At 41.4% G+C, this 216,641-nt stretch overlaps 12 protein-coding genes across 21 annotated transcripts; 7 read left to right on the plus strand and 5 right to left on the minus strand.

Moving 5' to 3' along the window:
- The first annotated feature begins 25,341 nt into the window (after nucleotides 1–25,341).
- sp5l (Sp5 transcription factor-like) lies at nucleotides 25,342–27,628 on the plus strand. Its single transcript, XM_075475661.1, has 2 exons — nucleotides 25,342–25,466; nucleotides 25,845–27,628. Exons 1-2 carry the CDS (start codon nucleotides 25,413–25,415, stop codon nucleotides 26,877–26,879), a joined length of 1,089 nt encoding a protein of 362 aa, XP_075331776.1. The 5' UTR covers nucleotides 25,342–25,412; the 3' UTR covers nucleotides 26,880–27,628.
- Nucleotides 27,629–28,630: 1,002 nt separating this feature from the next.
- Nucleotides 28,631–74,807, minus strand: arhgef25a (Rho guanine nucleotide exchange factor (GEF) 25a). Of its 5 annotated transcripts, none has more exons than XM_075476743.1 (17): nucleotides 74,259–74,807; nucleotides 72,711–72,849; nucleotides 45,567–45,874; nucleotides 44,904–45,014; nucleotides 40,095–40,219; nucleotides 38,211–38,277; nucleotides 37,688–37,791; nucleotides 37,426–37,495; nucleotides 35,414–35,503; nucleotides 34,960–35,052; nucleotides 34,466–34,516; nucleotides 34,302–34,379; nucleotides 34,010–34,201; nucleotides 33,574–33,754; nucleotides 31,613–31,842; nucleotides 31,309–31,443; nucleotides 28,631–30,552 (listed from the first exon to the last, which is right to left on the minus strand). In XM_075476743.1, the coding sequence occupies exons 1-17, from the start codon at nucleotides 74,352–74,354 to the stop codon at nucleotides 30,427–30,429; spliced, it is 2,196 nt and encodes a 731-aa protein (XP_075332858.1). In that variant the 5' UTR covers nucleotides 74,355–74,807; the 3' UTR covers nucleotides 28,631–30,426. The 5 variants fall into 5 exon arrangements, with proteins under 5 accessions (XP_075332858.1, XP_075332859.1, XP_075332862.1 ...); XM_075476744.1 differs by having other exon boundaries at nucleotides 28,631–30,549; nucleotides 74,259–74,806; XM_075476746.1 differs by having other exon boundaries at nucleotides 30,423–30,549; nucleotides 31,317–31,443.
- Nucleotides 74,808–80,112: 5,305 nt separating this feature from the next.
- ankrd33aa (ankyrin repeat domain 33Aa) lies at nucleotides 80,113–87,302 on the plus strand. Its single transcript, XM_075475662.1, has 5 exons — nucleotides 80,113–80,543; nucleotides 83,463–83,780; nucleotides 83,893–84,022; nucleotides 84,120–84,260; nucleotides 85,178–87,302. The coding sequence occupies exons 2-5, from the start codon at nucleotides 83,523–83,525 to the stop codon at nucleotides 85,999–86,001; spliced, it is 1,353 nt and encodes a 450-aa protein (XP_075331777.1). The 5' UTR covers nucleotides 80,113–80,543; nucleotides 83,463–83,522; the 3' UTR covers nucleotides 86,002–87,302.
- A 3,418-nt stretch (nucleotides 87,303–90,720) lies between these two features.
- acvrl1 (activin A receptor like type 1) lies at nucleotides 90,721–100,822 on the plus strand. 2 transcript variants are annotated; one of them, XM_075476749.1, is made up of 10 exons: nucleotides 90,721–91,451; nucleotides 95,550–95,621; nucleotides 96,588–96,830; nucleotides 97,154–97,356; nucleotides 97,455–97,554; nucleotides 97,635–97,781; nucleotides 97,874–98,149; nucleotides 98,511–98,708; nucleotides 99,529–99,659; nucleotides 99,845–100,822. In XM_075476749.1, exons 2-10 carry the CDS (start codon nucleotides 95,552–95,554, stop codon nucleotides 99,989–99,991), a joined length of 1,515 nt encoding a protein of 504 aa, XP_075332864.1. In that variant the 5' UTR covers nucleotides 90,721–91,451; nucleotides 95,550–95,551; the 3' UTR covers nucleotides 99,992–100,822. The 2 variants fall into 2 exon arrangements, with proteins under 2 accessions (XP_075332864.1, XP_075332865.1); XM_075476750.1 differs by lacking the exon at nucleotides 90,721–91,451 and adding an exon at nucleotides 95,312–95,400.
- Nucleotides 100,823–104,360: 3,538 nt separating this feature from the next.
- acvr1ba (activin A receptor type 1Ba) lies at nucleotides 104,361–115,449 on the plus strand. The gene is made up of 9 exons (XM_075476751.1): nucleotides 104,361–104,552; nucleotides 111,812–112,048; nucleotides 112,150–112,395; nucleotides 112,585–112,815; nucleotides 113,006–113,173; nucleotides 113,281–113,437; nucleotides 113,782–113,906; nucleotides 114,044–114,174; nucleotides 114,705–115,449. Exons 1-9 carry the CDS (start codon nucleotides 104,489–104,491, stop codon nucleotides 114,828–114,830), a joined length of 1,485 nt encoding a protein of 494 aa, XP_075332866.1. The 5' UTR covers nucleotides 104,361–104,488; the 3' UTR covers nucleotides 114,831–115,449.
- A 2,806-nt stretch (nucleotides 115,450–118,255) lies between these two features.
- kmt2d (lysine (K)-specific methyltransferase 2D) lies at nucleotides 118,256–152,047 on the minus strand. 3 transcript variants are annotated; one of them, XM_075476754.1, is made up of 55 exons: nucleotides 151,317–152,047; nucleotides 147,776–147,858; nucleotides 147,494–147,605; nucleotides 147,173–147,375; nucleotides 146,921–147,030; nucleotides 146,648–146,810; nucleotides 146,308–146,479; nucleotides 146,044–146,158; nucleotides 145,679–145,857; nucleotides 145,322–145,587; nucleotides 145,087–145,206; nucleotides 144,141–144,961; nucleotides 143,900–144,013; nucleotides 143,659–143,772; nucleotides 143,437–143,541; nucleotides 143,170–143,351; nucleotides 142,733–142,897; nucleotides 142,445–142,554; nucleotides 142,275–142,316; nucleotides 141,983–142,156; nucleotides 141,705–141,890; nucleotides 141,487–141,609; nucleotides 140,477–140,598; nucleotides 140,230–140,365; nucleotides 140,048–140,134; nucleotides 139,880–139,957; nucleotides 139,614–139,772; nucleotides 139,368–139,437; nucleotides 138,990–139,228; nucleotides 138,792–138,865; nucleotides 138,390–138,440; nucleotides 136,631–138,265; nucleotides 136,342–136,521; nucleotides 135,085–135,224; nucleotides 133,189–134,951; nucleotides 132,976–133,099; nucleotides 131,563–131,644; nucleotides 131,405–131,471; nucleotides 131,058–131,290; nucleotides 128,023–130,926; nucleotides 127,785–127,934; nucleotides 127,515–127,679; nucleotides 127,257–127,404; nucleotides 127,087–127,168; nucleotides 126,810–126,982; nucleotides 126,548–126,672; nucleotides 126,317–126,452; nucleotides 124,468–124,589; nucleotides 122,975–124,349; nucleotides 122,739–122,875; nucleotides 122,448–122,578; nucleotides 121,998–122,283; nucleotides 121,765–121,838; nucleotides 121,569–121,677; nucleotides 118,256–121,431 (listed from the first exon to the last, which is right to left on the minus strand). In XM_075476754.1, the coding sequence occupies exons 2-55, from the start codon at nucleotides 147,822–147,824 to the stop codon at nucleotides 121,339–121,341; spliced, it is 15,075 nt and encodes a 5,024-aa protein (XP_075332869.1). In that variant the 5' UTR covers nucleotides 147,825–147,858; nucleotides 151,317–152,047; the 3' UTR covers nucleotides 118,256–121,338. The 3 variants fall into 3 exon arrangements, with proteins under 3 accessions (XP_075332869.1, XP_075332867.1, XP_075332868.1); XM_075476752.1 differs by having other exon boundaries at nucleotides 141,968–142,156; XM_075476753.1 differs by lacking the exon at nucleotides 151,317–152,047 and adding an exon at nucleotides 149,359–149,503 and having other exon boundaries at nucleotides 141,968–142,156.
- Nucleotides 152,048–155,243: 3,196 nt separating this feature from the next.
- On the minus strand, nucleotides 155,244–160,564 carry dhh (desert hedgehog signaling molecule). Its single transcript, XM_075476757.1, has 3 exons — nucleotides 159,607–160,564; nucleotides 156,666–156,927; nucleotides 155,244–156,524 (listed from the first exon to the last, which is right to left on the minus strand). Exons 1-3 carry the CDS (start codon nucleotides 159,913–159,915, stop codon nucleotides 155,704–155,706), a joined length of 1,392 nt encoding a protein of 463 aa, XP_075332872.1. The 5' UTR covers nucleotides 159,916–160,564; the 3' UTR covers nucleotides 155,244–155,703.
- A 6,489-nt stretch (nucleotides 160,565–167,053) lies between these two features.
- Nucleotides 167,054–181,078, minus strand: lmbr1l (limb development membrane protein 1-like). 2 transcript variants are annotated; one of them, XM_075476755.1, is made up of 17 exons: nucleotides 180,869–181,078; nucleotides 174,509–174,593; nucleotides 172,576–172,609; nucleotides 172,088–172,227; nucleotides 171,483–171,586; nucleotides 171,234–171,357; nucleotides 171,066–171,134; nucleotides 170,910–170,974; nucleotides 170,435–170,507; nucleotides 170,251–170,343; nucleotides 170,063–170,139; nucleotides 169,894–169,971; nucleotides 169,740–169,813; nucleotides 169,256–169,346; nucleotides 168,994–169,060; nucleotides 167,893–168,054; nucleotides 167,054–167,342 (listed from the first exon to the last, which is right to left on the minus strand). In XM_075476755.1, exons 1-17 carry the CDS (start codon nucleotides 180,929–180,931, stop codon nucleotides 167,257–167,259), a joined length of 1,485 nt encoding a protein of 494 aa, XP_075332870.1. In that variant the 5' UTR covers nucleotides 180,932–181,078; the 3' UTR covers nucleotides 167,054–167,256. The 2 variants fall into 2 exon arrangements, with proteins under 2 accessions (XP_075332870.1, XP_075332871.1); XM_075476756.1 differs by lacking the exons at nucleotides 172,088–172,227; nucleotides 180,869–181,078 and having other exon boundaries at nucleotides 174,509–174,588.
- A 1,647-nt stretch (nucleotides 181,079–182,725) lies between these two features.
- dnajc22 (DnaJ (Hsp40) homolog, subfamily C, member 22) lies at nucleotides 182,726–183,953 on the plus strand. The gene is made up of 3 exons (XM_075475664.1): nucleotides 182,726–183,275; nucleotides 183,382–183,674; nucleotides 183,777–183,953. The coding sequence occupies exons 1-3, from the start codon at nucleotides 182,726–182,728 to the stop codon at nucleotides 183,951–183,953; spliced, it is 1,020 nt and encodes a 339-aa protein (XP_075331779.1).
- A 264-nt stretch (nucleotides 183,954–184,217) lies between these two features.
- On the plus strand, nucleotides 184,218–191,515 carry ikzf4 (IKAROS family zinc finger 4). 2 transcript variants are annotated; one of them, XM_075476758.1, is made up of 8 exons: nucleotides 184,218–184,708; nucleotides 186,232–186,286; nucleotides 186,382–186,489; nucleotides 186,598–186,912; nucleotides 187,028–187,195; nucleotides 188,103–188,255; nucleotides 188,341–188,478; nucleotides 188,788–191,515. In XM_075476758.1, the coding sequence occupies exons 2-8, from the start codon at nucleotides 186,247–186,249 to the stop codon at nucleotides 189,606–189,608; spliced, it is 1,743 nt and encodes a 580-aa protein (XP_075332873.1). In that variant the 5' UTR covers nucleotides 184,218–184,708; nucleotides 186,232–186,246; the 3' UTR covers nucleotides 189,609–191,515. The 2 variants fall into 2 exon arrangements, with proteins under 2 accessions (XP_075332873.1, XP_075332874.1); XM_075476759.1 differs by lacking the exon at nucleotides 184,218–184,708 and having other exon boundaries at nucleotides 185,796–186,286.
- Nucleotides 191,516–204,492: 12,977 nt separating this feature from the next.
- wnt1 (wingless-type MMTV integration site family, member 1) lies at nucleotides 204,493–208,295 on the minus strand. Its single transcript, XM_075475666.1, has 4 exons — nucleotides 208,195–208,295; nucleotides 206,028–206,281; nucleotides 205,574–205,839; nucleotides 204,493–205,454 (listed from the first exon to the last, which is right to left on the minus strand). The coding sequence occupies exons 1-4, from the start codon at nucleotides 208,293–208,295 to the stop codon at nucleotides 204,963–204,965; spliced, it is 1,113 nt and encodes a 370-aa protein (XP_075331781.1). The 3' UTR covers nucleotides 204,493–204,962.
- A 3,007-nt stretch (nucleotides 208,296–211,302) lies between these two features.
- On the plus strand, nucleotides 211,303–213,767 carry wnt10b (wingless-type MMTV integration site family, member 10b). The gene is made up of 4 exons (XM_075475665.1): nucleotides 211,303–211,376; nucleotides 211,971–212,233; nucleotides 212,380–212,822; nucleotides 212,932–213,767. Exons 1-4 carry the CDS (start codon nucleotides 211,303–211,305, stop codon nucleotides 213,430–213,432), a joined length of 1,281 nt encoding a protein of 426 aa, XP_075331780.1. The 3' UTR covers nucleotides 213,433–213,767.
- Nucleotides 213,768–216,641: the final 2,874 nt, after the last annotated feature.

A 216,641-nucleotide genomic window follows, 5' to 3' on the forward strand; every position in this document is an offset into this window, starting at 1 on the left:
CAAACACACACACACACACACACACACACATACACACACTCCTCCACACTTAGCGTTAGGTACAAGCTCAGAGTTGATACAATGTGTAGCACTGTGAAACGCCCAAGGAGATCAAAGTAATATTGTTGGTGGAGCTGAGGTGTAACCTCAAACCTTGTCTGTTAGCAAAGGATTTCATTTCCGAAAAGGATGGATGTCTGTAATGGGTGGGTGTTTAAACTATGTAGCCATAAGGAAAAAAGTCTAGGGAGCTAGGTACCCATGAGGCCTCTGTGAAACTCAATCACACAAGGAAACTTGGTTCATGGATCAAACCACACCTCAACTCTGATCAGAGATTGATGAGTGAGATGCTCTTTGTTAGACAGCAGTGAATACAAGCAAGCTTCAGATGAACACAAGATTTCTAAAGAAAGTTTAAACAAAGATAAAACAAGATGTATTTGTGTCTTTTAGTTTTTTTTGTTTTTTTTTTAACCTTGCAGTTTGGTACTTTAACTATATAATCAAACTACATAAAAATACATAGCCTATATTTGTAAGGATGAAGCACAAGAAAATCATCCTCTCCAGAAAGTTTCTGTTTAGCTGGTGACCATTAAACAACGGAAATGGATCCTTTATTTCTGATGTAAGCCCTGTTTTTGGGTGCTGGGAAATAGATTGTTCCTGAAGCATCTCATCCTATTAGGCTGTGGGGCAGGCAAAGCCACGCTTCTAAATTGTTTGCGAAGGACAGCTACCTTTGGTGAATTTGGCCTGATGGGTTTGTACCACACGTGAAGTGAGCAGAAACAGTGACAAAGGATGAAAGGCATTTGTTTCAGTGGGGTAAAAACACCACCAACTCTCACTTCTCACCCATTTCCAACTGATGTTGGCGAGAAGGGTGCCTCTTTAGCATAGTCGGAATCTTTTTTTTGTGGGTGGTGACCCAAATTAACATCTTGCATGATGAGAATGTTAAAAAATAAAAATAAAAATAAAAAAACAGGCAATATCCACATAGTCTAGATTTTCATCCATTAGCCTTGATATTGCATTCCACGCTGCATTTTTATTGTTTTTTTATTTTGACGTTCTGTTCTGTTCGGTTAGGTTAGGTTTAGGTTAAAACACATAAGCACACTCTTTTACATCAACCCTGTACTACATTTGATGGATTACCAAGATTGATGGGTCTCACAAGAGTGGCATTACCAGCAGAGAACATCTGGTCAACATTTGATCTGAAAGCATCAACAGTATCTTTTGTTAAGGCCCAATAGACTACCCTACATGTTGAATAACGATGCTAAAGGCGTCCTGACAGACACTCCAGGTTGTTTTCAAAGATTTCCTACCAACATGTTGGTATCAAAGATCATTTTCATGCACAATAATATCCTGATAATGATTGGATTTCCACAGGATCCTGATTATGTTGCACATGTGTACATCCTGGATAAGCTCCTATCCTGGTTAAAAAAAAATGGGGATAGCCCGGGCCGGGCACGGGCCGGTTCGGGTCTGACTTTTAAGGCCCGTTTCATGCTCTAGGATAGGCTATCTGGAGTGCAGGGTGCTGTGGCATGGCAAAAGTTTTTTGTGGCTCCTGATTATTCTCTGCAGGTAAATTCCAATGTGTCTGGGACTATGATTTATTACATATAACTGTAGACATATAATAAGAAATATAAATACTTTAATGACCATTTGCACAGGGGGATATATAAACAGATTCCTCATGTCATATAAACCCTGCAACCCAAATACAATCAAAACTATTAGATGATTCAGTAAATGTTTGCATGCTGAACGGTCTCGAAATTAAAAATACCCAACAAGAGCCAAATATGGGTAAAAAAAAAATTTCAGGGGGTAAATAGATTAAGGTCACCAAGTAGGTGGCTGATTAAAAAAAAAAAAACTTTTTTTAGGGTTCTTTTTAATGTACAGCAGCAGACACTGCTGTGACTCTACTCTGTATCACTGTTACGATTGTGCTGTGAAGACATGAGGAGAGGACCCAAATGCAGACGTAGACTGGAGGTTGAAGGGGACTAAGCCTTAAACAACCAAACTAAATACAAAACACAATAAATACAAACAGTGAAAACAGACCAACAACAAACAGACTACAGAGAACTTCCCGATGGTGATAACAGCAAGGATCTGACAAAGACTAAGAGAAACCAGGGAGCTTAAATACTGTGGGGAACTGATGATGAATGATTGCAGCTGAGGATAATGAACACAGGTGAGTGAGTGGAGCTAATAACCAGGCAGGAGGGGACTGAGTGAAACCATGAGAGAGAAGGTGAAGCAAGAAACTAAACAGAACTAAGACAAGACCAACTGATCAAAAGTAAAAGTAATAGAGACAAAACATGAGAGGCAACCAAAGAATAGACTAATGCAAACATAAAAAATTCCTGAAATCAAAAACACAAACAAACTAAGCTTAAAGCCTAAAGCCAACCAAGAATGAAGAGCAACCAAAGATTAATCTATGAACAAAAAGACAAATCTGGACTAGAGAAAAACAAACGGCAAAAATCCTGATTAAAAAGAACGACTAAATAACTGATGAGAAAACTAAATAGAAACAAAACATAGAAAAACCAAGACCTGAAAAACAAAACCAAAGTCCATGAAACCCAAAACATACCTTTTTGTTAGTGAATCAAATCAGAGTAGCTTAATGCAACATGGCACTTTTCGTTAAACAAAGACTGTTTATGTATTTAGGGTGGGACGAATTAGAGTTGAAGCAACAACAATGTGATTGATGATGGTGATTCTTATCGAAAGACCTCAGAATAAAGTTGCAAGGCTCGTGCTATTTGTTCATAACTGTCTCTGTAGGAGCTATTTGTAAAGTTAGTTTTTGTTTTTTGGTTCTAGTTGTAAATTTAATTTTCTAATTATGAGTAACTTTATTTGATTAATTTCAGTGCTTTATTTAGATTAGATTTTTTGTTAACATTCCTTGTTAGTTATTTGTTCAGAAGATTTTTGGTAATTGGGTCACACTGGGCACCTGAAGCTATTTGTGTAGGTAGGCACCTGGAGTACCAGCATGCACCTGGGTGGGCCAATGGTTTTTTACCAGGGAAAAGGAGAGAGCAGCAGGCATGGTTTTCTTTGTTCTTTTGTTTGTTTTATTGTTTGGAAATAAATCATCAGAAAATGCAAGAATTCATTTTGGACATTCATCTTCTTTTGCCTGCATTTAACAACATCCCCATGGTGCATCAGTGGTCTTTTGATTTTGTTTGATTTAAGTTAAAAAAATTTTTTATGGACAAATGGCCACTACAGTCTCTTTAAATCAGTCGATGTTAAAGATGAGTTTGCATTCCAAGCAATTGCTGGTAATTATGTCATAAAGAATGCATGAAGCAATTTGCTGGCTGGTAAAAATATCTCGACTGCAAAGTTTTCTCAGTTTACCTACCGCTGGTAGAAAAGATCGTTAGGTACTAACAGTTGATAACAACACGTGTAACATATTGACCTTGATTTCTGACAGCCCACAGCCTTCCATTCTGGCAAATTATTACCCTACAAACATCTAACAGACACAGGTCAATATTAATGTTCACCAGCTGAATTTGAACATGTTCTGGTCTCCACCAAAACCCTTTGCTCTTATAATTACTGCGTGCAGAATTGTTCAACAGCGTTTCAGGGCAGAACAGGTTTTCTTTGACCTGCAAAATATTTGATATAACTCTTTGGTCACCAGTGGTAGACAGCAATTTAATCTGAGCTCTTTTTAGTTCAGTTGGCCCTGACAAAGACAGGTCTACTGCAACCAAACATCCTGCTGTTGTGTTGCAGAGCTGGATGATGCCAGAGGTGCCAAAGGTCATCCCTGCAAGACACTGTGTGCAGTATTTTGAGTCACTGGTGTAAAAAAAAAGAAAGAAGGCAAGAAAAGAAGAAAAAAACACTCACTTTTGGAGCATGCATATTATGGCGAGTAAATCATTTAAATTTTTTTGCATCACCTCAGCCCAGAGGACGCCGTGTTTAGCACGGGGTGTTTGGTAATCCCACCTACAGAGACAGTGCTGGAGACCAGTCTAATGCTTTAACAGTGATTAAAATTTCTTTCTAATTTCTATTCATTTTGAAACCTAAAAAGGAAAACATTCGCTAATTTGCAGTAAATCTTCCATGTGTTGATGTTATTTTTGTAAACCATAAGTGGAGTCAAACAAGGTGTAGGTGAAAGGTCCATAGATATGTTGCTGATGCAAAGCATTGCTTGGACTGAGGGTGATGTATCCCCGCCTTTTAAACTAAATGCAATAAACAGACATCCATGTGGAGAGTTGTTTTTGTTCCTGAGTCATATTCCTAGAATTTCTGTGTCTCTGGTGGAGAGGACAAGCAATGATATAAGGGACTTCCTTTAAATGCCAGGAATGTGGGCCATTGTGTTGATTAGCTCCAGAGGATTTATAAACACACCAACAGAGTGATGTGTCTGCAGACTGTTTAAACAAGATATTAATCAGTGGTTAAAGGAACAATGCACTGAATGGAAAAGGATATGGAGTGTTAACCCCAAATAGATGAAATCTTTCTGCTCTTTCACAACAGACAGTTCATCATATGTTCAAACCGTAAATGCAAATATCTGAGTGGCACAAAGAGGTGTCTTTTACATAATCCAGAGTTCAAGATATTGGCCTGGAAGCAACAACAAATAACGTGCCAACACCTTTAAGAGTTCTTTTTTTCAGACAAATATTTCAAATAAGATGTCAAGTCGGCCTTTTTGTGTGAATGTGGATGACTGGTTTCTTTAAAGTGGAGTCCTGTGAAGTGCGGATGAATACTTAGTATCTCTTATGTTTTTTTTTTTTAAAGGTTTAAGCCCACATCAGAAAGGCTTTTTCTGTTCTAACTAACAGGTGAGGAGTTTCAGGCTCATAAGCTTTTGAGACAGTTAGATTATGAGAGTCTGACTGAAGAAATCTTTTGGATTAGAGGTGAAACATCTTCAAGAACCAGTAACAAAGTCCTTTTACCTTGAGTTCAAGCATTTAGGATCACCATGTTCTGGATCTATACAGACAGGCTGCCTGGAACTTTAGTAAGAACAACCTTGGAATGGTGCGGGAGTATAAGAGGAAGTCAAGGAAGCTTGCAGATGACAGGAACCACCTTCCTTTTCAGTCTGAGATGCAGACAACCTGAATCTCACATCACGGTAGTTCCTGAATTCTTAAATTGCATTACAGAAATTATCTTAGGTTAGTCCTTTATGGGTGACTGAGATGTATATTGGTGAAGACGCTTTCAACAACAGTAAAATGCCAAATGTTCATGCTAAAACCTTTGACTGTCTCTGCAAAATAGAAGCTTATTGACAGTTTAGCCTAAAACCAAAAGTTGTGGATAATAATATGTCATACTTTCTCTATTATTTATGAATTATTATAGTATCATTTGGCCACAATGCCCTCTAAGCATTTGGACAACATAGGTGATTTGTCTCTATCAGTTGATCCATCTTGCTACATCATCTAGGCTTCTATTACACATGGTATAAACATGCAAAAACACAAGTGTAAACACACTTTTTGAACCCAGTTTGTAATGCATGTGGTCACATTCTTATAACAGTTTAAATGCAAATATGCCTTGGGCCATATTAATGGGATAGCTGTTCATCTGACATACCTCCATGCAAGCAGTAAGATTTCTGTCAGGATGTATTTATTCATTTTATTTATTTGTTTATTTATTCGTTTTGCCTATCCCATGAAAAAAAGAAAAGAAAAAGGCAGCTGTGAAGCAGTTCGAAATGCACAAAATTCACAGAAAACCTCCTGTTCCTTGTTGTGTTCAGTTTTACTTTGACAGTTAACAAAACAGCAGTGAGTGCAGCACCAAAGCGTCAAATGAAGGGTCACTTTACTCTAATGTTGAAACTTTCAAAGTGCACACAGGCCTTGGATACAGGCAGCGAAGTTTAGTTCTTATATTTTTTTTAATTGCAAGGAGTTCAAAAGCCTCCATATATAGTCAGCAGAGGGGCACTGTTAAAGAGCTCTGTAACATCACAAGTACTTTCATGAACATTGTACTTCTCTCTCACATTTTATCTGTTGCACAATGTAGACAAATGTTTGTCAAAATACCCAAGATATGAGACTCAAGCAGATATTGTTAATGTTGGAAGATATCTGAGAATATCCCTCACTGTTTTGTAAATCAAGATTTTGAATAGATATCAGTCAACTTACTGTGACGGAGGCTACATGTTGGTCTGCATTTAGAGCATGCAAGTGACTTTTGATCACAAGTGATCTTTCAAGACAATTGTGGAAATGCAGTTTAATCCCCCGAAAAATATTGCAAATAAAAAGCCAACACTGACCATTGCTGAAACAACTTAGTCAACCGGTAAAGGTTTCTTAACAATGAAGCGCAAGTCTGGGTTGGGATAAACTGCTTTCACAAGCTGTGTTTTGTTATTGACGTTTCTGACGTGCAGTATTGTCCTAAAAGACCAAAAAAATATTAATCTTGTGTAAAACAAAAAACTCTTAGAGTGCTGTAAGTCTTGTAAAAACACACACTTTGATGGCATCTGTAGTTATGTTTGGCAGCACATCTCATGATCCCACTTTCCTTGTCGCATTAGCATTAATCACATTATAAAAATACCTCATCCACCCTGTCTCCTTCATGCTGAGTGTGTCTCCTGATCTTACAGGGTCTTTCAATTATTCTCTTCCAGGGAGAGTCTCCAGTTACTTTGTGGCCTATAGTTCCTGCTATTGTTCTTTATCTGCTTTATGGGATGCTTGTCCCGACCCCCCACAGAATGTTCCTTTGGAAGTGACCTTGTCTATGAGGCTGACTGCTGGAAGCCAAACCTCTTCTTGTGTCTCCAAACCCTTTCCGTTTTGCTGCTCGTCTCCATCCATTAGTGTCTCTCTTTGTGTTGCCAAAGCTTTGTTTGACTTTGTGAAGTCTCTTCACTGGTTTCATGGAGTCATAAATTTGTTGTAATTTGTCACAAAAGTTTCTGCAGAGTTTAAGGGCACGCATATTCCAGGATTTTGTCTATATTCCCTTTGATTTGTATTTAAAAGTGCATATGTTAAGCACTCCACCATTTAGATGATGCAAACATTTCCGTTCTTTACTACAACTGTAATAAGCCACGTCTTGCTCCTAGGCCATCACACTTTAATTATTTTTTGACAAAGATGTGTTGGGAATTTAATTCCTGTGTTCTAACTTTATATTTATTTTTTCTGTCTCAGACGATCCATGTTTACTATGCTCTGCAGATTTTTTTCCCTGTTCTCTTTTAAAGTGGTATCCTACTCTTTGCGTGTGTACAGTATATTTCGGAATGAATTGCTTATTTCCTGTTCATTCTTGATGAACATCTCCTGACCTCCACCACACCTACACAAGCCAAGTCCATTCATCAAGCATCTGGGTCATCCATCTCCTGGGCGGGTAAGGCAGTGCCTGCCGACACCCACAGGCTCCCAAAGGATCCGAGTGTGCGCTCAAGATGCATCCTCCACAATTAAGTTTTATGTTCTCATTAAAGCAGAAGCATAGAGGAATGCATTTTAGATTGCGTTAAGCATGCAACTGTGTTGTAACTCACCCCACCTGATTGGGAAAAGGTAAGATTACGTGCAATAAATGAATGTGCAATAATCAGTCTGTTGCTGGCGATTATGCATCAAAGAGCATGTGCATTTATGCTGCCCCATGTCGGTCAACAAGATCAACACCTCATTTAGGCAACCTGTCTGTCATCTGAGGAGAACAAAAGGTGAGACCCTCCTCTCTTTGTCACATTCCTGTATGCCCCCTTTCATGGTATTCTGCCCCGTATGAGAATACAGAACACTATCTCGTATTTACTCTCTGGAGAATTTCTTACTCAGAGTCAATGTTGGCAATTTTTTGTTAGTTGTTTTGTCAGTGAAGAAATACCTGGTGTTTCTTATCATTTTGCATGTTTGCTATCATGGAAGAGATGTTTCCCTTTTCAAATTTTCTCACTCTATCACACAGAATAACAGATTGACTGAACTATGTTTACAAGCTGTTTTGACCCACTGCATGCTTCAGCTGACTAGAGAGCCTGGTTTTGGGATGTGTCACTTCCCAGCCCATGCCAGAGCATTGTGCTGCTACACAGTACACAGTGGCGACACAGCCTTGAACCACATTGTAAGAGCCGCCCGTGCATTGTCTGCTTCACCTCAACACTTCTGTCAACACTAGATTCACTTTCAGCTGCAGGGCACTCAGAGCACTCCACACAACGAAGAAACAACATTTCCCTCCGTTATCATTTCTGGTGTATGTTCACTAGAGAGCAATAATTACTCCCATATGCAGTACACAAAAATAGCAGGCTATAGAACAGAAGAAAGATCTTCTGAGCATGGTAAGGTGAAATATGTGAGTGCTTTCTGCCAATATTAATGGTTTTCGCATCTTTCCTCAGGAAATGCACACAGAACAAAATTTTCAGACAGTGAATTTAGCCACAGCGATGGGCTTTAAGGGAATGATTTGTGTTGATACACTGTTGTGACTCCAGTATTCCAACTTGTGCGTGAGACTCTGATGGAGTGGGTCCTTGAAAAGCACCAGTGCGGCTAAGGTTACCTCACACAAAGTTCAGCGTAGTTCTGTTAAGCTCATTGTCTGAAATGTTGACTCAACATCTTTTAGCCATTTGTGTGCACCACCACAGGGATCCTTGAGGTTGGTATCTACCTGTTAAAAATGTATATTTCTGTTTAATCTCTTTTGGATGTTTTCACCCAACAGGGTGTAGATGAATAGAGTTTTATATATGGTGCTCATAGCATTGCAAATCATTTTCAACTGTTTAATTTCTCACCTCTTAAACTGTTACCACTGAAGTATCCTCACTGCTAAGCTGTGGATCTTTCCACACAGTGAGTTAATGTCCACGAGGACGCTTCATGCACACATTTTCAACTTTTTACTTGTCATTTTATGAAATTAGAAGGAAATACTTGATTTGATTAAATAGTTCAATGCAAGCTATCAATCCTCAAAACTTAATGGTGTTAGAATACAAGATGTGCTATCCACATACCATGACACACTATGAATCCAAAAGGTTTGGGGTGTTATGTGTTTGTAGCATTTAGGATACCAAAAGTGTCCAAAAGTAACTAGGGACCAAACAGCAACATGGCGCTCCTAAAACTTGAGCACCAACATCAATAGGTCAAAGTTAAAGGTGTTTTAATGTAAGTTTAATTTGGAAGATGAGCCCATTTTTCAAAATCAACCACCATTGGATTGCTTGGACCAATTTCAGTGCACCAATTACATCATTTTCTCAGCAGTGTTTTGATAAATCAAAACCAAATTTGGTAAATTTACTCAGTTCCTCATTTTGAGGATGAAGAAAAATGCATTAGGCCTTTAAGTTGCACTGCAATAAGACGAAGCAACTGTGGATGTGTTTGAATTAAAAAAAACTTGTATCTAGTGATAACATAGGAGTTCCCATGGTTGGGACCTGTCAACTTTTAATGCCAGCCTGACTGATGCAGCCATTCTTTCAGTTAAGAGCCTTTATTGTCATGGTTATTGTAATAGAGATACAATACGCACATTGAAAGCTTGTAGTTAAAATTACCTCATATGTCAGGCAGGACACGACATATTAATGCATGATGGAGGGAGAGTCTGACACTTAAAATCGTAGCAACAATCAGTCACATGATCAGACACACAGTTAGTCAAGCAATTTGACTGACTGGCACCTCCTCTGCTGCTTGAAAAAGTGAAATTATTCTCAACTTTCCACCACAAGCTATACTAGCAAAACAAATCGACAGACTTACAATTTAATTTGGAAACACAAGACATCACCCTGTGAAAAAGAGGCTAGACAATTGATGTCTGAAACACCCCCCATATACATATTAACAGACCCTATATGCATTGGGGATGGGAGCTTCTTCGTGCAAAAAATATAAATAACTTTAAACAACTTGCAACAAAAAACAAATCAATAAAACTGAAGTAATGTATGCTTTTCAATTAGTTCCATTTGGGAGACCTGGAGTAGATTTTTCTGCATTGCAAAAAAGGGCCATTTTGGGAAAAAAAATGGGAAAAAGGAATAGATAAATGTCTCCATTTCAGCCTTCGATATCAAAATAATAATTTTGAAATGTTATTCAATTAAAAGCCATTTTGAACTACTTTTTAGAAAAATAATGTAAAGTAAAAAATCATAAAACACAACGACAAGTTTCTAAGGCAAAACTGAAAAGAGAATCAGATCATTTAACCCTTGTGTGTTTACTCCCCCTTGTCCTACGGGTCAAAAATGACCCGCCCTACCAAAGCCCCAAAATAAAGACACTTAATTGAATTTTAAATCCAAAATCTATTTTGTATGATGAAACCACCTGTTATTTATCTATTCAACTCAATTCAATACATTTTTTATCATGTATTTTTTGTTACACAAAACAAAAAGACAATCACCAGTTTTCAGGATTACACTTTTTTTTTTTTTACCACAAACCAACTGTCAGTTGGACCAACAGTTTTCTTTTACATAATAAAGGTTTATTATTGCTATTATATAAATGTGAAGTAATTACTTATGAATTAATTATATTGAAAGGGAAAAAAAACAGTGAACTTTTTTCTGGTGTTTAAATGTTTTTATAATTCACGGGTCAAAAATGACCCATAAGACAATCTTTGTACCCTAGTGGTGTACAGCACACATGGAAACATAAACAAAAATAAAGTATGACTTTTTCTAATGATGGGGTCCCTTTAGGAAAAGTCATAAAATTTCAAGTTGGAAACAGATAGTTTAAGGTATTTTTTCTACAGCTAAACATGGTAGTGGGTCACTTTTGACCCGCAAGACAACAGGAGGGTTAACTGGTTGTTGTTATAAACTGACCCATGCTTAATGTCGGTTAAGGAAACAGTCAAGTGATATCATTTGTGTAAAAGAATCTCTAAAGGAACAGTGGGGGCAGTTGTATGTGTTGCTGAAACTGCTAATAATTTGTCCCATAGAAAAATTATATGTGGGGAAAAAACAATAACAGGCCCTACAACCTGATCACATGACGTCACTGAAGGAAGCTTTGGCGGTAGTTCTATAATGGAGATCTAATTCATTTCGATCACTCTTTCTTGCCACTTGGCCTTTTCCCCTGCTGTGAAACCTAACACATTAATGATGATGTCACTTGGTTCAATGGTATTCCTGCCTCTTTTCTCACCCAGGCAGTCAGTCATTCTCCCATCCTTTTAAACTTCTGCTGTCATTCTCCTTCTACACAGTGCATTTCACGTCTCACCTCCTCCACAATTTCACCTTCTCTGTGCAAGATGGAGCTTCAAGAGAAGCCCAGCACCAGTATGTTGATTCCGGGCCTTTCCTATCATCCATCATGTCACGTTCCGCCTTGATGCGGCATCAATGTCTAACGGCCAAACTTCGTCCCAATTCTTTGTACAACAAACGTTTTTAATTACCAACAAATTTCCTTTAATTTTTATATTTCAAGAGACCCTTCACAATATTTTCAGAGGTTTTTGTACTTTTTCTCTTCTCTCTCTCTCTGAATCTTTACTTTTCTACTTTGCTTTCACACGCGAATGAGAGGATAAGTAAGAGTTAGAATGAATGTAGTGGATTGATAATGTTACAACACTAATTTCTAGACAGTTATAACAATACACTTGGTTATGGTGTCGACTGTTATATTTAGGCCTCATAATTCCTGTCATGGCAATCAATCATTGCCCGACAATAAAGTCGCTGTAGACCTTAAGGGATGCAGTGCCTGTAATTGTGTGGTTGCATACAAGCTGTATTTGTGTTTTTTGTTTGTTTGTTTTTTGCAATGACAACAGCTCTATTAATCAAATTTTATCCAATTAACAGACAGGTTGATAAATATTTTATGACAAAAAATGCTTCAGGTTTAAGACAAGAAAGGAGTACGAGGATGTGTTAATGGATGAGAGAAAGAAATGCTGAGATCACTGAGTTGTTGTAACTCCTGATGTCATTAATGCCATTCAATAATATCATAAGCATTGAATTTCCTAAAAGTCAGCTTGAAAGCTCCGCAGAGGGATTTACAGGGCTGTGGCAGCACCAGACACCCTATACTGCACGTACCAGGCTGAGAGCAACAGGGTGGAGTGCAGGGAAATGTGGAAGCTGATCTGAACTGGCTGCCACTACCAAAACGCCCTCCTGCCATGACGTGCCATCCCTCATGCAATCACATCTGAAGGGACACAACAAAAAAAACAAGGTAGATGGGCTTTATTTAACCATTGTAAAATCAAGTAGGCAGTGGTGCTTTTTTTAATCTACAAAGACCTGTATCTTTTAGTATATTAAGACAGGTGAGTGTCACATGTATAAAACATAACTCTCATGTGAGTCATAATGGTGTTTTGATTACTTTTTTTGTGTTTTGTATATTCTTGTTTACACAATTTTCCCATGTTTCTACCTCTTCTTACCTTTACACCACCTTTACCTTGCTCTCATCCTTACTTATTCAGCATCAAAGGGCACTTGTGGCTCCAACTGGGTGGCTTTTGCTTCCCATTTCCTCTTATGCTCTCCAACCATTCAGCAGTGGCGTGCTCCATCAGGGCTGAGCAGACCCCAGGGAGTCCACCAGAAGCCTTCGCTAGGCGCTTCCTGCTCATTTAACGGAGCCCTCAGAATGGAGCACCATTGTCCTGGCTGTTATCAGATGGCTCCACTCCATAGACAGACAAAGCCGAGAGCCTGGCCCCTCCACCTCAGGGGCTGTGTTGAAGCTGAGTCTTTTCTCTTTTTTTTAAAACTTTTTTTTGTTTTGTTTTGTTTTTTCATTTCTCTTAAAAAGCCAGATTAACAACTTCTGCAAACACAGATAGATGCATAAAAGCACCAAACATTTTCTATGAAAAACTTCTAAACTTATTAACCACCAAGGTGAATGGCTAATGGATGCAACAATACATTATAAACATACAAGTGAAAGTTGGAAAACCACTGTTGTTCAGAGTTTGACTTTTATTTCCTACATTTATCCACAAATAAAGCTTTTTTCTTCTTGACACCATAAAACTACTATGAATGTGTGGATGTTAAGTTGAAGTTGTTAAACAAACAGTAAATTCGATTGCGGCAGATGACAAACATGCATGCAGTGATACTGTGCATCCCAAAACAATAGATCACTGCAAATGAAGACACAATGACGTTGCATGTTCGGCCTGAACAAAGGGGAATTTGTATAGATTTATAAGAAAAAGAGGGTGCTTGGGGTGGCTGGACAGTCAGATGATAAAAGATTGTCAATATTGTTATTGCTGACCACCTTTAAATACCTGAAGTGAACTATTCCTACAGGGGGAAAACATTCACTCTTCAAGTATCACATTTAATCCATCACAATGTTGGTGTTTTTATGTTCTATCTTTTTCAAAAATAGTTTTTTGCCGTTCTTGTGTTTCTGTTTTTATTTCAATGTGCTTTGTTTGGAATAGTAACACTGCTGCATAAAAAGCAAGTTCACTACAAATTTGGCCCCTCAAAAACACTTTGGCTTCAGGAGGTGTTTCAGTCACTTCTGTGGCCTCAGACACATTAAACAGGTCATCATCTGATGTTAGAGTAGCTTTTTAGGAATGAACTGCCAACATTTGCTTTAACTGATGTTTTGTCTAAGTTACATGGAAGAAAGTCTGCGTGACCACTGCCTTCCAACAAGCCAAATCCCACCGAAAAAAATAGAAAAAAAAATGAATAAATAATAACAATGATGTCTTTATAGCTTAATGACATAAACATTGCCGTTTTTGCAGGCCAACATTTAGGATTTTATCAACAATAGACAATTGGTGTAATGGGTCATCCAGGTCAGTTGGTGCCTCAGCCTTGTAACCAAACTGTCGGGATTCAGATGTGAACACTAAAAAGACGAGGGATGACAGTTTTATTATTTTCCCCACGAAATTCATAGCAAAATGACAAGTACCACAGACAATTCTGTCATCAAAATCCTAGACACTGCATTTAAGCGAGATATCGCTGCTTAAATCTGTGCTGAAAACTAGAAGTTCAATCGTGAGCTGGATAACATTCTTTCATGTTCATCAAATAAAGAAATGCTTATGAAAAGGAGAAGGGAGGAAAGCTCAAGAACAGCAAAAGCAGTCAATTTGTGTGAAAAGTTCAAAGATCAGCTTCGTACACTTCGATGGAGCCCTTACTCTTAATTTGTCAGTGATTGGTGGTTCTTTAAATCTAATGTTAATTCTAGATCATTTTTGTGTTTCAGAAAGGATTCAGAAATATTTTGTTGTGAGGGGCGTTCGTAAATTATTTTCAAAATTTTTATTTAGGTTTGTTATTTATCTACCTTGCAAGGACTGACAAGCACAGATAAATGTACAGACAGGACTTTGATTCATATCTTTATAAACAACTTGACCTGTTAGAGCACTGACAAGTGATTTATATGAATTATTTTTCATCTGCATCTATCTTCTATGTATATATGCAAGTCTCACTTTGTTGCAACATACAAGAAGAAATATGCGAGAGAAATGCTGTCAGTTTTTTGACAATGCAGTGGATGCAACATGGGAGCAGTGTCCTCTTGTGGAGGGAAACAGAAGAGCAAAATAAAGCTATTTTTACCCTCTTTGTCCAAAGACTTTTTTTTTCATCTCTAAGTAAAAACATTTTCTGCACCGTTTTCTTTGGCTGTTTGAAACTCTTCCTCCCACACACAGAGAAGCAAGGGGTTTACTATAGAGACCTCATTGTGTGCCCTGTATCAAAGGGAGACTTGTTAAAGGAACTTTGCTGTGCTGTGATATCACCCACATCAGACAGGATTACCTGTGCAGGTGCTTGCAACCAGAGGAGGTGGGGGTGACCGGACTCGCCGCCTGCTCCAATTTCATAGACTTCTGACCAAACAGGAGAGCCTGTAACAGAAGAAGAGAATGAATCAAAACTAGAGAAGAGCCAGGTTAAAGCCACCTTAAGACAACCTCCTCTTCTTTTAAGAGCTTGCTAAATGTTTGCCTTCTAAGATCACCCCTTTTCAGTGTGCTTCTGTTACTATCGTCACCTTCTCACTAGCTCACTCTAGTGGGGCTACAATGAACTGTTAGCACCCTTGACCGTTCGTGGTCAATTGCTCTTCATAATGAAACATCCTGAGTCAATGTTATTAGTTTTACCAAGTGTGGCAGTCTAGAAAACTAACAGAGTCCAAATTCTAACAAGCATTGTAATTTTCAAAAGGTGCCAAATTAAGAGAGATGTGTGCAAGTGGTACTTTGTCTAAAGTAATCATCAAATACCTGGTTTACTGGACAACTGCACGTGATATGATTGTTAGGACTGTTGCCTCGCAGCAAGAGGGATCCTGGTTCGAAATCCCGGCTGGGGCCTTTCTGTGCGGAGTTTGTATGTTCTCCCTGTGCATGTGTGGGCTCTCTCTGGTTACAACGGCCTCCTTCTTCCACCACATACCTGCATGTTAGGTTGGTTGTAAATGTGATTCTACGTTGACTGTAGGAGTGAGTGTCAGCATGCATGGTTGTTTCTCTCGTTTGTCTCTGTGTCAGGTCTGTGATGAACTGCCGACCAGTCCAGTTTGTACTCTGCCTCTCGTACCCCCCCCCCCCCGCAATCCTGAATTGGTTTAAATGAAAATGGATGGACGGCTGGAGTAGGAACAACAAGCCTGGAAGTTAATATATTGCATTAGTTGCATTTTGTTGCATTACATGTGTTTGTGTTGTATTGTGTGCAGAAGCACGTTTTTGTTACTTTACTTACTTACTTTACCTTTAAAGACTGATACCTTATGAGCCTTAATGGGAAATTCTTTATCAGCAAAATATCAGTGCAGGATAATTTAAAGACTGAATTGAGAAAGTGGAGGGAATGTATACAAAGCCTTTGTAATATTAAAATTATCACCGTTTGACTTGCAGAATCAAGAGGCCATAGCACTGAGACATTATAGTGTTCATGTGCAGGAAAACTAATCAGATGAGAAAGGCAACATTCGTAAAACAACCGAAGAAACACTCTAAGTAAAACTCATTCATCCATCTAGATTTCCCCTACTTTTCTCTCTCTTCTTTTCTGAAGATCAAGCAATGGCAAAAAGTTGAATAATTCTGCCTCTTTGATCTGCACACACAAGTGAGAGTTCATTTCCATTTTTGATTTTTTTTCTTCTTCTTCTTTTCTGTAAGAGTGCCAGCATCAAGATTTACCTTGGTGTGCAAATGTGCTGGAATAGGTTAAAAGGAAATCTCGCTGCTCTCTCAAAGCACAAGTGCAGATGTTATGAAGTTAATTAAAAATTTAGCAATTCGTTTCTCCCGTCCCAATTTAGGCTGCATCAAATAGACGAAAACAGACGGAAAAATTACTTATGAGAGGAGTCCTTGCAGTCAGAATCTTTACATGTATGACAAGATCAACAAGGAGGAATATTTCTGTAATGTAAAATTCTGAAGGATACACCACTCATATCCACCTTTTATGATACTTCTTGTATCATTAGGACACATGTTACATCCTGTATCTACTGCCTTTATTTAGATTTCAAACAAAAACATCAACTGTGGAAACTTTGAATGTGTCACCGACCAATCTGACTTCTTGAATTTCTTCACATATTTGGCCTTATTTTAGTTCACACATTTCACACCACCTGCCTCCTTTAGAAGACAACAGTGATAAACACTCTTAAGCCTCCCCCCTCTCCTCCAATCATCCCAACAACTAACCCAGCTTTATCCGTGTTTGCTGAAATTGCATCAGTATGTTGACACAGGCCCTGCATTTCTCCCAACTCCTTCATCTCCTCCCAGATAATAGTGCCATCCACAGAAAGGATGTCAAGTCTCAAGATGCTGCCCACCCCTCTCCACTCCCCCTGAGTAGATGATGCTTCGGGAGGGTAGCGGAGGGAGAGTGGTGCGGTGGGGAGGGGGGTGGTAGTTTCTGCACAGGTGCTGCAGCTGCATTCGTTCATAATTTCTTTTCTGTGCAAAGGCTGCCCGGTGTTAGCCTCCATAAGCTGCTTTCCCCCAGTGGGACCCCTCCTCCACTGAGTGATATTACAAACGGCAGCCGCGCGCCTCTGATCTACATGCACTGGGCTCCCGCCTGGTCCTCAGTGAATAGTGCTTGACTTGTTCAATTTGTTTAGAAGCTGCGTTCGACGCTTTGAAGCCACACATTTTAGCATAAATCATAACCTGTCTCCTTGCTCACAACTGCTTTGAAATGCAACATCTGCTTTTGAATCTCCTGCTTTACAATTAGTTAAGCAACATCAATAGAATGACTCCCTATAATTTTTCTTGATAATGAACTGCTTTGTGTACACGCAAGGGCACCAGTGGTGGGTCCATTTGATTTTTCAAGACGAAAGACGGATCAATCTTCATCAGCCTCACTATGTTGGGACGCCATAAACTTCCTGAAGTTCTCAGCATGCTCTGAGCACAATCAGATGAACACGTTAAATTGGGTTACCCTCAGTGGTAACCTACTTAGGAAGTGTCATGGTTGTGGGGCATGTTACCGGGCCGTGTTGTTTACTCTTTCATCACAGTCTTCGTGATCCCAGTTTGTTGGTTTGTTTTGCAAAGCACAGCCTTCTGTTCTGCTGTGGGAAAAGTGCGGAATCAAAGTCCCGGAGAGCAGGCTGACGTTGACATTGATAAGCTTGGCCTGTCACTATCCATTTGTCTGAATGACACTGATGCTCAGGTTGGATCTCTGGAGGAAGTAGTACATACACAGAAACCAGGTGCATATGCTGCTGCCTCGGCTGTGCTGTAGAGAGAAAAGTCTGCTCCCTCCAAGTTTGCTTCAATGAAGTTTGCGCACTTCAAATCTAAAGTTAATGCACAGAATAAAGGAAAATAAACAGAATATTGGCAGGAGATGTGGTTGTTCTGTATACTGTGCCAAAGTTAAAACTCTCCAAAACTGATCCATCTGTTCGAGACCTCTCATCAGGTGCATTAAGAATTCTTTTTGCAAGTTGAAGGGGAAAATAACAATCCCAAAGATTTTATTTTCAAAGGCAAGCATTTGATCAGTAGTCATCAATTAAACTTACTGAGGTGCAAATTACACCACAAGGATTAGATGAAAGCGCCTCTATGTCATTTCCTCCCCTCCTCAAAGCTTGGCTTGATTCGCAGTACACACAAACAGCAGGCTGATCACTGGCATGGTGGTGACAGGGTGACACTTCCCCTCACATTACGCAGGCTGAGCTGACTGAGGGGCTTAACAGATAGTGGCATCACAGGCGTACGTTTACAAATAAATCTACTGCTCTGGCTGTGCGGCACTCCTCTGCACATGTAGTCCTTGTATCTCTGCTCCTACTTTGCATTTCTGATTTTAGCTGGAGTCCTGCCATAAGATCTGGTTACCATACCGACAGGAGTCCCTCTTCACAGATGGCATGTTGGGACTTTCTGGGTAATAACAGTGTTTGGTATGATTTAGACCTATAGATGCAACATGAATGTTTTTCACAGACTTTCACCTAAATTAGATTTTGATACAGAGAATAAATGAGAACACAAAGTGTGGTTAATTCTAATGCCTTTATTTCTATTAGCTTCAGTGAACACAACAGTGGTTTAGATCAGATCACTGTGACATGTGCTCACATTTCCCACAGCCACTCAACAAAGCTATAAGATCAATTGGCAGAGGTCCCGTATGCAACAATACCCACATTAACTTGATGGCTGTAAATTATATTGTCATGTGCCACATCTAATTATTTACCTGTGTTTGTCGTCGCCTAAGCGTGTTCGTAAAGCTTCATGTGTGATGATCCCTTTGTTTCATTGTTTCCTTTGTCTCTGCTTTTTTATTATTCATTTTATGTGGCGTTGCGCAGACAGGCAAATGTGGGGAATTCATCTTTTTAGGGAATTTACGCAGCAAACCCTATGAATAAACAATTCATTTTTTCCAAGTAAATTAGTTATCATTAATTTTAAATGCTGTGTTGGGGAAATGAATTATCATAAACTTATCATGCTCGATAAGGGGTGCCAGAGTGGATACTTTAAATACCAACTGACAGAGGATGTCAGACAACTGACAAGTGTTTTATCACATCAGAATCAATCTTACTGGTCATGTTTGTAGAGTTATGGAAGAAATCTGACACAAGGAACTAAATTGATTTAACTTAAAAAATACAGATGTAGACAGAATACTCAATAAGATAACTAGATAAGACAGATAGTGATGACAAACAAAATATGATTAAACCACATTTTCCCAAAAGTCTCGGGATGCTGAGAAATACATCTTTGTCATCCTGTGATTAAAATAGTACAAAGACAACGCGTCAAATGTTGAAACAAAGAAATTTAATTTTGTTTTGCAAAACATATGCTCCTTTTTAGATTGATATCAGCAACACATTTAAAAAAAACACATTTTCAAAACACTTATGGCCTACTCTTCACTTTTAGTGTCAGAATTGGCCAAATGTTTTCAGAGAGTGAGGCTGAGGTATGGACTCAGTCAGTTTATATCCAACACCTACAACAGCATCACTTCATCAAGAAAAGAGTCCAGTTTTTTTTTATTATTATTATTTCTGGCTGCACATAATGCTTCATAGCCTCCCTATGCTGCCTAGTCAGAGGTAAATAGTACCCATGCTGTGTAAAATGCAGCAAAATACCACAGTGCTGACTTTTGTCAATGCAAGTTTGATGGGTCCTTTATTCTTTAACCCTGATTTATACAATGTATTTATGACTTTAATAAATTTATTTTCCTCCTTAAATTAGTCCAACTTTAACAAGTTTGAGCCCAGTGGAGCAGGCAACATTTCAGGATCTGGTTCATACATTTTTTTCTTTGTACGGTGGAGTTTTAGTTTCCATTTGTGAATAAGCTGATGCTCTGAGGGGTTTGTGAACCCATGCAGGAGTCACCATGTTTACACATAAAAGAAAACATTGTCTTAGTCAGTAACTTACTGAAATCACTGGGTTATGCATATATGATAATATCCAACGCATACATTTAGAAGCAGCACAGTGTTTACATGTTTACTCACACAGTCCATAGTTTGCCTGTCAGACATACACAGTCATAACTTAAATCCTTACCGTGCATCCAAACTGGGATGTGGACAGTGGATGAATAATATGGACGAGTCAAACTGTAACCGCAGTTTGGATTTAACTCTGCATGTTACTCTGCTGAGAGATCACTATAATCGATTCTCCTCTTTTTTATGCAGTGCTGCTGAACAGTCCTAAGATAGCCGCCATTTAATACTGCTCTTCAACACTGCTTTTTTGAGGATTTCTGTGGATTGTGTGAATCTTTTTATGGTGATAAATCTTTACTGGAGCGGTGAATGCCTCATCTTTACGTCTAAAGAACAACCTTTGAAAACATTTTAATTGTTACCCATGGCTGGCATCAAATTCAAAATATTTTAAAAAAAGCATTTCAGTATTTGATACGTTTGTCTTTCTACTATTTTAAATAGAAAATTGTGTTTAAATGTTCCTTTTTTTCCAAATATTGCACAACTTTATTTGTTTTTCTGTAACAGGGTACAGTAAAAAATACTTATTTATTGCAGTTTAACGCTTATTTTGTCTTAATTGATCTAATTTTTTGTCATGCACCTGTGCAATGAGTCTCTTTTCTGGATCAAATGCCAGACCATACACACTGGCCGAAGCCTTCAAAGCATGTCATATCCTGTTGAGATGACGAAATCATTATGAAGAACCGTGAAAGTGACACTTGGCAGATGGACTGTATTAATCTTTATCACAGCAGAGTTCCTGCATTACTTTCCTTTGATAAAGCATGAAACATTTCCTCTGCCCAAGCTTTTAGATTGTGATAAGTGTTCGAGTGTAAGTGAGGTTATCATGAATCCTGTAAGTTCATTAAAAATAAAAAGGTTTTTGATTTTTTTTGGTTTCATTTTCTCACATGGAGTGTGTTATGTTGCATGATAACCCCCTCCCCCAGGCCTTCAGTAATCAAGATTTTAGTACAATAGATTTGCAGTGTTAAGGTCATCTCAGTTTATATAACATTTTTCCAAAAGTGAGTAAGGCAGTGATTTCTACAACCCATTTCTTTTACTGTACTTCACAAACCCCCTCCGTCTCCCCTACATCTCCCTCTCCACTCTCCCCTTTCGTCTTTCGTCTCTGGGAGTATGGGTGCATGTCAAGTGATTGTTGAATTGAAATATTGATGTGGAGTATCAAAGCGTGGCGTAGCACTCCTGTGTTTCCAGAACTAACCACGAAGCGCTTTGATCAGATACTCCTGTGATCTGACTTCTGAAGTTGTTAAGAGTGCTCGAAAACAAAATGCAAACAAACTTCAAGTGCTCTTGGTATTGATAAAAGTTTTCTTTGACAAGTGGAGATGAGCGCTGTCTGCCTGTGTCTGCCCAAGACTGGAGATTTTGGGGTTTTCATACATGCTAATGGACATGAGATGAGGGAATTATAGTCTTCTGCTTCTCGCACACCTTGCAATGTAAACTGTGCCCGAGGGGTGGGGATCACCATAGAAATGAGTAACATTGCAAAAATATTGTGATTCTTTTAATCATACTAATGTAATTAGAATCATGCATGTAAGAGGTTGCCATTTAATTACACTGCCACACTAATGAGCTAAAATGTGATACACGTGAGTGAAAGCACCTTAAAAGCACTGAAAAGTTATAATGATTATGGGCAAATAAATTTTTATCTTTGGAATTGGATAAAATTTTTCAAGCATAGATACTCTTCATCACTAAAATATTGTGCAAATTAAATAACTAAGTCTTTTAACTGGGGGAGACGTACACGCCTGATAGAGACATGTGGAAAAATACTTGGTGGTTGGATGAGAGAAGAATTTTTTTTAAAAGATCAGTTATAATAAACTACTCGAGATGGAAAGACGATAAAAATGCTATCTTTTGAGTTTTGGGAGCTTAATCAATGTAACTTTTTGCTAATATTACAGTGGGCCGCTGAATGTGAGATAACCCTTATGAATATGGTGTGAGTGTGAACATCACTGTAAATCTAAAGCAAATCGAGTTCATTTGTAAAACAAATTTCCAATATTACATATTAACCATTGCTGTTGGCCAAAGTCCTGTCCATTAAAAATAGCAGAGCAGTAACACACACATTTCTAACAAAGCAACACACTCCTGAATGAGGCACCCAGTTGTTGCACTGTAAAGGCCAGCTGTTGGTGTTTGTTCCTTCATCCCAAAGAAACCAAGTGTCAAGGTAATTATACCCCATCTTGTCCAATCTCTGCTTGGTGAATGGTTAAAGAGTGAAGCCCTATAGTTAGCAGAAGGCTTTTACATGTTGTCTGTCTTTCTCCTCCATTAGGCCACATTTGTCACATGAGGGCTATTGAGTCAGCACCATGCTGTAAAACTGGCTTTTTGACATGGCCACCAGCACAAAGGCCGCTCTCCTCTGTGGCGGCTCTTTTTGAGTGCAGATGGTCAAGACAGCTGGGACAATTTAGTGATCTGAGGCTTTTAAACTACCCCCCCAGGCATGATTTAAAAAAAAAAAAAAAAAACAGCTTGAGAACCCACTTGAATATTCAATGCTCTGAGTTTGAGAGTACGATTGTGTCTGCAACACAAACAACACTATTTGTGATGTATATGGGCAGAAGATGAAAACTCTTCCAAGGTGGAAAGATTTCAGAACACGAAAACCCCCTCAGAGATTTAAAAACCTGTTGTTTTATTTTTCTTGGATGCACTTGCTGTCGAGAAATAGGCGCATGATAACATCTGCATCATCTTGTTGGGATTTAAGTCTGTGTCAGTTTTGAAGCTGCTGGTAGCCACCCAGTCAGAGCACTGTGCGGCGCGTGACGGAGCGGGCCTGATTACCGGCAGTCTCACCAGCTGTTTAATGAACACAGGGACCTCTTTCTCTGGAAATTAGTTTTCCCTTGAATGCTGTGGAAGCCTTATCCAGGTCTATTTAAATGAGGTAACATGGGGAAGGTAAGCACCACCACATGAGCATTGTTTTCACAGTTCAAAGTGAGGAGAGAGTACTTTGCACTTCAAAGACACTCATCTGGGAGGCAGTACAGTGGGGGTGGGGTGGCGTGGGGAGAGGGGACAGGAAATAAGAATCAGGGTAATTAACAACTTCTGCTCCGTAATAAACCACAGACACAGTACACCTCTTCCTCCAAGATACACTTCTGTTTTTATGTCTTCTTCAATCGTTTCCTTTACTACTGTTTTCTCTCATCCAAATTGTTCACTTGACTTAAGAGTTAGGCTGGTATTCCCCAACGTTGTTGTTGCTCTGAAATTTAATCCAATTTGTTGAGAATGTATGAAAAAAAAAATGAATGAATAAATCTGTGTAGTTTTTATTCAAACTGCAGTTTCAATCTGCAGATGTCGGTCAGCTTGTTGAAAAAAAAAAATCGGCTGAATTTGTATTTTAAGAAGGAGACATGGTAAACATTTTGTAATTCAGAAAAAAAGGTTTAGCCACCACCTGGAATAAACACAATGTTTTATTAACAGACTGTAGCTGAAGGCTGCGCATCATTTTGAGTCTGGAGTAATTCTCACCGTGAAACACAAGGACTCGGCCTCAGATGCATGCTGCCTGTTCACCTTAACTTAGAAAAAGGCCTCAACCGAATGATGCTGTTGCATGATTAACTTGACGCATTTGTTTTTTAAAAACTCATCATGTAATCAAAGCTTTGGTGGAATGAAAGAAATGTTGCATCGCTGATCAAAAATATATGTATTCCTTTTGTTAATTTTAGGTTGCTTCTCCTCGGGGCATGTTTATTTAGGGATCACAGCCTGGAAAACGGTGAGGAGTAGATAAGTGAGGAACCAGGAATTAACATGAGAAACAGGTTCCCAGCCTGGATTTAAACTCTTAACATTGTAATGGTGAACAGATTTACAGAATGAGATTAAGCCTCAATCTGCATTTAATGGAGCAGATCTGAAGTGCCCTCTACTTGAACCCTGAAATGTGAGAATGTCACACAGGGCAGCCTATTTCATATGTCACCTACTGGTGAGAACTCAGGAGTCTTTGATTGAGTTTAATCAATTAGCTTTGTGAGGGGAAAATACTGTGACTTTCCTTCCAGTGTGGGATCATCGTGCCTGCCAAATTGAGCTGCTGCAGACATGCAGCATGCTCACATTTTTCTTTCTGGGCAAACAAAGTTTTAACTGCACACGTATTTATTCACTCATTCATTCTATAAGCAAATAAGATCAAGTCTCATCAATGTTCATCCTCTTTTGTGTCACTGAGTGATTAAAAAAAAGGGAAATGTATGCTCTCGTGACTGAAGATGTGATTTTCTTTTTTTCTTTTTTTTCTGGGAGTTAATGGCAGATCCCACCTTTTCATTTAACACTGCATCACTGATGGTTGCCAAAAATAAAAATAAACTTTTCTATCTTTACTTGAATTACCACAAAGGAGTTGAAGCATTCTGCTCGAAGCATTCTGCTTCAACTCCCAGGGTGAGAACTATTTCTCACATAGGTGGCTTAGATCTTTTTTAACAGACTAAGCATTTAGTTCTTTAATAAAAATGTGGTGGAAAAGTGCTGAAAATCATGTTAACTCCTCATAATGTTACTTTTCTTCTCTCGTGATTGTTGCTGTGTTTGTTAATTTCAAACCATAGAACATGACGCAAGATGGGCAGTGAAGGTTATAAGCAGATACCGTGTAACACTTTGTAAAGAAGATATTCAATTAGAATTCTTATCAGGCCTCAAGCTTTTTGTCCATAACAATTGGAGGAGGAGTCAGTTCTCGGGGTCAGCATTTGGTTGAAATTGAGTGAAATTATGAGTAGCCCATCCCTTCACCTAACAAGCCCCCCTCCTTCCTTCCTCCCTCTCATCTCCTCTCTATTGACAGGCTCGCCTGCATCATACTGGAGACCCCGTTGAGAGGATCTTTACTCTCTATAAAGAGAAGATGCAGCTCAGGCGCCTTTGAGATGATCGCACGGATTTGCTGCGCGCCTTTCAGCCACTAACTTCCTCCGGCTGTTTCAACACCAAGTGATTCGAAGTGAAACTATTTACCTGGTGGACTGCAGGACTTTTTAAGAAGTGGAATTTCTCAGTCTATATTGCTTAAGTGTCGGAGCTTAAGTGTCGCCGAATCTGAACATCTTTTCCTTCTGCGCCGCCAACTGTAGTTCAGATTGTGTGCGCCGTCGCCTCTCGGCACAGTTTGTGTTGCAGGTGCTCGGAGAAGGAGCGCGAGGACAGATGGCTGCGCTGACAATTCAAAGGACTGACAACTTTTTACACACCTTTTTACAGGTTTGTTCCATTATCTTTTTTTTTTTTTTTACGCAAAGCGGTCGGATTTATGACACGCTTATGAGGTAACCACAAACAATTTGTGAACGAGTGCGTGTTTAATTTCTGGAAATATATCGGCTAGTTAGAGGGAAATAATTATTTGAAAATTTTTCACTAAATAAAAAAATAAAAACATCATTGACTATTTGATAAATGAATCATTATTATAAAGTCTTGATTGAATCCTTGTCTAACTTCTGAATCTTCATCGAAGTGAAATAAATAAACTCTTAACATATGTGGCTCTTAAAATAACTCTTAAATAAGAATTCAAACTTTTTTATGTTCTGATCGTGACACATGTAGCCTGATGTGTGCTTGTGTTTCACCACACAGGACCGGACACCCAGCTCCTCTCCAGAGGGAGCATCTAACGCCCTCTCCTTCCTGGCCACCACCTGCAGCCAGGCCTGGCAGGTGGGAAGCACTATGGGCTCAGAAGGTTCCCAGTTCCCCTATGAAGGCACCGTCAGCTCCACATCTGGAATGTTTCAGCTCTGGAGCAATGACATGGCACCCAGCACAGCCCTCAGTACACACCAGATGACCTTCACAGTGCCCAAGGTGCAGTTCCCTGGACACATGCAGTCTGGCCTGAGTCATCATCATCATCACCCCCATCACCACCACCACGAGCTGCCTCTCACCCCTCCAGCTGAGCCTGCATCATCTTACTCCTTTGAACTTTCTCCTGTTAAAGTGTTGTCCTCACAGCCACAGACCAGCAGTCCCTATTATCCTCAGCATAACAGTATGGGACAAAACTTCCCCAGCTTCCTGCAAAATTCCTCAGCCAGGCATCACCTGTCTGGAGGTCATGTGGAAGAAGGGCAGCAGTGGTGGAGTTTACCCCAAACCAACGCCACCCCTGCCAACCACCCCTTCTCCCTGGGCAGACAGCTTGTTTTGGGTCACCAGCCACAGATAGCTGCTCTTCTCCAGGGCACCTCCAAGGGTCTGTTGAGCTCCACACGCCGCTGCCGACGCTGCAAATGCCCCAACTGTCAGACGAATGGTGGGGGGTTAGAGTTTGGGAAGAAGAGACTGCACATCTGTCACATCCCCGAATGTGGCAAAGTGTACAAGAAGACATCTCACCTGAAGGCACATCTGCGCTGGCATGCCGGGGAGAGGCCCTTTATCTGTAACTGGCTCTTCTGTGGTAAAAGCTTCACCCGTTCTGATGAGCTACAGCGTCACCTCCGCACACACACCGGGGAGAAGCGCTTTGGCTGTCAGCAGTGCGGCAAGAGATTCATGAGGAGTGACCACCTCTCAAAACATGTCAAGACCCACCAGACCAGGAAGGGCCGATCTGGGCAGCCCTCACAGAGTACAGACTCTCTGCTAACCAATATTAAGAGAGAGTAATCTTTGTGGTCCTCCCTTCAGTAATGATAAGTAACAATGACCAGACTGTGTCACTCACACTTACTGCCATAGGTTTGCACTAGAGGGTAAGCGCCAAGCTCCCCAAATATTTCTTTTCTTGTGAAAGCCCTGCTTTTGAATTCAAAGAAAACCATATAAACATATTTAGTGAGTACACTTTTGAGTGAAATAATGGTGTGCTGTTTGAGACAATGCACCTTTAAAGAAAACTTGAATTCTTTTTTCAGTGATATTTTGCGATCTGCTGCATTCAGACTACTTTTTCGAAAGATTTCACCAAGAACAAAACTGATTATCTGCCTTTCTCAATTTAAATTTGATTTGAATCTTAACTGATATGAAAGTCTATTTTTTTCTTCAAACTTCATGATGTAAATATTTCATCCATGTGAAAGATTTGCCAGACATGAGAAAATAAAATTGATAAAAGTTAATCTTAATATGTTGTCCAAATGTCATGTTTAATGTAAATGTTTGCCTTTGTACAACCTAAGGTGGCTACAGAAAAAAAACCTCAGCTTTCAAACAATAAGCTTACACTGAATTCATGCCTGTGTTACTGCTGATAATTTGATTTTTATTCTAAATTTGTCAGATTTAAAGTAGGGATTTCTTTTTAAATGTAAACATGAGACTCTTTGATCCTTGGATGACTGCTCTTCAGCAGCGATGTGAAGCACCACTCATGCAGATTAGCAAACATTTTAAATTTTAAAGTTCTTTGTAAATTATGTATAAATATTATGAACAATTTTATTTGGAGTTTTGACAGCATGTAAATTTTAATAAACAGTGTCATGGAAACAATTCCCTGTTTCTAATATTGTTATTTCCTTACATCCTGACAACTGTTTATGACATGAAATATACAGCCAGAATCGGTTGTTTTTACCTTCTCGCTGGCTCATCCAATGAATGTGTGAATTTCTAATAGCGCCCTGGAGCGCCTAAAAGATCTAACATTTTATTTAAATGATAATTTGATTGCTTTCAGAATACAAATGCTGCTCATTGTGATGTTTGTGTGAAGGAAGAAGCCCCTAAAGAAGACCTAACATGGTGGGCTGTTCAAAGATTTTCACACCTCAAAGTAAATACTCATCCCATTGATGGGGCTGTTTGTCTCGCCTGCTGCAATCAAGTTCACAGTCATGTGGCTTTTTAATGAGTGTTTTCTTTCTCTCAATAGAGAAGATTGAGTCAACAGATGCAACAGAGGGTAGTGGCGAGGAATTCCCTGTGAATGGGACCCCTGTTGCTGAGACCCCCTCAGTGGTGACAGGAACTCCCTTTGATTTTGCACCCTTGTGAAAGTTAATACCCTTCCCGCCCCAAACCTCCATATATCACAGCCGTGTTACGATGGGCTTTGCTTTACTGCCTAGAATGGGGCTTTATTCGGAGGGCAGCCAACCAGATGTCTGCTCATCCAGGGGTTTCTTCTCTTTGTTTCTAATCCTGTTTGAACTTCTTCCAGTGGGATGAAAAAGCAAGCAAAAGGCATTGTCTTTGTCAGAGGTCCCACGACGGTGGAGTCTAAAAACTCCACTGAAAAATGTACACACGTATGTATACGGACTTTAAAGCCCATTGTAGGAAATTCATAGTTTGCTGTCTACAAGTAAATTTGATTCAATAAAGTAGTCAAAGAGCATTCAAATAAAATAAAATAAAAACATTATTTCTGATTACACTGCTAAATACGAACAGTAGAGAATCAAAACGTTGCATTCGGTTTCAAAAAGACTCTTTATTTGATATGATACAACTGTTTCTACTCAGTCAAATGTGGCATTTAACAAGCCTCTCTTGGTTTTATGTCCTTGCCTTTGGATCTCTGTAGTGGTATTCCTTTATGTTACATGCAAAACTGCTTGATCAGTAATTCCCATGAAAACCTGATAGCACACGTTACATTTAATTTGAACTAAATTGACATCAATTTTGTTTTGTTTGTTTGTTTTCTGGACATGTTTTTAAGAAGCTTCTTTGTGAGCTCTGAAATGTGAATCTTTGGTGTCGCTGTACGATCTGACTCAACTGGAGGTGAAAGCCTTATGAGGACCTCTGCTGGCCACAACTAAGAATAGGCCTGAGAGGATCACCTTCCTTTATCTAATCTGGCCTCCTGTGTTTGTCACTTTGGCTTTAAAGACAGACAGAGCGGCAAATACTTTCAATTATTCTGTAAGATTAGTGGCAAGCTAAACTATAAAATATCAGCCTGAAACATTTGAGTGGTGAGCTGCAGTTGTTTTTGGCACTGTTGAGAAAGAGGGAGCATGCAGATCAATGAAATAACTAGCTGTAACTGTAAAATTTCTTAGCATACCTGGATCATTCTTCATCTTACAAGTAGCAATGTAGGATTGTTTTGTGGTATGCACTGTACAGTATTTAGTCCACAGGGGAAAAAGCTAACAGAGATTATAGAAATAGTGCACAGCCTTGGCGTGACAACAGTGGATTAATAGAACTATTCATATTAGTTTAAATCAATGCATTTTTGAGGACTCCTGTCCTCGAGATCCCAAGCAACCCACGTCATCCTGTAAAGAAAGATCTATGTAAAGTAGCATTGCCAGTCAGTCACCAAGGAGGTGTTGCATGCAGCACTTTGGGTCAGCACAGCAGGCCCCTTTGAATGCATTTGCAACTCCTCAGGAGTTGCCCTAAGAGTAAAAAGAAATCTGAGGTGACGTCATACCCACAGAGAACCTCCAGGGGGCTCCCTCATGCCTTCTTGTCCAGATCAAAGAGAGTCCAGTCAAAAAGAATATCAGAGCACACAGGGGCTCTCAGCACTGTAGCAACAAAGAAAGTTCTTCACTTTCAGATTAAATTACAGTGAAGAAAGTTCTTGTGGCAGGCTCACATCGCCTGTTCTGCTGTTCCCGTTCTTTTCCACATAAACAGCAAACTCAGTTTACAGCATGGAAATGAAAAAAAAATATTAATCGAGCTGTATTTGTCTTCATTGAGGGGCATCGGAAAAAAAATCTTCAATAAAGAGATTTAACAGGGTACAAAAAGAGCCAGAGCCACTCCTTGCATTCTCTCATGCACACAAACACGTCCGCACATCATTTCACAAACATAAATTCAGGCACACACGTAACTCCAGTGACTGCCCCAGTCAGGAATGGAATCATCAAACAAATTGCCCTTGCCCTTTTAAAGAGAGACTAGTGTAGAGTACAAACTCTCTGAAAAGGTAAAAAGCTGAAATTGTCTTAACACGGAGTGTTTTATAACTCTGAGCCCAGTAACATCCCGCTGGGTGCTGTTCATGTCTGATGAAGGTGATCAAGGCCATGTCACCTCCCTCTGAGTGGCTCTTTAAAAAGGAGTCGCACAGTTTTCTTATTTGCAGCCCACAATTCCTTCATAAATCAGGTTCCTTCATAATCCTCCAGAATTCATGACTGAACCAGGTAAGGATCCAGCCTAGCATTAACAGTGGACAAGTGTTGTCTTCACAGCTGTAAAAATAGCTGCTGTCCTCCAGACCTGCGAGACATACAGTTCAAAAGTCGTCTTCAGCGAGCTGGGCAAGGTTGCTGGGACGTCGTCCAGCTAAGGGCCCCGACAGAGGAGCCTGGCTTCCAGCGTCAGCAGTCTGACCCCTGCGGCAGCCCTCTCCTGCTCTCTGCTGGGGAGAAGGGGAACATTCATCATATGTCAAACAAACACTTTCACTTGGGACAAACCATTTATTTTCATTCCATCAGAAATAGAACACTCAATAATGATCCTTCATTGCTCATTCTTTTAAAGGAAAATGATTAAAAATCATCCATATTTCCAGAATTTTTCTTTAACAGCCTCAATCTGAAAACATCCACTGGCCCATGATCAGCATGCTTCTAACAAAGCATGAGTATGGGAAGTGATTATGTGCATTGGATAAGCATCTCTCTCTAACTTCCTCATCTGATCTTATCCTATTTCCTGTTTGTTTTCTGCCAAGCCAATTCAGCCTAAGTAAACAGAGACAGAGGTGGAGCACAACAACTTCTTCTCCATCAGCACAGTGACTCTGAGGACAAGAGCCCAGTGATGACAGAGGGTCATGTTGCTAATGGTAATCTAAAGCCAACCAGCAGGATACTTCTATTGCTGATATAGATTCTTTGAGAATGTTGTTTTTTTTGTTGTTATTTTCCAAACTGATCTTCTAAAACCAACTAGTAATTTCCCCTCAGCTATGTCAACCAAATGTTAGTTCCATTTTATTCCAATAGGGGGAGAAATAACTCCTTTTATTATCAATAAATCCATCTACAGCATGCTTGTCTAAATGAATGAACACAATTTATTCAAGATTTTCATCTTTTGATTAACAGTAAAGACTGAATTCGTAACACAAAGGCCCCTATATGTTACTAAACGCATGCATATACACTACCTGTGCACCTTGGGTGGCTGGGGTGTAAAGCCCATTTGACACAGCTTGATAGTTTGGCTGATCAGTGAAGCCCAGCTGGATGTGTGATGGAGAAACATTGTGGGAGTCAGCAGGGCATGGCTGGACCACAGTTCCCTGCAGATGCAGGTTAGAACAGGTGAGTCACTCAGTACTGCAGTACATGCACACAAAGCAATTAGTTGTTTTTAACATGGATCTTATAAACAGAAATACAGTGCTTTAGTGGGCAGTTATTGCAGGCTGATGTCACTGTGCATCGTGAGTTAAAGCTGAGGACACCTACATCCCTCAGTGAGTAGGTCTCACTGGGTCCTTGGCTCTGGCCTTGGCTCGGAAGGTATAGCGCGGGCAGAGAGGTGTTGTAAGAGTGGAGGGAGGGCAGCTTATGACGGTCAATAGAAGCAGACGAGTGGGGCCGCAGGGCACTGGCAGCAGACAGAGGGGGTCTCATGCAGCGGCCCAGGCTATTGGACTTGCTCTCTCGCCGTTGATACTCTATAGGTGACTGTAAGGCTGAAAAAAAGAACAGAGGTATAGTAGGTTTATACAGTTTTGTAATAGGGGGATTCAGCTCTTATTTGTTGGAAGGAGGTAAAGACATATATTCAATTAGTGTATGGTAATTGTCAAAAGTTTTTTATGTAATTAAGACATATTTTGATATCATAATAAGAATAAATGTTATGCTATAATGTAATCTATTGTTTAGGAGTAAGAATTGATAATTGAATAAACTTCTAGTGCATTATGAACGATTCATATAATGTTTGGTGAACCCTTCTGTGAAAATAATGCCTACAGTGCAGCATAAGCACATTCATAAGACATTATAATGCACTTATAAGACAATTCAGAAATCTCTACAATCATGCATGACAATTTATAAATCTCTAAAGTACTTATGGTTTACATAAATATCTAAAGTTTTTAATTCACAATGCTTTATACGTCCATGTCTGTAGTATTCTGTAGCATATGTCATTGCATGGGCTCAGAAACACCAGAATCTATCCTTTGATGCACGTTTAAAACAGGTTTCTAGGACTGCCTTCTTTCACCTTCATAATATTGCCTAAATAAGGAACACGCTTTGTCAGAGCGATGCAGAAAAACCAGTCCATGTATTTGTTACTTCACGATTGCACTACTGTAATTCTTTATTACTGCAGCCAGAGTTCTGATGAGAACTAGCAGGAGAGATCATATCTCTCCAATTTAGCTTCTCTTCGTTGGCTCCCTGTCATATTCAGAATAGAATTAAAGATTTTTCTCCTCCCATATAAAGCTCTTAATGACCGAGCTCCATCATGCCTTAAAGAACTCATAGTGCAATATTTTTCAAACAGAGCACTTTGCTCTCAGACGGCAAGTCTACTTGTTGCTCCTAGAGTTTCTAAAAGTAGAATGGGAGGCAGAGCTTTCAGTTATCAGACCCAGCTGCCAGTACACAACCGGGAAGTAGACAACCTCTCCACCTTAAAGATTAGGCTTAAAATTTTCCTTTTTGACAAAGCTTATAGTTAGGGGTGGCTCAGGTGACCCTGAAACATCTCATAGTTATGCTGCTATAGGCCTAGATTGTTGGGGGACCTCCCATGATGCACCCTTCCTTACTCTGCTCTCCTTTTTCTCTATGTACATATAACATTATTGTTGTCATTAACTTGTGTTTCTCTTTCTCAGCAGGTATCCTTTAAATGATGTTATTGTGTTTGTTGTCCCCTCTTTCCTGTCCTCTCAAACCCCAGCTGGTCGAGTCGGATGGCCACCCTTCCTGAGTCTGGTTCTGCCAAAGGTTACTTCCTGTTAAAAAGGGACTAATTGGACTAATTTGCAATCTAATTAATTGGATTATAATTGTTTTACAAGGAATTGGATTCTACTTGGCTTGAATTGGAATGTATCTTTGAAGGGGTGCTATATAGATGGAAATATAGATGAAACTGAATTGAATTTAAACACTTCTGAAAATAAATAAATAGTCTATCAACATGCTGTGTGTTTGAATTTGACTGACTGCGACAAAACATTATACTTACTATTACATAATATGACCTGTCAGTACTCTCTAGCTTTATTGGGTTTTCATATAAAGACTACACAAAAGATTGATTTAGACTAATGCTGAATCAACAGCTGACACTGTAAGTGAGTTCACACATAGTGAATAAACAGGAAAACAACATGGTTTATAGATATGGGAGATAGTCTTTGTGGAGTCTCCAGAGCTCAGATGGATCTTACCATTGAGGAAGTTGCGCTGACTTTCCAAGATCTGAACCACATCATTGACCCAGGCCCTGCAGATCTCAGGGGAGGACGCTTGCAGCTGAAAGCGCACCACGCTCCCATCGGGGTTGCGTGAAGTCAAAACAAAGCGTGCATCGTCACCATCCACGCTGGGCTCCACCCCCAGGCAGCTCACCTGGAACACATCACATCTGACTTGCACCTGGGAGGAGTTCATCCTGCCGAGTTGCTTGTTAAATAACACATGTGAGCCTCTAAAAAGTCCATACTGAGGAATTATATAACATGCTAATTTAGGAAGAAGAATTACTCTGGTGCGAATCGGTTGTGTAACTCATAACCCAGGAGTAAGATGTACTTTCTCATGTCTCTGTGTTTTATTTTATTAACACGTCCTGGGTGGTTTCACAAAGGCTAAATAAGCACCCACCTTGATGCTGTTCTTAAAGGTGTACCCAGGGAGCAAGAAGGCTTTCTTCCTGTCAATAGGCTCGCTAAAGATGACCAGCTGCTCAAACAAGAAGACTCGTCTCTCCTTGGCTCGAGACAGGAAGCCACTGTCCTGCTCAATAATAGTGAACGTGTCTTGCTGGAGCAGTTTGCCCTGGGCTGTGATCTTCCCCTGGTGCACAAACAAAACAGAGGAAATAGTTAGTATGGGGTTTTCACTTGGGCTGAATATTCAGCAGAGAAATTGTCAGGGCAACCGTCCTGAGACTTACCTCAAAGCCTTGTAATCTGCCCACATTCATCATGTCATCGCAACGTTTTGGCACAAAGCACATCACTTCTACTGCTTTCTGTTTACCAAACAAAAGTGAGATTTAATATACAAGACATATAAAAGCCCATTTTTAAACATATGTTTCTCCATCGAGACACTCACCTCTAACTCCTCTGTGTCCATCCCTGCTTTGGTGTAATACTTAAGGAAGTCCTGTTGAAATAAACACAGCATGGTCACAAGAGCATTCCAGATTTACGGCCCAAAGTGAGGTGAGAACATCTGGAGGAGTATTTATGGGTGTTGAACTCACCTTTCATTAGAGTGCTAAAGGGCAAAGTTTTAAATTCAGCCAAAAGTTTTATACCAGGGATGTAATTTTATGATCACCTTCAAAGACTTGTACATAATATTGTTTAAATCCTCTTGTAGGAAGAAGGTCTAATTGTATAATTTGCCTCTTCCTCTCTGACAGGAAAATTGCCTGAGCCGACAGTAGGTTTAGTGTGCCTGAGTGTTCGTGCACATAGAGTGTTTACATGAGCTTGTATGTTTACAACTCCATGGCAGACGCTGCTGTGAGTCTGACAGCTGCAAAGTATGAGTGTATAGGTGCTGGTGTGTGGTCAGCAGCACAGCCGATTCCCTTTTTTCACCTTGAGCAGAAGCTGGTACTTCATGATCCTCTGGACAGGTTTGATGAGTAGGTCATTGAGCTGCAGCCTGTGGCCCAGCTGCTGCCGAAGCTCCTGACAGCGGAGACAGAAACGACAGAAACCAGTCAACATGACAGTCACAGCACAAAACACAGCATCTGATGGCTCCTATAATCCCCTTAAGACAATAAACCGTGAGGATTACACTGTATATGACTATTTGTCTTGTGTTTACTGTCAATGAAAATGAAGTGGCAGCTCAAAGCAATCCACACAGCTATGTACTATGTCTACTGTAATGATACACACTGAGACATCCACGCATACTCTGTCTTTTTAACCTGTCTTGAGAAGCAGGTGACTGCTGGTCAGACAAAACTTCCACTAAAAACAGACATATACATATTTTTTGCTTTAAAAATGGTTTAAAAGGTAGACGTTGAACATTTCTCACCTCAAAAAATGTCTCAATATACTCTGAGACAATGTGTTCCGACTTGGGCTTGTTCTGACAGTACACAACATACATATGCAGACGCCTCTCCTGCAACACAAGCCAAACAAGCATTACATCACAAAATCCTTTTGTTACTAATGAGCAAAAGCTGCGGTGACTCTGAGCGTGAAATGCAGAAAAATGAGACAAAATACAAAACCAAAAACCCATCACACATAACTAAATTCCAAATAACAACATTGCAGAAAACACAGCAATACGACATATCAGGAAATATATTCTTATTTATCTTAACAATTGTGTTTTGTCTTTGTTTTATTCTGAATTGTTGTGTTTTTATAATATCCCTTGCTTAGTGAAATGTCTTGGTGGTCTGTTAAATTGATCATGTTTCTTGAAATGTTGTATTACTAAGCCCATCCTAATTTCCAACTGCAAATTTGTTTTGTAAAATGAGATTTTTCACTGTGCTGATGTGTTTTCTGTTTCAGTGTGTTTTGTAAAATCGTTTTCTTTTATATTTTCTATTCTATTATAACATGACAGTGTTCCTTAATTCGTTATGAGTTGTGACATGCTGTGTATGTCTTTCTTTCGTTGTGGTATTTTTGGTTTTGTGCATCAGGACCACAATAGCCAACATGAAAAGACCTTAATGTAAGCCTCAATGTGAGAAAAATGCATCTTTGATATCATTACAAGTACACGAAAATGCTCCTGAAAGTGAGCAAAAGAAACTGCTCTCAGTGTGTATTTCCCCTGGTTACTGTTTGGGATGAAAAGAAGCAGAGCAATAATGATTTGTTTCAGAGTGCAGCGCCTTTGAAGCTGACTCTGTCTGGTAGCGCCTACTCTTCTGTGACTAATTGGCATGGGAGTGACGATGTGGCAGTTCTGAGAGAACTAATGGAGCTACATGTAAATGAGCATCAGGTTATGTATAATTTACCCAGGTTACTCTCAGTGTAACCAGAGCCTTTGACAGCCTATCGATATGAGACTGCACCTGGCAACAGGCTGCATGGCTCTGTAACCTGGGACAACATGTATGGACAACATGTAACAATCCAGACAGCCACCGCTGAAATATGAGGGAGAGTGCTGTCTGTGTCTAGCAACCCTTTGTAGCACTGTGTTCATATGAGTTTGCACGTTGCATTTGTGTGAGCGCACATGTTGCATCTTGGTGACACAGTTCTTGTTAAAACCGAACTGAGCTTTCTGCTTTTCATTAGGGCCATGTTCTCAATCTGCTTGTTTTCATTGTTTGACACCATACTTAGATTTGGTTTCTTTCCTTATTCTTCCACAGGCTTTTTAAGTTAGACTTTCCAGTTTACTTAATTACTTTCAAACATGACGCAAAGCCCAGCTGGTCAAGTTACCCATCATGTCTACCTAGTCTGCATGTGCCACCACTTAACCAATATAAATAAATCTAATTTTGCTCCCCGGATAAGTCCTGTGTGACCCTATACGCTATGTTTCTATTCAGTTCCAGGAAACAATATAGCTAACTGTGAATTTTTTGTCTGCACATGTTTTTGCTTCGTTTTCAACCAGGCATATGTAGGAAGAAGTAGGTCAGAGTTTTGGCTTGAAAAAAGCTTTTACATAAGAGAAACAGAGCTTTCGATTTGTTTTTCATGTTGTTATTCTTGTTGCCTTTTCTGACTGTTCTGTGGTGTTTCCTAACCAATCCAGCCCAGATCAGCCAGTATATGTCATTTGTTTGTGTATGTGTGTGTGTGCGTGTGTGTATTATCAGTGTGCGCGGTTGTAAAAACACAGCCTGACTGAGATGTATCAGTAACAGGGAAGTGGAAGGAGCTAAGCTGGCAGCTGAGAGAGGAGGAAAGAGCTACGGTATATAAACAGGAGCTCTGTGTGTTTTCTTTGCTTTTTCTTTTTTTTTTTTTTTTTTTTACTTTCATCCCAAACAGCTCAAGTAGGCACAGGCTGGTGTGCATGTTTAAGTGTGTGTCTACCTAGATGGTAGTCATACTCACATGTTTAATAAAGAGCTGAGCCAGCCTCTCTGGCTCTGCCAAACACTTCTCCAGCTCTCCCAGGAAGTAGCTAAAGGGAGAAAACACACAAACACAATCACCCCCCAAAGCGGAAGTTGAGATTTGCCTCCTGAACTTTTGTTCTTTCGTCTTCCACTCAGAAAGAAACACACTACTATGCAGATTTTCTGTTTTCCTTAACCTTTATCTGCATTTGAAACACATTTCTTGAAACACATGTTTTTACAAATAATGGACTCACTCTTTATGCCAGTCAAATATTTGATGAATGTTCCCGAAAACAATCTTGTCTTTTCCCTTAATGTCCTCTGGCACACCTTTAGAGCTCATTGTGGCCATGTAGCCCTGCAAGGAAGAACAGAGTTGCTGATGTTTGCCTGTTCAATTCCATCAACAACAAAAAAAATGCTCAATGATCTTTCAATACTATAAAGTTAAGTTGTTACACCAAAGAGGAGCAAGAACTCGTCAGACAATACTGAGCTTTTATTATCTCTCAGATGGCTACAGGTCTTCTCTGAACCAAAATATCTGCCGTTATTTAAGGCAACAGGAGATTGAAAGCCCTGCAACACAATACTCCTCAAGCTTATAATTCAGAAAATCTGCTTAAGGCTGGAGACGGTGGGATAGAGGCAGACCAAAGTGTTAAGCAAAGTGGAGGGATTGTGATGATTAGGATTTAGAGCTCTCTTTGACAGACTGGGTGGATGACTGAGTCAGTACAGATTGTGTATTCTTAGCTGGCAGACTGTGAGTTTTACCTCCACTATGAGCCCCAGGTCTGCCACATAGTGCTTCTCTGTCTCAATGAGCTCCTGCAGTACATACCTGTGAAGACATCAATGAAGAAAGATTAGTATTAAGATTTAAAGTCATCCATCCATCCATCCATCCATCCATCCATTTTCTATACCCGCTGAATCCGTCGGTCGGGTCGCGGGGGGGCTGGAGCCTATCCCAGCGGTCAATGGGCGAGAGGCAGGGTACACTCTGGACAGGCCGCCAGTGATTTAAACTCATAATAACAGTTTATTTTACCATTTTTAAAGGGCTTTTTCTTGCCAATTTTTCCAGAATTGGAACAAGAACAGATTTCCGTTTTATTTCAAATTCCTGAAAAGAGCAAGATTATTTGGTGAGTTTGGTGAAAGTTAAAGGTAAAATGGAGACAGCATTCAGCTGGTGCACTTCCAATCAAACAACTACAATGAATTTACAGAACTAGCAAAGTTATTTAATTCAGCGAACAGCAGATCAGCTGAACACACATAACATGCACTCCATGTTTTCAGTGACTATCAACTGCTTCTTTAAGACCCTCCACTAAACGTGAGTAGCAGTAGAGGACTGTGAGAGGCTGAAAGCCACACCAAGTTCCAGTTGGGTACCTTGATTTAAATTGCAATACCTCAGTTGCTGTGATAGTTGTGCCAAGTGACTTAATATTTCCTGGCTGTTTGTACATATACATTCGTCTATTAATACATTCATTCAATTCCTGTGATCAAGAGACCTCCAGAAGAACTGGTGGGGATATCTCTAATAAATTGGGATTATTTCCCTTTTTATCCATCTTCTGTCTTTCCCTGTGATGGACTAGCGACCTGTCCATGGGATAGGCTCTAGCACAACCCATCCAGTTGGCACAACCAAATAAATGAATGAATATTTGTCTCTTTTCTTTGCCTTTCTCTGTAGCCGTTCTTCTAATCTAATTCTACTATAGTGAGTGTATTATCGGGGAGCCGAAAAAGTGCAGTGTCTTGGTACTAATTTCTGTGTCTTCTGCTATTCTGTGGGTTAGGGTTAGTGTACAACATTGGTCTAAGCCAACCCTGTTGCTAAGCAACACTATCAAATGCACAGCCTGGGCTTTCATGCTTGATTTGTGACCTTACAGATAAAGTCTTCAATTCAGAAAACATGCCTGTGACAACAGGCACACATACTAGTTTCTCTATATTTTGTCAAAAATGTTCCCTGAAACTAAACAATATAGACCTTGAAGCTGTGGTGATAGTGGCTTATCTGTGCTGCTGGTTGAGGATGTGAGAGAACTTACCCTTTAGAATTTGTTCCTTTATGAGCCTTGTTTTAACATCGGATTTGTAGAGTCATAATAGGAAAAGCACCGGCAATATAGTAACAGTGATCATTTCAAGTGTCCCAATCAGACAATTACAGCATTTACAGCTGTGTTTTTCCTAGTGTGACATGGCCATACACTGCCTGTACAAATTCCATCTCGATAAACCGATCTTATTGGAGAATCCTCAAGATGACTCGGTTGGTCACAAGTAGGAATGTTCTTTTGAAACTGGAGTTTGTTTGTTTTTAAACTAGCAGAACCTGGAAAATTAAAAAGATGTAAGATGGGTAGTGTTTTGTTTGTGACTTTGGCTGGAAATATTGATTCAGTATTCTAGGCTGACATTTGGCACTGATGATGTATCCAACATAATGACCATCGACCCAATCACTTGGTTTTTATATTCTTGTAACAACCAGCTAGAAAACCCTTTGTGGTTAAATCCTCCCAGGACATTTGTTTTGAGAATGCAAGACAACAATAATGCAATGAGAAATGTTTTAAAAGGTTAATTCTATTGAAGGTGTTTGGGTGTGTGTACTGTTGAAACACATACATGCTTTTCTCTAAGGCACTTTTTCTCTTCTCCTCAGTGTCACCCGCAGCTGACCATTGGCTGGAGGTGTCATCCATCAAGACCGACCCGCTGTCATCTGGCAGAACACTGGTGGACTGAGTGTCCTGTGGAGGCAGAGACAAGCAGGCAGAGATTGTTTATCGAAGGTCCAGTGCCAGTAATGTGGATCCTACCAGGAATAAAGTAAACAAAGGGAGATAAAGAGCAGGAGAGCAATGGTAATGATGCAGGTTGCCAAGGTGACTAAGGGGTGTAGACAGGCATAAGGAACATAGATTGAAAGATAAAAAGATCAGAATCAGATTGTAGCTGTTAATGATCCAGGCTGAGCCACATATAAAAGAACGAATGAAGAAATAGTTAGAGGGAGCAAAAGGCTCCACAGTTGATGGCAAAGACAAAACTATAAATGTTCTTGGTGTAGTGGGGGCTTCAAGTGAAGAGGCATACAACACAACACAATAGCCACAGTGACAATGTATTTCTGAAGTGTGAATCAATAAATTGTTTTGAAATTTGGGAATCAAATACATATTTAAATAAATCACACATTCCTTGTGGTTTTGTTTTTTCATACCACTACTCTACACGCGTCAACATCTGTAAGTATGGTCTTGGTAGTTTCAGTGCACACAGGATAAAACCAAGGTTACAGAAACCTGATCAATTGTGTTCTTGTGTTGTATACATGACCTCCCTTTCATGCTTTTTCCTGGAATTGATATATTTTCCCATGTGGGGCTCATGGGCAAATATAGAGTTATTGTGCTTACTACAGTAAAACCTTCAAAGACCACAACCATGACGAACTCAGTGGATTACCACTTCATATCTACTCACAACCCTTAGTTTTTTTATAACCTTGAATTTTTCTTTCAATAAGTATACTTGGCTCTTATATATGAAATGACTCACAACAATATGTCCATGAAATTGTGTCTACTTATCAAGTTCTTTGTTATATTTTTAGCCCTTTTACTCAAGTCATGCATTGCCTCTTTACTTTCTCCTAACTAAGTAAACTTATAGAGGCAGATGTCTGCCTTCACATGAATCCCTTTGTCCACTTTTCCTAGTCAGGCAGAACCTAACCACCCTAAACACATACACAAACCTGCACACACTACAGAGATACGCCTAATCCATCTGACTCCCAAAGCAGACAGTTGCCTTATGGAGAAATAAACAGACAGGTGGATAGATACACATACAAGCGAACGAAAAGAGGTAGAGGACTTTCTCCTATTCTTCTCTGGTCTAGTCCAACTTGTTCCATTCTCTTTGATAAACTTGTTAGCGTCAACAAGTACTCAGCTTTTTTTTGGGACTATTACGACTCACTACAAGAACCTCTTGATGTAGAGTAATAATGCACTGATCCTCTCTATTTTATGATTGAGTGATTGAGAAAATTAAGGTAACAGAGCAGCAGCCCCCCCCCCCACATCCACACACACACACACACACCTACCTCTTTTTTTGTGTGCGTGTTTGTTTATTTGTTTGTTTGTTTTTTTGTTTTTTTTTCTCTATAAATGATTATAATGATTATGATTATTATTATTATTATTATCATTGTTAATGATGGTGACAGTATTATTATTATTACTACTATTATTATTTCACTTGATTTTATATGTCTTATATGAATATATTCTATAATCTGTAGTCCTACAATGGGAGGGAGGGAGGGAGGGAGGGAGGGATTGGGAGATTTTCTTTATTTGTTATACCATGTTTGTATGATTTGAATTGTTAAATGAGAACATTTATGAGACTTTTATGTTAAATATTTTGAAAAATCAATAAACACAATTTAAAAAAAAAAAAAAAAAAAAAAAAACAAGTACTGAGCTTTCTGTTCTGTCACTGAAAAGACAAGAGACAAAGCAAAGAACAGAGACTGGTGTGTAGGGAGAGACAGAGAGGCTCCATGACGACCCTAACTCCCCCAGCTCGTCTTGCCCCACTAGGAGTGCTCCTTCCTGGCTGACAGGTCTCCCTGGCTCGCTGATCATTTCCAGATGTGCTGTGGCAAAGCCCACAGGAAAATTCTTGTCTCCTTCTGTTGTAAGTTTTTATTTTATACCCAGAAGTCTATGACAAAGAAAAAAATACCCGGCAACAGCTTTAGAACAGGCACGGGTGATCCTTTTTTTTTTTTTACTCTTAAATATACTAACAAATAAATCAATTTGGAGTTAAGTTAGTGCAAAACATGAAGCAGCGTGGGTTTAAGAAAGGTTTGAGCATCAAATTTCACATAAAGGTATTAAAGCATTTCTATTCCAGGTCAAACAGACATTATCATATATAGTGTTTTCAGGGTCTACACCAAAGTCTCATACTTTTAGGGTGGAAATAATTTTATGGGCTCAGGAATACCTCTGAACTATTGGCAGGAGGTACAGTTACACAAATACAAATCGAGGGATTATGATGCAAAGAAAAACTCACGTGAACAAAATCGAGCAAAGAAAATGATACCATCTCTGGGCCATGATCAATATAAGATGGACTGAGTCAAAATGAAAACCTGTCCTTAGGTCTGATTAATCAAGACTTGAAATTTTTAAAGGTGGCTTTCTCTATTCTCGAAAAAAAAGTAACAACCTTGCCCGGTGACAGCACACATCATTTTCTGGATTTTTTTACATTTTCAAAATACTCTGAAATTGGCGAAAATAATTTTATACTTGTGTAATAAAGGTTTTAACAAATTAACAAATAACAAACGTTTTTGTTGACAAAAAAAAAAGCAAAATGATTTTGTATTGCAACAGCATACAACTACTACGTAAGAGTCAGCGGCTAAGCAGACATGCCCGCAGTCCAGACCTGATGTCCACTGAAAAGATGTGGTGCATTATGAAATGGAAAAATACAACAAAAGGGGGAACACACCTTTTAACAGCTGAAATCCTATGTCAAATGTAGGAAACTTTTTCCTATCAATAAAGTCTTAAATGAAGAGGTGAGGCCACACTATAAAAAAATATATCCATGATCTCACATTGAGGAAAGATGATCTAAATATCAAATTCAAAATGAGTCTGTATTTGTCTGACAACGTAAACATTTCTAAGTTTCAACATTTCCTGATGTTTTTATACTATTTTCTGATCAACATTTATATATGATGTTATCCTATATTCTGGATCAAATTTAGATTATGTGGATACTGACTTAAAATGTTGCAAAAAATCAATATTAAAATGAAATTGAAGAGTTTGACATGTACGGATATACTACCCCATGTGCATTTAAATGTGTTGTTCTGAACAATAATTCTGTCAATCGTTTATTTTTTCTCTGAGGAGGGGGCAGACTATTCAAAAGGAACATGATACCTATGCATTTGAGCACAAAGCAAAGGTATGGCTTAGCTAAGGGCAAACAGAGTTATGTGATATCTGAAGTCAAGAAAATTCCACTGAATCATTTTGAAGAGATTTCATAATAACCAGTTCCTTTTTCCATTTGAGTCTTTTTCAATCGGATGGTCCAGATGACATAAAGTACAAATTGTTCTTCAGGAAAAACAGTCAAATAAATAGCAAGGATCTGTTTACTTTTTACACCACAGTTTATTCGGCTCCAAATATTATGAGAAATTTCCACTGTTCAAAAACCGTGGTGCACTGTGGTGTGATGGCACAACAATGCATGTGACACAACACCTGTTGGCAAGAGTGCAGTAGACAAGTGAAACCAGGTAATAAAATAACTGGCTACAAATGAATTGCTTTGCCTCTCCTTCTCTTTCTTGTTTTGGCTCTGCCTTAAAAGTCGAGCAGTAAAAACACCAAAGCACTGACCTCATCCATCTGATGTAATCACATTAATGCCTTTCAGTGGGCTGTTGGGAATGAAATTAGAATTTAAATGCTGAAGTGTTGATTCACAAACAGGAGACACTCCACAGGGCTCAGATGTTGTTGTTTCATATTGACTGAGCTCAGGCACTGCTGATTGATGCAATATTTCTGCTTTTAAAGCAAGACTCAGTTTCTGGCAAGCTTCCATTTCACAGCAAAAGGCACCATACAAACACTCAACTTGAGACGCTCCCTTCCCTCAAGCAACTGACTGCAAGAGTTTGATGGAGAAATGAAAACGTATGTGCTCACACAACGCTCTTTCATCACATCTGCCGTTTCGTGCTATTTCCTATTTATCTCCAGGCATGTCCTTTTGTAAGATGTCGAATCTGAGTCATGCATCACACAGATCGCTGTTAAACTCTGCCTTCTGGTCCTCTGGGCATCACTCTGCTTTGAGAGAACCTTGTATGCATTTAGGCTCCCTGACATGTGTGTGTCTATGTATGTGCTGTGTATCTCTCTATGTATGGAGTGATTGTGCGATTTGTCTGCATGTATTTGGTGGAAAAAGGCAGCACTCCTTGCGTGTTTTTCTGTGATTGTTTTGCCTGATTACTGAGCTCTCTAGGCAGCGAGCTAACACTTTCCACATCTGGCAGGAGGGCCATGAAGGCAAAGAGCACTGACGTGACCTCCCCACAAGGCTGGATCATCACAGAGAGAATTATTGCTACTGCTCTCTGGGACTTTCTATTATAAACTGTCAACTAAAATGAACAGGTGGCAGATTTAGTCTTCATAGTTTAAATCACATCAAAGCTTTATAGATAATAGATTCAGAAGATTACAATCTGCACACAAGCCAGTAGCAGACTTGGCTGTATATTGTATGTGATACAAATAATATTTGATGACATTTGGTTAGAATCGAGTGTTACTTTTATACTATTTAAATCTTGCAGACCTGGGGATCTGGCAGTGATGTGCAGCCAATCAGTGAGGCAGTTATGCAGCTGGGTGGTTGTAGTGAGGCTGGTGACAGGTCCTCAGGGCTTGCCAGGCCATCTTTCCACTCCTAGAACACACACACACACACACACACATACATACATAGACACATGTTAATAGAGTCAAAATTATACAATATCAACATGATTCACAATGTCTGTTGAATGAGCATCCATTCAGGCATGCAGAAACATGCACAGAAAACAGCAAAGGAGAGCACATGAGTCACATAACCTTGTGTCACCAGATATTGCAAGCTGAGCCAGCAGAGTGGCAACTCTGCCACCTGACATGATACTTCAAATTTCAAACCTACACCTCTGCTGTCATTCGTGGGCTACCTTAACAAGTCGCGATTGTTCAGGACGTTTGTTACAGTTTTTGTTTGTAAGACTGAAAATGCACATGTTTACTTCAGAACCAGTTCCTGCAAAGGCCTTATTAGATGATGATGTAGGTGTAATTTTGGTCTCTACGTTTACTTATGAGGTGGTTCACTTACAGGTGTAAAATGAAACTAGGAGTATAGAGCCAGCATTGAAAGTCTTGTTTATTCAGTTTATGTAACCAAGGGCAAAAAAACCTCATCCTCGTTACAATTTTTACTTTTGCTTCTCACCAGTTCTCTGTGGGTGACGGGTAAAATGGTAAGAGTCTCGTCAGGCCTCGGGGGGCTGCCAAGATCTTGGCTCTGGCTGTGGGACGGAGGAGGTGGAGGTTTTCCTTCGAGCTTTCGGACCTGGCGCTCTCCTTTGGCAGCGGATCCGGCGCTGAGTTTGCGGACAGGGTTTGTAAGCCACTTCTTCAGGGTGCTCACAGAGCGTCTGGAGCCTGGAGAGCTGGGGGCTGAACTGCCTGACGGCTGTGGGGGCAGTGATGCCACAGAGGTGGATATGCTGCCCTCGCTGCCGGCTGCGGAGTACGAGTCTGGAGTGAAAATGCAGAGAGAGAAATCAATGTGAAGGTAGGCAGCTGCTAGATAAGGGCTAGCTGCGTCACAGGGCAGAGTACACTGTCAGCATTCAGACCTCAGATAATCAATGAATTAGGGCTAAAACAAAAGTGCAAAAAGAAAATTTTGCTTAAGTCACGATAAAACTTGAGAAACAAGTAGGTGAGGGGAAAATGCGGGTGAGAAGAGAGAAAAAGGAAAGAAGGATATCAAAAGAAAGAGTGCATATATAAAGAGGCTTTCTCTTCAAACACAGCTGTTCAGCTGTGCAGCAGCACCATAAAAGACTTACTGTTCTGTCTATATCAAGCAGGTTTTTTTTTAATACCGAGCTGTGCATCTGTGCATGTCCTCATCACATGATCACACATGATCACACACAGATGAAAGAAAGCAGAGATCAGGTTGGCTGACATTTGGTATGAAAAGTACTCCGGAGCACTTTTGTAGTTTGTCTACTGCGCAGTAATGTCAAAAGGACATGGGAAGTGAGCTGGAGGACCGGACATCCACTTTAATCCTTTGTAGAGGGGGAGATCCTTGCCTGGGTCTGTTTGTTTTTTCTGAATTGTCCTCAATTCCCATCCTGTTGAATTCCCCCAACCTACCGCTCTTTCCTTCAGTCTTCCTCAGTCCTGAGCTCTTCTTCTAAACTTTGTGTCGGGAGTTTAATCTGTTCAGTCACAGTATAGTCATGTTTGCCATCCATCCTTAAGCCCTAGACCTCTGACCCTTAATCACCACTCATCTACGGCTGAAGAATCTCTCTGTCATGCTACGACAACCAACCAACAACGGCGAATCATTATTGTTCAAATGCAGCAGCCATTTTTTCCCAACTGTGTGAGCCGCATATGACAAAGTTGATGGAGGAACTAAATAGCTCACCTTTAGTTTTAAATAAAAGCACGTAGAGTTTCTAACAGTGTGTGAATTTATTACACATTTGTTTATAAGAAGGTGACACAGGGTTTATTATGTGGGCCACAGAGGGAGATCTTATCACAGCTCTTAGCAGTCAGACCCAGACTGCAGACACAACACAGTCCATTGAGTGAGCAAGAATTAATTCAAAATCCACCTCAAGGTCCTTACTAAGAGACACTGAGCATGTTTTACACCAAGCCACACAAAATCTTTCTCTATGAAATAGAATAGTGGCCACAGTGCTGATCAATGAAAAGTAATTTTCTTACACTGTACTACATGAAATCGAGTGTTTCCCTGAAATCTCATACCTGTAAGTGTACTGGTTATATACAAGTATATTAGTTAAATAGATCATTTTTGGATTCAAGATGCAAACCACCTGGAGTATTTTTCATACCAGAAACAACAATTTCCTCTCATTTTCCCCTGGCTTGCTGGCTTGTCTCACAAGCAAAGCAGTATCATGTGTGTGCTCTTGGGGTGACTAGTTGGCCCGTACTTCCCTCTACAAATCCTTAACTCCCTCATAAGAGAGGAGACTGTGGGGAGACCTGAGCCAGGCAGGATGGAGAGCTGAGCAAAGAGAAGAGACAAGGAATACAGGTGGGTATGAAGAGGGAAAATAAAGAGAAGAAGGGAAATCATGAAACCATCTGAAAGCTTTGTATTCATGAATGAATATGCAATAAAGCAAAACATAGACCATCTAGGAAGGTTGCCACAAAGGGAGATGAAAGGATGGAAAAAAGATGGGGAGGTCATGTGACACTTAGCAACCTCCCACCCGCAGGTTCTCTGACCTCTGACAAGGCCCAGACCTGGAGTTTTGTGTTTCCCAGAGTTCCCTGCTCAGGTTAGTGTTTAAGGGTCAAAATGCACAAATAGACCCAGTAACACAATCTATAACTCTCCCCAGACATTAGCAAAGAAAAAAGAAAAAAAGCTGGGGAAAGAGAGACTGACACCCTGTCAGCGCCTGGAAGCAGTTCATTTGAATGCAGCACTGCTTTGTGATTAAAAATTGTGCAATCATGTAATGGTTCTGTCAAATGGGCAAATTTTCAAATCACAGAGCATGCATGTTTTGCAGATTATATAATGACATCCATCACTATGGCAACGCAACATATAATTGTGCATGCAGTATGGGTAAATTTCCCTGTTGACCCCGGGAAGTTTGATTTCTGTATATTCTCAGTCCAAGCTGTCTGACATCTGTTACATCTTTTTCACAATAACAGAGTGAAAAACTGACACAAAAGAACATAGTGAGTCTCCCTTCAGAGAGACATACCATAGCTCTCCCTACATATTGCAAGATAAGTGCTGTTACTGTTAGATACCTACAATGAGGAAATTGAGAAAAATATCCCTTTTCCTCTATCCCTAGTTGTGCAGATATTTATTTCCATAATGGTGGTGCTAAGAAAAGATTTTTGTCAATGCAACTTGACTGTTGTTTCGGTGCTTATGATGATTAACAGTTGAAGGCATGCGGTAGTGGGACTACATTAAGCTGGCCCAATCTGTGGTGATTTGTTAATGCTGGCTTTCACCAGTCGCCCACTCACTGTCTGAAAGGCTCACCGCCTGCTTTGGTGGGAGGCTCATCTAAAAGTGCTGCACTGTGTAACTCTAGAGCCAAAGTGAGTATCTGCTCTAAAGTAGTTCCAGATTTTTTCCTGATGTTGTTCACTCAACTGAAATCTGATCGTCTCATCAGTGCAACGCAAAACAGTCTGATCCTCTGGCAGGATTTGAATTTGTACAGTTTTACAATATCTGTTCTGATGAGTACCAACTTTTTCTTGCAGTATATCTACTCTGTTTCACTGCCCGATTCATTTCAAGGCTCCAAATTCAATCAATAAATTAGCACAAATCTACAGAAATGTGTGAAAATGGAATTACTTCAATATACTGTAATGCAAGAAAGGTGAAAAAAAAAAACTGAAAAGTTTATGTTTGATGACTGTTGTATAAAAACTGACTGAAGCAATGAATCTCGTTAACCTGTATCCAGAGCTTTTCTATAGCCATCGTGTGTTACGGGACAATATTTGATGCTATGTTCTCATGAAGATTGTAACAGTTTGGTCCATGGCTGAATCTAAGAAATCTCATTCGGCTACTTTTTATTGATCAGGTGATAAGTGAGTGCTGCTGAGCCAACAAATCAGCCTAAAAGCGCTGGCTGTAATGGAGCAGACTTTTTGACAGCCACTCGGCTGTGGAGCTCTTCGTCAATTCTATGGCCTCTCAGGAACACAGGCAATTTAGACATAACTGGACTCCACCAATAAACACATACATGCAGGTTCCACTAAACTTGCATGTGCACACAAATTGCATAAGCACATTTTTCCATAGCCGTGATGGGTGCATGAGTGCAGACTGCAGACTGTTCAACTGAGACACTTCCAGTTAGATCAGTCTGTCAGTCAAAAACACACAGCACATTAGAGGCAGGCATCCTGCTGGCAAACATGTCAAATATCCAGCTGAGTCTACAAGAGAGCTGCCAATCAATGCCAGCACCTCACAAGATCACAATGCTAGGAAAGCATGGTGGTCTGCATACAGGTCTGCTTGCATGATTGCTGAAAAACTCTCAACATTATACCATATACCACTATCTTCTCTATTCCGTCTCTCTCATTCTTCGCCCCCTCAACCAGAGGCACTCTAGATTCTGTTCCTATATTACATTTCACCCACTCAGAGGAAATGGACACGCTGCCCATCAACCAGGAGGACACAATCTGCACTCAGGTACTCAGATGTGCAAACTGAAAGACCTCAGAGGCCACGAGGCACTTAGTGCCTTCAGCACATGACCGGAAACCTTCCAACTTTAATCTATCAAAAGGCGTTTTGCAATATACTATTTAACATCTCACTCTTTACTGATCCTCAATCCCAAACTTTTTGTCTGATATCTCTGTTCCTCAAAACATTTTTTTTTTCATTATATTTCATCCTGTTGGCCCCTGGCTGGTTTATGGGTATTTTATTTGCACTGCTGCTGATTTATGAATCCTGGCACTTGGCTTTTTTTTTTTTTTTTTTAGTCCTCCTCTTCCTTTCCTTTGCATCACCTCCATCTGCCACCCTCTTTTGCACTCTCACCCTCTCCTACCCTATTCATCTCTGTGCACTGCAGCACTTTTTAGATTGCAGCTGGGTCCTGCCCTGGGATCAGGACATACGGCTCCCTCCACTGATGCAATGCCCTCATCTGCTCTCCCACAAAGCTGCTGAGACCAGCACAACTTCGACATGCAAAACCATCTGGCACAGAAGACAGTGACATGGGAGAAAAGCGAAAAGTATTTTGGAAAATCTCCTCTTTTTCCAATTTGTCAGTAAGGCTTAGACAACTGAATATAGGATCCTAGAAATTATTTGAAACTACCAAGACCAAACATCTTTCAGGGAATGTGAATTTAGGTAAATGTGAGAAAGAGGGCGAACATATGAGACTAGCTGATGGGAAAAGCAGAGATTCTCTATGCTTTAGATAAGCAGCAAAAAAGAAAAAAAGTTTAAGTCGGAGGGAGGTCAACACGTGCCAGTGTGAGTGAAGAAAAAAGGAGGAGGGGAAGGGAAAGTAATGCATTTCTGATTGTATTAAAAAAACACAGACATGGGTACAACAGCACAACTGTTGTTGTCCTTGTGCGTGCTATATGCAAGTGTGTATGTGTCCAAAAAATCCCACTCTGCAGTCAGTCAGTGGTTTCCTGTCCTTCTACTGACCTACTTTAGGCAGACACACACACACACACACTGCTGTGATTCCAGAAGCACAGGAGGAAATACGTGGTAGACACATCAAGCGACACACAAATAAGCCATCAGGGTCGGTTTCCTGCTGTCAGCACTCGCTGCCAGAATCTGTGGCATATTTTTCATCAGAGTACGGCAAAAAAAGCACCAGAGAAATGTGCCTGAAAATTTTACACTGGCATTAATCTTGTTCTCTCCACAGTGATGTGAAAATGTGATTCACATACTTCTCTCCAGATGAGAGCTGGTGGAACAGCTTAAAATGATAGACTCGTCTAAACCATACTGACAAAGTCGGGTCAACGTGAGAAAGTAATGCATTTTCACTTGTTGAAGGTTGTCTATTTACGTCATGGTTGATGCTTCCTATTGAAATAAAACTTTTCGATCCGAATTTGCATCTGAATGGGATCTTACTTCGTGTTAAAAAAGAAAATGCACACTGAAAGAAAAAAGGCTGAAGGTAAATCAATTTGTAACAATCGGTAACAAGCAAATAATCTAAGTTTATCCAAATGGACAAAGTTAAACTTTCAAGTTGATTGACTTCATAAAAGTACACTGCCATCACCAAACCATGAAACTGAATGAGATGACACAAAAAGAGTAGCCTACTTTATATCAACTATAGTTTTAAACTTTTTTACAGTGTGTCAGCAACAGCGAGTAGAAACCATCTCACCCCAGGCACTGGTTTTCTTCAGGCTCCTCGCAATGAGAGACTGGAACTATGTTTGTGGTTACTCTGCCTGAAAACTCAAGACATTCCTCCAGAACCTTTCCAAAAGAGCTCCTGGCACCCTCTGCCTTTATTAATCTATAAGCTATAACGAAACTAAACTCACACATGTGAAGTAAGTCCACGCTAATCCTTTTCACTCGGAATCTGATTTGATAGCATCTGAGCACAGTGAGATCAGCAGCTATATAGAGATGAGATGCACAATATTTACTAATCATTATTAACTTATTTTGTCAGAGAGCTGCACTTTCCCTGAGCTATCAAGAATGGTCAAATTTAAAGCAGGAGACGAGAAAACATCCCGACTTGTAGCCTCTGAAAAAAGCAGAGTTGATTACCAAAAACTTCATGGTCAGAAAAATTTGACCAGTCCAAGCTATTCAATACCCAGTTGTGAAATGCAATCAGACACTTCAATTTATGTGTCTGATTTTATTAACTAATGAATGAATTATTGAATGAATATGCAAGAAATAATGTCAAAAAGCACAAGTTGGACTCAATAGCCGAAAGACGGAATTCAGAAACTTGATTCAAAGTAAATATTTCAGTTCTATAAATCGATTCAGAGAACTTTATTTTTTTCTGTACCACATCTAAGAGGTGACAAAGGAAGTGATATCTGAGGTTAAGCTCTCAATTTACTGGGCAGTCTATGTCCCTAGCTTCATTCATAGCCATTAACTCTGAGCAATGACAAAGAGAGCTGATATTAGTTTTCTCCACAGGGTGGCTAGATCTTGTCTCCACACTTGGTTGACAAGATTGGACATCTCGGATGGGCTCCTCCAAATTTGAGGTTGTCTAGGCAACGGATGCTAAAGATGCTCCATGGCCAACTCCCTCTATTCATGAAATAGTTGGAGGAAGTTGCTGGGGACAAGGAGACCTGGTCAACTCTACTTCCCCTTTTACTACACTGACATGCAAGATGCTTTGTTCTACAAGTATGTTTAGAAATATGAAAAAAAGCTAATTATACTTTTACAAGAACTCCACAATGGTCACTTTTCAATATGAGGTATTTCCACACTCTTGTGGAGCTTTTAGGGACATCATGAATCATGTCTTCAATTAATGAATAGTTCCCTTTTAATCAAATGTATGTGTAAAATCAGTGGATATTTAGAATAAGCTACCTCCTTCACAAACACAGAACACAACTGACTGACTGTGTCACCGTGTGTCTGACTGATGTCTGCATTTTAACAATTTTGAAACGACTGTCAATCACAAGCGAGGAATGAGGGGGACACAATCCATCTTTGTCAGTGTGACAACAACAGAGTGTTTTTGCAGCTTTTTGTTTGTGTCTACAATGACTTAGGTTCGCATTAGTGCTTTTGCATCTATAGGCCAAAGAATACAAAAGTCACATGTATTTTTCATATTGATGTTCATTGTCAGAGGAAAGAAGTAACAATCTTAACTAAACCTTCAACTGTGCTGGCATTATACAGGGAAAATTGCAAGAAACGTTCAGAATTGAAGTCGATTTGAGATTCATGAAACATAGCTGCATGTAAAAAACTGATTGCTTTGAACTCGCTCAAGAAATGTTTTGGAGGTTTTTTTTCTCTTTTATGCGATGCTAGGATCATTTTACCAAATGAACTGCCATTAACTTTTCTGTTTTGGAAATTTTTCATAAAAAAGTGAGCACAATTCAGTAGCACTCTGCATATGATCATTACTTTTCACAGTATATGAATGCATACTGGATTATAATTATTGATGCATTCATGTGTTTGTTAGTGTGACACCGCAGCAGGTGTGTGTGTGGATCTGATCTTAATTCATACGTTATAATTTTTGCTTACTTAAGTTACCACACAAATGTAGAAATAAAAGGTTTGCCTGGAAAATATTGTGGAGCAGATGCATAAACAGCCTAAAATGTTAATAATCTTCAAAGAATAATTTATGAGATGAGTGCTTTTCTGTTTACCGAACCAGCAGCTATACATACTGCCAAACAAGCAAATTGGTATTTCTGTTTGATTTGCAAACTTTTATAAAAAGTTCCACAAAAAAATGTGGGATGACCATAAACTTGCATGACCTTGCAGTGCCAACATGGTACTATGTTTCAGAGTACCCTTGTCCATGTCTGTTTGTGTGTGTATGTATCTGCATCCAGATCATCACAGCGATGAGCAACATTATTCCTTTTTCATCTTCAGCAGCAGACAGCGCACAGAATGGATTGGCCATCAATATGAATGATTAAGTTTGCGCACACACACAGTAAAAAAAAAGAAAACAAAAATAAGAGAATGACAGACTCATACTTGTGTTTAGGGGTAAACAAGGCTGCCATTAAGCCTGAGGTGGGTGAGAACACTGACCAAATTAAAAGCGATTGTGATTTTGCATGGCAGCTGTGGCAGTGCCGGTCAGGAGGCCCACAAGCAGAGATGGCGACAGAGTTTCAGTGCCTGCTGGGCTGGTCGGATGTGGAGCCTCTCCTCCTGGCCCCAGTCTGCCTGACAGCTCTAGTACTCTCAACTCTGGCCTTTTGCTGTTTTTCAAACTGACTGTGTACAAGATCACAATAGTGAACTGCAAGAAATGCTAAAACCACGTAGTTAAACGAGCTGTCTGTCTCTCATTCTGATCTGGTACACTGTTTTGGCCTGCAGACGTAAAGATGTGCTGGCATAATGATTCTCAGTCAACATTTAATGTCGTTCCAGACACATTTTCTCATTCTTTTCCCTAACTCTATAATTCTCCCCACTCTCATTGCCATAGCAACTGAACCCCTAAGAAGAGGGAGTGAGGGACAGCCACACAAGAGATTAGCCATCAGAAAGAAATCAACCTACACATGTGGGCACATGCACTTAATCATGTTATACATAGCAGCATATGTACGCCTGCCTGTGGCACACAATTAGCATAGATTTGCATGGATGACCATGCAGTAACACGGCACTAAAATGCTGTCAGGTCTTGTGGTTATTTGTAAAACAATGCCGTGCACACAAAGGAAGCCTCTAAAAAGCTTATTCCATATTCAAGAAAACCATCTGCACCTGTCAGCCTTTGTCTGTTTCAGATCAGATTCTCTCCATATGGCCATTCTGATGACGCTTTATGAATACGCAAAATCCCTTCAAGTATAACAGAGTGACCTAAGGCTCAACTCCACTTGTCAAGTCCCTTGTCCACATCTATGCACAGTTTTAACCCTCTAACCGGCTTCCAGTTCTTTGTAGGTTAATCAGATTTAATAATTACAGTAAAACTGACGCTAGAGTAAAAGTAAGAATGACAGCTTAAAACAATTTTTTTCCTTATTCCAAACTAAACTGTCTTGTTAGCAAAACCTAAACTGACAGCATTTTTCATCAAGGAGGTGATGTTCCAAACTCTTCAGTTCTAACATTTTCACAGCTGTACTGTCTGCAACTATATTGACTTAAGCAGATACAAAACAATATGAATGGATAGTAAAGATTTTATTGTCGATTAGATGGCTGATAACAAAGATGCTGACAGGAAAGAAAGACAGAAACACACATCAACCAAGGGATCGACAGATCCACCAATGCAGCTTTTAAACCTTAACTATTAGCTGTAATAGACCAGCTGCAGGCTATCTGTTAAGTGAAAGCTTGTGTCTATGGCAACAATCAATGGTGCCTGCAGATAAGTGACAATCACTGTGTCATCTGCTGGTAAAGAAGAGGAAAAAAAGGTCAATTTGTAGTTTGCTAACAACAGAGTGAGCCAGCAGAAGACAAGGGGAAAGGTTGAAGACTACACCCTGTGTAAATGGTTTGCTTTTGTTGTTGCCACTAAATTTCCCTGCATAATCCATAATATGTTCCTTTAACAATAGTCAAGGATACAGAAGGTTTCTACTGGAGAGAACCCAGCCAAAACGTCTAGTTAGAATAAATAGCAGTAGTACAATGTGATTTAATGATGCTTAAGCTATTCTGGACACTGGATTTTGTAGCACTCTCCTCTAGTCACAAAGAGACAAACACGAGGCACAAATTAGACCAGAAGACAACACATACTCTATACAGTAAACTGATCCTCTATCTGTACAGTTAAAGAACAATCAAAGGGTTAAGGGCTGCCTTCAACAAAGGCCCATACAATGCAGGTTGGACCCTTATAGCCAACATTTCAATTATAAATGTATTAAAAACAAAAGGATCTTTCCTATCCTTTTTTTGAGGATCAAATAACATGAAAGTAACATGCTCAGCTTCTAATCACTGAAGTCAAAGCTTAAGCAACAAGAAAGGGCTCACGATATTGTCATTTCCCGTTGTTTGCTTTGCTTTGGGCTCTGTTTTGGAAAGTTTCTCAGCGAGGCCTCTGTCAAGTTTTCCCTGTGGAGAACTCCAAAAGAGAGCAGCAAAAATCAAAAGTTCTCTCCCTCACCATCAGCCAGACATTTCACTGTAATAGTTGTAGTCAGCTTGTTGCTAAGACTTACAGTTAAGGTGCTACATTAAGCACATTCATAGGACACAAGAAAAAATGTAATTATTGTGTTCATCTGACCAAAACCAGATTTCAAAACACATGTAAACATGTTAGTCTGATGAAAGCACTCATAGCTGGACTAACACACTCTAATAATGTGGATGGGGTCAAATCCCCCCTGTATGAAATCACTTAAGTAGACTCAACTGGGCCTAGGTGCTCCACAGAAACTCCAAAGTTCTATTGTTTTGCATCTTTTTATATCCGCAGTAAAGCGTGTATATGACTCATTCATTAGTTTTTCACATCTGTTTCATTATATTAAGGGTCGCAGGGGGTCTGGAGCCCAGCCAAGAATGAGACGAACAACCGTGCACACGACACCCGCTGAGGGTCAATATAGAATCACCAGTCAACCTAACGTGCACTTTTTTGGACTGTGGAAGGAAAACGGAGTATCTGGAGAGAACTCATCTATTCATGGAGGAGAACATGCAAACTCCACACAAAAAAGGCCCTAGCTGAGATTCAACCCTATTCTTGCTGTAAGATGGCAGTGCTATCCACCACACCACTGTGCAGCCCAGTTGGACATATTAGTACAGTCAATTTCCCAATAAACGTGTTATAATTCACACATGTCTCTGTTTCTCTTGTCAGATGAAAAAATGTGTCAGACACTTTAATTGAAAATCCACCCATTAAGACTGCATGTCAAGCTGAAGGGAAAATTTAGACTTAGGTGTGTGATGTTCATTTACAAACAGCAGAATGTCTTGAACATTTACCCGTATTCCACAGTGTTGCAGCGTTGGACGTATTTCGTTCAATAACTCGATTCTCCAGCATGTATGCATATAGACTGGAGCAAGGTCCAGTTAAAAGGTCAAGTCAGGCTGTAACCATAGCTCAACTAAACTGTGTATTCAAGCATGTTGAGTGTTGCTGGTTAAAGATATGCACTGAGCATAAAGTGAACAAGCATTTATTTCCATTACTCTTCATCACATGCCATTATAGCACCATTAGAAGTTAGATTTTGATAGAGCTTAAGGAGTGTTCACATTTCTTTAATAATTGAGTAGTAGTACAGAAAAAACAAATGTCATGGACATCCCTAAAGACGGCACACATAAAAAGAGCCATATGGGCTGAAAGTGGGGGTAGAATCGCGGGGGAAAGTGGCTCCTCTCCCCCTCTGCTCTGTTGGAGAATTCTTTCTAAACAAGGTATGGAATGCACTCCTGTGTTTCATAATTTGTTCCCTCATTCTTCTCCTCTGCACATTTACAAACAGAGTTCTGAGGAAGAGGAAAAAGAGAGTGAAAGAGAGAGGATGAAGAGGCCGATATGGATGGAAGCCCTGAAAGTATGTCAGGACGAGACTGTTTAGTAGAGTAAAAGTGAAGGAAGAATGAGCAGTAAAAAAAAGGGTGAAGAAGGAAATAGTGAAAAGAGGAGAAGACATTATTAAGCTGACTGACTGTGTACTGACCAGACTGAGGAAAAAAGAGCTGAGGGAGAAGAGGAGAGGGAGGAAGAGAGTGATCTTAATGCTCCACTTGGTGTTCACGTTCCAAAATTTCTCCATCCAGCTGGGAGACTGAGAACAGTGGGTTGCTTTCCCCTTCACTCCATTTCTCTCTGTCCCTCCTTTTACCTTTTGCATGTGTGAAAGAGAGAGAGACAATATGGAGGAGATCGGGTGCACAGCAGAGAAAAGGCAGGGTGTTGGGTGGGAGGGCAAGAGGAGATGACGAGGTAGAGGGTGGGCTGAGGTGTAAAGTTTAAAAATATCTCAGACTGCCGAACACAAGGCTGGGCTACAGCAGTCCAGCATACCTTCAATTTCAGCTATTTTTGTTGCTTTTTCCATAATGTCTGAAGTCTGCCTTATAAGCTGATGACAGAGAGTGTTCTCCGGCTGAGACATAAAAAGACGCGTCGGTTCTGTCACTGTAGTTTTCCCCAGCATTTGCCAGCAGTGCTGCTTTCCGTCAAAAGTACGTGTTATCAACATGTATCCATACATTGTGGGGTCGCAGGTTAGCAGGGAAACCGGGGGGACCAAGTTCCTGTGTCTGAAAACAACCGTGCCAATGCAAGACACTGAACGCTTCCAACTCCAGCGTCTGTAACACATCATGCACTCTGACTAATCTGTGAGGGGTAACTGGACAAAAAATTCCAACAATGTTCAACTATTTTTGCTTTAAACCAACGGGCCATCTGTTCTAATCACCGTCTGTCTTTGATTATCCTTTGTCCGTGGCATTTAAATAATCACACAGCAAAGTCAAATGCAGTACGTTGCAAATGATGCATTTGTTGAAAATTTGCTTTAATGGCCTAAAAGGCAAACATCTCATTTGCTCATCTAAAACTGAGTTTAATGAACATGCATTTGTTTATGTGCATATGTGTCAATGCAGTAAATACGCACACGCATGCACATGTATTGAAATGTGGGGCAGCTTCCAATCCCATTTAATGTGCTTTTAATTAATTAATTTTCTTACATTTCCTATTCAAGCTTTTATTTTCTCCATCTTTGCCATTCAACCATGTAAATATGTATGGGTGTGTTTGTGCCTGTGTGTGTCTCGTCTGTCTTTGCTGTGGGGGATCCTTGTTCTAACTCACTGCATGCATGAGTCAACATCAGCCCCCATTACCCATAAATAAACACATCCTCAGATGAAAATGGAACATACCGTATGCTGTATAGATGCATATAACAGCACATATCTTTTCCTTCTTTAAATGAAAAGAAGAAGGAAAATATAAGAGGAGAGGGAATGTTAAGAGAATAGAAAGGTGCAACGTTTGGAGTTAGAGATGGATCCATTAATGAAAACATTGTTTTTTTTGTTGCCATGCCCCTGCTGACTGTTGTCAAGTCATCTTTACCCTCAACCTACCAGAGAAAAGGCAAACCTGCTTTATGCCTCAGTTGGGGAACAGAGCGAGTTAGAGCCATGCAGGCAAAAAAGACCGATAAGTGGAGTATGTGAATACCGTATGAGTTTGCACAAGAAAAGAAACTGAGGATGAGGGCGAAAGGAGTCTCAGATAAAGCCTTCCTGTCAAGCTGTGTCCTAAATCTCCCATTTTATTTTAATTCCCTCTGTCTTCTAGAAAAGCCTCTTATGAGAAAAAATTCATTTTGCGGTACATCTACAGTATAATTTTAATTTGAAAGTAAAACGAAAACATGCACATTTTTCAATTGGATAATGCGGCAAATATTAGCCAAAATACAATAAGTATCTTACTATAAACTAATTATGTATTGCCTTCAAATTGTGTTGAAAATGACTTAACGTTTTTTAATATGTTTTTCATCTGTATATGTATTCCGTCATGATTTTACTCATCCTGCTGAGGCAACAATCATTCCCCTACTCCATCTTTATCTTTGCCTTTGTAATCTGACAGCCTGCACAGACAGAATGTTGAATTTACTTCTGGGTGGAACACAAATACTAATAGATGTGAGGGAGGCTGTGCCACAGACAAAAAAATATGATGTGAAACTGACAGCGTTGGGTCAGAATCCATTCTTAACATTCCTATCAATGCGGAAATAAAGCATTTTCACGGCCATCATCCCAGTTCTATGCAGCATTTTATGAGAATTCCTTCTTTTGTTTCAAAGTCCGTGATTGTTTTCAAAAGGGATTGAACCGGGATGGTTCAGTGCCTTGCTACCTGCTCCAATTTTAAGAGCAACTCCTCATTTTTTTCAGCTTTCCCTGTCATTTTAATAACATTTTCCCCAAACTCTCATGCCAGATATTACTCGTTGTATTAGCAGGTTGCATTTACTTCCTTATGAATTTAACTGACTGTTGGCATTATAAGACAAAAGCACACCATCTATTTCAAAGTGGTTTGTCAACAGTCTTTGCTGGGAAAGAGGCCTCCCTAATGGTCCACCGGCAGCCAATTTGCTAATGTGCTATGCAGAGGAGAGCTAAAATGATACATGCTTTTATCTTTCATGCATTCATCTCTCCACCTGTCTATGATTCTGCTCTTCTCTATCGCAATGATCACTGCTTAGTCAATAATACCTCTCCCTGCGCTGTTTATATATTTTCTCTAGCCTTGTACTTTATACCTTCCAACCCAACTCTTGTCAGTTATGTGATAAACACAACTAATGCTTAGCTAAGCAGCTGCTTGAGTTTGAGATGTGAAAAAAGATGTGAAAAAAAACTATGTGGCTGGATAGTCTTTGATTTGCCTGCAGTCTTCTCTGTTGAAAAGTGAATAGATTGGACTGATGTCCATCCTGGACAAGTCATTTTTCCTTTAATGAAAACTTAGCAAATCTACAACTGAAAATGGTGTGAGTGGGAAAGTATATGCAGGATACACATATGGTGTGAAATAATGGTGTAGTGTGTCATCATCCAGCTTGTGTCCTGGATGATGACAGCTTTGATGCCTGAGTGGGGAATGAATCATGCATCACTTGATCATTTCCTTTTGAGTCGATTAAGTGACTTCTTTAGAAAGTTTGAATGATGTAATTGCATCATAGACAGTTTTATCTGGCATAATACAGCAAGATTTATAAAAGAAATGACTACAAAGAGGAAATTCTTTGTTTGCTGGTGATATCAGAGTCCCATTCAAAATCTGGCAGCTTGTATTAAGCTATTTATCTATTTTGTCCCTGACTATTTCAGCTTAAAAAATCCAGGTTCTGCTTCAGTTTATGTTTGAAAAATAAAAATATACTGAGGACCTACAAGTAAAACTGGTCTTCAGTATTTTTCCAATAAACACCAGAGTGGAAACTGGTTCACCTTCTGGAAGGGCCATTTTAAAGACACTGGTCTAGACCAGCACAAAAATGTCATGATTTTTTTCTTAACCCGTGTTTTTAGAATAGGAATTGAGAGAGCTGTGCAGAGCGTGAGCTCCAGAACAATCAATACAATCACATCAATAGCAAAGTTACTCTAAAGCCATTTTCACACAACATGGTCAAGGCGGGACTCGTGTGTGTTTACTGTGAATACTGTCCTGTTTGTGAAGCATAGAGGTGGACTGAGAGGTCAAGATCTGGTAGAGAGATGGATGTCAACACTTAAAATCTGACTGGACCAAAACATTTTTTATGCCTAACCTATATTGATAATGGCATAATTTTCAGAGGGACCACCAGAACAATGATCAGGCAGACATCAGTGACTCTTGGGGAAAAAAAGGTGTTGATTTCTAGATAAATATAACTCTTTTTGCAGGAGAAAATAATGGAGCAGGAGTTGTTTTGGAGAAAGCCCCTGACAGGATTCAGTGGTATTGCACTTTAAAGCATTTGCACATTAGCAGCAAATTTCCTATCTAATGGCAATATCTGTCTCTTACTTGAAGTCTATTTATAGAGAATACTGCCAAACGGTTTTTTGATCACACTGGATTTTAAGATAGAATTTTATCAAATCTTGGCTGGGTGCAATTTCTTTCCTTACCAAAAAGTATATGAATGCTATTAAGACTTACCAAAGTTTTTATTGTGGAATATTGACTTTCAAATGTACCTCTGACAGCCAATTGAATTTCTGTTTGGAAAATCTGAAGCATCTAATTGAACCAAATTGTGAACAAGGATTTCATTTTGAAGAGGCACAAACAATTTTGCAGCATTTGACCAAATTTATGTCTTTGCCTCAAACCACTAGGCCTTGGTCATACTGAGAAGGGTTCCAAGGCTGAGATATATCAAGTTGTGACATTAAGAGAGCACCACTGCCTTCAGAGTACATTTTTTTTTTGTTTGTTTTTTTAGGACAGAGCACTCCCATGCGCCCTGTTCATTGCGTAAAGTCAGATCTAAAAGTTCTCGATACACTGAAAGTTACTTGGAGAATTGTGGACTGTTGGAATAATGCACTTACCATAAGTTTATTGAGGTTCTTTTTAAAAGCCTAAAATGTTTAATTCCTACAATCATGTATATATATTATGAGCTAAGTGTGTGCATATTTGCTATGATAACATGGTAAAGGTGCAGTGGGGAGCTGTAGATGATGGAAAAGGAGAATATCCATTACATAAGAGATTAAACTGAAAGAATCTGAGGTATGCATCCAACAACGCTGGCCAATAATATGAAAGTCAACTTCATGAGGCCCCCTAAGTACAGAGCCTCAATGGGTAGCTCCACTGTACATGCCTTTGATGTAGGCTTGTAAAAGGGAACAAACACACAGCGTGGCACCACAGCATAAACTCATATAGTGCTATTAGACACCGTTGTTGTTTTAACTTTGCCTCTAGGCCACAGGGACAGAGGTCATGTGCATGTGTACAAGACAGCAACAGGGACAGAGAAGCAACAGGCAGACAATAATGGAAAACGCCAGCAAGAGACATTCGATGTCTTATTTTTCCAGTTCTCAGCTGAATGTTACAGTGAGTCCTGAGTTTTGTATAAACTGTAAATAAACTGTGCAAAACTGTGCGTGCTAGCCAACCAAGTTGTTACTACACACATGCCAATTGCTGCTTTTACTCAAGCACACAACTGTAATGGACCTCCACTAGTTCTGCTATAGTTCATTACAGCAAAGCAGAGTTAGGGAAAGATAGCGAGGGGTTAGAGGTAGTGTGTGTGCCTGTGTGCGCGTCTGTGTAGGGGGGTGCGGGGTGGTTACTGCTGTTTTGTTAACTCTCACTGTTTGGAGTGGAGGAATGTTTCAGAGTAGCTCAGTCTCTCTGCATGTCTCATCCATCCACGTGCTACACATAACCTAATGACATATACTCATCTTGATGAAGATGGTCACTTTTCCAACCCCCCCCTTGTTTTCCCTCTCTATCTTTAAAGGAAGAATGTGTGATGCATGTCCTCTTTCCTGTTCTTCCCTGTGTACTCCTCTGTAGGAAGGACAAGTTTTGTCTACTGTGGTGTGTATATCACATACATCTGTTGCTTTGGCAAGAGGGGCAGACTGAGGTCTAGAATAGAATAGAATAGAATGGAAAAATACTTTATTCATCCCCCAATAGGGGAAATTTAAAAAAAAAAAACGATTTTGTTTCTGTCTACGATTAGATTCAATGAATACGTTCACAGAAAAAAGGGGAGAGATGTGTAATAGAAATATGAAAGAGGGGTAGAGGAGAGGAGTTACTTGAGTTGTTGCTTCAGTTTAGTGAGATCAATAAAGACTGACCTGACACACAGACACGCACAGAAACAAAACAAAGAAACTTGGACTGAGCATGTTGAGCTCAATGAGGAGTTTGATACTGACCTCTGACTCTGGCATAGCAGCAGCCACACTTGACCAGGACTTTTCGGAACAAGTGTTGGCAGCCACAGCCTCGGTGGTGGCGATGGTGATGGTGGCCCCCTTTCATGCTGTTGAAGCATGAGCAGAGGTGGGCATGGCCCAAGACTTTATCTCTTTACCCCCCACCTCTCTTTTTGAGGTCTACTCCTCAAAGTGTAAATCCCCAAAAAGGTGTCAGCTGATCGTCCGCTTCAGTTGACTGCAAACAGAGCTCAAGCTCACATCCAAGAGACCGAGAGTCCACAAAAGCAGCTGCCAAGAAGAACATCCACACAGATAGGGTATTTCTAAAGCAAAGAAAATATTCCAGCAAGCCTATTGTTATACTGAATGTGCTCCCTCTGCTCTGTCCCCCTTTTTTCCTCTGCTTTCTTTTTGGTGCTGAGCTCTCGCCTCTATGAACTGCCTGGTCAAATGACAGACTGGGAGACTGCTTCGGTTGGAGAGAGAGAGAGAGAGAGACAGACAGCAAGGGAGAGCTAGAAAGAGAGAGTAAGGGGAGGGGTGGGAAGGGTGGAGTCTGCAGCTCTAGTTGCTGGCTATTCCAGGATAAGGTTCCCACTCCCCTATTTTTTTCTCTTCCAGTCTTCTGTTGCTTTCTTCCCTCCTCTCAGCTGTTTTTCTCTGACCCCCTCCATTTCCTCTCCAGTCAGCAGCCCCCCATCTAGTCTGTTATCCTCTTTTCTACATGGCTGAGTCTCATTGTGGCATAGGTAATGCTTCGAGGAGCTCTTAGACATTCAACCCTTAAAAAACAGATGAAATGGCATGTTCTCTTACGTCCACTCAGCTCTGACTCTGGAAATAGTAACACCCAGGTCAGTGCTGATGTGTATTGCTATTTACAGAGCATGAACTATTAGGTTGAAGGTGTCATGTATTTTCCCGGAAAGTGTGTCACTGTGTGAGTGTGTTACGCTTTAGCACGTTTAAGAGTGGATCCTCGTGGGCTCATGGATCTCAGTGGGCTTCCCTGTCTGGGACAGCCCCAGTCCTGAGAGCAGTGTTCAAATGTGATCATGGAGCCAACAAAGTTATTTTTTCTTTTGTTTCCATGGAGCAAACAGTTTCATATTTCACAAAGTTGTCACTCTAGCTGTGAGTGTATGTTTGCGCATGAGCATAAGTAACACTTGCCATGCAGCTTGACAATTGACTTTAGTACATAGTAGGGTGTTTTAGCTTAAAAGATATTCATTTTTAAGAGTCATTCAAAAAAATTAAAAATGTAAATAAAAACAAATGAAAGATAAGCACAGTTAACCAGTAAGTCTAACCAAGACCCCACATCTATTGGTATTAATAAACCTTAACCATCTGAAAGAATCTTGTGGCTGATCACTTCAGGAGCAGTTTGTGGTTTCCAACAGATAAATGCAGAGGGCAGATTTTACACATGGTTCCATACACACCTCAAAGGGTATCACTGTTTCTTTTTAGATATGTAATGTGTTCTAGCACATGTCTCGGGATCAAAATTATTTTTTTTTACAACAGGAGGAAGAGGTGCTCCTATGTGCTTTTTGTTTGTGCTGAAAAATAACTTTCTTAGTGTCACAACTTTTTTTTTTTTAAATCTGATTTCACAACAACACAAAAATGAAAGAATGCCAGTGAATGTCAATTAGTGGCTTTCTTGGGGTGAACTCACAAATTCCAAGGTCGTGGTGGGCACAGGGTTTCATCTGCTTGATTGAGGAAGTATATAGACACAAAATCCACTATTGAGGGAAGGAAAAGATGAAGACAAAGTGGAATAAAAGCTATACTCTTAACCAACACATCTGGTGTCTTGATTGAAAAAAAATTGAAAAAAATAAAGAAACTAAAAAATCATTAATACCAAAATCTGCAAATGGTTATGAGTTAAGGCAAAAAAAAAAGACATCTTTGTAGGGGTTGTGCACCCTTTTTTTATCTAGAAAACAATAATAAAACTCGATTTCTGCTTTCCTCTGACTGAATGAATCCCTGACCTTTTCACAGAAACGGTGGCATCATCACTATTGCCAACAGCAGGACTTGCTGCCCTTGTAACCAAGCTGACGGGTCTGACAGACAGATGTAAAATTAGTTCGACTTCTCAACATCATTATAATGAATGGAGGGTGATGATTGTTGCACTTGCATGTAACAGTGTCGAACAATGTCAAACATAACGCTGTGTTAAGAGGTCATGCATATTTTTTATAATCTCTGTACTCTGTGTTGTGATTTTCCAACTGTTCAAACAGAAAATTAAATTTGTGTAAGATAGAACACAAGCTCAGATGTATCTGTGCACACACAGACCTTTGTGTCTGATACCTGACATGACAGTGCACATCTTATGGAGGAGCTTTCATTTTGAAATGCAACAGAGATCGTGTGATTGCTAACATCATGGAACGCCCTAAGCCAACCACATTTGGATGTGAACTGTACATCAAAGCACATTATGCTCAATAATAATCATCTCTATGTTTATTCGTTCCTACAGATATGTTCAAAGTCTGCTTAAATGTCAGTTAGTAAAACAGGTTAATTTAAGTAAATACCTCGAAATAAAACCAGCAGCAAAAAAAAGCAACAAAACGGTTTTGTGACATGCTTTGACATCCAATCACTTATTTTTCTGACCAGCAAACAGCATTCTCAGGTCTAAAGCTGATGGGTTTATGACTCACTGTGTGATCTCATCTCAGTTTTGCAGCACATATCACACCATGCTCCTTTCTATACTACAATCCAGCTGTGCGGAAATCACCAGCTGATCACTGCAACAAAGGCAGCCACATTACAGCATCCACTCAGGTTCCTCTTTGAGGGCATGAATGGAGACAACAGATGGCTGAGTATCGGCAGGCACTGAACCGCCATGCACATGCGAGCACTCTGTCAAGTGCTTCTGTGGTTGGCAGGGCTGTCTCCACAGCATTCATCTCTCCATAGTGACAGAGTGATGGCATACTGCTGTCGGGATGTCTCTGTCATGTGCAGGGTACACACACAGTATCATTAGACTACTTGCTGACTATCTCTGTGTCCTTTCCTTCTTTCAAAAACATAGAAGGAAACCTGAAGCAGGTATAACGTGCAAGAGAAGAAACCCCCAGATACTGATGTATCCTCCATTCTCAGGCAAAGTTAGCATGCTGGCTTTCTATATTCCCTACTTTGCTTCTACACAAATACAAACACATCACACTCCCTCTCACTCTCTCTATCCCTACCTCTCAATTTCTTTACTTATAATGGACGCGGGATGGATGAACAGCACTGCCATTTGTCTGATGGTAATAGCTCAACTTTTAACTTTTCACAAAGTTGTATTTCAGTAAATCTTCAAATGAATTAATAAATGATTGGCGAAAAAAGTTAAATGACTGACAACAGTTTTCTCTATGAGAACTTTGGTGTCCTTCTTTCCTCACTCATTGATCATACCGCGGTCCTTCAAACTCATCTGGTGTCCTAGACTCAGGTTATAAAGTAGTTTAAAGCAGCTCCATTCCAGGCAGCTACAGACGCAACATGCTGTTTACTCACTGATGCTTTTGTTTTATCAATGTCATCATGTTTTGTGCAGTATGTCAGTCAGAGGGACTGAATACTGTGACCCTGAGGTGCAAAACACAATGGCAATGGCAAAAACACAATATCTCAGAAACATACCGTAATGAAACAGAAAATACCAAAGCTTTTCAGAATATATCTTAAAAAATGTTCTTTTGCATGTGTGTTCTCTGTTTCATTGCTGCGCTTACTGTTGTGTTGAAATGTTGTTGTTTTTTTCTTTTGGTCATGCGGTCTTCCTACTGAATGCAGTTTTTTCTGCCTGAGATTCCTTTTTCTGAGCATCAGCCCTGACATTCAACACCTACAGTATCACTTTCTCTGTTTGGAATGAAAGCTTTCCTTAAATGAACACCCAAATGTGTCCAGCAGGCATGTACAAAGCTGTGAATGCCGATGGAAATATGGAAAAAATGTTCCTCCTCTGGCTTACAGGGAGAAGCGGGGGATGTGAGGTGAGGCTTGCATTAACACACATTCATCTCTCTTCTTTTATCTCTCCTTTTCGCTCCCTAGCTCCTTCCCTCTCTCTGCATCTCCCACACAAACACACACACTAAAGATGATTCATCTGCGCACGTAGCCTTGTGTAGATGTGGATTACTGAAGAAAATCTTTACATGTACATCTACAGAACTGAACATAAAGGCTTCTCTACAGACTTAGCAGTAGAAAATAGATGGGTATGATCGTTTTTTTGTTTTTTTTTACTTTAGCCAAGCAGCTGAACAAGGATTTATGTGTGTTCACAGGGAATCTCAAGTGTGATTTATGATTATAAATGAACTTGTGCAAATAAACACAATTACCAGATCTTCTCTGTCAAAGACTATTCACCCCGAGGTCAACTTATTCTTAATGTACACTCACTTAAGCTACAGAAGGAGCTTACATACTGAAATAGGTACAGCAAGTGTTCAGTTCAGCAGAAATGCAGTTGCTTATTCATAGTGTGTTCGCCAACCCCCCCATAGACATTAGCCTCTCCTCACCCCATCAGCCAGTTGAAATCCTGCCAAAATATGCTCACTCATTTTCCTACCCCCTTCTCTCTATTTTTTTCTTATTAGTTCTTCTCCCTCCTTAGCTGAGCAACAATTAAGGCAAACTGGCAATCTGGACAAGCCTTTGTGAGGGGGAGTTTTTTTTGTTTTTGGCTGAATTCCTATCACGAAGACAAAGTCAGGGAGTAACTTTCCTTTTCTTTTCTTTTCTTTTCTTTTCTTTTCTTTTCTTTTCTTTTCTGTTCTGTTCTTTTGTCCAATTAGACTAAACTACATTGCAAGCATACAAGGAGACACATCGGTGTGTCACTTTGTGTGTGCGTGCCTGCGTGGGGGCATCTCCTCTCTAGTGCCGTTCAGTACCTACCTCATCAAGTGCTTCTCAGGCAGCATGAGATCAGCACTACACAGACAGGAGGTACGCCATTCGTGTAGACTTGTTTCTCATAACATTCACAATACCAACACACCATCAACAATTTCAAGCATACACACAAAGATCTGCACTTACACGATACTCCCTTCCAAATCAAGCTTTTTTTTATTCCCAGCAAACCAGGGATAATACTTTAAATGGAGCTGTAAGAATTTTCTTCCTCTACCTGATTTACAGCATCCCTACTTCTCTTCATCTCCCTGAAGCTGGACTGTGAACCTTGCCCTGGAAGCAGCATGAGACTGCTACGGGCTGCATACAGGGCTTTAGTCAGATCTGAAACGCCACCCAAAGGATAAAATGGTAATTAAACAAATGCAACTCCCGGTACTACCCACGAGAGTAAAAGTCATTAAGAAATTGTTTCGGCAACACTGCAGTATGAGTTGAGTGTGAATGTTGCTGCAAATCATTACATAGAAACTCATGAGGCTGCAAAGAGTGATCCTGATTTTACAACCCCAATTTAAAAAAGGTTGGGCTGCTGCACAAAATGGAAATAAAAATCTCATAAATCAATATCTTATCCACAATGCTACATTTCAAATGTTGAACGTGAGACACTTTATTATCTGATGAAAAATATGAACTATTTTGAATTAAATGACTGCATCACATCTCAGTAAGTCAGGACTGACATTTATCACTGTGTACCATCCCCTCTGCTTTTAATAGCAGACTGTAAACATCTGGGAACTGAAGAGACCAGTTGCTGGAGTTTTGAGGGAGAAATATTGTTTCATTCTTGCCTGATGTCAGATTCTAACTGCTCAGCAATCCTTGGCCTTTTTTGTCATCATTTTTTCACGATACGTTTTTGAACTGAGAGCTGATAACAAGTCGATGGTCTCTTTCTTCTTTAGTATGAAAGGCAAGGCATCCATAATTTCCCCAAAAATTCTCCACATACTTTCAAATTGACCACAGAACATTTACTACTTTATTTACTACTGCTTTGTTTTAAACAGCACCCTGACATTTTTGGGATTGGTGTAAGTGCACATGACATGTTTGGTAGCATAGACATTAATGTTTGTGAATGTCGACAGTGTATATGTGCGCATACATGTGAGACTAAAGGTGCATTCACTGTATGTGCCTCCCTCGTCTGCCTTTTTCTTTTTCTTCCAGGTCACTTTGTGGTGCAAATCATCGCTGTGCTGTGGTGCAGTGACCTGGGAGGTTCCCGGATTACCTCTACCTTCCAGCAACCTGTGCCTGAACCATTCTTTTGAACACAAGATGAGCTTTACAAAAATACCAAAAATTTATGAAAGAGGACCAGATTAAAAGGATTTCTACAAGAGATACAGTAAGCACTCTGTCATCACAAAGTCGTATTACATCAGGAAAAGCCCAAATAAGCAAAATTCCCCTGAAAGAAATATTATCCTCAAGCATTTAAAGCAGCTATAATATATATCTTTGGAACAGAAATAGCATCAAATAACAAAGCACAGCCACTGTAGTTATCAACCATCTGTACAGAGAGTAATCGTGAAAATCTGTAGCTCCCCTGAGGATTTACAGAGCTGTATATCAAATATCAGCTGATTGTTTAGCTGTTTTCACTTTACTGTTCTGGTTCACTCTTACATCACACATAACATAACTTTCAGCTGCATCAAGCTGCTGCTTTCACTGCAAAAGCTTTTACAGTTAACTGTACACACCTTTTTTAGGACCAAATGCAATATATGCAGGGGCTAGATGTTGAGCAGCTAAAAAGCAGCATATTCCCTTACAAGGTGGTTAAAAACAAAAAACATAGCTAAAGAGAGTGAATACTGGGCATACAATAGACTGACCAAGAGTTTGACCATGGTTCTGAAAACTGGTTGTAATTTGTGATCATGTTTTGTTTAAATTGCCCTTCCCAAATTGCCAAAAACAACCGTTATTGCCTGTCAAATAGCAGTTAAAGTAAAATTAAATCAACATAATGACGGTCGGTAAAGGCTACTATTGCACAATGGAAATGTTCTGATTCATAGGTCAAATGCACAGGCAAGAGATTAAAAAGAAATTAAGGTCAAAACATCTGTGAAACCGAGCACATTTCAGGTTGATAATTGTCCATTTAAGGTCACACACACACAAAGTTCAGTGCCAGAGTCCTTGGGGATCTCTATTTCTCCTGGGAGGGCACAATCTCCAAGTCTCTCACAAAACTTGATATGAACTAAGGCATGGGTTTTCAGGCAAATTTACCTCACAATTATATTGATTTACTCTTTTGAGGTGCTGTTTGCCGAATTCCAATCTTTTCTTCGGGGTAGGTTCCTGTAGTATGTCCAGTTAGGAGCGTGTACATTTTTAAAAACTTTATCCCGCACTAAAAGCAAAGAGATTACTCTTATTGTCTCTTATGAAGAACTTGCCGCACACTGAATATTAGGTGATCTTCATATCATGCTCCAATAAATATTGTATTTCACACTTAACCAATGGATCTTAAAATTTGATTGAAGATTTCATTGACTTATGAACTCTTTTAAAGTTCAATAGAGGCTAACTGTGTGTCCTCATAAATGACCAATATGTGGGGGCATTTATGGGTCAGTTACAACACTCTTTTTTGCGACTGGTCCATTGTTGCTGATGTGGCTTCATGGGTCTTAGGCTGAAATAGAAAGAAAAGAAGTACATTGTCTGAGGTGAGTGAAAAAACAATTATGTGGCTGGCAGTTAAAGGAGATGAGACCTGAGATAGACAGTAGCAGGAGTTCTGTGTACATCAAGGTGAGGCCAGGTTTTGGATAAACACTTGAAGCCTGAGCTGAAAACATGGCCTTTCTTTTAAAATAAAAGAAGAGATCCTGTAAATAGGAAGCAGAATAAACAGGAGATGAGAGGAGGGAAGCCAGTAAGACTCTGATAAAACAGAGGGAAGATGAGTAAACTAAACTGGGGTTGAATTGTGGAAGCTGCACTGTTCTGTGATTTCTGAGAAGCCATTGACAGGCATTTTGTTTCTAACACATAACAGATGCTTCAGCGAACCATGTCCTTTAAAAAAAAGCAGGGGCACATCATCCGTCCCCACACATGCCTTCTGTTCTGCATGTTTAAAGGTATACTTAATAGTAACTGCACAAAAACATAGAATGAACTTTCTGTATGACATATGAAATGTACCTGCCTAATAACACATTAAAATGTCCATATTTTGTCAAAATAAAACATTTTTGTAAAACGTCATTTTCCAGCAAAGTTTGGAGCTCGACTTCTTGGTTATCAAGCTTGTAATTACAACATCAACACAATGACACTATAAATGCTGTGTTGGCTTTTTAATATGTAGATATTTGTGGTTTTATTTACTCTGAACTGCTAGCTGTGGGCAACAACAGTAAATACTTACATAACTTCTTTTTTTTTTTTAGATAGGACCCACCCTGTATCTTGTTGTTGCAGTTCAGATGTTTTTCGTCCGGGTTTTACTGGTATTCCAACCAATTTCCCATTCAGAGGAAATTGGGCTGCAAAAACAACTGAGCAGAGGAGCTTGTCAGGACCTGAAATAAACAATCTCCTTTTTGGTCATCATCCTCCTACATCACCTTGAATCATGCCTTTCTTCCCCTTTTTTATTTTGCTGTTTTGGACTCTTAGCTATGACCAAAAATAATATTTGGATACATTAACTTCAACAGCGTACCCAATTTGAGTAAGACCATTACAGATAAGTATCGCTGACAGCTTCCTCTGGCCTCACTCACACCCCTTCTGTACTCTGTATACTGTTTTGCACAAAAGTTAGTAGGCCAGCCACATGGTGCACACCACCAAACCTCCCATATGTATATATACACACACACTCTCTCTAACCCAAAACCAGATCCAGCTACAAAGCTCCTTTTGTTCCATTCCACTGAAGGAAAATGGCAACCCACGCAAGCCTTGTGCAGCAAAATGAGAATAAGTCCAACCAACAGTGATGGGGCAGAAGAGGAAAGGAGGCAGCTGAGTGTTTTCTTGCCCAATCTGGAAAGTATTGCGTGTGTGTGTTTATACACACAAGAACTCTTTCTCATTCTCACGCTACTTATGGATGGTAAATTTTAGTAAAGCACTTTACTGCTATCAGTGCTATTAGAGGGTACAAAGGGTGGAGTCTAATAGGAGTAAACGACTAACACTCAGGTGCCTCCAATCTGATACCTTCCCTGGCGTTATTACTGCCTAATGACCACAATCAGATATGGCAGATGGGACTCATTCCCTTTTTGATTCACCTATGGCCAACATGCAAAAACAGGCTGAACTCAAAGCAAATATTTTTTGTATAAATGGATCATTTTGCACAAGCATACCTATAGATGCAAGAACATTTACCATTCTGACTCTCGTTTCAACCTGATGATATTGTATATTTGTTGGCTGCAACAGATATTGTTGCAAGTAGATTGTGACTGAGTGGCTAGATGTTACTGCACAGAAATCTGAGATGTTTCAAACAAAGAATCAAAGCTGAATCTTGAAGATTTCTCAGCTCTGACTGGTTTGGTGAGGGCTAATATTTGGATAGCACTGCAGGTCTGGGGTCACAAAGTACTCTGTCACAATCAGTGCAGCTCTTTCAGGTCTTACCTGTTCTTTCGCTCTGCTCTGGGTTTTCCGTTGTTGTGGCCTGTTGCTCCCACTCCAGCCGCTCTTGCTCCCACTGGCCTTGTACAGACCCCTTTTCCTCCCCACTTGATGGGAGGTCCGCCTCACCCCCTTCCGAGAGCTACACACAGAGATGCCTTTGTCAGCAGTGGAGCCCTGCTCTCAAGGAGGAAGTGATTGTAAGATTGTACAGAGCACTTATGGTCACATAACCACAAAACATTATACCAGTGGCTGATTTTTTTTTTTTTCCACAAATCCCTGCATCTTTTTCATCCTTTTCTCCATTACACATAGAACAAGAATGCAATGGAAATGAGGCCCTGCTTTTGCCACAGAACAGCCGCTTAGACAGCAGTTCCAGTCTGTATTTAAAGCCTAGCAGCACGACAGTATAGGTTAATGGAGGTAAGTAGAGTTAGCTTTCCTCTGGAGGGATAGAGATGTATTTAATATCAATATTTTTTTGTCAGGGGTTGAAATGATTTATTAAGATAAACGTTTTTCAAAAAGAAATGTGCTGTACCTTCTGGTAGAGTCTGACTCCTGTATGCTTGATTTCTATTGCCAGATATGTCAAAATCTACATGTTGTGCCTCGTCAAATCAGCATCAGTTTACAATAGACACTTTGCATATAAAAGGAGTTTGAAATGATATTTTAAAAAAGGTTAGTAAGTCGCATAAACCAGTGCAATCATTCTAGAAAAGACTTCACAAAAACAGTTGACCTGTGATGTTTTCTTTATCATTTTATAGTATCAGAGTGTGAGTACAGTAAAAAGTAGAATGGTAGAGAAACAGAAAGATAGAGAGGGAGGAGAATAGATTTGCAGGGTTGGAGTGAGGCTTGAGACCTCTATGACTTTGTTATTGCTCAGATTTTTTTAATCACCACCTCTCTGCTTCCTGTTCCGCAGAAAGATCCAAGATTCCTCCCAAGCACTGAACAGAGACTAGAATCTCTTCCATCCCACTCTCTGCTGGTCTGTCTTGACCATTTTAGGTGTAAAGTCAATAAATACCATCCATCCATTTTCTATACCCGCTGAATCCATCGGTCGGGTCGCGGGGGAGCTGGAGCCTATCCCACTGGGCAAGAGGCGGGGTACACAGGTCGCCAGTCCATCACAGGGCCACACAGAGACAAACGAGACAAACAAGCACACACGCTCACACTCACTCCTAAGGACAATTTTAGAGACACAAATTAACCCAACATGCATGTTTTTGGACAGTGGGAGGAAGCCGGAGTACCCGGAGAGAACCATACATGGGGAGAATGGGAGTTGAACCTAGAACCCTCTTGCTGTGAGGCGACGGTGCTAACAACCACACCACCGTGCAAACAAATAAAACCAATAAAACAAAATAAGCCTGGTATTAGGTGATGCTGGCCAGAGATAAGCTAAATGTCATGCTCTGCAAGCCCTGAAAAATACCTCCACATGTGCTGCATCCCTTTTGAATGTGTGGAATGATGCTTTCATTCAAACAGACGCTAAAAATACAAACTTGAGTTACAACTCACCCACTGTTGATTGGGCATGGCCACAGAGGTAAGCACGTCAGCCATGGCTCCCAACATCTGGTCAGTGCGTCCCTGATTCTTCTGTAGAGCCTTCATTTTCTCCACCACCACACACTCTCGTCTGCCGCTACAACCTACAATCTTTAACTCTCCTTCACAGCGCGCTGTGCCACAGTCTGGAGCTCAGCCCACCTCGCTCTGCACTGACACAGAGGAAACTTCATGCATAAGAATAATTGATCCAGGAAGAGGACGGCTTGAGTCTGTCTGGACCTGGGAATGTGCACTTGGAGCCTCAGAGTTTGCCTCTCTCCCAGCGCAGACAGGTGAGCGTCTTTCTGGCTGAGCCCAGAGAATGTTCACTTTGTGCTGTCAACAGAAGTTTCTCCTGGTAACACAAGTAGATTTTCTCGGGCCTCCTTTTGAGTTCATAGCAGAGTGAACGTCCTCTTTATTGTCATTCCTCTAAATCTGGAGTCAGCGAGGAAGTGTTTTTCTATGAGGCTAGTCTTCGTCTGTCTTCTCTGAATGCTGAAAGGGAGAGTGGCGACTGAGCATGTCACCCTCCCTGAAATCCTCCTTTCTTGTTCTCATTGGCTATAGAGGGTCACCACCCCCTCCCCAAAACCTCACCTCCTTTCATCAATCTCTCTCTTCTTTCTGTTCACTTTGTCTTCACCACCTGAATCTTTTTTTTTTTCCAATTCAAAACTGACTCAGAATTTTCTTTATCTCCCTCCTCTGATTCTTCTTTGAACTATATCTTGACATCCAACACAGTCTCTTCATCTTTCCCCAAGTCTCAGGCAGTGACACATGGAGTGTGTGAACTCGTGAGCAGTAAGGGCAACCCCAAATAAGGTATGAACACACGGCCCCTGAAACTTAACCATTTAGGAGAATGTCGTACACATCTCACTCAAATGTTTTTACAGCTGAAACACTCAACAATCAGACCTGCATTATGTTTGTTTGTGGCTACTTGAAAGATTATTTTCCATTAACATTGGAAGGCTTGCAGCTTCATGTGTTGAACGTTTGACGTTGCATTAGAGAGCATGCAAACCAAACAGGAGTTTGGGTGTAGTGTGCATCTTGGAAATATTACATTTTCATTGAAAGTAAGTACATTCTTGAGCAAAAATCAGTTTAAATAATTATGCAATCCTGATGTCAGTGTCTACAGTAAAATCCTGCAATTTGTCACTGAACCAGCTAAAGAGTGTTTTTCATAATGAAAACATAAAGTATACTTTCTGCAGATTTTCTGCACAAAGCAATCCAGCAATAATTAACCACAATCACTGCTAAGAAAGCTTTGCTTGGTGTTGAAAAAATGACTGTGATGCAATCGATCTGAAACAAAATATTGAAGCATTTCTGAGTTGCAGCTGACTGTAAAGTGCAGCTGGGCAGATTAAATCAATACTATTTGAAGTTGAATGTTGATTTTATTTGAATGAGCTGAGACACATCTGAAGCTTCATTTTGTCTAATCCTTTTAGCCTTAAATTCAAGACACCCCAGTTTGTTACGGATGCGTCTTACATGCAACTTGCCTCGACAGAAAGCGTTATCCAGTGCCTTTGCTGTTCTCATTATTCATTGTCGAGAATATTCTTTTATTTTCATCCAGCACTTCTGCCCTATAAGACAATTTGGAGTCTCCTGTGCTGACACCATGACTTATGAGGGAGTAAATGATCATCTTGGTAGGATATGAGGTGGAACTTCAAAAAAATATCCTTTCACTGAAAATTTGTACAAAACAGAATGTATCTGCAAATCTTCAGAGGACTTATAAAGCTTTAGTATGAGTCTTACCCAAAGAAACACACAAATCTTTCCAAAACAGGCATGTTTACAGTAAATTACTAGATTCTTTCAAATTAGTAGTCTCTTTTAACCCCTTTATCACTTGTGACGTCGACTCGCTTGTGCTCATTTGCTTAATTCTGCAGATCTTTGTTTAACGGTATAAACCTGCAGATTAGAACACTTTGGGATTGGCTCCTGTTTTCAGGCAACATGTTTCTGAGTTTTTAACCACCACTCAGCCAAAGTGCAGCCTGAGATCCTCACTCTGCCCTGTTTTGGTCATACCAGAGTCTAGGCCAAAGGTGATCGAGCTTCCTCCGTGACAGCCTCCACGTTCTGAAAACCTGTCCTGCTGAAGGCTGCCATATTCACGCCTTCATTTCATTATTTTTCCCCTCTGAATGTGCTTTTCAATATATATTCATGGTATCTTATCAAATTCACACAAAGACAAAAACTACTGCAGCATAATCTTATCTAATCTTATCATCTTAATCTAATCTTTCCTTATCTACACTTTCATGACAGCTCAAAATGTCTGAAGTGATAAGTTCTTAATGGCCACCACATTATCCAAAGAAAACTATTTTGTCAACTTTAACCACCCATTGGTTTACATGAAAACAAAATACACAGCTTTGACACAACGAGAACCTTTGTGAAAATGGCTCGACATGGCCCAGTCTAGTGCTGCAAAGTTGTCAACATATGCATTGAATTAGTTAGGTTTGTGGTTTTGTTTGATGTTGTCGTTCTGCTTTCCATGATTGGAATTTTATGGCGATAAGTTGAGTTTTGTTGGTTCATCTTGGTTTCCTGTTTTGTTTGCCTTTGCTTCATGTTCCGTGTTCTTGTTTTATTTCCTATTCGTTATTAGTTGTTGTTTCTGCTTCCCCATGGCTTCAGTTACCACTTAAGACACCTGTCTTTAGTCAGTCATTGGTTGCCTCAGCCATAAATATTCCCTGTTTTTTTTTTTTGTTCTCTTATCAGACCCTTCTTTGTCTTTGCTTCATGTGATGCGTATCCCCTTCCTGCCTAGTAGTTTTGTTCTAGCCTTGCTCAGCTCTTTGGATTATGGTTTCTGGTTATGCTCCAAATGCAGTGCCTTTTTTTTTTTTTTTTTTTTTCTTTAGTGTTTTATTGTTTGGTATTAGTATCGTTGTTTTATATTTTTACTTTAATCAACTCATTTCAGATCAAATCAAGAAAATTGTCTTTGTGTGCAAATCGTCCTCCATACATTTGTTATACTTTTTGTATCCTGTAGAGGGAGGCTGGGGGCTTGAGTCGATACCAACTGACCCTTGGCGGAAGTAGAGTACATCCTGGACAGCCTACCATGTTGATCACAGACAACAATGCAGACACACGTACACAAACACAACCACCTTCAGGATCACAGTTAACCCACAATGCCGAGCCATGCAGGCAAACACAGGGAGAACATGCAAACACCACACACAGCTCAATGACGAGCAGGTGACAATGTTACAGTATTTACTGTACCATGGTAACTTAAAATGACTTACACTATTTTTATTTCTAATATTTTTCAGTTCCAAACCTAACCACCACACAATTCATATAAAGTGTCATTCTTTGATTTGGTTACTCTCGTTTTGAACAAATCATCAGCTTTATATGCAGCTCTGCTTGAACTTTTTCATCCACCCTGAGCAAAGCACAAACGCCGCAAACTTCCAATTCCCATTTTAATACCCTTCCCACATGTACAAAAATCTCCTTGTCTTGCTTGAACAAGTTAAGCTCTGTTTCCTTCCTGTTTCCTTCAATTCACCTGATCCCCAGAGGCCTTTAGATGCTTTCACACACAGAACATAAGGGGATTCATCTTCAGCCACATGAATGGAAAATTATATAGCTCACAAAGTTTGAGTAATGTGCTGGTAAGACCAGTCCTGGAGAGACTGCCAACAGTCTAATATTAGCAGAGCACATGTCTGTCTTTACAATCAGTCACTAAGCTGGCTAAACTTAGTTCACTCCGGCCCAAGCCTCTTTACAAGTTATTTTGCTTTACAGCTGACTTCTGCTGGGTACTGGGGTTGTCTGGGGAGATATTGCACAACCTGCAGCGACGAGTGAATGTCTCTTTTAGGAATTTTCAGAAAAGAAAAAAAAAACTCTGACCCTAAAAGGAAAGTCTGAGTACTATACACAAGCTGGGAAACAGAACAAAATGTTCTCCGACTCGATGCAAATTATTTGTGAAGTCTGTAGAATTGAATTGGGGAAATCAGAGCAATACATTTTCAAGCTACAAACGAGGTTTGCTACATGTGCTATGCTGCCCTCATCTGGTTAAGCAGTTTGACCACTCAGGCACATTTAAAAGAATAGAGGAAAACATTCAAAATACACATTAAATCACTACCCTACCCAGTTGTGCCAAACAGACTTCCTTTTCTTTGGATTATTTCCTGTCAAGTTCGTTTCTGTTTTGGTCTCACATGCTACAGTCTTTGACCTCCAAGCATGGCCTTTTTCACTCTTCCTGTGTTGCATATCAGTAAGGATTCAAACACAACTCAGGGTCAAGTGTCTAAACATAGGGCATCCCTTTTTGTGTAATGGGTCAAGTTGGTGTGATGCTATAGGTCTGACCAGATGGTTCACAGCCTAAAGGTTGGCCTTTGATAAGGAGCTGCCTGAAGCATTTAATACGATTTGGTGGGATTATGTTGTTGGGGGTGTGTCAGCGTCAGATGACTGCTGTCAACAACATGTCTCTGTTTTTTAACTTCTCCGATCAGATAAGTCTTCTATAACTAAAAATCAGAGAGCTTTTTAATGACTTCAAATTCATTGCAAAGATATTTATGAGATGAAGCGCTTTAATGCTGGACATCTGATACTGAATCTGATACTGGACAGTAACAGTACTAAAGCAAATCACTTCATAATATGTTGTTAAAAATATAGTGTAGACGTGTAAAGTCAGACCAAACAAGTGCCTTGTGACATGTTTTCAGATATATATATATATATATATAGAGAGAGAGAGAGAGAGAGAGAGAGAGAGAGAGAGAGAGAGAGAGAGAGAAAGACAATGTGGACAACAGCTGTAACCCAGAGTGAGCATTATTGTTGTAGCTTTGTTTTGTGAGTATTTCACTAAACCGCACTACATAACCACACCGTTCATGATAAAGTACAGCATTTCCCAGTTTGATCAGCAGGAGGCATTCTGCATTCCTCTATCAGAGAGGAGCTGTTGCATAACACATGCTACAATCAAATGCACAAGTAGTCTCAGTTTGGACCTATTCCAATTCAACATCAAGGTTAATCTTTTTATGTGACCTTTGTTACTAAGAGACTGGGTCACTGATGCTATGAATAAACCTGTTAACACGATATTCCTGTTCTCATAAAGGATTTAGCCCCCAAAACAGAAAGATTGTGGTTACAGTTCAAACAGGAGGACTTAAATCAATCATGCAAGTTAAACACTTTTCAAATGATTGCTCTATGAGATTGCTTTTAAAAAAAAAAAAATTTAAATCCTGGTAACTGAAGATGCCTGAACTGATAGTCAAATTAAATACATAATTCATTCAGAAGAACTAGGTGCTGAAACACAGTATGCTTTCCTTAGAACTCCACTTGGATGAACGTAACTAATATTATCATGAAAAGCAGAAGGTAATTTTGCTAATCAACTTTGCTGCCCCATTGTGAATCAGATCTAGATTCAGCAAAGCACTTGTTCTTTAACTGCATCTGTGCCAAATATCTTTCAATGGCTTTAGAGTTTGAGTGTTTGCGTCCCTGTGTTTCCTGGTGTCCCTGCTATAGGAGCAACAGAAGGGTTAGTTTGTTGTCCCGTCAAACGGATTTCCATGGAAAAGCAGGCTCAAGATTCTGTCACCCATCACAAAGACATACTCAAATTATTCAGGCAGGGGGGGTCCTCAGCAGCATGGCAGATTTGGGAGCCATAGCTTTAATGAATCAGTCACAACACTTTTGGACAGCTAGAGAGGTTTTCTCTCACATAACAGACGGACAGCACAGAGCCGTGGACGAGCAGATTCCGAGACAGCCGAGGAGATGAGTGAGAGAGCGATGTCAGAGAGAGGAGAATAACTCAACAGACTGAGAGCAGGGGAGCAAGATTGGCTGCTGTCTGTTTCTTTCTCTTAATCCGTTAATCTTCTATAATCAGGATGAGAGGGAGAGAGCACGTTGCCTGACTTAGAACAGCAGAGTCTATGTTGGGACATGGCTGATGAGGCAACCTAAGTGGCCAGCAGGAGAGATGGAAGGAGGGGGAAGGCAAGAGGTGGAATCAGTTTGGCGAACTTAACCTGAACCAGTCCCTACTACATGCAAAGAAGAAGAGTGGAGTCCAACATAAGAAGATGGTTTAACTACCAGGAGCAAGTGCCAAACCAGAAAAAAAAGAAAGAAGAGGGCTAACCCATGGCTGGATTTTTTAGGGTGAGATTCTGACTATTTCTATGTTTTTTCCCAATTTTCAGTTTTACTTTGGCACAAAGTACGTTTTCATTCTGTACTCTTTACATTTTAAAGGCAACAGACAGCTCATATCAAGGATTCAGAGGAGGATGCCTGTCCAGATTGCGAGGTGTTGCTCAGCAGGAAGTGTAGGCCATAGTGGCAGAGTTAACATACATGACTTCTATGTCTGTATAGAGGCAAGGTAAGGCAAGGCAAGTTTATTTGTATAGCACAATTCAACTACAGGGCCATTCAAAGTGCTTTACCGATACATTAAAACAGTAGGAATAAAAAGCAGGATTTAAATTTTAAACAAAAAAGAAAGAAATAAAAACAATAGATAAAATCAGATAAAATCAGTAGTTAACAGATACAGAAGGAGAGGGAGAAGGAGAGAGGACGATTTGCAGATATTAATATTTATTCTTCTGTGTGACATAGTGCTGAATATTTCAGATTTAGAGCATTGAGCAGTTGTACCTGGCATTTTGAAAGAACTTTTTTAAAACCTATTTTTTTCATACAAACTTCAGATCAATATGACTTTCAGGAGCAGATATATTCATTTTTGCCTACATTTATCTGAGTAATATGTGCCTGTTAAGGATATAGCTTAGTGACGTCAGCAGGATAAAACAAATACTGATTCTGTCACTTGAAAGCCCTTACAGTGTGTACAGTTCATTTATTGCTGATGTTACTTTTTTTTGGATCTATCCATCCGTATATCAAGAATTAGAACTCGCTGCCCCATCCCTAATCAGAGTCTCAAGAAATAGCCTCATTCATGGTGTCAAAATGACTTCATTCTTAATGGAATTATCAACCCAAAGAAAAACACAAATTGTAAAAAACACCACTGGATCCTCTACTGCACTTGCTCTGCAGAGCAGTGTGACAATGTTAAGACACCATGACAGATGCTGTCACTAGACTGGCCTCTCAATGCTTCTGGCTCCATGTGGCCTTTCTCAACCCAGTACACTCCTCCCACTAGGCCTTCATTGGGGGTCCTAGCAGCGAAGCTGCAGGAACCCATTGTGTTAGTAGCTTTTCTTATTATTATTGATCCGTTTCTGCTGCAATTGAAGTCTATGGCAGCCCCATGAACGCTATGCGAGAAAGTTGTGAAATTTGGCACACGTAATCAGCCAAGTGCCAAAGCCAAAGTCAAGAATTTTCATGCCCCAAGAGCTTACTCTCTAGCGCCACCAACACGTCAAAGTTCAAAGTGCATTAAGCCTAATAACTTTGGACTACTTGGTCCAAATTTCACAAATGAGGCATCGTTGGAATCCTTGGATCATGACGAGTCCAACGCACCCTATGACGTCAATTTGCGTATACTTAGATTTTCCGCCATTTTGAATTTTATCAAAAAGCTTAAAAAAGCATTTCAGGTCACAGAGATTGTCCAATTATCACGAAACTTGGCACATAGACTCTTAAGACCAAGCCGCACAAAAGTTATCGTGTGAAATTTTTAATTAGGCTTCCATTTTACCATAAAAGCCAATCAAACTCGAGGTTGACGCCCCCAAACCGGAAGTGAGGTCATATCTTGGCAACCATTTGATATCATGACGTCAAACTAATAACACACACTCAAGACTGCTAAAGTAAGAGGCCCAAGAAGTTTGGTGACGTTTGGCCTATAGGTGGCGCTATATGTAGCAAAAATGCATTTTTGCTCATATCTTTGGACCCCTTGGTCCACATTTCACAAATGAGGTACCAATGGAATCCCTGGATCAGGACGAGGTCAACACACTTAATGACGTCATCTGCGCCATCTTGGATTGTCCGCCATTTTGAATTTAATCAAAAACCTTCAAAACGCATTTCAGGCCACTAAGATTGTCCAATCTCCACGGGACTTGGCACATATAATCTTCAGACCATGCCGCACATAAGTTATTATATGGATTTTTTTATTTAACTTCCCTGTAACTGCGGCAGCCAATCAAACTCCATGCCGATGCACAAATGGGACATTTGGCCGTATCTATGTGATGCATTGATGTATCGATGCCAAACTTGGTGCATGGACTCACGACGCCTTCCTGAGCGTTCCAAGCCTTCCCTATTGTGCCATTCTGCTAGGACCCCCACATTGCTGCTTGCAGCTATATTTCACATTACTTTCGCAGACTGAGCTTCCTCAGGTCCATAGCCTCTCTCGAATTCTTGTTTCTGTTATGTCTTTGTAGATTCATTCTTTTATGCATTCAGAGCTTCCGTTATCTCAACATACCGGAATTGTTTAGTTACTTTTAGATTAAAATAACCGTTTTCCCCTCCACGATTCACAATGGGTTGAGACAATGAACTGGAATGGAAAAAGTATATCATACATGGATGTTGTCTAGCATGTAAATCAGAGACTTACGGATCAGCCACTCTGACAGGAGGGCTAAAGTGATGTAAATCTTCTCATCCTCTTTAGCCATCATGTCTTTTGGCCAAGGCTTCTCCAGGTCACAAGATCAATTTAACATAGTAACTGTGAGTCTTACAGTGCAACCTGCCTATTCTAAGTGGGAAAGAACATGTACATTCCTATAATAAGTGGGTTAGAAATTACATTTGAGCACAAAGTCACGACAGCATTTCATACTAGGATGAGCTTGTGTCTTTGACAGCACCTGAAATAAAACATGGCTGTCGTTACATGTTAATTAATGTCATCATTGAGCATGGTATTTGTTGGTTCGTAGTATTTTTTCTGTATACCATTTTTCTCTTAGTCCACACTATCCAATATCAATGTAGTATGTGGCTGTGACATGTCAGTGGAAAAAAAGTGGGGAGGATCCAAACTAGATAATATCAAAAAATTCTGAGGCATCTTAAAAAGATCTGTTCATCAGTGAATAAATGTTTGTGTTTTTTTTCAAGATATGGGTGCCATGCAGCCGTCCTGACACCCATTGGTGATCACAGACTGAAGGCGTTCTGATGGCTACTGCAAATGACGACCCACACTTGGGCGCTGGCCCATCGGATGAGTCGGAGATCCTCCTGAATGATTCTGACACAGATAGTATTCTGTCTGATGACTCAGTACTTCCCCAATATGAAAGAGACCCAAACTATAAAGGACCGTGTAGAACACTGTACGAGGCTTGCGTAAGGAATGAGGCAGCATCCCTCCGCAGCATCCTGGAAAGAGGAGTCACAAAAGATGAAGCAATGGAGTTGGACATCAACGGCAGGGTGAGAAACTTCTCACTGCTCTCGTCAAATAAAGTTAATCAATAAGAATATACATTTCTGTAACATAAAATATAAGGGCAAACTAATTCATTTCTGTCTTGTTTGCCATCAGACTGGACTGATGGTTGCTGTGAACAAAGGTTTTGTGGATATCGTCACCCAGCTCCACAAATGTCCCTTTGTAGAAATCAACCACCAAGACAATGATGGAAACACTGCACTTATGATTGCTGCACAGGCTGGTACGTCTGAGAACATTTACACTGCATAACCTCAACATTTAATCTTGAATCACTCCTATTATATTCACCTAAAGTCATTGTTCTTCTTTCAATTCAGGCTTCGTAAACATCCTGAACTTTATCCTTAACTACTACTCTGGCGTGGACACTGAAGTCAGGGACCCCCGTGGCTTCACAGCCCTCATCAAGGCAGGCCTGCAGGGCCGAGAGGACTGTGTGTCAGCCCTGCTGATGCATGGTAAGTTTGGAAATCTAACGCCTCATTAGATTAAAACTCTAAAAATGACCCTCACCTGGACTTGATGTGCCAAGTCCACATAGACGGTCAAAAAGTACATCAAATTGTTTGCAAGGAAACAAAAATATCTTCACATCTCAATTAATAGGATGAAAATTAAGATATAGAGTTTTTAGTCAGGAATGAAGATGCCAATAATGCTGTATTCAGTGTGATACACAGGGGAGGCCAGAACATCCGATCTGTAAATGAATCTGCTCTTTCTCTGGGCTACAGGGATTAGACCAGTATAAATCATAACGTGACACATTTAGGCTAGCACTAAAAGACATACCCATCCACTGTCTATTTAAAGTAAATCATGTTAATTATCTCAGAGACAGACTGACAACATTCATTAAAATAATAATAATAATAATAATAATAATAATAATAATAATAATAATAATAATAATAATAATAATAATAATAATAATAACAACAATAATAATAATAAAACATAGCTAAAGTATGAAAAATACATGTCTGCTTTGGTCTTGGATTTGTTTAAATTCTTGAGAATTCACCAAGAGGATTGTTGTACCTTTAAACTGTCTTCATCCAATAATGTGTTAATTAACCATGTGAAAACAAAGCAGATCTGCAGAACTCTGGCCTAATGCAGGACACTGCTTTCCTCCCAACTCCACCTTTAAACTCAAACATGTTGTAAAATGGTCTGAATTTTTTCTGGAAAATATACAGCAGATATCAATGATTTGTTCTCCAAAAATGACCACATGGTGGGGTCGTTTTATTGAGTTGGCAGAGCAAATGATTCCTTCACATTCCAAAGCATCCAGTGAAAACTGATATTGTTCCTTTTCAACACTTTTGTTGCTATATCCCCACATCTTTTTTTTTTTTTTTTTGTGCAGGTGCAGACATACATGCAATAGACCTGGTCCAGGGGAGAGGTCTTAAGGACTGGGTGCTTAAGACAGGAAGGTTTGAGACTCTGAACAGAATACGTCGCCTGCAGGCTCGTTCTGTTGCTGAGCAGTTCTGTGAAAGCTACAAGCCTGAGTGGCCTGACCTGAGGCATCTGGTGGAAAAGTCCTCTGCCCACAGATCAACCGGTCAGAAGTTGAGGCAGCGCTTAAAGGAAAGCCTTCATTTCAGCTTCCCACATGATCCCCAAGATAATGGAGTTATGGACCATATGGTGAGGATAACTACAAGCGTCTACTGTCCCCTGATAGCTACTGCTTGCCGCCCACTCTGTCCCTCAAGCCCCCCAGAGATTGGCAAGCGACGGTTTGCTGTACCTGAACTGCTCGAAAAGCACAGCAGCAAAGTGTTAGAGGAGAGCTCAGTGTCCCACAGAAACGGCTCCATCGTCTCAGCTGCTCCCTCAGCTTTGTCGGCCACTTCCGCATCTCTGACTTCTTGCTGCCAGGACCAGCAGCGCAGGGAAAGCATGGCGGCGGGTGGCATGAGAAGCTTCATCCCTCGCAGCATGGCACACAGGAACAGCATCTTCCCCTCAGGCTGCATTCCTAAGATTGAAGTGACAAAATCTGGGGAGCCCACACCAAAGAAAGAGAAAAAGAAGAAAAAGCAAAAGGGCTACCTGGAGCCTCCTCTGTGGAAGTATAAGGAGGCCAAGGAGGAGAAAAAAAGAGAGAAGAAAAAGCAGGAGATGGAAAAAGAGCAACAGAAAAAATCTAAGGCGTCCAAAAAATCATCAAGCAAAAGCTGAGCCAGATTGTTCATTGCCACTGAAAATTTCACTGTGATAATGTCACGCATCAAGGATAAATATGTGATTACTTTGACTAAAAAGGCACTTGTGACAAGAGACAAAGGAATTGCAATGGAGTAACTGAAAAAATTCATGGATAAGATTTGATCCTAGGTTTGGGATGAAAATGAGATAGCTGGAATGACTTGCATTAGCTAGTTCTTACGTATTTTTTAACATCTTAGGCTGAAAACTATGGTAACCAAATATTTTTTGGGTTTAAAGTTGTGGCCGTTTCTTATATCAAGCCTGGTGGATCAGGAAGTGTTCTGGGGTTGCATTAATGATTCCAGACACCTGCAATGACATTCTATTTCGAAAGCCCTGTAATTATTTGTGTTTTGTGAACAACCTAAAGTAGCGTGCCATCATGGTATTTAACTGCAAGATAACCAAATAGCCAATAGCCTTTATTGTATGTATGCTGAATGTGTACAAATGCCTTCAGAAAATGATTCACGAAAGAGTTGTCTAAAACTGTGTGATGTTGACAGGTCGAAACATGTTCAAAATATGTGCTTTTGTCTACACTCCACGCTCAAAGGGATTTTTGGTTGTTTTGGGTTGTGTTTTTTTTTACATGACCCAGTGGAGAAGTTGCACTGTAGAACATTTGTTGTAACCATTTAAGTCGTGGGAAGCCGTTTTCTTTGTTTTCATAAATCTATTATTCCTTCATTGCAACACGTAGCATCAACCAGATACCTCCACATCTTTCTGGCATTCTTTGAATTCTGCAAAACATTAAAAACGCTACTGTTTCACACAAAGGTTATTTGCAAAAGACTGAAAATGGAGCAAAGTCGCCTCTCAACAACATTTTGTCCTACGCTGAAAAATGCTACACACGTGCAAGACCTAAGACTGCCACAGCTTTATGTGTTTTGTTTGATGAGCTTTACTTGAAAACAAGGATATTTTATTTTCATAGATACGAATAAAGACTTCAAATCTACTGAGTTACTTAGGGAAAATGAATAAAAGGCATTTTCTTATCAGGGTGATACGCACACACCATCTATCAGAAATGAAACGTCCTGGAATCTAGCTTGAACTGAAATATTCTAAAGAACTTTAAATATTCTATTTATAGTGCAATTTAAGAATTAAAAGGACAAATACATGCATTCAGTTGCAATACACATTCCAATAACCACCAAATGTATCTAAGTGTGTTGTCTAAAAATATGTATATTTATCCATTTATTTAGATGCTGTTCGCATTGAAAATTAGACAATCATTTCCGGGGTAATTTTAAAGATGACGCAAAAGACTTGGAGATCTCAGGTCGTCTGCAAGTTTGAGAAAAAGGAAATAAATGTTTGTAAGCAATAAATGACCTGACCTTAACAAGAGTGAATGTCTTTGTTTTTATTACTTCTGTAAAAATATCTGAGGACAACAAGACGCTTTATTAGACATAGCAGAACGCCATTTTAAAGATGCTTCTTCACCGTCACATTTAAGCAACCACGTGAAAACATTTAACTGTTTGATCTTAGGAATATATTGTATAGTATAGAGTATTGCTTATACAACATTCCTTAATTGACAGGCACGTGATGGATTAGCCTCTTGTCTGGCATGTCACCTTTTTCACTATAAAGTTACGTGGAGCTTCTAAAGGCAGCTTATAACACGCGGTGACATGGAGTGGCTTCTGAACCCTGGTTGCGGGTAATCATTTAATCCAAAGTGGACTATCCTTACACAAAAATTATCTTAAGCTCAAAATTGCTAGTTACATGTTTGAGAACATTTCTCAGATTCAGCAAAAAGTTACCATAGTCACATATACAACAAAAAAAAAGAAACACAACTGTTTTTCTGCTCATGTGTGAAACAATGTCACACTTTATTTTCAGAACCGCTGCCGACTTCCTCTCCACAGAGTGGAACTTGGTGACTTGAGGTCAGCCCTAAAATAATTACCCTCCTGGGGTTTAGTGAAGGAACACGTTAGATTTTAAGCATCTCTCTGAGGACTCAGGCAGTAAACATATATTCATACACGTATAATGGACCCGGGTGTGCAGATTTTTACCTCCATGTATGAAATACTAGAACAGTCAGCATTTAACCATGGCTTCATGTGTTGTGTTCTGTCATTCCCAGCTCAAATCCTGCCTCTGCAACAGTCTTCCTTGATCAACAATTCACATTTGTGAAACTGACTAAATAAAATAAAAAATATATATATATATTATCTCAAGCCTCTGTGCGGCTCTTCAAATCACAGATTTAGCGGGAAAATAAAAAATAAATACATAGGTGCTGATTTTAGAAAATAACAATTTGATCTCTTTTCTATGTGACAGCTGATGTGAGAGCTTCCAGCTGTGTCTGCAGCCATAAGCCAAAAAGGAGAGATTACAGTGCCTGAGAACAAGGAGGGGAATTTATATTAGAGACATGAAGACATCTCTCTAAGGCTTTGCTGAATGAGGTGTTGTCCCACAGGGTTTTTGCTCTGGCATCTCAAAGAAAACTCTATGATTAAGATATAAATTGGCGAACAAAGTGACAGAACACAGAGCCTATAAGCAATATTGTGTCAGACTTAGATTAGGGGGGACATCCAACAATCACCACATACAGAATAATGTGTAACAACTGTCTTAAGACAAAACTGGGCAGCGACCCTCAAAAGGGAGGGAACTATATCTCATTTTAAGTTTGAGGCAAGCCTGAAAATGTATGGAAACTATATACACAGTTTACACTGATGTGAATACACCGAGAATGGACTTCTGTAAGCTACAATTGATATTTCACAATAGCGTTATATGAAATTGTACCCATCTAATTCACATTCATAGTTTTGAAACTAGTCTTTTTCAGTGAGTCCTCCTCCTACCCCCAATCTATGGCACTTTTCAAAATAAATTAACTCACTTTATGTGTACTAAACAATCACAGAAAGACTTTACTCTTGACATAAAAGGCAATCAGTTGATGTGTCGTTTCAACTTGGTTGACGGTGTGGCGAACATTCAGACTTGTAAATTCAAACCTGACTGGCACACTTAGCTAATAACCTGTATTGATTTATTCACATATGAATCTTCTTCAAATGTTAACTTGGAGAGGATACAGCAGTAATGCTGCTAGCTGTGTTGCCTGAATAGCCACTGGCACTGCCCTTACTAGAAAGCTGAATTGTTGTTCTCTTTGGACAAAGAGCAACACACCCACTTCGCAGCATCCACTCACTCTTACAAGAGAGAAAAGGACGGGGCACACTTCACACGCTTCAGCTGACGACATATTCAATTAACATATTCAATAAACTATAACTGAAAGCATGAACGCCAACCATGAACATGCGCTTTTAAACATGTCTATGAGCAACACTAAACAACAGGCACAATTGGACTGTAGCAGATTTAAAATAATCATTTTTAACATTCACAGAAACACTCATACTGTGCTGCTTTAAAAAAAAAGGTGAGGTAGAAAGCCTAGAACAACTTGTTTATGATGATGCATAGAGGCAGCGATGGCTAAGGTGATACAGTGGTTACCTTTCATCTGGAAGGTTGGTGGTTTGTTCCCTAAAGTATCCATGTGTTGAAGTGCCACACTTTGTTTCACTCCACCACAAAACAGATCTTTGTCCACTTACACTTCTGTCTTTTCATGGCGGAGCAAAGCTGAAGCACCAACAACAGCACCAACACGACCAAGAGTAATTTACACCACAGACTGGTCTACATCCCTGAGACTGCCCCAAATTGCAAAAACACACTGATACTGGTACCTGCAAAAATTGCAAAGCACCAGCGCAAAGCCTTTGGAGAAACGTGTCCATGCCTGAATAAACTGCCGTCTGCCCTCAGTTTCATATGGCTTCATTGCAGACTGGTTGCAAGAGTTCCTGCACCAAGTTTTGCTGATAGCACTACTGCTGCTGGAACCAAGTGTAAGGACTGGTGGTGCTTTTAAACTGGGCAAATAACTGCAGGCAGAAAATCGGTTATCATGTTTGCATCATCAGCTAACCTGATTCAATTAGGCTACAGCTTGTTACATTTTCATTTGCGTTTCACAGTTGTTACCTCTGGCGAAGTGTACATCAGGCTACTGGGAAGCCTCAGCTTAGGTTTCCCATAGGTGTCATTGAATCTGAAACATCAAATTGATAATGTTTTGCTTCCCTCTTAAAGCTCTCATGATCACTTTCGGCCAGGAAAGAACATTGTTTTCAGCAAGAAAGTTATAAAATCCCCAGTCCTTAGCTAACCGGCACAGTTAAAAACAGAAACTCACCATGCAGACGTAAATTATAGAATGAGTAAGTTTCAGCTAATAGTTGAACATGGGGAATCTGAAGTATTAATGGTTGCTCATGAATTGTTTGTGAAGCCCTCTGTGGGCAAAAACCTGTTTATTTGTTTGAAAATATTTCAGTAGAACAGTAACTAAACAAAGTCCTTGGACCAGCTATTTTATGAGTGACAGCAAATAAGACGCACATATTCCAGGAATTGTATTCAAACATCTCTTTTTTTCCCATCAGCCTCCACTGGCCTTTGAGCTGATAAAGAACAGGGGAGTGCTTTAACACTAATTATAATACTAGTAGCCTTATACTTACTTGCAGGCTTGGGTTGAACTTGGGAGAGATATTTTTTGGATCATAGAGAAGACTTTTGACGCACATTCCTGTCAGTGCAGTGCAGACAGAAGTCCGCAGGGGAAAAGGAAAATGAGAGGTTTAGCAAAGCAACAGGAAAACCGCTAAGAGACCACATTCCAGCCAGGGCCGATTCTGTTCGGGACAATAAGGGGTGGGACAAAAGTCTATACTATTTAAAAATTTCTAATCTTGCCTTTCAATCAGGAACATAGACGACAACTAAAGTGCTCATGCTTAATGGAAGAGGACACGCTGCGAGCCGTCTCTTGTGAAGTTGTCAAGGCGGAAGGAGACTTGTTCCAACCCGCGACGATGTTCATGTTGTCGGTTTATCAGCTCAGATTTGGACTGAGATGAGATAGGCGACAGCGCGCTGTTTGTCGTCCTATCTGGACCCAGCAAGCTGCCACATCCGTTTCAGTTTTTTTGTTTGTTTGTACGTCGTAGAGTGAGCGATTGTTAACTTTATACATACATATTTTACTCTTTTTTTTTTTTTAAACCACGAGAGAAACTGCGGGCTGGCTTTCCTCAGAAAGTCTTCTCCGAGGCAGCAGAGGATGTGAGTTCCCCCTGGAATAAAACATCTGCCGCGGAGCCGCGAAAAGACTCTGTTCGCTAGTTGTAACGAGACCTGCAGCGTTCTAAAGACACTTTTTTTTTTTTTTGCTTTCCCTTTTGGCCACGGAGGAACACTTTCAGGCTGTCTCTGATATGGGAGACGTGTGGCGTTTGGATCTGACAAGATAAACGGCGAGCAGACGACAGGTATGGCAAAGCTCATTTTCTCTCTCTCTCAGTGGTGGTGCGTGTTTAACCTGGATCCTCTGATGGTATTACACTCTGTGGCACAGTAACGCTACACCCAAACTTACCTTTGGCGGCTTCCACAACACTCCACGTGTTTCCAGATGTAAACAGATGAAAAGTAATCTATGTCATTAGACAGCTAATTCAACTATTCAGACTCTGCCTTTAATTCACGTTCTCCTATCAGAGATTTATGCATCTTTTGCACAGTAGTGATTGTGCTCATAGGAGGAATAAGTCCCTGTTTACAGGGCAGCCATAATCCACTACATTCATTTAGTTGTATATTGATAAATCAGCATTGTTTTTTTTCTTTCAGATTCTCAGTTATTGGGCACTGATGCAAGGATTAAGTCTGCTTAGGTACAGCAGAATGTGGAGATATTTGCAACTCAAGTATTCCTGTATCCATATTATTTCACCAACATGTGGGGCGCTAGATTTTAGAGACAAATATGTAGGCATTAGTGTGTTTTTATATGTCAGCAGATATTATTTTGACATGTTTTTTAATGATCTAGCAAATGGAGGCCCTGTTAGTATTAGCTTCAATCAGCTTGAAGGTTTCAATGCCATTCAGGGTTTAGTTGGAAGTAACATTAAGCTGTAGGATTTGATGTATTACATGTATTACTAGCTTATCGATATGATTTCTATTATAGAGGAAACAGCTCAGAATAGTTTTAAGAATCGCTTCACCTGGAGAACCACCTGTGAATCAATTAATATTTGCCTACATGATGATGCGATGATAACAGTGGAAAGGATGTCATGTTAGACCCCAGGCAGGCAGTATTCAGCTCTATGATAACTGTGTATTACCCACATTTGATGATCAACTTCTGGTTTATGAGTTATGTTTTTACTCGGTAAAAGGATGTGAAAACTATCTTAGCCACAGAGTTTGAGCCTGATTTGTATTTGAACATATGGCGACAGAAGATGGGATTTTATTTTTTTGCCCTATTTGAATGCAGGTCATGCCCAAACCTCACCTTTCTTATCCGTTTCCTTTGAATTTTTTATTTTTTTTTAAATGCGAGAAGAGTTTGTGTGCACAGGATGTATGAGGGAGAGTATATTTGTCACTTCCTCTCTCAGACAAGCTTTCATTGTAGGCATGATGCATGTGGGAACATGCAGTCAGTGACTGAACCCGGCCAAGCAGCGCAGTCTGTCCCTGTGGCTAGCAGATGGTCACAATCACTAGATTACAGATTTTAGTTTTTATTTGAAGTCATTAAAAATGACTCCATAGCGTGTTGCCATTTGAATACCACGATAGCGTTTACAGTAACACGGCTCACGATTACTTTCCAGAAACAAAGTTGGAAGGGGCTTTTTTTTTTATGCAATGAGGCCCAGTGGAGGGCTGGATGGAAACGGCCGTGCTGTGCCATGCCCCCACAATCCACCGCTGCAACCGCACAGTCATTCAGATGGAATGAGATATCTGCCTCCCCGAGTCAAAACTGTGTAGATGAGAGGAAGAGATGACATGGATCTTTTCCCCACTGGTCGCATGGGTGTAGCTTTGGACAGAATGGAGACAAACAGGAGAGGGCTCAGAGAGGAAGACTGCTAAGTATTAAGTCAGACTGCCTGCTATGGCGGATGTGATTTCTGATCTCTACTATGCCAGGTCCCTTTCAACGATGATGATATGATAGCTCGCAAAATGAACTCCTCTACTGAGAATAAATCCATTCCATGGGTGGAGCTGCGTTTATGCTATTCTTCTCTTTGGTTCAGGAAGCGTTTTTTTGTTGCTAAAAGGTCAAATATGTTCTTGCATGTTAGAGCATTCGTGCAAAAGGTTCTCAAACGGTGAGCTGAAACCAAGATAGAGTGTCTAAAGATTGTTTTTTTTTTGTTCACATGTTATTATCACATGACTCATGAGTGATAACCTTATGTAGCAGCAGTGTCACATTTGATTTGACACCATTATGAATGTGAAAAACTCCACTCACAGCATGTTCTCTGCCTAAGGACAGATGTGTTTGTGTATTCCAAGTGACATTTCGCACCGCCTGATGAAATGACGAATGTAATGTGGCGGCTTCCTGTAGTTTGTACATAAATATGTCTTGCTTGACGCATCGAAACTAAAGGAGGATATCCGAAGTTTTGCGCTGACATGTGCACATTTCATTGCCAGATGTGTGAAGTTCAAGCGTTATTTGCTCCCGGAGATGAGGGATGCATTAGGTTTTTGTTTCTTGATTCATAGAAACATCTGTAAAACACCTCAATTCTCTATTGATTTGATCCATACTGGCCTAAGTGCGTGAATCAAAAGCAACTGGACTTCTTTTCTTGGTTCTCGAATAAACGTTGAGGCCTTTTTGGGTGCAACAGCTTCAAAAACCGAGAAGTGAAGTCCAGTTGCTTTCTGTTAAACGCTCAAATAACTGTACAAACCAGGCTGTAACTGTACAATCAGAGAATCATGCAATATTCTAAAATCAATGCCAACGCAGCATTTTTTTTAAATAAAAGAGAATAATCTTAAAATACTAATTATGAGCTGCAAAGCCCAGTTGGTTAGCACTTTATGAACCTCTTTGTGTGCGTCATTGTAGAAAAATGTAAAAATAAATAGAAAAAAGTATTCTGGTGGAAACAAGAGTGCAAACCAACCAAGCCAAAACATCCCCAAACTGGTCTTTTTAGATTGATTTGCCTACTTCTCTGCAGCCGAATAAGGCGGTGAATTCTCTGCCCTCGGTACCTCATGGTTGTCATTGAATTATTTGATAGTTTCTGTGGGACCTGCATTTCATTTTCAGTCAGTCAAACCACATTTTCTGACTCCTGTCTTTCCCGTACTGCACTGCAATGCATTCAGTGCCGTGGCACAGGTCTATGCACAGTGCTGCTTTTTTTCACAATTCAGTTTTTTAAAAATTTGTTTGTTTTTCTTAGATTTTACAATCAGATTTCGGAAAAAAAATCTTCTAACAGGACTGGCAGAAACTACTACAAAGGTCGTTTTTGTTGAAATTGAAATTGGGTCTGTTCTAATCCGTGGATCTGACTCTAACTTTCCCACTTTACATTCTTGGCCCTGAGTCTTTGTCATTTGTGATGTATTTGGAACTCCCCGTATCTACATCTGGTATATAAACATATATTTTCCATCATATGTGTAGTCTACAGACTCATTGGTGTCATGGCTGATCCAATCCATTATCAGATGGTGATAGATAGAGTTTAAATACATAGGCTTGAATGTTTGTTTACCATGTGTTTATCTGCATTTTAGGAGAGAAACAAAAAAGAATGTGAATAAATCCTATTTTATTTTGTTGTTTCATTAGGCGTCAAAAAGCAGAACAGGAACGTTAAAGGTTCTCTGCTGAAAGTGTTTAAAATACATTTAGTCGCTTTCAATGATTTGTTTTGAGAAAATGTCATTAAATATTCAGCTCAGTTAGATGTCAGGCGACAAGCGAGAGTATGCTTCAGCAGCTAGAGAGGCTAACTTGTCTATGAAGGCTCTCTCACTTGCGTGACTCTCGGCCCTCTGGCCCTAAACAATGAGCAGACCTGAGTCTCGCCGGCCAGCCGGGTGGGGCCACTCAATGGCAGGAAGCATAGCCATCAATATTTACTCTGCGAGCAGGGTAGTGGTGGAGTGGTCAGGACTGGAGCCCGGGCAGCACACAGCGCCACATGCAGTGCGAGCACGCATACACAAACACACTGGAGTCTGTTTTTTGAGCCCTTTTCCCCTAAGCCCCCTTCTCCCACCCAATGCAATTAGAGCATAGGCAGACAGGCTGGACCCTCTGACTGTTGTTTCTGACCTCATAGCTTCCTCAGAGCCCTGGCTTTAACCGCTGTTCGACTCCTCATACACACAGCTATTAAGTTACCATCTGCAAACTCAATTCAAGCTGAGGTAAAAATGTCAGGGAAATTGCTTTATTTTTCCAGATTGTAATTAAAGTTTTGGTTTTCATTTTGATTGTTCCTAATAAAAAGACGGCACTCGTTCAGTTACCATTATTTGAACATGATAACTGTAATTACTTTGCTGCTGTTTTGCAGAGATGGGAAGCACTGCTCTGCTTACAGTGGTGCTAGCTGGGGTTCTTCTATGGATTCCTACCATTCATGCTGGTGAGTTTATTGTAACAAATAAAAATGTTTACTTTTCCAAAGGCCATTCCATTTTCTTTTCTTTTTGTTTTTTTAGTCACAGCCCCCGTGTTGGAGTAGTTTTTATACTAAATGCTCTAATGCAAATTGTTTACTGGTGCTGTTGAATTCTCCTGAGGATACACGCGCTTGTTTGGATTTTCCAACATGCGCGGAGACCGTTTGGTTCAGTCTCACGGATCTCAGCAACAAAAAGCAACGGTGTCCAGCCAACAAGCTTGGGTCAGTAAATGAGTGGCAGGCGAATATTTCCAAATACCAGTAAAACAGTTGGTGGAGCAGTGCGTAGGCTTTCTGCCCTCTTAGTCAGAAATTGCCAGCAGCATCTTTAACTCTGTTGGGTTCAGTCTCCTTCCGTGCACATATACACTGTGTTCGGGTTGTATGTTTGTGTCTCAGGAGTTCAGGCCAGCTTACCTGACCAATACTTCTAAAGTGCCCTCTTGGTATCAGATCGTCTAAGTTGTAATTCAAAAAAAGTAAAGATCAACTTTAAAGAGATGTTTTAATGCAGAGGCTTTTGTCAGAAACTTCAATAACACATCCCGTTAGTTTTTCAGACACCTTTCATTTTTCTGTCACTCTCACGAACTAATTTCAAACCAAAATGGCCTCCCTTAGTGTACCACACAGGCTGACTATACATGGTGTGTCTTTTGGCTGCATGGAAATGAGGTTAACATTCTTTTTCTCTCAATTAAAAGTGGTGTTTTCCCCAAGGATGGTGACTCTTGCGTATCATTTCAGAAAATGAACATCTTCCTATTTTTCAACTGCTTTTTTACACTCCCCATATCAAACATCTTCTCACCTCATTGTTGTTTGGGCAGACTGTGAGACAAAGACCATTTTTGGGACCGTGTACAACTGCTTTTATCCCTGCTCACCTGGAACTACAGTAATTTTGTTTTTCTTCTTCTACCTCAGACAACCACGGTGCCAAAAATGACGAAAAGCATCTGTGTATCTGCGAAAATGACAAAGGCACTTGTAAGAACGAAACTTGCAGAGGAGGCGTCTGTTTCTACACCTGGGTGCAGGGCAGAGAGGAGAGGGGGTGTTTCTCAGAATCCATCAGAGAGCAGTGCTCGGGCTCCTTTGAGGGCTTTTTCGTCCACTGCTGCAGAGGACACAAGTGCAACGCCTTCGTCACCCCACCCCCAAACAACAGTCAGTATTCAAAGTTGTTTTACAGAATTCTAAAATCACGTCTGAGCGTTTTAGTTTGGTTTGTTAATCTGCTCAGGGTCACGCCACATTATTTTGGGTAGTAACTGGTTCCCCCTTGTGGTCACTTCAGGGAAATTGACCCTTTGAGGCTTTCTTCTACTGACTGATGATTTGATGTCATGGGCATTTTTGCTTTTATTAAGACTGATTGACAAAATTGAAACATCTTCTGTGCGCATGGATTTTTTTTTTTAATTATTATTTCCGAGGCCGTTCTAAATGTGAGTGTGTTTGTGTGTGCCGGAATGCTCGTGTGTGTCCAGGTGGGGAGCCGACAACGACGCCTCCAGAACCCCCGCGTTCAGAGCTGTGGATCGCTGTGTCTTTGCTGCTCTTACTCACGACTGTAAGTGTGTGCTTGGTGCTATTCCTGCGCTACCGACATGCGACCTGCAGACTGAGAGACCCTGAGGACCATGATGCTGCTATGGTCAAAGTTCCCAGTGGAGATGAACCCACATATGGCGTAAGAGACACTCCATGTTTATCGTAGGAAAGAGAAGTACTGCTAAAGAGTTTTTACATATGGATTATATATGTGTGTGGGTCTGTCCCTTTCTCCAGGAAATTTTTGATGAGTTTTGCACTTCGGGAAGTGGGACAGGGCTTCCATATCTTGTCCAAAGAACAATGGCCAGGCAGATCTCACTAGTTGCGTGTGTTGGTCAGTCTGCTTTCCTGTCAGTGTTTTTTTTTTTTCCAACATTTCTGTATAGTTGTGTAACCTAATCACTCTGTTTCCAGGTAAAGGCAGGTATGGTGAGGTGTGGAGGGGAACATGGATGGGGGAGAGTGTAGCTGTCAAGATTTTCTCCTCTAGAGACGAGCAGTCGTGGTTCAGGGAGACGGAGATCTACAATACTGTGCAGCTGCGCCATGACAACATACTGGGTATGGCAGCTAAAGTTTAGAAGAAGGCACATATCCGTAAGCGTAAGACAAAAGCCGAACCTTTACACACTGTCTTTTATCCTGGCTTTTAGGTTTTATAGCCTCTGACATGACATCCAAAAATTCCAGCACGCAGTTGTGGCTCGTCACCCACTTTCATGAGCTGGGTTCGCTCTACGATTTCCTCCAATACAGCAGCCTGGAGCCAGAGAGCTGCTTGAAGATGTGCCTGTCAGTGGCCTGTGGCCTGGTGCACCTCCACACTGAGATTGTCAGCTCCCAGGAAAAGCCAGCAATCGCCCACCGAGACCTGAAGAGCCGAAATATCCTGGTGAAGCGGAATGGGCAGTGCTGCATCGCTGATCTAGGTAAGCGTTACACCAGAAGTTAGAACAGTGAGACAAAATGTGCAAAACCTGCATACAGCTGTCTGTTTCCAAATTTCTTTTTTAAAATTTCCTTGGGGCAATAATAATTGGAATCAATGTTTTTTCCTCAAATGCTTGGGGTGATGCCCTGGTGAAAATATGAAAATTTGAAATACTAATGGCACAATGTATAGTTTCTTTAGCATTACAACCCTCAACCGAGTGATAGAAATGGCTCAGGCGTGTTTACTTCCACAAATATTTCATAAGATACATTAAAGTCACTGGAAAAATGTGCCCTACCAAACCATAGGGGCGGACATTAATGGGTTAAAAAGCTGCATCCGTGGTGTCTTTTCAGGTTTGGCTGTAATCCACTCTCAATCCCACGACTACCTGGACGTGGGCAACAACCCTCGTGTGGGGACCAAGCGCTACATGGCTCCTGAGGTGCTGGATGAGAATATTCGTGTGGATGTCTTTGAGTCTTATAAGCAAACTGACATCTGGGCTCTTGGCCTGGTCTTCTGGGAAATAACCCGCAGGACTATTGTCAATGGTAAGGTGACGGTAATCTAGTTGAATTCTATTGCATTTTCACCCAGTTGTGGAGATAATTGGAAGTCTTTGTTTTAAACAACTCAAAATGAGTTATATGTATCTATCTTTGGCTGTCCCGTACATCTTTAGGTAGTACTGATCCACAAATCATATTTAGAATGTGGTTCCTCTGACAAGTCCTTCTGGTTTTAGAAGAATATACCTAAAAAGCTGTTAGTCCCATGTCTCTCTTCAGTCCAGTGTTTCTTTCTAGTCTGTGTCTGTCTCTACTATCCTCTCTCATGATTAGCACTGCAGTAATTATAAACAGTCTTATCTGGTGTCAGCACTCACTTTTACATAGTCCAGATGCCTGTGCACACAATTTGTACACGAAGGCACACAGTCATGCTCCAGAACACGCACACAGATACATAGAAACAGATGTGCAGATGGTTTCTTGTGTGTGGGGGATTTGTGTCTCCCTCAGCTGGACTTATTTGGTGTAGTCACCAGGGAATTGATATCTTTTTCCCTGTTCTCTTGTTTAGTCAAACATACTTTACAAAACTCCCACTAGGGCCTATCTTCAAGTTCAAGTGTGCTATTTCAGGCCTTGTGTGAAAAGAAATTTCTGTTCTGGAAATGCATGAGGAGATAAAACCACTAAAAGTGACTATAAAAGAATAAGGTATGGAATGTGATACTTTTTTCCCGTCAAGATTATAGTTTGTCAGTTGTTCTTTGCTTTTGACGAGAGAAAAAACTGTGACTTTGTGTGGTTTATTTCCTTCTTTTCTTTGCTTTGCTTTAATTTTTCTTTTTTTTTTTTTTTTTAGGGATTGCGGAAGAGTACCGTCCTCCCTTCTTTGACCTGGTGCCTTCAGACCCGAGCTTTGAGGAGATGAAGAAAGTGGTGTGTGTGGACCAGCAGAGACCCAGTCTGCACAACAGGCTCCACTCCCACCCAGTAGGCCATCCCCTCACAAACACACACTTAGATCCACAGTTACATTTTCTGGCATGTAAAAGTTACTGTAATCACTTCTTCTCACCCCTACATCCACGCGTCTCTATTAACACACGAGAACACATTACCGCTGTGATAACCAGGTGGAATTTTGATTTTTTTTTTTTGTCTCTGTGTGTGTCCAGATCCTTTCGGCCATTGTTAAGATCATGAAGGAGTGTTGGTATCAGAACCCAACAGCCCGCCTCACAGCCTTGCGGGTGAAGAAGACTCTCTCCAAACTCGACCTTGACAGTGACTACAGTATTGAGAAACTCAAACGGGACATCTAGAGAACCAGAATGAAAAGGGGATGCAACACGAAAAAACAGAGATTTTTTCCACCACATTCCAACCAAACATTGTGCATTTATGAGGATATTTGGACTTAATAACTCTTAATAGCCACTTCGTATTAAAACCAAAGCTCAAGCATCTGGACTGAATTGCACCCATTTTTTTTTTGTTTTGTCTTTTTAATGGATTTCTTTTCAATTGCCACATTTCTGGTACCTCCAGACAGGGTTCACAGCAGTGTTTCTCCACACATGGGTCTTTACTCATTTCGTCTAAATCCCCATCATCGTGACAGAATGGAAAATGTATGACAGCACAATGACTCATACTGTTATTAAGAGCAGTTTGCCTTTTGTAGTATGGGTTTTCCCACAATAACCAAAACCACTTAAAGCCACATAAACCATGAAAGATGGTTAACTTTATTATAGAATACAGTAAACATGTAAGAAATAATATTATCACAACGAAGCTCTTCACCTGTTCATAATTAACTTAAGTTAAATGAACATTTATTCTCTGCTGCACAGTCAGACTGTACATATTATCTAACAGCATTGAAGCTGTATGGACTCAGTGCTTATTTACAGTATGGACTGTTGTAAATATTTTTCTAAAGGGATATAATTATTTTATATTATTCAACCATGGCACCTTTTTAGGTGTTTTGTTTGTTTTCTTTTATCACACAGCTTTTTCGAATTATTTTTTTACATTTCTTGTACGCTTATCACAATCACTATGGGCAGTCAAGCAGCTCACAAAAAGACATGTATTATTGTACATCTTAAATAAAGGATTGTATTTTTCAAACGTTTGTAACTTAATGACGGTTGTACGTTTTTTGTTTTTTTGGGGAAATATTTGCAATACTCTTTTTGACCAGCAGATGTCATCAGATAATGGACAAACGGGCTACCATGTTGATTGCAGAGGATCAGCTCACTTTAGTAAAATTGGGGTGTAATTGTTTTGCTGTTTTTCTATCGTTTGCACTGAATAATTTAATAATTACCAATAAACGTGGAGGGTAAGGTATTTATTATCAAACTCCAAGTCAGATCAGTAAGGACAGAGGTGGAAGATATACTCAAACTTTAGTAACACGTTATAATAATACTCCATTTCAAGTATAAATTCCCCTTTGAGGAAAATTGCTAAAGCAGAAGCATTAACGTGTTATTAGAAAACATTTTTGATGGTTATGTACTATCATGCAGAAAAATGGTCCCTGAATTTGCTTTATTCTAATATTACTGTTTTTATAAGATAATGTATGTGTTACTGTAGCAGATGTTCAGACTGAACTGATATTTATAATTGTTGGAAAGTGTCATTTACAGCTATACATTCTGTAAGATCATATGTGAGGTGCTGTCATGAGATAATCACATCATTTTCTAAAACATCAACTCAGCATAAGCTCAGAAAACTGGACACTTTTATCTTCGGGACAGTTAATCCAAGATCTTGATTTGATACTTTATTTATCTAAAGGGGAAAAATATTCAATATTCTCATCAATGCATTATGAAGAATTCCATAATTAGATTTGAAACAATATGAGATTAATTTGTCTTTACTCCTCTCATAAAGCACAAACACATTTTTCATTTTTCACCCCAAAAAGACAGCCTTTTGAACCGGTGTCAAACTCATCGCATTGGATTCACATGCTTTTTCTTTGCGTTGGATGAACAACCCAAAGAGTTTTCTTCGCAAAGGCTCCAGTGGAAAAACGATGTGTTCAAATTGAAACGTTGCTGCAACGCGTTTGAGGCGCTGATTGTTGTACTGTCGGAGAATACAAAATGTCAAACAAGAGTCAAAATTCTGCAACAGCTCGAGAATGTGGTCAAGTATGTGGTGAAAATAATGGTATCAGCTCTGTCCTTTCTGTGTTATATCTGCATGCCAGCTCTCTCCGTATCAGTCGTGCTTGATCTTCCTTTTCCCACGTGTGTGTTTGTGCATGAGTGTGTGTGTGTGTGTGTGTGTGTGTGTGTATGTTTTCTGTCTGATTGTTGAGCAAACTCCAGTGAGATAATGCTCCCTCAAAGTCCCAGTCAGTCTGGTCAGTCAGATGAAGAGCAGGTTATTTTTAACACTGCAGGGGGGTTGTTAAGTATCACAGAGGCCAAGCTCCCCGTCTGTAGGTGTACGAGCCCATCTTGCTTCTCCGTCCGCCCCAGCCCCCAGCTCCACCCCTGTGTGTCTTCTTTTTCACAGTGGGAACACTCCCAATGGCTCAGCAGAGAAGGAAGGGTTTCTTCAGCAGATGACGTGCTCTGAAGAAGTGTGTTGATAAACTGGACAGTGATGATAATGGACACAGATATAAAGCCACAGAAGAGACCATGCAGACCCAATGGGGCTTGGGGATAGATCAGTTGGAGCGCTAGCAAGAGGACAGGTGATAAAAACAGGCACCGATAAAGTCCCAACTGCGCCTGGTTTCAGCCTGACTCATCTCTCCTTGTGCTCCGTTCACAGTCAGAGGCAGATGAATGTGTTAGCAGGGTACAGACAGGCTGGGTCACCACAAAGCTGAGAATGATGCTGGACCAAAACACCTTTTGCTAGGTTGAGCTGATGGGTAATTTCACTCTTTTGCCCTAAAAACTGCAGCAAGATTGACAACACAGAAAGGTCAGGAGTCACCTGCACCCTTGGGCCTATCATTTCAGCTCTTCTTTGGCTTTTTTCTGACCTTTATCTATCAAAAGAAAAAGGGTTTAGTGTTCTGTCATACTCACATTGTTCCCGTTCTGTTTGCCTTATATGACTGGGTGATGCCTTACTTATTTTCTTTTGAATATAGGCTTCGTAGGACTTTGTGACTGACTTCATTATCGTCATAAATTCTAACAGATTTAATCCTCCTAAAAAAACTGGACTTTATCTGGTAAAGAGGCCCCTTGATTCCACTGATCATTTCACAGGTTGAGCTACAGCACTAGCGTAAGTTGCTCAGAGTTTCATCCCTGGATGTATTTGTGTTCACCTCAAATACATTACTGAGTATGAGCTCAATCTGGACTGCGCACATTTACCATATATATGTCGCAGATAACTTTTTGTTGCTGCTGTTTGTTTGGTACACTAAACCAGTCCACCTTTATGTGACATAACATTATGGACATAAAGGTGGAGACATAGAGACTAAACTATTTATGCAGGAATCAGTTCAGGTTTTCATGCATTTTTTCAGACCCTTTTCATCATCATCGTCTTTATTCATAAATCTCCTTATTCTACGTAACTGAGATTCTCAACCACAACAACAATGGAAGGTGAACAGTTCAACCAAATTCAGGCAGTTTTTGTACTTTCACAAAATGCACTGGGGTAAATGATGACCTCGATCAAAATGTAACTGAACTGACACAAGACGTATAGAATGACATAATCTCAACAGCACAGAAATCATAATGGTGCTCCAGAAAGTAAATTCAATATAAATTGTTGTTTTGGTATCAAAGACTAACCGCAGGTCATTAAACCCAGCATCCACGCCTTGAAGTAAGTCGAACCAGGTCCTTTTTCCCCATTAAAATTTTTAAACACCATCTTTAAGAGCTGACATTTTATGTAACAATACCTGTGAAAAATAGCCATCAGTAAAAACATGAACTGATTCCTTAACAGGCCTTACCCCCTAGGTCTAAGGAGCCAGAGGGGGTCATGGTCGTAACCCAGAAGCTTAATACTTCTAAATCCCGGCAAGAGATGCAAAACAACCAAAATAAGACACAGAGTGAAAGACCGTAAAGTGGGAAAATGTCATCAAAGAGATGCTGAATGATCACAGAGACATGAAATAGGCACAAAGTGATTAAAAAAGGATCGATATGGGACCATACATATTCCCAATATGAATGCTACCAAACAGAAAGAAATGAAAAAAAAAGTGTACCTTAACTGGTGGCCCTGCTCAGAGGCCATTTGCTTTATAATCTGTGAAGTCAAGTTATACATTGACATCAAATAAGGTTCAGGGTTCACCTTGTTAGCCCATAAAACCTTGGAAATTCCCTTAGAACAAACAGTCATTCAAAATATAAAAACCACTTCCTGCTATTATTGTTATGATCGTTATTATTAATATAATTATGGCACCGGTGTATTTGAAACACCAAGAATCATTTTCCGGACGTGCAAGTTTTAACTTTGAATGCAGCTGTTGTGATCATAAGCTGTAGATCATTTGACGTTATGAAAAGTTAACTTTCTCTTGTTAATGTGCCACTGAAAGGTTGCAATTCAGCCAATGTTTTATTTACCCCACACAGCCGTGACCTCGGTGGCAGTGTGGAGGGGGGGCCGTGCAGCAGGCGGCCAGCCCTCCCCTTTACACACGTCACTGGCTGGCTGGCTTGTATCTGACGGTGTGGTGTGTGCGGTCGGACTGTGGTTGTGTTTCAGGTCTGATCGTGTAGATAACGAAACACTTCGGACGCATTTCATCGCGTAGAGATGGGAATTATGAAGATATGGCTCTAAAACGAATTGCCCCAATGCTGCTTGCCCTGCTCGGGTTGGCGGCTGTCGGTGATGGTAAGTTTGATCTGAGCACCTTCTCCGGCTTTTGTCTCGCTGTGTTTTCCTGGACTGGGCATCGCCTGTTGTCGCTAATCGTCATGGCGCTCTGTATCGGGGATTTGGCTAGCTCTGTCTGGCTAGCGTCGACCTCGAAACCACGGCTGCTGTGTGTTCTAACCAGAAGTCATGTTGTTCATTAGTTGGGTGTTTAGTGTGATTTATATCGGCTGTCGGAGTGGCATCTGTCGCTGCTGAACAAGAAGCGAGTAGCTAGACCACAACAACAACATGGTGGAGCTGGGTTTCGAGGCGCCAGCTAACGTTTGCTAGCCAACTGTCTCAAGTTGAGTAATGTTGATTAATGTTGCCATGTTCGACTTGGACAATAATAATAAAAAATAGTACAATTGATAATGTCGTTTCGAGTGATAATAATGATTTAAAGTCTACAGGCGAGTCTCAATTTAATCTCTCGGCGGGTGATATGCTAACATATTTACAAAACAACCCCTTGCTGGCCTGTGACCGCTTATCATTGTATTGCTTGGGACAAGTAATGATAGCTGGCTGGTTAAATGTGCGCGGTGTGGTCAATTACAGTTGTTGTGAGAGCTGGTTTCCACGTTGGAAGGTGCACAAAGCAGCCTCTGAACGAAGGACTAACCCACTTTGTGCATGAAATGTGTAATAGTGGGTAAACACTGGCAGCTCTGCCATTGGTGCCCATTAATAAGGAGTGAAAAGGCTGCTTAGTGGCCTCCAGCACAAAGTGAATGCTGGCATAGGGTGACAACAGCCGTACATTCAGCCACCCCAGACAGAAGTCAGAGTTGAAGTCTGGGTTCATTGTGATGGAAATGCGGTGAGTGGGGTCTATTGAGGCGCCAGTTATGGGTCTTCTTCAGTCTGAATCCACCCCATCTGCTGGAGCAGCTGATACCAAACTTCCTCAAGTCTTTGTGTATTGCACATTTATCCCTGATAACCCCCACTTTATACAAGACGTGAATAGATTAGACTCAGTATTAGGCTTGAGTTTGTAAGTTACTCTGCATTTGTTGACACTCATGTTTTTTTTTTTTTTTAAAGAAGTAAAAGGGTTGTTGTACAGTTGAGTCACCTCTTAAATAATCTTCAACCCCCCCTCCTCACACACACTTTTAATGGAGGTAAGGGTGCAGTACACCAAGGCTGATCTGGTATGTTGGGAAAATACTCACACCTGTGTGGTTTGTTTGTTTGAGTGGGCTACTCCAACTTTAACAGTGATACGTGAAGGCAGGAGTGGGGGTTGCGATTGAGGCAAAAACAGACACAGGGTGATGATGGCTTCGTCCAGCTGGCGGTGGTTTGTCATTTAAGGAGCACTTGAGTTTGTCTTAACACATAGTTTCACGCTATAATGAATTACACCATGCAGAGGCTGGAACCAGACTAACCTGAATGTTGCCACGCCACAGCAAATTCCAGACCTGAGTGAGTGGTTTTTTTTTTTTTTTTTTTTTTTTGGTGAGAATAAACTTTACTCACAGGACTGAGTGTCACGTGTTGTTGACTTAATATGGACGAGGAGTCACTGGTGTTATGGGCATTACATGGCTGCGTGACACAGTCGGCTTGTGTGAATTGAACACAGCAGCAATGCGATATGGGCAATGTCAACTACACTGCCTTGAGGCAGGGTGCGTCCCTCCCTTTTCTCACTCTCTATCTTTCTAATATAAAGGCCTAGTGCTTTGTCAGAATTTAATCTGTACTTCATCTGTGGTCCCACTTCAGCCTTTATTTACCCTTTGCCTCCGGGGCGCTGAGGAGAGCTTTTAGGTTTGGTTTCTTTCCTGCTGAGGTGAAAAGAATGTGTTTGGTTAGATGGGCTCTTGTTATCTATTGAGCTCTGGCGCTCGCACATGGCCCCTTCACGTTGGTGTTGTCATTCCCAAATGTGTCTCTGTGTAAATCAAACAGCGGGTTGATTGGAAACTGGGAGGGAAAATCCAAAGTGGCCCAGGCTGTGTGGAGCAACAAAAATTCACACGGGTGCCGTTTAATGTCAAATTGGATGTGAAAGAGTTCAGGCGGTGGAGGCATGAGCTCGTCAGATTGGAACATGTGCACACCTGCCCATCTAATCGTATCCAGGGGAATGTACAAAGACCAAATGTTCTTGGGTTCAAAGGTGTGTGTCTGTAAAGAGCAGAGTTTGGACAAGGAAGAGGAGAGACATTTCTATTCCCTTTTTTTTTTTTTTTTTTCCTTTCTAATGGATGCCTGAACCATGTGGCTAAATTGTGATCAAATTACTGAGCAGCACATCCTCCGTGTGTAAATTCCATGATGCTTCGTGGCCCAGACATCTTCTCCTTAGCATCTGTGTTTACCAACAGTTTCTTTAATGTGGCACTGAGCCAGTCGGGGTCAGGTCAGGTCATGGGTGGTCTAGTTTTCCCTTGATAATGACCACTATTGTTAATGACCTCCGTTAGCCTGGAGGCACAGAGCCTTAATTGCTATAGCAGACAACGTAGCCTCTGACTGACCCAGCTTTGCCATTACTGATGTTAAACCACAAGGGATTGCTACTGACACACGCCTTCCTGTTTCACTGTGCCTTGAATTTGTTCTAAAAATGCTTTTGCATCACAAACGTCATGGGTAAAAATTCACATCTGTTCTGTGCCATGTCTGAAATGTACGTGGACGTAATGAGTTGAGTGTCACAGCACATCCCGACAGACCTGATAGTTAGCCTGCATCGCATTAATGTCCCATTGTTGAGGTGTTTTTTTTTTTGTCTGCTCTTTGAATTTAGATCAGACGTGCCTTTGTATTGTAGTTTTCTGCTGGAAAGTGTGCAGTCTGCTTGTCAAGTTGCTCTCCAGCACGCTGACAGTGATGTGCTGTGACTGGTTTGGTCCATCTGTTGGAGAGAGGGCTTTTGCTTTTGGGAAGTTTGTTCAACTAGTTCCTAAAACACAATTTAAGCCTGAACAACTTGCCCTATGGTAGCACTGGCTTAATTTTATCCTGAGTGTGTCTCATTTAACAGTCCTCCTCGCAAGAGAGATCATGCAGAACTGTTCCTCTTTACTAGTGAATATAGTTTTATGTGGATAGTATTTGCTTGTTGGTGCCATGAAATGCTGTGGCACACCCATGTGAATGGACAGAACCGTATTGTTTTGGTGTCATAACATTATCTCCTCAAGCACCAAAAGAAATGTTGGATAAAGATTTTAGTAATCTACACACTTAAACACATGACAATGTATTATTTTACAATTATCTAAAAAGCAACTTTGATCAGTTTGAGCACCTGCAGCAGGGGCCCCGAAATGGGCTCATGCTCTCACTTGTTTGCCTTTGATCCCACCCAGGACATCAGACAGACAGACAGGATGGGCCGTAGCCTACGGGGGGTGGTTGGTAGAGATAGTAGAGGCAGTCTCGGCCCAAGAGACTTCACTTTAGAATCAGATCAGTAATCTGACCCTGAGATGCAGACAAAGGTAATGACTTTCCTCCTTCCCCTAGCATTGATTAGGACACAGTGGTGGTGTGTGCGTGTGCATGTTTGCTGTGTGTGTGTGCGTGTGTGCACTCACACTGTCTGGTGGCGTCTGCTTGTCTTGATCAGCTCTCAGTCTGGTATCTGTATGGATCTAATTTCAGTCAGTGCATTTTGGTAATGGTGCTCCGCTCCCCGTGCACGAGGCGTTGCTTCAGCCCCCAGAAACCCACTGCGTTTGTGTAACCTGCTGCCTTGCACCGTTGAGGTTCTGTGTATTTTCATCACTCTTTTTTTTTTCTTTTCTTTTTTTTTTCTTTTTTTTTCTGTGCCCAAACTCAAAAGTTAATTTCTGTTTTGACGGGGTTGTTCTGCATGAGTAGGTGTGGGACAACAAGAGAGCATTGTCATCGAGGTTAATGCGTAAAGCTGTTTGGAGTGGGACTACGCTGTGGTTTTACCCAGGTCCAAGTTAAGGCGAAGCTGTTTGTGGCAACAATGTTTTATTAATCCCTTCCTCGGCGTGTGTGCCGTTTCCTGTCTCAACATGAACGGAATGATAGGAACTTCACATACTAGCAGCTCAAAGGAATGGCTCTTGTGCTGAGTTCCCCTTGTTTTCCTCCACTGTTCCCTTTTCCTGCTCCCTCCTGTAAGTCAAAGTCTAGACTGGGTTTTAATGACAGTCGCAGCTGGTCGCTTGCATAGACCTCAATACTGCTTGTTACCCCCTTTCTCTCCCCCTCTCCTCCTCCTCTTTATTGTCATGAACAAATGGGGACCAGCCCCCATCCTGTCTGGTCCGGAGCAGCCCCCCAAACAGTGGGGTTGTTCGTGGTAACCCCAGTCTGTCCCCTGTGTTCCACCCATCCCCCCACCCTGCTCCATGCAGAAGTGCAATCCCCCACTCTGCTCTTTGTTCCTGTAGGCCCAGTCCAATCCCTCCTCATGTCGCCTTAATCTCCACACAAAGGACCAGTGTAAAGACCACCAGTTATGTGGATACATGAGCAGAGTTCACTCAAACCACACACCTTGCATCAACTCAGATCTATGTGTATTTAGGCTTGATATTGTTCCGTCAAGTGTAGCTTTATGCTACTTTTGTTCTGAATCCTGTGAGATATGCAGAGCCTTGTGCAAACAACGTGACATTTGGTTTCATGCAAGTGGTCCACGGGTTCTTGTTTGATTTAGTCATGCACCATAGCCCCGTAATACATGACTTTCACTCTTTAGATCTTAACTACGAGGTCTCACTTTTACATTGCGCCATATTTTGCAAAAATGCTGCTATACACTTTAATCATAATCGTCAGCGAGTAGAGACATTTCCATTGAGAAATTCTCTTATCTACAGTTTTGCAATGTTACAAATCAGACTTTTTTGTGTGGTGTTTGCTGGGTGATGAATCACTGAGCAGTTTGCGTCAGTCGGTTTGTCAGAAACAAAACATTTCCTTCTGTAATTTTAAATATAGGTGGCTGCAGTCACTACAGTTTTAAGCATTGGCCACTCATAGCATTTTTTTTTGCTTGCTGGTGTGGAAGCAGACAGCACATGGTCTGGTGAGAAAGTAGCTCGTAATGGAAAGAACGATTTACCACAAACCAAACTCCTGGTAGGCCACAAACCATCCATGGCAGACTCCGGGAAGCAAATGTGCATCTTTTTTGACCATGTTTGGTTTCCTTCCTGAGCTTCTGTTTTATGTCTGCGCACCATCTGTCTCGCCTCACGCTGTCTTTGGGATGGATGCGCAGGCTCGTTGATGTCAGATCATGCTGGTCTTCCTCTCAGATCTCTGCAGTTAATTTATTGCCATACATCGGCACCGTATGTTTGTAGGAGGAGCTTGTTGCGGTTGTTGTTTTGAGAGGAAAGACTGTCTTCTAAAAATGTTCCTTTTTGAATGTTGCGCTTGCCTTGAGGATGGATTGTACCAAAACGACTCATGCCTGGATTAACTTGTTTTTCATCGATCTGTTCGTCAGAGAACCAGCAAACAGGCCTACAAAGGGGAGCCTGGTGGAAGAAGGGTAGCAAAGGCTATGAATTTGTTGGAAATGGATCAAATGAAATATTAAATGGCTTTTAAACCCACTCCTGTAACGTCAGCTTTATTTAGCTTAACCATTTGCCCCATTAATGTGGCAGATTAGCGTGATTTGGCACAGCCAGGACTTGTTTTTCTGTCTTTATCGGGCTCAGCCTGCTTTACCTCTGTGTAATCTGCAGGAAATTCCATCTGCATGCGAACTTCAGTGAATTTGGACACACTTGGCGTAGAGTTCCTGCCACTTTCCCACTCACCTCCTGTGGAACAAGACACACACACTCGCCTGCTCACACCAGCACTAAACAGTTGGGAAATATTACTGAAAACCCCCCCACCCCCGCCCCCCTTTCAAATGTTCTACATTTCCAGTCACTATGAGTGAACAAGCATAGACACATCGCCATATGTGCTACATCCAAAAAATGCTCCCACACAGAAATCAACTTCAAGGGGTTGATCAAGTGGAAAGCACTTCTGTTGCATCAGGGTTTGCGGTTTTAGCCACTTGGATGTTACATGCTGATTGCGCAATCGGCTAATTAGTCATTTAAAGTCCCTTTTGATGGTGAATGTTGATAAGGGCTCTGTCGAAAAATGTGTTGAATTCTGCGGACAGCTTTCGATGGACACCCAAGTTGGTTCAAAGTGAAAATCGGTGAGCTCATCTGGTCAGAGTAACCCCTCAGTAAAAAGCAAAGCAGATTAGTGGAATGTTGCCTCTTACAAGATCCTTTCTTTTCTCCGGGGCCAGACATTGTGGGTACGCCAACCGATGCTAAGAATGAGAATGGAAACTCCTCTTTGTGTCTCCCGTGTTGTGTTTTTGGGACTTTGGTCTTTGCTGATTCCACAGCGATCATTTTCCGAGTGGTCACCTTTGTTTCCACCAAGGATTAGTTTTTTTTAAGACAGATCGTCATTTGTGTTTTTTAGATGTTTAAAGGGGGGGTTCTTTCACAGTCCCATAACCCAACTAACCAGGTCCTTCTGTGCACCGTGGTAGCAAACCTTTGAAGAACCTCTTTGTCCTGGCTCTAAATGAGAAGCATGTGTGCTATGACTCAAAATCACATTTCACTCCAAATCTAATCAGTTTGCCGTTTCTTACCCTCCGACTTGCCCAACCAGCGCGGTTTCTGTTTTAGATGTAGAGGATTTGTGCAGACTTTCTGGCACTGGCCTCATTTAAGCGTGTAGATGGACCACCACAGTTTTATTAGGCGCAGCGGCAGAAGTTCCATTGTGTCACCTTTAATGGGTCCCTGTGCTCGAGTGGGCTGAACTTAATAACGCTCCGGTCTTATTAGCTTGAACAGTGGCACCTCTCTGTGTCACTGTGAGAAAGACGGAGGAGAGGAAAGAGGCAGAATGCTGCATTGGGGATTGGCTGGTGCTCTTTCCCCTTGTTGGGTTTCACTTTGTGTGTCCCACTGGGCAGGTCTGTCTCCACCCTGCGTGTTTGGGTTCATCCGCAGTGAGGGATCTGATTTCAAGGCCACCAGGGCCGTCTGGTTGCTCCTGTTGAACTCGGTAGTCTGTGTCTACATATCATGAAATGCCTGCAGTTGAACGTAACACACCTAACATTTGAAAGTGTATGGTAAGCTCACCCTCTGCTGGACAAATTGGGGAGTTCATGTAGATTTCCTGTTTGACCTCATGTCTTTATCAAATGAATAATTGACTTAACTCTCTGTCTTTCCCTCCAGCTTTGCGTTGCAACTGTACAAACTGTGAGAAGACGGGCTATGAGTGCGAGACGGATGGCGCCTGCTTGACCTCAACTTACTACAATCAGGGGAAGGAGCAGCATTTGCGCTTCTGCATCAACCAGGACAACCTGGTCCCCCCTGGAAAGCCCGTCTACTGTATGAGTGCTGAAGGCTACTTCAATAGTCACTGCTGCTATGTAGATTACTGCAACAGTATTGACCTGAAAGTACCGGGTGAGGCACCACCATCAAAGCTCCTTCAGTTCGGTATTGACTGCGTTTATGATTTAGAATTATTCATCTTTGCCTCCGTTTCTTTTTGTGTGCCGTTCCAGTCCCAACAAATGACCCAGGAAACAGCTGGGGGCTGGTGGAGCTGGTGGCGGTCATCGCAGGGCCTGTGTTTCTGCTCTGTGTGTTTCTGATGATCGGAGTGTTCGTGTTCCAGTATCACCAGAGGGCCTACAGCCACAGACAGAGGCTGGAGGTTGAAGACCCCTCCTGTGACCATCTCTATTTGGCGAAGGACAAAACCTTGCAAGACCTGATTTATGACATGTCCACCTCGGGATCGGGCTCCGGTCAGTACACGCTGCCTTCCTTTTTTAATGACGGAATGAAATAACAATGAAATTTTTTTTAGTTTTTTTTCCCTTTAATTTCATACTCACTCTCATTAACAGCAGCTGTCGCCTTCCATATGTCTTAAATAAACATCCAAAATGTGTTTCATATATATATTGATTTTGACTCTCTGGCACCCTCTACAGGATTACCCCTGTTTGTGCAGCGGACGGTGGCCAGGACCATTGTGCTGCAGGAGATCATAGGAAAGGGTCGTTTTGGGGAGGTATGGCGAGGGAAGTGGAGAGGAGGAGATGTGGCAGTGAAGATCTTCTCGTCCAGAGAGGAGCGCTCCTGGTTCAGAGAGGCTGAAATCTACCAGACAATCATGCTTCGGCACGAAAACATTCTGGGATTCATTGCAGCAGACAATAAAGGTGAGGAAGACTGTGGGTACTTTAACCTTTCACATTTCTGTAATCCCACACATGGAATAAATCACCTCAATTACAAGTTCAGTCATAACCAAATGAAAAGGAGCTATTATTATCTTGGTGTCATACTGCTAAAGCTTTAGGTGAATGGTCCATGAATACGGTTCCATTTTTCCCTCTTTATTTCCTCAAGACAACGGCACATGGACGCAGCTGTGGCTGGTGTCAGACTATCACGAGCATGGCTCTCTTTTTGACTACCTGAACCGCTACTCTGTCACCATCGAGGGCATGATCAAACTCGCACTTTCAGCTGCAAGTGGCCTGGCACACCTACACATGGAGATCCTCGGCACTCAGGGTGAGACGAGCTGTCATCTTGAACTGACTAAAGGAATAAACGAACGATCACAGCAGCAACTTGCTCTTGGTGCGGGTTGAAATGACATCTTATCTTTCCTCCTGCAGGTAAGCCAGGCATTGCTCATCGTGACCTCAAGTCTAAAAATATCCTCGTTAAGAAGAATGGCACCTGCGCTATAGCTGACCTTGGGCTGGCAGTGCGACATGAGTCTATCACAGATACGATTGATATAGCTCCAAACCAGCGCGTGGGCACAAAGAGGTAAATGTTTCTGCACCCTGTTGATTTGGCAGGGCTTCGAATGCTAACCTGGCTTCTCTCTTGCATTCCAAAAAAGATCCCAAGGAAAGGACAAAAAAACGGGAGTGAATGTTGTCTTCAACATTGCACTGCAGCATGACTTACGTAGTCCCAGCTTCACAAATTCCCTGCTGTAGCAGCTACTTTTTAAACAGCTGTGGGTCTTATCCCCCATGCATTACAATTAAGTTCTCTTAATCTTTCACCAAAGTTTCCGAAAAAGTCTTATTGAGGGCTCACTCGTATGTAAGAAAAAAAAAAATCTCATCTCATCGTACTGATTCAATTCCTTTGTCTCCATCAAGGTATATGGCTCCAGAAGTTCTAGATGAAACTATCAACATGAAACACTTTGATTCCTTCAAGTGTGCTGATATCTACGCGCTGGGCCTGGTGTACTGGGAGATCGCCCGTCGATGCAACGCAGGAGGTAAGGGAACAAGCAGCAGCTGGAGGGTGTAAATGAATCCGTTTTGTGTCTCATGAAATCAGAGACTGATTTTTTTTTTTATTTATTTATTTTTTATTATTATTTATTTTTTTTATTTTTTTTAACACGTACTACAGGCATCCATGAGGAGTACCAGCTGCCCTACTATGACCTCGTGCCCTCCGACCCTTCCATAGAGGAGATGAGGAAGGTGGTGTGTGACCAGAAACTGAGGCCCAATGTGCCCAACTGGTGGCAGAGCTACGAGGTATTTCACACTATGTCTGTCCAGAGCCGCACTGAATGGTTCTCTAAAAATACGTTTAAAGGTTATATAGGGAGGCAGTTGGGCTTGATTACTTTGGCAGAACAAGATGTCCTGTCCCGAGTACCAGTATGGATACTTTATTTCTAAATCTGTGTTGCGGGGGAGTATGAAAAATATTCTGTGTACCTCTCCTCCAGTTTTTTTTTTGTTTGTTTTTTTTTAACTTTTAGACAAATTACCTAGAAGTGCTTCAATACATTATTTTATTTTTTACGATTACTTAATTAGACTGCGGTCAGTGTCGACTTAATAATGGTGTTTTTTTTACAGGCCTAATTTGCCTTTACCAATAAGAGCCTTGTCCTACACTCTGATAGACCCGTTTTACATCGACAGAAAGTGGTCTAAAGTTTAGTGAATGTTCTTGCAAGCAAATTCACTGGGTTTAGTGGAAAACTGAAATATCTTGTAAGACCAAAAAAAAAAAACCCTGTTTGGTTAATCTAACCCACGTGTCCTTTGCTGCGCAGTCGCTGCGCGTGATGGGGAAGATCATGCGGGAGTGCTGGTACGCCAACGGAGCGGCCAGACTGACGGCTCTGCGCATCAAGAAGACTCTGTCCCAGCTCAGTGTGGAGGAGGACGTCAAGATGTGAGCAGGCAGGCGACGGAACGAGGCGCTGGAGACGCACAACCCGACCACACTGCGATGGGAAGCAAACACTAAAAGACAGACTGCAAATGAGAAATCCTGCCAGTTTTAAAGCCACACTCCAAGTTGTGACAAGGCCTACCTCACCTTTTTAGCCAAAACTACTGAAAACCACCCCTCCCCCTCCTGACTTCTCTCTCCCGCCTCCCTTTGTTTCCCCCCTCCGTGTTTCTTCCCACGTTCCCCCTCGACCCCCTTCTCCACGGGCCACAACACACTACAGCACCATCACTGTTAATATCATCACGCTCAACGTTCTGTCATGTCCCAGGGCAGGAAATACTACTATTGTATAGTGACAGGATTTTTCTTCTTCCTTTCTTTTTTTTTTTTTTTTAATTTTTTTTCCTTTCGTCCCGCGACAGACTAAACTCGTCCAGAAGGGTCGAGCGTGTTGTGGGCTTTTCAGTTTGAGAGAAACCCTCTATATTCTGTTGGCCATGCAACATCTCACCGTCGCTGTATGTGTGTGTGTAAAGGGGGAAAGAGGCTGAAGCACTGTTTCTGTTTCTGTTTTGTGTGTGTATGTGTGTGTATGTGTGTGTGTGTGTGTGTGTGTGTGTGTGTAAAAGGTGTCTGGACTACTAGCATGTTTCTAAGATGTCAAGATGTCTGGTATAGGCCGTAGTTCATTAGACAAAAACTAGAAAAATCTGCTTTTTGGTCATGGAGCATGAACAGCCAGATTGTGCTTATCTCCCCCCCCCCCCCACACACACACACACCCCACACTTGAATATCCTCCAAACTGAAATGAGTTGCACTCAACTGTAGCTTCCTCACGTGTGAGACCCGCAGGTATCGTATAACGGATGTGGTCCAGTCCTGTTGTTAGATTTAAAATGTGGCAGGGATAATGTTTGGGATGGTTTTTTGATTTTTATTTATTTGTTCATAGTTTATATTTCATTTTGATGATGAACACTGTGAGATGAGATGCGATTAAAACCAGATTCTTGATGAGAAAAATTCTCGTTGTAGTTCAGTCCGAGTCCTCACCGCCCTTCAGTTGGAAGATTAAAGGGTTATTGCATTCATTGAGTAAAATACTGAGTTCAGTTATGAATGTAGCCGTAACCCTGCCGGTGACAGGCGACGACATTGTGCATACTGAGCAAATAAGAGTCGTATGAAATGGCAATGAAAATTGCTTTTTTTTGTTGTTGTTGTTTGTTTTTTTTTTCCCTTAATATATATATTTTTTTGTGTTTTGTTTAAAGACGACATGATGGGACACTACTGATGATGGGTACATATGACTTGTATATAAAACTTGCATCCCCCTCCTTACATCCCACAAGCTCCAGTGTGACATATGAATGGTGATTTTTGATTGGATGGTACTTTCAGAGGTCGGGTAAATCTGTCTGTGTGGCTTCCAACTGTGCTGACAGATGTACGGTCATCTGCTGGAATTTGTTTTTCATTTCCTCTTCTCATGGAAATTTGGTACTACTGATCCCAGATCTTTTTCTGCAACCTGTTTATTTGTTTTTAATATATATATATACACACACACATATATATACATACATATACGTGTAATTGTTGGAATTGCTTGTAGAGCTCTTTTTAGAGCTCGCTAACGCAGGTCTGTTTCTACAAATATCCTCTGGGACGACATCTCCTTCTCACTGACACTGGAATACATAGTGCATCGTGTACAACGTTAGTTTTCGATACTGCCGCTGGCTATTTATCCAGAAATCCAGACAACTGCTGACCGTTCGCACACAGGGAACATACAGTTCGATGTAAAGTGTAATTGACGAGTTTTACCTTCAAAGACTGACGCGCTGCAAAGTGAAACTGCATGTTTTCCTTCTACTCTCTGCAGCTTTGGGTCGTTCTGCAGACAAGACTATGAAAGTATTACACTGATATTTGTCACCATTGGGCTCTGCACTGTTATGTCCGCAAGGGCGTTCGTTAATGTTAGTTAAACCATCACCTGATCCAGAATTCACGTGTCATGTTTTGAATCCATTTTGCATGCTGTCTCAAACACTGGGTCCTCTGCACTGAGGTAGATGAACTTAAGACATGTATTTTTCCACCTCCTGCAGGTTGATTCTCTTTTTTTTTTGTCTTCGTTTTTTTGTCTTGTTCAGGTCATTGGCTGTGTACCCCTGAAATGTTGCTGCTACTGTTAACATGGGTAGAAGTTCAGCGAGCAGAGTGTAGCGGATACGGGGGAGGGGGAGGTGGGAGACTGCTGTTGAACCAAAATTGTCAAACACTCCTGTGTCCATGTTTGGATTGTTGCCATGGGTATTTGACCATCATGTTCATGGGTAATACTTCAAGACTTCAAAGATAATATTGTGCAGATCTTTTCTGATTTAGCTGAAAAGTGTATATAGATGATATACAATAAATTCCTCTTTTGCTTACCCGTGGCTTCAACTTGCGCTTATTGAAGATGCGCTGCATCAGCAGCAGCTGAGACAAGCGGGAGACCATCACTCCACCCGTTTGTGCTGGCAGACAAAAATACTCCAGTGTTGATTGTATTACACAAAATATCACAAATGATTTCAATGCATTTTTTTTTTTTTTTTTTTTTAAGCTAAACAGCCGTTGCCCCACATCTTAAAGGCAAGAGCAAACTGTTGAAAACATAACAGAAAAGGCTGCGGCCTTGGCAACAAAAGTCAGTTATGATCGAGGAGCTGCAACTCTTAAGAGATATTAGAACTTAATTTTGTCTGTAGAACTAAATCAACTTCTTGCCAAGCAAATATCAACCAAAACAGTTAATGGAGAGCTTGGCGCAGCAGGAAGCCACGAAAGGGGCCGACATTTTCTTTTCCCATTAATATTAACCCACACATAAAATGGTGTAAAAAGACCACAACAAGTGGACGATGGACCAGTAGAAGAACATCATCCACCATGTTTTTGAGTTTCTTTGGCCCCTTAAAGACAAATTTAGGATGCCGAAAGAATCCTTAGACTCCAGCATTGCAGCGTGAGGGTAGTTCTGTGATGGTTTAAGGAAGCCATATGCTGGAATTTTCTCAGTTGTGTACCAGCAACGCATGGACGTACTTCTCTGGAATATGAGTAAGAAGTACTTTTTGGGGGACCAGATCTTTCCCAAAAGTGGTGACAATGCTCTCACAGGTACAAAAAGCACAACAAAGCACGCAAGCTGAACATATTGTGTAAGGAACCTCTTCTCCCAGCCGTCACGTCCGAAGGAGCAAGCAGCCTCTCACCGCAGCCTGCGGGAAACCTGGGTCATCTTACTCCACCTATAACCTGGTGGTTTATCATCGGTTTTTACCAACCGTAACCCTGTAAAAGAATCATTTGAAACGTAATAAAACTTTGGTCCCGCGCTGACAAGAGGAAAAGATGCGCAGCATATTTAAAATGCATTTTATTTTCCTTTCCAAGAAACAAAAGCAGACAAAGAAATAAGATGAAGGGTGGGGGAGGGAGGGTGGGAGTAGGGAAACCAGTATATAAAGAGATGCAACCTCTGGTGTTCTGAAAAAAATATGTACAATTCCAAAGAATATCCATACAAAACATGCCACATACAATAAAAATGATCATTATATTTATTCATATTCCCTAAAAGTATCTCTGCTGTACAGATGCAACATCTTTTTAAAAAGGTGAGGTTAAAAAAAACCTTCAATTTTGAGCAACTTTATTAAATTATAAGATATGCAGAGAACTTAAATTAAGATTCAGAGGTTAAAAATTATTTAGGCAAAAATCCAGTGAGCTTCTTAATGTCTCGTCATGATCTTCCCTTGAAATAGAAACATACCAAAAAAAAAATATATATATGCATGTATATATATAATATATAGATATATATATATATATATATATATAGATATATTATACATATATATTCATCACTGTTTAGGATACTTGATCAATATCTACTACTTTAGAGAAGTTCTCTGTTATACTATGAGAGTGCAATTCATTACCAGGTTAAGTATGGGATTAACTTTGAGTATTACATCATAACATACATTAGGCCAAGTAACCATTTCACAAGGTTTACCAACACATTCACTTCTATAGGGAAGATATTTAGAAATAAAAAAAAAATAAAAAAAAGCAAACCACCAACAATATTCTAGGGATTGCAAGATTTTCCATTCAAGACTATTAATCCAATTGTGACCGATTAAGGGACAGGGTTTTGGTAATCGACAAGCAGTAGCATAAATAAAAAATGAAAAATAAACACAAACAATATTACATAAATACAAATGCTATGCACCATTGTACTGCTGTATGCAAGAAGTGATTTTTTTTTGTGTTTGTTTTCTGTCTGTATGTCTAATAAACGACTCTCCGCATAAACCCAAACGGTTCAGAAAGCGCCGCGGCCGCTTGGAAACCCCCGATAGTTTCCTTATAACCTATTTTTTTTGTCTTTTTTTTTTTTTCAACAAACTTGTCTCTGAGAGCTTATAGCAAAAAACACTAATAGAAAAACAGGTAAATGCAAAACACTCTGGTTCATATACATAAAGATATTAGTTTGCCATTTTACATATATTTATATTTATGTACAGCTTTATCTTTGTTAAAATGATATCCAGTGGTTCTTTTTTTTTTCTTCTTTTTCTTCCCCCCCCCCCAATTTTTTATTCTTTTTTTTTTTTCAGCACTTTTCACTTTATTGATTACAAAGGGGCTGGATAAAGAGATGCTGCCCCCTAATGCATATACTCTATTTACAATTTGTACAACTTTTGCATTTTTAAATCATGTGAGGTCTCAGGTTAAGGGAAAGATGAAACAAAGTAGCATGGGAAGGTGGAGTTTTAGTAAAGCTCCCTTTAAAGACTTTTTTTTTTCGTTCATCTCGTACAGAAATGAAAGCAAATGCCCTTTTATCCAATAAGTCTTTCCCTGCCACCAGTTCAGCCTCAATTAGACAGTACCAGCACTAGAAAAAAAAACACACTATAGGGGGAAGTAAAAACACTGCAGGCTGTACTCAGGCAGAGGAAGACTTACTACAGTAAAGTTAAACAACAGTCCGTTAAATAATACAGAGAGGAAGAGGCAGGATTCAAAGTTTAAGGTTGAGTTATGAAAAGACTTGAGTAGTCGGGGGGGGTAAAAAGCATTACATGGGGGCAGTAGTCATGCAGCCACCGGCTCCTGTCAGCAAGTGGAACTTCAATGGATAAAACAACCATCTGAAGGGTACTTGGTAAAGTTTGAACTTTATAATCCTCTTCGAAAGACTGCGGGACCCTCAAGCCGTTCATACGGACCGTTATTGTCCCGAGCAACTCAAAAAGTGGATGTTATTGTGCTTTCACACAGCTAACAGCATGATTTCGAGATGCATAAATAAGAACAAAAGAAAAAAAAAAAAAAAAAAGAAGTTACATCAATATCCAGGATGATTTGGTGGCGTAAAAGGCGCCCAAGTAAGCTTCTGATTGTGATTTTAATGCAATATCTTATCAAAACTGTCATATATTTCCTCTGTATAAATAGTTCATGTATAATAATTATGTTGGCTCATTATTGTAAATCATCAGCATAGAGTAGATAGAGCAAACCTGCTGCTTAAGATTCCCTGCTTGTCCGAGAGGGCTAAGCCCATAAAAACACCCCACCCCCACCAACCCCCCACAGAGTAGTTCCACAGTAGCAGTTAACAGTTTTTATACAAAGCAGTCACTTTCCGCTTAATCAGTGAGGTAGACTGGGTCGAGCTAACCCACCTTGGACTCCACAGAGTCAGAACATCTGATGCCACTGGAGCCACAGATGAATAGCGTCTCAAATTTGATATTCACGTGCATCTTTTTTTCTTTTTCTACTGACTGTGTGCAGCTCTCACACAGAGTCACATCACGATTGTCTAGCGAGCCAATATCAGAGTTGCTGTCATGAGTCATCGATGACTTGATGGGAAAGTGCCTTTTTCTGGGAGGTGAAGGGGGGAGGGGTGGCCAGGTGGGACAGGAAATAGGTCCAACTCAAAACATAAAAATGCATCCTTAGTTCATTCTTAGTATTTTAACATGGCTTTTCTTTTAAATCAAAGCTGCGGGCGAGCTCTGCACTAAAAGTACTGATATCAGAGGGTCAGAATCATTTGGTAGATTGTTGAGGATTGTTTTCCAGCCACTGAAAGGTTATTGAGAGTAGAACAGTCGAGGAGGGCGGGGGGGCCTTTTAGCTGAGGAAACTGTGATTCACGAGTCCAAACATGAGAGTAAGCCCCACCATCAAGCTGCTGTTGATGTTCGCGGGGTTGGTTGGTTTTACTGATTAATGCTTTTCAGACCTTTGGCTACAGGTGTCAACACTTTAGTCTTTCAATAGCAGAGGACAACCTTCCTCCATGTCTTTCAGAACAGCTTATGCACTGGCTATGTAGGATTCAAAGGCTTTGGCGCAGGAGTGTTCTGGTACCAGTGAGGGCAATTCTCCATTTTTCATTCATCTGGTTAGTTCATCCACTTCCGGCAATTCCAGGCTCCACAATGGCAAGGGATTTTGTGCTGATCATCTTCAAAATCAAACTGGTAGTCATAGGTCAGCTGAAATAAGTAAACAGAGAAAGTTAAGTTTCCTGCCATTTTAAGACATAAAATAAAAAAAACCCAGTTCAAGTCAAAGTTTACGTAAGTGGTTCTCGTTTTTTTTTTTTTTTTTTTTTCAATTTTGTGCACCGCACCTCTTCTCCTTTGGGGATCCTGCGGCTGGAAATGATGATAATCTTATCTTCTTTATCAAATGTTACAACCTCAGCAACACAGTTGGGGGCACAGGAATGGTTGACGTAACTGGGAAAGGAGAAAGAAAAGTCAGTTACAAAGCATAGAAGATGGAAGAGTTTACATTCAGGGAGCCGTTCTCAAATCCATACTCACCGCGCAGGGCCACCTGTTAGAGTGGCATCGATCACCTGCTCATTGTTGATGCGAAACATGTAGATTCCACGGTTCTATGAGGAAACGCAAAGCTTGAAACACACTTTTCAATTCAAAACTGCTTAGAATATGCATTTTATACACGCTTTACATGGGTACAGATGTCTTATCCCTCTTTAAACTTCAACTGAACAAAAGCTCTTTTTTTTTTGCCTGTGTATACGCTGGAGTACCTGTGACTCGTAGATCTTCTCACGCCGATTGGCCACCTCGTTGCGTATGACGGTCCCAATGTACTCTATGACCATGGTGTGCTTCTCCAGATCCTTTGCAGCGTACAGCCCCAAGCCCTGAATGCGAGAACGTGCAAGATAGACATTGTTCTTCCACTCGGTCTTCAGACGCCGATACTGAGAGGACTTGGAGTGGACAAACTGCTTGCTGTAGGGTGTGTTGAGCTCTCCAGTGAAGGTACTCTGGTAGGCCTTTGACACGCTGGTACTGTTTAGGGTATGAGGCCTGGAGACAAACATAGAGCATTGTTGAACATTTATATTTGTTCTGTGCCAATACTAAATAAATTCATGACAGCCTTCATATTTAAGTCTTTTCTGCCTGCCTCCATGCTCAGTATGACTGTAAAACACAGCTTTTCACAGTTAAGTGGTGCAACAATCTTTTACCTCTTGCACTGTGTGGCGACCTTTGGTTCAGAACGAGCGCAGCCGGTGGGATTTATCATGAGAGGAAGCTCCATCAGGGGGTGCCGGCCATATCGGAACTGGTAGTTTTGACAGTTCTCCACACCAGGGAGCTAAAACACAACAAACTGGTTTCTGCACAGACAGTCTCATAAAGGTTTTCTTTGGCACTTTTTTTAATAATGTTTGGATAAATATGGCACTGCCCTTCACCATCATATGAAAACAAGTAACGCACGATGGGAAAAAAAAAAAGAAAAAAAAGATTCTTACCGACTCAGTGATTCGCATGACTGCATGAATGGTGAGGCCATACATCTCTTCTCCTTTCAATTGGTCAGTGAACAGCTTCAACATGGACGAATCCTCACGGAGTTTAGCCACTTCCTGAACAATTCGGTCCCAGATCCCTAGAAGCAAAGGCAGTGGATTGAATTTAGTCAAGACAGTTTTTTTTTTTCTTTTTTAAAACCACAACTTTAAGAGATGCCATACAACAGAGTTTTTACCATCTGGGGTTGTGTCGTGATACTGCAGATCCTCCATTCCGTGCTCCAAAACACGCACCTCGAACAGGGGACAACTGTCGTCTTCGCTGATGCGGCAGCGGTAGCGACATCGCTTGTTGGGAATGCGTGTGCTCCAGTAGATGCGTGTGGCCTCATAGCCAACAGGGAAGATGGCAGTGGGTGAATGAAAGTTGGCCATTTGGGAAGGTAGCAACTGGCCAACAGCATGAAAGATGAGACCGCCAACGCGGAACAGGTGGATACGGTCACCTCGCTGCAGGATGCTGGCAATCTGCTTCACTTCATCGCGCTCAATGTAGACGCGGCGCAAAACGGCAAATGTGCTGAGTTCATCGTCACTGGGGCCCTTCAGCTTATGCTGGGTGCACAACATGGTCTTATCCTTGAAGAACATGCAGCGTGCCCGGATAGCACAGGCAAAGTGGTAGACATTTGGGCAACGCAACCTGTTGCAGCTATTGGTAGCACCAGTTTTCTGGCAGTACGCGCAAAGAGTCCGCAATCCACGGCGCAGGGCAACTTCAACATTGATTAGGGCACCCCCCTGTGTCTCATAAACCTCTGTAGACCACAAAGCACAGTTAAGGTGCACCCACAAGTCCACGTCAATGTTAAGCAAGCGTGCAGGCCCGTCTGTTGCCCCATCGCCTTCCTCGTGACAGAAGCAGCACTTGCGCTTGTCCCGAGGCAGCTTTTCTGGTCGAAGAGTGATGCGCAGACGTTCCATCAGCTCAGAAACCTCCCGGCTGCTCTCTTTCTTTGAGCCACCCTTGCGTATTGAGATGACAATCTGAAGACGCTTCCAGCGAATCCCTTTCCATTTTTTCACTTTGGGGTGTACCACCTCCTCATCAGGCGAGTAAGGCCTGCGCTGCTTGATAGCCTTAGGCGAAGACTCCATGGGACTGGGAGAATATTTAGAAGGCGGAACTAGCTCAGTGGCAGATTCCTCCTCCTTGACAACAGGAATCAGATGATCTTCAGTGGGTGCAGGAGGGTCAGGCTGTGCAGAAGCAGTTGGCGGTTCAGTCACCAACGCTGGAGCAGAAACTTCAGACTCGGGGACATTAGCTTGTTGAACTGGATCAGTAGGAGGAGCCTCAACATCCTCTTCAGGCTCGGTCTTTGTCTGGACTTTGATGGGGCTGGAGGGCAGGCGGGTTGGAGAGGTTGACTTTTTGGAAGATTCAGCCTCACTAGCTGTGACCGGTAAAGATGGTGAAGGCTGAGGCGGCAACGGTGATGGGGGTGGAGACTCCTCCACTGGTATGACAGGTAGGTGGCGTACATCCAAATCATTTACCTTGGTTGTGTAACAGTGCTGCGCTGGTTTGTCCGCAGTCTCTGAGAATTCCTGAGAGGAAAAAAAAAAAAAAAAAAACGACATGACATGACATGACATATGTGACTTTCAAGGCAAAAAATAATAAATAAAACAATTCATAGCAGTCAAGACACCTGAAGTGACCAACCTGTTTAACAAGAGCCAAAATGTCCACTTGTTTCTTCAGTGTACAGCCAGGCAGAGAAACATCAAATTGTCTCAGCCAATCATCCTGATTTGGTGAAGCACTTTCCTTTGTGCATAGCACCCCTGAAAAACATTCAACTTTAGTCTTAAATTATGGACGGATAAACCTTTAGAGCAATATTAGAGTAGTTCCACTTTAGTACAAACACAAATATTTCTGAACAGCAAACCTGCTCGCTTAAAAGACTAATCACTGTAACTAAGACTTCAAATAGCCTGGGTCAGTGTTTCCCACAGAATTTTTGGAAACTATGGGGGGCGGGTAAATTCACGCGGCGTAAATTTGTGCGACTGCAGATTTTATTTTATTTGATTGATTTGCACACATTCATTCAAATATAACAAAAAATACACAATAAAACACAACAAATTAAAAAAAAGGAATGTGTGCTGGAGATGTCAGAAACCCTTGTGGGCTTATGAGGAAACCTCATCTTGTCATTAAAACCCAATGATAACAATTGTAATAGAAAATATTTACAGGTTAAAACTAAACTTCATGAAAAATATGAATGGATCATCTACAGTGAGGACTTGTGCCTTTTTGAGAAACTTGAAAAGGTTTTCCTTGATAACAAAGGGTGTGGGAAGTACACAATGAGTTCAGGAACACATCAGAAGCGGTTTGGTGTTGATATCTTTAAAAACAAGAGAGCTATTACAAAATAAAAATCTAAAATGGAATTAACTATGCACACTGAGTAAATGTTCTACCTAAAATGATTTTTCTGGAAACTAAAAGACTGTGAAAGCTTTATAGTGAGTTCACAAACCCATCCGAATTGGTTTGGTGTTCATTGGTTGAATATCCAGTGAGAACAAAAAAAGGCGTTGCACTTTTGCGACGGTCCCTAAGCGCTCCGGCTGCCGTAGTTCACTTAGAAGTATATTCGGCGCGGTTACTCTGATCTTTCAGGCTTACTTTGGTGAGTTGATAAAGCCTGTGGTATGTTAGTCTTAGTTTTCTGTAAATATTAATACCATCCTGAGGCTAATTGGTGCAGTTTTCGTGACGCTATTACAATTACAAAGCCGGAAAATAGGCGAATGTCGAATATAAAACCAACTTCACCCCGCTCCGCCTAGTCGGGATGGTTGAACCACACATGCGGGACGGATGAAACACCTTATTTTAAACAGAAACTATTGAGCTTACTATTTTTTTAAGCAACATACCGGACAACATACTAGTGTACTCGTCATTGCTCAAATTTCACATTATTTCTCAGAATATAAATAGGTCAAAAAAATATGTTTGTCAATGAAATCACGATGATTACAGCTGATCTTTATGCACGCGCACCCACTAATCTATAACGTGTGTCAATCGCCCCGACAGCGACTAATAACACATAAACCTTTTTTGCCACTAAACTTCAAAACTCTGACATTGCACACTTTAGGACATGTTTAATTACTAGTTCACCTGTTGTATAGTCATATTGGTTGGTTTTCGATGAAATCGCTGTGTTTCAACAAAAAAAAAAAAAAAAAAAAAAAAAAAAAAAAAAAAAAAAAAAAAAAAAAAAAAAAAAAAAAAAAAAATCGCTGTGTTTCAAACGATTGGGATTCGGAAACTATGGCGGCCAAAAGGAAACTATGGCGGGCCGCCATAGTTTCCTCAATGTATGGGAAACACTGCTGGGTTTATTCATTTCAATAGATATTTCCATTTTAAAGCTAGTCAAGCCGGGCATTTGCCACAGGACTGAGGCAGGCTGTCACAATATTTCTTGACACATATTCTCATCCTTAAACCTCATGGAAATAAATAGCTCATAAGTGCCCACCTGACTGACCAGGTCCCTTTGCAGGCCCTTCCACTCCAGGCATGTCAGCGTTTTGGGGAGGGAACGTAACTTCATAAGATCCTGGCATCCTAATGTTAAGCAGCTGGGCCATGGCCATCATCACATGATTAAGTTTCTGTGGGGGGGTGGGGGGAGTCTGTTAATACGCATGGTGGGAAAAATTAAAAAGGAAAACAAAAACATTGCGATAAAGATGTCACAGTTCAGTACCTTGGCTGCAGCAGAAGACATGGTGAAGGTAACAGACACCTCATTGCTTTTTGCCTTGTCCCAGTGGTTTGATGTGGAAACTGCCTTACCATCAGGTCCCTCAAATGGTTTATTTTCTGGAAATGCTGTAAAAAAAAAAAAAAAAAAAAAATTATTTAATTAATTAATTGAGTTAAACATTTATTCATAACATTATGATGCATCCCCATAACAATTTGTTCTGTTCAGTGTCTGGTAAACGCATTAAAAACGTGTGCTGTACCTGGGATGGTAGTGCGAGGTATGAGCGGTATAATGGGGGATATTGCTCTCTCCGTCTCCTCCTCCTTAGGCTCTCGCAGTTGAGGAAATCGGGGCGTTTCATCTCCTACATTACTCTCAGGGGATGATGCTGGGATGATGCTTTCTGGAGCATCTTCATCATCGCTCTCCATTCTAACACACACACACAAAAACAAAAAAAAGTTAACATATTTCCTTCATTCACAGCAACTTGTTTTGCGTACAATAATGAACTCAGGAAAACGATTTTATTGTACCTTATATCCTCATTCTGGTTATGTGGTGGGGTGGGGAGGGCTGCTAGAATATCTACACTCTTCACCTCCTCTGGAACGGATTCTGCAGATAAACGATAGCATTATAGTACATTTAGAACCCAGCATAACTGCAGATGAAGCATCTTCAAAGATTCAGAAAATATACTTACCCATTGGCTCTTCTGCTACCTCTGCATCTTTCTGACCCTCAGAAAGCTCCTCCCCAGGAGTCACTCCATTTAACAGCTTGTGTTGTACTGATGGTGGCGGGGTAGGGGGCAAGGAGGATGGGGGTGTTGGGGGGTTGCTGAGGTTACTCTGTAGAAAGTCACAAAAAATGGGTTTTGAGACTCAAGTTTTTGAAGTCTTTGCTCTAAAAGTAGCATTATACTACAAACAAAAGTGATGGTGCATGTGTTTAGTTGTACCTTGGTAAGTAACTGAGAGTAGTAGTCTGGGATATTGTCCAGCACTGCATTCCCAAATGATCCTTTAAGCTGGGCTTTGCCATTGGCTGGGCTGCTTCCAAAAGGGGCAAAGAGGTCCAGACTGGCAGTGATTGAAGGCTCCATCAAGGGTAGCAGAGAGAGACCCTGGAGGGTAAACCACCCATTAGTCTAAATAACCAAGAATCACTCCTCAAAACATCAGTGGCAATAAAATAGATTATACTTGTTTTTTTTTTTAAATCTTTTTACCTGTTTGAGTTGTTTTATTAGGGCCTCAGCACTTTTCCCAACCTCCTCCTTCTTATTCTTCTTCCGTGAATTAGCCCCTCTGTCTCCAGTTGCCTTATTTGTGCGCTTTGGCTTTTGTACAGGAGCCCTTTTAGTTATAGACTGTAAATCCTGTGAAGGTTGAGAGTATAAATACATATTTTTCCCCACAAATAACTCGAAGATTAAAAGAAAATTAATGGAAAAAAAATAAACACACCTCCATATTTCGTGGAGTTCCTTGAAGCTTTTGCTCAAGCATTGCAAGTTTGCTGTTGATGTGACCATTGATCTCATTATGGATGCCTTCAGAGGGCCTTTGAGCACAGAGTTGAAGATTCTTGGTTTTCAGGAGTTTCTGTAGCAGCTGCTGTCCAGTCTCAGGTCTAGGACCTTGGGCCTCAGGGTCTCTAGACATATTTCCAGTATTAATAAAGCTAGTGTTATTCTCAGACATAATCGCCTCACCAGCTGCTTCTCGCTTTATGACTCCAGGATGAGTCTCTTGTGAATCGCACTGAACCTCCTTTGGTTCCTGTTTGATGTTCTGTATCATCATCTTGCAGAACTCCCCTTGCTGTGTGTGAGGACCATGGCTTTCGGTAACCTGCTGCAACTGCTGCTGAACATTCGTGCCTTTCTGTGGTCCATTAGGAATAACTGAAGCTGTCTGAGACGTTTCACTGCCTGACGATGGAGTTTCTACTTTCAGCCCTGGACAATCAAGTGGGCTCTTGGCTCCAGGTGACCGGAGAGGGGATGCCTTGACTTGGCTGTATGGACTCCCCCTTCCAGCTCTACCATCACCTACAGAAGGTGAGGAGACATGGGATGAATGGGGTGAGGCTGGGTGGACTGGACTCATGCCAAAAGGGCCTCTCGGGGAATATACATTGGATGGAGAGCCCTGCACACGGCCTGCTGCAGCTGCCATTAGTGCTTGTTGGTTCTGGTTGGGAGTCGGTGGACGCATAACTTGATTAAATGTGTGTCGTTGTGGATCCCCAGAAGAGTTGACTAATGGTTGACGTGGAGACGCTGGCCGCACCATGCGATTTGGGTCCATTGGGGAACGTGGCATTGGTACCTGGCCTCTCAACATATGCTGCTGCATCATATCACCTGCTTGTGGCTGTTGCTGGCCGGGAACCATCATCCCTTGCTGCATCTGAGGAGCAACAGGCTGCTGGCCAAACACGCCTGCTTGTTGCTGACTGGCCACTGATCCTGGTTTCCCCATGCCTCCATATGGCAACTGATGGCCGTCCATCCCCATCATCGGCTGCCCAACCTGTGGAGGTTGAGGTCTTGGTTGGCCTTGGCCTACTGACATTCGCATCATCTGTCCCTGATGGAGCTGCCTCTGCGCAAGCATAGCTTGAATGTGCTGTATCTGTTGATTTGGGGGTAAATTGCGGAGCTGAGGGTTCTGAGCAATAATAGCCTGGATGTTGATGGGAGCACGGATCTGTCCAGGTGGAACCCCAGGCCTCTGTGCCATCATTCCTTGCTGTGGAGCTCTCATCATGCCCATCATTGCCTGCTGTTTCTGCTGCTGGGCCATCAGGGCTTGCTGTTGTGGGTTAAGGCCCATCGGGACAGGTTGCGGCTGGCCAGGATGATTTTGACCTATGATCTGCTGCTTCATGGTGGGATCTTGTGACTGCTGTGAGGTATTTTGAACAGTCTGCTGTTGCGGTAAGAAATCAACGGGTTTGATTTCTTCTTTTATGGTCATTAAACCGGGTTTCTCTGCACTGATGGGACCATGCCTCTGGAGAGCAAGAGAAAGTTGATGCTGTTGTTGCTGAGGCCCACCAGTTTGCTGGTTTCCACTTAAACCTGGCTGTTCATGTACAGATGGATTGGACGGATGATGTTGGGTTACATACATCTGGTTTTGATGCTGCTGCTGCTGCGGTTGTAACTGTTGTCGTCCCAGGTCAGATTGATGATCATTAACAGAGCCTTGTTGGGACACCTGATTGGGAGTGGAAGGTCCACTGTGTTGTGGTGGAGTTCTTGAAACAGGGCTGAGGATTCCACCCTCTTTGGGTCCTGAGTTTTGGCCGTCTGTAGACCCTTGAGGTTGGGGTGTATTACTTCCTGCTGATGGCGGGGAGCTCATCTGTGGGGTAGAGGGTTGGGAAAGTCCCCCTTGGTCTTGGCTAGTCTGACTGACCATCTGTGTTGGGTGTCTTTGCTGTGTGACCTGCTGCTGCTGAAGGTGGCTTAAATTCTTCGCAGCATTCTGTTGCTGCTGAGAGGCTAGCATGTGTTGGGCCAGAATATTCTGTTGTTGTGGGGTCAACTGAGCCTGGGGTCCTCTGAGTCCTGGGTGACCTGGAGATCCCACTACACCCTGCTGACTCATCATCAGCTGAGGCCTCTGTTGCTGTGATGACTGATTCCCTATAATCCCTGACTGAGCAGCCATCATGGCTTGAGAATGGTTAATAGGCTGGCCTGCTACAAGGTTATGCTGTGGTGGAGCCACAGACTGGCCTCCAACCATTGCTTGCGGGACTTGCACCATGTTCTGCTGATTAGCCTGATTGGCTAACATTCCCTGTTGAGGGTTTCCTTGCTGTTGGGCCATAAGTTGGTTGCCCATCATCCCAGGCTGTGTGATTAAACCAGACTGCTGACTTGGGTGTGGCATTGGTTGCTGACCCATCATCTGCTGCTGCTGCTGTTGCTGCTGAAGCTTTGCCATCTGCATCCTATGCTGAAGCTGTCTTTCTTGAAGAAGCCTGGGGTCAGCACCTTGCATTCCAGGCCCCTGTGGGAAGAACCCTGCTGGAGCGCCAGGAGGGCCTGGGACCCTGGCAACACTGCCTCCAAGAGTAGCAGGAAGCTGCGGTTGTGCTCCTCCGATAAAGGGCTGCCCTTGGGGCATCCTTAAAGGCATTCCACCTTGGGGTATCATGCCAGGGTGCTGTCCCACCACAGGTGCTGCCTGCTGGCCCATCATCATCTGGCCAGGCATCTTTGGAAACATGTGAGATGGTCCCCCTTGTGCAGAATGACCTTGAGTAAGAAGACCTGAGCCTTGCTGATGCTGCTGTTGCTTGCTTCGGTATTCTGCAATAAGATTGGTGTGCTCTTTCTGCTGCTTGCGTACCTGCAACAACAAAAAAAAAAAAAAATTGTCAACAGTTATCAAATGACATATCAACATGCAATTAGCCTTTGCAATGCAACGTGAGGATTTTGCAGACACCTTAAAATAAAAAAATAAAAAAATCTACACACCTGGTCAAGTTGCTTCTGAATTTTGCTTTGCTCCTCGGTAACCAACTTCAGTTTCTCTGCATCTGCCTCAGCAAACTCCCTGCCAGCTTTCTTAGCAGTGCGCTGTTTAGCACACAGCGCCTTGCGGGATTTTCTGTGAACTCCAATCTGTTCCTCCAAAAATTTCAACTGCATTTGTAGCAACTGCTGGGTATGAAGTAGCCATTCTTCATATTGGTGCTGTTCTGCATCATCTGTGACAGAGGAGAAAACGGTAAGCCATCCTTCATAAGAGAATGGTGGTAGCAACATTTATTTCCAGGTGATTAAACACATTTTCAACAATGAGAAGTATTCAGAAGACATACTGATAATTCCTTGCACAAACTGAGGAGGGTTAGGTCTTGTCTGGATAGGATCACTTGGTTCTCCCTCCTAAAGACAAGAGAAGAACATTTAGATAACTCAGATAACAATGACTTAACAAGAGAAGTAACTCAATCAATTACAAAGAAAGAAAGCACACCTTTAATGGTCCGGGTGCAACCTGAGCTGGATCTGTGCCTGGGGCAGAGGCCAGCCGCTGAGCAAGCAGAGAAACTTGTTGCCTGAGGACAAAGCATACAAAAACTCAACAACTATACTTCAGGTGTAAACAACCGTATCAACAATTTCCAAGTTTATCCTTTTGGCACTGGAGGAATTAAGAACATTTCCTATCGTTCAGATCTATATAAATGCTACTCCGTTTCACACGCTGTTGCACCATACAGTACACGGCAAGAACACTATGGACACATAATAATCAAAAGTGTGGCTACATTCCTTGCGGTTGAAGCTGTTAATGTGTCACAATGCTTATTTTTGTACTCGTGAAAGGGCAGCAAGAGAGTGTCCTTCACAAAACGTAGCTACGGTTTGTTCAAAAGGTTGGCAGATTTGTCTCTTATTGAGGGATATTTGAAAAAGTCCTTATTGTGGAAGAAAATGTTGAGTTGGTTCAAATTAAGCCCAACAAGCCTTTGTTCTACACATGTACATGAATTGATTGATTTGGCTGCATTTGTGCAATAAGATGCGTGTCTACACAAACCATAATAAATAGACTAAATGCTACAATGCAAGTAAAAACAAACGGGTTATTTGAGCAAGTTATTTAACTGCCACATGCCATAGGTTACCTCTGCCATATAGGGGTTGACATGGTTTGTAACCTCTGCTGGGGAAGTTATGCGATTGGTGGGTTTGTTTCTTTTATGGCAGATTTAATTCAAAGTGACAGATTTTTTTTTTTTTTTTTTTTTTTTTTTTTTTTTTTTTTAAACACAGCACCACAACTGTTTATACCGGCACTTCAGGCATGTTAGACTTGCTGCAGTTTTCTCCCTAAACAGTAGGTATTGCTGCTGAGACGATGACACCCCGACACCGCAGGAACAGCTTCAGAAGAAGTAAAGGAAGTTAAAAAATACACAAAGTTTCAACTTCCGTGTTCACCTTTAAGCTGTCTTTTTTTTGTTTTTGTAACATCTAGAAACAGCTGTATATATTTTTTTTTGCCTTTGATAGGTTGTACAGATGCATGTAGAGATGGACCTACTTGTACTCTTCCCAGTAGCTCTGTTTTTCCAAACACGGTGCTCACAGCGTGTGCCAGGTTACAAAAATCAAGGTGCGCCACAGGACAAAACAAACTGAATGCAAGTAAGCCAATGAGTAAGGCATGGCTCAACAAAGAAGTAATCAAGTTTGGAGGTTGATCTGCATACAGGAACTGTTCACCTGTCATTTGATGGCAGTTGTGCCATCTGACTGCAATTCTTTTGAACATTTTTGTGTAGATAAAAATGAACTTAAAAACATTCTAATCTCAACTTTAGAATTAAAACAAAAACATTCCAAATCATGTTTGAAAAGTTTTATGCTTAACAAAAAGTACCTGTTTATGCCAGGGGGAACAACCATTGGATCCTGTGCCAACACTCTCTTAATACCCTTAAGTGCCACCATCTTTGCCTTGGCAATGGGATCCATGATGTCATCAGCAGCAAATTTGTCCAACTCTGCAAGAAGAAAGAAATGCTGCAGATGAAGAGAGGAAAAAGAAAAACTACGACATAAAGCCCTGAGAGCGATCATTCATTGTGCTTACCCTTGTCCGGGAAGAAACTGTTGGCTAGCGCCGATTGTTTAACCACTGGTTGTGGTTGATGACCAAGGCCTGTGTGCATCGCTGGCTGTCCTGCCCTCATCATGGCTTGTTGTTGGGTCATTGCCATGTGAGGCTGAGGTACCATTCCAGCTTCTATAAGCCTTTGCTGCTGCAACATGTGTGGAGCACGGGGTACCATTCCCGACTGTGCTACCATTCCTTGGGGCGGTGGTCGATGCGGATGTTGCAGCATTAGCTGCCCAGGTGCCTGTGGGTTCGGATGTTGACTTGCGAGACCAGGAAAATGAGGAGTCATGCCTCCCTGTTGAAGGGAACTCAACTGCTGCTGTTTCTGTTGTTCTTTTTTCTCATGTTCAAGAAGATCTTGTATTAGAAGAGGCAATTCGCCATCTAAAGAACTCTCTACCTTTTCCAAATCTACAGCAGGAGAGTGTTGGCCACCTACATCAGGTAGCCCCAGTGGATCATCACCTATGTCTCCATGTGGCGCACCCGAAGGAAAAGAATCACCTTGGCCAGGCAAGGAGTATGGAAGTCCTCCTAACCGAACAGAGCTGAGTGAGGTTGACTGGTTTTCTGTTTGTGCTGGCTTGGCTGTTGTTGTGGTCCCGCCAAGTAGCATTGACACAGCCTCTCCCATTTCATCTTTAACTACAGTCTGTCCTGACTGCAGCTGAGGGGTCAGACCTCTGTCCTCTACTTTGACTTTGGATAGATCAGGCGTTTCTGCTGAAGGTGGCAGCTGGGTAGCAGATTCCTGTGCAGCAGTTGGGATTTTTGTTAAAGACTTTTGCCCAGGTTCCACTTTGGCTTTTTCTTTCACTTTAGCATGGGAAGATCCAGACAAAGATGAAGGTGTTTCACTTTCTGCTTCCACCAGCCGCAGTTGGTCTGAGAAAACATCTTTAGGGTCACCTTGATCCAGTTCAGGGTCAGTGTAAGCTAGCAGGTCAAACTCGTCACTGTTAAGTAAGTCATCCAGATGTGGATCATTGGTTTCAAGGTTGCCCAAGTTGCCCAAGTCATCATCTCCTTTATCGGGATCCAGATCAAGAGCTAGATCGTCCTCATCCTCCACACCTCCATCCCCTGGAGCATCCCCTAGCCCCTCAAGGTCAGGCTCTGGCAGTTCCTCACTATTCTCTGTTGTTGCAGTCTGAGGCTCTGTCACTAAGCCTGGCTGGGAAAGTCTATGCTGCTCAGTGCTAGGGGTGCTGGAGGTGGAAGCAGCTGCCTGAGGCAGCATATGGGGCTGTTGTGATACTGAGCCTGTAGACTGTTGAGGCATTAAAACTGATATACCCCCCTGTGGTATCCCTAGCTGTGAGTCACCACCTCCCTCAGTTTGTATACCAGGTTGAGCTATAGGATGTTGCTGGATGTAGGATGCAGCTATCTGTTGCTGTGGGACAAAGAGACGTGGTCTTGGTTGGGGTCCACGGGGCATAAATTGTGGTCGTAGAGGCAGTCTTTGTGAATTGTGTCTCAATTCAATAAACTGTGGAGGGGGGCCTTGACCAAGTGGTTGTATCGTCTCTCCTCCATGTCCTGACATCATGGTGTGAGGATTACCCACACCTTCCATACCTTGGATGTTGACAGCAGGATTAAGGTTGTGCCTTATACCCATAGCCTCCATCCCAGGTTGGGGGAACCTTCTTTGACCCGGAGCCTGGCCCTGCCAATGAGGAGGAAATGGTGGACGAGGAAACATGCCCTGAGGTCTGATAGGCCCTGGTAGCCTGAAAAAAAAATATATATAATGAATAAATCATATATTACAACTCAGTCCATAATGTGTAGTATAGTAGAATTCCGAGGATGTAACTAATTCATCATTTCTTTGAGTATCTACATCATAAGTGTACCGTATACCTTATTGCACCAGGATCCACAATGGCAGGTGTTCCTGAAGGAGGTGGGCGAATTAGCTTATCATCCATGCCTCCTACAGCCATGGGCATCTTGCCTGCCACAGAAGCCTGAGCTCCAGAAGTAGCAGCAGCGACACGATCCTAAAGAAATTAATAAAAGTTAAATACACAATTCTTTGTTTTACTGTTAGCTTTCAGAAGTTATTAGGCACCTGTTAAAGGTGGGGTTGGGGTTCTTTTTCTGGAGCATTTTTTTTACATATTGCTTGAAATACTTTTCACACCCCCATTGCAACCAATTAATTAAAAGTTTTGACACAAATATGAAAAGTTTTAGTGGCCTCTAGAACGTACAATCTAGGAAAAACACTATCCACTCATACTGAACGGACCGTTAACGATGATTGGATTCTGATGCCGTCTATCAAACTGCAATCTGCTCCTCCCTCCCCCTCCTTCCCCCTGTGCGCGTACCCTGCTCCGTGAATGAATTACGCGTCCAGAAGCTTGGCAGGAAGCTAAAATAGAGCCAGCTTGGCTAGCACCTAGCATTATTAAACGTATAGTTAGCATATACTAAATACTAAATACGGCAACGATCGATGCTTGCTGTCAGAACAGCGCTCGTGCACCTTTGTGCTCGTTCATGTACTCTAGAGGCGTGGCTTCGGGGGAAAGTGAAGAAAAGGGCTGGGACTTTTGACCTGTGTATTTTCAAAATGCAGCTTCGCTGGACTCAAAATCCAGGATCTCCTACCCTACCTTTAATGTAATTTAACTCTTAGTTTCGTCAAGTAATAGAGCTTCTTTTTCATAAACTTTAAAGCAAATCAGATGCTTAATACTCGTGCAATATTTTGTTTCAGCCATGTCCCGGCAATACGTGCATATGCAAACGTATCAACAGAGGATTTTTTCATGACCAAAGTCTGCTCGATATAACATTCATTCCAACAGAGGGTGAGGGGGCAATCCTCCCCCTGTGGACCTGACTCACAGCTCTAACACCAAAAGACCCCCAACCCAGAGTGGATGCATGGTTTTTCCTTTCTATAGTCGCTCTTCCACCCTCGGTAGAGAGGACATTGACAAAAAGCTACAGTTTCACCAATAGCTGCTACTTTAAGGTAACTACATCACAGACAGAGCAGCACTAAAAGAGGAACTAGCGTAATTTCTGAGAAAGGGAGGATTAAATTAATACCAGGACATCCCTCAAACTGCCATGACACAAAACTGGCACCATCTCAACATATACCTGTGGGTAAGGTGGTGGTGCTCTGTGGGCCTTGTCCTGTTGAAAGGCTCCCATCTCTCCTGCTGACCAGCCAGGGGATGCGCCTTCAGCAGCAGCAGCAGCGGCTGCGGCCTCCTTCTCTTGTCTCATAGAATTTCTCTGCATTTGCTGTCGGATTAAGAATTCCCTCAGTCTCTGGCGCTTAAGAAAGAACAAACAAAAAAAAAAAAACACACAAGAAGCAGCGATAAGAAAAACACAGATATGTAGATATGTAATGTGTGAGGGTTTCGATGGCTACTTTTGATACCTGTCTGTGTTTCTCCTGCTCAGATGGGCTAAGTCCTACTAATGAAGGGTCCTGCACTGCTGAAATGTCAGGCATTTCTTGATTGCCTGGAAGAGATGGCTGATGAGGCAACCCTGGAGGGTGAACAGCAGGTAGTTCTTGAGATCCAGAAGGAGGTGGCACCCTGGAGCTGATGTCTGCTCCCAATGACAGCTGTGGTTGTGGCTGTGGTTGATGAGGCTGACCCTGTACCATCTGAGTCTGCTGTTGGGTTACTTGGAAGCTTCCCCTGCTGGGACTGCGGCTGAAAGTGGGGAGTGCTGATGGTTTACCAGAGAGAGGGTCCCCTGTAGAGCTGTTGGTAGGGTGGGCTGAAGGTGGCTGGTTAGGATGAGGTGACGTTTTGTAACTTCCAGTTCCCTCTGGAGCAAGAGAGGGAGTGCGAGGAGGTTTTTGAACAGTAGCAAAAGGGTCTCTAGATTGTGGCCTTGATGGTGGCTGAGAACAAGGGTCTGGGGACTGGAAGCGAGGTGTAGCTGGAGACTGGACAGAGTAAGCATCATTGGACAGGCCGCCAGGAGTGTGGGGAGACTGAGAGCTGCCCTGGGACTGTGGACTAGAGGGCACTCTTGGACATCCATGATCCTGTTGAGCTACAGGGTGTCTCTGGGGTCCAAGAGAACAATTGTCAACAGACTGTGGTCTGGGAGTAAGCGATGGATGAGCATGGGGATCGGAGAAAGTGTGGGAGGGAGACTGCCTGTAGCCCTCAGAAGGATGGCCAGGAGAGGCTCCAGGATGAAGTGCTCCACTCTCCCCTTGGTGAATTCGTGGTGTCATAGGTGCCTTGAATAAACCATCCCCAGACTCAAGCATCCCAGCAGGGGAGCCAGCGGAATGCTCAAGTCTTCCAACAGAACCGGACCGTGGAGAAGGCGCACTCATATCAGCCCTATACTGTCCTGTACTTGCAGGTGAGGAAGCTACTGCAGAGGGTGAGGGGGATGAACCATATTCTGACCGTCCCATTCCCTGCTGGGTTCTGAAAGAGTCTCCATAATGAGCATTGTGGGATGGTGAGAAGATGGGCGACTCCCCAAGCCCAGGACCTCGTGAAAGAGGGCGTTCAGGGGGTCCTAGTGACTCAAGAGAGCCTTGCTGAGGTTGTGGTAGATGACCCTGTTGCTGCTGCAGTTGTGATCTAAAGTAGGGGTCAACGTGCTGAGCTCGTCTGGGGGTTCCAGGAGCTCCTGGTTGCATGTCAAAAGGGCCAAGACTGGCTGGCCGTCCCTGAGGAGGACCCTGTGGGCCGGAAGCGGAAAAACCTGAGGAAGAGGCCTGTAAAGGACTGGCCCCAGCATGAGAGAAGGGTGTGGTTTGATGCGAGTGAGAATGAGGTGACTGAGGAGGAAGTTTGGCCAAAGGATCTGTCCTTATTTCAGCTGATAATGGGGTTTTAATAGGTCCCTCTGAGAAAAAGACAGAGGATGATCCTGAATCTGGAGGGAAGGGAAACGGGCTGTCTGCAGAGCTCGGTTGAGATGAAATTGATGTAGCGCCTGAAGGTGGTGGGATCTGGAGGTGTAAGCTCGGCCGGTCTCCCTTTGCACGACCTGGCTCTGTTTTGACTGGCCTGCACACCTGACTCTCTGCCTGCTGTGAGAGGGAATAAGACAAGTACAAAAAGAGAAATTATCTATTATTCATTTTGAACTGACAAAAAATAGGATGTCTCAAATTCAACTTCACAATATAAAAGGATGATGCTGATGTAACTCACCTTCTGTGCCTTATTGATCCTTTGAGCTGCTCGGTTGTCTTTGGCCTTTTGCTACAATCAGAAATTCATGAAATGCAAATTTTTAATTGCATTTAAATTGTTTACTTCGCGGGAAAAAAAAATAAAAATAAATAAAATAATAATGATAATGATAATTGAAATTCTATACAATGCAATGGGATTGTATTAATTGCTGCACACCACAGTGGATGCCATGGAAATTTTACAGAAGCTTCCTGTATTTTTGTGGTTTAAAACGTCACTTCTAAATATAAATGAATGTACATGAAAGTAGACAGAATATGGCCAAAGACATAAACATAAAGTGATGTCTATAGCAAACAAAAATAAGTACATAATTTCTATAAGGTCGTACAAAGAAAACAAAAACCAAGAACCTACCAGATAGGGAACTTTGTCTGCAGCCGACACCTTCCTCCAGATTTTCATTATCTGCTTACAGCGACTTGTCCAGTCTGTGACAGAAGACAGGTTTAGCAGCTGCTCCAAAACAGTAATATAAATCCATCTTTTAAAAGCATGACTGTTTGAGCTAATAATACATTGTACATCTTGGTATAGCATTTCTTCAACACTAACCTGGGTAGTCCTGTTTCAGAGTAGGGAAGTTTGTATTGGCATAAAGAACGGGGGAAATGGTTGAGAGCTCTCCCAGCTCCTCGTCTTTTTCCCAACGCTGGAGACTGCGCTGGTTGTAGGACAGCCCATCGCCGTCGGCCTCTGTGGGAGTGGGTGGGGAGGAGGGGGTTGCCGGGGTAGAGGGGGTGGCCCATGGACTCTCCTCACCCCCATCTGGACTAAAGAGCCCTCCTCTGTCACTGCATGAGTGATTAATGTATTTTGTAAATTAAAATGCTTCCATAAGTAAACATCGGGAATACCCTTCTTTACTGGAAAATGTAACAAAGAATGTAACTTTAAATAAACATGCAATGAGCAATTTAGTTTTGGTCCTACCGCATGTCAAAGAAGGGTGACTGAGAGAGGCCAGGAAAGGCATCCATCATTCCAGCTGAAGGTAGGGACCCTGCAAAACAGTATATTTTCAATCTCATACCAATCATAACATGTTACTTGTTCTATAAACATAAAAAACAATAATACATTTTTTCATAATGAGCCCTTATAATGAAAATCAAGTTGAGATGTCATTTTCTTTTTTTAAAACAAAAGCTATAAGCCTCTCGTTCTCCTGAAAAATACCTGACAGTGCAGGTCTCTGTGGCAGTGCACTGCGATTTAGTTCTCCCTTACTGCCATCCAAGATGGGCTTCATGCCCCCCAAAGAGGAGCCATCTGGCACTCCAAGAACCTTCCTGAAGAACTGCTCAGAGTCCTGACTCTCCACCCCTTGCGGAAGACCTGTCATACAAGGACAACAGCACGGATATTAAAAATCAGATATTTGATACATCTCTGAATTTGTCTTGCATGCTGTTAATGCAAAAAGTACCCTCTGAGGGAATTACCTTCGCTTTTTTCTGAATTAGAGTCATGGGGATCAGATGACACTTGATCCTTTACCGATGAGGATGGTGTAGGAATTCCTGAAATTGGAACACAACTTTAGCCAACCTGCAACTACCACAAGACAATAACAATAAACTAGTGGTTTCAGTGTACACTTTGGCACTTGCCTGCACCGTCTCCCTGAGCCTGGGGGGCCTCACACAACTCTTGCTTGAGAGGAAAATTACCTTCAACCACCCAATCCTTGGCCTCATCTAATGAGAGAAGCACAAAAGTCACTGTACTGACTTATTCCACCTCCAGGATCATAAATAATTTGCTCTGCATCACTGGTCGTATCAGTACTTACTCTCTGGGGTGGTGGTTTTGATCCCGGCTGGTGCTGGTAATGAAGGTCGGACAGGGCATGCACCTGGCCTCTGCCCTGGGGCTATCATCACAGCTTTCTTACTCAAGTCTATTAGTGTCTTTCCAAAGAAAGCCTCCTGCAGTAAAACAAGATGTTTTATATGCAGTAAGTGGACTGTATTTATGAACATTATTTCACCTGATATTTTAAGTTTCAAAACTGTTATGGGCATAGTGAAAATAGCAACCTGGAGGTAGGCTGGGAACATGTCCTCAAGTTTGCTCTTCTTTCGGCCCCGGCGTTTCTTGGCCTGTTCCTCACCCTCCACAGGTTTAGGATCCATTATGTTGTCCGTATCTGGGTGAGGTCCTATGCAAATGTGGACATGAAATTTTGTTTCCGAATTTTACAACACCAACATAAAATACATGGAGTCAGGCTGGCTTGAGATATGCAAGAAATATGAAGATATCCAACTAACAGTTATGTTTTAAAGGAAACGTTTTTGAAGCTTAAAACTTTTTTTTTTTTTTTCGGCTTGTTTGGAAGTACACTGACTTTTGTTATGCACGTTCCCGGGCCTGTGATTGCCCTGGAGCTCCTGGTGGCTGAGATACAGTAGTTCACGACTTTAGTTTCCAGCCCTGCACCACACTGTTTTGCTTTACGGTCGCTTGTCTTTTTTCAGGGCTGTAGATGGTGTCTTTGTGGCCTCTTCAACATGACAGCAAACTCATGTGTATGGCTGTACATTTGAAGGACTCACACCGAAATTTGTTTTTATGACGGTGGTGTTACACTGTCTGTAGGGGGAGCCGAAGAGCAAAACATCTGCCAAATTCTCTAATGTTTCTTTAAGAAGGCAACGGTTTAAACTAATGCAGGCATGTTGTTTGAGGGCAGATGTAGACACTGGCAAAAGCCAAGCCATGACAAAATAATTCACTCAATGGCAATGACAGCCCCCCCCCCTCTTTTTAATTAAATTAAAAAGCCTTAATCTATAATGCTACCTGCATGTCATTCTGAAAGCAGTCTTATGGAACATAAATCATAAGAAACCAGAAGTCTGATGTTCCATACCAAGAAAATGGCCTTTCTGGTGTATAAAAAGAAATCTGTCTAAATCCAGAACTGACTCACAATCAACTTAGTCATTCATAAATGTCTGAAAATACAAAAATAATCTAATAAATAAACATTAAAATATTCATATAGTACTGAAATGGAATTTAACAGCCTGTTGTTGTCACAAACCTTCTTCAATGGTTCGCTCTATGGGCTGTCCATCCAAGGTGGTCTCTCCGGCAAGCTGGGCAAAAAATTCCTTCTTCATCCGTGTGTGACATTTCCTTTGTCGCACCATAAAGCCTCCAATCCCTAACACAAAGTGTAAATCAGATATTCTTCAGCACTTTGTAATTGCAAAGAAATGTATGTAGATGTTCTAAGCTCCTATATCCTGAGAGATTTACCAGGCCTGTAAGGTTTCCGCTTCCTCTTTTTGCTGTCGTCGGTCTCCTCTGTTCCTCCTTTGAGACCCTCAAAGTCAGCCATGCCCTCAGCGCCTCCCTCTGCTCCTGCATCCCTATCACCACCTTCTCTGTCAGGGCTCCCTAGTTGCTCCATCTTGGATTCACAGTCCATGGGTTCCCCACAGCCTAGTCAAACAGAGCAACGTTCAAAGGATCAGTACACCACTTTCATCCACCAACAAATGTTAAGAAAGTGTGCCAACCTTTTCCCTCATCACCTTCTCCTTCGACCTCCCTCAGATCCATTCCATCTGGTCCTCCTTCACTGCACAGGGTGCCAAGACGGGAGCGACGTTGCCGTCTCTTGTGTAAAGGAGACATGGAGATACTTCGAAGCAGGGACATGCCCGACTCTGTCAGCCACACACCCTCCAACCTGTAGAACTGTGGTTCTGTAAAGTGACAATTTCAAATCTGAGTAACTGACAACAACAAAAAAAAAAAAAAACGTGTTGACGACAAGAAAATTGTGCTTGCGATAACTGACATGAATGGGCAAAATCCACAAACCTGGCTCTTTGATCTTAATTGAAGCCATTATGGCTGACTCCACTGTGAAAGAAAAAAAAAAAAAGCAGTGAGAGAGCGAAGAAGAAAATCATGTCATTGGTACATCAAAGTATAACCAGAGGTTATAGTCTTTGTTTTTGGTTTCAAAGTTGTGCCAATCTGAGACTCACCCACGGGTTTTGGAACATATGGGGTGCAGGATGTGCACGCAAAGCCCTCATCAGAAGCTTGCTCCACCTCATCCTCTGTGTACAGACTCTCACAGACAGCATGGACCCACCTGCAGAGGCGCACATAAATATAGCTAAGCACACCTCTCCACAAGTCAGAGATGTTATGGAATAATTTATGATGAGGAAAAATACATGAATAATCCATTCCCTGCTTGTCGACGTTAGCTGCGGTCTCAGTTTCTGTGTCTGATATGTGAATGTGTAGTTCTAATAACAAGCACCTACCGATCGCAGTACTGACACTGCAGAAGTAGCTCCTCTTCCATGAAGTTCTCTCGACATACCGGACAGGTGACGAGGCTTGCACAAGGGCCGCAGTGTGTGTAGTTGTTCTGCCACTCGCAGTGGAAACCAGGTGAGTTGGAACCACACTGGACACAGCACACACACCTGGACAGAGGAAGTGCCATTCTAACATTCATCCTGTTCAAATTAAAGCAGCCCTACAGATATCAATGTGAGTAATGCAATATTTTTTTCCAAGCTACAGAAGCTCGACCTGAACTATGGCCCCTGAATTCCAAATGCAGAGCTAAGATACGAGTATCCAAGTGTTTTACATAAAATGCAAATCTGTATGCATTCATTTACATTTGACCCAATTCAAAGGAACAAGGCTGAGTAAAGCATTGTGCACTTTGAGGTCTTTTGACTTCTTTTACCATTTGCACTTCCAGCCACCCTTTGGTACGGTGTGCAGCGGTGGGTCCAAGCAGTACGTATGATAGCTGACATCACAGTCATCACACAGCAGCAGGCGGGAGGGGTCCGAGGCCTTTCCACACACTTCACAGACAATACATTCCAAACATCGCCAGCCCTTACGAAGCATCATCTTGGTGATCTACAGAAAATACCCAATTTAATTCACCTGCGTTTACAAAAATACTGTCTTGAAAACATAATTCAATGGATCCATTTTTTCTTACTTTACTGTTCACACAGTAAGGATGGTAACACTGGGCACACTGAGCACAGGCTAGCAACTGGCCTTCCGCACCCTTTCCAAAACTGCCACACACAACACACATATCCTGAAACGGAAAAGAGAATATGAGACAAAAACGATGAGTCAATTTGCATTACAAGACCAAAAGACAACAGCCGTTCTTATTGCAGGGTGAATGGAAAAAGTCAAACAAAAGCTGTACCTGGAGCAGGACAAATTTATCAGTATTTGAGAAAAGGACCACTGTGTTCTGCATGGTGTCATCTTCCTCGTCATCTTCCTCCTTATTTACTGCAGTGTCTGTGGTCATGCTTAGCTGTGAAGGTGACAGGAGTTGGGTCAAAATATGCAAGTTCATGACCAAATGTATTGTGTAGTGATATTCAGTGATCACTTTTTCAAATAAGTTTAATTTCATTAAAAATAGGTACATCAAAGCTCACCAAGAAGGCATCGATGCAAGAGGCCATGGCCTTGAGGCGTGACCTCCCACCTCGCCCTCTCCCTCCACCACCCCCTCGAGGTCTACGTTTCCCAGGAAAACTACTGCCTCGCCCCTGAAAAGGGAAAGAAAATAAATAGATAAATAAAGCTTTTAACATGAAGTTGTGTTGTCACAAGAACATTCTAAAAACCAAAAGTAATGCCAGCGGTTAAAGCATAAACATTACCTAGTGACCTCACCTGTTTGACCCTCGAGCGGCCTGGGGATCCTCTACGTTTTGCCTTCTCTCTGTCACTTCTGAAGGGTTCAAAGGGAAGCGAGTCATCAGTCTCAGAGAGCAGGGTATCTGTGTGTGACGGGCCAGAAGGTACAAGACCAAGCTCCATGGAGAGCTGACGATCGGGTTCACCTGGAGAGCCCAGGAAGCCACTGCTGCTCTCATCTCCATGGCTTATATTGGACATTTCATCCAGCAGCAACTCTGGCTTAACCTCTTGAAGTTCCTGCTTTATGTCCACAGTATCGCCCTTTATTAGATCATCCTCCTCCTCGTCTTCCTCCTCCTCCTCCTCCTCCTCATCAGAGTGAGGAAGTAACGCCCCCTCCATGTCCATAGCACAGGGAACCTCGTGTGTGTCTGCCGATAGAGAAAGGGCAGAAGGAGACTGGGGGTTCAGGCTAGGACTTCTCTCCTGCTGGTCATCCATGGACAACGGTCCTGTTTTGTCCACAGAGACAGAAGAAGCTCCTAACTTCTGTTGATCCTTCCTTAGAGCTTCCACAACAGTCAGGTCATCAGAACCTCTCTTTAATAAGTGTTGTGATGGGTCTTGTTCATCTGAGAGAATGGCCTCTTGCTTTTTGCCCTCAGTCCCCACCTCCGTGTTGTCAGGGCCTTCATCTGAAACTGGTCCAGGTCCAGCTGTAAGGTTGTTGTTGGACTGTGTCTCTGCTGTGATATCTTCGGAAGGGGAGGCCTTAGTCATCTGGCTGCGTGCCTCTTCTGGTCTCCCTTCATCAGCAGGAAGACAAGGGCCTCCCTGTTCTGATGTTGCACACTCTACATTTGAGATCAAAGAATGTGTGATTATTAGCATCATTGAATTATATTTACATCATAAAATACAGCCCAAAAGTAAGATAATGCGTTTTTTTATTCATGTGCACAGTGTGTTCCGAGTTCACCTGTAGACACAAGTGGAGCAGCTGGTGCATCGCAAGTGAATCCTTTTGTTGCTACCTGTGGCTCGCCCTCCGGGGTTATCTCCTTAACATCTGTTGTCTGAACAGCTGCAGACTTTACCTCTATAACAAAACATTAAAAAAATGTGTTAAAAATAACTTTTCAGACATATTTTTATACTACTCCAATGACACAGCAGGACTGTCAGGCCTTCTTCTGTGTACAACTCAGACATACCCAACTCCATAGGCGTCTCTTTTTCAAGTTTTTCTCCAGGCTGATCCGTCTCAGATGGGCCTTTCTGTCCTGTTATCACTGCTGATAAATCTGCCTGCTTTTCTGTGACTGTGTTAGCATCCGTTTGGACTGTCCTCTCCTCTCTGGTCTGTATATCCACTGTGTATGTTTTAGCAATAGGCTGCTGTTGATCCTCCTTGCAAAGCAGACAAATGACCTTGGATTCTGGAAGCTCCCCCGGTGAAGCACACTCACTGTGCATCCATCTAAGACAAACAAGGGATCATCAATAAATATTTTATCACAATTAAAAGTGACCTGGGTATCATAGCTTCCTCTATTGTGCGTTAAACTAACCTGTGACAGATGCTGCAGCACTGAAGACCTACAGACGGGTTGGCAACTTTGCTGCACACGCAACACATGGAGCTGCGGTGATGCTGGCATCTTTCACACACGGTGTAGTTCTCAAACCACTGGGCCGAACCTTGCAGCCCCAATCCACGGACACCACACTCCAAACATACACGACATCTCTGACATGATAGAGATTATGAGAATTAAAAGTAAGCTCATTCATACATAATGCAAGTGGCAATAGCTCTCTTAGAAACATCTTGATAAGTGAAAACAATGTTTTCAAATTTGTAAAATGTAAGTATTAAGACTATATTTCCATGGAAATCTCCCGAAAACAGAGGTAAGAAACAAAAGTGACTTACTCTGCATTTCCAAGGGTCAGAGGGAAGAGAATCCATGGCTGGCTGGAGACAGAAAGTGTGGTACCCCTTATCACAAGCGTCGCATACCAACATTTTGGAGTCTTCCCCGGGTTGTCTAAGAAATAACATGAAAAAAAATTGATTAATTGATCTAAAGTAAAAGCATGAAGTGTGTCTTTAAAAACAATGTAAACATTGTGAAAAACATTAAGACCTTAACATTGAATGTCAGATATGAGTGCAGGTTCACGAAAATTAACTCACCTGCAAGTCTGGCACACTTTACACTCCGGACACTGCCATCCTGCCCGCTGAATGGGCGTGGCACCGATTTCTAGACAAGCCGCATGATAATGTAGGCCACAGCCCGTGCAGAAAAGTAAGTCTGTGAGCTCTCCTGCCGAGTCACACACAGCGCACCAAGCCTCCTCACCAGCTGTAAATAAAGCAAATTAACTGATTTTAGGACAATAAAATGACATTACGAGCAAGAAACCCAATTTTGGGCTTAAAGCCTCTCTGTTATGTGCTCATAGTAAAATCCTTTTATTGTGAGCATGCCCCAACATAACGACATCACAATTTTGGCAAATTTCCATCTTACCCAACTCCTCGGCTTTGTTTATGTGCTCTGGACAGAGGAGGACCAACTGCTTCATGGACTGGAAGGACCCGCTGGCTGCCGAGCACGGGAAGTGGTAGAATCGTGAGCAGCCCTCAGCGTGGCAACGTATGGTCGCACCCAGCCTTTTGCAATATTCGCAAAGCTGAAACAAACCAATTGCAGCAAGTAATAGTAAGTTGCATGAGGGAGGCATTTTATCTTCTATATCATCATCCCAAGCATTTCATCCAAGTCGATGGACAGCACACTTACCCGCTGTGTCCCTGAGATAACAGCCTTGTCCATATTCTCCAGCTCTTCATCCTCTTTCTGCTTCACTCCCTCCGACCACACAGCGCACCAGTGATGAACCCAACAACCCCCTGTTCAATACAAAGGTAAACATCATTACTAGATCTATATATCAAAACTTCAATTATACATATATGTACTGTGTATCTAATAGATTCAAACAATTACTAATTTGAGATTCATTATCACGGCAAAGACAATTTTTAATGTAACCTGAGTCGTCGATGAGTGCCGTCAGACAAGAGGACTCGGAAAATCCAATGGAAGACAGGTCATCATTTCCAGGCTGTGGCAGTGGGGAAGCAGATGACTTGAGGGCTGGCTGCTCAGAAGACGCCCCAAAGTGTCTCAGTTCCCGCTGTCCATGCAAGCTCCGCTCCACACAGTTACACAGAGCACAGGCACGGACGTTCTCTCTGTACAGTCGCAAACAAAATGTACGAACATAATTCCAAATTCACTTTGTGGTTGGCAATTACGAGCGTTGTCTTGGCACAGTCACTTTAGCTTTCCTAATGTAAACGAAGAACTTACACGGGTATGCTGGAGGAGGTTGCATCAACACCAGACTCGTCGTCAGCAACAGAAGGGGCCTTGGACTCCTCCTCAGAGGAGACAGGCTGTTTTGCAGTGGCACCATCATCAGCTAACATGAGGCAAAAAGTTTTTCTTTAAAAATAAACGTAAGGAAATACAATAACACCCCTAAGAACAAATCACTATTCCCTGAAGATTCAGTTGATTCAGATCCTAAATTCAGTTGTTTTTATGGATATTCCTTCATAAACGGTGAACAAAACACAAATAATGCATTACCTGTTGGTTCAGAGTCATTCTCTTCGCAGTTTGATTTCTGCTCATCCATTCCCCGCACTGGTTTTGACCTCTTTGACAGAGATCTGCAATATAAAAACGGGCTTAGCATTGGAATCTCTGTCCATCAATAAAATTCTATCACAAGCCCTTTTTCCATCAGATTCTGTAGCGAATTAAAAGTTATATCGCATTACTTTGTTGCGATATAAGATGCGTTCGGTTGGTTTTCCATCAAACAGGACGATTCTAGCGAAATAAAATGACATCACCGGAACGTGCTGATGCGCATTATTCTGACTCGACCAGATGATTTTCCATTACAAAAGTGGCGAATTGTAGCGAATTAGAATGCTCGGTAGTGGGAATTTAATTGCTTGCGCTGTTATTGTCAGCCTCCTGTTATAACAGTTGCTTTAACTTTCAAGGCTACGTACCTTTTCACCACCGGCTTTCGTTTTATTTATTAGGCTAGTTACTTATTTAGAGTTATGGACCGTAGGATAGGACTAAACATGCTGCTAGTGCTGCTATGTCAGCTTATAATAGCCGTCAGAAATTTAAGAAGGAGCTGGATCCTTCATCCGCAGGATCCTCGCCTCGCTCTCATCGATGAGAGCGAGGCGAGAATTAATTATGCTGCTTCAGGACCTCCCGAATTGTGTTTAAAAAAAGCAGAGTCTCTGCTCTCGACCAGTTGTTTCTTTTATCATCGGACATTGTTGTTACTAGTTGTTGCTGCTGTTTTGATACCGACAGGATAGGTGAAATGGGGCGGCTGAGCGGCTCAACAACAACAACATTCGAATCCTCGCGCTTTACCAATACCATCTGCGCATGCGTGGCTAGTCTGAATCGCATTAACCTTTTCCATCACTTCTGTAGCGATACAACTTAGCCCTGAACCACCTATTTCGAGCGAATTGATTTAATGCGACAAAACAGGCGTTCTAGCGATTTAACCGTTTTTCCATCACATGTATCGCACTAACTTCTTGATGCGCATCAAATTAAAGCGAATCATGTCGTTGATGGAAAAAGGGCTACAGTTGTAAAAAGTCACCACAGCTGTTTACAATCTGTGAAGGTTCTATTTAGAAACAACTGAAAAGGTCATCAACTTCAAATCAGTTATCACAACTTTAAGAAAGACAATAGCAGATAACACCGATTTGTAGGGGGGGGGGGGAGAGAGAACCACAGGTTTATGATTTAACTCATAAATACATGAAAGTCTAAATGGTACTCAGAGTCCATATTTGTCAATAAATGCGTGACATAGTTCGTAATTCAACATATAAACAACTCTCGATTACTTATCACATAAATAAACCCCGGAAAAATGCCTGTCGCACAACACACAAACTTCCCCACCATCCCAAAAGTTTTCTAAAACGTGTACACCTGCAACAAACAATGCAGTCAATAAAATAAGACCACAGCGTCTTCACTTTACATCAAGTCCTATCTTAATCTGACAACGTCTGTATTAGTACAATTGAGCTTTACGCAAACTCTAGAAATTAGCGCGAAGGTTACGTGCGACAAATTAAACGGAAATCGCTTTAACGATTAAACTCATTTACCGAGCAATGCATAATCCAAGTCAGTGAAGCCCCTCTTGGCAAAAAGCACGGGATGTTACGATTTAAATTGTGTTTTGATAAATAAAACAAATCACAAATCGGGATACACAAAGAAAACACAACTTCCGTGTGTAGAGCTTCCTGTTGCAGCAGGGCTTGTGTCGTGCACAACCTCGTCGCTCACAACACAGTTCCGCTATGAGATTCACGCCATTAAATGCTGTCAAGCAAACAATGAAGGGTAGACCCGATTTTATACACAGAATAGATGACAATAAAAATGACTTCTTGTTTGTTGTATTGCAGGCAATTTAATGCTCGACATCTCAAAAGCGTCAGTTGATTTCGATTAGCGTGGTACATGTGGAGTAATTCAATCTCGTCAATATTTGCTTATAAGATAGTGAATCTGTGTTCTTGACGGAGAGCAGAAAAACAGAGAGCAGTCAGCGATGTCATCCTGGTCCGATTCAAGAGACTATAAATGCGAGGATTGGTTTTAAGAAGCGCATTCGAAGCCTGTGGTCGGTTTTCCGTGAATTACAAAATGATTGTACCAGGAGACTTAAAAAGAAACCTGCGAGTTAAAGTTTTCACGCATGCACACATTTCGCAATGTTTCCCTTTTCAGCCTCCGAAAGTAACTGGAAGCAGATCCCAATCTGTAGACTAACGTCCTCCCCCAATGGTACGTGCACATGAGTAAACTTCAGAAGCATAGTTTGGAGGGAAATCAGTGTCAACGGTGGCCTACTGAGGTTGGGGAATGAAAGGATAACACGCGCATGAAATATCGAAAGGAGAAATGAGATCGACGGTTAAAAGTAAACAATTGCATGTGGATTAGGAATTAGACCACCCTCTAGATCCAGTTTTTATCGTAGATAAACAACAAACTGAACATCGTCCTAAATGTGAAAAAAACAAACAGAAAAGCATTGCTTCAATTCAATTCAATGACCAAAATACAAACTAATTAAGAACAAAAATGTGACACTAGCCAATCCAAATATTACAAAGGGATGCTTCAAGCATTTGCATTAACAATACATACAAAAACTCTCAAAAACAAGACTGCGCAGGACTGCACGGTTGTAAAAAAACCTGCATTGTTAGAAAATTGCCACAAAAGGCTATTAATGGCAGATTGCAACTGAGCTAATGGATAAGATTTTTTTTAGCACGGTTAGGCAATGCATCACCACAATAATCGTACTCGAAGTCAGCAACACTTGATACGCACTTTCTCCTCAATAATATACTAATTTAAAATCCAAGTCCCCCCGAAACCCAGCTCGCGTTAAACCACAGTTGATGAAGACACTAAATGTGCTTAGTCTCCACAATTCAGTTGTCCGTAGTAAAAGTAATGACGCGATGGGTATCTCTCTCAACATCCTACTTTGTGTTTCAATTTCACTATGAAGACTTTTTTTATTTGGCTTGAGATGCTTATCAAAAGTTGCCGTGATGTGTTGCGGCATCACTTTAAAAGCTATCGGGATTTTACAGCTCAGAAATGACACCGCTGAGCAATATTTCTCAATGTAAACATAGACTGCGAAGGGTTGATTCTATCCAGCAAGTAGACATGCCCATGTCACTGGCGACACTATGATACTGAGAAGCTAACAAGTACCAACGGTGACGTTGCAACAAAGTCTCCCAAAGAGACAAGATTACGATAAATAATATTAGGCAAATGTACATATACTTTAAAAAGTGGGAAATGACTCCCATGTGGATGAAAATGATAGATATAACTAGCGTAGAACAACCTAAAGTGAGCACCTAGGTGACATAGCTAGCTCTCCAGCAAATAGATAACACCATCTGGTCCAGGCGAGTAGCTAAATGCTACCGATAGCAGAGCTAACACCCGGTCTAAGGTCAGGGCTGGTGTCTTTAAGTGTGTATGTTGCAAGAAGTTCATAAAGGTCATAAGTGAAACAGCTCACCTCACAAAAACAATATCGTCTCCTCATGCATCAGCAAAATCCAAAGAGCCACACAGCGTCCAAAAATGCTGATGGTCGCTTCATTTTATGTACCGGACTAACGCTGCGGCTAGCCGGCTGCTGTGAGAGTGGGGGAAGTGCACGTCGGCGGAAGGCAGGCTGTGCTAGCTGTTCAACCAAATGGATAACTCTGTGGTTACCTAGCTAACAAGAGAGTGGAGCGTTGTGTGGTGTGGTCGTATACGGTTGGGGAACTATTAACCACAAACACAAATCTTCGGCCTGTCCCGCACAATGTTCCCCGGATTCTTGCAGTTGCTCCTTGCCTGTAAATTTAGCCTTAAAGCTAACATTAGCTAGCTTTTCTCTGTTCTGGAATCTCGCTCGCGAGGTCGTTAAAGCAAGTTTGCACTAAATAGTGTATCCGGAAATTACTGCCCTAAACTTTGTTGACACGACAGAAAAAAAAATTCTCTGTAACTTTTAGCCGACTGCAGACTTTCATCTACCTACATTTGCAGCTTAACTTTGCATGGGTACCCTTGTATGGGTCAATAGCATCTCTTCTTCACTTCGGTAAACTGCGTTGCGTCCCCACACTACTGTTCCGCTAAGTGGCTAGCCGCTGTTAGCTGTGCTAGGTAATAAACAACTACGTCAAAAAATTAATTCATGCTAACGTACAAGCAGAAATTGTATTTCATTAGTACATTCTAGTAAATGCGTTATAACTAAAGCTGACAGACGAACAGTCTTGTGTAACGCTGTTCATTTAGCACACAACATTAGATTTTAATCTGGAGAACGCGGTCACTGAAATATGGTGGATTTTAGATATTAGGTCATTAGATTTTCGGATCCAGGGAAGCCATTTTTCATTAGATTGTTATGATTGTAAACACTAGGGCAGCACTGACATGCCTGCCAAAGAGGAGGTTTGGTTGGGTTTCATAGGACGGTGATTTGATTTAGTTTATGAAGTTTATTATTTCTCGGTCCAAATTCATTGTGCAAGCAAACGAATCATGTGTACACTTTATTGTTATTAATTAATTCGGACCCCCCCCCCCCCCCTTACCCAGGTAAGCATCGTGGATTGAGGAGGAGCGCCAAGTTGATTTTGTCATGTTCTGAATCGAATTTAGATCAAGTTTGTGTCGGTTTCAGCTTAAAGGAAGTCAGTGCGTTAAATGCTGTTTATACTGAGTGATTTTATTATGTATTTAGGTCATTTGGGGCCTAAACTAGTTTGTCATATGTCCGAAAGAACTTCAGCCAGGCTACATGGGAATGAATAAGAAATATTACACCACAAGCCTTAAACAATACTATTCCATTTTATAGAAACCTATAACCATTTTCCTCTGATGAATACTCTGTTTGAGTGGAAGATCATTTCTTAAAAGAAGGATTTGCACGTCATTTGCTTCTGTAATGTGTATCCTATAAAGTTAAAGGGCAATAAGGTCACAGATTGGGTAGGAGTAGCAGGGTAGTTGGCCTTCTTTATCTATTAGCAGCTTTATCACTGTGAGAAAATGACAGAAGTATGGATGGCCTATGGAGGAGAGGTTCATTGAAACCTTTGAGAACTGCACATGCTGTACACGGGCATGTTCAAATCCAAGTGTGCTTTGCACAATGGCAAATAAGTTCTCTTATAAAATGCACAGTAACGGAGTTTTTATTTACTGTCATGAAGCGTGGCATAACCCAAAATGTATGTAGGCAATGAACGTGCACTGTCACATCTTGTATGCATATAGTTCCAGGATCTCCAGTTGACCCTTGATCGAGGCATGGACCTCTCCATGACATCATTTCATGAGCCCACGGTGAAAATTCAAGGGCCTGGAGCATTACACGTGGTAAAGCTTTAATGTCATTGGGATGATCCTGTGAACTTACAGGAAAAAAGAGGTTGGGTAATAGTCTGTCAAGGTCACAAGGTGTAATCCACATCAGTGGCTGACATGCTTTGGAGAAGAAGTCATGAAGTAACTGTATATGAGAGAAGAGCCTCTGCTCAATGTGAAATGAATGCTGGTGATTACAGTTAAAACAAGGATCAACTTTATTTCCCATTGATGAGCAGACACACCGTAGTGGATTGTGTTGTTTGGAAATTGAACAATCACTGGCTAGGGGGGGAGGCATTTAGTGATGCTACAAATTATTCTCAGCTTTCTAAATTGAACTAAACCGTTAAGAAATGCCATCTGATCATGACATAAGATTAAATGTCTTTGGTTGTTAATACACACTGAAATTTTATCCCTGGTTTAAAGCAGTAATAAAGACCAATCATTTTATACACCATCATTGAGGTGAGTTAGCATCATACACAAGTCCAAGAGTGTATAGTTGAATTAAACAGGCTGCATTTAAAAAAATCCTGAGAAGTCCTACAAACCGTACATCTACATAGCCTCGCTGACAAGAGGTAGAAACTGAATGGCTGACAGCGGCTCCAAATCCGAAAAGGTCTATATTTCAACCACGCATGGATTCAGCAGTAGTGTGTGTGTGAGGATGTCTTTATTACTGTTTGGGAAAATGTCAAGTAGCATATTTCTCCCTCATTCAAGATCCCATGATGCACAGTCTCCTTCCTTCAGAGGGTCATGGTAAACATTGGGATTTGAAGATTTGTCATTATTGTGTGAGATCGGTACCAGAAGCTTCACTTACAAAAGCCAATGTTTGGTTAACTGAACTGAAGTTTCTCTTGACGTGAGCATGGTTTCATTTTGAAAATAGGTTATTACTGGTCCCACTTACAGGATTAGTTATCTCCCCATTCAGCTTTAGGAAAATTGGATTAGATTTTAGGGGGGCTGAGACTGGTTCGATGGCGACGGCTGATTGGCCGATGGATGTAAATAGAGGGTGGTATTATGACAGCAGGCTGCTCCTATTGGCCACTCGGGGAAGCCAGTGCTTTCCCATCTGGCTCCTGTGTTTCAAGGATAATCCCCTGGAATACCTTCACAGATGTTTACAACAAAGCATAATATAGAAGAGGAGTGTGTTTGTTTGGGACTGTACTGAGCTTATTTCATTCTATTTTATACAGTTGTACCTAATAAAACACTGGTTAAAATAGCGCACCATCACCTTTTATAAAGCACAAAAAACACGCACATGTTGATGTTTTATTGTACTTAAATGGTCACGGATAGATAGGACCTTCTGGCTCTACTTCCTGTGATATGAAGATTTGTCATTATTGTGTGAGGTGATAATAAGATTTCAAATGAATGTCTGTTAAACTAAAGTCAATAAATTGGGCAAACAACAGAATATGCTGGAAATTTAGAGCGCAATGTAAATCAAATCCACATGTACATTCTCAGCTTCTCCACAAGGAGGTGTATAAGCTCATGTAACTTCTCAGTCGAGCCTTAAATCTTCCCATGAATCTTTTAACTCAGTTTTAATTTAAATAGGTTTAAAGTAGGCGTTTCAGAGCAACAGTGACTTTGACTTTGGACCAGACATCCAGCTCAGATAAGTGCACCATCTCTTTCGATGCATAGATGGGATGGAAATAAAAAAGAAAATACTTTGAGATGTGAACAGACATAACACTAGTGGCCCAAACTGGTGCAAAAATATTGAAATAAAATCTCCTCTCACATTATAAGAAACCTCGAAGTTGCTGTTGAGGTGAGAGGGTCAGTAAAAAGTTAAAGTGGTGGCACAGTGTGGGGAATATTAAGTACGTCTGGGCTTTTCATTAACCCATCAGCCTGCTAGATTTCCACACTCTAACATACATTAAGCTCTACTGTAAGCCCTCAAAATGATCTCTTGTATATATAATGTGTGCCTTTCCCACAAGGAACTTTTTTTTTCTTCACAATTTAAAAGAAAAATGTTCTTAATGGGCATAATTGACTCCGCAGCTGAAGAAAAAGCAGAGTATTGCTTCATAAAATGACATTTTTATTTGTTTTATGATATGACACCAAGTCAGTGCATACAATACAGGTAGTGGAATTATAATAATATATTATGATTCAAAAAGTACAAAAATAAAGATTCTGTTGTTCAGGGAATTCATTCCTATCCCATTAGAATAATATATATATTTTTACATTTTTAACTGATAATTAAAGGAAATGACAGATGTACGAACAGACTGCGATACAGTTATTCAGTTATAAACCTGTTCAGACAAACTGATACATTATTTTACATTTATTTCAGGGCTTCAGTGTTAGCATGTTTATCATTACGGTTATAAAAACACAAAGAATAATGTAAAAAGGAAACAAGCCAATCCAGTGTCTTTATAACTTATCTTTAAAAAAGGAGGGTTAAGTGTAAATGTATAAAAGCTGCAGTGTGACATACAGTATACTATGTCTGTCGTTTTAGACTTTTAAGGATGGAATGAGTTGGAGTCCAAAAAGATACATGCAAATCTGTACAGTATTCTAGCATACCAGTGAACATTTGATAACCGCCTTTCTAAGGAGCGCTTCTCCTGAATTTCCATCCTGAGTGGTTCACTAAAATGATCTTGTCTGTTTACGCTGCCATTATTTACATATATACCTTCTTTGTCCTGTGTGGTCAAAGTGCTCAAAATTGTTGCAGTCTTAGCGCGAGCTCTTCGGCAGTCAGTGTTCTGCTCTTCTTTTGCCTTCTCCCCCAAAAGTAGCTGGTTCAATGAGTAGAGGAGCCTCAGAGGTCCAAATCCCCAGTGTGCAAGTCCGTGGTCCTCCACCAGCGCATAACTGGAGGCCAGCACCCCGTCGACGAATAAAGTTCCAGCTTCTGTCAAGGGCGCATACACTCCCACACTTTCTGCCACTGACACTGAGATTATTTGAGATGGCCGCGCTTTTCCCCCTGCAGTACTGATGAGAACACAGTCTCCTGTTTTGGCTCTGCTAGCAAACTGAGCCTGGTACTCACTACTGTCATGTCTGCACTGGGGGGCTAAGAAAACCAAGTGATGGGGAGTAAGGGCCAATGTATGCCCATCCTCTGTTTCCAGAGACACAAACGCAGACCAGCTTTCTTGGTCTCGGTGCAGAAACAAGAGGACTTGGCTATACACCACCTGGCCTGTCTCGGACAGAGCCATGACCCTGTCACCAGGAGTCAGTGATGACAGAGTCCTCTGCCTTCCTCCAGCAACGGTCACCCGGGCCCAGCCTGGGAAACAGCCACCTCTCTCCACAGCAACAGAGTGATCTGCAGGGCGATCAGCAGTAAAAGCCAAGATGACTAAACACAGATTTAGTTTCTTTATTGTTTTAAATATCCTCATATGCCAAACACTGAAGGTATATACTTTGACATTTATCAGCATCATTCTTTACATAATAAACTTACCAGCTTTTACAGAGCAGTGGATGTGATACTTGGACTCATAATGGACCCAGTCAAAGCCTGCCTCCACAGCCAGCTGGGCTAGAAGGCCATACTTCTCCGTTACCCTGTCATCAGTGGTTATATCCACAGCCCGGCCTTCGTAGTGAAGAGAGCCTTGAGGGTGGTGACCATCTTCATCCCAGGCCTCTGTCACACGCAAGTGTACTCCCGGCCACTGGTTCATCACTGCGATAGCCAACCTGTTCAAACAGTCTTTACATCGCTGGAACAGACAGAGGGGAGGGGTTCCATTTTGAGCAGAGTTAACTTATTTACAGGCAGGTGTATCAGACATTATGAAGCAATCACAAATGAATTACTGTCAGCACATAGTGCAGTTCAGAAATGCTTTGGCTTGACATATTAGTTTGTGTATCAGAGAGCCTGCCATCAAACCTATACACTTTTCATAAGATAACTATTAGTCAATAGAGTGCTTGAATTTTCAAATTATAGCACTGGCATCACCTTTGAAAAAAATGTCATTATTTGGGATATAAAAACTGGTTCCAAATTAGTAAAATACCTATATCATTTACAAAAGAAGTCCAACAAATATCTTTTCTTATTATTTAACACAGAGGAAAATAAACATTTGGGTAGCTACCAGGCACAACAAGACATGTTTGTAACTGTTACTGATAGATCAAACAGATTGTTCGATTTTTAGTTATCAAAAATGACTCTGGTGAGTGAAGTCGCTGCTACACGGAACCCACATGGATTCATTAAGGTATCAATGGAATAACAGTTTTAAGTCAACTGGTTCGATATGGGTAAATATATGGGGACTACGGATAAATAAATGAGTTTATGGGTCCTTTCTCAAAATGACTGCTTTACAACAGCAGAGGAAACGCCGGGTTGGTGGTAAAAATAGTACACTAATAGTTTTCCGTGAGTGTTTTGGCATTTATGTTTCATCCTAGATGAATATAAATAGAATACACATTTTTTTTTAAAGTTTTCTGTTGATTTAAGATAAATTCTCTTTTTTTTAGTCTGTCTTTCCACAGCATGTACTGTGTAAAGTTCAGTATGTGAGCTAAGTTCTGGTTCAAGTGACATACACTTGTAATTATTTATTAACAGCAGCAATGGCATTGCCTAAGAGTACAACAGCCATCTACAGTATCTGAGTGTACAAACTGATCTCAGTGCAACTCAGCAGAAAAACGATCCCAGTACTTCGACACCGTCTTTGGCTCCCAGGTTATAATTGTCAGCTGGCATCGCCACACAGTTCCTCCTCTACTCTGCTAAAGGCCATCTCAACCTTGCTCAAACAATCAGAGTGCAAGAACAAACCTACTGTAGCCAGTTTGGCACATTCTTTGGCCTTTTCAACAGGGTGACAGAATAATCAAGGCCATTCTCTGCCTTTCCAGATTGTTCCAGGCTTCAGTTACTCGCTTTCACCCCTGAGACATTTGATCAAATATGCGTACAGTGACTCTTAACACCCCCGTGGGCCATAATGTTACAGACTGTGTCAGCATTGTCGCAAAATAGACAGGCTGAAAAAAATGATGACGTCAGCATCTTAGGTGATACACTCATTATCATCTCTTGTATGCATAATGCCTTGGGACTTGTGATGTAGAAGACTGTGTGGCCTTCAATTAACAGTATAAAACTGATCTCGCAGCTCTATAAATATAGAGAGCACAACTGAGGGAGAAAGACGCATAAAAAGATGAAAGTTTGAACTGGAGCTTGGTGAGAAGAAAGGAGAGTAGCGGAGGGCCAAGGTTGAGACGAGAGAGGAGGCCAGAGGGGAAGAATGTATGGGCACGGACATGGGAATGTGACAGCAAGAGTGAGAAAGCATGAGGGACAGAAACCAAACTGGGTACATTTCTCTCGCAATGCCATTGAAGAGAGGCGTTTCATTGTCACAACTACAATAGTCGCTTTTCCGACGGTGCCATTACTTCAGCAGGCGGGAATTTTGTATAGGCGACCCTTCTCAGTCTCCAAATGACGCACAAAGAGTGTCTTTCACATCTGGGCAAAAAAAGGGGGCACATGCACACGTAACCACAGTCAAACTGGGTATCAGAAGGGCACCAACATACAACCACAGATTTCAATCACATACAATCAACTATGGGGGGGGAAGAAACACAGATTTATATCCTAAACAATCACAGTGGGTTGCAGCATCCACAACAGAATCATATCTGGGTGTCCAGATTTACGGAAAGAGTGGCACTACAAATGCATTGTTCAGCAGCTACCCAGGTCTTAAATTCTCTGGGCAAGCGATTGTCTTTTTTTTCAAGGTGTTATTCATTGACTGACCTATCCCCAGTAAACAAACAGAACCTACACTTGTGTATTTCTTCGCAGAGGCACACAGAGAGCCTGTCATATGAATCATTTTATTCCCAATAACAAAGACTTTTGTTAAAGATTAAAAGGAAGTGTTCCTGTAGAGGAACTCAGTCTCTCAAGAGGTAGTGTTGGATTACATCCTGATCTTCTTATCTCTAGAAAAAAAAAAAAAAAGGGAGGGAGAGTTTGCTTAAAACTTACACAGTCTGTGTCGAACATTTGTCTGTCAGTTAAGAGCCCGGCAAAGGGAAGGTAGTGTGGAGTTCAGCAAACAATGAATGATATCTTATGATTTGGTATCAAGGTGACATGCTGAACTGGCAAAGTATAAAGAGTACACTACAGTCAGCAGCTTTCTGTGAAGGGATTTGATTGATGATACAGGTGGGGGGTTGTTTAGAAAAGAGGCTCCAGTCAGAGCATCCCTCAGACTGTCTGCACTGTTTGCCCCTTTATTGTTCTTTCTATACCGTAAGAACAGTAAGACTGTACAGTAACCAGGCATCATTTGAGTTAATGGGAATTAGAGGTCCATACAACTTAAACCACACAACACCAGTCTCACCTTAGTCATGAAGCGGTCTGCATTGGTGTTCTCCTCATCTTTGAAGACAATATCTGGGTTGTAGTTGCACACGAGATCATTGAAGCGTTCAGAGTTGCGTGTGATCTTGCCCTCTGCTCTCCCACTGGCCCCAAGGTTGTTTTCTGAGAAGTTGGGGAAAAACTGCTTGTAGTGCATGGCTGTGAGTTTCCTGGGCCTGGAGCGAATGCCGTACCCAGGACCTGGCCCGCATCCCTGGACCAGCCATATACAGGTCCACACTGCAAGCAGGCCGAGCTGTGCCAGGCGGGCCCACCAGAACTGCCTCATTGGGGAGAGTTGGAGCTCCCAGGAATCAGCAGCTCACGGTGCCTACACTGATAGCCCAGTTCCAGGTGTGTGATAGCAACTGAATGATCTTGGTCCATTCCAAATCATGGATTACTAGAGCTGATATTTTGTAATCACAAAGTTGGGGCATGCAAGTACTTGTTGTTATTGCATTCACTCATGATCAAAAATCTGAAAACTTCAAAATAGATGTTCTTTTTTTGTGTGGCTAAATAATTATAATGATCGCAAGGAGTCCAACACGCTTGGCATCAATCTGTCAAAAACCATGACAAGTCTTCAGAGGTTTCTGAGCAAAAGTTTCACCAGCTCTGGTGAGAACTGAGAGTCATCTTCTCACGTCTTTCAGAGATACCTGCCTTGACGCAGGTGTGTTTGAGGGTTGATCCTCACTTACCGCTTCTCTTCCCACTCAGTTCCTCTCGAAGAGGCACACAGACAGACGCGCGCGATGAGCCCGGCCGCTCCTTGACTCTGTGGAATTCCTAGGAACGCTCCAGTGCCAATCTCATTCTCTTTGTACATCCACATATATCTCTCTCTATAATGTGTTATCCTCCTTTCCTTCGTCCACCGCCTTCTGTCGCGTTTCAGCGCTCCTGGCCACCTTGCGCCAGCCATTGGGTCTTATTAGCGTCCGGACAAGATTGCCCTCCCTTCCTCTACGCGCTCCCACCGCTACAGCACACGCCTCCAATTCAGCCATACAAAGAACATATGATGTTAACACAATGACCTCAACCCCGTCCACCTCATTAACCATTTTAGATAGTTTGAACAACTTTCATGCCCCAAACTGCACAGTTAAGCCAAAGATTCAACAACTTGCTATCATTTCTTACAAGTTTGAAAATCAGAGCTCTAAAGAGCACACCACTTTCAAGTCATGCAAGCCACTTTGAACTCAGATGCCCTTGCTTTTGTTTGCTCATCCCACCCATCAGCTTCACACTCTGCTTGTGTTATTAATAGACAGAGTTGAAGGTAAGGACCTAAGAGGGAGCACTGTCCAGCCTTGACTTACAGTGCTGCCTTCCTGTGTTTGGGGAGCCAGCTTGACCCCCTATGATACCCAGTAACCCCTAAGACCTCTTTACTGGAAACACCCCTTGGATAAATTGTCAAGTTATTATTTTTATCCATCTCAGAACAATAGCTGGGAGACTTTTAAAATGTGTCAGATAATGTCAAAGAGGGAGCAGAATGAGAGAGTTATCATCGTGTTTTTCACGGGTGTGACATCTGTAATCACAAAGGGAAGCTTAAATTAATGGTAGATTGCAGGTCAAAGTGTCACCGTGCTATCTGTAGCTTCCTGGAGCACACGACGAGGACACTCGTACAATTTCTAGTGGCACATTTGTCTAAGAGATCTAGAGCTTTAAGTGTCTAATGAAACAGACAGAAATCATATGATATAGTCACAAAACAATTAAATAGGAATATAAATAAATAATGACAGAAAAAAAGTATCTAATTTCCCATAGTGAACCGTGAGCGCACATTTTCTTTTGTACAGGTCACTGAGCTCTGCACAGACCATGGAAAGGCATCCTTGTTGGGGAAGTTTCCAGATGGTCCCAGGATGTTGTGGGGAGGGGTGGTAGGGCGAAGCTGCATCTTCCTGTCCTTATGGTAAACATGGAGGAAGACTCAAGTCTGGCCCAAGCGTCTCAGATGAGAGATATCAGCCTTCATAACAAATGCAGGGAATGACTCAATCAAAAAAAGCAACAAACACTTTCATATCTACAATTACCCACACCGATGTTTCTCTTCAAAGCTGAACACGAAAAAAAACGATTTCCATCAGGCATGAAAGGGAAAGGAAGGAAGCAAAGATCTGTGGGGTGAAGATGGAAATAAAGTCATTATTATTAGTTTTTATTTTGGTGCCCCCATCCTCCTGCCTGCCCCTGCCTCGTTCTGGCTCTTAACATTTTACTCCCCCATTTCAGGATGGGAGTACATGGCCGGGTGAATGGTTTAGTTTCCTGCTCAGCCACAGCACTGAAAACGAGATCTTTCCTGCTTGGGTTAGCCTTCGCTGCTTTGTTCTCTTCAAACGCTTTCACCTGAGCTGGTGGTCAGACTCCACTTCTACCTGCTGGTTAGGCTTTATTCCTTCTGGGGGGGAGGGTTGTCAATATCTTAAAGAAACACTTGGCTTATCTCCGAGGGCAGTCAAGGATGAAAATGGGACTGGAAGTGTTTCTTCTCAACACGATTCTAAACACAATTTCCAAAAAAGTTTGTAGGCTTTCTAAAATGCTTTAAAAACACAACTCAGGATTTTGTTAAACTTCTTTTGAACTTTTATTGAACGGACACAAGTACAAAGGGTAGAGACATATTTGTCATTCTGTTACATCACCCTTAATTTTAATAGCACATTTATTTATTTATTTTTTAAATATTTGGGAACTAAGAACACTAATTATTGTAGTTTTGACAGAGGAATGTTCAAGCTCCCACTGTACACACATTTTTAGCTTCTAAACATTCTGTGGTTGTTGTTGTCTGAATCTCCTCCTCATTACGCATCGTGCATTTTTAATATGAAACCGATCTAGAGTGCAGGCAGGCTGGTCAAGCACACACACTGTGGAGTCACGCTGCTTTAATATGCAGCATGAATTCTGGCTTCGTCTTCCTTAAATGACCACAGATCTTGTGAGAAAGGTTCACCAATGATACTTTCATCCATGGACACTGATACACCCTTAGAGCATCATGCAGGCTGGTTTTTTTTGCACCTTTCATTTATGACAGCCTGGTTGGTCTTCCTCATTGTTGGTAAATAGTACCCAACATCCATTTTTTTTTTTTTATCAAAAGCAAGCTGGAATGTAGACTCTTTTCCACTGAGTTCGTGCCCAGAAACCTATGCAACACTTCAGTACAGATAGTATTGAAAGACAATGTTTTTCAAAGGTACTTCTGCGCCCAAATGCTTAGATCAATCACGGTGTAAAGAAGGGTTCCCAAGCACCTTTCCTTTTTTTCAAAACAATATTCTGCATTGTAGATGTTTTGTAAATCCATTTTTGTCTAGTTTTTCTTTTAAACCAATCAAACACTTTCGTCTTTTGTTTGAAAGACCAAAGCTTTGGCAGATGATCCTTTTATAGCCGATCCTGACCACAAATTAATCTGCAGATCGCAGAAGCTTACAGACCCCCTTCATTATTGTTGGAGATGCTTGCTATATTTTCATAACATAATGGGGCCGGTCGGTGAAGACAATGAAAATCAATTCCTTTATATTAGTGGTTGTTAAAGGTTCAAATGAATAAACAAATAGCAGATTTGACTTTTAGTTGCATTTGAATCTTTATTCTTTCCTAGAAATTCATTTTGTATTAAAGGGTAGTTGTAGAACTTGAGAGTTTTTAAACAATGCTGGGGTTGACATTTCAAGTGTTTGTCTCATCTCCAAGAGCTGAATTGACACTCTGCAGGATCCACTTCCTCCGATGGAGGCCATTATAAGGGTTGTAGGGAAAGTCAAGGAACGACCATTAACCACCTCCCCTCTCCCAGTCTCACACACGCACATCCTTGCTTTAAGACCACGGCTGCAACTCTCACTCCGCTGTCTCTCACTGCGTTATCAGTGCAGGAAGAGGCAGGGTGGTGCATGCTGATGTGGCTGCACATGTTGAATGACTCTTTGCTTCTGTATTGCAGTCGTGGATTGAATGACAATTCACCAGTTTCTCCTGTGCAGAGTTTGATGTGATGTGAAATGTGTACATCAACATATTACATATTCTGTCCATGGCTTTAATACTTTGCTCAGCTTGATATGGCAAAAGAAAAAGAGAACCGGTGAGCTTAAGTTGAGACGATGCTGCACTGAGGTGGACAATAGAGTGAGAGGGTTGGAACTTCCTGGCTGCAGACAAACAGGTCAGATAGGATATACCTTGCTTTGTGAACCTGACCCCAAAAAATAACTGACATTGTACAGATTACAAACAGCATGTTTAAAGTATTCTATGTTTCGCAGAAGCCGTTACGTTATTTCTTCCACTGACTCTGTCAGGCCAGAGTTACCCAACAAAACAAAGGCCTTGCGCTGGTCAACTGTGTGAAGCAAGTGTGCCGTGAGTGTGCACACAGGATGGCGGGCAGCTATGGCAAACGGACAGTGTGGCCCATTATCAGCTGATTAGCAAGCAAGTCTCGCCTTTTCCTGAGCGATTCTGTATTTGCAAGTGTAGAAAAGAGGGAATAACAGCCCTTAATGCACTTTGGCACAAACTTCAAACAGCCGACTGTCAGGAAAGCTAATCTGTGTCTTTTTCCCCCCTTCATTCTTATGTTTTGACAATAAAGATAGCCTATCTCGTCCCATTACAAGTTGCCAGCTTCCCGCCTTGTCCCCGATATGCCTGACTTTTAAGCTAAGGAGTGCGTTACCCAAAGGGACCACTGGACACCGACTGAACTACATTTGACCTTTATGGTGCAAGGAAAGGTGCTACATATATGTTTACGATATACAATAATGAAGGAAACTCATTTAAACCAGATGAATGTTCTCTGAAAAATTTGGAAAGATTACAGTACCACGAATTAAAATTCTGTCGCCGCAGTACAGCATGGCATTTAAAATGACTTTCATTAGCTAAGAACAGATGCATTAACAGATTAAAGCCAATTCTATTTTTCTAGATATTTTCTTGGGAACAAGGCTGAATTAACTCCAATTAACACCAATATCCAAGCATTGTCCTAAATATGCAGCTGTAAACTGCATTCGGGGGAATGTTTTTAGGCGTTTGTATGATAGCATCCTTCTCGATTTTCACAAACATCACACTGAATAAGCACCTCTTCTTCTCTACTTCGATGGTGCACCAACATTTCTGACATGCACACCTTTTATCTGATCTATGGGTCACTTCCTGAAAAGGGTAACCAGCCCCCAGATGTGCCACTAATGTTACAGCGACATTTGAGTTCATTTCCTTTCAGCAAAAGGAAGCGCATTGCAAAACAAACTAAACCAAATAAGCTTAATTAAAACATCTAACAAAACAAAATGAGAAATGAAAACAAAAATCAAGAGGGAGAAATTAATCAGAGCTGGAGTTTTTTTTCCTTTCTTTTAAACAGACTTGGACAAAAAAAAAAAAAAAAAAAAAAGAGGAGAGGAGAGGAAATGAACAATAGGCTCGGAAAAGGAATAGAAGAAAGGAGGTAGGAGGTGGGCACGTCCAGGAGTGAATGTTCCTTCTCCTGATTTGCAGAGTTTTTATCTGGCGTTTGCATCGAAGCAGGGAAAGCGTGGGCCACGGCTGTAGTGGCGTCGTGGGTGGACATTGCTGACAGACAGGCCAAAATATGGCTTTCTTCTGCTGCTGATTAAAGAAGTGCAACAAAAGGGTGGAGGGACGTAGAGGACAGATGACCTTACCAGACACACACACACACACATACACCACAAGGCACAGCAGATTGTTCAGTGTTGCTACATTTCTTAAAATGTAACAGCATCAAAGAATTGGCTTCCAGTAAAAAAAGAACCTTGATGTGTACCCAAAAGGACACAAAGAAGTTAAAAATTCAAACATATTTTTATTGCTTCCAGCTCATAACACTGTGAAACAATGATGTTAAAAAAAGAGAGAGAACAATTTAAGAAATTTTGAAACATCAGAACAGTTAAAAAGCAAACTTGCATCTTTTTTAAAAATCTTTGAACAACTTTAAATATTCTTTTGTCTCAAATATAGACTCAAGTGTTGTAAGAGTACAGAATCAAAATATGAAGTAAGGATCCCAAAATGCCCTGAAATAATAATAATAATTTAAAAAAAAAAAAAAAAAAAAAAAAAAAAAACACACACACACACACACACACACACATCATAATCTTCCTGTTCCAAAAATACAAAAAGAATTTTCAAAGAAAAGGAAACACAGCAGTGAGGAAACTCAGCGTTCAATGTATAATGCACATTATAATCTAACCAGTGACACAACACAGGGTAGGGGCTGAATTTAACAGACACTGTCCTCTGCTGGTCAAACCAACAAAAAAACATAACCTGCTGATACAGCAGGAAAGGCAAATGGTAACTCAAGATCACTAACACACTGTGTGATGATGAGATGGTGACTTTATGTGATCAACATTATCAAAGAAAATCTAAATTTGGTAAAGACTCCATGGCCCAACAGTCACATTTGCTGCTTGATAAAATATTTAGAAACCATTCCAAGCACTCATCCTGATGTCCAACAGATAAGAACAAGATGGAAAGAACCTTGTAGACAATTACCTGACAAGATGAGGAAATATCTGAAACCACTTCTGGTAAAGTTAGTGTGCTTTTACATGTGAAATATTGCACTTGCCCACAGAAAGTTTTTAATGATTCACAGTTTGATTGGCTAAAAAAAAAAAAAAAAAAAAAAAAAATGAGTGTCACATGGCATTCAAATGTATTGCATAAGACAAAATGTAAAGCTTTCACTTTTCTGAGTTTAGTAAAATAGAACTGTCATCACACTCAGTGGGTTTACTGTCATCAAAAACCCCACCTTCACAATTAATTACCTCAGAAAATGCTATTATTCTTCCAGTAAACTGGGTTTGAAAGGCATCTCCCACAACCAACACAAATGACACGTTCCCTATGTAACCTCCAGACCCGCAGACACAGCCAAGGGACTGCTTCCCATTCGCTTACACCAACAACTTCCACTTATTAACCAACATAACACTTGAGCAGACTGGACCACCAAACACATGGAAGCAGACCTTAAATTAGCGGTACACTTGAGAGGAAAAGCGTGGGGGAGCCACAAAGAGAGAGTACTTGGTCGACCTGAAGAAGGAAGAGGAAATTATGTCAGAGCTACTGTGTAATATTTCAAAATAACTCTGCTGACTTTCACATGTGTCAACACAAAAACTGCTGTCCAAAGGTCCTCTTTTTATAAGGCATCCGACATGCTGGGGGTTGCTGTGTTGTTCACTATGGCAGCACTGCCAAAATGGCTTATATATCCCTTTACCCCATGTTCCAGTCATACCCATGATGACTCTGCAGTCATATAGCAGTACAAACTTGGACCCTGATACGCTGATTATTAAAAAAAAAACAAAAAAAAAAAAAAACGCATCGAGCTTTGCTCCAACAGACAGACTTGTCGCCTTCACCTGTCACTTGGCTCAGAAACACCAGACCCATGCACCAACCAGCCATGGGACTGAACCACCAATGCCTTTAATCCAACAGGTGCGCATCTGAAGTGGCTCAGATTGTAAGAGTTGGGAAAAGGCAGTGATGAGGAGGAAAGAGGTCAATGGATTTTAGAGAGTCCACTAGCCAGAAGAAGTCTGAAGGGGACGGTGGACCGTGACACAGTTAAAGGTAGCCGGTGAAGTCCTGCAAGAAAAGAGAGAAAACAAATACTAACGTTAACATCAAGCATAATGACAAACTAGAACACCCTTAAGCAAGGGGAAAACGCTGATTTATATTATATAAAAGTCCATCAATCACTAAACAAAAGTAAGTTGGGAGGCAATGGGAAAGTGCAGGAGAGCTGCCATGGTGCAGAGATGCTATCTGTACTGTGAGGAAGGGGATTGTGTGCATGTGTGCGTTTGGCGTGCCCATGCTCCGAGCGCTTGTTTGTGTTGGGTGGAGGTTTAGAGGGTGTGTGTGCCGTGAGGGGTCTAGGGCGGTGTGCCTGAAGGTCCCCAAGGGGACCCGACTCTCCTCTTGTCCCTTTACAATTTCCTGAAAGAATTGTATTCTTTCTATCTGAGGAAGAGAGACCAGCCCGTCGGGAAATGAGGCCAAAGGTGGGGGAACTTAAGGCATAGCTATCAAAGTGCTATGAATTTCAGCATAACAGAGTCCCACAGACAGTTCAAAATATGTACATATAAAGTACTGTTAGCTTGAAGATTCAAAATGGAAGTAGACTGACCAAAGGCACGAATGAGCTCTCTCTGTACTGCCCAGGTGACTGTCTTTATCAGGGAAGCAGAGGTGAGGCCAGCAAACAGCATGTTATAAAGGAAGACGATGTAGAAGTTCCCGAGCCAGTTATACCGACCAAAGTCTCCTAGTAAATCGAAGCTGGTGATTCCTGAGAGAATGAAGCAGAAGTTAAAGAAAATGTAGCACTTACAAAAGAACAGCACAAATCAGGCTGGAGCTGTGGGGATGGCATTCGTGACATTAACCTGCCCTCCTGTGGTCAGTAATAAAAATACAACTACATTGATGATTTAGCAGTTTTGTCATGTTCAAAATCCAAATCAATACATAGCAATAGATATATGTTGTACTATACATCATTACTATTACAATTCATTTAGTCAGTCACTTAAATATTTTTGCAGTTCGTAAAAACTATGCAGCATCAAAATGAGTTAAGAAGACTAACAAGATGTTGTACTTGTTCTACACTTGTTGTAGTTTTATAGTGGTATGTCCGTGCATTTTATTCTGAATGTTCAGTCGCTGCCAACGAGCTAGCCTAATCTTTGACTGAAGCTGGCAAGCCACTTCAACCAGAGCCTGCAGCAAGTGGACAACAGTTTGAGGTGCTGCTAAGCCAAGCTCACTGAGGCTGCAGAGCAGAACAAAGACCACAGTTACCAGGTGCAGTCCAAGATGAGGGAGTTATTCTGTCTGGAGCATGAGGCTTATTGTTGAGGCAGATGAATGACAGTGATGACTGCCACAACAGTGGCATGGCTGGCCTGACCGTAGGATACTGCAAGTTGGGGCTAGAGCGAGCTGGTAAGTAGCGAATATTCTCTTAAAATAACACACATCTATAAAGAGCCTTTCATTTTATCTGCTTACTACAGTCTTAAATGTTTTACATTTAGAGAAAACAGTGTGCATTAACCAGATATTCAAAAGACAACTTTCTCTCTTTTTAAAATGGCACTTCCTAATTTCTAGAATCCACCGTGAACACAGTACATACTGGAAACATGCTGAGAATTTGATCCGAGTCGATATATGGGCGTGGTCTTTAATAAATTCTCCATGTTCATATAGGCTGCGCCCTTACCGAGTGTGCGTGAAAAGACTGGCAGTGCAGAGCTCAGGATTAGCAGCGAAACACAGTTTGCGATGATCTGAAAGAAAAGCAGATTAAGAGTAAACACATCACCAGTTTGAGTTGTGTCTTACTAGCCGGGTTTCTGTGGAGAGTCGCCAGAGGATGGCAATATAGGCTACGTTGTATGTTGTGGTTGTATTTCAATAGGAAAAGAAGCTTTAATAACAGCCATTATGAGAGAAAATACATGCTGCAGCTTATGGCAAAATACCTGTGTGAGGTTGGTGTCTTTTGAACGAGGCAGGAGGCTACAGAAGAGAGGAGAACTATAGAAACCCACGACTGAGGACACCATTAGATAGCTGAAATTTATTTTGAGGACAACAATGGAAAGAGGAGTAACATGGGTAGTAAACAATACTTAGCGAGTATATGGGAGCGTGTTATATGTGAACACTACAGAATTATTCAAATATCGAGGGCAGTATGTTATAAGCTGAGTCAGAGCCAAATGGAAATGCTTTGTTAATTCTATGTGCGTACAGTCAATCCACAGGAATTGATAAGAATCGCAAAACCAACTCGATAACCAAGTCCAATGTCACGGATTTTGGTGGCTAGATGGAGAATGACCAAAGGAAGGCCTATTAAATATTTGTAAGCATCTGAATCACTTTCTTTAACAATAGAAGTTTGGCGCGGTCGGCATTGGTGGGGGACTGCACTTCAAGCTCGTTACTGGAATGAAAGGATACAGGATGAGGACAACTTGAACCGCAGCACCCAGTGAGCCAAACATGGAAAAGGAGGCCATCCCCAGGTGAGGATCCTACAACACAAAAAGAACAATCACCAGGTGATGACCAGGTTTCGAACATGTTCGCAATGTCTTCCAAACAGAACCCCCACCTCCATTCCTCTGGGCATAGCCGTCTCATCCAGCAGCAACTCCAACACATTGAAACAGACCAGCAATACACACATCACCTGAAGACACAAGCAGCAAATACACAAGCAGGTGGGTTACTAAATGAAAAGTTAAAGCACAATTTGTGAATGTAGTCATAATTATACTTACCGTCAGTGCAAGAAGGATAAGCATTGCTAGTGGATAGCCCAAGTTTCGCTGCCATGGGGACGCTTTCCTACGCATCTCTGTAAGGGAATACATAGGGGGGAAAAAACAACAACAAAAAATGAGTGCACATCAACAAAAGACTATGCAGTGTTCATCACTGCAGAGAGCAGCTTCCTCATCAATCATACCCAGGGCCACACGCTTGCTCCGGACTGTTTGGTACTCTTTTCTCATGGCCTCCATGTTCAACTTGACCCAGCATGACGTACTGCCACCTCCACCTCAGACATACAAGCGAGACAAGCAGTCAGTCATCTTTAGAATGAATGATTAGAAAATGGCAAAGGAGAGTGATCATGGTCACAAACTTACAGTTGAGTTTCCTGGAGAGCGAGTCTTCCTCAAACAGGGCACAGCTCAGCGTGTCTTCAACATCCTCCAGCAGCTAAACAGGACAGAAGCAATTAGTGAGTGAAATATACTATATATAAACAACTGGGCTGACGTATTGACACTCAATCTGACAGATGTTCTTTATCTTAAGTTGTACTTTACTGTGACAAAGTAACAGCATTTCTGTCTTTAGCTGTATTTCCTAATTTAGACAATGTCTCAAAAACCCAACGACATACTACTTTGGAGCCATTTTAACCCATCCTTGTTTTAAAGCTGTGAGTGCATCAACACTGCGCTGGGTTACAGTGAATACATATAATATCGGTTTTAAATGTGCTTTTTTTTGGAGGGGGGGGTCACGTTTCCTGGTGTGAGGTGGAGCTGTAAACAGTAATGCAAGTTTGTTTTTATTCCCCTTTAATTCTAGACTTCTAGTCAGTCTGTGACTCACCCGCGGTTTGACCAGCAGGCTGCCTGTAACACTGAACATTCGAGACAACCCAAAGGGGGTGCACACTGGGGAGAGAAAAGCACATACAAGATGACCTGCAAGAGTCATGCAACACAGTGTGAACAATTCTCATAATTGTGATGGAGATCTACGAACATAAGAGCAGCAGCACTCCAAACAGAGAGATCCCCGAGTACAGGTATGGAAGGTAATACTCCCACAGGTCTGCAATTCACAGAAAGGCAATAAAAGCAACAATATGGAAATTTGCTTAGCTACTTGACAAATCTATAAGAATTTATGGATCTAATGAGAGTGACTCACCATAGAGGCTCTTTCGGGCTATGTTGTCATGGAGGAGGGCTGATGCAACCCACACAATGCCCAGCACAAGCAGAGCAAGCAGCAACAGCAGCACAACTGCTTCGTACACTCGAGCCATTACGCCCTACACAACCATAAAGGATGTTTGGTGATCAGCTCAAGTGGAGTTGTTGTCTTGTAGTTAAGCTTTCATTAAAAGGGACTTTAAATCTAGAGCTTTTATTTGTAAGACGATGTGAATACCGGTACCTTTTTGGACCCTGCAAATCCCTCAGACTCAGTGAAGAAATAGGCAAAAGGCATGAGGAAGACCAGGGATAAATTGGAGAAGAGAAAGACTACATTCCACAAGCCTAAAAGGGGAGGAAGACCAATTTTAGAAATGTTATTTCCTCAGCACAAGCATTCATTAGTGTAAGAACTGCAACAAAGAATTGTGGCAGTACCACTATCAGCCACTGTGAGGCAGAGTTCTGACAAACAGTGCACAAGGGCAAGGACTGCTGTACATTCACATGCACAATGTGCAACAATTAAAAAGGAATGTAAATAATGTGAAAAATAGAGACTACCCTCATAATGGCTCCCTACATAAAACAATAACTACAAGCCTGACTTGCATCATAACCATTTAGCCCTACAAAGTACAGTATATGTTGTTTGCTGTCTGTAAAACAGAAGGAGTTGATAAACAGCTGGACCAATTTTTAAAGCCCAGCTATTTACTCTGCAAGGTCAAATCTATCCCATCCATAATAATTATCTGTTTGGACACAGGCCTGTGCCATATTGATTTTCAGTTCATCACCCCAACAGTAGTAGTCATTATTTCTAACTGTATGGCGCTGATATACCGTGTATAAGAGATCCATTGAGCCACTGCATGTAGTAGCTCTGTGGGAAGGTGAGCAGCACCTCATTGGACAGAATGGAGATGGGAAGAAGCAGCACAGCACACACTGCAACAGACAGGGTGAATGTACACAACCACAGCCTGGGAGAAAGAAAAAGGCAACCTTTGAGTAAAGTCACATGTGTCTTTGTGTTTAGCCTTAGCTTAGCATATCAGCCAAGGTGAAACGCTGACGCAGCCAGGAATAACAGTGCCAGCGTGAAGGAACAAAGTACAAAGTGACACTGAGGTCGGACAATCCCAGCTAAACACCGTATAAACAAGCAAACACACACACACACACACACACACACACACACACACACGAGAGGGCGATAAATCTATTAACAAATTGCCATTAAAAATGTCACAGTGCAATCATTCACAGTGGCACTTTAAGTGAGCAAGAGCAGGTTGCTGTTGTCTTGTTAATCACAAGTTTTCACTTACGCAATTTTGTTGACAGTGGCATCTTCAATGTCATCTGCAAATTACAAGAAACACAAGTCAATTACTTTTATGACAAAACTGAAAATGTGCTTTCACATGTGTGTAATCTGATGTTCAAAGTGTTGTTAGCAGATGGGTCAAATTTGCCTGGAGGACCTAGATTTTATACACACACTGTAGGCACATAGGGGAGAGCCTTTAATGTGGAGGAGGTAGTCTACATGAGAGTAAACATCTCCCAGGGCTCAGTGAGGGGGGCGTGAGTAAGGGACAAGCACACTTGGAACATTTTGTTCATGCTAGACCAAAACTCTTGCTAAACCAAATTACACGAGTAGGAGACTGCAAAGAAAGACCAGAACTCAAACAATCCAGGTTCAAAAACAGCTTTGCATCATTCAACATGCTAAACATACAATACAACTCAAATGGACAAATTGCTACTCTTGTTATCATGTCTTCCAATGTACAACTTGTGACAGCCGTTCAATCACAAACTATAGTCTGAGGAGCAAGAAGCAGCTATTGGTTACTTGGTGTCACAAACAACTCTTTACAGTTAAATTGCGCAACAGTTTTCTGGCTGCAGGGCACAACTGAGCTTCTGTTGTTGAAGCACAAACTTCTACAGAGGTGAGCTAATACAGATCATGTTGCTACCATACCAAAAACAAAAAAAAAACAACAATAAAAAAAACCAAAAACCTACATCTGCTTCAAATAGAATTACTTGGACAAGTTATACAACAGTCAGCCCCATCCCACAGCAGACCAGCACATAATGGCTGCTGGTAGACTCCAAAGTTTTTTTGTTTTTTTCTGTTTTTAAATATGGCATGCTTTTCCGTGTCTTCTGGCTTATCTGCAGTTTTAAAATGAAGTACCATCACCCGATACATCACCAAAAGCTAAAAAAAAAAAAAATAAAAAAAAAAAAAAAAAAAAAGGAGATATATGCATGATTAGTCTCAAACTATTGCTCATGAGACTTTTTTTTTTCTTTTCTCGCACTTCACAGTGATTTTGTTTCAGGCAGTGCATGCACGTGGGAGTCATCCATCGTGAACATTTTAAAAGCAGACGTTATCGCGTCGCAGGAAGCTTTTCAGAGAGCAGTCGTTTGATTTTGCTGCAGAGATGTCTTCAGGAAAATGTGTTTTCAATTGTGAGGTCAAGTTGACCATTTTTCAGCCTCCCCAAAGACTCAGCAATCTTGTACTTGTGGATGTGGTTTGTTTTTCCAGGCCAGCAAGACAAGACAAAAGGTTTGGAGTCGTTTGCTCCACTTCATGGACAACAGTTTTATGAACAAGTTGAGACTGCTCCATCACTAAAAAGGGTAGATTCACAAGTTACTACCCTTTCCTTATCCGCCCACCCCCTCGGCGAACAACCAGGAATTCGACCAACCAGAAGACACTTTAGCCAGATCTTCTCCTTCTGAGGAGGAAGAGGCTTGACCCAAGAGAAAGCTCTCCCTCATTCTGAAATTATTACAAACTATTTGGAGTTACAGAGCATGAAAAGCTAATCTAGAAGTCCCCAAGATTAAGAATTAAATGACCGGAAGGTCTAGAGTCTCTGGCTGAAAAATGCCCTCCAGCAAATGCGCAAACTCTACATGAGGATGCGTGCAAATATAAAAGATATCTGCCCAAAAACGTGATGACGAATAAATAAAGGGCAGAGAAAAAGAAGAAGGAGAAAAATTAGTTTTCAGAACAGGGAGCCTCTGAACAGGAACTGTGTTTGCGTGAGAGGTGTTGCCAACGTACTTGGTGGAAAGAAATTCCAAAGGACCAACGTAATCAATATGCTTGTCAACATTGCTGGTTTCCCTCAAGGCAATTCTCTTTAAGCCTTTTGATTGATAGCTTTCTTAAAGTGGACAAATTATATCAGGCATCTATCCATATCCAGAAACTTTACTCACCTGTGACAAACTCTGCAGCCTTCTTGAAGTGGGTAAGAATGAGGTAGCACACCATATAAAGGCACGTGAACAGCAGTACACAGATCTGCAAAAGACAAACAAAGGAATTTTGGACGAGTATGACCGATAATAGAGCGTGTTTCACTTCTTCAAGCAGCTTAACGTAATAAAGAACATGCAACATTGTCAACAATCTGTCCAGTCAAATGCTGCCAATGCACAACACATTTATCTAGTTTGTTTCAGAAACCAGAGGACGCAAAAGACAGCAGGGAAAGAAATGAAAACAAGAGACAGAGTTACAAAAGCCAAAGAAAATTCACTGTTTTGCCTCAGGCATCGAGGCAGATGGAGTCCAAAGATTACAACTCATTCGAACAAAGAGAATGGGGTCATGGTGTGAGACTGAAATGGATTAAGGAGAGTCAAAGAGAGAGAGAGGGGTTAATACCAGTGAGTAATAGCCCCCCCATACACTGGCCTGTAAAGGTCATATGCTGGCATTAGATTCGTTCAAATTTGGGTTAAACGTATACTCAGCCAGCAATCTGTTGTCTGGAAACATACTCACGGATTTAACGCCAAGACTCAAACTAAACCTCTTTGAGAACAATGAAAACTTAATACAAGCTGTGAAAACAACCATGTAGTTTTGATGGGTAATATTTTCCACATTTTCCAAGATAAACCGCAATCCAGTCCCTCCAGCAGAGGGCGGACACCTGCAACAGACACTACTCACACACACACACACACACGCACACACACACACACTCAAGCGTATACTCAAATGCACCGCAGCAGGTTGGCTCAGCCTGTTATCATCGGCCTTGTTAAAGCTGCAGTCTGCAGGATTTGTTGTTGTCATACGTAAAGTCCTACTTTTTGGCATTTTAAGAGTTTACATGATCTATCAGAACGTTTGAAGTTGAAAATGGTGACCTCCGTAGTCGCAAAATGCAAGAAATGCTTATTTTTTAACCGAAAAATAAAAAGTTATTCAACTTCCTGTCCCGCCCCTTCAAAACACATGAGAACTCGTGCACGTAGACGTGCACGCCAGATGCGCCTACACGACTCCTCATTCATCAACTCACCTGTCATTTGCGATCATGGAAGACACAGTAAGTAGACAAGCCGTAATGAAGTTCAATAGTCCAGATAAATAAGCGTGGGGACGAGCCTACCTTGTATCGCGCGTGCACAATCGGTGATTGACAGGCAACAGAGCCCAGCTCGTAAACCTGATTGGTTACCTTTTACCGGTCCGGTCTGCAATTTTGTAAACAAACCTGCTGGCTTTGGAGGGACCTAGCGGGACATATAGGGGACCTAGAGAACTCTTTTTTTTTTGTATTGGGGTATTTAATGTACTACTTTCAGAATCCCCGGACAGTTCCAGGCATTATGCTTGAAAAAGAGTTGCAGACTGCAGCTTTAATAAATTGTAAGACTATTAGAAGGAACATTGGTTCAACGTGTACAATTACACGTTACAATTGCTTTGAACAATGCAAATAGCCACTGCCTTTGAAAGCAAAGAAATCCCAGGCAATTTCCTTCTACATGGGAGCCAAACTGGAAGAAATTTCACATCAAGTGGGTTTCACCTGTGCACGGAGCTGCAGTAAATGATGATTAAACTCATGCTACCACGTGAGAAGCGGCAGTAAAAACATTTCTAACGGAGGCCAGTACGTACAGCGGGATCTAGACGCGAGTCCCCGAGTCAACAACAGTAACAAACAAAAACGGGATCTCCGGAAAAAGGCGACAAGCTGTCGAAATGTCCAAACCAGACTTCCATTAAAGTTTAGTAACAAAAGTTTAATCCTTCACATGCACCACTAATAACAAGGAAAAGGGAAGTGTCCACGATGACTTCCAAAATACCAAGTTGAAAACTCAATTAAAAACAGGGATTTTTAATCACTTGAACATACGGTACGATTTGTGTGGCTGTCAGAGCTGCGTTTTGGAGAGTGTTTTTGCTTCATGGTGTTCTTTGGCAAGCACAATATCCCTGACTTGGCACCAGAAAAATTTAAATGGAAAACAAATTAAAACCTCACAAGAAGACTGCATTCTGCATCTCATTTTAACATTTAGAATCAAACTTCATCAGTTTCAAAAACATGCAGCAATTTTACAGCGCTAGCAGGAATGATCAATAGTAGCATACAAGCACCATCATGCCAACAACAAAGGACTGTATACAACAACTAATCAGCTCAGCAAAATTTTTCAAATTTGCAGTGTAATTTGGCAAGAGGCTCGCTATGGCTAATCCAACAATAGGAAAACAAACAGGGAACACAAGATGGGTATTGGGTGAGAAATGAGTGGAGGGGCAGAATAACACCATTTAGTCCACATTTGTGAGAACACGTGCCTCTTGTGGTGGTGATCAGGGGCTTGCAGCACAGAGCAGGTCACTGAGAGGAGAGTTTAGGGGTTTTCAGCAGGCAGGAGGGCTATGTCTGTGTTGAATACAAAGTCCCAATGCAGAGCCATGTGAGATCTGTGAGAGTTACTTGTACATGTTGTACTTATGTAACTACTTTCCCAATCTTGTAGTTACCTTAGATAAACAAAGAACAACCTGGCCTCGCTCGTAGCCTCTTGGCATCAGCAGACTTTGGAAAAGCATGGCGCCCTGCGATGTATAACACTATCCTATATACTGTGCAATATACTGCACTGGGATGTGTCATCTGATGTAGTTTGTTTCCCCTTCAATATAGTGATGATCCAGCCTTTCTTCAAAAGTGAAACATGTAAAACATTTCAAACTTATCATCGGCCTTTAAATTCTTGTAATTCCACTCCACCCCACATCTTAGGAGCTGAAAGTACTGTAGTTATCAGTCCTCCCTCAGCCTCAGGAGATTAAGTTGTACTGCTGAGAGATCTCGTTGTCCTTTTTCTATGCACTCACACTGTACACAGCAGCTACTCTTGCATGCGGTATGTATGGGAAACGCTGCACTACAATCAACAGTTAAGACGAGTATAGTATAGAGTAAAGCAAAGCGAAGTTTTACAAGTCAACAGAACCCCGCTGTCTGTTCTCTCAGCGGCTGCATTTGGCTTTTAGAATGAATCACATCAAATCATATTCACAAAAACGCAACGGCAAGATATTGTTCCCATATTTCACAAATTTAATCAAAATCTAATCAAGTAATGCTTGACATTGGTCTCTTTCAAGCAGGGAACGATGGGCCTTCGTCGCAAAACAAGTTTTTTCCCTTCTTCTCCCACCTATCAGGTGTAACTGATATATGAAGACGACCAATGTAACTATGCTCAAATAAGTTGTTATTCATTTAACCTTTGATCCAAACACAACATATTAGATCACACCCCCCCCCCCCCATATGCCTTAACCGTGTCTTTTAGAAATAACACGGTGCACATTCACACATTTCTTAAGGTAACGTCTGAGTGCATGCTGATGCTGAGTCTCCCATTTCTCCACTGCGAGATCCTAATGTGACCTTTCATTCTGCCCGAGATTGATCCCTTCTGATCCCGCAAGGCTCACGCTGCAGGCTGTGGGTGTGTATTCCCCACTCTACAGTTAAACAACATCTCACTTAGATCCCTTCGATGATGTAAATCCTGCATGCATTTGCCAGATCCTGCAAGCTATAACAGATCAGAAACAGCGATGACAGACATTTGGCAACAATCAATACTTCCCACAGTTTTTATTCTAATTTTTCTTTTGGGGGGGGGGGGGGCTGGGACCCAGTTTGCTAAACACCAGATAAACACACAAGGCCATTTTATGCATTATTATCCAAATGTTAACTTGTATCATTTCCTCGGATCGGATGAGGCAACATCAGTTTAATCTGATCAGAAGTTGTAAAGAGTTATTGTTCACTTATAGGAAGTTGGCATCAAACTGAAGCTTCTTGCTAAAAGGTGAAACTTACTTTTTTTCTGACAGTAGTGAAAGTTTGAACTTCACCACTCACCTGTGCTCAAAAATGCACACATTTCACTGTTAAATCGTTACTATTATTGTTGTTCTGCAGCAATCAATACTGTGTCTTCAGAGCACTCGGTGATGAGGGCCTGCCTTTGCAACATGGGTCACATGGGCTTTTGTTAAATTTAAACCTCCGTTTAAATGTTTTAAACTTTCAGTATTTCCACAGATCGTTTTCTTAAGGGACCTAGATTAAAAAAATAAGAGTGGGATTAATCAATTATGAAAGAACATCTGCAAAAATTTTCAAGATCGCTCCAACTGATTGAGCCCTGACTGTTAACAGCGAACACTCGTCCTAAATAATATGACTGGTGGTCAGTTATTACAATTGAAAAAATATATATAAAATTACAGCTAACATCAAAGCTAACAATAAGCTACATAGAAGGAAACCACTAGTCAGACTGTCAGAGGTGGCAGGGGTGACAGTGTAGCGATAGAGTGCAGGCATAGAGGGAGGTACAGAAAGATAAAGTGCAGTAGAGGGGGTAGGGAAGTACAGGGTAAGTGCCAGGATAGGAGATGCTCTCTGAAAAGCTGGGTCTTCAAGAGTTTCTTGAGGATATTCAGGGACGCCCCTGTTCTGGTAGCGCTTGGTAGGTCATTCCACCATCGTGGAACGACATATGAAAAGATTATCAAAGATCATCAATTATCAAAGCTTTGCAGGGCAAGAACGAGATCCTTATGCTGCGCAGCAAAACATCAATATCTGCCACCAACAAGAACACCAAATGTTCATTAAATGACAAACTCGATGCATGCTTTCAAAACAAGTTTTTAAGAGACGTTTCATTTGTTTAGCTTGCCACGGCTTATTTGTAAGTGACCCACATACTGTGTGCCCTCTGGAACTCTCCATTTCCGCCTGAGACTATTCAGCTTCCGAGAATGTGTTCAAAGCACAACGCAGTTATCGAAACGGTTTTCAAATGTTTTAAAATGCCAAGTTTGATCAGTGTGCGGGTGCCAAGACAAAGCAAGCAGCTTGCCTTTTATCCTAAAACGAGCTCCTGTAACGTGAGGAAAGAAATTGAACATCTTGCTGAAATAAGCAAAGCCCTCCCTGTAAACGACATCATCTGGCATATGTTGAGGATAAAAAAAATCTGTATACATCATGCAGCAGGCATGGTGCATTCACAGATGTACACGTTACGCACACCATGTGCACTAATGCACTACCATAAAGTCATTGATACTGACTTTTCATCTGATTACAAGCCAGATTGTACCTCTTCAGTCTGATTCACGCAATTACGCATTGGACAGCTCACCGGTCTGAGAGGGAGCACCGTAAAGTTGAACACTTGTGGCTGATAATAGCATTAGGTCTTAAGGTGAAAGAGTCATTGTCAATCTAAAGATATGGGAATACATACAGGCACTTGATCGAGTTGGTCATGTAAAGTTAAATGTCTTAGTAACAACATAACTTTAAAAATAAAAATGAAAAGCCTCCTACAATAAGCACTGTTTTGTCGTTTTCACGTGAATCCTATTCATGTTTCACATGGTAACTTGTGAAGGCGGCCAAATAAGAAAAACCTTTCAGATTTACTGATTTACTGATCGCACAAACGATTTCTAATACAAAATCTGAGTCTTTGATGAATTTCGATGCTGCGACACGAACAGGGCTGCTCTGAAAAGGGTCTTTTGGTTGACTAGGGCAACCAATTTCAATATCATGTTTTAAATTTTTTTTTTTTTTTTTTTCTGTAGCTGCACAGATTTGACTAAACCCCCCTTCACAGTACAACTGCAGTTTAGGCTCAAAAGTTGAGCTTTGAGTTAAGCGAACAAGCAAAATTGTAAGTCTCCACTGATGATAAAATATCCAGCAGTTTGTCACTGTCTTTTAAGATAAACCATATCAGCAATACCTTCAATAACGGGAAAGCAACTGTCCGTTAGATCAGAGTGTGCTTTTTAAGGGTTAAAGGTCAGTATTCTCTGCCTTGCTGTAACAGATCAGGTCATTCTGTCAAGTCTGAAGTTCAACATGGACTGCGGTTTTTACACAAAACTGAGTCAGACACAGAATCAAACTGGTCTGGTCAAATGCAGAATTTACGGTTTACTCAAACAGGACAAAAAAAGACTCTAGGTAGCCCGCTGCGTTTGAGCACCACGAACTGAGAGCAAGCTAAATCAAAAGAAAGATAAAAACTCATCTCAATCAGGTACCGTCACAGACATGGCTCGGTACTGAAATGTGAAAGTTTACAACGACAGAGGGGGGGCAACAAATCGTTAAAATACTTGCTTTCACGGGATTGAGCAGCATGCATATTGTTTGGGGCGACCCCCATACATCTTTCAACCAACTGCTGCATTAGCCCAGGGTTACTTACTATGGTCTCCCGGACGCGGTTGTGAAAAAGTTGCTCTCTAACCGACACGTCGTCTGTTTCCATTCTCCGAAACCATACCACTATCCGCAGCCTTAAAGGGCGGAGAGCGGAGGGTTGTTTAAAAATGTAAAAGACGGCGCATCTTCTCACTCCAGCCGTGGATATCAGCCTTCGCTAGCAGGGTTGAGTTTAAACGGCTAACCTGCTGCTACGCTGATGAAAACCAGACAAGAGGGGGTCGTCAAGGGGCGGGGCTTAACTGAAGGAGGGAGCTCACAGAGCGCTCAAGATAGCTGTCAATCATAATTAAAGTCAAGCGTTTCTCTTAAGACATGTCTTTCTTAATGTCTTTTTTATTTTCTATTCCTGAATAATGGAAATTACGTGTACACTTTTTGGTAAAGTGACATTTATAATTTTTTTTTTTTTTTTTAACTTGTGCCTTCAGACAACTGGGGGGTAATCACTTTTAATTATGCTGCAGTAAAGTACCTGAATAACTTTTGTGCTACTTTATTCTAAACACCACCACAGTTAGAAGGGAACCTTCTAGACTTTTTACTCGACTAGATTTTTGCTTTGTTTTATATGTGTTTATGATGAGCCACTGAGGTGTTGGAGTCATTAGAAATGCTCAACATTTGCTTACAAATAGCTTCAGGAATGTTACTGACATAACAATGCGATAGTAATAACGAGCCAATATCACATACCAATAGTCAGTCTGCACATTTGATACTTTAAGACCATCTTGGAGACTATCTTGAGTTATTTACCTAGGTTGGTAGCTGGACTTTCTTCTTAAGAAATGTTTTACACTGAACTTTCACTTATTGCATGTAAAGAGTTTACCTGTTCAATCTGTATTTGACTGGGGGTTATTTTTTTGAGATTTTTATGTCTGCTCAAAATAAGTACAAAGTTAAAGTACTTAAATCAAGTTTCGAGTGTCTTAATGTATGCATATCACTGTGTTAGCAAACTATTCTTCCTTAAAAGCTTTACAGAACAAACTTCCTTTACTCTTAATAGCATTTACTTCAGCATCTTGGTTGTCACAAATATCCCTTAGAGACGTTTTCCTCACTGTATCCGTTTAGAAGATCAAGGGCTGATGACGATGCACATTGTGTATTGAGAAGGCTGAGTAATTTCATTGTCATGATCCAAAGTCCAACTGTTGCAACATGAACCGACCTCAACTGCGTAGTGCACTAGAAAGGATTTCTCGGGATAAGGATTTGAAATAAAGGACTGAGTAAGTAGCTCTGTTTTTATTACACAAAGCCAAATATTGAATGTATAAATATGTCAAATGACCTCCGTCCTTGGTTAGTTTGGTTAGTTTGGTGCCATCTAACTCAGTTTGGTTGAGAAGACCATATGTGATAGGATTCCTGTCAAAAAAAAACTCTGTTTTTGGGAACGAGTCCAGTCAAAAATGATAATACTGATCATAAGCTAAAACAAATCCCTCTTATATAATATATTATTTAACCACAGGAGTGGATGGCAGAGACTGAAAATCCCTTTGAGTGTCTGGCCAAAATGATAAGAGCAGTTGACAAATCACAGAGGTGGCACGCAGCATTGCATAGTCTAGTAATGAAATGTTATGTTGTATATTCAGTAAGGGGTGTTATCACATGGGATTAAAAGATGAGACACGAATTCATTAAATTAAAACATTTTTCAAATGAACGTAAGATGAGAAAGTAATGACGGAGTATAAATTCTACAATTCTAACCAAATAAAGTCTCGGACATTTCATTTTGGAAGTATTGCTCATTTTTTTGTGTTACCCCACTGCAGGTATTTTTAAGGATGACAGCTCGCTGATCCACTGAGACCACGGGATGGTAAAACGAGTATTTGCAGCCTACGTCCTGTGGGCAGTAGGTGGACCTTTGGGCCTTCACCACCTCTACTTAGGAAGAGACAGCCATGCTCTACTATGGATGCTAACTCTGGGAGGATTTGGGTTTGGCTGGGTCAGAGAGTTCCTGCATATTCCTAAATATGTCAGTGAGGCTAATCAAGATGTAGAAAAAGAAAGAAAAAGAGCCCACAACATGTCCCCCCCACCTGTTAGCCCTGTGAGATTTGCTGGACAGGTGTGTGTTGGGATCTACTTTGGCACCGTGGCTCTTATAGGACTTAACTCCCTCAGTTTCTTCTACTTGATTGTTCTGCCTTTAAGTGTGGGTGCAGGGGTACATCTGGTGTCCAACGTTGGCCAACAGACCTCAGATCTCAAAAAAACATTGACTGCTTGTCTCATAACGTCACCGATATTCTATGGCAGCAGCCTGTCGCCTCTTCCCATAAGCTTGGCTGCTAGTGTCACCGCTTCACAGCACCGCAGACTCAAACCTCCACGCTCACCAGGCAGCACACGGAAATTAGGTGAATTACAAATATCATCAGATGATTCTCTTTACACCTCGATTGAATGATTTCTGTCTGAGTTTGAAGCTTCACTATGGTTGCATTTCCCCCACTTTTCATTCAGGTCCACGGCTTTACAGGCTCAGTCTAGCCTTGCTGGCCTTCTCTGCTCCACTAGGTTACTGTATTTTTCACAACACCACAGCCACACTTTACTACCTGTCTGACTGTATAGCAGCACTCCTGGATATTTTCTGGTTTCTGCCTTGGCTCAGAGGTGTGTTTGAGTACATTCTTTTGATGCCATATCGGATCCTGTGTGCACTTACTGGAGGGGGCTATCAGGAGAAGGCTTGGAAGAGGGTGCTGGAAATATTGCTGAAAGACTACACTGAGAGAGAAAAAGAAGCACTGCAGGTAAGCAAGCTATGAGTGAAGAGCTAAAACAGCAAGTGTGCTGTACTGTTAAGGACACTATAGTCGCTACAACCTGTGCATCTGGATGTGTTTACGCTGCAGGTATTGTCCCTGGAGGCTGAGGCCTCTCTTGAAGAGATAACTCAAAGCTACCGGGAGTTGGCCAAGACATGGCATCCAGACCACAACCCAAGCAACGATGCCGAGGCAATGTTCATGAAGGTCCAGGAGGCTTATGAGGTCCTGCTGCGGTGGCACAGACCCCGTCGATTTAAGTAGAAGTGGCTCTGTGTTCCCTACTGACTGATCTGCATTGTTTTAAAGTAATGATTTCATATTGTTTGAGGGACAATAATGAATCACCTGCACCCAGATCTTTGCTGTGTTTACATGAGCACCCATTAACACACTTGTTTTTGTTCAATCTTTGCACAGCTGATTGTTTCAAACAGCAGTTGGCTGCCACCTTGTGGTGACAAAAAATGTAGCGTTAGAATAAACCATTTCATCACAACATTTAAGCTGCTTTTGATAACTGCTCGCTTGATGTTAGGCCCTATATCTGTATAGCTGTAGATGTCAAGCCTATATATGAGTGTTTCCATGTAGACAAATATAAAAGCATTTATATGCGAAACCTTGCAGCCCCACTGGCCGAGTTACGGTCAGTATATGTCCAAATAAATATCATTTCGCCGCATTTTGCAGTGTTCTGTGAAGTGTTTATCCTTCTTAAGGCCTTGGCCTCACCACATTTTTTGCCACTTGTCATACATCGATGCATTCGACAATCACTAGATCAAGAGTTCTGTTGTGCAATTGTTCGGTCTGTATCCCAGCATGGGCCCGGAAGTTCTTTGGGATTCCCAGGTAAGAAAAAAAAAAAAAAAGAAAAAAAAGGAAAAAAAGGAAAAAAAATCCCGGAGATGCTGTCGTCGCTTGGGAAAACAAACAGCCACCCAGACAATTAAAAAGGAAAGCACCGATCGGTCGCCAGGTAAGGAGGAGGCTTGTGGACTTCACTGCGGCACTTGGTAAGACCATCCATTGCTATTGATTTGGAGGTACGGCATGTTTTTGAATAGTTGGCACGGTGAATGCCATTTGTCGTGTGGTCGGGTGCCATAGCAACGGCTCGTGAGAAACATTGTACAGCGCAGGCCAGTTTGACGCGCTCAGTGTTGGATGTCAGCTGCGTTCATGCGGACAATTCGGACAATCGCAACTCCTGCAACAAATTGCCGCCGCGTCTCGCCACTGTCTGGACCGTCAGTGAGCTGATTGCTGTCATAGCGGACCAAATCCAGCGTGCAGTTAAAACTAGTAGCCACGGATGTGAGGATAGGCATTATATTTATTTGGAAATATATATGATTTTAATGTACAATCGGACCTCTGGGGACAAAAAGGGTTGCCGCTGGTGCGCGTCCCTTATTATTATTCTTTTTTTTTTTTTATCGCCGGGCTTCATCAGCGCCTGTTGCTCCCCATGCACGGCCAATGCCTGGATATTAATTTTCCCTGAGATGTATTGTCTCCGCCCCCCGCTCGCTCCAAAGTCTCCAGTGTCCACTGTTGTCATCCATTTGAGCAAAAGGTGTTGCCTTGTACATCTTTATAGATTGCTGCTCTTGGCGATGAAGCTCCGTCTGGCTTTATAGGCTACTAAGAAAACATATTGTCGGCTACATCCAAAATCATCTTAAGTCAGCAAAGATAGTGTAGTCTGGTCTTGGTGTGTCTACACATCTCACTTTGTCTGCTGTTGAATAACTGTTTTATGTAACCAACAATACATTTTCTTTTCCAGTAATGATAAGGCAATTAGGGGTATATAGCATATGAACAGAAAGAAAAATAGTAATAAATGATAAAACAGCAGCAAAACATGAGCAAGCAATGAATGAATAGAATAAGATTATGCTGATTATGATATAATATAATATAATATAATATGATATGATATGATATAATATAATATAATATAATATAATATAATATAATATAATATAAAATAATATAATATAATATAATATAATATAATATAATATAATATATTATAATATAATATAATATAATGTAATGTAATGTAATATAATATAATATATTAAAAGCCAGAGTATGAGGGCATACTTTGGGATTGTGCTGCACTCGCAAACTATATACTTAATGATATTACAGCTATTTTGTCTACCCACTGAAGATTTAACTCCTCCTTCAACACCCTTGGCCATTAGTTTTCTATAAATGTGAAGGCTCGCTTTCATTTACTGAAAAGGTGGAGAAGAATCTACAGTAGAAACAGCCGGGAAAAACCCAGGTCTTCTTGATTACTTTTATACTGTGAAGTAAACTTAGACACTTGGAACTGAAGCATAAAGCTATCTGTGCTCTAGCCTTGTTGCGACCTCCGGCCGATAAGTATATATTTTTTAAGAATAGTTTAAAAGGTATATATCTTTCTATTTCGTAAAATGGGCTTTTTCAACATTTATGAATGATCATGAAAGGAACTCAAATAATATTTGTAATCCGTCTTTGAATTTTATTTCTACAGGCATCTGGTGAGAGAATGAATGCTGATGACTGCAATGGGCGTTCATATGCACAGGGTACGTTTATATATATAAAGAGAAGACAACTGTTGTGTGTACTATTTCCAGACTTTAATGTTTACTTTAATAACATGGACATATTTGTGTTTCAGGTAATGGAGGAGAGTCATCAGCTGAACAGGACTTTTATGGCGGGTTGCAGGGCCCTTCTACAAGATCTCCAAACAGTCAGCAGTCCTCACCACATCGCTCCCTTAGTGGTTAGCTGTTATTTGTTTGTTGCACTGTCGCCATATGGTCTTGTAGAATATTCTGTTCGTATCATGTATGGAATTAAATGTGTTTTACTTTATTTCCGATCCACAAAGCAAACTCCATCAAGGTTGAGCTGTGCAGTGATGATGACTCATCAGGTGCTGCACGGCCAGAGAACAAAGAGCCAGTGAGGACCGACAGCAGGAAGGATGATAGAGGGGACCCAATGGTAGAAGGGGGTGCAGAATTTGCTGGGTCTGGAAGAGACAGAACGAGTATTTACAATGAGATGACTGCTCCTAATTCCACCTCTGCTCCTAATTCCACCGAACCTATCCGGCTGCCCAATGGGAAGCTGCGGTGTGAGGTTTGTGGAATGATCTGCATTGGACCCAATGTGCTGATGGTCCACAAGCGTAGCCACACGGGTAAGAACAAGCCAGCAAAAGCAGCGCTCATGATTAAAAGAGATATCAACACCTTAGATATGAGTTGTTAAAAGTCAAACTCATGATTTCTCTCTGTCAATCCACGTGTTTGTAGGTGAGCGTCCATTTCAGTGTAACCAGTGTGGAGCCTCCTTCACCCAGAAGGGGAACTTGCTGCGCCATATCAAGTTGCATTCAGGAGAGAAGCCTTTCAAATGTCCCATTTGTAATTATGCTTGCCGCCGGAGAGATGCCCTGGCTGGACATCTACGCACACATGCAGGTAAATCAGTGAGCTCCCAGACAGCAAAACTATTCTGCCTACTTCTTGAGCCACACGCTTTGTGTTTCATCTGGCTAAATATGAACCTTGCTTTTAAGCATCTTGATACTCAGATGCTACATCCCCCATTCAAAAATTCTGGAGCTGACACATGCTCTTGTGTCAGCTGACACTGGCAGATAGCAGCCCAGAATCACCCCTGAGCTCATTGTTATCTGGACTTTGCAGCATCACCTAAAAGATAAAACACATTTCACGGAGAGATTTTTTTTTAATGCAGGGATTTGTGTAGAAAAAAATCCATGTTGTCACGGCCTGTAATGTTTGAAACAGAGGTGAGATAGGGAGTCATTAGAATGGTCCATTTACTCTTTCTCTGAAGCTCAGAGGAAGTGGGTCTTCATTATGAGAATTTTCGGTAAAAAACATGACAAAATATGACATTTAGCTGTTTGTACAAACAGGAAATCCTGTTGGTGTGTTTTCAATTTGTGAGCACCCATATGTGAGCAGGTGTTCACCTATAGTCTTGATACAGTAGGTCTTGGTGGATGTCTTCAGGTCTCATAGGTTCATTTTCAAAGAAAAGATCATTGCGGACTGGATTTCAGCGAAATGATGTCAGTCTTTCCGAAAGCTCAGTAAGGTGGAACGTTGCGGTAAGGTGTTAGACGTTTTTTTCTTTCATCACTGTCAAGCAACATGTTAGTCTCAGGAATTCCCAAACTAGGGGGAAATCCATTATCTCAAACCTAGCTGATAATATGTTGTGATCTTTTTCTGAAAGAAAAATCCCCTCCTATAAACAAATAAACAACATCTGTTCATCAGCAGTGTCCATCAGATAGAGGACACTTTTCCATCTATTCTCAAAGACACTGACTAAATGTTTTTCTCAAAATTTCAGGTTCTTCTCAGACAGTGGGTAAACCTCACAAGTGCAGCTACTGTAGTCGCAGCTACAAACAACAACACACGCTAGAGGAACATCTGGAGCGCTGCCATAGCTATCTGAAGACTCTGGACCCCCAGACCGCAGTCAACTCGCAAACAGCACAGGGTAACATATCACAGACACACCAAACTCAGAAGTTCATGCGCTAACATATAAATCAAGTGAATCTCACGATACTGATGTGTAACAGGTGTAGGTGAAGAGTCAGCGAATATGAAGACGGTTATTAAACCCGCACTGCGGCCATCCAGTGAGAAAATCTGGTCTGTGGATAGATTGTCTGTTAGCATAACCAAACGCAAGAGGTCAACGCCACAGAAGTTTTTAGGTGAGTCTTTTTTACTTTTTCAGATATAATGTTATTAATTTTTTGTGTGAGTGTAGTATGGGATTAATTTATGACCCATGACTATTTAATATCTGTTTTGTTTTTTCTAATAAGAATGATATACTGTGAGCTTGATTAAGGACGAGTAAAGTGAGAACTTCATCAACTGTCGTCCCAAGCATGTTAGCCAATATGTTTCTGCTACTTTGAAGACACTGGGTCGATGCCGAACCATGACATTTATCCAATGTTATCACTCTCTGGGATATTCTATCTTAATTGTTATTAATGGGTGACATGTCTTCGTAGGTGAAAAGCACATGCACCTTGATCCACCTGAAGCACCTTATGAACTGTCCTCTGGCTCTGAGAAGGATGGAGACCACATGAGCTCTCATTCTGCTGGGCGCTCGGCAGGGGTGGCTGGTTCACACCTCCATTCAATCAGAGGTAAAAGCGAAAACTCCGAGTCACCCTCACTGTCTCAGCTCCATCCTGGCTTTGTGGCAGAGCTCCGCACGGCTGTGGGCTCCATCAACAGCAACATGACTCCTCAGGGCCTACGAGCCCATAGTGCAGGTGGGCTGGCAGCAATGTCTCTCGGCCTCCACAGGCGGGAGTCGGGTGAAGGCCGTGGTGACCAACCCTCAGTAAATAGCCACACCACCTCACCCAATGGCTGTCCCGACTCTACGGACACAGAGAGCACAGCAGAAGAGCAGAGCACAAGGGCTACAGCCCCCACAAGTACCTCCAACAACCACCACCTCCACTATCAAACCCCAGCACTGCCCCGCAGCCATCCCATCTCCAGTCCCAGCCAGGCCAAAGACTTGGATGCAGAATGGGAGAGAGGGGGTTCAGTGCCCCCCACTGTGGTAAAAAGGAGTCCTGGCTCACCCGCTTCATCCAGGGACACTTTGCAGGTGTTAGACAGGGCTGGCAGGCCAGTGCGCTCCTTCTACTGCCGACACTGTCGCATCATATTTCAGGACCATGTCATGTTCACTATCCACATGGGCTGTCACGGTTTCCGCCAACCATTCGAATGCAACATCTGTGGCCACCCCAGCCAGGACCGCTACGAGTTCTCATCTCACATCAGCCGTGGAGAGCACCAGGTGGGCTGAGTATGGGAGATCATGGTTGCATGACTTGAGGCAACTGTTGCTCTCCAAAATTGTGGGCTTACGTTTGTTCTGCACCAGATCATTTGCTTTGAATCCCTAGAGAAAAAAAAAAAAAAATTATTTTACTGTTAAAATATATATTATGCTAAAGCAGACGTTAGGGGAAAATCTTTCCATTGCACCAGTTAAAGTTTAGTGGAGGTAAATTACATTTTGATTTCACTCCCATTTCAAATCCTATGGCAAAACTAGATTTTGCTTTAAAAGTGCCTTCTTTGGGAATTTCATCTTGGGGAGAACTGGTGCTTAAAAATTTTGACTAGCTATCCTAGCCATCTTTCCCAAAGTGATTTTTGAGTAGTTCCCATGTTTAGGAAGTCTGGTTCACATGCAGTTATTGAAAGCATGTGAATTTTTAAAGATTATGTTTTGCTTAGTGTGCACTGAGAGCTTTGCTTTTGTGGCTGAGGAGGGTATTTTTTTGTGGTGTGTCATGTAAGCTTAATATGCACTGAGAGCTTTGTGCCTCTGGGTGTGGAAGGAGCTTTTGTCACAGACAAAGCACGGACATGGATTGCCTTAACGTCTACAGCAGCAATCTGCTGTTGGAAAACATTGTTTACAGCATGGTTTTAGCAGTGTGTGAAGTCAAGTCTGAGGAAGGAATATTCAGGACAAAGCAAAATCGCGGGGGAAATGAGGGTGAAATGGGAGTTTCGGGCTCAGATCTCAAAATGTGCTTTGGATTTTAAAGTGACTCTTAGAATACTGGTGCAGATCAGACCATGAGCCATGTCGTATGTAAGAGTTTCTCTGAATCGGCCCAGGGTGCTATACCTCTCTGCAGGATTGTACTTTTAGGTTCCCTGCTTATATATGAATCCCTTTGCTGAAGCACTTCATGGCTTTATAAAGTTGATTTCTGTGATTGTTCTACTGCACTGATAGATGGCATAATAGACACACTGATCGTCTGATCTGCATCACCACTCTGTTTTTCAATAGTTTCCCACAATGTTGCACTGGTTCTGCCGTCTGCACTCGAGTTCGCTGCAGTGTGTGACAGAAATATAAATGTTAGTTCAACTAAAACCATTCTTTTGTGGTATTGCGCTTAGTGGGAGATTTTGAACTATTTCCACAATGTAAGTGGGTTAGGAAATTATTTAAAAATGAATTATCAACAAATCAGTTTGGATCTGTTTAGTTATCACTCGCGATTATCTATTTAGTGTTGTTTGTTTCAGCCTTGGTGTATTTAATCAGCTATATTCCAAATCTTATCCAGCATATTCCTCAAATCCATGAAATGTTACCTCCTGCTTCTTTATAGCACCCAAATACCTTATTGCTATAGTATGGTGAGTTATTTGATAATGTTAATATTTGGAACACGAATGAGACCAAACACAGTATTCTTACTTGTTATTGTGGGTTTGCTGCTTCATAGTTTAACTTGGTTTCCTTTAATAGCAAGAAAAATGTACTTGAAACAGTTTGGGGGAAAAAAAATGCACTTGGGTTTAATAAATAGAGAGCTGTCTGTGCGTGTGTGTGTGTGTGTGTGTGTGTGTGTGTGTGTGTGTGTGTGTGTGTGTGTGTGTGTGTGTGTGTGTGTGTGTGTGAATGGAGTATAGCATGTGTGCTCATCATTTTCTGCTTTCACCCGAATTGTGAATTATTTTTGAAATGTGAAGTTATTCTACGAAGTGAAAATGAGGCATGGGTTTTGTCTCCTTGTGTGGACTCATTGTTCTAAAATATTTTGTGAATGATGTAAAATGACAGAACACTTTACCTCAAAGTTCAATATGTACAACTGCCTCATTAGTTCCAAAAGTCATGTTGCTTTCCAAGATGTTCTTGCAGTTACAAATGCGTGCCCCTTGATATTTTCAAAACTTTTTACTGTCAATAAAGTTACATTTATTGTAAAAGCGATTCTCTCCAGTTTGACTGACAGCATCCACCTCTCTGTGCTTGTTTATTTAAGTGTAATACGGCAATAGTAAAACAAGAAGACTGGAGTTTAGATACCCAAGTATGATATCTCACCAAAAAAGAAACGTCCATACAGGGATTCACATATGATATTCATATTATGATATGGTATTTGACAAATGATTATATTTCAGGCAAAAAGAACATCCCCACAGGGAATCACATGATAATTCAAAGACACTGATCTGATACAATTTCTTTTACAATGCTTCATAGCTGATGGACCTTTCTCTTAACAGCTGTTGATAATAAGTGTTTCACATTAATCTCTAATGTTTTAGATTTACATAGCTAGATCTATCAGATTATGTACAAGTTTAGAGTGTGAAAAAAGTTTAAAGTATCGCCGTTAATCTGCATGGTTCCGTAGTTTATTACATTACATTATTATTACCTGCCGATAAGAACACAAGGACCCAGAAAAATATCCATTACTTTTACAGCAACAGGAGAAAATTTCTTCGGTCTTATTTTATGAGCCTTTACTATCTGCTGCACACATACATAATGTCATCATTGTAGCCTGACAGTAATAATTTATAAATCCGCCATTGGTCGAAATTGTGTGACATATATTAACTGAGCAGCATGAAAAAATGTTTTAATCACTGCGTTTGTCCTTAAAAATAATAGTGTTTTGGAAAGCCAATAAATCTGTCTGTTGGGGTTGTAGAGTACAGGAAGATCAAATTCATATACATAGCATCAAAAGCAAGTGTCACACACAAATGCCTGATGTGAACTGTTGTAGGGTAATAATAATTTAAAAAAAAAAATCAATTGAAACTAGAGAACAGAGATGGCTTGTCCATGAAGCTCACTTATTCATCCATCTGCTCACATTTACTGAATCTAAGGAGAAAATTATTGACTAGATACTTGCAGCTCATCAAAGTGTCAGTGAAAAAGCAAAGGGGACACACATTGGTGCCCATTGTTAGTTTAGAAAAAAATTTTTTTTTTCTTTTTATCAAACTAATCATTTACTCCATTTACGTCACAGAAAGCAGCCTTAACAAGCTGAAATAAAGATAAATTAAAGCTTGTAATATAAAATAAAGTTTGCATGAAACAGGTGTAAGAGTCGGCTGTGAAAACGCTTTGTGCCTGTATGACATTTATGCCTGCATGACTGACCTTTGTGGAACATGTTTCATGTTAGTTTTGACCTTTTCTGTCCTCAGCAGTGGAAAATCTATTTTTGGCTGCTCCTACAAAGAATTTCCAGGTGCAGTTTAAAAATTGTAGATATAAGTGAAGCCAAAAGCCTTTATTTGATGACAGCATTCAAAAGTGCTAAAAAGTCATGTGCGTGCAGACATCCCTTACTGTGAATTTTTTTTAAATATTTTTCCATTCCTGCATTCTCTGGTTTATCTGAAAATTGCCATGTTTTCGGTAACTGTCACTGTTGCACTTTTCAACACAATTGTTATGATTACAGATCCTGTTTTATGGTCACCAAGCTAGATGCAATGATTGGAGACTTTGGACCATTCTGACACATTTTTTTTGTGCATTTCCATGTTTCTCAGTGCAACATTCAATCTTTTATTCTGCAGCCTTGATGTAAACAGGCACCCCAACCAGAACCCGGTGGCAATTCAAGTGTGGCCATGCAAAGTTTTAGAAGAGCATTTACATAGAATTTCCACCTGTCTTCAACAGGAAGCTTTCAGGCAGCATGCAGTGCTGATTGATTCTCTGATATGCCAGCCTATATAAGGTATGATTTACGACACCTCACCAGAACTCAAGTTGAGTTTCCAAGCCACTTAGATTATATTGTAACACATTATTACTAAGGTTGGCCACTATATATATTATAAATCATTAAATAATCTGTGGATAAATTGGTATACTTTTTGTATAAATCGTTTTAAGTTATGGTTGATGTTGCAGCTAAGATCTGTGGGCACTGTGTAACCAGAGGTGTCAAGTAACGAAGTACAAATACTTCGTTACTGTACTTAAGTACACTTTTTAGGTATCTGTACTTTACTCCATTACTTATTTTTCTGCCCACTTCTGACTTCTACTCATTACATTTTCACACAAGTATCTGTACTTTCTATTCCTTACATTTTCAAAACAAACAGCCTCGTTACTCTTGGCTTCAGTTTAATGTTTATGTATTTCACGTCATGTGCGCCATCCAATACAGATCAGTGGCGCCATCCACACCTAGTGAGAACGAGTGTAATTGGATGAATCATATAACGCAAACACTCATCGGTTAGGATATTCGTCAAATTTGTGCTGACACACAAGGAAATCGTCATTCGTCAGAAGCAAGCAGGTGTTCTACAAACTGCAAACCCGAAGCTGCGCGAAGTGTGTGCCACGCCACAATGTGGGATTCAGAAAAAGATGGCGAAATGTCTGAAAGGTCGGACACAGGCGAAAGCGTATTGGGAGATGGAGACGGAGACCAACAAGACCTTCCTCATCCTTGGCCCTAACTCATAGAATTTTTCGAAATAGTCGGATGCAAAAATGACTCGTGGAAATTGCAATGCAAACTCTGCTCACCCAAGACCCAGGTGTAGAATTAATCAGTTTTCAAATTAAGCTTGCAATTCATAGTGGCATCTACCTTTTTGTGTAGATGCCACTAAAATATATATATATTTTTTTTATTTAAAGGTTACTTTATACTTTTATACTTTAAGTAGGTTTTGGAGCGCATACTTTTTCACTTTTACTTGAGTAAAGAGGTCAAGTTGATACTTCAACTTTTACCAGAGTGTTTTTAAACTGCAGTATCTATACTTCTACTTAAGTAACAAATGTGTGTACTTTTGACACCACTGTGTGTAACTGGACTCGATTAATTTTGATGAAATTGTTTGTCCAGCGGATCTGTCCTCCAAGACTGTATTTAAGACAGACAGAAATTCTCCTCTTTTACCCTGCGCAGAAATGAATCATTACATTATGATGCACTTCGGTGTTTTGAAACAGCAATTAGGTCATTGCGTGCATAGATTGCTTTCTGAACAAATGCTGGCTCACTTGGCCAGTGCAAACTGTCGCATACGGGAGGAGGAGACTTAAAGGTTCAAGAAAGGGGCTTAATGGTAGGAACTGCTCTTCCAACAGTGACAGAGGCTAATGTTAATAAATTACCGGGGTGAAAAAGTTCCTATTGTTGAGTTGATAGGAGTCAAATTTTGTATTTCCCATTCGCTCTTTTTGTGTTCACAATTATCGGGATTTAAGCGAACAGTTTGCAACCGTTTTGTCTGCTAATAGTGTTTTTTTTTTTTTTTTAATCCTGCCCAAAAATGTCTGGTAAGATTACGTAATCTATCGTCTTTGGTAGCCCAGGTTTTTGTGCGTACAATTGGAAAAAGAAAATGCAATTTGAATGTAATTTCACTAGATGGCAGTCTTTTACAATTTTTCACATCTTAATGGAGCGTGGCGTTAAAGGCATTGAGCATCAGTGGTGACCTGGGGGTATTTGTGTATAGCATGTGCACTGCCCAACATAAATGTCTGTTTGTGGGGTCCCTTGGGGGACAAGAACTGCATGGCTCAAAATCTTGGAAGGCCTCACTGTAGTGTGTATGGTGCACCTTTTCCTCAGAACTAGCTCTGAACAGATAAAATGTGCACGTTGCCTTCCCCCAACGGTAAATAAACGGTCCAATATTTCTTCTCCAGGGTTACAGTTGAATTGGCCAGACACTGTAGAACCTCGAAGACTATGCAAGAGAAGCTGTGTACTGAAGTACATCTCGAGCAAAGAATCTCCAGACCCCAGCAATGTGAGCACTTGTTTGGGCAAAACATTGTACAAGTCACCTGACCAACAAGCCCCCCCGAATCATAAAATAAAGCGCTGAGACAAAGTTGTTTCTTTCCTCCAAGATTTATAAAAAAGAGGCTTTCTGGCTGCTCGACAGATGTGTAGCTGGTAGCCTATCAAAATCTGAACAATTATTCTATCTAGCTAGCACAACCATGTGTGTTCTAGATGATCCAGATGCCAGAAAAACGTCATGAGTAATAGCTAAGTTGTCTTCCCACATGCTAGCTGTGCAGAGAATCTGCTTGCTCCAGCTGTGCTTTGAATGGGCCACAAGATGCACATGGTATTAATTAATGCTATTTTTGTGCCATTTCAATCATACAAAGAATGTGTTTATTATTCAGCAGCTGTGTCACCGAAGGATACATTCAGGTGCACTCAGGGTGCAATATCATCAATCTCCTAATGTGTTCTGAAAGACGTTGATTTGAGTTTAAGCTTATTTCATCAGAAATTATAACATTTACAAGGCAATTTTCTTCTAACTTTCCACTTTGGATATCACAGTATAAGTCAGAAAACAATATTAGAGTTGCGCTAAATGAAACACATTTTTACAGAAAAACCCGGCACTTGACTTGCAACTTTTAAAGTGTTAGCCAGCCAGCCAGCCCATGCATTGCATACAATAATAAAACAATATTCATTAAGGGGCCAGAAGGGACTTTTTAGGGTGCAAAATGTGTTGAAAAATTGCTGGCACGTTTTTTTAGTATAGCTCTGCCTCTGGAAGTGATTAGGCCTCAAAGCTTGGGTGAGTACATCACAAAGAGACAAGGGCGGGTGGGAGCAACAGCTTGTGTGTGCAAGTGTGTGTGGGACGCAGAAAGAGAAGCGTGTGTTTCGAGAAAGGGCAAGAAAAGGAGATTCGGGTGGTACTTTTATGCAAGAAGTTCTATGTATGCATGTAGTCTGGAAGATGTGTAGCTCCTGTGGTTGGCTGTCCCCTGTGTCACTGTCTTTAAAAAACACTTGCCAAGAGAAACGTCTTCTTTACGGGCTTTGGCTGCCAGATGCCGAGGATAATGGATCAGACTGCAGAAAGAAAGATGGAGAGATGTGTTTGGCCAGCCAGCCGCACAGACATGAACACATATTAGCACACATACACGCGCACGTTTGCTCACTTTGTGGGCAGGGCTCCCTGTGGTGCTCAAGCAAGAAGTGAATAATTCATCTTCAAGTCACTGTACAACTGCCACACACACTCTGCTACACACAGGGGAAGCATTAGGCCTAGTTAGGAATGTCACTCTAAGTTACCATGAATGAACACACAGTTTGGGCATGCTTTCAGAATCCAGAGGTGCCACATTTTCTGAATGTGTGTGACACACAATAGAAGGGAATAGCTGTTTATGTCTGCTTTGCTGTGAACTAACACATGGAGCGCCAGTGTGTGAATGCAAGCGTGTCTGCTGGCTGGAGAGCCAGTGAAACAGGAATGTGTCACAGTTCCTGCAAGCCACTCAGCTCCCAAACTGCAGCAAATAAACATTCCTCCGCTGCTGTGTCAGTGCTGAGTCCTCGCCCACTGTTGCTGTAAAACACTGCTTGTAATTAAAACCAAAAACTGAGCGTTTCTCCCTTTGTATCCAGCAGCATGACTAGATTTGAGATAATTACTAAAGCTATCAGAAATTTCTCCCTGCTGTTTCTTGACTCAAAGGCAGCACTCCACAATCCAAATAGAGTCAGAGAGGATCAGGAGATGATTAGAATATCAGGTCTTCATTGATTAAATGTAAAGTTTGGGTTGCAGGATTTTGAACTGCTTTGAACTACATGTTTCTAAAACAGAATACCTTCAAATCTAAAATAAGGCGGTTACACATTTGAAAGAGAAGTGTTACTATTCAATCCAGCCAAACACATCACGGTGCAATTCATCACTGACTTTTGAGATGTACAAATGCTGGCTTGATCCTCGGTGACAGGTGAAATTATGCACAGGCTTATGTTGTGTCACATGGGTTCCACCACAGTTTGCACTCATATTTCATGTGGACCTCAGAGCTGAAAGGTTTCTTTGCTGTACCCATGCATTGTCAGATGTCTGTAAACATCTTCCCCTGCTGGTTGTCCTTGCTCAACGTTTTCCCCCATCATTACAGCTCTGTTTACAGGAGGTCTTGCAGTGTTTGCAAGCATATCATCTGCACTGGAATATATAGTGGTTTAAAGTTTCGCTCTGCTACTTAGTTTTCCATCCAAACCACTCAATCCCAGCGGAACCCATTCCGACATGGTACTTTATCTGTTTGTTGTCACTCGTCTGGTCTTGCCAGGTTAACAACTCACAGATGTGTAACTGGGGAGTTTGGATTTTTTTCTTTTTGGATAATGTTTTCTTATCAAATTATTACCTGTGCATTCCAAATGTTGTGAACTGTGGTAATTAAAGGTGCACAATGCAAAAAAGGTTGGTGTAGAGGGGACACTGTTGTTTGAGTTACTGAAGCCAATCTCATTGCGATGTTCACTTATTTGACTTTTGGTTCTCACTTAAAGGAAAATTATTTCAACCTAGGCATATTTTCTTTGGAATCTGGATGTTGGATTTTAGTAGCCACAAAAATCCTTGCTATTGGATCACTACTGATCCGGAATGCTTCAATATACAAACCTGGTGTTCAGAAGCTTTCTAAAATGCAGCAGAACATGTATTCTGCTATTTGTTAATCGATCTGAACCTTGACTTAACAGCCACAAGTACGAACAAAATCCACATGTATATATCCATTATATCCACATGGGCTTGTGAGTGGAACACAGTCCACCACTGCATCTGAAACTGTAACCTGAAAAACTGTATTATGAAAGGAGGAAGCCATATATCAACTCTGCAGAGAGACACCACCAAGTGGGCACGAACAGTGAACAGAAAAATCCTTGAACGTGTTCCATAGTCAGATGAGCTCACATTTCAGCTGCTCTTTGGAAAAACTGACATCTGGTTCTACATGCCAAAGATGAGAGAGATAATCTGGGCTGTTATCAACAGGAGATGCAGAAGCCAGCATCTGTGATGGTGTGGGGGTGCATCAGTGTCCATGGTATGGAAGACTTGCATATGTGTGAAAGTGCCATTGATTTAAAGGCATTTATTGGAATTATGAAGAAGCATATACTACCATTAAAGCAGCATCTTTTCGAAAAGGATGACTTGTCGTTATTTCGGCAGGACAGTGCCAGGCTTTATGCTGCACACATTAAGGGTACATATTCCTCTGGAAAACTACAACAATGGATATCCTCATCTCCTAAATCATTAAAAAGTGCAATTAAAAGAAAGGATGAAGTTAGACAATGGTAGTCATCCCCCTCTCCAATTTTATATTTTTTTTGCTGGCATCAGATTCATTTATGTTTTCTAACTATATTGGAGAAGGTCAGTAAAAACCTTTCTCCTGTCTCACCTGGTTGGACATTATATTGTTTTACTCTTCTTTGTGTTTGATGGCGTCTGCGGTCTCTGTCCTCCTTTTCTCCTCCTGTCTTATTTTGTTTCAGTTTGCTGAGTTATTGCCAACTTATGTGAGCAATCTTTTTTTTTTAGCTTATTTGATCTGTTTTAAAGATCCAATTATTTGTTATTTTTTTTAGATTTTTGATTTATTAATGTTTGTCATGTTTTTAAAAAAAAAATTATTATTATAAAAAAAAATATTTCTTTATTCAAGTATGGCCTATGTCTGTTTTTCTATGGCTTGCTTCCTAAGATGTCTCTTTGTTGAAATTTCATAATAATGTCGCTAAACAATATAGAGCGCAACTTGTAGCATCAGTTTTCAACAAGCCAACTTACGTGAGGTTTATTCTAATAATATGTTGAAGGACTTAGCGACATCTAGCTACCTAAACTGTTCGCCATCATCCTTCCTTTCCAAGTCTGTAGAAAAATCAGTGATTACTGGGAGGAACATGAGAGGGTCACTCTTGAGCCAGTGTGTGCCTTTGGGCGATTAGAAAGAAGCTTGGCGGTGCAGCACAGCAAAAGGCAAGGAGAAGGATATACAAGAATGAAAGTACATCCTCTTTTAACTGTTTTAACTATGTTTCAGGACATAAAGATAATCATCTGCTCCTTATCGGGTCCTCAAAGTAGGTTATCACATCTGAACAACAATAAATGACATATTATACCATGTCACTGTTTATGTAACAAAAACTAAATCAAAATGCAGAAGCTATGTCAAACCAAAGCGTTTTTTTTTGTTTTTTTTTTAACCCTAATGAAATTGTACCTTTAGAATTTAGCTTTTAAGTTAAGCTTTGTTAGCAATGAACGAAGGACATCTTTTAAGTGTTAGAGAGGTTTCCTGGTGATGAGGTGTTTGAGGTTTACTGTATATCCTAAAGTGAGGTCTTGTAGTCGAGAAAACTATTTAATATCAACAAAATATGTGCCAACAGAGAAGAGACCATCAGGCCAAGACATTTCAGAGGTCGTGTAAATATGTGTGCATGCTGAGGCTAGGGGTGCCAACAACTTAAAGTACATTTTTCCCCCATTCAGATTCACTAGCGTGTTCATATGCAAAATGATACACTTAGAATCTTTATTCATGTGTCAAGAAAATTGGCATATTTCACGCACATGCATGTACACACAAAAACTGCAATTTTTTTCCCTCCCACCTTAAGTGCAGAGCTTGCTCTCCATTTCGCTCCATTGGGGCACAGAGCCTGACCACAGACATCATACTGATTGCTCTCTGTGGTCGCGTGGTCTGTCCACATTCCCACCCTGATTCACTATGTGCAGAAAACCCAACAACGGAAAACAGTGGTTTTAGAGTGTCTGAAGGTTTGCGGATAGTGAGTGTTTTCTGTGTCTCCCCTAAGCCAGTCTTCCTCTAGTCCCATCCATTACCCTGCTGCAGACCCCAGGAACTTGGGAAGAGTCTGGCGCACACTCAATTTGACGCTTTTGGAGTGTTTTGGACTTGAATAGGTAAGAAAAAGAGAGGACCCTAAACTGTGCAAATCCCTTTGTGCATCTGCCTGGATAAATGTAACCTCGCCTCTCTCCTGTGTGACAGGTTGTGGCAGGCCAGTAGATGATGAAGTGATGGAGATGTTAGGAGGGCCACGGCCATTGTGATGTTGGGTGGCTGTTACTCTGGAACTGCCATCTGCCAAAAAGGTCAGTTGCTAGGGGATGATTCTCCTGGACCGTGTCTGCCTCCCAGCTGCCATCCACACACCCACACACACTCAGACACACACATTCACTTGAGTATGTGCACAAACTTTCATAGGAAGACATGCTGTTTCCATAACATCTTAGAAATATGGATTTTATGTTAGTAAATTTCACTCACTGGACTGACTTGTTGATCCTGTTGTTGAATTTCTCTGTTGGGTTACTTGCGTGTGATGGGGCTACAAATACATATTTCCCTCCATAATATCCCTGTGGTCTTTTAGTGCCACCAAACAAATGCCTCTCATTGCTACACAAGCATTTTAAGGATGTTTATATAATAACAATACCCAAATTAATTTCAGCTTGGCCCATAAGCGCATGCTTAGATTGCAATGAAATGTTGGGTCAGATCAAATCAGTTTCGTGCCTCATTGTTCATCCCAGTGGTTGTAAGCAGCCTGTTGTTGAACTAAACCCAAAACTAAATTCTTTATCATACACCCTTCACATGAAAGCCAACTCCACCCAGCGGGTAAATATTATTCGACAATTTAGCAGGAATTTTAATATGGTGTTGCTGTGCCTCCGTTCTTCTTTGCATGCTCTCGGGGGATTGACCTCATAGCTTCATTACTGTAAGGAAAACAGCGGCAAGAGGTGACAATCTTGCCCTAGCTGATATGATGAAGTTGTTTTTTTTTAAAGGGACAATAATCTCCTAATGTGGCTGAATTGATCATAATCAAGTTAATTATTTGTCGAGGTAACTTGGTTCTATATCAGTCAGTAAGCCCCATGACCAAATAAAAGAATGTGATATAGGCCTTGTCCCACTCATGTGAATGTCAATGTGTTATTATAATGAGATTAGTGCCAAAATGGGACTCAACTGTACAATTTTTTTATTTTAATCCCTCCTGTCACACTCTCCTGCTCTCCATCGCTCTTCCTCTCCTTGAACCCCTCAACTCCAGTCTGTGCTCCTCCACTGGCCTACCATAGAGACTGACTTTTGTGTCGTGGGGCTGTTGTTTTTGTTTGTGCCCTTCTCACCATGGCTGCCTGCTTGCCGCCTGGCAGCCCCGTGTGTCAAAGGTGGCTGCAGCAGAACAGACTGTGGGAACAGCCGGTTAGCCTCCCTTGGTCTCCTGTTCCCCAACCAGAGGGGCAGCCATCAATCCCGTACTCCCCCTGCCCGTGCACACACACACACATGCGCACACACACTAAGTCACAAACACACAAATGCTCAAGCAAACTCGTAATCACACAAAAACCCTACAACGCTCACACCCTCTCCCAATAATCCTCGGAAGCAATTTCATCTCGACTCGGGTGGCGGCCCATTGTCGCCAGCCCCTTCAATCTTTCCTTATTAACTCTCGCTTTGTCCCGCATCCGAGCTTCTGGACTCATCTCTCCTACATTCCGATCAGTGCTGCTCTCAGCACTCCCAGGCAACCTCCATTTGCTAATCCTACTGCCTCCCCCACCAGCAGCCCCACCCCAAAAAACTCTTACTGTTTTGTTTTTTTTCTTTCCAACCTGCCGATCACCTACTTGCAGTATAAGGTAGGGGCATTAACTCCATGGGTTTTCTGAAGACAGAGCGTGAAGGCGGGGTGGGTGAAAGAGGAGGCGGCCACAAAGTGACTCCAGCCCAGACAATTAGAACAATGAGCCGGGCCTGTAGGGGGCTAACTCGCTGCGTCACGCCTGGACGGTGGGGTATTTTGTCAGTTTAATGAATTGTCCGTCAGGCCAGGGCCACATCGCAGGCTGCACAGGGAAAGGCCAGCAGGGACCCAGACACTAAGTCGGTATTTATTACACTGCCTTTGTCACTAATTGAGCTAATTATCACTGACTCCTTAGCACTCCCACAGGCAGCACCCCCTCCAATCACTGTCTCTAACAACTCTCCCACCTTACTCTCATGCCTGGGATTTGAACTCTGCCTTCCCTCCTCTTTTTTAAAATTTTTTAAATCACTTTCGCTTTCTTTTTTTCTTTCTACCAATCTACCTATTATTACCTTTTATTTATCTTTCAAAGCACATTTGTTTTTTTCCTTACTATTTAGTTATACCAACTCCTGACTTATTAGTCAGTTTGTCAATCAATGTAGTGTTAGTTTAGTCATTTTCCAGCATATGATGGACCCTCTTCTCTGGTGATGAAAGGCAGAATATCAGTTTTGTTGTGATCAGATGGGTTATTCTGTGACTCTTTTTTCTTTAAGGTGCCCATCAACTGTTGATCAATTTATTACCTTTTGCTGTTGCTACGAAACTGTGATTCTACAGCTGTGATACGAACTGTTTTGTCAGCCTTTATTCAAAAGCATTTTCATCCATTTTTGCTGCCTTTTGATACTGTTTTGCCTCCACAGTGCGCTATCAGAGTGATCCTGCCCACTCCTGTAATCTGGTTGGTTAAAGAGTGCAAAGCTTTCCAAACTTCTGTGGTTAGTCCGGTTGCCAGGCATTGGAGGAGACTCTAGGTTTTCATAATATTTCCATTTTTTCTTTATTTCTTTCAGACATTAGGCAAATGAGGCAAAGCTTTCAATGTAAACCCCTATACTGTATGAGATAAAGTATGTGGCTGGATAAGCAGGCTCTGTCTCTGTGGTTGGCAGCACAGATGCAGGGATGTTTTGTGAGCTGGAGAAAGAGGCTGCTTTGGTGGTGGTAATAGGATTAAGCATAGGACACCCAGGGATGGGCTTATATTTTCAGTTGGTCCGTTGTAAAAATTCTCAAAAACATTGGCCACAACTGACATCACAGCATCTTCAACGCATTCAGGAGGTCACCTTAATTGAAAAATATATACTTTATTGTTCTATCATACAGTACAAAACCAACAGGAACCTAAATCTCTAAAAAAAAAAAAAATGCATTTCTTACATTTCTCTATAACAGTACAAAAATCCTTGAAAATAAATATATTCATATTTACACTTATTAAAAAAAAGTTGATATTCAGTGCATGACCAAACACAAATGTTTTTTTTTTGTTTTTGTTTTTTTTTACAGAAAACAAGAAGGAATAATATTCTGTTTCTAGCAATAGTCAGCTTTTGTCAGCTACATTAAACAAAATAAAAGAAAAACAATTCTTCTCTTTACTTATGGCATATTGTCCAGCCACTGTCAAGCAAATAAATCATTTGGCAAACTTACATGTTACATCTTTATAAATATTTTCTGATTATTCAATACTTACAGCATTTTGGTTCTCTTAGCTGATACACAGTTTCTGGAGAAAATCCTTTCTTGAGAATAAGCTGTTTCATCGTAAACAATTTTTAAAGCCATAGCTTGAAATTATGAACCATTTGACTACCGTATATTTTGGCCAAAATTAGTTTAATCCTGCACATTTGTATTTTCTTTTTTTCTTGTTCATCCCAGAGTGGTGTCGGTTTTCATTTTGACAGTATGTGAGATTCTGCAAGTCACATTAAGTCTTTACTTTTAATACATTGACCACTCAGTTTTGCCAAACTGCGCCTTGTCATACCTTAATATTCAGTGTATTGATAATACATTCAAATTATCTTGCCTCAGTCAGATTTACTCAGTCAGTTTCTGTTTTGCTTGCTGAGCACTAGACATATAACATTGCGACTATCCTGTGGTAAGTCAAAGTGGCAAATCAGGTTGAAGGGGTATTTAGCTCCGGAGAAATCTAAACAGAGAGGGAAAATGTAGGTGATTGGGTGGCATCCAGGTCTTAAGTACTCAAGCTGGGAACAGATAGCCCATCCAGGGGAGATAAACTTCACACAGTTTCACGAGAGAGAAGTAAAACTTTGGCAAAAGAAAACAAAAATACAGTTATTTCAAAATAACCTCCCTCTTGTTAGAGGTCCTCACCAGTTTACGAGAGTACATGTTTGTGGCTTTCTGGCCACAGAAACATCTGTGAAACATTGTGTCCAGTTTCTTCCCTCAGTGGTGGAGAACATGGCTCCAGTAGTACCTGGTTACAGCAGTCCTTCTCCCTTTGCTTCTACCTATCACTTTAGGGATGTGGGTCATTTCCATTCTACATAAATGACCGTTCTATTTAAATACGTATAAGGAAAAACATTAAAGATAAAGAACAAGCACATATACGCCTGCAGTACCCTGTTTATAGATTTGTGCTTTTTCTCTCCTTCCTACCAAAAACACTGACTGACTTGTTGTGCCACAAAGTTCCCTGTATCAGTTTACCCACCCTGAAGCTGGACTAGCCTCTACCTACTGTGACATTTCAAACCACTTGTGTGCCTAAGCCTTGTGGTTCTCTGAGCCAACTACCTGCTTTGTTAAGAAGTTCTTTTTTGCCCCATCATACGTGCCAAAATATTTGCCTGCGTTTCCACCTCTGATCATAGACACTGATGTAACGTTCGTGTGCTGGTGCAGTTCAAACAGCTGACATGACAGCACCAGTGAAACGTGCAATGGCAACGTTCAGTCACACTTTCAGTCCGAGTTTTGAACCCACGTCCACAGCATAGCAACTCACATCCATCCAGCCCTGGAGAAGAGCTGTTGCATGTTCTTCCAGAAGTTCCCAAAGTGCCAGTTTTGCCATTGTAGGAGCAGAAGTTTGGGGATTTCTCAAAATAGACTAGATCCATGGCAGAGGGGGGTTTGTGAGCTGGGTTTTCCGGCTCTAGATGTCGGGGATCAGCTCGGTGGGAGGCACGGTTGCTGCCCTTGTTGGCATAAACCACTCTGGATGCGCCATCAAAGCGGTCCTTAAGGAAATCTCCCACTGTGCGGAAGCTAGGCAGCCGCATCCAACAGGTACGCACAGTGCAGGAGCCGGACATGCCGTGGCACTTACACTCCTGACGCATCTCTGATGACACAGTCTGATGAGAGGAAGAGAGGATGCACGTGCATCACAAATATGTTTGATTCATTTGTGGAATTTTATTTCACAGTCAGTTGTTACAGACAGTCACTCCAAGTTAAAGTATCAAACGCTCACCATTCTCCCAGCTTCATTGTTGTGCAGGTTGATGAGGTAGCGCAGATCTCTGCCCCGCTCACTGGAGTCGACAAACTCTCGGCTAAACATCCGGCCAAAATCCACATTGTCACTGCAGCCCCCCCAGTGCCAGTCTGGCCCTCCAGGACCTCGGCGACGATAATCGCATGTGCACGACTCAATGGCCCCTTCTGAGCAGGATCGAGCCACAGCATGGGTCACCCCTGCGCTGGTAATGGCAAATACAAATGCCGTCTCTCGGCAACCTGAATAAACAACATCAAAACTTCTCATCGGAACCTGATCCAGCCTTTCAGATTTAAATTTGCCAATTTCTGCCCAAAGTTGGATAGAAATTACAGACAAAGCCTTTTAAATGTGCACAAGCGATTCCATTACATCCTGCCCAAAATTGTCCAAATATTGCCTGTTGAGAAAGACAAGAGAGGCTCACCACGATTGACAATTTTGCCAAAAATTGCTGGGCTGTGGGTGGTCGGGCAGTTCCAGCGGCGGTTTCGGAACTGCCACTTGCACTCCTTTATAGCAGTGTGCAGTCCAGCGGCGATGGCGTGCAAGATGCCAGGATTCTGCCGAATCAGCCGGCGCTGGCGACGACTCAGAAGGGCCAGGCTTGGGTCCAGGACCAACTGCACGTTCTTGGAATTGGTGAGAAGATTGGATGAGGAAGCCACGTTGACAATACCCCTGGCATAAGGACAACAAAGACAAGTGAAACCAGAATCACGGAGCAGGCAATTTATGAATGCTGCTCCTAAGGTGACCCTCAAAACCCTTGGCATTTTATGAGTGCTGGGATTTCAAATGACAGTTTTCAAAATGTACTACAATAATAAACAATGACACATGTTTTCCGAGACCATGAGGCGACAGTAAGTCTCTGAGTCACAATGCAAGTTTAAATCTTGGCAGATCACTTGAAGTTGAATCATTTTACCTTTATAGATTTCTGTGGCAAGACACAGTTATGTGATTTAAATGAACTGTCTGTAATGCTCTCATCAGAATGAGTACATTACTTCAATGACATACAGATACAAAGCAACGTGGTACTCTCAGGAAATGTTCATGTGTGCAGGTACTGATCATCACGACCTTTCTCTGTTCATTTTCTTTTATGAAAAGTTAAAGAAAATAAGCCTATAAGCAGTGCTCCACTGATGACTTCGCAAACCATAGTCAATTCTGCAAATCTGTCCATCATTTCAAAACATCCTAAATAAAAACGCTTCACAGTCTCTTTAGTTTGCTGACAAAAATGGAAAAACTCTATAAATGTTTTGCCCGTAACATTAATGTCACAAGTGCATAGAATTCACCATGCATATGAACTCAGAATATTTAGAATTCAGTGTAAGTTGTCACGTGATATTACAAAAAATGATGGTTTGTCATTTGTGGTGCCACCTGTGCTGGCTCAGTTTGAGAGCAATTTTCAATCACTAAACAGGGTTTAAATGCATCCATTTTGGTGGTCAGATTTCCGAACATTCTGGGCGTTTCAGCACACAGGCTGTATAATTTTCCACTTTATCTGGCATTTTCTGTTAGACTTTTGTGTCGACATTTTTTACTTCAGTGGTGCGTGATGGCCGTGTCTCTTGTTGAGCATTATCATCCGGAAAAGCCGGCGAGTCTTGGCCTGTCAGGATGTTCGACCCAGACGGTGGTGCGGTGTGGTTTGGGAGCATAAATAATAATGATAATCTCTTCTTTTTGGGTGTTTACCTCATTCCAAAACCCAATTTTTCCAGTTGTTTTCTTGGAATTTAGCTGACATTCTAAATATGTGAAAACACATCTAATCTAATGGAACCGCAACAATCTTTTGTTAAATCTTTACCCCATCACACCCAACCCACAGTTGACAGATTTTTAAACAAGCAAGTCAATATGCTAAACTATACAGATCCGACTTTATTGTTTTTTTGTTTTTTTTTTAATATCGAAATACTGTGCTGGTTGGCTGTTTTAGTTTGAGGTTGTGTATAGACGGAGGAATGTACAGTATTAGATCAACACGACCCTGAACAGGACCTCGTATAGGATTCCTTTCGGCTATGAAATAAATCCATATTTAATTTATCCCACATTGCACTGAAAAATGCTGTCTCGTGTTCAAGCCACACTGTTCAAAAGGGGGGGGGGGGGGGGGGGGGGCCAGGCAGAGAGAATGAATTAAATTTACTGCAAATAAAAGGTAAAACTGTCATTATTAGGCCTACAAGAGTAATTCGTTTGTTGTGAAATGGCGTGTTGTCGCTAATTACACTGAAGGGCCAATAAATTAAAAAGAGAAAAAAAATGAAATAGCTGGTTGTTGAGCTAAATTGGGCCAATTTGGAAACGGCAGCTAAAATCCCACAAGCCTTATTATCATGCGGTTGCTCTTTTCTTAACGCTGAACAGAAGTTGCGAACTGTTCCAAAACAAACACATTATTCCGAGCATGCTGCGTGGAATGTGGTAACCCAATAGAACAGTGTTCATGCAAAGCAGCGCAGGGTCTTCCCCTGCTGAAGGCAGGTTTTTTTTTTTTTTCAGGATGCGTATAGGTGAATCGGGGCATCATCTCATGCGTTATTTTACACTGAACTCACCACCACCGGCCGCTGTTATTGACGGCCCCTGTGCCCGAGAGCGAAGACACCAGAAGGATGCAGGCGGCTTTCACTCCCAACAGCAGAGCCAGACTCCTCATCGTGACTTCAGTTCCGTCATGTAAAGAAAATATCATTTAAAAAAAAAAAACTTTCCCCCCCTTTTTTTTTATTGTATATTTTTGCTTCAGTTTATAATCTTGTTTTCACTTACGCACACATATGCAAAGAAACTGGCTAAATTCGAACTAACCCCAAAATGACCAAATGACAAATATAAGTGAGGTAATTCTATCTTGACGATCAGCTGAATTCAAAGAACATGCAAGGTGCAGGCAGGTCTGTACTCACCACAGTCCGATGAGAGGACCTGAGAGATGCAGGCAGCCCTAATTGACTTAAATGGATCTTGAGTGGAGACAGGTTGCTAAATGATGCGAAGTGTCCAGGCAGGATGCTACTGCTGTCGCAGTCCTCTTCACTCTGTCTCTCTCATTGATGCTTTGCGAGGCGCATTGAACGCGTGGGACAGTCTCGAAGACTTGATCCCCTCGGTGACTGATAGGCAACACATTCTTCTCTTATTGAGCGCTACGCGGGGAATAAAAAAGGGATTTGCTGCTCTCATCTCCCTCTGTTTTTTTTTCGCAGCCTTTTCAATAGGATTGGAGGGTGGGATAGTTAATGCTCTTCATAGGGCGCACAATGAATAAGGAAACACAGCTGAACAGAAAAAAGAAAGGAAAAGAAAAAAAATAGGCCAGTCCACTGCCTTGTGCATATTACTTGAAATGGGAGACTTGAAATCTCACGGAAATCACAGAATCGATCCTCTGTAAAAGTGTGCGTCTCGGAGTATTTCCCCACTTGCCTCGCGCTTGCTTCCGCATCCAGTCTCGCAGAGAGTAGAAGTGGCCCCCTGAAGCAGCGACGTGTTGTTACAGATGCTGTGGGTGCTCCCGCTTTGGTGCTCCGCTGCTGGTGTCACGGTACAATACAGTTACAGCGGAATATGAGCCATCTGAAATTGCCCTTTTTTTTTTTTTAACCCGATGCTTGGCTTAGCCTACTCCCTAACCGCATCTCCTCCTCTCTCCAAATGTGCTCTCCTCTCAAACAGTGCAGGAACTGAGGCCATTTCTGTACCTTTCCTCTTTACGGTAAAGCCTTCACAAGCCTTTCTTATGTCATTACATCTAATTAGTTATATTTTTCTAAAAGGGATTTTTACGAGGCAATAAAACTATCATCACATCTTTACAGTCCAATACGCGCGCGCAAGGAAACGTGAGTGCCCATTGAAAGGTTAATGCACTCTCAGTTGTCCTATTACTCATTACTGCCTGTCGGGCTACTTAGATATTTTTAAAACGTGGGAGAGACGAAATTTGGCCTCCAATCAGAGGTTTGATGCATGATGAACCAGGCAAAGAGGGGGACGAGTAAGGATAAAAACCAGCCCTAACATCTGGCTTGCAGACCTCCCTCGATGCAATGTAGCGCAGTGTAATCACAGCTTGAGCCACTTTGCGGCATCTCCATCAAACCCCAGACTTTGAGCAAACCCAAATGTCCCCAAACTTCTACATGTTGGATCATGGGTGAATGTTTAGTTATGTGACATGCATTTGCTGATTTGCGTGTTCCACTGTCGCCGCCGCATCGATTGCAGGTTGAATGACATCTCTCCCTTCCTCGCCACCTCTCTTTCGCTCCCTCAGATGACAGTTAAAGGAAGTGGGCTTTTGTAAAAAGCTTTAATGACAACCATCCTACGTTTATACTCTAGCCTTATATGAAGGTGCTCAAACGGGTTTCCTGGAGCAGTCATGCGACACCGAGCAGATTAGAGCTTCAATCCGGATAAAGGGGGCCTTTTATATACAAATCAACTTCAAATCACTTTTTAAGCCACTTAGATATACACACCAAGGCAGAATGCTAATGCACTTTTCATTGCTGCAGCTTAGGGAATGGAAGGAGATTAGATGAATTGGTGTCACTAAGCGAACCGTGTTCAAGGGGGGTTTTAACTTAATTTTATGAAAGTAGCACACATGCACCTTTCGCTCCGAGTAGCAATGTTTGCGGGTTCGTTATGATTTATTTGGATAAGTAACATCAATATGCTGAATGATGCCAAAAACCACACCGAAGGCCTTGGCACCTGATTTCACTTGTCACTGACCGTACTTGCAATAAGTTTTTAAAAATATATAGTTTAAAGTCTATAAAGTCTTTATTCACGTCCCCTAATTGAATATGTAATCATCATTTTACGGAGGATATTTTTTCAGAGTACGCTGTGATGTATACTGACAGAAGTCCGATCTGTCACTTTAGCAATTTATGAACGAAATAAAGACTTTAGATTGACAAAGTGAAGTTGTTTCAAGCACAACAATGAAGAACAGCCGCTCTGGTGGAGGTGGGAGGAAGGGGGGAACCACATGACTAAAAACAGTATTGTTGGAGAGGCTGTGAGCGGAGCCGCCTGCCTGCTGCTGCCTCCCTGTCGTACAGTGCAAGCTGAAGCGCTCCCCTCCCCCATTCATTATTTGGAATAACTCACCCCTTTATGAACAAAATCATCTTTGACTTTCCATTTTTCATATGTGTGTCTTTGTTCTCCGTAATGGAAAATGAAAGTATATATTTTATATACAGACCCAGCAGCAAACACCAGGAGTAAATTAATTCCATGGTTTTGCTCATATCAAATATGTCCAGAAGATCTGTGACGTTACTGAACCTGAGACCCCTGCGCTTGCAGAGTGCTTGTGCGTAAAAGTTTGGAGATGTCATTTTTACGCTTGGACTGATTATCAACGTCTAAAATAATTCAACGATCAACTGGTGATCCAACATTCATATTGGCCAATATTTTGCAAACAGCCGCCTGTAGAGGCATCTACACCCCTCCCCTCTTTCTCTCCCCCCTCCTCCAGTTTACTCTCGCCCCCGAGCTCCTCTGTTCTCCGTCTTCACTCCTCGGTCGTTTGGCGGTGCATCGATAATACTTTACTCTTCTTCCTTTTGATATTCTCATACAATACTGGACTTTATCACCAGTGTTTTAATGTCACGTCGCGAAAGACGCCTAACAAAATGGAGCTATCAAACAAACTCCGTTGGGACCAATTCCTGATTTTGGCAGCAGCACTTATGTCACCTGCGTTAACGTAAGTGCACTTGAGAGCTCCAGGGGAGTTGATGTTACATGCGGTGGTAGCTGCATGGGATTCGGTTTGAGCTGAGGGAACTTATTGTGTCTAGTCTTATCATTTAAATGGAGATTTGATATTCTTATTTAAAAACGAGACACCTCTCTCTGATTTCACAGGCTGACTATTAATATCAAAACCGTTTTTATTAAAACATTTTTTAAGAAGTTTAAACTATGTAATCATGAAATCACTTTTCATCCAATTTTTGCTTTTGGCATTTGAAACTGTTTTTGATACTTCATAACTGGATAGTCTATTTAGATTTGAGAGTTTCCCTGCATCTTATATAGGCTAAGCAACTAACTCTATAGCACAATTAGTAATAATAATGCTGCTTTAAAAAAAAAGAAAAGTTTACATATATTTCAAGTGTATTTAGCAAATCCCCCCAAAACATTTTGCAGTTTACCCCGTTAAAATCTTAAGTGCTTTTGTAGAATTTCCTAAGTATTCCGAACACCCTCCCACTGCCACATTCTCTGGGAATGACTGATGAACTCCTGACCAGCTCTGATGACACCCCCCACCAACCATCTTTTTTCCCTGTAGGGTGCTGTGCAATGATATCCTCAGCCTGAAGGTGGCGGGAGATCCAGTTCTAACCCCTCACTCTGTGTGTCTGAGGCTGGCTGGCCTCAGCAAGCGTCAGATGCGGATGTGTGTGCGGAACCCTGATGTGACAGCATCAGCTCTGCAGGGAATCCAGGTGGCCATCCACGAATGCCAGCACCAGCTCCGAGACCAGCGCTGGAACTGTTCTTCACTGGAGGGCTTTGGCAAACTGCCCCACCACAGCACCATCCTCAACAGGGGTGAGAGTCTTAGGCAAGCCTGTGATAGTCAATATTCGACCGGGAGTGTGTGATAGTAGGGCTTGCTTTGCACACAGGTGATTGTTACTTTTAGGGCTACACTCTTTTTCATCTTCAGCTCTCTTGTGTGCTCGTCCTGCCCCCAGGTTTTCGTGAGAGTGCCTTCTCCCTGGCCCTGCTGGCAGCGGGTGTGGCTCACTCTGTGGCCTCGGCCTGCAGCATGGGCAAGTTGCGGGGGTGTGGCTGTGAGGCCAAGCGTCGCCAGGATGATGACAAGATCCGGCTGAAACTCACACAGCTGCAGCTGCAGACACTGCAGAAGGGCGGGGTAGGCATCGACATGACGAGGTCATTACCCCCAGATCACCATGGCAATCTGCCCACTAACCTGCGCTCTGCCCACCCCTCTACCCTGCTCAAGCCTGTGACAGATGAGTTGAGCTCAATGCAGGACACCTGGGAGTGGGGGGGTTGCAATCATAACTTGCGTTTTGGGGACCGTTTCTCAAGAGATTGGCTCGATTCCCGTGGGTCTCCAAGAGATATCCATGCTCGCATGAGGATACATAACAACCGTGTAGGAAGACAGGTAAATAATGTGCTTATCCGGTTGCTCATTATGTCCTTCAGAAAGCAGCACGGCATAGATCATTTTGACGGTAAATGTTTGCTTACATTTTGCATCTTTCTTTAAACAGATAGTGACTGACAACATGACAAGAAAGTGCAAATGTCACGGCACATCAGGGAGCTGTCAGTTCAAGACCTGCTGGCACGTGTCTCCAGAGTTCCGGCTGGTGGGATCTTTGCTCAAGCAAAAGTTCTTGTCAGCCATTTTTGTCAACTCCCAGAACAAAAACAATGGCGTTTTCAACCCCCGAACGGAAAACAGTGCCAGTGGAGGCCCTGGGGGATTCAACGGTGGGCGTCGTCGAAGCATGTCCAGAGAGCTGGTGTACTTTGAGAAGTCCCCTGATTTCTGTGAGCATGATGCATCCATAGATTCTCCAGGTACACAAGGGCGCATCTGCAACAAAACTAGCTACAGCACAGACAGCTGCAGCTCACTGTGTTGTGGCCGTGGGCACAACATCCTGAAGCAGACACGCAGCGAGCGTTGCAATTGCCGATTTCACTGGTGTTGCTACGTCCTGTGCGAAGAGTGTCGCCTCACAGAGTGGGTCAATGTGTGCAAGTAGACTCCAGTTCTAACTGCTTTTACCCATCCAGGACTCAAGATGGCGAGCCTGTCCCTTCGCCCACTCCTGTTGTTCAAGCTTTTGTTTTGCTCCTTGTGTAACTCTCCCAGAGAATCTGTTTATCCACCCCTTTCCTTTTTTGTTCCATCATCTGGGATCTATTTTCTCTTTGTAGCCGATGTTATTCTCAAAATGCCAAGTCAGAGACTGAAGAGGTGACTCATGTCATTTGTCTTGCCATGGTCTGTTTAGACGCTGCCCTCTCAGCCATGAAAATGGCCTATACCCCATCTTTTCTGTCCCATGAGGATCAACAACAGAGGAGAATTTCTGTTTCAAATGTCTACATTCTTACTCATATTATTGTACAGTAGCTGTGTATTTTATTGTGTACATGTATATTTGTAAATGTATTGTTATTAATATTATTATCGTGTCAGAGTCAGTCTTTTTGGTTTTAGTAAATGACTGACTTAGTAGGTCAAGATGACGATCCTGACCCTTTGTAATTTTAGAGTTTCACTGCAGTTCCTCATAACTGCTGCGTGAGCTTTTCTAATCAACTCCTAAATATTTACTCAATTTGTATATTTTGCACCTGTTACTAAGACAGAGCAATAATAGTTATTGGCTGTCTCAAGAGTTTTTCTAGACAAGGCTTTTACTAATAGAAACCGAAGACAGAAAACTGTTTTCCAACTACTCAGTTAGTAGAGCACATTCTCCCTGAAGCAGCAAGTCAGAGAGCACAGGATGGGCTTTTATGAGGTCATCAACGTTCACTCAGCATGGGAAAGCTTATGCAACATAAATTTTGGAAAATAAATTAAGTCCTTCAATTCCTTACACTGACAAGTTGTAACAAGAGCAATTACTTTATGAGAGAAGGTTGCAAGTGATCATGTCTTTTTTTGGTTATTTTCTATCAGTATGACAGAAATATGCCTCATCTTAGTATGGCAATATTGTTAGGTCTGTCACTTTCTTCTGAAATAATGACTGATATTGTGTTCATCAGTCTGAGCACTCTTTAGATTCTTCCCACATGTAGTAGATGTCAAAGTGAGAGATGGATCTTTAGTCTTGCTGAAGGGTGCGTGTAAGTTTGAGTGCAGTGTGTGTCTGTTACCGTGTAAATGTGGGGCTAAGCTCGATGGACTACAGACTTTGGAGGTGAGAGCTCTTTTTTTTATGGCCGCTTCATGCTGCGAGAAGGACATTTTATGGCTGCAGGATATTGTTTCCTTAAAGTATGACTTTTATTACTGGAGAGCCGCATCAAGAGAGCAGAGAGTGGGGGTGATTATACCAGTCTTTGCTGTGCGAGCATCAGAGGGGATCATCTGTCCAGAGTTCATAGCCAAGGACAGGACTTGCAGAACCACGTGCTGACGGGACCCTGTATGCCTGTTACCGAGGAGACAGAGTATACAAATATAAACACACGAAGACATGCGCGTGTTTACGCGCAGAGACACACGTATGTTGAAATACTAATGCACAATCAAAAACATGCATGCCGATGCGCACACATGAACTGTAGATTTAGCAAAATGCTAATGTCACCACATGACTTGATTTATGATAGCAGCATTCCTAGATATCTTAGATAATCCAAACTGTCTCTGTGCTCAGCCTGCTGGGAAAAGCTCTTCTGCCACATTGGATTTAATGCCAATTAAGTCTTGTTTGTCATGGACTTTGGTGAATATCCCTTGACTCCTAAGGAATGACAGTGCCAGTGGCTGAGTTGACTGTTCTTTTTTTTTTTTTTTTTTTTTTCGGAATTTGGTGAAGGAGTAAAAAGAAGAATGTGAGTGGTATGGAATGATAAGGGCCTGGATTTCTGGTTTGCATTTCTTCACTCCTTTATCATTTCACCCTGGAGCTGCTGCATAAGGGAATTTCCTGTCACTGTTTCTCCCATGTGTGAGACAGAGGTTGGTGAACAGCCTGGGACTGCTTTCGCTCCTTTTCTTTCTTTCCCCTCATCGTTGCAGAGAGACACATGCATAGCAACACATAGACTGCCCCTTGAGTAATGACATCCAGACCAGGCTGAAATTAAAGAGAGGCAGGCAGAGAGAGGAAGTCAGGAGAGATAAAAGTTACCCACTTTGATTGACAGGATGATTATATGTATAAAGTAAGGCGATTTACTGTGTTTAGCTGGATATGAAGAAAGCGGGATAGGTCCTTGCACTTCATACAGCAGAGATGCAGAAGCTATGGACAAATAGGGTACGGAGAAGGGGTGAATAAAGTGAACTCTGTATAAATACATGCCTCAAAACATCTGCTTCTCAACTCCCCTTTCATTTTTTGATGTGGGACAGGCATAGAAGGAGAGAGGGAGAGAAAAAACAAGGAGCCAGCTACCCAGAACATCAAAGCCCCTGCCCTCAACGTGCAGGCCCTCATTAGTTCAGCTAGAAGAACCAATGAGACTTGTGATTGTGTTTGCTGGGGTGCACGCTGGCAGACACTTCAGAGGAAAGGCTTCTTTAAGTCATAATTCCCCACCCTACCTCTCCTGCCACTACCCGAGCCCGCTGTAACCCCCCTGTAACCCTCTCCGAGTTCCAAACTCGGCCTGCTCCCCCACTATCCACTCCACCCCGTAATCTGGTCTGCAGCTGCTAACATCTGTTCCCCTCTTTATTCCTCTGCCTTCACCACTGAATTGATAAACACATCTATTACCAGACCGCTGACTGACACGCAACACAGCGGAAGAAGGAAGCAAATGTTGGATTCACCTATGGCTGTTGGACTGATTTTTGGGCATTCTGTTTAATCACACTGGGTTGTTTGTTTTTTTTTTTAGGTTTTTCCCAAAATTCCTGATTCATTATGATGTGTCATGCGAAAAACACAGGTACAGCCTATCAATAAACTGCCATCATGTCTTTTGAAAGAATTCTTCTTCTTGGTTAAACCAGTTTGAATATTGATTCACTCTATATTTTGTTGCCTTGCGTCACCTCATTATCCACGACAGAAAAGTAGCTGCTAAAAGGAAGTATCACTTGGCATCCTATTACAGTCAGCTATTTACTTATTTATTAGGATGATTCCTATGTTAATTATTCAAGCACGTTTGCCGGCAGACACTGTTACATTTTATGTTGCTTTAGTTGTTTGGGCCGGTGTAATGTCGAAAAATGCCTACATTTTTGAGAGGATGGTGTTTAAATGACGTAATGAAG

This window comes from Odontesthes bonariensis, chromosome 10, assembly GCF_027942865.1.
Source record: "Odontesthes bonariensis isolate fOdoBon6 chromosome 10, fOdoBon6.hap1, whole genome shotgun sequence".
Lineage (NCBI taxonomy): Eukaryota > Metazoa > Chordata > Actinopteri > Atheriniformes > Atherinopsidae > Odontesthes > Odontesthes bonariensis.

Coding starts and splice junctions, on each gene's coding strand:
- sp5l (XM_075475661.1), top strand. CDS start 25,413: ATGGCTGCGCTGACAATTCAAAGGACTGACAACTTTTTACACACCTTT. Junction 25,467..25,844: donor TTTTACACACCTTTTTACAG/GTTTGTTCCATT, acceptor TTCACCACACAG/GACCGGACACCCAGCTCCTC.
- wnt1 (XM_075475666.1), bottom strand. CDS start 208,295: ATGAGGAGTCTGGCTCTGCTGTTGGGAGTGAAAGCCGCCTGCATCCTT. Junction 206,282..208,194: donor AATAACAGCGGCCGGTGGTG/GTGAGTTCAGTG, acceptor TCCTTATGCCAG/GGGTATTGTCAACGTGGCTT. Junction 205,455..205,573: donor ACAATGAAGCTGGGAGAATG/GTGAGCGTTTGA, acceptor TCCTCTCATCAG/ACTGTGTCATCAGAGATGCG.
- kmt2d (XM_075476752.1), bottom strand. CDS start 147,824: ATGGATGAGCAGAAATCAAACTGCGAAGAGAATGACTCTGAACCAACA. Junction 142,898..143,169: donor GGTGGCTGGAAGTGCAAATG/GTAAAAGAAGTC, acceptor TCCTCTGTCCAG/GTGTGTGTGCTGTGTCCAGT. Junction 138,866..138,989: donor TCTGAAACAGGACTACCCAG/GTTAGTGTTGAA, acceptor CTTCTGTCACAG/ACTGGACAAGTCGCTGTAAG.
- acvrl1 (XM_075476749.1), top strand. CDS start 95,552: ATGGGAAGCACTGCTCTGCTTACAGTGGTGCTAGCTGGGGTTCTTCTA. Junction 96,831..97,153: donor CACCCCACCCCCAAACAACA/GTCAGTATTCAA, acceptor GTGTGTGTCCAG/GTGGGGAGCCGACAACGACG. Junction 97,782..97,873: donor GCGCCATGACAACATACTGG/GTATGGCAGCTA, acceptor CCTGGCTTTTAG/GTTTTATAGCCTCTGACATG.
- dhh (XM_075476757.1), bottom strand. CDS start 159,915: ATGAGGCAGTTCTGGTGGGCCCGCCTGGCACAGCTCGGCCTGCTTGCA. Junction 156,928..159,606: donor CAGACCGCTTCATGACTAAG/GTGAGACTGGTG, acceptor TGTCTGTTCCAG/CGATGTAAAGACTGTTTGAA. Junction 156,525..156,665: donor CCACTGCTCTGTAAAAGCTG/GTAAGTTTATTA, acceptor ATCGCCCTGCAG/ATCACTCTGTTGCTGTGGAG.
- wnt10b (XM_075475665.1), top strand. CDS start 211,303: ATGGAGCTATCAAACAAACTCCGTTGGGACCAATTCCTGATTTTGGCA. Junction 211,377..211,970: donor CTTATGTCACCTGCGTTAAC/GTAAGTGCACTT, acceptor TTTTCCCTGTAG/GGTGCTGTGCAATGATATCC. Junction 212,823..212,931: donor ACAACCGTGTAGGAAGACAG/GTAAATAATGTG, acceptor TTCTTTAAACAG/ATAGTGACTGACAACATGAC.
- dnajc22 (XM_075475664.1), top strand. CDS start 182,726: ATGGTAAAACGAGTATTTGCAGCCTACGTCCTGTGGGCAGTAGGTGGA. Junction 183,276..183,381: donor AGGCAGCACACGGAAATTAG/GTGAATTACAAA, acceptor CTTTTCATTCAG/GTCCACGGCTTTACAGGCTC. Junction 183,675..183,776: donor GAGAAAAAGAAGCACTGCAG/GTAAGCAAGCTA, acceptor TTTACGCTGCAG/GTATTGTCCCTGGAGGCTGA.
- arhgef25a (XM_075476743.1), bottom strand. CDS start 74,354: ATGAAGGCTCTACAGAAGAATCAGGGACGCACTGACCAGATGTTGGGA. Junction 37,792..38,210: donor ACCTGGGGCTCATAGTGGAG/GTAAAACTCACA, acceptor TCTTCCTTGCAG/GGCTACATGGCCACAATGAG. Junction 31,843..33,573: donor TCAGCGCAACTTCCTCAATG/GTAAGATCCATC, acceptor TCTTTTTTTCAG/CCTTACAGTCACCTATAGAG.
- acvr1ba (XM_075476751.1), top strand. CDS start 104,489: ATGGCTCTAAAACGAATTGCCCCAATGCTGCTTGCCCTGCTCGGGTTG. Junction 112,396..112,584: donor CACCTCGGGATCGGGCTCCG/GTCAGTACACGC, acceptor CACCCTCTACAG/GATTACCCCTGTTTGTGCAG. Junction 113,438..113,781: donor CAGCGCGTGGGCACAAAGAG/GTAAATGTTTCT, acceptor GTCTCCATCAAG/GTATATGGCTCCAGAAGTTC.
- lmbr1l (XM_075476755.1), bottom strand. CDS start 180,931: ATGGAAACAGACGACGTGTCGGTTAGAGAGCAACTTTTTCACAACCGC. Junction 170,508..170,909: donor GCCTGCTGGTCAAACCGCGG/GTGAGTCACAGA, acceptor TGTCCTGTTTAG/CTGCTGGAGGATGTTGAAGA. Junction 169,972..170,062: donor TTATCCTTCTTGCACTGACG/GTAAGTATAATT, acceptor TTGTGTCTTCAG/GTGATGTGTGTATTGCTGGT.
- ankrd33aa (XM_075475662.1), top strand. CDS start 83,523: ATGGCTACTGCAAATGACGACCCACACTTGGGCGCTGGCCCATCGGAT. Junction 83,781..83,892: donor AGTTGGACATCAACGGCAGG/GTGAGAAACTTC, acceptor GTTTGCCATCAG/ACTGGACTGATGGTTGCTGT. Junction 84,261..85,177: donor GTCAGCCCTGCTGATGCATG/GTAAGTTTGGAA, acceptor TTTTTTGTGCAG/GTGCAGACATACATGCAATA.
- ikzf4 (XM_075476758.1), top strand. CDS start 186,247: ATGAATGCTGATGACTGCAATGGGCGTTCATATGCACAGG. Junction 186,913..187,027: donor CCACAAGCGTAGCCACACGG/GTAAGAACAAGC, acceptor ACGTGTTTGTAG/GTGAGCGTCCATTTCAGTGT. Junction 187,196..188,102: donor ACATCTACGCACACATGCAG/GTAAATCAGTGA, acceptor TCAAAATTTCAG/GTTCTTCTCAGACAGTGGGT.